The sequence below is a fragment of the Emydura macquarii genome, unplaced genomic scaffold (assembly GCF_026122565.2).
Source record: "Emydura macquarii macquarii isolate MOO-44397 ecotype Brisbane River unplaced genomic scaffold, CSIRO-AGI_Emac_v2 contig_1253, whole genome shotgun sequence".
In the NCBI taxonomy this organism is placed as follows: domain Eukaryota; kingdom Metazoa; phylum Chordata; order Testudines; family Chelidae; genus Emydura; species Emydura macquarii.
The window spans coordinates 41,978,634-42,266,991 of NW_027131390.1; the positions used below are offsets into that span (position 1 = coordinate 41,978,634).

General features: G+C 43.4%; 4 protein-coding genes across 10 annotated transcripts; 3 read left to right on the forward strand and 1 right to left on the reverse strand.

Annotated features, from left to right (window-relative positions):
* Positions 1 to 20,376: 20,376 nt before the first annotated feature.
* Positions 20,377 to 69,916, forward strand: USP40 (ubiquitin specific peptidase 40). Of its 6 annotated transcripts, none has more exons than XM_067548616.1 (31): positions 20,377 to 21,306; positions 22,259 to 22,326; positions 23,251 to 23,364; positions 24,037 to 24,201; positions 25,023 to 25,169; positions 27,923 to 28,066; positions 29,277 to 29,405; positions 32,416 to 32,520; positions 32,885 to 32,992; positions 35,494 to 35,818; positions 36,359 to 36,440; positions 38,755 to 38,926; positions 39,850 to 39,934; positions 41,583 to 41,653; positions 43,011 to 43,330; positions 46,055 to 46,181; positions 47,423 to 47,480; positions 48,246 to 48,299; positions 49,733 to 49,821; positions 50,415 to 50,501; positions 51,861 to 51,897; positions 53,614 to 53,678; positions 54,354 to 54,428; positions 55,849 to 55,975; positions 57,336 to 57,430; positions 58,642 to 58,760; positions 59,220 to 59,285; positions 59,553 to 59,763; positions 60,723 to 60,818; positions 61,269 to 61,363; positions 67,047 to 69,916. In XM_067548616.1, the coding sequence occupies exons 1-31, from the start codon at positions 21,108 to 21,110 to the stop codon at positions 67,153 to 67,155; spliced, it is 3,744 nt and encodes a 1,247-aa protein (XP_067404717.1). In that variant the 5' UTR covers positions 20,377 to 21,107; the 3' UTR covers positions 67,156 to 69,916. The 6 variants fall into 6 exon arrangements, with proteins under 6 accessions (XP_067404717.1, XP_067404718.1, XP_067404719.1 ...); XM_067548617.1 differs by having other exon boundaries at positions 22,259 to 22,320; XM_067548618.1 differs by lacking the exon at positions 60,723 to 60,818.
* Positions 69,917 to 74,558: 4,642 nt separating this feature from the next.
* Positions 74,559 to 84,580, reverse strand: LOC137154053 (anterior gradient protein 3-like). Its single transcript, XM_067549794.1, has 8 exons — positions 84,515 to 84,580; positions 83,523 to 83,681; positions 80,345 to 80,408; positions 79,465 to 79,517; positions 77,787 to 77,863; positions 77,127 to 77,190; positions 76,167 to 76,250; positions 74,559 to 75,014 (listed from the first exon to the last, which is right to left on the reverse strand). The coding sequence occupies exons 2-8, from the start codon at positions 83,674 to 83,676 to the stop codon at positions 74,965 to 74,967; spliced, it is 546 nt and encodes a 181-aa protein (XP_067405895.1). The 5' UTR covers positions 83,677 to 83,681; positions 84,515 to 84,580; the 3' UTR covers positions 74,559 to 74,964.
* Positions 84,581 to 93,496: 8,916 nt separating this feature from the next.
* Positions 93,497 to 189,754, forward strand: TRAF3IP1 (TRAF3 interacting protein 1). 2 transcript variants are annotated; one of them, XM_067548622.1, is made up of 16 exons: positions 93,498 to 93,643; positions 95,281 to 95,349; positions 102,819 to 102,980; positions 106,336 to 106,479; positions 106,604 to 107,086; positions 111,291 to 111,368; positions 123,999 to 124,074; positions 130,833 to 130,934; positions 139,666 to 139,686; positions 143,591 to 143,681; positions 150,152 to 150,235; positions 156,871 to 156,991; positions 157,190 to 157,226; positions 158,386 to 158,462; positions 181,688 to 181,911; positions 187,282 to 189,754. In XM_067548622.1, exons 1-16 carry the CDS (start codon positions 93,521 to 93,523, stop codon positions 187,445 to 187,447), a joined length of 2,058 nt encoding a protein of 685 aa, XP_067404723.1. In that variant the 5' UTR covers positions 93,498 to 93,520; the 3' UTR covers positions 187,448 to 189,754. The 2 variants fall into 2 exon arrangements, with proteins under 2 accessions (XP_067404725.1, XP_067404723.1); XM_067548624.1 differs by lacking the exon at positions 139,666 to 139,686 and having other exon boundaries at positions 93,497 to 93,643.
* Positions 189,755 to 245,292: 55,538 nt separating this feature from the next.
* ASB1 (ankyrin repeat and SOCS box containing 1) lies at positions 245,293 to 265,034 on the forward strand. The gene is made up of 5 exons (XM_067548625.1): positions 245,293 to 245,500; positions 248,410 to 248,551; positions 253,046 to 253,348; positions 260,965 to 261,350; positions 262,897 to 265,034. The coding sequence occupies exons 1-5, from the start codon at positions 245,386 to 245,388 to the stop codon at positions 263,028 to 263,030; spliced, it is 1,080 nt and encodes a 359-aa protein (XP_067404726.1). The 5' UTR covers positions 245,293 to 245,385; the 3' UTR covers positions 263,031 to 265,034.
* The last annotated feature ends 23,324 nt before the right edge of the window (positions 265,035 to 288,358 follow it).

A 288,358-nucleotide genomic window follows, 5' to 3' on the forward strand; every position in this document is an offset into this window, starting at 1 on the left:
CTCTTCCAGCTCCTCTAGAATCACCTCCTCCAGTTCTGGGTCACTTTTTCCAGGTTTACTGATTTACGCACACCCCATCGGTGACCCCACAAAGACCCAAAAACCTCCTGGTCAACCTCCTCCAGGCATTGGTCAAGGTGGCCATCCACCATACCAGGAGGAGGAAGCTGGATGGGGAGGTGCTCTGCAACTGTGGGGCCTACTTCTAATCCTCCCTCAAGTCATGTCTTCAGGCAGAGTTCCTCTGGGCTGCGTTCACTGGCTCCCTGGACGCCTTTGAGGAGCAGTGGACACTGTCCGGGGTTCTCTGCTCAGTGTCTCCCTCTGGATCCCTGATTTTAAACCTGTGACCTTCACTCCGGTCCCTGATTTTTATTTGTTGTCTTCCGTAATCATTTGATACTTGGGTCCTGTGGCTCTTCCCCTTAGGCTGAGGGAAGGGGCCTTTAGATGTGGACGGGCTTCTGCCCACCCAGCCCTGGTGCTTCCAGAGGTACACCTCATAGCAGGGCGGTGAGCAGTCAAGCAGGGAGAGGCACTTCCCAAACCAGTGTGACAGGGCCAGACCTGATGGCTACAGGAGAGTAGTAGAGGGGGTCTATATTAGCCCCAGAATGAACAAATCCCTGTTCCCTGGGTGATCCAGCTGGGGCTACTCCGGGGCAATTAGGCCAATTAGGCCAGCTGAGGCCAATCAAGGAGCTTGCCCCAGCAGTTAAAAGCATCCCTGTCAGGCAGACGGGGGCAGCTGGAAGGGAGTTAGGAGAAGGAGCAGAATGGAGCTGCTACAGGACTTGGAGCAACCACTGCCACATACTACAACCCCAAAGGTACCAGAGACAAGAGGGGGGGGTATCTGTTTGGCTATGGCCAGGGACCCAAGGCACAGGCCTGAGGGAGAACCCCTCCCCACCCAGTTCCAGGAAGCAGACTGTGAGCAGTGGGGCCAAAGACAGGCGACCCAGGGAAGGGAGTAAGTCACGGACTGGGCAGTTTGAAGACTACTCCACACAGAGTCCCTGGGTCAGGGCCTGGGGCAGAGGGCGGGACCGGGCTCCCCATCCAGGCATGCCATAGTCGTAGCTGAATAAGGCACAGTACCCATGAGAGGGCTAAACTAGCCACCCGCGCCACACCAGGTATTTACCTGAAAACAGCTTCTTCAAGTAACTACCCATTGTCCAGTCCGGGAAAACATAGTGATGTTTCCGTTATTGCTAATGGTCTATACTGAGGCAACTTAAAATTGAAAAGAACATCCGAACACGCAAGTCAAGAGGGAATTTCCTCACGCTGAATAACCATCAGTAAGCGTGGACTTGAGAGGAAAAATCCTTCTAAAAGCACGTTTGGAACTGAGGTTTTTTTATCCGGAGTTTGGGGGATAGTCTTGTGAGGGGGAGGTTGTCTGTGAATGCTGGATCCCCCACTAGAGCTAGGGGGTATGCTGGAAAACTGTTTGAAATAACTATTATTAGAAAAGGGATTTTTATCCAATATGAAAGTGGGCAAACTGTGTCTGCCAAAGCAAGCTGATATATCTGGGGGGTTGGTTTCATGCCTTCAGGGGTGAGGAACTAGTGTTTGGTAACTAAGAACTTGTTCAGAATGGATTTGGGGAGACTCGGGATTGGGAGGGTTGTTGGTGTCACCCTGCAAAGAGTAACTGGGCTGGTGAGAGGCAGGGCAAGATCTTATGCAATACTGATGTCCCATTTGTTTGAACCTGCGCCTACAGTCAGACCAAGAAGTAGTAGCTTTATCATGAGCTTGAATTCACAGTATCAAGTTGCTTCATAGAATCATAGAAGATTAGAGTTGGAAGGGACCTCAGAAGTTCATCTAGTCCAATCCCCTGCTCAAAGCATGTCCAACCCCAATTAAATAATCCCTGCCAGGGCTTTGTCATCACCTGGGTTAATAGCACATTAACATCCTATGACACAAGGGCAATTTAATGGGGGTTTCAAACAGATAATGTTCCTCATTCATGTGGTAAGAAGAACTGGCCTAAGAAATGCTGGAACAGTTGCCAAATGAATTATAAAGGAAGATGTCTTAAATAGCACTCATTTAAACAAACAAATTGTGACCTTTAATAATTAAAAAGTAGTACAGCAGTTGGTTCCTTTTTAGAAAAAAATACAGGTCAAATCACACAGATGGCCAAAAATATTACTTATTTTTTTCATGTCACAAAGTGCATCAATTCAATACAAAATTTCCTGCTCTGTGAAGTAAGAAAAAGGATCATTTTGCTAAGATGTGTTAAGGGTTAGTTTAATGGTGTATTTGAAACACTTTTGTACACAAAATATCCATTAAATAGAAAAGCCCCCATCCAGAGTCTTTTACGATAACTGTTGGAGATGGAAGCAAAAGCCTTATGGAGTGGTGAGTCTGTTATCAACCACATTGCAGGTAATGTGAAGGTGGCAAGGAAAGCAGCAGACATTTCCCTTACATTCTTATTTGCTTTTAAGGTTTTGGGTGGGGTGTGTCCCGAATGCAGCCTCCACAGTCACTGACTGAAGTTTTTGTTTGTGTTAATTTATCCCTATGGTAAGTCAATTGAGGTCAATGGAATTGCACCAGGGATAAATTTGACTCCTTAGGTTTTGAGTATGAAAATAATTTGAGCTGTGATAGTGAATGGGAGAAGAAAATGGGTATACAGGTTCGGGGCAGAGAAGACACTGATCATTCTGTTTCTCTGGGAGCTGGATGCAAAATGTCTGAATTCCTTAGGAAAGCTTTCCTATTGACTTCTTTTCCCTACCTATTAAATATCTAAATATATTACGTGGATATAGGCAGAAAAGAAGATTATCCTATTTGTTATACAGGGGAGAGATGAAACTCACTGCAGAACTCCATGTTTATAATATTCTCCATCCTATTGTTAGTGAAGGATATTGAGACTGAAACTGAATTCCTCTCTATCTATTCCAAGATAGAAATAAAGATATCAGGAGCTTCTGATATGTATCTGTTACTTAGCTCTTATCATTTAACCAGACAAAAATAGCTGTGCACTTTGCTGGCCTAGTTAATGCATGCTCTTATTGCTGGGTCTCTCCACCCTCTCTCACCACATTCCTTCCTACAGTTTAGTATTGTGTCTTCTCTTATTATTTAACAGTTCAATTGCAATAGGACCTAAAGGCCCAGGTAAGGTTCAGCCCTATTGTGCTAGAAACTGGACAAACATCATAGATTCCCAGATAAAAACTATATTAAGCTGAAGTTAAAGTTGAATATATGTAAGTAACTCAAGAGTAAAATACAAGCACTGCAAACTTCCTTCCACTAAAGGCAGGTTGATTTCATGCTAGGTAGAAAGAATGGGAGGTGGTTACCATTTTGAAAGAGGCCGGTTCTTCAATTCTTTGTATTAGAACATTATTCTTCAGCCTTTCTTGAAGGGGAAACTGGCTTGGGACCATCCTGCTGTTTTGCGTTTGTAGAGCTCTTAAAACAGTGGGCCTCGATCATGATTGCAGCCTCTTACGTGATATCGTAATACAAATAAATAAAAATACTGTAGAAAACCTCCCTAAGAGCCTGATCCAAAGCCTGTTGAAGTACTTATATGGTAAGCAAAATTAAAGCCAAAACAGAAACCTTGTGAATGAAGCAAACCAAGAAAGAGGGCCCACATGAGCATGCAGAAGCTTCCACTGTGTACGTTGGCTTTGATCCTGCTCCCATTAGAATCAGTGGCAAAACTCATTAGTGATCAGGATCATGCCCTGAAGGGCTTGCGGAGTTGGGTCCTGATTCTGCATACCCCCTGGCTGCCCAATGCTTTGCAGGAACAGGTTTGAGAGTGGCAGCAGTGCCCCTAATGTAACGGAGCGGGAAGACACATGGCCCAATTCTGCAAGGAGCTAAGGACTTCTGAAGAAGTGCTGAGCACCCTCCCTCCGCTCCAGTTACTTTATCTGATTCTGTGAGGCTAGTCTGAGTATCTGAGATAGTACGAGTGGATCCATTCAAACATGAGTATCATTTAATGAGGCTCTCTCAGAGATAAAATCAACATCTCTTAGTTTGGAGAGGCAGAGACGTCACAGAAAGCCTAAAGACAAGGCCCATGGAGGCTGTGCAGATTCTAGTGAAATGCCTGGGACTTTGAGATAAGGAGTAAATTATGAGAGCAGTGACCGGAATTGACAAAATCCATTTGATCGTCCTACTCTGATGTATTTTTCCTGCTGTTCATTATGATTTTCAGTAGATAAAGCTGGCATTTGTACCATTGAAAGACGGCTACAGAGAGCAAATATAAAGTTTACAATCTGATTCCTTGCGGTCTTCTGCCAGAAAGAGGTACATTTATTTATAGAGTTGGTGGAGATGGGGAGCTATCTATACCCGAAGAAAGGAGCAAAAGTGCTGAACTATGGAAAAATGTGAGCGGTGATAGAAAGAACATGATGAAAAATTGAGATTAGCATTCCACAGTCTTTTAATGGGACTGTGTATCATGCATTGTTTTACAAATATGGAAAAATAGCTCATTAAATAACATTTATTTTCAAATAATGTGTATGTGACCCCAAATCTCAGCTTCAGGTCAATAGACCCTGCCCCAAGCAGTGGCAGGGGTAGAAGTTGGAGCTGCACAAAAGATGGCGGGTGAGTGATGAAGCATGTTTGGAGAGGAGGTAGATGCTGCAAAGGGGATGGGGCAGCTGGGTTTATGGAGGTCTGAGTGGAAGATGGAAGACTATGGGGGGGTGAATCTGAATTTGTGGCTGTGTCTTTAGGAGAAAGCTGGAGGAAAGAAATCTAGGGGAGAAGCTGGGGACAGCTCAGTTTGTGGAGGTGTTCCAGCACATAAGAACAGCCATACTGCCTCAGACCAATGGTTCATCTAGCCCAATATCCTGTCTTTGGACCGTGGCCAATGCCGGGTGCTTCAGAGGGAATGAACAGAACAGGTAAACATCAAGTGATCCATCCCATCACCCATTCCCAGCTTTTGGCAAACAGCAATCCCTGCCCATCTGGCTGATAGCTATTTATGGACATATCCTCCATGAACTTATTTAGTTCTGTTTTGAACCCCATTATACTCTTGGCCTTCACAACATCCTCTGACAAGGAGTTCCACAGGTTGACAGTGCATTGTGTGAAGAAATACTTCTTTTTGTTCATTTTAAAACTAATGCCTATTAATTTCATTGGGTTGACCCCTAGTTCTTGTGTTATGAGAAGGAGTAAATAACACTTCCTTATTTATTTTCTCCACACCAGTCAAGATTTTATAGACCTCTATCATATCTCCCCTTAGTCATCTCTTTTCCAAGCTGAAAAGTCCCAGTCTTATTAATTTCTCCTCATATGGAAGCTTTTCCACACCCCTAACCATTTTTGTTGCCCTTTTCTGTGCCTTTTCCAATTCAAATATATTTTTTTTGCGATGGGGCGACCAGACCTGCATGCAGTATTCAAGATGTGGGCATACCATGGGTATATAAAGAGGCATTATGATATTTTCTGTCTTACTATCTATCCCTTTCCTGACATCCTGTTATCTGTTAGCACAGGAAGATGGCAGCTGAGGGTGTGGTTAAGTGCTGGGTGAGGAAGCACAGAGCAAGTATGGGTACCCCTTCACCTTCTGTCCCCATTGCCTCCATTTGCTGCTACTGCTTTCCTGCTTCTTCCCCGCTTGGGTTCAGCAAGGGGAGCGGTGAGACAGAGGCTACTTGACGGCCAGCTTAACCGCCACCATTATGATGTCACAGGTCATGAACTGAGGCGTGGGAGTCCCCAGAGAGCTGCCACGTCCCAGCCTCCACCCCATGTTTGCTGAAACCGGATGGGCTGAGAAGCAACTAGGGCAGTAACCCCAGCCACAGGGCCCACCCACGGGAGCTCTAATTGGAAAGATCACCAGGCTCCACCAATTGGTCCCGCTACGCAATTTGAGCCAGGAGGAGGAAGAGCAGGACATTTGTCAGAGCAACAAGGTATTTCCTGTTGTGGCTGCATTAGAGCCTGCTTGTGCCCGTCTCCCACACCCAGCCCTGTTCTAGGCTCCTGCTCAGCTCCTGCCTCCACTCCTGTTCCCACCATGCTCCTGCTCTGTACTTGATCCTGGCCTCTCCTCCTGCACATAGGCCTCACCTCCAATCCTCAGGGACCCGTCCTGGCTCCGACCCCAACTTCTGACCCTGACTCCTGTGTGACCCTTGGCTCTGGAATTTGGTATCTGGCCTCGACTCTGACCCTCCGCTTCGATTCCTGGTTCTCCCTCTGGCTTAACTTGCAGCTGACTCTGATGCTGACCCTTGGCTTCATTCCTGAGCCAGGACGCCTGCTTTGCCCACAAGACCTGACTCCTGCTTTGACTACTAGGCCAGACCGCCTACATCCTGGTTCATAACAGCCATGATGGCATCTGATGACCATGACTTATAATTGCAGACCATCCCTATAGCCCAGCTGAGTGTGCGATGCTCATCCTAGGCTGAGAGAATGGTGGCGGTAACACAATACATGACACTTGGTGAATCTGCAAGAGATATGATATTTGGCCCTGATCCAGCAAAACACATGTGAGTTTGTCCATTTCAGTCAACGGGACTATCTGAGGGCTTAAAGTTAAGCACGTGCATTCATGCTTTGCCATATTGGAGCATTAGTGGGTGGGCACACAACTGGTTTTGAAGGAGGAGGAGTCTGTTCTGGAGCTAACCATATCTGAAGATAAAACCAGAATCAGCAGAACAAGTACTGTGAAGTGAAGATAAAAAGGCTCAGCTTGGAAGAATTTAAGGGCTTGGCTATACTTACAGCGCTGCACTTGCACAGCTGCACCAATGCAGTGCTTCAGTGAAGATGCTGCCTCTGCCGACAAGAGAGCTTCTCCCATTGGTGCAGTTAATCCACCGCCCCGCGAGGCTATGGTTATGTCAATGGGAGGAGCCCTTCCATTGACATAGCACTGTCTATGCTGGGAGTTAGGTTGGCATAACTGCACCGCTTAGCGGGGTGGGTTTTCCACACCCCAGAGTGACACAGTTATATCGACATTAGTTGCTACTGTAGATCAAGCTGAAGGAAAAAATAGAACTTACCACAGTTACCCCTCTCACTTCAATAGAGTTACTCCTCATTCACCTTGGTGGGAGATCAGAATCAGACCTGAGGGGCCTTTCGATTATAAACTGCCAGGAATTGTCATTTCTTGTTTGACACTAACTGCATATGATGTGTGTGATAGCTTTGTAAAAAACAAGCCTACTGAATTGCTGCTGTTTGCACTTCTTATTAAAAGACAACACTGCTAGGCATTTTATAGACCAGTAATAAGACCTGGCCACTGCTCTGACTTCACAATCTATAAATCCTGCTGTGACAATGCCCCTGGGACTGTTCTTGGGGAGCCCAAGGCTGTGAGTCCCCATGTTACTATCCCCCCCCCCCCCCCCCGTTACCTCAGCAAGAGAGAGACTTGCTGGTGCTGAAGTAGATGTCAGCTCCCTTACACCACCAGCCCATTAACCACCCCAAGAATCCACTCAGGGCCATGCCAACCATCACTTTGCTTTGCAGGTTAAGGCAATAAAGGGTTCCGTCTCCCCAATCCACCCCCCGGACAACCTGTTTGATTATTTCTAACAATATACTTCACATATTTGCACTGTTTTGTACTGCTCTTTCAACATGGCCTTGATTGCCAAGGATTTTTTAAAAAGCTAAGACCTGTGTGTAATGGCAAAACTCAAGGTTAGCTGTTAGATATTCACAGCATATCATGGATGGTGCATTGTTGTTAGTAAGCCTAGAGTTGTCCCCAGTAGAAGGCCATAAAAGTGCTAACAGATAATGAGAGATGACAATATGCTGATATAATTAAAATTGGGAGGGCCAACTTTTCATGTGTGACACATGGCACCAAGAAGTTATAAATGCATGCCTACAAATAGACGTGCTCAGGGTTTTCTTGTTTAAAAAAAAAAATTTTTTTTCAAACAAATTTTCATATGAAATTTTTTTTTTTTTTTTTTCTGGAAAATTTCAAAAATTAAATGACATTTTTATTTTGAATTGGAATTTTCATTTTGATTCAGTTTTCAAAAACTTTAGACATTTTTTCCTTCCCCCTGTCTTTTCCCAAAGAATGCAATAGAATGACTGATGTCTAGTTTTGTTTTGCTTTTTGGGGGATTGGAGATGGGAGTTTACTTTTTTCCACACTAAACTCTTTAAAATATTTCCAGCTTTGGAAAAGTTACCGAACAACAAAGTTTCATTTTTCTCAATAACTTTTCCTAAGTTGAGCAAGTGTTAAAATGTTAGTGGAAAAAGGAAACAAAGTAAGAGGGGAAAAAAGTGAAACAGAGGGGGAGGGGAAATCCTGGACATCATTTAATTTATTGAACTTTGAGGGGAAGAGGGGAAACAAAAATTTCAGGTATTTTTTTGCTTTTCCAAAATCAGAAAAAAAATTTCAATTAAAAAATTCCCATTGAAAAATTGAATAGTTTAATCAAATTACATTTTCCTGTGGGGGAAAAAATTGGGTTTGATGAAACCCCATTTTTGAGTGAGGGAAAAAAAACCTGACCAGCTTTGCCTACAAGTAAAGACACTATGCAAAGGTGAAGGTAGTGCTCTCTTTTCAGTAGTGGAGTTTTAGGGGCCAAATTGGGCCAAATTTTGCCATATTTGGATGAATCTGTTTCATAGCTTGCATAACTCCACGCTGAGTGAGGTTCATCTGTTTCTGAACTTTTAGTAGTTCATGAACTTCCACCAGAGTTCACCTTAACTCACCCGGTTAGTTAATGAGTGTGAGATGACCTCTACAAAGTTAATGTAGATGCAGAATATTGGACACCTATCTCCTAAACTAAAATGTCCTAGACATTGCTGTTTGAACTTTGAACTAAGGTAAACTAGCTGAAAGCAGAACCTGTGAAACCTTTTGTTTGGGTTTTATAATATTACTTTTGGAAACCAGGCAAGAAAGAAAGTTAACGAATAATGGGACAAATCCTTAGCTGGTAAATGAGTAAATTCCATTAAAGTCAATGGAGTTACCCTTTTGTATCCCAGGTGAGGATCTGGCCCCATATTTCGAAAATAGAGCAAGCACTGATGTAGTATTACTAACAGTGAACTGGATGTGCCATATCCAGAAAACAATGGAAGAGCTGAGAAATACTAGGACGGTCAATTCGTGGAGCTGCTATGAGATCGCCTTACTTGGACCCAGCAGATCTGACAGAGTCATGGCCCTGCAGATTCAGACACATTCAGAGATCCACATGATTTCTGTGTGTATTTTGCTTGGAGCCCCAGTTTCTACATACAGTTTCCCAGGCCAGCCTTCAACCTGGTTGCTACAAAAGGCCCTCAAGGAGGGGGTATCCTAGCTACACAGGCCATTTGTCCAGTTTTAAGCTGGACAGTCCTGCTTTTCTAAGATGTGTCCCCTGGCCAGTACTGAGACTAAACTAGACATGGTTTTGTCCTGTGTCATGGACTTGGGATGCCATTTTGAAGAGTGCGTCATTCTCCCTTCACTGGCCTGACTTTGCATGCACAGTGGGGTCGGGATCACATGGGAAGGCAGGCCTATGCCATTCCTTGAAGAACCAGAATGGCCAGTGTTCTGGGAGCGCAGCATAGCCACCCTATTCATAGCTGCCCATGTCCAGGCTCGCAGCTGGGAGCCGGGCAGCAGCTGCCTGTGACTTGCTGGATCCCAGCTCCCAACTGTGAGCAACAGCCGGGGCTTCTCCCCACACTCCCAGACATGAGTGGGAACCAGCTGTCTGGGCTTTCTTGTCAATTTCACCGCTCCAGCAGAGCAATGAAATTGACAAGAGTGGCAGCCCCTCCACTGCTGCAAGGGGACGTAGTGTCTACACAGATACTGCCTCACACTAGTTCTGCTGACAAAAGCCCTACACATTTTTTCGAGGCGGTTTTATTTTGTTGAAAAAACAGGGCAGGTTTGTCGGGTGGAGGTGGGAGGGAGGAGTGATTGCGGTGTGTACACCAGCACTGTTTTGTCGACCAAAGCTGACTTTTGTTGACAAAACTCTCTAGTGTAGACCAGGCCTGACTTTTTTTGCCAAGAACTATGCTATCTGATCATTTCTGAAGTCTAAAATACACCTTGTGCTTTAAGATTTGTCTGATGCATACTTCATGTATGACCCAGATTCTTAGCTGGTGTAAATCTGCATTGCTCAGTTGAAGTCAGTAAAGCTAAGTTGATTTATACCAGCTGAGGATTTGGCCCTTGGCTTTTTTTTTTTTTTTTAAACTTCTTGACATCGGTATGTGATGAATAGCACAGAGATGTTACTACACCTAGTCAGACTTTGATTTTACATAAACATAGGCCTTGATGCAGGAATTGGACCAGTGTGGACCTGTTATTAATTTGTCAGGTTCCGCCAAGAGATCATTAATTGCATTTTGAGTTTCTTCCTTGACTCAAGTTGCCAAAACAGGAACTTTCCTGTTTTATTATCTATTCCTATGTTCTTGCTGTAAGACATTTTAAAGGTTTTTTTCTGCCTTTTCAAGCATAATTGACTATATTTGTGTCTACTCTTCTCTCAAGCACCTATATATATATATATATATATTTAAATTGATGAACAGAATACATTAAACTGATGAAGGTTACAATGTTTCTCTCCCTTTCTGTATTTGATTTCTATGTGATTATCTTACACTGTGACCCTTTACGATTGATTTAAGTGGCTCCCAATAAATTTGTAGTGACTCTGCCACCTTAGTTTTTGTCTTATAGAGTTTAATTTTCCCTGTTATTATATGTGTAGTTTGACTGTATTAATCTCTGTGGCTCTTATTCATAAATATAAATCAATTAAAAAATAAGCAAATTAAAATAAAATGTTGGAAGGCATTTAAAAAAAAAGCTGAAGGCTATCTAAGGTCAGGATTGGGATCATTCAATAAAAAAAGAATTCTATCCATTCTAAGTCTGCAAACCCTAAGTTCCAAAAGCCCCACACTCTGCCCTAAGAAAGTGAAATGCCAGAATTCCAGGAAGATGCATCTCCTATTAGCCTGGATCCACAGCCCATTGAAGTCAATGGAAAAAGTCTCAGTGACATCAGTGGGATTTTGCATCAAGTCCTAAATGACTATACATTGTGTGTGAAACAAGAAAAAGGTTGGAAAAGTTTAGAGAAACATATTGGCACCAAAGAGATTGTAATGCAAAGTAACACATCAGATCATTATTAGAAAATATTTCATGTATGCAGTGTTGTAACTGTTTTGGTCCCAGAATATTAGAGTGGGTGAAATAATATATTTTATGGGTCCATCTGTTGGTGAAAAAGTCAAGCTTCCAAGAGCTCTTCTTCAGGTCTAGGGAAGTTACTTATGCTAAACAATCTGTTCTACTTTGTATTTAGATGTGACACTCTGAATACATTTCCCAGACCTCAAGAAGAGCTCTATATATGCTCGAAAGCTGGTCTCACTCTCAACAGAAGTTGAGCCAATAAAAGATATTATCTCCCCCATATGGTCTTTATAGAATACTCTATAAAGTGTTTCAGTAACTTCACCAGACAATAAAGGGCATCTGGCAATGCAATACATTTGCTGTTGCTTTGAGTTAGAGAACAGATGCCCAATTCGGCCACTGTTCTACAAGTCACATAGTAGCAAGCAACAATTATTCAAGGTTTTAAAAAATACTGCAGAACAAACAAACATTAGAAAAATAGTCTGGTAAAGGAAAAAAGGATAAAGAATAAAAATGTGATCTTAACTGAACTTCGCTCATCTGTGTCTCTCTAAAAATCCAATATTTTAGGCTAATTATCTTCCAACTTATATTGAAATTTGTCTTTCATAGTGATCTACAAAGTAACAGTGCTTTGCATGAATAGTCTATGATGGGAAACATATGATGAATGTGACCAAAACCATGTTCTGGTGTTGAGAACAGAATAAAAATCAGAAGAGTCTCTAAGAATTTTAAAAAATCTTTTGTTAAAGGGAAGAAGTTTAAGCCTGAAACGATATAAATGAAACCAGAACTATATTTCAGGAGTGTAGCGAGGACTATAATTCAGTTTTAGAGCTGGTAGGAAGACAGACTCCTCTTTCTCCTGGATCTGCTTGAAGAAATCTTATTGATTTAGATGGAAGTTGTGTGCCCATACCAAGAGAAGTATGAATTCCATATCAGTCTGTAGAAAGTTACTGCCAAAGAATAGTTAAATTAAATCATTCTCAAAAAACAGCCACAGCCACGAAAGGTTCGTTTACTATTTACTCACATTTTATTCAGGTCACTTAAAAGCACTGCATTTGTCAATGTTTGATGTGGAGAGAAAAAAAGAACACCATACCTTAGACAGAGTTTTTCTCTCACCGCAGTTTATGCCTCCAATGAAGACCATATTGGGCATCACGGGTCTGGGATACTCAAACACAAAGTCGTATCTCATCAGCCAAATGGATGAAGAATTCAGAAGATCCAACATTGTCACATCTCTTTGCAGAACCTTGGAGGCGAAGCTTAGACCTTGAGCATAGAAACCATTGCAATAAAAGAATTCCACAGAGTCAACTAACACATTCTTCAATCGTTGAGAAAACGTCATGTAGTCTGAGTTCACTGTAAAAATTCTTGGGGCATAAGAGAGAGGATCTGGACATTGATTTGCCTTGTAATGTAAATTGCATGGTAATCCTCGCATGAAGAACACAGATGAGAGTGAAAAATAATTAGCAACTAGCGCTCCACAAAGAGAAACGGGATCTGTGAGGAGAGCATCAAAGTCACTTTGTTTCAGATATTCCATCAGTTCCCTGTGGCTAAACAAACTCTTACAGTGACTGAATAACTGAGTGAAAACTGATACAGCAGCGTTATAAATTGATAGAACATTAAATGGAAATGGTTGTCCCTCTAGGTGAGAATCAACGTATGTCTGTAAGCTTTGATCTAGATCTTCCTTTGTATAAGATACTGGATATGTTTTCACTGTATATTTCTTTGATATTCCCAACTGCCAACTTACTTGTGGTACAACCACCACCACTTCATGTCCTCTCTGACTGAGCTTTTCCACTACTTGACGCATGCTGAGCCAGTGGCTTCCATCCATGGGCACAACCACCAATTTCCCACCTTCTGAAAAGCCAGATATCATTAGGAGAAGCATCCATGCAGCAAGCCGACAGCAAAGCAGATGGGCAGGCACCATCTTCCTGCTGGAACTCAAAACCTGAATAAACCTTATATTTTGAAGCAAAAACAAATGTCAGGCTCAAACACACTGATATATAACTGTTGGCTTCTGCAGCACTCGCCGTGTCATCTAGTAAATGATTTATACATCTAGTTTGTTCCAGATAATGATGACCACAAGAGTTTTTAAAGCTGTTAGAGGGAGTGCCAAATTGATTTTATGATAACAGAAGTTTGCTCATGAAAGCCTTTCTGGTGTTTGAAACAAAGTGCCCAGGGTGGTGTTTACAGGACCCACCGTCAAGTGTGCTAAAGACACTATTCATATATGTCCAGTACTAATGAAATACTAAAGTATATATAATTATAATAGCTTTTGCCTTGAACCATTTCAAGAGATGAAATAACATGTTGCTAGTTTATGCAGTTCTGGAAAGACTGACCCAAACTGAAACTAGCGTGACCTAAGAATCACCCCGTAGGACCGGAGTTGCTCCGTCCCTAGCGGCGGAGGGGAATTCGGCGGCGGCGCGGTTTCGCGGCGGCGTTCCTTGGGGGGTTGGGAATGCCCGCCGCCGAAACCATGCCGCCGTTTGACGCTTTTCGGCGGCGGGGTGAAAAAAGGTAGGAGAACAGACTCTCGTGTAGGCATTTCAAGATCAAGGACAGGGGCTCCCACTGAAGATCCCAGCCTGTTCCCCTTGTAACCACACCTCCTTAGCCTGTCCCCCTCCCATCCACTCTGTACAAGCAAAGCCCTGAGAACAGCCAGTAGCTTCTGCCTCCTCCTCCTTCTTCTAAGCAGCTTTCTGCTGGGCTGGGCACCACCAATGAGATGGAAGCAAAGAAGGATTGCCCTCAGTCCTGACAGCACCATTGCAACCCGCTGGATCTCGTGAGGAATCACTGTAATCATGATGGATGCATGAGGAGATTGATATTGTAGCTGCAGCAAACTGACAGAAAAGGTGAATGCAGAAGTAGTTGAAAAAAACATATTCAAAAAGTAATTACCAACGGTTTGCTGTCAAACGTGGATAGGGTATCTAGTAGTGTCCTGTAGGGGTCTGTTCTGGGTTTGGTATTATTCAATATTTGCTCTAATGACTTGAATAATGGAGTGGAGAATATGCCTCTATAATATGCAGGTGACACCAAGATGGGAGGGGTTGCAATCACTTTGGGGAACAGGATTAGAATTCAGAAGACCTTGACAAATTGGAGAATTGGCCTGAAATCAACAAAATGAAATTCAGTAAAGTACTGCACTTAGGAAGGATAGATCAAATGCACAAATACAAAATGGGGAATAACTGGTTAGACAGTAGTACTGCTGAAAAGGATCTGGGGGTTATAGTGGATCTCAAATGTAATATGAATCACCAATATAATACAGGGGTAAAAAAGGTTAATATCCTTCTAGAACATTTGTTCTCAAGCTTCTTGTATTGGTGACCCCTTTCATGCAGCAAGCCCCTGAGTGAGCCGCCTCCCCCCCCCCCGAAATTAAAAACACATTTTTTTATATTTAACACTATGTTAAATGCTAAATTTAAACCCTATTGCTTAAATTTGCCTTTGGCCTTCATGGGTTCCCCATTCCCCCTTTGCCCTTGGCCCCTGTGGCCTCTTTGCCATTTGCGCTTAATCCCTGCACCTCTCTCCTGTGCCCCTAACCCCTGCACTGTGCCCCCTTCAGCTCTAACCCCTGCACCCCCATCCTGCACCCACGTGGGGAATCTGACCTACATGCCTGGAGCAGCTGGTATTGCTGGTTGCTCTCACCTTAAACTCTCCTCCATGCACACCTAGGGGTGTGAAGGGGGAAAGCAAGGACCAATGTTAGGCCTCCCTGCATCCAGGTCACTTTCCCCACCAGGGCTGTGCTGTGAGGCAAGTGTACTGCTGTTTTTATAGTCTACAGAGCAGCCTCTAAGCTGTTGCTGCTTTCCAGAGAGGGTGGGACAAACCAGGGCTGTAGCCCATAGAACTAGCCTGCTTGCTTGCATATAAATATTTTCTTATGAAGCTATTGTTTCCTGTGAACTTAATCGCCTAAGTTGGGAATGGCCAATTTTGCATGGTAACTAATCAAAAGAGATACCAATATGGTCCCTTGAAGTGTCAGATCACAGATTCAAATTTTTGTTTTATTCCAAAACAAACTACTTTAATTGGAAACCAAGCAATTTTCCCTGTTCCCACTTTTGAAAACATCACTGTGATCCTATCTGACCCAACCTATCAGGACTTAACCACCCAAAGTACACCAACATTCCTTGTCTACATTCCCCCACTAGGGTTGCAATTGGAAGTGTTATTGTCTCATAAAGAGACCCATCTCATACAAACTACTAATGACATGGACAAGGCCAAACAAGTTATTACTCAATTAATGGATGAAAGTGATGCGTCTTCAGCAACCCCCGGGTAGAAGTTGGGTTACCGGGATGACTAGTTGTCCAAGGGCTTGCAATAAGGATTATTTTCATGATGTTAGGATGCATGCAGTGTAAAATCAATAAGTATAAGCAGAGACCCATACAGGTACCAAATAACGTTAAATATGAATCTATGGTGCCCATGACTGAAAGGTACCAGGACTCGGAGAATCATCATTACTATACTCTTCCTCCACCCCAACTGGTGGAAGATGGTGTTGTAATCGGTGTGTTGGTCACCGATGTTTATCAGTGTAGGCTGCGTGTGTGTCCCCCCGTGGAGATGCTGTCCCAGCTCTGCGCAGGTAACTGAGACAGCTCTCACAATCGAATGAATCGACACGACCATTGATTAGCTGAGCAACGAAGGCATCCAGGTCAGGTTTATCGCGTGCGGCACAATAAGAAGTGACCTACGGAGTATCTCTGGGTCAGTTTCATATAGGCGACATTACAATGGCCACGGCCCAACGGCGGGACTTTCCGTTATCCCCTAGACCGGACGCCGGTATTCTCTCTGACACCCTCTTTTATACATTGTTACATACACTTTCGTTCTGCCCCCTTTGACGTAGGTAGTTGCCACCCTCCTGACATAGTCTAATACCACCTTTTTCCGTTGATTGACTGATTCGGGCAAAACAACTCCATGTATCACATTTTGTCATTTCTATCCATAAAAGTGTCATTTTAAAGAGTTAGTATCTTGGTACCTCCTATACCTGCTACATATTTTAGTAATATTTTGGCAATCTTGCAGTATCAGCACTTTCCTGTGCCAATTTCAGATAACTTGAGTGACCCCTTATACTTCTGTTCACTCGGCTTTTTCCATTTAGGCCTTAGCCTGTTTTACAGGCCTTAAGCTGTCACTTCTTACTACAGATGGCGGTAAAACTATCCCCACAGATGACTAACCATCAACATCTATAGCTATGTGATGAGGTTCATTTGCAATCACCTCATCAAAGGGGCTGGGAGTATGTCCTGGCTGCCTGTGACAGGGGGCAGCTCCTTCGAAGGCCTAGCCAGTGCACCCCTAGGCTGGTGCCCAGGGACATGCCTCCTCCTCCCTCCGGTGGCATGCCACTGCCTGATTCTGGGACAAGAACCTAATTATCTTCTGATCAGATCAATTGGCAAGTCTATAACCTGATTCTATAAACATCATTATTAAAAATTATTAAGAACCTAAAATCAGGCAACAGGGCCATGGGGCAGGAGGCGGAGAGCTGGGAGGCCACGGGTCCCCTGTGCTAACAGGAGAGGGACAAACAGGTAGGGGCAGCATGGTTGTTGGAAAGCATAAAAAACATGGTTTGGGGGGAAGGGGAATTATTTTGCACTGCAGTATTGTTTAAGGAGATGGGGGTCTAATAATGGGAGCAGCATTGTTTGGGGGGAGGTGTTTTGATTTTGGGATGAGAGTTATCCTGGACTGGGCAGCAGGCCTTTTTTTTTTGCCACAATTGATCACACAAATGGATAACACCGGCTCACCAAACTGCCTGTCTCGCTATAGGCTAGCACTCATTGAAATCTCATGTAGTGACCTCAGCTGAAGATTTTTTTTCAAAAGGTTAGTAGTCATTTTTCCTGTTATCCTTCATAACGAACATTTGTCCTTCAGTTGATGTTTTTCTGCAGAGACTTCCATATGGCTGTCTTGTCCTATTGTTCCCAATCAAATGAGGCTAAAAGTGTCCTTAACTAAACCCTCTTTCAGAGTGGCCACTACCTCCCATTGTTTCTAAAAGGAGTGAAGCCCAAGCTCCTGTCAGGAAAGATGGTGGCTCCTGACAGCAGAAGGTGACACGTTCTACAGGCTTGCTTTTTTAAATCATCTGCCATTAAGTGGTGCAATGCTCAGTTAATGAACTCCACTTGACTTCACTCCCTCAGTAGGAATTAAGGCTATGTCTATACTAGCACTTTTGTCAATATAACTTAAGTTGCTCAGGAGTGTGAAAAAATGCCCCCGAGTGACAGACATTACACCAACAGCAGCGCCGATGTAGACAGCGCTATGTCACTGCTACCTCTGCTCGTTGGGAGTGGTTTAATTATGTTGATGGAAGAGCTCCCTCCTATCAGCACAGAGCAGCTACACGGGAGATCTTACAGTGGCACAGCTGCATTAGTAAGCTCTCTAGGCCTTGTCTCTAGCCTTAGGCCTTGTCTACACTAGAAAGTTTTGTCGACATAAGTTTTGCCAGCATACAGCCACTGCTGTAATTAAGCCGCTGTTTTATGTCTTCACTGTCTCCTTGTGTCAGTGGAGTGCATTCAGATGATCAACTCTTTTGTGATGCAGGAAGCAGTGCACTGGGGGTAGCTATCCCACTGTGCAACTGCATGCAGCAAGGTGTTTTGGGAAGGGTTTGCAATGCCTCATGGGGCATGCACAGCATCACATGATGAAGAGAGAGACAGTGGGTGTGGGGGGACAATGAGTGTGTCCTCATGCTGTCTCTTTAAATTCAGACAGCAGCAGCTGGAAGTAACCAATTCTGAGGCAAAAGCCTGTCTCTTCCCCATGGTGAATTACCTGAAAACTTACTGGGCCTTTGAAAAGGGAGGGGTTGATGGCTGCAGGGCAGCAGAGTTCAAACTGCTTATCAGAGAGATCACAATGGGCACTGTAGGAGTCCATTTACGGCAAGATAACCAAGGGCGGCAGCTACACTGATGATTTGTCGCTTAAACTTTGCTGAAAAAAATTCTATGCCTCTTGTTGAGGTGGGTTTTATTTTTTCAAAAACAAAAAAACAGGGCAGTTTTGTTGGTGGGGTGTGTGGGTGGGTGATTGCAATGTCCACACCTGCACTGTTTTGTCAGAAAAAAACTGACTTTTTTTGAAAAAACTGTCTAGTGTAGACCAGCCCTCAGTGTCTGGGAAGGCTGAGATAATTTTAGATAGGTTTTCCCTAATCCTTTTAGCAATGAGAGTGTCTTGGACATCACAGGCCTCTTCTGCTGAGTCAGTTACAGTGAGCCTGGGTAAGGGAGACTGACCTAATGCAGTATAGTTTGAAAGAAGCCACTAGGCCATTTTCAAGGGGCAGGCCCAGAGTTTCTGCCACACACATGCTTGAAGTCTTGCAGGAATAACATCCCAATCCACCCTTGTAAAGGTATGAAAGTGACAAAGAGAGAGAGCCCCATTTTGGTTCAACAGAAGGATTTTCTATGCACTATGGATTGTTTCGGAACCATTGCTAGTAAATTGTAGATTCTACACCTCAAGTTCCTTCAACATTATAAACTCTTTGGAGCAGGCACCATCTTTATTCCTGCATTTTGTAGAACACCTTGACAGTAATTGATTATTGCCAACCCTAAGCACTGAAAAAGTACAAGTCAGGTGCCCCAAAAGCATGAGATTGGGCTAAAAAACATGATTTAAGAATAAATAAATAAATAAACAAACATTGGGTCTTTTAATTTGCCTTGGGTATATTTACTTCTCACTTTCAACCGACCTGCAACCAGGAGAGTGAGAAAACCCTCCCACTGTGTTTTTGAAAGATGAGATTCTGCTGCACCCACTTGACTCCAGGAACTGAGGCTCTAAGAAAGAAGTGAAATTTGTTAGTCTTTAAAGTGCTACAGGACTCTCATTGTTTTTGCTGTATACAGACTAACAGGGCTACCCCTCTGGAACTTTTCACTAAATATCACAAGATTCAGGACAGAATTGCAAGACTTAGCCACACTTGTGGTTGATATCCACTATTTTAAACATTGGAGGGGAGGGCGAGGCAGGCTGCAGACTCGGAGCTCCAGGGAATTAGTTCAGGGAATGTTTATAAGGGCCCGGAGGGGACAGCGTGTGCCTGCCTTTACTGGTGCTGAGAAGTCCTGGGTGGCATTTTATAATTCTTTGTTCCACATTTTCGGAAAATTTTCCCCATAAAACTAATTCTGACCACAAGCCACCTGCCTCTGGAGAGACTACATCTCCCAGGAGGCATTGCGGCAACCACGCCCCATCAACGTAAATTCCCAGGGGACATTGCGGCAGCCACTGCCCACCAACTACTCCTCCCAGCGAGCCTTACGCCCGCCGCTTCCGGTGATAGGTGCTCCCCTCCCCGGCCGGTTTCCTTAGCTAGCGGCTAGTGATCACTGGCTCCGGCGGACATGTGGCCTGGTGCCTTGTGGGAGTTGTAGTCCAGGCTGTTGGAGGCGGCGGTGCGGGCGCTCCGGGGAAGACTCCACTTCCCATCGCGCCCCGCGGCGGGATGCGCCGGCTCCAGCGGAGCCAGCAATAGAACCATGGCGGCGAGCCGCTGTCGGCGGCGAAAAGGTGGCTCCGCGCCCCGGCTGTGAGCGGTGAGCGGGCGGGGCCGGCCCCCCACGGAGGGGAAACGGCAGCTCGCGGGGCTGGCGCTCGCGCTCATCGTCTCCCTTACGTCGCGGCGGGGGCCCGTGGCGCTCAGAGGCCCCGGGGGACTCACCCCGCCGGAGTCCCGCTCTCATCGGGCGGGTCCTGGGCCGCGCTGGCCCCTCAGGGGCGATAGCTGGGCTGGGCTGGGCTGGGGACGTGGAGGGTGGCGTTTCCCGCCGGGAGCACGGGAACGTGACCACGTGCGTCCGCCCGCTGTCAAGGGTCGACTGCTTGAGTGGCCAGGCCCAAGCCTCCCTCCCCGTCCCCCCCGCGCCTGCTCCTCTCCCTCCCCCCCCCCCCCGCGGCAGCTGCTAAAAGCCGCGGGAGCATAGAAATAGATGAAAATTGGGGGGAAGCTTTAAAATAAACAGGGATGAAATTGTAACAAAAATAAAAATCAAGCTGCGCCCAGCCTGGTGATAGGGCGCTGGGGCTGTCTGCACCCTCGCTTTGCAGCGCTGCGCGCACCCTGGTCTCCGCAAGACCTGGCTTTGGTTTTTACCTTTTGTTACTTATGCCGGTATCAGTTGGTTTGGGGTTTTGCCTTGTGTTGTTTGGCGACAAGGGCTTGCCCATGTGATTCTCTTGTTTTGCAAGGAGCATCCTAGTTTTAACCAAATCGAAACGAGGTGCTTTTGTTGCAAAAGAAGTGCCTGTGTATAGACTGGTGACTAAATCTATACATTAAAACGGAATGTTTGCTGCACGTTTGTGTCTAGACGAGGCTTTGGTTGCTTAGATTGGAATAAAATGACAAAAGGTCCCGGCACCTAAATCTGTGGACATTGACAAGTAGAAAAACAATGAAATCATTCTTACAGTCTTTAAAAGGATCTTGATTTATAGCTGGGAGTTGATATCTTTGTGACTTTTATAATGGATTGGCTGCATCTCTGACTTCAGCGGTGGCAGAGTTAGGCCGAGGCTGAGTACTTTTGACAATACGACTCTCAAGGTTTAATGGGTTTGCAGTGCATAACCAAATAAGATCGCAGGTTTTGTGGTAAATCGTGATTTTTGTTTTAATTGGATCTCTGAAGGACTATAGTGTGGCTTCACAATGTTTGGGGACTTATTTGAAGAGGATTTTTCCTTTGTGTCAAATAATCAATGTGGAAAAGGGAAGAAATCAAAGTCCAAAGATACAGACCCTCCAGCTCCGAGGGAGTTCACCAACTTAAGTGGTATCAAAAATCAGGGTGGGACCTGCTACCTCAATTCCCTTCTCCAGACTCTGCATTTCACTCCAGAATTTAGAGGTACTGTATCTTAAAATATAAATTTTTAAAGTAACTTTTTAAAATTAACCGTGTTTATTATGGCAGTGCCTGAGGGCTAATCAAGAGTGGGGCCCATTGTGTCAGCCACTGTACACAAACAAAGTAGAAAACAGCCCCTGCCCCTAAAGAGCTGTCAATCTCAGTAGACCGACCGACCCAGTGTGGAGGGAGGGGTACAACACACCAGCAGAGTGAAAGATGGGATGGCAGCAAACACCGTGTTCCATGTTTTTCCCCCTTTGGGGGATGGTGGTGGGTTTATTTAAGAAATGATAAGCTGAATAAAGGACAAGGAAAGTACAATAAAGAAGATAGGTAGGTATAGAGTAAAGCTGAGGTGAAGAGACTATGGAGGGCGTGGAGGATTGAAGTAAATAATCCATCAGAGCAGAGAAAGGCTAGTCAAAACTGTAAAAAGTTCTCTGAATGTCCAAAAGTTCCTGCTTTTGCTGCCTTTACCAGCAACATTTCATATTAAGACTATAAAGATAAAGAACCGGTGGTCCGTAAAGTTAATCTTTTCTACAAAAAATGTATATATCAGGTCTAGATATTCCATGTATAATTCCCATCATGTAGTCACAAATGTGTCTATTCCTTCTTATTTAGAGTAGGATACAGTTTCACTTTGTCCATTGCCTCTCATTCACTTTTCACTTAACCACTAACTTATGAAGTAGCAGCACTTCAAGACATCTCTAACCATTTGTTTGTTTCTTAATATTGGTGTTTAGTTTGGATGGGGTGAAAATCAATTGGTACAAAATGGTGTAATTCAGGAGTAAACTTTAATGTGTTTAAGGACTTCCTGGGATTTTTTTGATTGCCTGACAGGACAGCATGTTAACTTTTCATACAAATAAACTAAAATAAGATGCATATGAATGTAAAGCTTCTTTATTTTAAAGTCATGTTTCCTTTTCCATTACAGAAGCACTGTTTTCCCTAGGCCCTGAAGAACTTGGTTCTCTGGAAGATATCAATAAACCAGATGTAAAGGTGTTAAAATTCACTCTTATTATTCTCTGCTATAGGTTGATTCAGAAAAATGCGGGGTTGAGTGAAGGGGGAATACAATTTCTGTCCATACTGGGAAATATAATAACTTTTATGTGAAGCCAAGAATTTGGCTTGTCAATATTTTCAAAAGACAGTGTGCCAATTATTTTGCAGTAATATGTAGGTCTTGATCTTACTCCCATTAAATCCAATGGCAAAAATCCTTCTGACTTGTCAGAGCAAAAACAGGCCCAACATTTGTACAGTACTGTTTCAGATATCCTTTACTACTAATTAAAGCTCCAATGCTGTGACTAGTTGCTGATGGGACAGCTGCATCCTTGTGGAGCCTCACAGGTGTAGTTGTCTACCTATGCACAAGACATTGCAGGATGGAGCCTAATTTTTATTTTAAAAATGCTTACTAGCATTGGAACACAGATTTTGTTTCTGTAGTTTTCTGTTTAAAGTGATAGAAGCAGGTTGCTTGTGAACTGAGTTTTCTTTGTAAATCAAAGCTACAATAAGTAGCTGTCCTAGCTATGATTTAATTAAATCTCTTAAGTCCAAGTTTTTTTGAGGTATTAAAATGTACAAAATACAAAAGAAAGTTACTGTTTATATTATGGTTGATTTAAATTTAGGTTAATGATTTTTCTTTCTGTATGTTAGTTTACAACCATTAAAATAATGAATTTGAATTTATTAGAGATACTTAATTGAGAAGGAAGAACAATTATATAGATTTTTGGAAAGAAAGACGAATCCATGTTAATAGAATTGTGACTTAATTACTTAAGTAATTAGAAAATAAGTGCTGCTGGCGTGATAGCGGCTTATTCTCACTTCTGTGCTACATCGTAATTCATTTTATTTAAAGTACTGTTTATGAAGTTGCTTCCTGAAACTTTTTTTTTCATTTAGGTTCGAATAATTCCATTACAATTACAACGATTATTTGCTCAGCTTTTGCTCTTAGATCAGCAGGCTGCATCTACAACAGACCTCACTGACAGCTTTGGTTGGAACAGCAATGAGGTGCAGTACAGTATCAGTAATGCCACAGTTTGTAAGACTCTCTTCCAAAAAAGAGGGAGAGGCTGACTCTTGGAGACGTGAAATATTTTGAATGTGGGAAAGTTTCTTAGAATTTTTCAAACTGGGGGAAATATAATTTTAATTTGGCAAATATTATTCTTTTTTGTCTGCACCCCCACTGAAAGCACATATTGACAATTTCTTATGGAGAACAAGAAAATGGGTCTCTGCAGATACAAAATATATTTTAAAAATATATCTGTATTTGTTCATTTTTTTGCAGCAATACTGTTTGCCTGATGACTTAAGGCTCCTTCAAATAATTAGGCACACACTTAACTTTATGAATGTAAATAGTCCCACTAAGTTCAATGGGAGTAGAATGACTTAGATTATATTATGCATGCTTGTAGCAGAAATCATGGAAGTAAATTAAGGCTGGAAAGCGGTTGTGGAAAAAAACCCAACTTTTAAGACAGCACAGTATTCCGCTCTTGGTAGCAGGCAACTCTCACATTGTATCCTCTTGCTTCCTTTTAAGGTCTTTGTTATGTGTCTCATGCAATAATCAAAACAGTTACTTTTAGAAAATGCTTAGTCATCATAATATGAAATGCAGCAGACTGCACTAATAAATGCCTTTTTCCAAACATGTCCTGTGTTGTCTTGCAGGAGATGAGACAGCATGATGTGCAGGAGTTAAATCGGATTCTATTCAGTGCTTTGGAAACTTCCCTTGTGGGGACTTCTGGCCATGACCTTATTAATCGGTTGTATCACGGGACTGTTGTTAACCAGATTGTTTGTAAGGAGTGCAAGAATGTCAGTGAGAGACAGGTAAATTCATAGGCATGTTCCAGGATAGCTTTGTGTGTGTTTCATAGCGTAGTTTCCTGGCAACTTGTTAAGCAGATTTTAGTTTATTGAAGATGTTACTTTTTCTATATGTGTAATGCTTGCTTAACCCCACAGAATATTCCAAGCTAATTAAATCTTTTGATATTCCAGCAATCAATTTATTGGAACTATGCAGCTTCTATGTGTTAGGACTCTGCAGACTTTTAAACCCACAGAAAATATTCATGGCTTATTTGTTCATAGTGAGTCTTGGCTGGTATTTTCTGAGCTATGCCTGCTGTGAGGGCATGAGTCATCAGGAGAAAACAGTAGCACTATGGCAGTTTCTATCTGAGGCCTTGTCTATACTAGAAAGTGTTTTGGACGCAAGTTACAGCGATGATCAAAAAGAGCTATAATTATAACACTTAGTTACTGTGTATTGCCTATCGTAGATATGGTTAGAGATCTGAGTAATGATGTTACTACAGTAAAACTCCATTTGTTTCACTCACATTTTATGAATATTTTTACTTCTAATCTGTCTGATATGTTTTGTCCAACCAGGATTTCTTAAAAAGTGAACTTATGAAAGAGGAATTAAATAGTTTTTAAAATGCTATTACTAGTGTCACTGAAACAAAGTGATGAGAGAGAGAGATTTCCTTAATTCAGATGCATGACTTAGATTAGTGTTTCTTTACGTTGGACAAATCTGCTATTATGCCTGCATGTAAATGTGCTGCAATATGCCAAATATAAAAATCTGGCCTTGTTTACCCAATGTATTTGCTTTGGTTCTCTACTGTACTATTGTATAGGAGGATTTTTTAGATCTAACTGTGGCAGTCAAGGATGTATCTGGCTTGGAGGAGGCCCTGTGGAACATGTATGTAGAAGAGGAATATTTTGAAAAGGATAACTTGTACCGATGTGGAGCGTGCAACAAACTGGTTGAAGCAGCAAAGGTAATGGGTTACCTGGTCCATAGCATCCAGTTTGATAGTAGTTCAGGAATTTGGATAAGATTGGCATTGGTACTTTATAGTAGAGAGGCCTTTGGCATTCTCTGCAAAATTGAATTGTATATAAACTCTAGCAGTCACCTTAAGCAGAGAACATGTGATGAGACCTTACTTTTTTCCTCTTGTATGAGAATAGTTAAAGAAATTTTAAAAATATTTTATGTCTTGTGTTAACATGTACATTGTTGCAGTTTCTTACTAGGTGGATGGGGTAAGATGGATGGGGTAAGGTTTGGGCAGTATGAAATATCAATTCAGCATCAGTAATAATCTTCCAATGATTTACAGCACCACTTCAACACGTAATAGTTTAGCCTTAGTTGTTATCCAGGTATTCAGTCAGTCTTAGCAAATTATCAGATTTTCTGAACGAGTCTGTCAGGATTGAAGAGCAGATCTGTTCACTCACCTCAAAATAATCCTCATTGTGGTTGGAGGCAAGAATAGACAAGATATGGCTAAACAACTTGGGGTGATAAGAAGGCCCCAATTGGCTGGTGCACACAATTTGGTTAAAAGTAGATTGTGAAGGAATTTTATTTTCTAGTTGAGACTGATGGCTCTGGGCAGGGTTTGACAAATCCACACATCAAAGGCTATTAAAATTCCCCTGGCAAATGGGAACATTTCCTAGCACTTTTTACAGAATAAGGTAAACCAGTTATTAAATGCCTGTGCCTAATTTACATTAGCACTTCCACTGCTGCAGTAGCTGGTGAGTCTGCACCAATGCAGAAATACACTTCCAAATTTTCCCAGTGTAGACATATTCTCTGAAAAGTGAAGTTGTTTTGTGCCACCACTCTGACCTTGGAGCTAGAATAGCTCTTTTCATTCTTCTTCTGGTCCTGATTCTGTGATGGGGGCTGTCTGCTCCTCCATGTGGGTAAAACAGATGTAAATGAATTGGTTAACCTCTTTGGCCTCCAACATTTTTATCTTTTGATACAGCCTGGAGTGTAGCTGGGTCAGCGTTATGATAATTGAAGGGGTAGCAGGCCACACTCTAACCCTTCCCTGATCTGTCCTGCTGTGCTTTGCAGAGGCTGAGGAGTCTAAAATCTGGTTGCCATTTCCACAATGCTAGGGAAATGCACTGATGGGAAAACAAAGCAAAGCAAAAGGGAAAACAATCTCAAGTTTCCCTATGTTTAGCAGGCAGGTTAACTAATACAAAAGCTGACCTGTTACCCTTATGGGAGAGAACATACATATTTAATGCATCTTGTATACTATATGAAAGCTTCTTTTCAACATTTTAAAATATAGAACATATGAAATGGGTTAATTTTGTATTTGAAATGTATGTAATATATGCCAATAGGTGTATTTTGCAAAATACATCAACTTATAAGTTAAGTATTAGTTGAATTGGTTAACAGATATAGTGTTTAAGTATTACAGATATAAAATGTGTGTTGCATCTGGTTTATATGTAAAATAGTAAATATATATAAAATAGATTGACTTAGGATTCATATCTGCATGAATATATTTAGGAATAGTTTCAAATATTTTCTATATAGGAAAGCCTCTTTTTTTTAAAATTTTATTTTATTTTATTTTTTGCAATGGATATACATTGTTTTCACAGAAAGTTAGAGGTGTCTGAGGGCTGCTCTGTAAGCAGCAAGTTGAAACCAGCAATCTTGTCTAAACATAGATGTCAAAAATCAGGGTCTCTTTATTTTTGTCAGGTATGCTTAGTTTGTAAAGGAGTGTAACTCCAATTGTGCAAGAGCTAGACAAGTGGAGAATCACCTCACTGTTGTATCTTGGATTCAGATCATAGTGGCGTTTTACACCAACATTATCTGGCTGTAAATGTCTGCACAGGGCACAAGATGGGAAATGACCAGTGGATCAATCACCCATTACTCTGAATCCCCACAGCCCAGCATACTGCGCAGGGGAGCCCCTAAAGGACTCTTCTGTGGTGTCCAAGAGGGGTGCTTCCCCAGCCTAGACTCCTTAAATCCTTCCTCACACCCTGTGCGGTAATTGTACCCCCAACTTCTGCATTGCACTTCTTCCTCTCTGTGGAAGAGGACAGGATTATTCACCTCTAAAAGACTGTAAACTGTTTTCATTCATCTCAGAGGGTTGTAAATTCCTTAAGCGGTCTGTGTGCTTTGTCCCTCAAAACTGGTGTGTCTGGAATTTCCTGAAGGAGTCAACGATCCTCCTCTGATGCACCTCAGAACCTGCCAGAGGGAAGGATAAACATTTGGACTAGAGCAGTACTGGATGAGTTGTCAAGGAGTGAGCCTGAATAAAAGGTGGTATAGCATCTACTACATATTACTCTGGTCTCCCTTGGAAATGTCAAAGAATTGACTGATGATTATGTTGGCACTTACTAGAAGTAGATCAGTAACTGTTCATTTGTCCTATGGCACTTAACCATTCCACATAATATGTAATGTGGTGAAGTATAATCTTTCAATGTCCTATCCAGACTTTTCTCTCTTACATAGTTTGCTTTAATTTTTACTTTCCACTGTCATTACCTTTGGGATCTTCTTCTTTCTCATGAATGATATCCTCTTACGAAATCCATAATGGCTAATTGCTTTCTATTGAAACCTTCTGGGGAAATTTTCTCCTGACAGTGTGAGAAAGTTGTGTTTAGAATGGAGGACATGCTTCTTTCCTGTAATAAACTCATACTTTCAACTTTTTTGTTCATTTTACAGTCTGCTAAACTACGTAAGTTGCCTCCCTTTCTTACTGTATCGCTCCTGAGGTTTAACTTTGACTTTGAGAAGTGTGAACGATACAAGGAAACAAGCTGCTATACGTTCCCTATCCGGATAAACCTCAGGCCTTTTTGTGAGCAGGTTTGAACAATTTTGTCTTAATTTGTTCTCTGGCTGAATATGTGGGACATTTATCTTCAGGATGAGCCGTATTTCATTTTACTTTTTTGATCAGGTCACAGGCTATTTACAGGAGAAACTCTATGGCTTTTCCTGTCTTCCTCTGTCGTCTTAGTATCAGAAATTCTAACATTTGTTGTTCAAGTGCAAACAAAACTTTTATGTGTAGTACTGACAAATGGAAAAATCAATAATAGCATAAAACTTAATTTAACATTACCAGGCAAAAACCTCTTTACCTGAAAGTTAGTTGTTGCATTACACAATAGCATTATATAGAAACTCAGTTGTATATTGCCACAACCTTATAGTTCATGCATTCTCTTAGAAATCTATATAGATGAATAGTCATGTTAGACATTCATATAACCAAAACATAGTTATTAACAGAACAAAGCCTTTACATAATATCTCTGGTAATTAAATTTAGTCCTTAAACTATGTAAATGATATACTTACTGCAGGCATACTTTTTTAAAAGTCTGCTTTCCTAAAATCTTAATTACTACAGTTTTGGTCTTTAAATTTCTGCTAATTAACAATTGAGGAAGAAGCTTTCTACATTAGCTTTGGTGGAGGAGATGATTTTGCTTTTATTTGATTTTTGTAAAAGTTATGTGAGGATTTTTTGTTAAGCTCTGCAAAATTTCAAGAATTAGCAAAGCCTTTTAGAGGGGTCAGTGAAATTAGACTTTTCCTCTCTTCCACTCCCGCCCCAAACATTTCTCAAGAAGTCACTTTTAACCTAAATTATTTACTTGTAACTTTCCAGAAAATTGCAATTATGCCTAGGAGTAAGTGGTGTAAACTTATTTATGATAAACATTTTTGTTTTGAAACAAAAGGATTTCAACAGCATTTCAACTGAAATATTCAACACAATATTAACTAATGGAGCTGCTAACTATTCTTCAGTAAGAATGAATAGTTATTTAAGGGACAGCTGAGTTGACATGTTTCAATATTTGAATAAAACATACTTCTATGTTGACTACCGTTAATAAAAATATTTTACTTCAGAAGTACATCCTTGGCTTGATTCAAATGTATCTCTAACACTGGAATAATGGTGAATAATGGAGAACTGCATTGATTGATCTTTTTCCACACTAAAACACCATGTCGTTCTGTAAAATACTTACAGGGTTTATTAATTTTCCCCTTGTTTTAGACTCAGTTGGATGATTCGGAGTACATATATGAGCTCTTCTCTGTTATTATACACAAAGGTGGCTGCTATGGAGGACACTACCATGTTTATATCAAAGATGTTGATGCATTAGGAAATTGGCAATTGCAAGTAAGTCTAGAAGACTCATTTTGTATGGCTTTTCTCCTGCTTGGACTTCAGAAAAGCAGATTTTGACTCCCTGAGGGAACTGATGGGCAGGATCCCCTGGGAGGCTAATATGAGCAGGAGAGGAGTCTAGGACAGCTGGCTGTGTTTTAAAGAAACCTTATTGAAGGCACAGGATATGCAAAAAGAATAGCAAATATGGCAGGCACCCAGCTTGGCTTAACATAGAAATTTTTGGTGAGCTTAAACACAAAAAGGAAGTTTACAAGAAGTTTGTAAGCACAATTGGAGTTGCAGCTAGCAAGGGACATAAAGGGTAACAAGAGAGGTTTCTACAGGTATGTTAGCAACAAGAAGGAGGTCAGGGAAAGTGTGGGCACCGTACTGAATGGGGGAGGCAAAAGTGACAGATGATGTGAAAAAAGCTGAAGTACTCAATGCTTTTTTGCCTCTGTCTTCATAGACAAGGTCAGCTCCCAGACTACTGCAATAGGCAGCACAGAATGGGGAGGAGGTGAGCATCCTCAATGCAGAAAGTACAGGTTCAGGACTATTTAGAAAGGCTGGACACACACAAGTCCATGGGGCCAGACGCAATGCATCCGAGGGTGCTGAGGGAGTTGACTGATGTGATTGCAGAGCCACTGACCATTATCTTTGAAAATTTGTGGCGACTGGGGGAGGTCCTGGATTGGAAAAAGGCAAATATAGTGCCCATCTTTTAAAAAGGGAAGGAGGAGGATCCGGGGAACTACAGACCAGTCAGCCTCACCTCAGCCCCCGGAAAAATCATGGAGCAAGTCCTCAAGGAATCCATTTTGAAGCACTTGGAGGAGAGGAAGGTAATCAAGAACAGTCAGCATGGATTCACTAAGGGCAAGTCGTGCCTGACCAACCGGATTGCCTTCTATGATGAGATGACTGGCTCTGTGGATGTGGGGAAAGTAGTGGATGTGATATACTTTTGACTTTAGCAAAGCTTTTGATACAGTCCCACAGTATTCTTGTCAGCAAGTTAAAAAAGTATGGATTGGATGAATGCACTATAAGATGGATAAAAAGCTGGCTAAATCATCGGTCTCAAGGAGTAGTAATCAGTGGCTCGATGTCTAATTGGCAACTGGTATCGAGTGGGGCACCCTAGCAGTCAGTCCTAGGGCTAGTTTTGTTCAACATCTTCATTAATGATCTGGATGATGGGGAGGATTGCACCCTCAGCAAGTTTGCAGATGATACTAAGCTGGGGGGAGTGGTAGATATGCTGGAGGGTAGGGATAGGATACAGAGTGACCTAGACAAATTGGAGGGTTGGACCAAAAGAAATCTGGTGTGGTTTAACAAGGACAAGTGCAGAGTCCTGCACTTCGGATGAAAGAATCCCATGCACTGCTATAGATTGGGGACCGACTGGCTAAGCTGCTGTTCTGCAGAAAAGGACCTGGGGGTTACAGTGGACAAGAAGCTGAGTCAACAATGTGCCCTAGTTGCCAAGAAGGCTAATGGCATGTTGGGCTGCATTAGTAGGAGCATTGCCAGCAGATCCAGGGAAGTGATTATTCCCCTCTATTCGGCACTGGAGGCCTCGTTTGGAGTATTGTGTCCAGTTTTGAGACCCCCCTCCCTCTAGAAAGAATGTGGACAAATTGGAGAGAGTCCAGCAGAGGGCAATGAAAATGATTAGGGGACTGGAGCATATGATTTATGAGTAGAGGCTGAGGGAGCTGGGTTTATTTAGTCTGCAGAAGAGAAGAGTGAGGGGGGATTTGATAGCAGTCTTCAACTACCAGAAGGGGGTGGTTTCAAAGAAGATGGAGCTAGGCTGTTCTCAGTAGTCGTCTAGGTTGTATATTAGGAAAAACTTTTTCACTAGGCGGGTGGTGAAGCACTGGAATGGGTTACCTAAGAATCTTCATCCTTAGAGGTTTTCAAGGCCTGGCTTGATAAAGCCGTGGCTGGGATGATTTAGGGGTTGGTCCTGCTTTGAGCAAGGGGTTGGACTAAATGATCTCCTGAGATCCCTTCCAATCTAATCTTCTATGATGGCAAGTTTCAATTCTTTGAGATGTATTAATGTCAACTGTACTAAAGGATTAAGTACACTCTGTATCAACGAAAATAGTCGAGTGAGGCATTCACTCAAGCTTTCCTTCATGGGCTTGGTCATGCACTCATCTGATGTGAAAAGACCCTTCATTGCAGAGTTTAGGAATGATTTCTTGTGATCAGAGCCTGGAAACTGTACCGAACCTTGTGATTAGATTTGGTTGTCTATTTGCTGTCCTGCTGAGTTAGGTCACAGTATATTATTTAGCGAGGCAAAATGACTTCAAGGGGCCTACCAAGTTTAGAAAGCTAAACTTTCAGCTTTGTCTGTGAGGCTGGCCAGCCCATATAAAAAATTACCAATGACTTTTGCATCTATAGAAAGCCCATGTCCTATACAGTGTGAGGTTTGATAGTCCTCTTCAAAAATTATTTTATGACACTGTAAAAGCTGAATTTCTGTTCACTGAGCCTTGTCTGCATTGGCAATCTTTGAATCTAAGAGTTCTCATCTCATCTGACAGGCTGCATCATGAGGGTGGAAGAAGGGTGGAAATTAGGAGGGGCTGTAACTGAATGATCAAGTGCCTTTTATAAACAACAGTAATAGGGCCCGCCTTGCATAGCAAAGTGTTTTGCCATCCAGGGTGGAAATTGTATTTGGCACCTCTGAGCATCCAAGTTAATTTTAAGAAAAGGGTATGGGGAGTGGAGCAGCCAAGCAATGTGGTACCTGCCCTTATGGTCGACCCTGTTGATGAGTAAGTGTGTGTGGTCTGATATAATCTCTTCAATGACATTTTCTCCATGTTTAACTGCCACAGTTAGGCATGGATACCCATAATTCTGTAAGAAAAAAAATCTGTGCTAGAAATCTAAAGGAAAAATATGTCTCTGTTGAAATAATAGTATTTACCAAATAGCATTTCCATAGCCTTGTAGTAAGGACCCCACCAATGATCTTTTCCAGGAGGAGGAAAGCAAACTGATGACTGATGAGAAGTTTCAGAAAGATACTGAAAATATCAAAGAAATAGAGAATCCACTGACAATCCTGAAAGGGATCTTATCAGAGGTATGGTATGTAAACAGATCTTTACTGCTCCTTATTAATATTACTGATCTGAAAGAGGGGTGGGAAATACACAGGGTTGATATGTGAAAAGAATCTAAACTTGTCCTAGTAATTCAGCACGGGGCATGAGACTGAAAGTGTAAAGTTTTAATATAAAAGTAGTCATCTACTGGATCTCTCTGAATACTTGTTTGGCCACTTCATTAATACTTTTAAGTAGTTTACCCACACTGTAGCAAAGGTTAGTAAAACCCTTTAGCTTATTACCATTCCTGTTTATTGCATACTTCTGGGTTGTTGTGTTTTGAGTGGTGTGTTGCCCACTACTTCATCATCTTAAAGTCTGTTAACTGTGTTCCTTTAGGAAGAATCGAAACAAATTCCTGTGGATCAGTTAGGGCAGAAACTATTGGAGAAAATAGGAATGTCCTGGAACAAAAAATACCGGAAACAATATGGACCAATACGAAAGGTAACTGAAATAGTAAAACTCTACATGATGTTACTTAATTTTAGCTAAGCCTATTACTAACAAATCCCTTCACGTTTTTCAGTTAACACAAGTTTAAAAAATGATCTTATAAAATTTCAAATATTAAGAACAATAGTAGAATCAGTGGTTCTCCTTTCCCAGCAGGTCATCCATAATGAAAGTCTAATTTATGAATGAAAATGCATATAGCAATGTATTTAGAAATGCCAGTGCACATAGAAATACTAGGGACGACTAAAAAATACGGTACACTTGAATTAGCAACTCGATAGTCATGATTGTAATGAAACTCTTATTCTGAATCTTAGGCTATGTCTATACTGCAGCACTAATTCGAATTAGCTTACATCAAATTACAGAAAGCGATTTATAGAAAGCGCTGCAGACTGTCCACACTACAGTGTTTGTGCTGGTTTCTTGCATCCACACTGGCCAGCCTTAATTCGAATTAGAAAGCAGTGCAATGTGGGAAGCTATCCCAAACAAACAGGAAAAGGATTTTCATGCTGTTTTTTTTACTCCCCCAATCGCCATTGCTGCAGGCACATGGAGCCAGCTGAACTATGCTCTCATTTTGACTGTGACAAATACATCCCAGCTTATCCTGGATTACTTTAGAACTGTATGCTGTTTGCCTTTTATACTCCCTCCACCACCTCCTGTATATTGCTTGCCTTTGATTTTGATTCTACAGGTGTCTGTAGAATGTAAGATAAATAACAACTGAGTCAGTTATTATATTAATACAGTGATACAAATGTTTCCATTTCACTGATGGAAAGCATGATATAATGTATCCACATGTAGCACTGTGAATAAACTCTTAAGAAAGTATCAATTTCCATGAGTGGCCACTGAAACAATGTAGCAAAGAATTTCCTCTCACTGCTGGCATTTAAAAGGCATTCACCACACGGGGAATGGGGTTGGTAGTGAAATCTTTCAAAGAGACAAACTTTAAAGGGCTAAACTTTCAAAGGAACAAACTGCAAAGGGCTTGCTGGGCAGTTAAAATGCATTCATCACACGGGGAGAGGGGGAGTGAAATTTTCAAACCCTTAAAGAGACAAACTGCAAAGGGCTTGTTGTGTGTGTGTGTGTGTGGGGGGGTGATCGCAGCTTGGATATTAAACCCATTCACCACAGGGAATGAAGATTTAAATTTTCCTGGGGCTGCTTTGGGGGAGGGTACTGAAATGGGGCATCATGGGATACAGTCTGGAGGCCAATTCATTCGAATTAAGTCCCATTGCATCCACACTCACACTAATGCAAATTAACTGATGCGCTTCAGGCGCTAATCCACTTGCGGAGGTGGTTTTATTAATTCGATTTTAAAGGCTCCTTAATTCGAATTAACAATGCACAAGTGTAGATGCAGGAGTAATTAATTCAGATTAAGGGACTTTAATTCAAATTAAGCCACCAGTGTAGACCAGGCCTTACTCACTGGTAGTTTAGAACATATCCAAAAAATTACCATTTAGGATACAATCTCAGGTTTGCAAGCTCAAGAATGTCATGGTTTTCAATAGTTAAGGAAACTGCTGCATTTGAATTATGTTTGAACTCATTTTTAACATTATGAATGATTCTTCTTAACAGTTGTGACACACAGGCCTATTGGTGGGTCATTACTCTCTGTAAGTCTTTTCAGGCCAGACAAATTCAGTACACCTATCACATGGCTCTCATAGTATTTATCTCAGGGTGTCCAGTGACAGGAGCTGGATGCTATAGGAGAATGCTCTTCAAGGGGGTTCAGTGATTGTTAACCTTGAAGGCAAAGTAAAGGCTGGCAGAGTTTCTGAATAGATTGTTTTGGTGACTAATAGACTGGAGTGACAGGGAACTGACACCCAGTTTAGCGTCAGCAAGTTTCTCTGTCTTGCTGAGGAAGGCGGTAACAAGGTGACTGTCAGTCCTGAGTGATCCAAGAAAGCGTTACCGAACTGCAAAACAATTTTCACATTTTGAATAATTAAAAATAGTTTAAATTGTGAAATTCAAACAGAGCTCTCCAAGAGGAATAGCTGCTTTGCTAAGATTGAAAGTAAACTGAGAAATAACCTCTGAGTTAGGATACAATTCTGTCACAGAGGTTACGGATTTTGTGACTTTCCGGGACCTGCATGACTTCTGGGGCAGGGCTGGAGCAGCTGTCAGCCCTGGGGCCGTCGAAGCAGCAGCCCTAGGGCTGAAGCAATGGTTGGGGTTGGGTCAATGGATAGACACATGAGGGAGAGGAGACCAACAAAAGGGGTTTTCTATACAAATCAAGATGGATACTGTAGGAAGCATGACAAAAGCAGGTTTTTCAGAGATACTTAAAAGTGGAGTAGGTAGGGCCCTTGCATATTACTTCAGGGAGGTCAGGCCATGCAAAGAGGGCTTGGAGGTGGTTAATGCAGCTTTGCACATTTAATAGATGTTTCCTTCATTATAATAGTACTGTTTTCTTTTTTTGTTTTTCTTTTCAGTACTTGCAGAGTCATTCTCAGATATTTCTGCTCAGTCCTGATGAAAATAAGGTTAGTCTAAAGGAGATGTACCATAAGCTCCAATTTGGGTCAGATTCCCAAGGACGAGGTCTGCAAAGCCCTTCTCTGAACAATGATGTCCAGTGGACTTCAGAAAATCCATGTACAGTGTTAAAGAACAACCCCTCTGGTTCCCATTGGTTTGACTTGAATGATTCCAAAGTCCAGCCCATTAAGGAGAAGGATATTGAGAAACAATTTCAGGGTAAAGAGAGTGCCTACATGCTGTTTTACCGAAAATCCCAATTAAAAAGACCATCTGAAGGTATGCAAAATATTGACTGTGACAGATTCGTCTTTGTTCCACAAAATTACTTTTATTTTAAAAAAAAAAAAAAAAAAAAACACACCTCCAGCAGTGTGGTTCTTATATGTATTTTCTGTTCAGAAAGAATAGAAAAATCCTCCCACTGTTTAAAGGAGGAAAAGGTTAGCAGGAGATTTAATCGGGTGGTGTGAATGGTGGTGATAAAGTAGGCAGCTAATGGTCTCCAATTTCCAAAATTTTCCAGCATCTTCCAGCAACACTGACCAATTAACTCACTATTGTAATGAAAATGTTGCATGTAACAGTTATGCCTCAGTATTTCATTAAGTAAAACTTAATAGGAACATGAACAGAAATAAAATTTGCATGTTGTATCTACGTGTACTTTAACGCTGTATTACAAGAGAACCCACCTTCTTCATTAAAGACTTGAGAAGATTGCCATACTGGGAAGCCTGGCCTCAAGCACCTTCTCCTAGCCCTCTCAGTACAACTGATACAACTAAAACTAAACTAACCAGCTTGTTTTGGTCATAGCTCAAGCAAATCCAAGATATCGGGTTCCTGACCATCTCTTCAATGAAATGGATGCTGCCAACACTGAACTTCAGAAAAGAAGGTGGGTATAATATAATCATCGTAATACTTTGTCACTTGTAGATCTCAAGTGCCTTACAAAGGAGGGAAAATATCATTATCCTAATTTTGCAGATGAGAAAAATGGAGTCACATAGATGAAATGAACAGCCCAAAGTCACATAGCAGGTCATTGATGAATCCAGGAATTAGAATGTAGGATTCCTGACTCTAGTCCACTACCTTCTCCACAACCTCCCTGTTACGTTCCTTTACTGGCTTACTTTCTCAGGCAAACTAATATAATTTTAAAATTAAATTATAAATAAAATTAAATTAAAATATAATTTTAAACATTTTAATTTAAAAAAAATTGTGCTAGGTTTAAGTAAATCAATGTAGCTTTTGGGGTAGAATAGAAGGAATTATCTTAGAGCTGTCTTTATAGAGATATTGTGTGGGGAGGGAGGAGGAAAGGAACCACCTTGAAATAAAATGGCAGCTGTGTAGCACTCTTTGCCAGAAACTTTTTAACTTAAGCTGTGCTATTGGAATTGACTCTCTGCAGAGTCTTTAAACCTACCTAAGCTCTCCAAATGGGGCCTTAAATGATGTGTGGCCTCTGTGCAGCCCCTCTGCATAGGGTGGATTTTACTTTTTGTAAAAACCTGGTTTTTATTGCCTTTTTTGGTATCTTGCAGATTAAAACTAGATGCAAGAACCAGAAATGAGGGCGGATAGGCCTTTTTTGTCTTAGCTGTAGATCTTGGATATCTGAGCAGCTTCTGCATATTTGTTTCCATTGAGCAGTTATGTTAGAGTATTGATTTGCAAGTTGGGTACAAAAACTAAGATTAGGGTTATCCTCCTTAAAACAAGTTAATTACATTACAAATGGATCTTTGAAGGGTCTTGAAGAAACCAGCACTATTTAACAAATATTTTAGCATGTTTTTGGAGGGTTTATTTACTCTGTACTGTATTATGCATAGATTGTTTGCTTCTTTGAGGGCCTGTGGCACTTTGACGTTCAACCCAGATCAATAAGGCGTTTTGTCACCATCTGCCCTGCAACTTTGGGTGTCCTAAAAACTCTGCTGCTGTGACTCAGTCCTGCTACTAATAGCCAGCAGACAAGCTGATCATAGCCTAGCTTCTATCGACCTTTTAATTTAGCAGAGTGACCCCAACGTTCCTCCATCTTGAATTTCCCCGAAGCCATCTGCCTTGTAGTGTCAAGCCCTTTCGCTGTATGCTTACAGAAGTTAAATTTGCTGCTTGTACCCAGCAACTTATTACCTTAACTGGGGTTAACAAGCACTCAGTTTTAACCAAAATACTGAATTGGTTTATAGTAAAAAATCAAAGAAATTTATTAAACAAAGTCATAGGTTTAAGTGATACCAAGTATAAGGAATAAAGGTAGAAGGGTAACAAGCAAACAAAAGTAAAAATATGCCTATTAAGACTAAAACTAAATTTCAGCAAGTTAGTCTTTGCCTAAGCAGATTTCTCACCTATATTCAGTTCCCAGAGACTTCAGCTCTCTTGGCTTAAGAATCCATCGTTTTGTGATTTCAAGAGCTCTTGGTCCCATTAGGCCCGGAAGTGATAGATAACTATGGAGTTGTCTTCCTTTTCTTTCCATAGACCAGTAAATCACTGAAATGTATTCTTCAAAGAGTAAGCCCAGACAAAGCTTTTGTCTGTTGCTGGAGTGTAGACACATGCTGTATTCAGAAAGGTCATTCACCCTGCCTCAGAAAGTGGGAGGAGACTTCCTGAGGGTGTACTCTCTCTCTCTCCCTTGGAAATTAAGTGCTCATCTTTCCTCACTTTCTCTCCTGAGGGCTTTGCTTATCTTGCATGTAAATGTGCTTTTCTTTGTCTTTGGGTGTTGCCTTACTTAATCTACATCAAAGACACCTTCAAGCAGGCAGAACCTTATTCCTTTTTTCTAGAAGAGGCCTGGCTTAGGCCCTGCTTGCCCAATACATTTTAAGAACGTATTTTGAGCACATATCTATGAAGTCCTTTGTGGATTTAGTGTACATACATCATGTAAAAATATTAAAGATCAATAAGTTTTTAGTTTTTCAATATATGTTACATTTTGGGTATATATCATGACGACAATATGATAATGGACATTGGGGTGATCTTAGGGTCACAGGGCCTCTGCATTCTCACCTGTAGCTCTGTGCTGGTATGAAGGTAATCTGAGTTCAGCACCATAGTGTGCCAACTCCATAAGTGTGATTGCACAGAAGCAAGTCTAGAAGAACGGTCAACAGTAAGTCACCTTTTGTTTTAGCCTATTGGTATTGATATGTATTTATTATGTGCTTTTTTTAAAGGGTGGACTGTGATTCTGCAGACAGTAATATTGATTTGCATCTCCATTTGGGCTCTCACTATAAACTTTACAATGGGGCCCTACACCCATCACTTTCTCGGAAGGAAAGTGTTCTGGATCTCACTATTGATAAAAGAAAAACACTAGGAGATCTCCAACAATCGATATTTCAGGTATTTACTCTTTTTAAAGAAAGTCAACCCAAACATTTTATCTTTACCTGAGTTACCAAGACCATTTAAAATTGTGGACGTGACTGTGCTGTGTATACCAAGGAGAAATTTTCTGCAGTATTTGACATCATTTATGAAGGATGAAAACTACATCTAAGGAAATTTTGCTTTCTGAAAAACCATTTACATTATGTTGCAGAAGCCATGGAAATGATGAAACAAGCTCTCCACAGTCACAATAAAAATAAACCTTAAAGTTGACTTACAGCTTGGACACTGTGGGTGGGGATTGAAGTCTTGTAAAGCGCCTGACTAATTCTTGACACCTTATGTCTGCAATCTGGGTATTGCTGATCTAGACAGGAAAAAGACAGGAAAAAGATTGAAGAAAATATTCTGCAATTAGAGTTGGCACATACTGAAAATAAGTCCTGGAATATTTTTGAAATTATCGAATGGGAAAAATCTAAATACTTTGCCCCACAGTAAACAAAAGAAACACAATTCCCAGAGAGTGGTTGGGTTAAGTCTGACAAATAACAAGAGTTAGAAATGGCTTTGTTTTAGAACTCAGGTTACTTTTTATTGCTCCTTGTAGAGTGCAGAAAAAAGACAAAATATTTTCGAATTTTGGCAAATGCTAGATTTAGACTTAATTGGCTAAGTAACCATTTATGACAGTTGGCTGAAAATTGCTGAGTGCAAGAGTAAAAAATGCTCTAGTATACTGCTTATGTGCTTTAGAGAGAGAATGTAAATATAGTGCATGAAACCCTGTCCTCCTTGAAGTCATTAGCAAAACTCTGTTCAGCTTCATTTTGGGGGCCAGGATTTCACCTTTTATAATCAGTTTGAAACTTTGCTGAAGAGTTGCAACTTTTGCTTTTTTTCCCACAACCACTTGTTTTGTTTTTACCCATTAGCTGTTGGAATTTTGGGAGGGAGACATGATTCTCAGTATTGCAAAGCCTCTACCAGCAGGACTTCATCTTTACCAAACACTGAATGGTAAGCCCTGCATAAAAGAAGGCTTCATTGTTTGTTTGCATGTTGTGTAGGTTGTTTAGAGCATTTTGAAGATGTTCCATTTATTAACTTGTTGGAGAACTATATTACTGAATTTTATTAACTTCAATCTTCAGTTTGACTTATTTGCAAATCCACTGCATCTTGAATTTATTTATAGTAAACTTAGCTTAGATTGTAAACTGTTGGGGATAGAGGCTGGTTTTTTTTTGTTTTGTTTTTTTAAATCTGTGTTCAGTACCTAGGACAGTGGGGACCTGGTCCATGACTCGGACTCCTAGGTGCTACATTGATACAAATAATAAATAACATAATATTAAAACATCATAATATTTTATGATCCTTACAATGGCTCTTCTATGAAACCTTTACTAGGAAGCAGGATGAAAGCGCAGGTCTCTTTATGAGAGTTAATCAGATTTGCAGATGTGTGAGATTTTTACTATATCTGTTTGATGTACATTATATCTTATTGGTATTTATCTAATAGTTAAAGTAGAGGATCTGAGAGGCAGAATAGTAGCAAACAAATGGACTGGATGTTTTAAATTGAGTGTCTTAGTGGAATTGAAAACTTGAACAGGAAAGTTTTATATAAATAGCATAATGCATAGCCCAATTAAAATATAATCAATTTGGCTTTCATTAGTCTTAACATTTACAACGTTTTTATGGCTTTGTCATTCTAGATATTAAGACAGACTTTTAAAAAATCTGACTTCTTGTTGAGTGAAATACAGTATAAACTGCTTCAGTTTTTAATTGGATAGGCCCTGCTCTATCTGCCTCAGAAAACTAGGTTTTTGCCCAAAAACACTTAATTTTTTTATAGCACGTCAGAAAACAGAAGCTAAACATATAACTGTTGTAAATGTTCTTGCAGATTTTAATGTAATCCTTTTAGATGTAAAATAATTGCCATTTAATCTGTATTATGGTAAGAAGATGGAAATAGTTGAATGCAAAAAATAAAGCACGTAGATTTCAAATATTGGCTCTAAAGATACAGTACTTGACTACTTCAGCATTTAGCATTATTAATTAACTATAACAATGTAATTGTAATCTCATGTGGGAAGTTATTGATCATACAGATTTGTCACATAGAGTTTAAGGCCACAATCCTGCAAAAGGATTTTGCATAGGTGAGCCATTATGTCCAACAACAGTCCTGTTAACTTAGTGCAGAGATCCCCAAATTGTGGGGCGCGCCCCCCTAAAGGGGTGCAGAGGAACATTCGGGGACTGCAACCTGGCCTGGGCCAGCCCTCATGGGAGGGCAGTGAGGGAGCGCCACCCAGCCCGCTCTGATCTGGGCCCACTGCAGCTCTGCTCTCAGCCCCAGTTGGGGAGCGCAGGCATGGATGGGGTAAGGGGAGTCGTGTGGTAAAAAATTTTGGGTTCACTGACTTAATGGGACTCCTCAGAGGCATATGGGCCTGTCTGTGGGCTCCCTTTACAGGACTGGGCCCTGAATTCAACCTTATGCATCTATTCTTCACAGCAACTTTTACATCTAGATAGAACATCCAAGTATTAGTGAATAGAATTAATATTCTATTCTGTGTACAGTTTGCCACCTGACATTGATTCTCTATTGGGGATAAACTTAATGATTTGATCTTTTCAGGAGATGAGATGACATTGGGTGGCATTGGACTTTGCGACGGGGCAGATGTCTTTGTGTGGAATGGCAAGGAGGTAAGATAACAGGAAAATAAATCATATTGAATAAATCCTGAGGATCTAATTTTTAATCTTCAAAAAAGTTTCTGGTCATTTTAAATCACATGTAATACTTTTTTGAGAAGTGCTGATGACGTTGGCATCCGTGGTGCTGCTCCAGCCAACTTCACAGATGGATCTCTGTGCTGCTTGTGATTATACTCTTCATGTTCCTCAAGGTACTTTGTTTTCCTGGTAGGATATGGTTGTGTACACAGACAGTACCATAGAGAGTCTGTGATAGTGAGATTCCCAGATGATTACTGTATAGATTTTTTTAAAAAAAAAATTCCATATCAATTAAGCAATAGCAGATTCTTAAATTTGCTGTCTGTCAAGTCACTTGATGCAATAAGAAAAGTTTACTCAGCTGCAAAACGTGCAGCAAACACAGCTAAATTTGCATCAGTGATTGACACAATATATACGCGAATAATTAATTGAAACTCAGCACTCTCTCCTTGGATTGTTCTTTTCTTTTGAACATCCAGGCCTCGATTTTGTCTCAGTATGAAGCATTTAAAATACAAGTTATATAATAGTGGGAGATAGCTTGCCTATAAAAGTATTAATTACTTTATTTTTCTATAGTAGAGTATTTAGAAATTATAGAAAGATACTAGGAAATCTTTTAAACCTTGTTGCAAAATATGTCTCCAATTCCAATTAAAATGTGGGGGGGGGGGGGTTTGTTTTTTTTTAAATTTATAATAAGGATTTATCCAGTAACTGGTTAAAACAAATTTAATGTTAAAATGTGCACATTTATTTTCATTCCTTTGCTCAACTTCAGAGTGGGCCAACTTTACTTTCAAATTATTTTAATTTTTTGGATTGTCTTGATCTTATTCTTATGTAATTTTGCATTGAATAAGATTGTGTAGTTCATAAATACCGTCCAGGGGTAAATTAATGAGGATTGGCAATGATTATTAATCTGATTGTATCTTAGATGTTATATATGTTAATGTTCAGATCTAGGTAATATTGCTACAGGTGTGCTTTGGATTTTGTGCAAAAAGATGAAATGGCTCCATTATCTTCCCAATTTTTTTCCTTTAACACCAGTATTTTCAGGATGGATGCAGAGTTAGAGCAATACTTGGCCTCCCAGCATTATATCCCCTTCTTAACACTTCTGATATTCTTTAGCAAGCTGTGCAGGTGGAATTCAATCAGTGGAAACTTAATTCTAATGAAGGGGGAAAAAAGCAAGACTTCCTTGTCTTGAATGATTGAGCAGCTAGAACCATCAATATTTTGTAGGCCTCTTGCTATATAACTTGCTATTGCTGATTACCCTTCATCTACAAATCTTGCACACTTCCTACAGGTTGGTGGTACGGAGGTGTTACCAGGTCTTGACCATGAACCCGTGCTCCTAAATGTTCTTCGTTTAGTGGGCTATAATGAAGGAGGAAAAGGTCAGCATTTCATAGAATCCCAGCATGTCTTTCCCTGCAGTGCAGAACTGAGCACCCTGTGGAAAGTCTTAGCATCGCCAGGAGGGATCATATTAAAGAACAGTTCAGGATCTGATAAAGAGTTTGAGAATTGGAAAGTCATTCCTGAAGAGGATATGAAGAAGACAGTCAGAAGTGTTGGCCTGACGGATGGAAGCTCAGTATTAGTCTTAGACAGCCATGATCAAAGGTAGCTATCATAATTGTTTCTTTCCTATTAAGCACTTGTTTCAAAGCTCGGAGGCAATTAACAAAGCAAAATTCCTTTGGTTAGAATTACATTGTTATATATTCTTGTTGCTGTTCTTGTTAGTCTTTTTGCCACTATCATTATTGTGATATCCAGGTTGTGAAATGGAGCACTTAAAAGTTGGAGAAATTCTAAAAAGTTAGATTGCTACAGCAACACTAGCTTTTTCATGCTTTACATCCTTTGTGCATTTATGGTGTACATAAAGAACAAAGGTTTACACTTTAGCAAGGGAAAGAGCAATAGAAATCAGTTTATATATGCAGCATGGCTGAGTTAACACTTCTGGAATTTTTTGGGTATTTTAATTACTTAATGCAACATCAGGAATGGGAGATTAATTTGTATTTAACTTCATAGGATATCTTTAAGGGGCTTGTATGTGGTGTTGGGAAAGGAGAATTGTAATACAGTTGTCATGGGCAGCATACACCTGTGTTGGATTTATCAGTAGAGTTTTTCAGTTCTTTGAAACAGCCATATGTACACTTAAATTAAAGGCTCTGTGCATGAAAGTGCAATTAGTTAAGTGCACCCCTGCAGACATAAGGGAATTTTCTACCACATGTGGTCATGATTTAAATTTTGACTTATCGGTTACAGTAAAGTTTTAAAAAATTTAAAATACAAAAAGTGAAGCAACAGGTTCGCCATTGAGGACTATATGCATACCAAGACTCAAGTTTCAAACGATTTGTGCTACTCAGTATGAGTATTTTTACAATGCAGAAAAGCAATTTTTACAATGCAGAAAAGCATATTTCCCCACAAAACATATCACTTTAAACACTAAAGGAGTGTGACCAAAATGTGAAATTTAACAAAAGACCAAGTTTAGAAAACATCAGCCAAACAAGTGTTGGTTATGGAGATGAGGGCAAGGTTGTAATGGAAACTGCTTTGCACCCATAACTAGTACAGTTATAGCTGGTGATTTGCCATAAACCACTACTACTTAACTAGCACCTATTAAAAGGCAAAAAGTAAAAAATTCAGTTGTAAGCACAAAATGGTTTTCCTCTTCAGAGGGAAGTGCAAAATAATTAATCCTAATGCATGTGTCCAAACTTACATTTAGTATATACATAGTAATATACCCCTCAATTTCAAATATTTATTGGGCTAATTACAGTGACTTTTTTTGTAATACTGGCTGTATTTTACTCATGGTTTTGATGGTAGTGCCCTTTTGTGCTGGACACTATATGTGGATAGAGTAAGATCTAGTCCTTGCCTTGAGAATTTAAATCTTAATAGACAAGACTGGCAAAGGGTTGGAAAAAGAAATAATATTCTCCTTCTCATACAGACAGGGAACTGAAGCCAAGAATGATTTTGCCCATGGTCATACAGGAGGTCTTTGGAGAGACCCAGGAATTGAATCCAGATATCCTCAGTTTTGTGCCAGTGCCTTAAATCACTAGGACAAAACAAATGGCAAGATCTAAACAAAAGCTCTTTCATAAGCTGAGTAAATTTTCACCGGCTGATCAGCTCATTAATCATTCCTCTTAGAAGGAATGCTGCTGATATTCCAGCATTTGCCATTTTGCTGAGGAAGAAGTTGTGATTGTGGAAAAATCATATGGTTGCTATCTAGTAAGATCATGCTGGCTTAAGCCCACCAAACTAATTTCCTTTGTGTATAAAAACAAATACAAACCTGCGCCTCTGAACATCATTGTAGGGGCTATGGGTAAAATTTTTCAGAATGACTGACTTAGGGTATGTCTACATTAGAAGCGCTATAGCTGCAGTACTGCAGCTGTGCCACTGTAGTGTAAACATGTACTACAGCACTGGAAAGACTTCTTCCTACTGTCTACACTGAAGCTATCTAAACTGGAGCTTATATTGTCTTAACTACATCTCTCAGGCACATGAATTTTTCACCCCCCTGAGCAACATAGTTAAGTTGACTTAGCTTTCTAGTGTAGGCCCATTTTTAAAAACGATTTAAAGTCTAAGTGCCATTGGCTTTTGATGAGACTTAGCTCTGGTCTGCATTACAGAGTTAGGTCGATGTAAGGCAACTTACATCGACCTAGCCCTGGAAGTGACTACACTAAAATATTGCTCCCACCAATTTAACTCACCCATTACACTGACTTAACTCCACCTCTATGCAAGGTGTAGAGTCAATGTTAATTTAGTTAGGTCGACGCAGTGTCAGTGTAGACATTGCATTGCTTTACATTGACAGTTGCTGCTTTTCAAAAGCCATCCCACAATGCCCCATGCTGACAGTTAAATCGGTACAAGCACTTCTGGTTGGGAGGCACTCTGCTGACAGAAGGAGTGTAATGTGTACATGCAAAAGCTATTTAATTACTGCAGTGGCTGTACATTGATATAACTTAGGTCAACATCATTTTGTAGTGTAGACATACCCTTTTAAAAATTGAAATTGGGCTCCTTAAGTCTGGAAGGCATTTTTGAAAATGTTATCCTATAACTATTTTTGTTTGTACAATACCTACCACGGAAGGACTCTGATATTGACTGGGGCTTTTGGGTTTTACCACGTTATAAGTAATAGGATCTAGTTCATATATAAATAGTAAATCACTGTGGCAGTTAGCAGTTTTCCTCCCATAAGTAATGTACATTTCCCTTTATTCTTTGCTTACATAAATCTGCAGTTTATGTATATCTTGTTTGCAGCTTGATGAATGTGGCAAGTGGCAATTTGACTGCTTTTATGCAAGATATCAGCTGGCTACAAGTTAAAAATTTCTGCGGGTTGGAAGCTGAAGAGAAACAAGTTAAAATTACTGCAACTGTTGAAACAGTGAGTAAAGGAGTTACAGTTGTTCAGGGATATAATAGAATTCTTCCCGTAATCTGCACAGCTTCTTCAGTTCAGTTGTGCTAATCATAGGGGATAAAATCCTGGCCCTAACGAAGTCAATAGCAAAATTTCCCTCGACTTCCATGAGGTCAGGATTTTATCTTGGGAATTTTCAGTTAAGTACACGAGCTTATGTCAGAAAACTGCATGGATGTCCTTGGAGTTGCCAACTGCAAGAGCTGGAATAAGTTACATTGTTTGTGTAGTTGAGACAGGTACATGTATGTCTACTTTTGAAGAAACTTTGAATTCCTTAATGCAGCACAGCCTAAAGAAGACTAAAATTCACTGAGGTAGAATCTGGTGAACTTCTATAACAGCTTTCCGCTGGGGCCATCATGAAAACAATATGTTGCATGAAACTGTCCTGGACAACAAAACTTTAATATCTTTTTTTATGAAGAAAATAATTTTTATTGTCACAAGAGTATGGTGGAAAAAACTGCTGGGCTGTCTTTTAGTGCGTTTTTGCAAGATCTTAACAGTAAAAGAACAGAAGGAATCTGTGAAGTTCATCTAAAGCTATCTTAATTATTTCATTTTGGTTTCTATATAAGTCTTCTCTTTATTTAACATATTCACATCCACATCCTTTATTGCTTCTTTTATTAGTATTTTACATAATTACTTTTTGTAGAAAATCTCAAACTCCCCTATCTCCTGAACCTTATTCCCCCATCTCTAACCTTTTTATCTGATTTTATCACCCATGTTATTTATACACCTGAATTGTCATCTTTATCCCTTTCTGCATTAAATACAACTTCACTTTCCTAAACTTGTCATAAGAGACATCCTTTGAGACTTTTCTTGCTCTTTCTCCCATTGTTATTTAATGCTACAAAAAGAATATTGAACATTATGTGTAGTGTAGTGAGTCCGTTTCTAGTTACTTGTTTGGTGCCTTTTCTTTTGATCTGTAGTCTGATGATATTCTATTTGCTTTTCTTTGGGCTGATGGTTTTAAAAATCCCAAAATGTTACTATGTAAATTAGTAATATATTAAAGAGAGACTTCCTCAGATTTGCAAAACGCTACAGCAAAATAAAAGAGAAATTAATACACTTTAAATGAAGAGTAATAGTCTTCCCGAGTGCTTGAATGCCACCCCCCTACTAAGCTTGTATTCTATTTTTGCATAGTCTATTATACTACATAGTCACTAATATTTCTCTCTTAGGTGATGTCAGATATCAAAATTAAAGCAATACAGGAGCTGCAATTAGGGGAGGAGCTAGGTAAATGTCTGTTCAATAATTATTTTATTGGTGATATGGTTATTTCAAAGTTTGCTGGATGGTTTTTATAGTTTACAAAAGGGAGATTACCTGAGATATGGGAGTTAGTCTTTACTATTGGGAGTTTTTAATAATTTTGCTCTGCTGCAGGACGTAAGGGATTTGAGACTCTTCTAGTGATGAATAAAATGACAAATCTTCCTGACTAAAAATACTACGATGTACCAAACTGATTGCTGTTGAAAAAATATGTATTCTAGGAGTACTTATTTGTATCCACCCACTACTTTTCCTAGAAGCCATTTTTTGCAGGAGGAATAACGAGGTCATCTTGTTAAAAAAATATTGTGAATGAAAGCAATTCTGAGACCAGTGCATTGCCTTCCTGCAAGACTTATAATTTCTATCCCTTCCTATAAGATTTACTTCAAGGCATTTCTAAAAATGTGTATCCAAAATTGTAGACTTTGGCCAATCACCATATTCAAGTCATTATTGCTAAGGCAGCTGACTTTATAAAGGAAAAGTAATGTCCAGACAAGAAGGCAAGGCTAGCTGTGTTTTTTTGACCTCTGGGAAATGCTACCAAGTTGTGATGTAGGTCCTGCACCTTAGGGACAACAATTTTTCCTCTGAGACACCGGTAATTAGCTAAACCTGTTTATTTGTTAATATTGAGTCCTCTACCACTCCAAATAGCTGAGCCAAATTTTATTTGACTTTAATCTATTTAGTCCATCTTGTTCTTCTTTTTCCTCCATGTAGTGGATGATAGCTGTCTCAGACCTATTAACAGTAATGGGAAGCTTCTCTCTCCAGGTAAGCTTCTTCAAATAAAGTTAAAGAGAAGATGTGTAGCTGCTATCATTCTCATTTAATAGAACATACAGATATAGCTGGATGAATAATGGTTTCCCTGTCATTTAAGGTCTTTAAGGTACAGCTTGACAAAGCCCTGGCTGGGATGATTTAGTTGGGATTGGTCCTGCTTTGAGCAGGGGGGTTGGACTAGATGACCTCCTGAGGTCCCTTCCAACCCTATCTTTTGTGATCCTTGGTGGCACTTCATAGTCATTCATAATTACAATGACTAATGATTGGGCCGGGGAGAGAGTGAGAGTTGTGCTGTAGCCTGGTGGCTATGTATGGCACTCTGAGACATAGGAGACCCAAGTTCCAGTTTCTGCTCTAATGACTAATTATTGATGCAAAGTGAAGCAACTTCAAGAGAGGAGATGGAGGGAGACCCACCCCGAATATCCCATAGGCCAGTGACTAGGACATGTGCCTGCAGTGTGGCAGACCAATGTTCAAATCACTTCTCCCTGTGAGCAAGAGAGGGAATTGGTCCCTTGCCACTGGCCTAAAAGTTAAAAGGAAGGCAGTTGTGCTGTCACTGCTGCCTCTGGCCGTTTTGTGACTCCAGCCCAAAAACTCGAAATGTTTTGGTAACGTTGAAACGAAGCTGTTTTGATCTTGTATTAATGAAATATTTCACATTTTCAGTAATGTTGAATCTATTCATTAATTCTTATTGTGTTCGCCAAAAAGTTTCAGGTTGACCAAATACTATTTATTGTAACAATTTCTCCCTCCTCCCCCACTTACAAGGCTGATATCGCATACGTTAAAGTGATGCATCAGTATTTCATGGTGTTTCCATAATTAACCAAAACAGTAGATTTTTTCCAATAGTAATGCTTGTCTGCTAGCATTTCCACTCTCAAATAAACCATTTAATTAGCTGCTTTATTACTTACATCTAAATTCACTAATATTAAATCCTCTACTGCCAATCATTTATTAACTAGGAACTGGGTGCTGGATCACTGCAGAAATGCACAAAAGGCGAACAGCTCCCCAATATAATATACTATATATAGATGAAGAGAACTATTAGTATTCAGTAAGTAAGCCATGTAAATAAATTAATAAAGTAAATAGAGCAATTTGAATCTCGCTAAAAATATGGAGTCCATAGCTCCTTTTATTTTTAATGGTGCTTGCTAACTACTTCAGGAAAAGTAGAGTCCCTCTCTGTGGATTTACCACTACAGACTAAATGTTAATTGTTAAATAATTAAGGTTGATACTACAGTAGCAGGATTTTAGAATGGATTGGATAACTAGGCATGAATAATATATTAACAGCTCAGTGTTTGCATCATCACTTTAATGACCATATTGGCAGCACTAATATTTTTTGGAAACAAATTTTTATTGTGTTTTCCATATTTTTCTCCTTTCTAAAGTGCCTGAGGATTATACTGTTAAAGAAGCAGAGCTAAAGATGGGAAGCCTGTTGGGACTGTGTCATGGAAAAGCTCCAACTTCCACTCAGGTAAAAAAAAGAGTAGGGGGTACACAAAAAGAGGACTTGGCACAAAAGAGCTTTGATCATGTTTACATTTCCCACTATTCCTTATTGGTATTTTCTTGTCATAACACTTTGTAGGGTTAATAGCAGTATAGAAGAAATTCTCATTCTTTTTATGAAATATGCCAATTGGCTTACTCCCTTTGGAAACTTATGGGTTGCAGGAACATTGTCATTTACTAGGCTCAGCATCTTCCCTGCCTTATTTCATTTTTAACTGTAAAGATGTATCTGGACTGCCTATTGTGTGCTTTGTCACAAGAGGATTTCAGTGCTGTTTGTTTTGTTAGAGAGACAACCCTGCCATAACTAACCAACATGCACATGCAGTGGATATGAAGAAAATATAACCCTGTTTTCATTCTTAACTGTATGTTCTGATAATTTAGATAAGTGGTTATAGTGGACTCCCCATATTTGTACTGCATCTGAAAGTAGTCTGTCTTAGTCTTACTCTGGAATTAAACATAATGTAAATCTATTCCATGTATATGTATATATAAAATCATGCTGCATGACCTCTGAGATTTAACTTGACATTCTATCCTTTTTCTTAGCTCTTCTTGTATTTTGTTGTTGGGAGTGATCTGCAGGGAGGCACAGAGATGGAGATAGTCATGGAAGAGACAGCATCTGTGAGAGAGGTAAGTACAGGAGCTCTACAGAAATCTTTCATTTTGCATGGACACTTTAGCTCTCCAATGCCAGCACCTGGATACTCCTTGCCTGCTACTATGTATTGCTTCAAAATAGCATCTCTGTTACAGCAGGTGCCCAAGGGAAATATCTCAACCCTCAAATTTCAGACATGTGATTTATTGGGGAGAACTTCAAAGGTAGGCAAGGGGAGAGAAATATCTTGAGTTCCTTAAAGATGATGGGGAGAGGAGCCTGCCCTTGGACTGATCAGAAATCATCTAGCTTAGACATGGTCATTTGATCATCTTTGCAAGTACTTAATCACATGGGACCATATCATACTATGACAAGGTTGATCATGATTAAGTTTGGTGATGTGGGGTGTAAGCTGCTGGATTTACAATTTTTAGAATTAGTCTTTTTAATAACTGAAACGGTCTGTGAGCAGAGCCTGCTGTGGAAGAGGAAGAAGGCAGCTTTTGGCAGTGGCTGACTCTTTTTGCTAGAGTTGGCTTCAGAGCAGCAGCTTGCTCCAAACAAGGAAGTGGACACAGATCTTGATATCAAACAGTGCTTTAAAATATTTTTTTAAATTGTGGTTATGAAGATCTAATGTTTAATATCTTTAACTTTGTGTTTTGGAGTCATCCAGTCATAGTGTCTTTAAAACACACACTCACTGGTCCTGTGGACTTTTAAGGCAAAGCTTTGGTGCTAAACATAAGGACACGTTATGTGGATTCAAAAGCTTTTGGGTGACACTTTAAAATCTAGTTTTTAACCTCTATCCCATGGGTGAATAAAAATCAAGAAGTTTTCTCCCACAAAATAATGCAAATAAATGAAATATCTGCCTGCCTTCATGGCAGATGCCCTGCTGCTGCCACAGCAGTTCTCATTGCGACTAGCATAAATTCTTAGTATCTAACTAGCGCACACATAGTTAGACTAAAAGCAATCAGAGGGAGTTGGTTTTTTTTAAGATTCTGGCTTTATTTTTAATGAAGGAAATCCTATGGGAGGAAGTTGTCGTGTTAAACTCCTACACAACAGAAGTCATCTCATAGAAGTGATAAATTGATAGCACAAGTCTATTTTCTGACAGGCTGTGAAAGCTGCTTCTTACAGAATATATTAAATGAAACAACTTTATATTCTAAGTGCTCAGATGTGGTTTTCTGACAAGTGCCAAGTAAGGATTTGTGTGCCATTGTTCTGTTTATTAAGATAGGAGCAGACCAGGAACGAGACTATGATTTGGTTACACATTGGAAAATCTAGTGTCGTAAAATAAATTATTTTTCAAATTATGTACTGGGGTTAAATATCACCATTTCTTTTTTTTTCTTTTTTTTTTTTTCCAGTGTCTAAACTTAATGCTGGAGAAATCTGAGTTACCAGGTTAGTTGTACCAGGTAGTTTCTCTAATGTGTTTAGTGTTTTCCAGATTCCTTTTGCACACTCCACAAGCTTAAAAATAATTGTTTAAATTAAACTGATTTGCCTCAATGTGATCTAAAGAGAGAGATGGTTTATTGAGGATGGAGAAAATGAATGAAGCTCTGCAAGCTTATCCTGATAAGGTTCAGTCCCTGCAATAAGGCTTGAGAAGCAACTGTTTGCTTTGTACTTTCTCAGTGTAAATTGGGCAAAAATTCACCCTTGACTTCAATAATCACAATAAATAAAAAGAGATCTTTAAATCACCTTGCCAAAGCAGAGCTGTTAAAATGAGATTAATGGTAAAATTGCATTTGTGAGCATGTGCTTTGGACCCATCCCATTATTAAAGTTGCTAAATGAAATGAGCATGCAGAAGCTATTTAGTGATTGAGTGTCTGTATTGGTGGTTTTGTCAGCATGGCATTTCTCATTACTGCTGGTTGAAAAATGGAAATGGCTTGAAAAAAAGGAAAAGAGCAGGAGCATGCCATCACTTCCTCTATCTTGAGCACTGAAATTAATATGTATTAAATGCCAAATTCTGTATTAGTGTAAAGTGAAGATTGCAAATTTAAACACAAGACAGATAATAGAAAAGTTCACTTTCAAAAAACATTTTTATCTGCATTCATGTATTTGTATTAGGATACATGTTAAGCAGCCAAACTAAAGCTTCTCTGTATGTGAGCAAGTCACTCAGTAGGTAAATTCATGTTTGAAAAACATTAGCCTAGTTAATTTCTGCAAGTATAGATTTCACTGCCATGAAAGCAATTGTACCGTGCTCCTTATGTGTTCTTATTTTATATAATCAACTCTGAAAAGCTGAATTTGGCCTTACATTGAACTTCATATAGAACTAGCTGCTCTCTTTCTAATAAACTTCATGTTTCAAATCATTTGGATTATTTTTCCCCAGTTAAAAAAACCATTGGACATGCTTTTTCACTGTAATTTATTAAAATAATTGTCTCAATTCAGGTAGTTTAGGTTTAGGAAGGTAAAATTTCAGAATTTAAAATGCATACATAGATAAATATTTTTATAATATTTTCCTCTGTCAGGAAAAATTAAAGAACAAACACAACTGCTCTTCCATAATGCTTTGTACTCATTCTGCTCTTTCTATGACAGTAATTAATGTATTATAATCCCAGGAATAGTGCAAATCAGCCCTGAAATTTTGGAGGCATTAAAATACACTTTTCTTACGGCAACAGTTGTGTTGAATTTTGAGGCCGTCATCAACTTAAATCCTACATCTATTTGAAAATTTACCTACAAGTAACACTTAAAACATTTATAACTGAAAACTAATTTTTCTCAATTTTTTTTCATTTTGTTTTCTTTGTATTTGACAGCATTTTGTGAAGCTTCACTTCCCTTCTACATCTAATTAGTTTTCTCCGCTTAAGGGAAGCGCACGCGAGAGAGAAACATTTACAAAATAGAAAAATGTGGTTGCAAAACAACAATTGTTTTAGGGACTAGGGTATGTGTAGTATCTATAACTAGTTCTAATTTTTCTCTTAAATTTGGCATCCGTTTCATTTCTAACGTTTTGTCAAAGTTGAGAAATGTATGAATTACTTAACCTTAGGAAGATCGTGTTTATGTATTCTTTTTGTAATAGTGATACTTTGCTGGATGTTTTCAGTGTTCTGCTTTTTGCAGGTGACAACTGGCATTTGAGAAGAATCGATTGGTGCTATGAAGCTGGAGAGACATTAAGTGAAGAAGTAAGAGAACCCTGTTTTACTTTTCCTACCAAAACTATTAGTTGTTCCTTTTTCATTTTCATGTTTTACATGAAAAGCTAATATGTTAGGGACTCCTAGGTCTGTGATATATTGCAGGCCACAGCCTATTTTATGTTGGTAGTGATTTGACAAGAGTACACACAATATGTAATGCACACATATTTGCCTTGTAATGATTTGCTGTGGCTGTTAAAATTTTTCAATAAAATGGTTTCTTGAAGTCCAGGATTTTGTATGTAGGAGCTTTGAAATCTACTGGTCAGTGCTAGGTGGTATTATTTATTAACATATTTATTATTTATTATTTATTAACATAGGGAGATTCAGAGGAAATGGGAACCAGAAAGCAATAGGACACCTATTATCCACACAAAACAGACTCCTATAAAGGAAAGACTTGTAGATTTGTGTCTGTGTTTGGTCTGGTGGTGGCACAACACAGTACTCCAAATTCCTACTCCCTCTAGTGCATCTAAAGAGTTGTTGAATCTCCATCAAGTAATCTGCACCCAGATGAAATTTTAAACACCCTTGTAAGCTCTTGTCTGGAAAAACAAGGTCCTGTGGCTTTAAGGCCTGAACACCCAAAAGGCTTTTTACAAGTGAAAAAACTCACTAACTTAACAAAATACAATATGCTTTCTGATCCCTCAGGGTGCCACACTGAAAGAGCTTAATGTCTGCAATGGAGATACTTTGGTCATAACTGAAGGGAAACTTCCACCAAAGGTAAAATTCTCACTTTGTATCATGCTACAGTTGGCAGATCCTAAGCCATTTAGAGCTTTATAAGTCAAAAACAAAGGCTTAATCTCCACCTGGTAGCCAACAGGCAGTCAGTACAGATCTCTGCCCTGTAAAGGGCTCATAGTCAGAGACACTACTTAACAGGCTACCACGTTTTGTATCAGGTTGTTCACAAATGGTTTTAAAATGTGTGGAGCACATTGCAAGTGTTTGAAGTGACAAAGAAGTGGGTGATATGGATCTGCCTCAGAAATTAATGATTGCAACTTCCTAGTCAGATGTGGACAGAGATGGTTCTGGACGTTTCCATTTCTTGATCATCTAAGAGCCATTGGAAATCTAATCAGAGCCCCAAAATGCAAAGCAGTGTCACCAAAGGTGAAACAAATGCCCCCATCAGATGGGCAGATGTAATCTTTGTCATACAGCCTGATGGTTTCCCCAAACTAGCAATGTTGCTTAGGTCTTAGTTAAATAAGCCTCAGTCAGCTAGTTCTTAATATATCTCAGGCCTAGTCTACACTCGTGGCAAAATTTGGCAGTAGTCAACGGGAAATGACCTACTGTCGACACAACATTAATCTTTTTGCGGGGATAGATTTATTGAGTCGACTCCAGATCGACTGAGTGGGTCTCCACTGCCCCTCAATTGATCCTGAAGAATTGATCCAGCGGTGCCAACAGTGAAGACATATCCTCAGTCTCTAGAATGATGGCTCTCAACCTTTCCAGACTGTTGTATCCCTTTCAGGAGTCTGATTTGTCCTGCGTATCCCCAAGTTTCACCACACTAAAAGTCAGACATAAAAATACAAAAGTGTCAAAGCACACTATTACTGAAAAATTGCTTCCTTTCTCATTTTTACCATAAAATAAATCAATTGGAATTATAAATATTATACTTACATTTCGGTGTATAGTATATAGAGCAGTATAAACAAGTCGTTTGTATGACATTTTAGTTTGTACTGACTTTGCTAGTGCTTTTTATTTAGCTTGTTGTAAAAGTAGGCAAATATCTAGATGGGTTGATGTCTCCACATACTTTCAGGGGTACATGCACCCCTGGTTGAGACCCACTACAAGACTGAGTTAGGGGTTCATTGTACTTATTGGGCCTGATGCAATTGAGACAAAACTGGGTGACATCATTATGCTGTAACCAGTTTTTTCACTAACCCTCTGACTGGGCCCATAGATAGGTAGAACATCAGAGGTGACAAGGTACAATCCCAGGTCAATCCAGGAGTCTTTTACACAAGACAAGATTAGAAAAATATTAAGATGGAAAGTTAACATTGCAGATTAATACTCTTCCTATTTGTTGATGCAAAAATCAAACTTAACCTACTTGTAATAGTACAGAAAGTGAGTGATCAAGTATTTTTCATTCACATTGTAGGGGTTCTTGAAAGTGCCCATCTGGTGGTACAGGCCTTTGACGCACTCTGGACACCAAGAGAGCATGGTGGACCAAGTGAGCTGCGTGACCTGCATGATGGGCACATTGCGAGTCTCTCCAGCAGGAGGTGAGTTTTCTAGAGGTTCAGAAATAAAGGTTTCCAAGTACTTCTTGAGTAGAGAGGGTTGCCTTTTGCAGATCCAAATGGCCATCCCATATGTTACCAAGTAGGCAACAATATTTGTAGAATATCTTCTTGACAGGCCTGATGTTTTATGGTTTATACAATCTTCTTCTGATCGTTAGGCTGTGTACACTGCCCCACTGTTCGAATTACAGGGAAGTGAACAGCAGCGTGCCCCAAAGTGCTGCACTTTGACTCCCCTGCGTGAATGCTACATTACATCAATGTAGTCCTGTTTGAAGAGGATTGCATTAATGCGAACTAGGAACCTTTTAGTTTGCACCCTTAGCATCCACACGGGAGAGTTACAGCGCAGCACTTCGGTGCACACAGCTATTCACACCCCTGTAATCTGAGCTGTGGGATAGTGAAGATTAGCCCTCAGTATTCCTAAAGTATGTAACTTCTCATAAGCTGTAAAATGATGGGTGAGTAAATAAGGCATAGTTGTTAAGGGTGATGCATACGTTGTTTTCTTCATAGAAATGTTTGTTCTTTGATAAAATCAAATAAAACCAGTGGGGAAGGAGTGAAATAAGGTGGAGAAATAATGAAAACCGGGGGAAAAACCAGCTACTTTTCACCTTCTGCTGCAGCCAAACGAAGGGGGGGGGGGGGGACTTCTCTTCAGAGCTCTGTTGCATTACAAAAGAACATGGCAGAATATCTAATTTTTCTTGTTACTCTCCTCCCTGCTTCCAAATTAGCATAACTAGTCACTAATTAGTTACTAATCTTGCTTTGTAATACATGGAGCTGTACCAAACTTCCTGGAATTCTTTTCAGTTAACGGCTGTCATTGGGGGCTGCCTTATGAAATTACTGGCACCTGTATTGTTACCAGGAATTTTAACATCTAACAGCACCATCAACCACCATTTTAACTTCAATCAGCAGAGAGGAAAGTCATGTTATTTTACACTATGCCTTGGTTTCTGATCTATTTAGTAGGCACATACTTTCTTTTCTAATTAAGAAGTTATTAGGACGCAAATCTTACACACCCTCATTTTGAGGTAATTGGTTTAATATTGCCTTTGGGGTTTTAAGAAGAATTTTTTCATTTGTGGTTGACAGTAATCAGTCATAAGCTGAAATTTGCAGTATAAAGACAGGCTGAATTCTTTCCAGTTTTGCATCCAGTATTAGAGGCTTTCTCAAACTATATAATGTTAGAGAGAGGATGGTTAATTAAACAAATGAAAGTGAAATCTCTCATTTATTGAACACGGAATTGACTGTTCACTAACTGTGGCTGTATAATGTCAGTTTTCTTTAACTGTATCTATTGATCTCTTTAAAGATTCCCCAACATATGTCCAGTCAGACATCGGGCTTTGTTATGGAGGCGATGTAGAAATCTCAGGAGAAGCTTTTCTGGAGGATCTGAAAATTCAGGTTAGATATTATCCTTTGTATATCACCGTGCTACTGTGCTTCTGTAAGTGAGCTATATTAATATATATTTATTTCCTTTTCCCCTCATCTCCAGTATGTTCTGATATGGCATTTGCTTATATGCCATGTTCAATGGTAAGTACCAACAGGCAATATGAGCATGTAGCTCAGACATTTTCCTAGTATCTGTTTCCTGCAATTGCCATTCTATCTTTCACATATTCCCAGCTGCTAAAGTCATGCTGCACTTCATCTGAAACTACACCTTCTATGGCTCGCAGGCCTACTTTTCTCTTGTTATTGTAAAAGTGAGAAATAAGAGAAACACACACCTCTACAAACACTATCAAAAGAACCACTTTCCATTTCCACATTGTTCCGGTATTAATTTTTTTGTTTTTCATGTGTTGAATTTAACGATTCAATAAATGCTTTTGGTGCTAAGGAGGCTTTGTTATGTCATTTTGGAAAATGTGGATTTGGCCCTGTTGGGTGGAATCGAAGGTGCATTTTAGTAATTATTCCCGATGCCTTAGCAATTATAGCAAGATTGGACAAGAAAACATCATTAATTGGATAGATTTTTTATAAATTCCACTGCAAAGGGCACATTATTCACCCAGTTGGTTGTTCCATTTTCACTGCATGCAGACGGGTGATTATCTTCTTACTGTGCTCCATATTACATGTCACTTTTAGGTTAGACTGGAACAGCTTTTCAGACAAACACTTTATATGACCTACTAATATGAAAGGCCATGTTGAACATTTACATCCTTTATGAACATAAAAGAAATCAGCTCAGAATGGGAACAGCAGTGTGTATTTGATAATACCTTTTGCAAAAGGGTAGGGAAAGTTTACTCAGCGCCTGGCTGGAGTGATCATGTCTCATCTCATTCAGGTTTAAAACCAAAATATAAACGAGTTTGTAAGAGTTTTCAAAGAATCTCAGAAACTGTATGTTAAAGTGAGGACTGTTGGAGAGGGAGTTCACTCGATTTGTTTTGGGACTGAAAAGAAAAGCAGCCTCTTCTAGTCCTCACCAGACAGTAATTGATGGACATTAGTGTAGAAGTAGATATGTAAAAATTCATTTTCTGTATTTCTAGTTGCACAGAGAATCAGTTAAATTGGTTTTGTGTGGCATTACTACATCTTTGCAATGAGAGTGGCAACTAAAATTACTGAAGAGATGTTTGGTTTTTCAGGCCATGACCTTGCCATCCTTCCAGGAGCTCAGTGTCCCATCACCCGAGTTTCTCAGAGCCTGGACATTGGAAAGTAAGCGACCAGGCAAGCTTTTACGAAACAACCAGCAGCCACTCAAGTAGGTTTCTAATTGAACACTCAACCTTCAGTCTGTTGCAACGCTACATAACTGGATTGTGAGATGGATTGGTGGAGAAATAAATCAGTTCAGTCAAATGTTAACAGAAAACCCATTCCTGGTAATTTCAATTTTGTGAGTTGAGTAACTATTTATAAATTAGATGTTTTTCATCTGGAATATCATAAGATTTTTTTTTTTTTTTAAATAAGGCTAAGTTTATTGGTTATGCTAACTTTTTTTTTTTAGAATTTTTCAAATGCAGTATGCACCGTATTGGATTTTTTTTTTTCATGTTGCTTTCAAAAAGGCGTGGCTTTAGTTTTCCAGCTCAACATAAGATAGTTTTGCCAGCACTTTAAACTGTACCTTGTCCAATTATAACACATGATTTTTAAATATTAAAAAAACAAAACCAGGGTGCGATTTTAAATTAGTTTTATTATCTTTCATTATTAGTGAATATAAACTGGGAGGCAGAACAGAACTCTGTATAGAACCTTTACAGAAGGAAGAGAATTTGGGGTAAGTACTACAAATACTTATAAGTATTTCATTGATGTACATTTCTGAGATTTAATCTAGCAGTTCTTAATTTAAAACTTTCTGTCAAGATTCCAGTCAGTGCTTTGTTCTAGAATACTTTATTTCACATTCAGATTATTTAACTTTTTTATTTCCCAGTAGAACTGTTCCTTCAAAGGAGAAGAATTGATCAGGAATATGCATGGCTCTTGGAATTTTGATTCACAAGAGCTTTGTTACTCCTTATTTTATTTTTTCTGATCACAGCCCCAGTGACTTGCTGCTTCGGGTGCAGATGGGCATACCCAGGGAGAGGGATTACTACTGCTCTGTGGATTTGGTGTGGGATATCGCCAAAGGATGCACAGCCTGGGCACTGAGGCAGAGAGTTGCGGCTCACTATTCTCTCCCAGTTGAGAAAATTGAAATTGCAAAATACTTTCCTGAAAAGTTTGAGTGGATGACAATCTCCAGCTGGGTAAGATCTGACATGACAGAGGCACTAGTTTGGGACTGCAGTGGCAGAGGCCAGTAATTTCACTTTGTGCAGAGACTGTTGATAAAAAAAAAAAAAAAAGTAAAGAAGTAAAGTTTAAATATATTTGAGCACATATTTCATTCAGTATTACCAATCAGGTGGATTTGGAAGTGAACTGGGCTGGTTATTCCTTAAGGGCCTGATTCAACTCTTATAGAAGTCAGTATAAGGACAATGACTGCTCATTTGCATCTAAGCCCGTAGAACTTGCAAGTTCTACAGTGTTAATGAGGTAAAAGTCCTTTGGGTGGATAGAAGTGGCATTAATCACATGATGAAACACTCCACTCAGCCTCTTGTACTATAGAAATCACTTACATACATTGAAAGGATTGCTAGGGTGGCAGGCCAGAGATTAAGTATAAAATCAGAAATCATCTTAGTATATGATTATGTATGGTAAATGCAAGGGTTTTTTTTTTTGGGGGGGCGGGGTTGTTTTTGTTTTTGTTTTTGTTTTTTGTCTTTTGCTTTTTGGGGTTTTTCCAAGTCCATAGCTACTGGAATGAGATTATGGAAATAACTCAGAGTTCTGCTGAAGTAAACAGATCCTCTGATTAAGGACCACAGTTAACTGGTTACAAATGCAGTATAATTCAGACCTCCTTAGTCAAATGGATGTGGGACAGTTAAAGTATGTGTATGAAGAAGAGGAAGGATACAGAAGTGGGAAACCTCATGGTGAATGGGGGTACAGTGTCATCTGGGAGGAAAACTTGCTGACAAAGGTGCATATGCAATTCTAAGACTAAATAAAAAACTCTTCAGTTGCTAAAGAGCAGCTGACCACAGGAGTTCTATACCTTAGAAGGTGAAACAAACAAAAATTAGTTTAAGAATCTCTGAAATCTACTATAGACTTAGCACACGTGAAGACTTTGATACTTGGCTTTATTCAGACCCAACAAATTTCAAAGAGGAAACGGAAGAAAAAACAGGAGAGTTTGCAGTCAGCACCCTACCACCTGAAAGATGGAGACATTATCGGTGTGAAGGTAAACCTCAGAACAGACACATAAGAATGAAAATAAATGGGATTAAACAGCCAGGGTTATTGGTGAACAAGCATGTAGTCTCAGCAGTAATAACATCCGCAGTATCCTGATTTCTCCATCATTCTTCTGTATCCCTTTTCATGTGTATTACAGTGACTACATATGAAAATGTCAGCACTGTGTGAGAGAATGGGCATAGGGCACCGCTCCTGTTGCTGCTGCTTCTGATGCTCTTTACCAGCCTAATGGAAGAGTGGGACGGGGACTATGCGCTTCCCACCACCCTGTATTATTTCAGATTCACTAACCCCAAGTGGTTTGGTGCAAAGATTGTAAATAAAAAAAAATGTTCAGTCAAATGAATTGTATTAAACTGCTGAATAGCAGATGTAATATATTATGAAAACTAAAAACAACAAACTTAATGCACTCAATACTTTCTGGTAACAGAATCTCCTACTTGAGGATGGTAAGGACTTCAGTACTGTGAGAGATGATATTGGAAAGAAGACCCAGAGGCAGCTTGCAATAGAAAAAAAGAAAAGGTATTTATTACAGTATTTATATTTCTTTGTGTTCTCAGAAATGCAAAGGGATTTACCAGCTTTCACAGACTTTTAGTACCGTGATACTTTGTCCAAGACAAACGATGCAACTAAGCATAGTCAATGTCCAGTAACAGTCTATGGTCCTGACAGTGCCAAAGGAGGCATAGTGAATAAAAGTAATTAAAAAACTTCTCCTTGTTTTTAATACTATATTTGCACTGTCAACCCATTCAACATTCTTCTTTGAGTAATGGTCCCTGTTGTATTCCACTGAGAGTTATGTGCATGCGTCCAGAGCTGGAGCTTTTCAAAGTAGTAGTGTCTATTGGTCTGCAAATGTGTCCCTTCATTGCCATGTGGTTTCATCTGAGGCAATAAAGGGTAGGGGCATCTTTAGTTCCTTCTCACTGCCTCATGGTACAAGTTGGAACTTTAGCTGTCCTCTCATTTTTGGTGATGCATTTTCTAAACTTTTCTCAAAACAAACAAAAACAAAACAAAAAAGCTACCAAGTTTTATTTAGTCAGGTTTTTGTTTAGTCTGGTAGTAGTTTCCATGTTTCTGCAAGTTTTGTAGGATTAAGGACTGGGGATGTCACTCCATTAGTTTCTACCAGACATAGGATTTCCATGGTTTTCTGTGGTAATTTTCTTGTTCCTGAATGTCCTGCAAGCCTCAGGATGCCACCTTGGCACTTCCCCACTGAACAATACCCCCCACCCCCTTCCAACAACCCATGTCTGGGAATTGGAGTATGACAAAGAGGCTGGGATTCAAAATCTGCTCTTCCTGACGTCGTTTGTTATCCCTCATTGGCTAACACCAGTGCTGCCCATACTGTGTCCAGGTGCAGCATCTGTCTCCTTCCCTACCTCTACATAGGATGGCAGAACCCTCTGCCCTAAGAAGCACCTCATGGAGGTTGCCATGGGGCCGCAGTCGGACCCTGGCCAGGGAACCCCCGTACACCGGCCTGAGCAGTGGAAGAGTGCACCTCCTATCATGGAACCTCAGCCTGAAACTTACACACCTGCGCCCAAGTCTCGCCATGAATCATGGAAGCATGCACATAGACATGGCAGTATGTCTTCCTCCAGGTCTAAAAAATATACTGTGCTATCCATTAGTTCTGGCCAAGCAGGAGCACTTCACTCTAAGACCCACAAGAGTGACAAAAGGACACATTGCTTGCCAGATCCTCTGGTCCCAGTTACGGACCCACACATCCCAGCACTGAGTCCATTGGCATTCAGTGAATCGCTGGTCCTGGGACAGGTAATCTTACAAGCCCTGGTTCCTTCCATTGATCGGGTGCCATTGACTCCAGGGAGACTTGCAACTACTCCTGGGCCTCATGAACTGTTTGCACTGGGAGAGATGCAGCATCTGCATGCACTGGTATTCTCATCTCCAAAGAAGCGCCCATCCCCTGTACTAGATCTGTCACCTTCTGGCCATGTTCATACGACACTCCCCACTCTGTCAGGTCCATCAGCACTGTTATTGATGCAGGACTTTGGTTCCTCCTCTGAGTCTGCGGTCCAAAACATGACATATGGCCCACCACTTCCATTCCGAGAACATGACTATCAAATAGTCCTGATGGCACTGTGGCAATACCATCCCTTACCTCAACCTGGCTCTCTGGGCTTCACAGCTGCAACAGCAGGATCAACCAGGATGGCTGTACTGAAGTTTGTGGTCCCAACATTTACCTTTGGAACCATCCCGTTCAACACTGGAGGACTTTCCTGTATCACCAACCCGTCCTTCACTGAGTAGACACTTGGAACCTGGATTAGATAATCAGCTTGGCTCCAATGGTACTGGTGGATCCAGAGGAATGTCCCTCATCATCCCTTGCAGAGACTGTCGTCAAAACTCTCCTCTTCACCAGACAGCTACTGTCAATTTGAAGAGCTGCTATGTAGGATAGCTAATGCCCTCGAAATACTGTCGGAAGAGGGGCAGGAAAAGCGGCGACACCTACCAGACATTTTACATGCTTCAGTACTGGCCAGAGTGGCCCTACTGATCGAGGGCATTCTGCGATCTGAATGTGCTGTGTGGCATACCCTGGCCATGTGCACCCCCACCCCAAAAGGGGCAGACAAAAGGTACAAGAGATCCAAGTTCCTGTTCTCGCATCCTCTGCCCAACTCCCTGGTGATTCAAACCATTACGGAGAGAGTGAAACACCCACACTCCACCTCAATTGATAAAGAGAGTAGACATTATGGGCCGAAAGGCCTTCTCCTTGGCCAGCCTCCAGTTCTGGATCTCGAATTACCTGGTGCTAATGCCAAATACTACTACTTACACTATAGACAGATGATGAAATTTGCAGATAAGTTACCTCAACAGGATCATTATGAATTCCAGGCTAGTCTAGAGGAAGGCAAGTTGGTCACCATGTCCATATTTCAGGCTGTGGTTGATTCAGCAGACACATCTTCACACATTTTGGCAACTGGAATAATCATGAGGAAGGAAACCTAGTTACATTCCTCAGATTTTCCTAGGGAAGTACAGAACACAACTGAAGATCTCCCTTTGACGAATCACATCTCTTCAATCAAGACGAATGACTCCTTGCACACATTAAAAGATTCTAGAGTCTCCTTACAATGCATAGGCACATATACATCAGCACCAAAGTGAAAATTTTATCACTCACTGCCTACACGTTACAGAACTCCCCAGTTCTACCACCAGCAGGCCTATGAACCTCCCCAGAAAAGCCCTAAGGTACACAGAGCACATCCATCTGTTCCAACAGTTCAGTTCTCCACACAACACTCAGTCTGTGCAACTAGAGTGCTGTCAACCTTTTTGCACTCCAACGCTCTGACCAACAAATTATTTCTTGGGCTGTCTCAAACTCTTTATGCCAGCATGGAGCACGATTACAATGGACAAGTGGATCCTGGATACCATTTGATGCGGCTATACAATCGAGTTTATGGCACTACCTCTCCCACATCCCTCACCCTAATCCCATTCCAAGGATCACTCTGATGACAGTTTTCTGACCCTGGAGGTGGACTCCCTCCCGGAAAGAGAAACAGTGGAACAAATCCCTGCAGCCCTTCAAGGAATGGGATTCTACTCCACCTACTTCCTGGTATCCAAGAAGTATCTCAGGCGCCTCAACCTTTACATTTGCAGACTAAAGTTCCACGTGGTCATTGTTGTGGCAATCATCCCTTCACTAGAAAAAGGTATGTGATTTATGGCTCTCGATATGCAGGATGCCTACTTTTGTATCGGCATATACGCAACTCAGACTGTTCCTGACGTTCACAGTGGGTCCTCAATACTTCCAATATATGGTCCTTCTGTTCAGACTTACCACTGCCCCACGAGTCTTCACAAAGATTTTCTCTGTGGTAGTGGCTCACAAAAAGTTCCTGTCTTCCCATACTTATATGGCTGGCAGCACAGTCCAGAAAAGAAGCTCAGGAATTGATGTCCCAATTTATTTTACTCTTCTCCCTAGGAGTGAGCATCAATATCGAAAAATCGACTTTTGCACCCTACACAATCCATAGAATTTATAAGAGCAGGCATCAACACTGCCTCTGCACATGCTTATCTGCTAAAAGAGAGGTTCCAAAGCTTAATGGACCTTGGTGACTTCCAGTCTCTTGGTCTCAGCCAGAACTTGCCTTTCCCTGCTTGATCACCTGACGGTGCACGTACATCATGCCCTTTGTTTGCCTACACCTGTGCTGTCTACAACTCTGGCTACAGTCTGCTCCCCCATGTACCAGTCCATGGACACCATTCCACCAGAAGTCATCTCTTCCCTTCAGTGGTGGACAAACCCGCTCCAGATTTGCTCTGGGATGCCCTTCCTCCCATCTTCACTGACCGTTACAATTATAATGGATGCATCGCTCGAAGGCTGGGGTGCCCACATGGAGATCTCGTGACACAAGGCATTTGTACTGCCTGAGAAGCCAGGATGCACATCAACATCCTCGAAATACAAGCGGTATGCAAGGCATGTCGTGCATTCTTAACAGCTGTCTGTTCTCATCATGTCCTCACCATTTTGGACAACACCACTGCAATTTACTATGTAAACAAGCAAGGTGGCATGCCATCCCAGCACTGTGTGCAGAAGTGGTATGTCTCTGGAAATGATGCATGTCACATCATATCCTTCTGTCTGCAGCCTACCTTCCGGGAACCCAGAATGCAGTTGCTGATGCTCTCAGCCGAAACTTTGCAACTGACCGCAAATGGGAGTTGCATGATGCAGTAATCATGGACATTTTCGGCTACTGGGGAACTCTGACCAGGGACCTCTTTGCATCTCATACCAACACCAAGTGCCTCCAGTACTGCTCCAGGGGAGGACTCAATGTCAGCTCGCAGGAGGACGCCCTGATCGTCGACTGGTTGGACTGGAACAACTATGTCTTCCCTCCACTGCCACTCCTACCACTCCTTTTTCACAAACTCAGATGGGACAGGGCGACAGTCATCCTGATTTCTCCCACATTGGCCTTGCCAGTTCTGGGTCCCTCTTCTTCACATATGGAAGCATCCCCCATTCCCACTACCAACATTCCTGAAGCTACTCATGCAACACAATGGCAAACTCAGACACCCCAATGAGGACGCTCCATCTGACAGCTTGGATTTTAGATGGATGCCTCTGCTAGCGCAGGGATGCTCGCTGGCGGTCCACGATATCCTCTTCAATAGCAGAAAGGACTCCACAAGGCAATCCTACCTCTTTCTCTTCTCTAAGAAAGTAGCTTTCCTGGTCACTATTACCTCTGTAGGGAGGGTTAGTGGACTGGGAGCTATGATGGCAGGTTCCTCCTTTACCACGTTCCATAAGGACACTGTCTCACTGCACCTGCATCCCCTTTCGGACATATGTAAGGTAGCCACCTGGAGTTTGGTACGCATCTTTTCTTCTCATTATGCTCTAGTCTAGGGTTCTGCGACGGACGCCTCATTCAGTACAGCTGTTCTCCACTCCATGGTTCCATCCTCCTCCTTGTATGCTATGCCTATCTAGGCACAGCTTGTTAATCACCTCCAGTGGAATACAATAGGAACCATCACTTGAAGAAGAGGAGGTGGTTACTTACCTGTAAGTGGAGGTTCTTCGAGATGTGCACTCCCTGTCTGTATTCCAAACCCACCCTCCTTCCCCTTTGCTGCAGATCTGTAGGTCTGCAGAGGAGAAGGAACTAAAGATGTGGTCGGTCCATCCCACCCTTTATCACCTCGGGCAAAATCATGAGGCAATGCAAGGGCACATGCACAGACTGACAGACACTACTACTTTGAAAAGTTCCAGCTCTGGGCACATAGCACATGCGCATCACCCTCAGTGGAATAAAGCTAGGGACCACACATCTTGAAGAACCTCCACGTACAGATAAGTGGCCTCTCCTCTGCTGCTTGCGTTTTGTGTGACCATTCTGATTTTGTAGCATGTTACACTTATTCTGCACAGGTTGACTACCCAAGATACTGAGCAGTGGAAAATCAGCCCTTTTGTCACCTGGGGCACACTTAAATATCCAGTTAATAGGTGTGGGGGTGTCATCTTTGCTAAAGTAACAGATTCCAATCAAAGTGATTTACAGCTTCCTTGAAGTACACTATTAGCATTATAGCTTAACGTTAATATCACCATCTGATTTTCTTATAGCCGAGAAGCTGAGCGTTTACAGAGCGATGTTCTCTCTGAGGGAAAGGTGGCTACTAAGCATCGTAAACCAGAAGTGGCTCTTTCCATCAATGTGGGAATCTTCAGATAGCATTGGACAGGTGACTTGATGAGTGACCCTTCCATTGATATACTGAATTAGAATGGAGTACCTCAACTGGACCAGCAGAGAGATGATCTTCTGAGAAGTGTCCTCATGAATCTCTGAATGAGACAACTAGCTATAGGATTCAGGACAACTCTGGATTTCCTGTAATCTGTATTGAAGTGCTTTCATGTCCCTTTATCAATGTGGAACTTACTCTCAGGCTGGGTAAATGCACTTTATCAATGAGAAAATTGATTACTATATTATCTTATCTTTCAGTGACTTTTGTAATAATCATATGTATTTTTATCTGACATGATTATCCTGTACCATCACTACAAAGCTATTTTTTCATTCAGGCATGTAACTTCTAAAAGGAATTGTCTGACACTCTTGATTTCTGAAACCATTATATCGTTGGTTTTGTTCACATGCCTGGTTGATGAATCTGAGCTTTATAATAGTTTAAATCAAAATTAGATTCATGCTCCCTTCTCTCTCTTTGCAGCCATTTTGTTGTTATATTTTTTCTGCAGTGCTAGTAGTTCTAGCAGCAGCCAAACAGCAAACCGCAAACAGCAAAAAAGTTTTCCATCTGAGTCTGCAGAGGTGACTGATTTAAACAGCGTGTGTGACATTTCAGTACTTGCCTCCTCTGTTATGCTACAATATTTCCATTGTGCAGCAAATCAAAACTCTACTCCTTGCCATATAATAAAGCACTCTTTAACATGAGCAGAAACTGATTTAAGCATTTCCTTAATCTCTGGAACACTAAATGTGTTCAGAACCTATACAGCTCTGGAGAGCTGTGTCTGTAAAATAGAAATATATTGTCACTGTGCTGTTGTTCTTCTCTAGATTCCTCATCCTTTTTCATTATCCACTAAGCTATTAAAAAGTTTAGAAGAGGAGGAGAACATTGTAATTATTTTTACTCAGGAAAAGGTTGTTTTTATTTTAAGGTAGTCAAATGAAATGGACTTTTCCAGTCTTTGTAATTGTGCTTGACTGACTTGATATCCCTCCACAGGTTTAAAAAAAAAGGGGGGGGGGAAAAAAACGTTTCTCCTCTGATGGTGTGCAACCAGCTGTACATCCCTGATAATAAAAGGGGTATGTGTAACTGAAACCGAATACATGGTTGCGTCTAATACCAGTTAAATACTGTGCTGTCCAAGGCTGTTATGGGTTATAGTGAATAAAACGTTTACTGTATTACTGTAAGACTAGTTCATGCTTAATGGTGAGACTACACTTTCCTACCACTGAGTCTGGTAAGAGGGCTTATTGCAAATTAATATCTTTATCTAACACATTTTTCAGTGCTTACAATTACTCTTTTGTATGTTCCCTGGTAGTACACGTATCACAATTTCATTTGCAGTCAGGTTCAGTGTTTCCTTCAGAAAGGATATTGATGTCGATACATTGAATTAACCAAACACTGGAGTGTATATTGTTTGTAATAAACTGTACTTTTTAAACACATTTTAGGTGATAGGACGACAATGGGATATATAAGTGAAAGATAATCACATATCATTAACTGAGCTACAATGAAATGTTCATCACATGCTACAAGTTTACCTTTCTCTGTTAGAAGGCTGAGCACCTTATAAGATGTACTACAAAATCTTGCACTCATGTTTGGAAAACCTATAGTAAATTATTAAGAGGAAGCATTCAAACACAGTTTCTGAAAAAGAAAGTGATATGTTTTCATTATAATTTAACTACTACTGTTGAAGTGACTGGCTCTGGTACCTGTACTGGTTTAGAGTATGCTAATAAATCTTGTATAGTTGATTTTGTAAGTATAGCAGTCTTAGTAGTAGAAGACCTTATTATGGTGACTATTAAAACTGGGTGAGAAGTGGGAAGATGCTGCTATTGAGGTGAGCAAGATTACTATTTTGGACAAAGCTTCAGAGTAACTGACTCCCTGCCTGCAGGCTCTGATTCAGCAAAACACTTCAGCATGTGAATAGTGCTGATTTCACTGTGACTGCATAAGTGCTTAAAATTAAGTAGGTGCTTAAGTTCTTTCTTGAATTGGGGCTTTAGTTGGGAGGGGGATATTTAAATGTCTAATTATTTGGTCCTACTCTTTAGTTGAGCCAAGTACAGATGAATTATGTAATTCTAGATTTATGCAAAGATTCGCTAGTAAGACTTAATTGAAGCCAGCAAACTTCTCTCTCTCTCAAACAGACCTGTTTTGCACAGTCTTTTTCTATTTTACATTTGTTTTGTTAAGTCACGCATTTTTCAGAAGTCACTTCACATAATGAGTACCAAAATTAAAATTTGGTAAATAAGGAAAGAATTTGTGTGCTTGCAAGCTATTACATTATATTATGTTTAATTTGCTTACATTTTATACTGGACAGTTCTACTATTCATTCTCTTTCCACCTTCCTTCAAAAGCTTATACTTTTGAGAAGACATGAAGCTCAGAGAAATTTAAATATAGTTCACAATTACTTAACTGAGTATTTTAGTATGTGCCTTTATTGAAGTGTAATGTAGCAATGACTGCACTGAACCAATATTGAGTTATTGTTTTTAATTTTGGCTTGAAAGACTTTAAAAAAAGTCTGTGTGGATCATTCCACAATGAGGAATTTTGTTAAAGGGGAAGATATCTTTTTAAAACTGAGTCTTCATAATTCCACAATTTGTCACGGTTATGTTCCAATGTGAGGAGAAGCTTTGCTCTTTATTTTTCAAGTATACTTCAGAAACTGAATAAAGAATTGTTTATATATGTATTATAACAAATGTTTCACTCGTGCTTTCCTTGTATACATACATTTTAGATGGGTTACTAAACAAACTGAATAATACTAACTAATGCATATTGTGATATGGTGAAGGCAGAAGGCAGTTGAAGAGTGCTGGATGGGAGATATGTGAGCCCCAGAATGCTCCGGGCTTTGTTCCCTGCTGACTCACTCAGAGCCACTGGGGGCAATTAGGAGCAGCTGAGGCTGATTAGTGATCAGCCAGGTGCTCCATAAAAGGGCTCCGCCCCCAAACACACAGTGCACGAGCTGGAGGAAGTAGGAGTGCTGTGCTGCGGTGAGGTGATAGGAGTGCTGAGCGGTGGTGATAGGAGTACGGAGCTGTGCAGAGGAACGAGCTGGAGAGCAGAGCGCTGTGGTGGAGCAGTGAGGAGGAAGGTACCAGCTCCAGAAGCCAGAAGGACTGAAGGAGGGGGAAAATTAGCCCAGGGGAAGAGTGTGCCGTCTGGAAAGCAGTACCAGCAGCACATAGCTGCTTCTTATAGGGCCCCTGGGCTGGGACCCGGAGGAGCGGGTGGGCCCGGGTCCCTACCCCCTCCCTGTGGGAAGACGGGGTGACGGGCAACTTCCTGGCCCACTACAAGCAGGAAGGTGCGAGACCCACTGAGGGAAGCCGGCCATCAGCCACAATATGGAGAAGGAATAAATGAATGAGCATCCAAAATGTCTGAAACACTGATCTCCTATTGTAAAGTTTATTTTCAACAAGTAAAATAAATAGTTTGGATGATTAGGAGGTGAGAGACCCTGTGAAAAGAGCTACTGAGGTTAAGTGCATGCTTTGCTGTTTTTCTTAATGCTCTAAGGTGCATAGTATCTAAGCCTGGTTATTTCATATTCATCCCAGTTTTCAAACTACCTTACTTCTCAGTACAGCTTTCTGATCCACACCAGCAGATCCAGATGGAGCTCCATTGACTCTTCCTAGGCAGATTCCATTACATGATTGAGGCTTTAAGTGTGTACTAATAACTGATACTGTATTAGGTTTTCCCCATATTTAAAAGTGTGATCTGCCAATGTATTGCCTCATAACTCTAACTTCCCTAGTATATTTATTAATCCGTTCCTAATCTTTTTTAAAAGAAATACCACAAACCTTCTGGAGGCCAGTGAACCCATGAACAATAAAGAAAAAGCTTTTTAAAGAATCAGTTTTAATATTTTATCTGTCTGACCTCAGACTGACGAGAGTGCTCCAGAGTATTGTATTCAACTCTGGGCACTTCATTATGGGGGAAAAAGTTGGTGTTTCTTGTAACTTCCTCCAGTTTGCCTAAGTAATTAGGGAGCTGGTGGAACTTACTTGTTCAGAAAGCTATTTGACTCTTTTAATTTTTCCTAAGTGACCACCCAAAGCGACTTTGCATTCTACACATATTTGATGGAGGTAAACTTCAGGGTGAAGAATTAGGATAGCAGAGGGGGATATAACTGGGCCAAATGTGTGGTAACACTGAGAGAATAAATTCAGGCTAGATTCAGAGGAAACTTCTTGACACTATAGACAACGTGGTAGTGAAGCCCTGAATACGAGGTGAATGCATTTTAGAGCAAGGGCTGTGAATGGGTCTTCCAGTGGCTTGGTGAACCAGTGATTTTTGGAGGCTGCCGTCCTGCTCCCCTCTTGTGCACCCACCCAAACCTCTAAACTTTCAGTTTAAAGAAAATTTATTCCAGCCTTTGTGGTAGCAAAAAACCTTCCGATTGTGAACTGTGTATTTAATGTAGTGATGTCTGCCTGAGTCTGCAGACCGCCATAAAGAAGCTCAGAGGTGTGAACTGCTCCCATTTACCTCTAGTGGAGAGTTGATGCTGATGCAGAACACTAACGGGATAACATTCACTTTCCCTCCTGATCAAAGCAGGCAAAAAAGAAGGATGACAATCAGCCAGCGTCTTGGTGCACGCAGAATACACAGGATGGAAAAGGAACAATTATAATGGTTCATTTGGAGATTTGCACAACACAAAGTGATGTTTTGTTCTGGTATCTCTTGGGTGAAGCTTGTGTATACCACCACTTCTTTTGCATTTGTCCCATGGATTAGATAACTTTATCTCATGTTATCTAATCCATAGATCCTGAGTACCGCTACTTTTTTCTACACTGAGGTTCCGCCCACAAACAAAGCTCCACTCAAGAGCGTTCTGTCTTTTTCTGTTTCTTTTTTAAGGAGTTCTTACCATCTCAGAAATGAAGAGTTGCTGGAATGCTGAGTCTGTTGTTATGGAAGACAACCTCAGCCTCTCATCCGTAGTAAATCTATAAACTTTTACACCATAAAGCTTTTGTTGTAAGTTGCAACTGACCCCCTCAAAAAAAAACAAAAAAAAAACATCCTGACTTTGGTGATCAGTAGGGGTTAAATATCTGTTTTTGCGAAAATTCCCTTTCTGGTTGTCTAAGAGAATTTATATCGAGCAAGTGTGAAAATTGGCCTCAAGTCATCATGTTTGCTTCATCACACACACAAAAAGATTGTTTGAAATAAATGAACATTGCATCCGACGAAGGGGCTTTCTGCCCATGAAAGCTTATGCCCAAATAAATGTGTTAGTCTTTAAGGTGCCACAGGACTCTCACTGTTTTGCTAAAAACAGACTTAATATGGCTACCCCTCTGGAACTCAAATGAACATTGGTTATTCCAATGATTAACCATTTCTAATTTTCTGTCTGCCTTTATTCTGCTACAGTATCCAAATCTTGGCTATTCTTCCAGCTACTGTGAAGTTCCAACCCCCACAACCCTCCCTGCAGCTAGATGTGACCTCCATGCCTTGATCATCTCCTGTCTTTTTTCCAGCTGAAATCATCTTCCTTTTTACCCATCGATCTGTCATGCACCTCTTTGAATCCTCCACTGCATCGAGGTAACATCTTGTCCCTTCTCTCTCTAACTCCACCTCCACCTTTGTATTCAAACTAAAATCTTAGTGTTGCTGTCAACTCTCTCTTCTCCTGCAGTTGTGTCAGCTTTGATGTCCTCTTCTGCATCTGTCTCCATGGGGTCCCCCCGCCCCTTGGCTGCCATGCATGGCCCAGCCAGTATCTACCCTTTTCTCTTTCAAAACCCTCAATTAACTTTGTGATGACCACAGGAAGTGTCCGTGGTGACTGGGAGTAACCAAGTGTGTGTTAAATGCATTTTTAAAAAAAACTGAACATGGCTATTCTAAGCCAGCAAGCTACCATATGATTACACTGCTGAATTTTGTCCTTCCTTACAGTTGATTATGCTCCCTCATCACATCACATCTAGATGTTGATTGTAAGCTCTCCAGTGCGGGGACACCACATCTGCTTGTGTGTATTGCTATAAAAAATACTTCAATAAACCTAGACCTTTATTCTCATCACACAACTCCCTAGAAACGTTAATGCAATTCAGGGAAGGCACTTAATGCCAAAAAAAGAAACAGGTTTAATTTTTAAAGAAATTTAGTAGACCTTGTTTTTTCCTCTCAGATGCTTAGCACAGGGTCAGGTTCTGCTTTTCTCATTGAGCATCAGTCTGAAACGTGATCATGTAAAAATGACTGTGACGGTTTGGGACATTTGGAGTCTGTTCTGCATCTGGGATGGTGAATTAAAGATTCAGCAGTCAGACCATGGTCATATGTGACCCAAAAATAATCGCTGATTTTCAGATCTTTAACTGCAGAACGGGCAGTTACATTTCAATGATCGTGAGTGGAGTAATTTTGAGGGGAATCAGAAGCACGGAACGCCATACGATTATTCCCAGTCACTCTTCTGATTGTAGCCATGCTTATTTCAAACAAACAATCATGTAAAAGATTTAAAAAAAAAAAAAAAAAGATGGACTGGAAAGCAAATAAATTGAAGATGCTTTCGTGGTGGTCTTTGAATTATAGTAAAGACTTTCACGTTTCTAAAAACAGGTAAAGTTTCTGAGACCTACATTAGTCATAGTGGTAATTCACAATGTAATGTGACACCTAGCACTTTTCATCAGTAGATCTTGAAGCACTTTATAGAGGAGGTCAGCATCATTATCCCCATTTAATGGAGGAAGAAACTGAGGTGATTTGCCCAATGTCACCCAGTAGGCAAGGGGTAAGTACAAAACTTGGAAAATGTACACAATTTGCCCTTGTGTGCATTTTAATCTGTTTAGATTTACATGTCTTAATTTTTTGCTACACAATTGTAAGAGAATATATTTAAACAATGGCTGCCTTCTGTGTCTAGGACATAAGCTAGATGACATGAAGAAGGTAATGCAGACTTATAGCTTACAAAAACTCATATGGTGGATGTGTCCAATCAGAGTACTGGGATGTGCTTCAAATGTTAGTCTGTTGGACGTTTACCAAAGGAAGCATGGGTTAAAACTCTTGGGGCTTGCTAGCAGAAATGGTCATGTGCAAAGAAGTGGAGAATTACTCATTTGTAAAATGTGTTAGTTGCTTCTCATGGGAAGAAAAAAAATAACCCCGAATTAGAGAAATGGTTAAAATATAGGTTTATGTTTTGGAAAAATTAATGGAAGTGTATCCACTGCAAAATACAGAGCAGAACAGATAGATAGTTGGTTACTATTTATTCAATACTTAAAGTAAACAGGCCCACAAAAACCATTGCTTTTGACACTTTTAAAAACATTTTGATAAACATTGGTTTGTAAACATGCATAAAAACAGAATCCTGACGCTTGGATAGTGGTGATTTGTAAACCTGCCAACTTCCTACATAAACAGCTACTTACAAGAGAGAAGTGTACTGTTCAGATGTTCTCCATACAGCATGCAGGGTTATTTCAGAGAAGGCTGAATGTAGTCTAGTCTAATCCCTTAGTACCACCACTTCCTCTATATTAATCTTTATTGAAAAAGGCACTATGTACAAAATGCACTAATGCCAATAAACTTCCGGACTTGTATTTTCATGTTTTGTGCACTAGCAGGGTTGTCCAGTCCTGACTTTTGCTGTACAATCAGCCCAGTTCCTTGGCATGTGTAGATCTGCTCAGGTCTGTTCACAGCTCTGTGTGGAGAAGTATCTTTGCTCGCCTCATGTTTTCAATCACTGTAGAAAAGACTTCAATTTACTGAAAGCACTGATGCGGTGTTGCTGTGTGCAGTTGTTAATGTACAGTACTAGATCATACACTAGGTGGGAGTGAGAAATAAATCTATACTATACTTTGACTCTCCTGACTTTTAACTGGTTTGTTTTTCAAATAATTACATCTTTTCAGAAATTTTTAAATGTATAACTATTCACAAACTTAACTGTGTCTTAGCAAAGTTTTTTTGAATGGGGATTTTTCAGTAGAAAACGTTTTAAAACACTGATTTGTAAACTTGTAGTTTTTACACTTTTTCCGGTGGGGACTATCTATTAACTCTGAATTTTGTATAAACACATTTAATGTAACACACACAATTCTGTTTTAATCAGTATTTCAGTAGCAGAGTTTGTCACCTTGGGACAGAATGGTTCAGTTAACAGAGTTTATGTATTACTGATCCACACAAGTCTGCAGTGTTGCCAATGCTTGTGATTTTTTTATTACAGGTTTTACAGTATTTGGTGGTTTTTTTCCTGTAGAGTCCCAGCTCCTCGAGTCATGTGACTGTGAGAATTCCAGCTTTCATTTTTATAAAATAAGATGCTAGCCCTCAGAGTTTCATAGAAAAGCTTGAAAAATGACCTACAGGTACCGTAAAGGTTCTAGCACCAGGAGAACTCAAAATACAGTTTTAAAGATCTCATGGTTTTTTAAGGGCCAGTTTCATTATTTTAACACACAGGATGGGCAATATTGCTGGAAATCTTTATCCACTTTAGTGACTCAGCTGATGGAGATTTCAAACTGAGTCAGCTGTGGCAGAAGTTTGTAAACACCTTGAACACAGTCAGGTCAGCTGACTTGGCCCATACACTCTACAACCAGCCCCTTGAGGAAGTTTTCAGAGATTCAGATGTTGTCAGGGGAGTTGTCAGAAATGAACAGCTCAGCTTTCCCATAATACTCAAAGGCGCTAGTTCCCATTGAGTGCTAATGAACAAAACAAAGTTAACATTTCTAAAACAAGCTGTGTGAGAGGATATTACACTAAACTGGATCACTTTTCAAAAATTAAACCCTCAAATTCTTATTTCTTTATAAACACCATGTCTTGTTATATATTAAATGAACACTGTTTAGTATAAAATGTTGCTTATTTCACTCACAGTTTGAAATGTCTTCTGGTTCATATGCATACATTCTGTTCTTATATTTTCCTGCCAGATCAGCTCGAACTGTCATAGAGGGATCTTTAGGGGGGAAAAGGTTCAAAGTGTTAGCAATGGAGGCCGTTAGGAAGGAGCAGTGCTGGTTAATGTGTTTGGGTGGATGGGGGTATTTGGGGAGAGACTGAAGCCTTTAAAAACTGTTCATTAGCACAGCACTCTGATAAACTGTAGTTAGGCTAATAGCCCCATGGATCTCAGTACTGGAGCTTAGTCTCTGCCCTAGACTGGTTCTTGGACAATAATGCTGGTTAGATGCATCTGAACTGGCATTCTGAAATTGGTAATGACACCAGTCCAACAGTCAGCTAGGTGTGGTCACTAAAAAGTGTCGGGCTTTATCCTGTTCATGTCCAACAATCCTACACTGCAAGCTCTTGCCGATAAGGCTAGACCCTGTCCCTGGGAAGCCCAATGAATCCTTAATAAGTATTCAGCTATAGCCAGGGAATCTAATTCTTATCTATTTTCACATACTTTAGCATGGCATCATGTTGGGTGTGTATTGTTTATATACAGAACCAGCTCCTTAACTGGTATAAGTTGGTATGTTACTGTCAGTGGTGCTACACTGATTTATACAGTTGAGGATTTGGCCCATGATGGCCAAGATTTAAATAAGATGACCACTGATTTTTGGATGCCCAACTTTACACCTTAAAGGAGCCCTGTTTTCAAATAGTGCTAAGCAGCCAGCCTCTGAAAAGCAAATCTCTTTAAACTGTCTGAAATTAAGCAACCACAATCACTAGCCACTTTTGCAAGTCTTGGTCATTAGGTCCTATTTAACTATAACTTGGAGAAATCTGGGTTTCCTGGTGACTATGCAGGGAATCTGTGCTACAAGTGACACAAGGCAATTGTTCACTTTTGATTATTGCAAAGAATAGGGAAACTCACCGACAAAGAGGATCCTAGGGACATAGTGGCCATCGGGTGCCATGTTGTCATCCGTGCTAGAATGCTGAAAGAAAGTTCAATAACTTTTTTGTGATGGGTCATTATCCGAACAGCTGCCGCATCAGTCAAAGCACTAGAAATGGAACAAACTAATCAATATTCTTTATTTTGCTAGAAGTACATTATGTGGTGTGGTGCAGTGCTATGGAGTTTTCCTTCTCCCTGGCATATAACACAGCACTGATAGTCACAAAGGGATTGCTATATTGAATCAGAACAAGATTCCATTCAATTCAGTATCCTGTCACTGACCGTGGCCAGTATAAAATGGTTCAAAGAAAGGCAATGGAAACCCCATAATGGACAAATATACAAGCCTGCCAATATCGGTCACTTTTTTCATAACCTAAGAAAACTATCTGAGACTGGATTACACAGATATATCTGGATTTGAGATTACGAATGTCTCCCTTTCTGAAAAAGGGATTTTTAGCAAATCCTGCTGTGGGTTTCCAGGAACTTGGAAACCAGATATTTGAATGAAAATAAATTAAGTAACAAAAAACCCAAAGAAATAAATTTCTGACTTGATGTTAAGACTTTTTATTCTGCTTCCAGTTATATATTTTGATAATAATGACTTTTAAATTATGATCTTACCACCAAATTAAGCATAATAAAATCCTCTTGAGCCATCTTTTGGATCTCTGGGCTAGAAATAAAAGCTTTCCTTAAAGCTAAAAAAAACAAACAAACAAAAAAAGTAATTTAAGTGGGATATTTGATCAGCAGCTCACTGTTTTCCACTCCTGGTGTATGTTTTATATCAGTTTACAATGTCCCTAAAACCATGAGTTTATGGATAACTTTTTCAGACTATTGCATGCACATGTTAGATGAAGCTTGGATAACTCAGCAGATTTTTTTCTGATGCTTAGTTTATTAGAACTGTTTGCCTGTGGAGCCAGTTGCTGTTTGATGTAATGTAGAAAAGGTCATTCCCTTTGTGGGACTCGGTCATAAATCTAACGTCCTCCAATAGTCATTGGCATTATACGTAAGAATAGGAATCATGCATGTTTTATGCTGCATAGAACTAAAACAACTATAGTAACAAGTACTTAAAATGTTGCAGGAAATACTGGGGTCAGAATTTACATGCAATCCTCAATTTTAACGACCTACACTGGGATAAAAACCTAATAGAGCAGTGCTTCATCTCAGCTCTTCTTTGTCAAAAAAGGTACCAATATTCCCTCTTGGAGTGACTGGCTGGTTTATAAATATAGATGGTGGCAGATGCTCTTGAAAGCTCAAAAGTCATGACTTAAAAGTGCCACACCAACCTTTGAGGTCTCAGACCTCATGGTGGTGTTACAATGCAATAAGAAGTCACTGAGATGTTACACTCGGAGAGAAGTCCCATGTCAAGTTATTTCAGATGTTTTAGACCATATTGATCAGAGAATGCTGCTCCATTTCATTGGCAAGTCATTTCTTTACCAATATCTAACGCATCCTTTTCAGAATACCACAAGCGTGAAGTTTGCTGTATAAATGATAAAATTAATTGATTATAAGTGGCGCAGCTAGCGATGCCTATAATTAAGGTTGCATGACACTTCCTATTCTGACCCTGCTTTTACTTGCTCATTACTTTGCCAAACATCAGCTGCTTGGACTGAAATTTCTGCTAGTTGTGGACTGGGGTGGAGATGAGGAGCCAGAAGTCTGCTGGATCACTTATCTACCCAGAGCTGGGAAAGTGCTTGGAAAGAACATGCAAACCAACTAGCAACTTTAAGGTTGCAAATTCAAGCACTCAAAAGTTAGGAAATGCCTGAATTAATGTTTTTGCTCTCTTGTCCCATATGCATTATGATACAGTCTTTAATGACATGATCACATACTGTTTGTTATTTTGTATATACTACATTAACTATAAAACAAATATCAGAATATCTGAGCCCTCCTTCTGATCAAATTATAATCCATAATTAATATTAGTTGAGCTTTACCGTGGCTGGGTCTGGGTGAAAGAAGATGCAATGACTCCATGGCCATTGTCAATCTCCTCAGAGGAAATCCTGATGCCAAAGATATTTGGGACCCAAAATGCTGATCCAAAAAGCTAACAGGTTTTACCCTCCATAGACAGTGTCTCTGCCAATGAAGTTTTGACCTAAAGCAGGTTGCTAGGCAAAAGGGTGTTATGGACCTCTTATTCCATACTCTCATCTATAACCCAAGCAGGCTTCATCGCTCCTGCTTTCAGTGGATGTTTCAGGAGGTTATATAAGAGTTTTAGTTTGATGTGGAGGCGTTTCCTTTTTCTCACCTTGGCTGTAAGGGCATTCTTCTAAGTGGTGAATGACCATCAGAGGTTTCTTGCTAAAACGACACGAAAAAGGTGGTATATCAGACCATTTATAGAAAACAAGTATGTTGTTACAGAGCTATACTTTCAGTGAGTGGGCTTCTGATGCTGCTCTAAACCACATCCTGGAACTATGAGAAGAGAGTTTGATTTGTCAGTGGCTCTTCCACCTAGACTTACCTTATTATGGTCTTGTGCATTGCTTAGCTGTTATAAGATTAGAATATTTCTAATTGGAATGTCCATTCATATTCCAAGTCACAACAATATGACAATATATTTACTATTATGATAATATATAATATAAACAATATATTCGATCATATGGATACAGTGATATACAAAGAAAGGATCATGTACAAGGATTCTAGGATTTATGTACAAGGCGTCTGACCCAGAAGGTCAACTCCCACCGAAGTCCTGTTCATCTCCTCTTTAAATCAACAGGATTGAAGGGCTCTCAGCATCTTGGAGAAATAGACTCATCCAAGGAAAACAAAGATGAGTTTCTGTCAGGGTGTCAAATGACATAATTGGAACTGTAGTTCCTAGAACGTTCATGAGCATTAGTTTTTCCAAAGACCTTGGGAGCAGGGATTGCCTCTTACAATATGTTGGTATAGTGCCTTGCTTCAAAGGAATATCTGTTCTTAAAAGGGCCTCAGTCACTGCTGGAATACAAATAAATCATAACAGTTTTTAAACACAATCCTAGTCCATGGTTTTAGCACCATATTAGCACATTTTGCCTATTTAAACAATAGCTTCTTGGGGAATTACAACCAGTGTGCTTATGTAAATCTTTTTATGATGCTGCAAAATAAGAATAACTAAAGATTACCTGTTTCTTGATTGAGCTAAAGCTTCTTCATATGTCTGAACCCATTCAATTTCATCACCCCATCCTATAGAGAAGAAGATTGATTGATTGATTAATTTCTTTTGTGTATAAATGGTGCCATTGATCGTCAGAGCTGGTGGATGTCCATACTTTGCTGACCAATGTCGCCAAAGGCTAAATGTGGAATCTCTCTGAGGAATGAAACTTGGAAACAAATTTGGAACCACATCAAATTGGTTTCATTCAGCTCTGCCCAATCCGTATCTGATTTGCAACGTACTGAACAATTTCTCCTAGATACCCAGTAGACTCCAAGATATGAATGTGACATTATTGCACCCTACTGCAGATGCAGCCACTCCCATGCCTCGCTATCACACATCCTTTTGTTCTACTAGCCCCCACCTCCGGTGGACAGCCATCTGTACCCCCATTGCACAAGCACTAACCTACCCCATTATCCCTTCATTTAAAATGCCTTCTCCTTTCATGGAGAATGACCCCTTCCATTCATCTCTTTCTTCTATGGTCTAACTTTATCCATGCTAAAATAATTAACCCATTTACTTAGCATCCAAAAGGTATAGGAACAAGAGTTGCCATAATTCATAAAGACCTTCCATCCTAATCCTTGTCTCCCTTTTTGTAATAATCCTTTTTTTCCCCTCTGAGTATGTCTATGTGGTCTTATTAGATTTACTCATTTTCTTGATAAGGAACAGTCTGGTATATTCCTTTGATCAATTAGGAATATGACAATTACACAGATATGCCATAATTTAAATACTTCCAAACATCTACATTTTACAGGACAATTGTGCTTTAGTGATTAGATACATACCCAACTTTGAAGAAATCTAACGAGAGGCAAGTTATCCAAAATTTACACAATACTTTTAAAAACTTGGGATTCTCCACATTATATACGTAGGACCAGTCCCACAGCTAGTGCAAAACAAATTAGCCTAACTGAAATCAATGGAGCTGCATTAGTTTAGGATAGCTGAGGGTCAGAGTTGAGGGCTGGATACTAAAACGCCTCATGATTTGCACTCTACAAACATTGCTGTCCACTCCTTGTCCCACTGCCTTGAGCCTGGCCCCCAGGAAGGGAAGATGCTGCCCTGACTCTCCACAGAGTGGGAGCTCAGGAAAGGAAGGAGTTTAGCTGGGGATGGCACAGCAGAACCTACTGCCTACTTTGTCCTGACCCACAACTACTTCAGATTTGGAGCCAGTCTATACTTCCAAGTCAGTGGCACAGCTATGGGCACCTGCATGGCCCCACAGTATGCCAACATTTTTATGGCTGACCTTGAACAACGCTTCCTCAAAACTCGTCCCCTAACACCTCTTCTTTACCTACGCTACAGATGATATTTTCATCATCTGAACGCACGGGAAAGAGTCCCTCAAAGATTTTCACCAGGATTTTAATAATTTCCATCCCACTATCAATCTCAGCCTGGACCAGTCCACACAAGAAATACACTTCCTGGACACTACAATAAAAATAAAGGATGGTCACATTAATACCACCCTATACCGAAAACCAACTGACCACAATATGTATCTTCCTGCCTCCAGCTTTCACCCTGGACACATTACACGATCCATTGTCTACAGCCAAGCCTTAAGATACAACTAGATTTGCTCCGATCCCTCAGACAGAGACAAACACCTACAGGATCTCTATAAAACATTCCTAAAACTACAATACCCGCCTGGAGAAGTGAAGAAACAAATTGACAGAGCCAGATGGGTACCCAGAAGTCACCTACTACAAGACAGACCCAACAAAGAAAACAACAGAACACCACTGGTCATCACCTACAGTCCCCAGCTAAAATCTCTCCAACACATCATTAAAGATCTACAACCTGTCCTACCAGATGATCCGTCTCTCGCTCAGGCAGTGGGCGGCAGACCCATCCTGGCTTACAGACAGCCCCCCAACATTAAGCAAATACTCACCAGCAACCATGCACCCTACAAAAAGTCCAACCCAGGCACCTATCCCTGCAACAAACCCCGTTGCCAGGTCTTCCCACACATCGACTCTAGTGACAGCATCACTGGTCCTAACCACATCAATCACACCATAAGGGGCTCATTCACCTGCACATCCACTAATGTTATAAATGCCATCATGTGCCAGCAATGCCCCTTTGCCATGTACATTGGCCAAACTGGACTATCATTACGCAAAAGGATAAATGGACACAAATCAGACATAAAAAATAATAACATCCATAAACCAGTCGAACACTTCAATCTCCCAAGACATTCTGTCGCTGACCTGAAGGTTGCTGTACTTCTCCAAAAAAAACTCCAAAAACAGATTTCAAAGAGAAACTGCTGAGTTAGAAATTATCTGCAAACTTGACATGTTTAAACTGGGTTTAAACAGAGATTTGGAATGGCTCTCTCATTACTAGAGGTAAATTGCTTTGATCACCCATTCTCACCTCCTACTCAATGGTTGTCATTAGACCTCAAGTACCTGGCTTTTATCCACCTACCCCATTGTTCTCTATGTGCTTGTATATGTATATGATGCCTCCTATATGTTACCCATTTGCTGTATCATTTCTACCTACTGCATCTGAGGAAATGAGCTGAGACTCACGAAAGCTTATGCCTGCTGAAATTAAATTTGTTAGTCTTTAAAGTGCCACAGAACTCTCGTCGTTTTTACTGCCAGAAAGCTGCCTTTTCTGCTTCCGGCCCATTGAGCTTAACCTCTAAGTAGCTGGTTGGCAGTCAGCAGGATGGGACGGGGTGAAGAACTTCAGACTCCACTCCCTCCCCATCACAGCCCATTGACATTTAGGACAGGCAGCATTGTAGTCCCCTATGAGCTGAATGCTGGGGAAAATGTTCCAACTGCCCCATAGGCCAGAAGCAGGATTTACTGGCCTTCAGGGACCAACTAAAGTGCATCTCCTTCAGTTAGGGTTTGGGCCTATGTTTCTGAATGGCAGTGAGGGAAGGTCTCAGTGTCTGACAGTAACTATTGGGAAGCAACAGTAGTCATTTGACTACCTGGGTACTTGGATGGTATTCCTGTTTATACATTCTTTTTGCTAAGGTGAGATGCCCAGAAGTTCTGTGGATGGGCATCACATGAAAATGCTAATACAGATAAATGCTTTGCTCACCGGCTTCACCCACTCACCTCGGGAGAGAGTTTGAGGCGTCCTTATCCGCGTGAAGTTCATTTCCTCCTCCTCTTCCTCCTCCTCCTCAGGGATCTTCTGCAGCTTTCTCTGGGCAGCTACCACTAGGCCATTGCAGATGAGGAGGGAACACAGTAACTGAAAGGTGTGCATGTTTTCTGGAAGGTAATTCAGACATGTCTAATGTTAATAGAGAAAAATCTTTAGAAAGCGTCAGTTTAATATGATACAACTTTGAAATGCCTACAAGCCATGTCTCATGGAACCTCACTTCAGCAGAAGAAAAGTTACTCAGGAATCACTGTTTCTGGCCAAAGCACCCTGTTTCCTTATTGTTGGAGCAAAGAATTATGAAGAATCCAACAGAATCTTGGGTCTCCAACTATAATGAGCTACTTAATCTTGGACTTTAGCAATGCACTCCTCAAGAAAACTAGAGGAGCTTTCCTGCATCGACGAACATTTCTGTCTACATATCTCATTACAACTGAACCACTGCATTTTTTCCTTTAACTCAGAGGCCAAACGTTTCCAACCTCATTGCCTAAAAAGAGGCTTCCAACTCCACTTTAATCCAAGGGGCCTGATTTTCAAAGGTGTGCTAGCCATGTGCAGCTCCAACTGACATCAATGGGAGTTGGGGTTCCGTGGCAGCTGAAAATGAGACTGTTTCAATTTAGGCACCTAAATATGCTTGGAGCCAAAAATTAGTCAGCTACGTTTGACAACGCTGGTCTGACATTGCTTCATAGATCAGTGTGATGTCAAATATGCCAGCAACAACTCTTTACATCTCTTGACATCATTTTTTTTTAAACAGATTTTTACCTATTTTAATTTCTTTGTTGCAGTTTTTAAACTACAGAATAGCAGGGACAGCTGTAGGGACTGAAGCCAGTAGCAAACGTACACCTTAGAAAGGAAATGCACGTCCTTTTTGGGACCAAAACAATCCAATAAAAATGCATTTTCTTAGAATGATTTTTCTCACCTGGAACCTTAGGCTGAGGTGTCCCAGCAGAGAGTGAAAAATGCACCTCTTCCAGTTACTCCTCTGTGGTACGAATAAGTAAGTTTAACAGCTATTTATATCCCTGTATTTGCTCAGTGAGTGAAGATGAACGTCAACTAAAATTCCAGGATATCCTGCTCCTGGCAAGTACAGAACAATCTTTCTACAAAAGCTTGCTTTGAATCGACATGGCAGAGTGCTTGGTTTTAATCATGGGATATTGATTAATGAAAGTATTCATTCAAGTGTTTATGCTAGACACACTTTTTTTTTTTTTTTTAAACCATATTTGCTTCCCTAGGCAGTGGCTATGTATCTGTCAGCCACTAGTTAGTCTAAGATTTTCGTCTAAATGCATATGAAAAGTTTATTAGAGGAAATCACATGTAATTTTTTTTAGTTTCTTAAGTTCTTCAACAGGGTTAGTGTAATTTCTGTTCAAAACTACTTGAAGAACTTTTTCAGTGGATATTGTTAGAATTCTGCAATGTCTCAAAGATGTCTTATAATGTAATCAATTCTTTTTTCATTTTTCTGTATTAATATAGCTTCAGCCATGCAGGACCGAATTATGGTAGAATGGCTAGCTCCCTGCGTTGGTCTGGTTGGTTGTGTCAGTAAACTCTCTCAGCTACTGTAGATTGTAAGGCTAGTGTGTGGAAAGTGTCTGGCTTCGTTTTTGAAATTTAGTGTACCCCTTTAGACCAGCTCTCCATGCACAAAATGTAGCTGCATTTACAAAAGGCTTTAGTTTAAGGTTCTTTAGAAGAGATTAGTTATTAAGAAAAATAAGCATCCACAATGTAAAGGGCAAAGTCCTGTTGTGAACTGAACCATGTTGATGCAATTGGAAAGAAGGTAGAATAAAAGAGCTGATTGAGGCGAAGAGCAGTAAATGAATGTGATAATCTATGTGATCGTACGAAGATTACAGTGACAATATAAACAGGGGGTCCTGTAATATCCTCAGCCATGGCTGATGGAGTCAACAAACCCTCCCAAAGGGATTATAGCCCTCTTCTTTAAAACAATGTTTTTTTTAATATAGTTCAGCCAAAATACTACATTAAAAGAACATGATTACGGCTGCAAAGTCAAGCACTTAAAAGTTAGAAAATGCCAGATTTACACTTGCCTGTGTAACTGTGATTTGACACCCTTGTACAGGCAGGGGCACAGTGGGGAAAAAAGCATGTGATCCTGTAATTGAAGACAGTTTCCTAATGCATACGCACGAAGGGCTTAATTAAGATTGCACAAACAACTGTATCTCCGGCATTGCTTGACTCTGCAGCTGAAATAATGTTCTTTTAACAGGTTTTTGTGTGTGTGTAGTTTCCTAAGTGTGAGTGTGTTTTCAGAAAAGCACTCTACTATATGCTACTGTGGCACCGCCCTGTTTCTCAAAAAAACTTCAGCAGAGTTTGAACCCTTCAGAGCCTTCAGCACTGCTTGCAGGCACCCAAGCTACAGGACTGACTGCAGTAGTAGCAGGAGGAGGAGGAGGCTGTTTTTCCAGATGGGGTGGTGGGGGCAAGAGTCCTGCCCATCTCTCTCTATCTCTGCCTGAGAATTGGGAGAGCTCCTGCCTAAGTGGTGCCACTGGGGGCAGTATCAACGGTCATTGGGGTCAAGCGGTGGGTCTGCAGGTATAAGGGGGAGTCTGGCTATGCTCTCCTCCTCCCCTCTCCCAGCTATAGCTGCTCCCTGGTGTCCCCAGTCCAGTGTGTGATGCTGCTTCTTGGCATGAGCCTGGCTCTCCAGGATGTTTAGCTGAGGTTAGTCCTGCTTTGAGCAGGGGGTTGGACTAGATGACCTCCTGAAGTCCCTTCGAACTCTATGATTCTATGTTGTTCAGTGATTCTGCCATGCTGCCAACCTTTCCCTGAGGAAAGTGAGAGAAGAGAAGGGAAAAGGTGATTACCAGTTTATATCTCAGCAAAAACTTCATGGGACAACAACAGGACATGCCTGTATCAAAGGCCTGCTGCAAACAAGGAAGATGGGAGAGCTTCTCAACAGAAAAGTCATGAATATCCTTTATAACTGAAATTGTTAGACAGGCCAAATACAAGGGTCACTGCCCATATTCCCCTCCCATAAGGACAATCAAAGTCCTGCATCCATGATCTTCACAGGTGACCTCTCTCGTTTCTGACCCTACTCTCCATTTCCCTCTGCTGCTGTCTTCTTTTTCAGTGGTATCACCAATCTCCTCCGACTCTTTACCTTGCTGGAGTAATTGATTAGGTAAAAGGTAGTAATTTACAGATGTAGTCTCCTATGAACTAAAATGGTTTTGCAGTTATTTAATCTTACATTTCACTCCCTCCAATGATTTTAAATCTATTAATGACTTGGGGTGAAGTTTAAGATGGATAGCGAGTAGCTGAAGTGTGCAGATATGCTCTGGTTAGGAAAAATGAAGGTGAAATTCCAGATAGACTTTTTAAACATCTTGGAGGAGCTGAGCCATAGGATGAATTGTAAAATGGAATAAATAAGTCAAAGAATTAAACTACACTAGAACAAGAACCCACTCTTAGGTGGACTACTGTGTCCAATTTCAGCCACCTTCCCTAAACAGAGAGAGTTTGCAGTGGTGTAGTAACCATGTTGGTCCCAGGATATTAGAGGACAAGGCGGGAGAGGCAGTATCTTTTATTGGACCAGTTTCTGTTGGTGAAAGAGACAAGCTTGTGAGTTACACAGAGCTCTGCTGCAGGTCTAGGGATGGTATTCAGAGTATCACAGCTAAATACAAGGTGGAATAGATTGTAAAGCATAAGGAGTTAACAAATGTGACAAGGGACCATTCAAGATCACCAAAGGCATGTGGAGTACTTCATCCAATGCACTAAATGCCCCAATAACAACTATGTGGGTGACATGAGACAATCACAGTGCTCTCAAATGAACTCACACAGAAAATTGATGAAAGACAAAACCACCATATCACCTGTGGGCGAACGCTTTTCCCAAAGCAATCACTCCACGTCTGACTTCTTAGGCTTCCTCCTCAAATGAAAACTGCACAACACCTTCAGAAGAGGAGCCTGGGAGCTTAAATTTATAACTTGGCTGAACACTAAAAATAATCAACTCAGTAAAGACACCAGATTTATGGCTCATTACAACAATCTGTAACCCACTAACCCTCCTTTGTCCTATGACTGCAGAAGCCTTCACTGTCCACTTCACCTTGAATGTTCTCTTGCACCGTGTGTTAACTCCTTATGCTTAACAATCTGTTGCACCTTGTATTTAGCTGTGACACTCTGAGTATCTTTCCCAGAACTGATGAAAAGCTCTGGGTAAGCGTCTGTCTTTTCCACCAATGGAAGTTGGTCCAGTAAAAGATATTACCTCACCCACCTTATCTCTCAAAGGAGAGAGAACAGATTCAGAGACTAACAATAGCTGGAGGCTTGTTGTAACATGTTCCTTCACTAGAGATAATGGGAATGGCTTCTCCTGATTGTGCAAGCAGATTTGTTTAATCTATACCCATTAGTTACAAAATCCATTTTATTTGATTCAACAGAATAAAACAAACAAGATTTTCTATTAACATGCAATGGTGTATACGTGTTACAACACAAAGGCTGGTTATCATGGTTTGGGTCTTATCCAAAGCAACCGAGCACAGATAAGCCAGCAAGATTAGTACTAGGTGTCAGACCGGTCCCTTTAATCAATGGGCAGATAAAGGTAAGAGTGAAATAAAATGCTTTTAAATGTTTGGTACAGAAATTGAATTTAAGTGCTCAAAAGGAACAGGAAGTATCTATCCTGGAAACCAAAAAGCCCTACACTTCTAAGCATTATCTTTGAACGCAGCATATTTGCTGCTGTAGTATTTTCAGGTGTTTGCAGGTGACTAATTAGGTGCTTTCATAACTGAAAAACAACCCATACAGACAACTCAACATCTTTCTTGGTTTCCACCTAGAGCAAAACCGAGACAATAGCTTGTTACCACGCTTGAGGGAGGGGAAAAGTCAGCTTTGCCTGAAAGTGGAACAAGCCAAACAAGCACCTGTGGCAGTGGAACACGTTTCACTAGCCAGATCATTGCTGCGTGCAGCAGCTAAGAAATGGAGTCATTGTGGAGCTGTAATCCTACAGGAACTGCCAACAGCCAAAAAAAAAAAAAAAAAGAAACAAAATAGCATCAAAGCAGCATGGTTAAGGCTCCAAGTTGTCCCATATAGGTCTCCAGATAGATACGGGAGGTCACTTCTGATTATGTTAGTTAAGTATTGGGGGCCAGGTCCTCAGCTGTTGTATGTAACCCCTTCAAATCTGGCACCTTCTTTAAAGCTTAAAGCTGGTTTTAAACTGTACTTAGAGCCGCTTGGTGCAGCCATTCACAACCAGCTGTCTTGCTGCCCTGTGTTTTACCCTAAGCCATATGGTTCGGATTTTCAAATGTGCTCGGCCTGCAACAGCTTGTTGTTTTCATACGGACTGCTGAGCATGTTTGAAAAGCTGGTCACTTCATCTGAGGTGCCCAAATTGGAGCAGAGCAGCTGCTAGTATCTATGGCTACTTCTACATTGCATCTGGGAACAAGTCTTCAAAGCCAGGTAGATAGATTCAAGCTAGTGGGGCTCGCGCTAACAATAGCAGTGTGGACATTGCGGCTCAGGCTGGAGCTTGGGCTGCTATCAGAGAAAGATGCAGCCTTAATTAACTGGTAGAGAAGACTGGAAATATATGTAATGAATGTGTTTTTAGTGGAAACCTTAAACTGTATTTGAAATTAAAACCTTAAGTGTCTGGCCTCTCAACATCTGAAAACTTGATAAAACAAAGCATCTGCAGGATCTGCTAAACAAATACATTGTGTGCACTGAACCACAATAGATGTTGTTTAAAATAACTGACTAAAGTCCAAGTTCCACACTGAGTAGCAGGTGTGTGCATCCATGTTCTGTGGGCAGATTTTGGCCTGTAAGGAAGAATCATTATTTTAAAATCATTGAATATAGAGTGTGGGAAGTTTAAAAGAATGTTTCAAGGAAGTCTGTTCCCTAGCATGTCAATTCTCTCCTAGTTCTCAGTTTTCTTGGAGGACTTGGCTTGGTTGCTTTTCTTGATTTTGACTTGCAAGGCATTTTGTGGGTGTTTCAGGCAAATGATTTCTAGTGTAAGCTTTTTAAAAATTCCACACTGTAGGTTTTTATTGAAAACCCACAATGTGTTGTACACAGCTATAAACTGCTTGTTTTCTGGTTTTCAACATACACTGCAAACCAGTGGTTCTCAAACTTATTTGATTGCACCCTCCTTCTTTGTGTCTGCAGTAGTTTATTCCCTTCCTTCCTATTACACAAGTACATATACCTGTATATGCAGTAGCGGTGCTTCACTTGAATCAGTTTCAGCCGCTTTTTTCACTCAAGGTTTTTTTTTTTTTTTTCTGTTGCACGAATGAGCCAATGATCCATTGTAAAAGCAAAACTGTGACTGTGGTCCCTGCTTACAATTACATGTGCACACTGCGTCATAGCAAACGGATTAATGTACAAATGGCAACGACTTCGTATCATGCTATGCAAGCTTAACAGAAATCTGACAAAATGCATAGCGCCATCTAGAGTCAAATGCACAGTGCCATCTGAGGACCTGATAGGTCTGGAGAAATCAGCTTTGCTAGTTATTCATTGCTGTGGGTAAAATGTGCACAGTAAGTTTTTTATATTTTCTGTAAAGCTTCTAACGCTCTCCCAGTTGGAAACCTCTGCTGTAAACAGAATGATCCACTGTTAATGTCTGGGCAACAGTGTTGCACTGGGAGCTCATGTTCAGCTGATTATCCTCTCAAATGTTTTTCAGATTCACTGCTTCCCAAGATAGAGTCCCTCTTCTTTATGGCCTATATTCTTTATTCCTAGACATACACATTTAGACATATTAAAATACATATGTGTCTGCTTGTGCCCAGTTTAGCAAATAATCCAGATTGGTCTGTATCAGTGACCTGTCCTCTTAATTATTTACCACTTCCCCAATTTGTCTATTCTCTTTCCACATTTTCTCCCTCCAGAAAATGTCTCCTCTCATCTGGAGTGCTCATAGAAGCTGAACGAAAACTCTCTACCCACTGATGAGAGCTACAGGAATTGTTCTAAGATACCCAAGTCCACATGTACTAGTGACCAGCAACTCAGCACTGATGATGTAACTGTCCTGAGGTTGTGCCCTTACCAGAATGATCTCTGATCAAAGCTGCCAGGAGTGAGCTTTCATTGTCAGGCCCAGTTTATGCATTACAGCAGCCTTCAGTGCAGAGTAGGAGTGAGTGCCCTCCTGAGTAAGTGCCTGGTAGGCAGTCCGGGCCTTCCTGATGAAAGAGGGGCCATATACGTGGCCCAGGTTTTTTCATTCCACCTGGCCACAGTAGTAATGTGCTTCAAGGTACCAGGGAAGGTTTCCAGGTCATCCTTTAGACTCTCTTTTCTTGTTCTCCCAGCTGTGTTGCCTGTTGCTGCTAGGTGGCCAGCTGCACTTCCTGCTGCCATTGCTGGCAGGTCTCTCTGGGTTTCCTTGGTGGCTTCTCATGGATAAGCAATTATTGTCACTGCTCACAGAGTCCAGGCCTGGACAAACTCACTGCTTCTGTGCCAGAAGGCCCACTATAGTTTTCATATTTCTCCCCTTTTCACAGATCCCATTACTAACACCATGTCACAAGTTCCCACCTTAATATGGTGGGATTGAACTTGAGCTCCCAACCAGCCATGGGCCCCCAAAAGGAAATACAGACCTTCTCTGTGTCATTGCTCCAGGACACTTCCTTTTATTCCAAGTGCTTCTCTCTGGGCACAGAGGGATTTACAGTCTTCATTGCTTGTTAGCATCTGACTCTCCAGCTAACCAAACCACCCTTTCTCAGGTGTAAAGCAAGAAGTATTCTTAAAGAAATTAAAATCACTAAGAGGACATCTGGCTGCCTGGGTCATCGGATGTTTGCATGAGCCACTGTCCTTGATTATTAGCCATTTACACGAGTTTCGATGTACAACTTGTTAGCTGAAAACAATCTCAAGCCTTACACAGGGTACCACCTTGTCATCCAAATAAACACCAAAGTTCACATTTAACAAAATCCTAAGGCTTCTTCCTCCCAGTCCTTCTCAGGCATTGCAGACACTCCATGGAGAGCCAGGGGCAGAAGCCCAAATAAACCACATAGTTCCAAAACTAACACACTTCTCCTCCCCGGTTTCTTCTTCCCAGTCTTCTGGATTCCTATGAGACTCCTTCCAAAGCTCTTGGATGTAGGAAGCTGTCAGCGCCTCCACTCTTCCCAGGCTCCTCAGGTCCCCTAAGGCAGAGTTCGTTTGAGAATCTCATCAGTTTAAGACTGTTTCAAACAGAGAAAAGAGACACAATACTTTGCTCCAAGCTTTTTTGTGAAGTACTGCTCTCACAACCTCAGAGGCAAACTCTCTTTCTGCTTGGTGCCCTCCCTTGCCTGAACTAACATGAGATATGTCCCGTCCTCCACACTGCACTCCTATTTTTGCTCCTGGAGCAGATTTTGAGTGTTCTGTTCAGTCACATTCTCACTTGGCCTCTCCACTACCCTGCAGCAGCTGAACTTGAGTTTGTTTGAGGGAACGTTATAGTTCAGGGAAGGAAGGGTGGGGAGTACCAATGAACTGTCACCTGTAAAAATTCCTACTTCATTGCTGATCAAAGGTGCTCTTTAGTAGAGCAGCTGAGTTGGAAGGCTGGGCTGATAAAGTTGTAGGCAGTCATAATGCACAAGGAACCTGATTTTTCTTAGGCATATCAAAATTTAAATTCCAAACATAGGGGCAGTGTGAATAAAACGGGGCCAGCATCTTCCTTTAGGATGCAAATGTGACAGCTGCAATGGAAAATCACAGAGTTCTTGGCTGTTGGTAGGGCTGTGATGAGGGTAGCAACTGGGCAGCATTACCTCTGCAGTCAGAAGGAATGGCATGGTGCCTGGTGGGATGTCCACACCTGAGTTCATGACAGTGCTGGGGGTCTGGTACCTCTTTTCTTTCCCCTTAGGGCTTTGTTCTGGCTCCTATGGGGAGAATGCAAATGGCTTTAGGGATAGCGCCAAAGACTTTTGAAGAGTCTAGATCTTCCTTCAGTGGAAGGAGCTGGGCTTTGTGTCTCCTTTCCATCTCTGTGAGTCTGAGAAGTGAGTCAGGGGTTGGGATCAGTCTTTGTGAAACCATATGTGTTGGGACCAGACTTGCCCAGAATGTGCTGGGACAGACTTGCCCAGTCTGTGTGGCTGCAAGGCTCCCAGCTTCCCGTCAAGGTACCAGCCTAATGAGAACTGCAGAGAACCCCTCAGAGACCTGCTGGAATGGGAGGCAGATCAGGGGGAGAAGGGTTGAGGGAGTCCCTTGTATGCGGGTGGCACAGCAGGGAGGGGCTGGGCCCGCAAGCACCTTAGGTACATTCAGGTCATGTTTATGCCACTATGGGGAGATCAAGGTGGGAAGGGGCTGGTCCTAGGGGCGAGGAAAACTCCACTGTGGTTTCACATATCCCCATTTGTGTCCCCCCACCCTTACTGGCACCAGCTGTTCCCCTTGCCCCTATTTCCCTGTAGGTGCCCCTCTGCCCCATTAGTGCCTCTCCGCCGTTTCCCTATTGGTGCCCCCCTGCTCCATCACCCCATTGGTACCCCTCTGAGCCACTCGTTGCCCCCATTGGGGCCCGAATCGTGCCCTCCCCGACTGCGGCCGGGCTCTTGGCACGGAGGGGCGGGGCGTCTCTAAGGGCGGGGGGGGGGGGGAGTCGGTGGGGGCGGGGCCCAAAGACGGCTGTTCCGGCCCGTTGCTAGGGCCGCGAGGTGGGTAGCAACAGCGGCCTCGGCAGCGAGCTGCGCCTGCGCGGTGGGGGACGGCGCGGTGCACGTCGGGACTGGGGTCTGTCTCTCGATCGCAGCCGGCCCGGCGGCAGCCAGCCTCGCGGAGAGGGGCCGCCATGAACGGGGCCGTGGTGCGGCGCACGCAGGAGTCGCTGGGGCGGGTGATCCGCAAACCGCCCCTCACCGACCGGCTGCTCAGCAAGCCGCCCTTCCGCTACCTGCACGACGTCATCGGCGAGGTGAGGCGGGCGGTGCCGGGCTCGGGGGAGGCGGCGGGGCAGCCCCCGAGGCGCGGTGCCGGGCTCGGCCCCCGGAAGGCAGCGGGGGCGGAGGCCGGGTTCCGCGTCTCCCCGTTGCTAGGCGCGGCGGGGCGGCGGGGCGGAGACCTCTCTGAGCCCGGCTGAGGGCAGCGCCCGAGGGAGGCTCTGCCCGGCTCCCCGACCTGCCCTCGCGCGGGGCCGGGGGAGCCCCCACGCCCTGGTGCCTCGCAATGTGTGTGTGGCGGGGGGCCGGGCTCGGGACCCCAGCACCTGCCCCGGTACCCCAGCACCTGCCCGGCCTGCCTGCTCTCAGCGCTGGGCTCAGTTGGGCTGTAGCATCCCCTGGGCATGAGGGGACGGGAGGAGGGGAGGCTGAGGCTCGTCTCTCCCAGTCTCTGGAAATAGGGGCAGGTAGGAGCCAGCCCTCTCCCCCACAGCACAGTTCTCCTAGCTGCTGTAGTGAGAGTTTGGCTCCAGGTGGCGCTGCCCGAGGAAGGGGGTGGGGCGGTATAATTAGTACAGGGCTTCCTGGGCGGGAGCATCAGCCTGGGCAGAGATGGGGATCCCTGCAATGATCATCCAACCTCCCCGGCCAGGGGAGGTGCATTTATCTGGCTGTTAGGCCTCCTACCTAGCGTCCCCTCCTTGCTCTAAGTTTAGTTACTTCCAGTGGTCTGCAGCATGGCTGTAGGCAAGTCACATAGGCCTGGTCTATTACTCCTAAAACTTGGGTCAACCTAGCTCCATCGCTCAGGGCTGTGAAAAATGTCATCCCTGTGTGGTGTGGTTAGGGCGACCTAACTCCCACTGTGGAAGCAGGGAGGGCAACACATGAATTCTAACTATGGCCTCTAGAGGGGGTGGATTTGTTACAGTCACGAAAAACTCTTTCCATCACTGCAGTATTTGTGCTACACTTTTGTCTCCATTTTCCAATCTGTTAAATGGGGGCAGTAATTTTTTTCCTGTCTTAATAAAATGTATTAATAGCTGTAGATGAATGATAATCCCAAAGTAGAAAGTATTTTTGGTCTTCAGAATTTGAGTAGACCTCTAGTACTATTTTCGTATGATGGGTTTAATAAAAGAAGGTAAGCATCACTACAATCTGGAAGATGTTCACAGATCTTACGCTTTTTACTTTCTTTGAAAGAAAAAGAGATTACTCACTAGAGAATTTTAAATTCTCTGAACTCTTAGTCTGTGCATGTCTATAAAGAAATCAACCACCAACATCTTAGACAGTAACAGAATAAGTCAAGACTGTTGTATAAGCATATAGCCTTGTGTGTGAATTAACCTTAATTTCCTATTTTTTTTAAAAAAAGTGGGTGCATGAATCTTACATTCTTCCAAGATGTAATAATTGACAGGAGGGAGACTTAAAAACTAGTGAGCAAGATTTTAAACGGCTTATTGAAACACATTATAGAAGTGATCATTGCAATTGGGGAGAACTTTAAAACTGCCCCTAAAATAATTCAACATGAACTAGCATCTCTCCAAGTGAGAGTGAGATCGAGATCAATGCTTGCTATTGCTGGAAGCTCATAAAAGGTTTGTTTAGAAGCTTTCTAGTGCTTTTACTAATTTACCAAGTTTTCTTTGCTTTGAAGGTAATTAGAGTGACTGGTTTTATGAAAGGGCTCTACACAGATTTTGAGATGAAATCTGATAATGTTAAGGTAGGTATGAAATTTCCATATTTCATTGGTGTTAATGTTGGAATTCTTTATAACTTGCTACCAGGTGCTGTCACTTATTCATGTATCCCTGAATTCTATTTCCTATAACAAACCTACACTCTTCTAAAGTTAATGTTGTGAAGGAATAGTCTCAAATGCTGCCTTTTTTTTTTTTCTTCAAGTGTTGTGGTGGTGTTTGTATTGTGGTAGTGCATGGGCAGCCCAGCTGCTGACCAAAACTCCACTATGCCAGGCACTGTACAGACACAAAACAAAGAGACTTTTTTTCTGGGGTTTTATCATGGACATTTGAAATCCACAGGTAACTTTCTGAAGACCTGGGATGAGCAGCCATTGCTGCATAACTTCAGAATAAGGAAGGAGAATTTTCCGTACCCCCTTGGGCATATAGTCCTGATCTTGCAGAGCCAGATCCCTGGGATGAGAGTCTCTACTCATTGTGGAGGGGGAGAAAGTGTCCGTTGCTCTGTGGAAACTGGCTATCCCGTATAATTAAATAGGTTGGGAACTCCTTTGGGCTTATGAAAGCCCTTAATAGTTGCTGTAGTTGTGGAGGCATACATAATATGTTTGCTAGTGTGTGGGGAAAAAGGTGACCAGTGTGCCAGAGATCCTTGAGGGATTTAAGCTACTGGAATTCTTGAACTGTGCAGGACCTCTTTATAAAACCCATGTGTCCATATTGTGCCCACTTCTGCTAACAGACACAGGAAAGCATCATCACAAAGGTCTTGTATTAAAGTTGGTCAAAAGTCAACTGGACAAAACACTCAAAAATACTGTGGAAAACACTATTGCCTTGGAGGAGGGTGGACTGGATGTTAGACTAGGTCTTCTCCATCTTTTATTTCTGTTTTATTTTAAAAAAAACATACTTTGCCCAAGTGGAAAGAAGAGGGAGACGTTTTGGCTTGTAGAAGTAAGAGCATGTACTTGATGATTTCAAGTTTTCGGTAATGTTTCAGACTTCCATTTCTGCATCTGTTGTAACTTGTCTTGCTCACAGATTTGCATGTGTGTTTTCCTGTACTTGTCTCAGGAGTTTATTTGTGGAGAAACCCTTGACAGTGTAACTGTGTTGAAAAATGAAAAGAATATAAAAACAAACTTTTGGATAACATCTTGTCAATGTAATTTGATACTGTGTCTATTCCTTCTCAGATACTGTGCACCAATTTATGGTCATGATTAAGGAACAGGCAGATGTTTTAAGAGAATGAGGCTAAAATATTGCCTTCAGAAATTTGACTTTTCATGTAATCATAGAAGGTACCTCAGCAGGTCATCTAGTCCAGTTCCCTGCACTCAAAGCAGGACTAAGTAATAACTAGTTCAGGGGTGTCAAACTCGCTGATGATGGTGGGCCACATTTTAATAAATTGTATCTGAGCTGGGCCGTACCTAGGAGGAATGCCCTCCACCGAATATTTAGGGGCATCTTCACTTTTTTGGCGGCGCTATCCTCGCCGCCGAAAAAACTTCCCGCCTCCGCCCATTTTCGGCGGCAGGTTGCGGGATCAAAGCTGCCCCCGTCAAAACTCGCTGCGTACTCCCCTCTTCAGCGGTGGCTCCAGGGGCTGCGGGCCGCACAAAACCAGTTCGTGGGCCACATCCGGCCCGCGGGCCGTATGTTTGACACCCCTGAACTAATTGATTCCTGACACGTGTTTGTCTAACCTATTCTTAAAAACCTTCAATGATGGAGATTCTGCAACCTCTCCAGGCAATTTGTTCCAGTGCTTAACCACCCTGACAGGAAGTTTTTCCTAATGTCCAACCTAAACCTACCTTGCTGCAATTTAAACCCACTGCTTCTTGTCCTGTCTTCAGATGTTAAGGAGAACAATTTTTTATCCTCCTCCTTGTAAACCTTTTATGTACTTGAAAACTATTATCACGTCTCCCCTTAGTCTTCTCTTTTCTAGACTGTGAGAGAGGCAATAATGATAGCAGCATGCTCCTGCTATTAAAAGAAATAATATTTATAGTTTTGTAGGCTAATTATCTCAAGTGCCTATACACAAATGCAAGAAGCCTGGAAAACAAGCAGGAGGAATTGGAAGTCCTGGCACAGTCAAGAAACTATGACATGATTGGAATAACTGAGACTTGGTGGAGTAACTCACACAACTGGAGCACTGTCATGGATGGGTATAAACTGTTCAGGAAGGACAGGCAGTGGCGAAAGGGTGGAGGAGTTGCACTGTATGTAAGAGAGCACTATGATTGCTCTGAGCTCCAGTATGAAACTGGAGATAAGCCAGTTGAGAGTCTCTGAGTTAAGCTTAGAAGCAAGAACAATAAGGGTGATATCGTGGTGGGTGTCTGTTACAGACCACCAGACCAGGAGGACGAGCTAGATGAGGCTTTCTTCAGTCAACTAGGAAAAGTTTCCAGTTCACAGGACCTGATTCTCATGGGGGACTTCAATCATCCTGACATCTGCTGGAAGAGCAATACAGCAGAGCACAAACAATCCAGGAAGTTTTTGGGGAGTGTTGCAGGCAACTTCCTGGTGCAAGTGCTGGAGCAACCAACTAGGGGCTGTGCTTCTCTTGACCTGCTGCTCACAAATAGGGAAGATTTGGTAGGGGAAGTAGAAGTGGGTGGCAACCTAGGCAGCAGTGACCATGAGATGATCAAGTTCAGGATCCTGACAAAAGAAAGAAAGGAGAGCAGCAGGATACGGACCATGGACTTCAGAAAAGCAGACTTTGACTCCCTCAGGGACCTGATGGCAGGATCCCCTGGGAAGCTACTATGAGGGGGAAAGGAATCCAAGAGAGCTGGCTGTATTTTAAAGAAACCTTATTGCGGGCACAGGAACAAACCATCACGATGTGCAGAAAGAATAGCAAATATGGTAGGCATCCAGCTTGGCTTAACAAAGAAGTCTTTGGAAAACTTAAACACAAAAAAGAAGCTTACAAGAAGTGGAAGCTTGGTCAGATGACTAGGGAGGAGTATAAAAATGCTGCTCAAACATGTAGGAATGAAATCAGGAAGGCCAAAGCACAATTGGAGTTGCAGTTAGCAAGGGATGTGAAGGGGAACAAAAAGGGTTTCTACAGGTATGTTACCAACAAGAGGAAGTTTAGGGAAAGTGTGGGCCCCTTACAGAATGGGGGAGGCAACCTAGTGACAGAGGATGTAGAGAAAGCTGAGGTACTCAATGCCTTTTTTGCCTCTGTCTTCACAGACAAGGTCAGCTCCCAGACTACTGCACTGGGCGGCACAGAATGGGAAGGAGATGAACATCCCACAGTGCTGAAGGAACAGGTCCAAGACTATTTAGAAAGATTGGACATACACAAGTCCATGGGGCTGGATGCAGTGCACCCGAGGGTGCTGAGGAAGTTGGCTGATGTGATTTCAGAGCCATTGGCTATTATCTTTGAAAGCTCGTAGCAATTGGGGGAGGTCCCTGAGGACTGGAAAAAAGCAAATATAGTGCCCATCTTCAAGAAAGGGAGGAAAGAGGATCCAGAGAACTACAGACCGGTCAGCCTCACCTCAATCTCTGGAAAAATCATGGAGCAGGTCCTCAAGGAATCCATTTTAAGGCACTTGGAAGAGAGAAAGGTGATCAGGAACAGTCAACATGGATTCACCAAGGGAAAGTCATGCCTGACCAACCTGATTGCTATTCTATGATTGCTATGATTCTGTTCAATGATGGCTATTCTATGATTCTAGTTTGACTGTCTGATGTTTTAACAGATGCAGAAAAGTCAGAGACAGGAGGTGTCCTAACTCTGGGGATATAGTCTTCCCATTCATTTAATTATCACTGATGTCTTCTAGTGTGCTAGATAGCCCAGTTTTTGTTTTGTGAACTGGCATTTGGGACTTGAGACATCATCACATGGATGGTTTTGCTAAGTTCCACTGGTACAGTGCTACCAAGTGGGCTTTAAGGAGTATTGACCTCACTCAAACAGAGGAAGTATTTGCTCCTTTGGCTTCGCTTTATATTGGTATGGCTGTCAGTTGAAGGAGATCACCAACCCATAAGCCTGGATGGATGTGTGATGCAGAATCAACACTTAACAGTCAAAATTCAGGTGCTTTTCTTGAATGAAATTGATTGGTTCATAGAATCATAGAGTTGGAAGGGACCTCAGGAGGTCATCTAGTCCAACCCCCTGGTCAAAGCAGGACTAACCTCAGCTAAATAATCCCAGTGAAGGTTTTGTCAAGCCACAGCTTAAAAACTTCTAAAGATGGAGATTCCACCACCTCCCTAGGTAACCCATTCCAGTGCTTCACCAGCCTTCTAGTGAAAAACCTTTTCCTAATGTCCAACCTAGATCTCCCCCACTGCAATTTGAGACGGTTGCTCCTTATTCTGTCATCTGCCTCCACTGAGAACAGCCTAGCTCCATCCTCCCTGGAACCTCCTTTGAGGTAGTTAAAGGCTGCTATCAAATCTCCCCATATTCTTCTCTTCTGTAGACTACACAAGCCTAGTTCCCTCAGCCTCTCCTCATAAGTCTTGTGCTCCAGCTTCCTAATCATTTTTGTTGCCCTCCGCTGGACTCTCTCCAACTTCTCCACATCCTTTTTGTAGTGGAGGGCCCTAAACTGGACACAGTACTCCAAATGCAGCTTCACCAATTCCGAATAGAGAGGAATAATCACTTCCCGCGATCTGCTGGCAATGCTCCTACTAATGCAGCCCAATATGTTATTAGCCTTCTTGGCAACCAGGGCACACTGCTGACTCATATCCAGCTTCTAATCCACTGTAACCCCCAGGTCCTTTTCTGCAGAACTGCTGCCTAGCTTGTCGGTCCCCAGTCTGTATCTGTGTATGGGATTCTTCCTTCCTAAGTGCAGGACTCTGCACTTGTCCTTGTTGAACCTCATCAGATTTCTTTTGGCCTAATCCTCCAGTTTGTTTAGATCCTTCTGTATCCTATCCCTACCTTCCAGGGTATCTACCACTCCCCCTTTCTTAGTGTAATTGAATTTTTTAACATTGTAAACTTTTAATGAATATACTTCTATTAAAACAACATATAAAATTCTTCTCACCAGGGATTTTAAAAAAACCCAGTCATCATGGGAATGGGTGTATGAATAAGGTTTTTGTGCCTGGGCTGGGAAGGTTTCATGATGATTTTGCAAGGATGTATTAATAGACTGTTTTATTTTTTAAAACATTTCTGAGGAATTCCACAGGTGTAAAGATTATAGGCAATAATTTAACCCTGTGTATTGGGAATCCTTCCCCCCTGCCCCCCCTCCCCCCCCCCCCCAAATCTCTTTGGGTTTTTACTTATTCTGCATAAAGACCAAAAGAAATCAACTTGCTGGTGGGGTAGATGGAAAAGTTGTTCATTATTTATGTAATTACAAAAGAAAAATATGTGTACCTAGTATTTGTGTATTAAAATGTATTGTTTCCCTTTCCTCCACCCTTCATATGTTGCTTTTCTTTGGAGTCCTGTGGAGGCTTATGTTTTACTCATTGTTAATTCCATGGGACTACTCGCAGCATGCAAAATTAAGTATTTGTGTGTGTCTTTGTGGAGTCCTGGGACCTTTAAAGTCTTTGGGGCAGGGACCATGTCAATCTTTGCTTTTTGAATGGTGCCTAGCGGTGTTATGGTAACATGAAAAATAGTTATCTATAGGTCTACAGTGTAGTTTTATTTTTATTCCTGTAACCAATATATTTAACCATAAACCTATCAGATTAGTTTCATGAGGGTCAAAGCTTTATTGGCAATTGTTTAAAAAAATCAAAATTTGTTTAGTATGTAGTTCAAAAAAACAGAGCTCTGAGTGCACATATAGGCCCCAGCAGGCCCCAGCGATGTGATACTGTAATATAGGCCTGAACTGTGGATGCTATGTGAAGCTTAAGGATTAATCCTTACACTGAGAAAGAGAACGAAACCAGGCATTATAGATAAGGATGTTTGGGACACATTGATTGTTTGTTCATGCCACCCCAAACTCCACTATGATAATGAACTAAAGTAAGAATATCCTGCCTAAACATTCTGTAATTTAACATTTATGACACATTGAGGCCCCTGCTGTTTGTTACGTCCCTGGTTGAATGTTTGGGAACATCCTGAAATCTGATTGTAATAATTTACAAATGTAGTGAAATACCCAATGCGTATCAGGAATGTGGTTGATGTGTAAATCAGGGGGCAATGAGGGGACAAATAAGATTTAAGATTTCCGCATATGTATTTCTTTTTAGTAAAATGGTGTTAGTAAAATTGGTATAGGTATAAGAATTTCTATTAAGTTAGTAAATAAGGTAAAGACAAAAATGTTATTAATGAAATGAAATAGGAATGTAATGATTTTTAGTAAGTATAAATGAGGAATGAATGCAAGTTGAATGTTAAAATAAGATGGCAAGGAAATAATTGCTGCTTCAAGGACAGGAGAGAGAAAAGAAGCTTTTGTTTAAAGAACTTTTATAACCCAAATGGCCGAAGATCAAGATAACCCGGAAAACAGAGGAGTTAACACCCCAAGACAAGAACAAAATAAAGTATGAAACAGGAATAAAAGAATGATGGGAAAGTTGTCACACTTGCAGCATCAAACAAGGGAACTATCTCACATGACAAAATCTATAGACCCGAATGGGGAAGGATAAGTATAAAAGAGGGGAGAAGAAACTTGGACTTTGGGCTCATTCTGCATACCCCAAGGAGTGTCGTGTGTGTGTGTGTGTGTGTGTGTGTGTGTTTTAGGCAATTGCTTTTTAAATGTTTTTCTTTTCTGTATTCATAATAAACGCGGCATACTGCCTTATCCCCTGAATAAGATCCTGCTGTTCATTTTATAAGTATAACACACACGTCTAATAATGTATGTGAGATGAACAGTGATTTGCAGTATTATTGTAGCCATGTTGGTCCCAGGGTATTAGAGAGACAAGGTGAGTGGGATAATATCTTTTATTGGGCCAACTTCTGTTGGTGGAAGGCATAAGCTTTCTAGCCTCTTCAGGTCATGAGAAGGAAACCATTTTAAGACTGCTATTTTAAGCAGTCTTCTACAATATGTGTGAATCTCTTATGCTTAACAATCTGTCCCACATTGTATTTAGCTATGACGCTCTGGTTATCTTCTCCAGACCTGAGGAAGAGCTCTGTGAAGCTAAAAGCTTGTCACTTCTACCAAGTGAAGTTGGTCCAATTACATTTATTACTTCACCTACCTTGTCTCTCTCATGAAGTGATTGTAATTAAAAAAAAAATTGGAACTTCCTATTATAATGCAGTAATTTGGACACACAGACTGTCCATTATGAAAATGCTTATTTCTACATCTGAAATGCTTTGTAATAATAATGGATAATTTCATATAGGACATTTTCTGTAAATATGCTACAAATCAGAGGTTAAATAGACTTTTATTAATGTATAAAATTGTTTAAAATATCAAAATTTGTAATACATTTTTTTTGACAGGATAAAGATGCCAAAATCGCCTTTCTCCAGAAAGCTATTGATGTTGTCATAATGGTAACAGGAGAGCCATTATCAGTGAAGCCAGCACGTATTGTCGCTGGACACGAACCTGAAAGAACCAATGAGTTTCTCCAAGCAATTGGAAAATGCTGTCTCAATAAGGTATGATCTCACTGTCAGTGGTTTACATGAATGGTTCCCAACCTTTTCAGTCCTGTGGCTGTCTCTTTTTAAATATAACCAGTACATGACTCTCAGACTTCAAGACCAGAAAGGACCATCATGATCATCTAGTCTGATCTCCTGCATATCACAAGCCACAGAACCTCAACCACCCGCTGCTGTAAAAGATCCATAACTTCTGCTGGAGTTATTGACATCTTCAAATCATGGTTTAAAGACTTAAAGATACAGAGAATCCACCATTTACTCTAGTTCAAATCAGCCAATCACCCGTGCCTCATGCTGCAGACGAAGGCAAAAAAAATTCCAGGGTCTCTGCCAATCTGCCCTGGAAGAAAATTCATTCCCAACCCCAAATATGGCGATCAGATAAACTGAGCATGTTGGCGAGATCCACCAACCAAACACCTGGAAAGAGTTCTCTATAGTAACTCAGAGCCCTCCCCATCTAGTTTCCCATCTTTGGCTATAGGAGATATGTGCTAATAACAGTCGTGGATGAGCCACATACCATTGTAGGCAATCTCATCATACCATCCTTGCCATAAACCTTGCACAGACCTTGCAAGGTTTATGACATTGAAGTCAATTGCGTATGACCTTGCATACAATTGAAGTGAGACTAATGGTCTGGAGACCTTGCATACAATTGAGGTCAAACTAATGGTCTGTAGTTTCCCAGATCACTTTTTTCTCTTTCTTAAATATAAGTACTATATAAGCAATTCTTCAATCATAGGGTACGACCGCTGAGTTACAGATTCATTAAAAATCCTTGTTATTGAGCTTGAAATTTTAAGTGTCTGTTCCTTTAATAGTCTTGGATAGAGACTTTTTATTTATATGGCTAAAGAACCTTTTACTATTGGTTTTAATTTCCTATGCAAGTTCTGATTCTGCTTGGCTTTTGGCAATTCTTACTTTTTCCCTACACTTTCTGACCTCCATGAGGTAGCTTTCCTTGCTGATCCATCCTTTCTTCTCTTCCTCATAAGCTTTCTGCTAATCACCTATTTGAGATGCTTGTCCATCCAGTTTGGTCTGCTACCATTCCCTATGAATTTTTGCCCCTTGCTCAGGAAGCAGGCTTCAGATTGTTCCTGCAGTTTTCAATTAAAGTAATTCCAAGCCTCCTGTACATTCAGATCATTGAGTTCTTCAGTCTAGTCCTCTTCCGTAATTAATTCTCTTAATTTTTTTTAAAGTTTGCCCCTTTGAAATCAAGGACCCTAGTTGTTTAGCCTTCCATTTAGTTTAAACTGACCCATGGATATGACAAACTATATGGGAACTCATCCAGTATTTGTATTTACAGTACTCAATATATGAATTATATTGTCGTGTTAACTGCAGTATAATGTAACTAAAAGTATATAGTAACTGATCCCTAACTGTTGTAAGGCAGTGTAGCTCCATTGAAATCAGTGGAGCTGTTTACATAAGCTGAGGATTTGTCCCATAAACTTTGGATATATTATCGCCATATCGGGTGGACATGGAATATGCTTCTGTTTAATTATACCAGGATCCACAAGCATTTTCTCAGTAGAAATTTCCAGATTTTCAGTATGCTTGGATGTTGGGCTGTTTATGCACCTAAATGAGTTGATGAGCATATCTTTGGGCACCTGTTTTTCAAAATCTTGATCACAAATGGAGGTTCTTACTGTAAAGAAGCCACTCTTTCCTCCAAGTATACAAAAAATCCGCAATGGAGAAATAAGATCCCTTGTGTTAATAACCTTGGAAACTTGTGTTTTAAAACAGCCGTCGCTTTTAATATATCTTGTTGCATTCCTGTTTTGTGCATATAGTAATTATAGAGCTTTTGAAATAAAAGCCTAATCCTCTTGAGCTCTTTATCCACTGATGCCCTCCTTGATCATAACCTTTGTCTGATCAGTGATCTGAACAAGAACAGATGGACAAGCTCTTTTTTCTTGCTGAGGCTTTCCCTTTCATTAAAGAAAATACTATTTTAATGGTCCAAAACACTTGGGTTAATGATAGTGAAGTATTTAAAAATATTACCATAAAATACTGTACCGTTTAAGGGTTGTACATGAGGATCATTCAAACTGATGTTTTGGTAATCCAGTAGTTTTTGAAGTTCATATTGCATGTGAGCCCTCCCTGTAGCTTTTCAATAAATTGAGTATGTTAGCTTCTTTCTTGTTTGAAATTAGGGAGGGAGAATCTAGGAAACAGGTGAGAGCAGGTTTTGGATGGGTTAGATAATGTTCTTGACCTTGAGTTTCCTTGGGAATTTTTGACAAGCTCAATATCCTAAAAGTAGACTCAGTCGACTGGATATGGAGTTGAGATAATTGTCCTATTGATTTTTATGATTGTGAAAATATCAGATTTGGTCTATTGTGTGAAAAATATCCTCTGGTCTCAGGGCTGTTTAAATTAAGACTTTTTGTGCTAATTGCATGCTGTTTACTCTTTATGTAAATGAGGCAAATGTCACTAATGTTGTTCAGATACTAATGACTGAATGTGGAAACCCACAATTCATCTTTCTCCACTTGTATGTCAAGAGAGAATCATAGTAACCCTGACTCCCCTGTAGTGAGTTATTATGAGGGGCAAAATCAGCTCCAGTGATCTTAAAAATCCAGTTCTCCTTCAAAAAGATCAAGGTTGAGTAGAAAAATTCCTAAGGATGTTGTAACCACTGGATACTCAGATCTTGGTATAATAGAACTCCTGGGTCACCATTGTGAAGATACTGAAACCTGACTTTAGCTGCCATGTAAATGGACTGGTAAAAATTATTTGCTGAGTAGTTTTGCAAAGCTGAATCAAATTGAACTGGACACTTGAGGGCTTCTTTTAACATGGCCACTAAATTCGGTTGGAAGTGATCCTCAGTGTAGATTTCCTAGCATTTTTTAAAAAAAAATATATCTTTAAAATGAAACAATCTGTTAGTTAAAATGGAGCTGCATCAGAGTATATCTGAATGCATCATTCTAGGGTTAGGAATGTTTAACCAGTGTAGCAGTCATAATATGATAGATACTTTCAAAATAATTCACATTACCATTACAGATAAAAGGTAAAAGACATAGTAATGAGAATCGTTAGCTTTGGAAACATCTAATATTAAGAGAAAAGATCACAACATAGCTTTGGTGGATACGGTCAAATTATTAAAAAAGAGGCACAAGAAAGCATTTGAATTAAATCGGTGTATTGTCTTTGAAAAGAGTAGCATAAAACCTATATGATTTCATAAAAACCATCATGTAGACTGCAGAATTAGAAATTCAGATTGCATTTAATAAAGTAACAGACTAATTTTCATTGGATTTAATCTTCTCTTCAGCTATCCAGTGATGATGCTGTGAAGAGGGTCCTTGCAGGGGAAAAAGCTGATATCAAAGGAAAACCTCCATCCACTTCTAAATCTCCAGATAAAGAAAATAGAGAATACAGGGAAGAAGAACAAAAAAGCCATAAGGATAAGGAGGTGGGCTTTGCTGCATTTCTGGGGGGAAAATGGACTACAACTAGAAATATTTTGGGGTGAAAAATACTGTGTAATGTAACTGGCTTGTGCTGTAGTTTAATATTACTTTCTACTTTATTTTTAGGGTAGAGGAGACAATGAAATAAAAGACAGAAGTACAAGCCTTGACAGAAAACCTAGAGAAGAGTTGAAAGAAGAAGAGAAGAAGCAAAGAGAAAAGGAAAGTGATAAGCATAAAGATAATGAGAACAGGCACAAAGACCTTGAAAGGGACAGTTTTAGAGAGGGTGAAAAACATGAAAGAGAGAAAAGCAAGAACAGAACATCCAAACAAGGGAGAGAAACGGAAAAAAACAGAGACAAAGAAAAAGGAGATATGGAACGAGAGAAAGATCTGGAACATTATAAAGCACGGGAGAAGGAAAGAAAAGATGAAGGAGGAAAAGAAAAGGAAAAATTGAAAGAAAGGGACAAAGAAAAGGGCAGAGACAAAGACCGTGAGAAAGACAGAGAGAGGGGAAAAGACAGAGAGAGAGACAGACGAAGGGAACGAGGCAAAGATAGGGAACGCTCAAAAGAACAAGGAGCAGATAAAGCCGAAAAAAAGGTAAACACTTTTGGAAAAAAGGTCCCTTACTAAGTTGTGCTCTCAGCATTGTGGTATTGATGTTGAGTTTGTCTCTATATCACATTTGCAAGTCTTCATCGGTCATTCTTGTGTTGTCTGTGGTTAATTTAACAATTCTTAAGTGCCTCTTTTTTCACTAAGCAAAAGCCTGCTTGTGCTATTAAATAAGAGTAACGGAGACTCTTTCCTTTCTTCAAAATCTCCTCCCCCTCTCCCTTCTTTTTTTGTAGTGGTTAATATAGACTGCGATTGCATGCGTACATATACACTCTTTGCATACCTCCAGTTGCATGCTGCTTTGCAGAGGCAAGGACTCTAGTGTGCTCTAGGATCCTCTAGCCATTCGGCTCTGTATTGTACTTCCTGATCATCAATCTGGTATTGCTTTTCTAAACGGCAGTAGGGCAGTTAGTGTAGGCCCATCTGACCTTTCTTTCTTGTGGCTGGCTGTCTTTAGACTTGACCATTTGATTCCAGCTTTGTTCTTGCTGGGAGGACTGAAGGGAAATATGCCAGCATGAAGCCGTATTTCTCCTGCAGAGGTATTATGTCCAGAAGGACGAAAGGAACCAAAGGACGTGGAGAGAATAAATTCTTCAATTGCCTATATACCAATGAATATAAATACAGGAAAATTGATATGGGAAGAAAAGGGACATATCTTCTGATATGGTCAGCAAAATTAAGGACAATAAGAAGTTTTAAAAAGTATACTAGGAACAAAAGAATCCAAACAATAGTATTGGTCTACTAGTAGATGTCAGTCAACATGGGTTTATGGAAACAGATTCTGTAAAGCTAACTTGTAATCTGACCAAAAAAGATATATCAAGTTTGGTTGATGAAAGTAATAGTGTTGATGTAATAGACTTCTGTAAGTCATTTGACTTGGTACCTTATATCATTCTTATTTTTAAATCAAAATGTCATAAAGTTAACATGGTACACATTAAATGACTTGAAAGCTGGCTGATTTCAAGAGCAATGGAAAGAGCTGATTTCAGAGCCATTGGCTATTATCTTTGAAAGCTCGTGGCAATTGGGGGAGGTCCCTGATGACTGGAAAAAAAGCAAATATAGTGCCTATCTTCAAGAAAGGGAGGAAAGAGGATCCAGAGAACTACAGACCGGTCAGCCTCACCTCAATCCCTGGAAAAATCATGGAGCAGGTCCTCAAGGAATCCATTTTAAGGCACTTGGAAGAGAGGAAGCTGATCAGGAACAGTCAACACGGATTCACCAAGGGAAAGTCATGCCTGACCAACCTGATTGCTTTCTATGAAGAGGTGACTGGCTCTGTGGATGTGGGGAAAGCGATGGATGTGATATACCTTGACTTTAGCAAAGCTTTTGATACGGTCTCTCACAGTATTCTTATAAGCAAGTTAAAGAAGTATGGGTTGGATGAATGGACTATAAAATGGATAGAGAACTGGCTAGAGCATAGGGCTCAATGAGTAGTGATCAAGGGCTCCATGTCTATCTGGCAGCTGGTCAAAAGCGAAGTGCCCCAGGGGTCGGTCCTGGGGCCGGTTTTGTTCAACATCTTCATTAATGATCTGGAGGATGGGGTAGATTGCACCCTCAGCAAGTTTGCAGATGACAGTAAGCTGGGGGGAGTGGTAGATATCCTGGAAGTTAGGGATAGGATACAGAAGGACCTAAACAAACTGGAGGATTGGGCCAAAAGAAATCTGATGAGGTTCAACAAGGACAAGTGCAGAGTCCTGCACTTAGGAAGGAAGAATCCCATGCACAGCTACAGACTGGGGACCGACAAGCTAGGCAGCAGTTCTGCAGAAAAGGACCTGGGGGTTACAGTAGATAAGAAGCTGAATGAGAGTCAGCAGTGTGCCCTGGTTGCCAAGAAGGCTAATAGCATATTGGGCTGCATTAGTAGGAGCATTGCCAGCAGATCGAGGGAAGTGATTATTCCTCTCTATTCGGAATTGGTGAAGCTGCATTTGGAGTATTGTGTCCAGTTTAGGGCCCCCCACTACAAAAAGGATGTGGAGAAGTTGGAGAGAGTCCAGCGGAGGGCAACAAAAATGATTAGGGAGCTGGAGCACAAGACTTATGAGGAGAGGCTGAGGGAACTAGGCTTGTGTAGTCTACAGAAGAGAAGAATATGGGGAGATTTGATAGCAGCCTTTAACTACCTCAAAGGAGGTTCCAGGGAGGATGGAGCTAGGCTGTTCTCAGTGGTGGCAGATGACAGAACAAGGAGCAACCGTCTCAAGTTGCAGTGGGTGAGTTCTAGGTTGGACATTAGGAAAAGGTTTTTACTAGGAGGGTGATGAAGCACTGGAATGGGTTACCTAGAGAGGTAGTGGAATCTCAATCTTTAGAGGTTTTTAAGCTGTGGCTTGACAAAACCCTCGCTAGGATTATTTAGCCGAGATTAGTCCTGCTTTGAGCAGGGGTTTGGACTAGATGACCTCCTGAGGTCCCTTCCAACTGTGTGATTCTATGATAGGTCTCAAAATGGGGAATCATCATCCAATACTTGTGTTCTAGTGGGGTTCCGGAAGAATTGGTTCTTGGCCCTATGCTATTTAACATCTTTATTAATGAGCTGGAAGAAAACACAAAATCATCACTGATAGAGTTTGTAGATGGTGCAAAAATTGGGGCAGTGGTAAATGATGAGGCTGGGTCACTGATACAGAGTGATCCGGATTGCTTGGTCACCTGGGTGCAAACAAACAATATGGCATTTCAATATAGCTAAATGTAAATGTGTACATCTAATAACAAAGAATGTAGGCCATGCTTACAGGATGGGGACTCTATCCTGGGAAGCAGTGACTCTGAAGACAATATGGGGGTTGTGATGGATAATCAATTGAACATGAGCTCCCAGTGCTATGCTGTGGCCAAAAGGGCTAGTGCAATTCTGGGATGCATAAATGGAATCTTGATTCGGGGTAGAGAGGTTATTTTACCTCTGTATTTACCACCGCTGCTGGAATACTGGGTGCAGTTCTGAGGTCCACAATTCAAGAAAGATGTTGATAAATGGGAGAAGGTTCATTGAAGGGCCATAAGAATGATTAAAAGATTAGAAAGCATGTCTTATAATAGAATTCCAGGAGCTCAATCTGTTTAGCACTTAACAAAGAGAAGGTTAAGGGGTTACTTGATTACAGTCTATAAGTACCTACATGGGAACAAATATTTAATAATGGGCTCTTCAATCTAGCAGAGAAAGGTATAATATGATCCAGTGACTGGAAGTTGAAGCTAAACAAATTCAAACTGGAAATAAGGTGTGCATATTTAATAGTGAGGGTAACAAACCATTGGAACAATTTACCAAGAGTCGTGGTAGATACTCTTTCACTGGCAACTTTTAAACCAATATTAGTTGTTTTTTCTAAAGGAGCTGCTCTAAGAATTAATTTGGGGAAGTCCTATGGCCTCTCTTATATAAGAGATCAGGTGATCACAGTAGTACTGTTTTGGTCTTGGAATCTATGAATATGTAATGAACTGCACAGTCTTTGTTAGTTCTCTCAGACAAGGGGCATATTCCTAGTCATTGCTCCCGGTGTTTGGTCTTCTCTTGTCTAGAACCTGCAACTGCCTTAAAATCCATCTCCTCATTGTCTTTCACTTCATCACTCAAGCTGTGGTTGTTTCTGGATGCTGGGTCCTGCTAACCTTCTCTAAATCTTTCTTAGCTTCCGTTTCTCTTCTGATGCTTGCCATTTGTCAATAGTGACCCCAGATTAGGGGACATCTGAAGTGTGAGAACAGATTAATTTTTTTATGTGTGAGAAGATAATTTACAAATACATGTCCCCCACATCTGGAGGATTCTTTTCCCTCTGGGATGGCTCAAAAAAGGTGTCATGTTAAAAGTTAGTTTTTCTTGTTTATCAGTGGAAGCATACTAGAGTGTGTGGTGCTATCTGTGCTTTTATACAGGCACTGCACTCCAGCAAAACCTCCATCAGAGAACACCCTTGTTCCTAAGGGTGACCCTTACATCAGGAAGTGCTAAGTGGTATCAGTTAAAATAAGACAGCTAAGAAGAAACTTGTCCTATTATTACACCTAGAATTATTATATTATTATTGATGTTATCATTGATGTTTTTCCTTTAGGTGGCTTTAATGTAGGTCAGTCATTGATATTAAGTATTTCAGTGATTGGCTATAAAGCAACTGTCTCTCTTCAGTCCACAGGACCTGAGGAAATTTTAGCTAAGAAAACAGAGAGATCTGCTAAAGACACCAAGACTGAGCCAGATAAAGAGGTAAGTACCACAAAAGCGATTCAAAAGCTCTATCTAGCTAGTTATTTAAAGTGTCACATTTTAGAATATATTAACTCACACTGGGCTCTGGGAGTCTGTCCCCTAAGGATTGCTGTGATCTTTTTTTTTTAAATTGGTTTAGATTACTATCAAGTTGTGGGATTCTAAAGCAGGCATATTAAAGTGATGCTGTCAACTTAAATCATATATTACTGTAAACAAATTTCTTATGTTATCAGTAATACTCATCCAGTTTTATTAATCACTCTGCTATTTGTGTACTTTTTTTGAGTTTCTCTTAGCTTGCACAGTAAAAATCAGTGAGTTCAGTTACAATTAGGTTTTTAGTCCTGCAGCATTTGTGTTTCAAATATTGCTAGGGAAGGTCTTTGATTAAAAACTTTTTTTTATCTGAAACTTTTCTGTTGGCTTTAGTTTTCATAAAATCTTATTTTACTAAAATTTAAGTTGTGTCCTCCTAAAATGGACACTCTCAATTTCTTCTAGATCCAGAATTCTGCAGTAATACGACTAGATGTGTAAATGTTCCTTCTCTAAATATTAGAAAGGTTTCAAATTGCAGAGTAGTGCAATTTCTATTGAAGTGTTGGTGTAATTCCAGTTTCCTAAATTGAGAGAACAGTGCATTTATCTAGTATTGTGAAGTATGGTACTTAAAAGCTTGGACTGTGTTCTCTAATACCAAAATCTTGACATTAGTTTATTTAACACATAACAGGATCTCTGCACTGTCTCTGTTTGTCAGGTCTGTTGCTTGAAAGGTTAACTGATGAATACTTTAGTTTATATCCCAAACCACTGCTTCAGCTTTTTGCAAATTTTTTTAAAAGGCTTACAGCCTGAGGCCCAAAATTTAAATTGGGCTTTAAAAAAATGACGTTCACAAACTAGTAATTTCTTAATTTTTTCAGTTTAACTATTTTTTGTTTGGACTTAAATATCCTTCTGCAACATTTGTGTGATAGTGGAGGATAGGTCCATCAATGGCTATTAGCCAGATGGGCAGGGATTGCTGTTTGCCAGAAGGTGGGCATGGGTGATAGGATGGGTCGCTTGATGATTTACCTGTTCTGTTAATTCTCTCTGAGGCACCTGGCATTGGCCACTGTCAGAAGACAGGGTACTGGGATAGATGGACCAGGGGTCTGACCTAGTATGGCCATTCTTATGTTCTTAATGCCTGAGCATTTGAAAGTGAAAATGACAGCCTGTTTTCATTTGCAAGGGCTAGTAAAGTGCAACACATGAATAACATAAATGGTGAAAACTAATCAGATTGTAAAATTTTATTTGTAGTGATTTAAAGCCGCAGGTCTCAATCTTTAAGACCCACAGAACTGCATGTGAATCTCAAATACTCAGCATGCTATCTTTATAATTTAAATCTTATTTTGACTTATTCAAGACTGTTATCTTCTCCATATTTGCCTGTTTAGTTATTTCATCATGAATTTAGTGATTCAATTTCTTATGATAAATGGATGGCTTTTATATATTAAAAATATAAATTCATGTGTTCTCAGATTTTCAATTCCTTAAGCAGTGGCCAGAAGAATCAGCTTATTTTCCTAACAGTTGTTTCTAAAGTTAATTTAGTGCTTTAAGTCGTGCAGAATAAAGATTCTGGAATCTTTATAAAATTCATTGTTGCAAATTATGTTTATTCCTATCTTCCTGCCTGTGTTTTTCAGGTTTAGGGTAGTACAGCATACACATACAAAACTATGAGTTCCAGAGGGATAGCCATGTTAGTCTGTTATTAGCAAAACAGCGAGAGTCCTGTGGCACCTTAAAGACTAACACATTTATTTGGGTGTAAGCTTTCGTGGGCAGAAACACACTTCATCGGATGCATGAATGAAGTGGGTTTCTGCCCTCGAAAACTTATGCCCAAATAAATTTGTTAGTCTTTAAGGTGCCCCAGGACTCTTGCTGTTATACAAAACTATGGGACTTCCTTTTTCTCCTCTCTGTAGCCAATAAGTAGATCTTGTATTATAGTTTTCTCCATTCTGCTTGATAACACACTCTTCTTCATGGATGGTGACCCTAAAAACCAGATCCTCGTATTTGTCACCTGGACAAGGCCCCATTTCCAGACAGAGGCCTTCACTAGCTTCAGTTGTCAGGGAGACAACTTTGGCAAAGCCAATGGTGACATGGCTACCATCTTTATATATGTCTCCAAGATCACTCTGGACCCAGTTTCCAGCATCCAGGAAGCTGGCTTTTTTATGAGAGTCTGTCACTATTGGGGTGTCCTTGGTGCAGAAGACTCAGATGCCTTCTCGCAGGCAACAGATTCCTCTATGACATCGTGACAATGGGTACACCTTCAACTAAGCAGACTGTTTGGTGTTGAACCTGCTTCAAATTCAGTGTTTTAGTTGACATTCACTCTTCAGTTTTTCTTGAAAGGGCCAAAGTGCAATTACTTCTCTTTTCATTGCCACCTTCAGTGGCACCTGTCCTCCTTGTACAGTTTATCCAGCATCCATGATGATGTGCTAGAATTGGATGGAAAGGAAATAGGGTGTGATATCAACCAAGTGGTTACAACTGAACAGAAGCTGCAGGGCCTCTGTTGCTTCTAGTGATATCACCATGTCTGTATCTGTTGCCTCCTGATGACTACTGACAATTTGAGAGTTACTGGTCCAGGTGGCTAAGTCTTTTGAGATGAGACTTTAAAGCAGTGTTGTAAAGCCAGAGGGAGTAGTTAAAAATTAAAATGGTAGTAGGTAGGATGCCAAATCTAGCAGAAATCTCTGTAGGGCGTCTGTAAACTACTGATATCATGTCTTTTATTTCTCCATTAGATGACAAATTTTTATAGTCATTCTTTGACTAAAATCCAACCGACCCTTTTAAAATATTGGCACTTTGGCTGAGAGCTTATGAACTGGTTTTAAGCTGGAAGCAAATTGTTATGACCAAGTTAAACTTCCTGCAAATGGGGTTTCACCTGGAAATTCTGAGCCTGATCCCAAACTAGAGCAGTGCTTTTGGCCACCACAACAGTGTACTAGTGCAATAAAATTCCACTTCCTGTCCTAAGTCCTTTCTAGAATTATTCCAGGTCATTTTGGTTTATTACCTTCACTTTAGAAGACATGCTTTTCCTTCAGTCACTTGCATAATAAAAGACATGTCTTTGTCTATAGTTGATCAAAATATGTGTGAGAAATGGTCACTTAACTGGATTGTGGAGAAAGGGAGCAGAATTAAAATGTGTCCTAATGAATTCCTAGAATCAAAGAATTAAGATAGTCACACAAAGTAGTTTGGATAAAATTCCAAAAATGAAATAAATGAGAAAAGCATCTTACTGGACTGGAGCTGATCCGGCTTGTATCATCACACTAGCTGTATGCTAATGTAGCTCCAGTCACTACTATGGAGTAGCTTCTGTTTACATTGCTGTAACTCTGTTGAAGCCTCACAGCTGTAAAACAGGTGAAGTAAGAATGAAAATCAGGCCACGTGTGTGTATGCATATGGGGTTTTTTACAGCAATATTTAATTCATTTTACTGCCTTGTTTCTTCTTTTGAATTTTCAACATTCAACACTAGATCTTTAAAATTGAACTCCCTGGTGTCGTGCATTTTGAAACAACCTTTTAAAAAATGTAATACTTACCTAAATAGGGTGGTAAGTGATTAGTTTTATTCACTGCAGTCTTCACTTGTCAAGACACTTGTGGCTATGCTGCTTATACTTTGTACATATTTATTTTTGATATAGAATGATATAGGACATAATATGATAAAACATACTTTTATTTGACATGTACAATAAGTTACATTGCTGCCAGTTTTAAACCCCCCATTATGGCAATGGGAAACATAATGTCTGCATGAATTACTGCTGTCAACTTATCTGTGTAGAAGAAAATGTATCATCATGACTGTTTCCAGGCCTTCTACTTGTGTATCTTTTTATATCTCTATTGCACATGCACAGCTGTGTTAAAAGAACTTTAAAGTTGCAAAGTCAAGCAGTCAAAAGTTAGGAAACACCAGAATTAAGGCTGCCAGTGCTCTCTCCTACATGTGCATTATTATAGTCTTTAATTACATGATCACCTACTAATTTTTCTACATGACCCCTGCCTCATTCCGTGCACATGATGGACCACTCCAGATTATGCAGTGAAGGAGGTTGCTGTCTTTAGGACTTCTACCTCATTTGTTGCAGAAGTTGGAAGGTGTATAGTGAATGAGGTAGGGGATGGCAAGAAGAGAGAGAACCATCTCATAGTAAAGGTGATTGAATGCTGCCCTGGAGAATTGGATTCTATCCCTGTCTCTGCCACAGAGTTCCTATGTGATGCCGTGCAAGTCACTTAAACCAAAATGTTCAGAGGTGGTTACTAACTTTGTGTTTCATATTTTCTGGATATCTGCAGGGCACTCTCAGATGCAATTGAGGTCAGTGGGAACTGTGCCTGAATACATAAATTGCTACATAATGTACATAAATAGTTATACTCTGAAATGTTAGGTCTTAGTAGCCTCAGATTGGGCACCCCAAAATTTGGATATTTTTGACCTTAGTGTCTCTGTAGCTCAGCTACTCATCTGTAAAATGGGGAGCCATCACCCCACAAGGGTAATGTGAAGATAAATGGACATTTGTGAAGCACTCAGATACTATAGTGATGGGTGCCATAGAAAAGCCCATGAAGAAGATAAGAATTCTGTATTGCAGCAGTGTATGAATAATGTGAAGTAAGGTCTGGGGCCACACTTGGAACAATGAGGGGGAACCAAAATATTGAATAGCTGCTCATTAATTAAGCCCCATCCATCTGTGCACCGAAAGAGGCAGTAGCTCTGTGGAAAAACAGTGCATAAAAACTATTTATCATAATGCACATGCACAAGGGGGGTCAGATTAAGGTTGCATGGGCAGCCTTGGCACTTCTTAACTTTTGAGGTTTTGACTTTGAAACCTTAATAATGTTCCTTTAATGTAGTGTGTGGTGATTTTTTAGACACCTGGAAAATTACACACAAAAAGCAAATGGGAAAAAAAGTTCCATTGTGGCATCATATTCACACCCATCACATGATTTATCAGCGTGGTTGGAACATTAAGGTCCTCAACACGGACCTCTGCACAGACTTGAACTAAGGGAGTCTTCTGCATCCTCCTCTATGTGGTCCAGCCACTGCAGGGGGTTGCAACGCGCACTCTGCCCGTGAGTTTCACATATGTTTGCTGATCATGAAGTAATGGTGAGTGTCAGTAATCTTGGATACCATTCTAGGCTCTGGAGGGCAGTGCACTCTTGTGGTCACAGACCTATTGCTTGCTCTTCTTCTCCCTTGCAACTTGTTTCTGTTCCAGGTCTGTCTTTTTTTCTCCATCCCTAGCTCTTCACCTCAGTCCATTTCTCCTTGACTATCTTATCCAAGTTTCCACTCCTTGTCTTAATCTCAGGTTTGCTCTACATTGCCTCTGGCAGTCGACGGGATGCTTGTGTAAAGTAGCTTGCGTATCTCCTGTCAAATTATTTACGTTACCGTATCATGGTGTTTCCACTGCGCTGCGTCGACGTGAGGCGCCCTCCCATCTTTAGTCCCAGTCTCACCAGGCTTCTTATCCCAATCTACTCCTTTCCTGCTCCCTGGTCTGGCTCCTGTCCCGTCTGTATTCAAGTTAGGCACCTTCCTTTTCCACTCTGCCTCGTAACCAGCAGATAGAATATTGAAAGTGCAGGAGAGAGGCTCCCTGCTTTCAGTTCTGGTGCCTGCAATGTTTCAAGCCGAATGGTTTGAGTACTACATTTAAGAAAGCTTTGTTCATTAAGAAGTCTGTCCTAGCACTTTTAATGTATAATAAAGCTGTCACTTAGGCCTCAATTTGCTAACTATGCTTGTTTGAGATCAGAGCTCTAGACTAGATTCTGTGTGCACTTTTGTCTTCTCAGAATTTGAATTATTCCTCTTGATGTTTATCCTCCAAAGTCTGAGCATTGGGCAAATGCCTTCAAATTCTGACAGGTTGAGACATTAATTTACATATTCTGCACTAGAGAAACCTTGTTCTGGCATCCAGCAAGTGGTGATGCTCTAGTATCCATAATACATTTTCTAAAATGAAAGTAAAGCTAGTCTGAGCAGAAACCAAAAGGAAGCATTTGGATAATATATGGCAGCCAGTCTTCAACATGTGTTAGAAGATGGATGCCTGCTGAATCAGGAGCAAGTTGGAGGAACTTATCACCTCACTTGTGGTCAGAGGAAGTAAAATTGTATTTTGTCTGCTCTTGTTCCAGCTTAAGTGAGTTGCTTTGTTCTAAAGTGCACAGTTCCATAGCATGATTGACTTTTAGAGGATAAAGATAACTTGAAGACTTTTGACAATAGGCAGAACTCAGGCCTTAGGTGGACCTTCTGAAGCATATGGTGCTGTTTATGGGGAAATCGACTACAGAAGATGGATAGGTATGTCAGTTACCCCTAAGGCAAAACACATTGGAAAGGTCTGTCCTGTTTTACAGATGACTGTTAAAACTTTTGGCTGTAGCTTTTTCTAATATCCTGTCACTTTTGGCCACATCTATAGTGTCTGTTTATTGCTACACAAGCTATGCTGCTCTGGAACAGGTCATTTGGATCATCCTTTAAGTCACATCTAATGATGTTCGTTTAGGGAAGAATTTCTACTTGGAAATAATCTGGAATATATATTAAAACAATTTTACTGAATCAAAGAAAGCATAAGTACCCAGAGAGAGACAAAAGCAGTAATTGCATAGAGCTTTTTTGGGAATTTTTCATAAATGTTAAAGTTCCAAATGACTGTCTGTTGATAGTGTCACTTATTCACATCTGATTCATATAATGGAAGTCATACATTCAAGCATATATTCTCATCCTGGAATATTCCTTTGTGGCTGAAGAGGTTAATTAGTATTAACCAAAGTTGGTGGGACATCTGTTTATAGCCTCAGGTTATCAGGAAGAAATAAGAGATTAATAGTTCCAAAAAAATCATACCATCAAAATCAGAGTTGTAAGGACCTTGACAAATATAGGTCTTTCTCTGTTGCCATCATGCATCTTAAATGCTCAGTAAATGGTGGCTGTTATTGAATAAAACTTTCAGAATTGTGGCAGCTGTTTTAGAAACAAATAATGGGAATATAACAGGCTGGAGAGCGATTCAGGGAACTCTCCAAGGAAGATATGTAGCTCTCAATGCACTGGAAAGTAGCTGTCCTTCAGGTGTTTACTGTTCAATTTACACAGAAGTACATTTAATTCAGAAAATATGCTAAATGGTTTCTTTTGGTATGTAGACATGAACAAAGCCTGGATATATTTAAAACAAAATCATAGCACTGTTCTAATTAGGGTAGCAGTACCCCTCGAAGGATTCTGGAGTAATGGATGAATTAGAATTCATCCTGAGAATAGGAATGCTGATGGGTTATTTTTAAATGTAGTACTCAATCTGTCGGACCTGATGATTTATAGAGGTGGGAGGGAAATAACAAACTGCTAATATCTTACAATACATGTATGAGCTGTATGCCCTTTCTGTTGAGTGGAGATGCATTTTTTCACAGTGTCCAGTGATTCATAGAGTAATGTGAAAAGTCCAGTAAGTAGACATTGCTCCAATTTATATCCCCTGAGAGACTCTGAATGCTGAGGTTACCAGCTACTTTAGTAATGACTAGCGTGTGCGTGTGCGCGCGCGCGCGCATGCAGAATTAAAAAAAAATGAGGAAGCATACTGCCATGGGATCCACTCATACAGTCAAGTGTGGAAAGATTATGCCTTTATAACTTAGGAGAAAAAGAAGGTATTTTCAGTATATTACTCTTGTCCTTGAATTCACAGTTAACCTCTTATCCTTCAGACAACCAAGGAGTATAAAAATCACTGAGCCACTGATTGGATCCTGAACATATCTTGTGCCCAGGGATGTTCTAACCTCCTCCAATACCATTGCTTTTGGCATGAGTCTTCTGTGTATCATGGTGACTTGTGAGGGCAGTGGAGCTGAGAAGAAGGGCAGTTTATAAGTGGTCATTAACAAAGATATTTATAATGTCCCTTGCATTAACCTCCTTGTTAATGCAGTAGTTGAACAGCATTGCCCATTTGGCTCAGAAGAGGGATTTAAAAACAAAACATGCCAGAGTACCTCCCTGGGGCATATTTTCCTCTTGATCTACTAAATCTCCAGTAATCAGCATTACTTTCATGCCTCTTACCACATAAACACAACTATTGAAGGGGTTTAGCTGCTGATTCTGGAGGCCTAAGTAGCAGATTTAGATGTAGCCCAGACTCTTATAACCTCTCCAAACAAATTACAAGTAAGGCCTCACAAAATTTGCAAGTATTTGTCCTTACTTCTTGGGCTAAGTTTTAAATTCATTTTTCCAGACTAGTGTGAAATTGTTGTTGTGTAGTCCATCGCTAATGATGAGGACAATATTATCGCAATTCTCATCTATGACTATGCATATGCCATTGAAGTCCGAACCCTGATGCACAACAGAGTCAGCTGCACTGAAGGCATAAGAAATCCGTATCTATGATGTTTGATGATGCAGCTCTGTGACACCTTTCACATGCAGCCTGGAGACAATTTTGTCGATCCCATTCAAACCTGTTACATGCTGATCTTGTCAGAGACCACCAGTGAGTCCTGTTCTGAGCTACTTGCTCCAGTTCTTTGAAATTGATGCCAACCCACTGAAGACTACTCTTCCAGTTATCTTTGAAGCGCTTATATGAACGACTCCTTTTTCTTTTGCCCTGCCTCAGCTTCCCATACAAGATCTGTTTTGGGGGATGGTGGTCTTCCATTCTGATGACATATCCAGTCCACCTAAGTTGTGCTCTCAGTAGCATTTCCTCAATGTTGGTTGTGTTTACTCTGTCAGGGACCTTGATATTGGTCACTCTGTCCTGCCAGAGAATGCTCATTATTGAGCAGAGGAAGCACATGTGAAATTGCTCAAGCTGTTTAATGTGCCGTCTATAAAGAGTCCATGTCTCAGATCCATACAAGAGAGATGTTAAAACCACTGCGCTGTAGATTTTCAATTTGGTGGAATAACGAATGTTGTGTTGGTTAAGGACTTTTGTTTGAACTCGGCCAAGTGCTTGGCTAGCTTTACTGATTCTGGAGGCAATTTCCTTATTCAGGGGATCGTCACTCGAGATGGTGCTGCCCAAATACTTGAACTGATCCACATTTTTCAGCTGTACGCCTTGGATGAAGATGATTGGTGTTTGGTCATTGGAATGAGGTGCTGGTTGGAACAAGATCTTTGTCTTACCAAGACTGATGGTGAGGCCAAAGAGCTGGGATGCTTCAGAAAACCTGTCAACGAGGACCTGAAGGTCGTCATGTCTATGGGCCATCAAAGCGCAGTCATCTGCAAAAAGTGTCTCAACGAGAAGTCTCTCCAGCATTGCAGTCTTAGCAGTGAGTCTTCAAAGATCAAAGAGGGAGCCATCGAGTCAGTAACGTACGTATATCCCCTGATCCAAGTCCATTGGGGTATGGCTGAGGACACAGGCAAAGAACAAATTGAACAGCACTGGAGCAAGTATGCAGCCTTGCGTCATTCCATTCGAGTTTTCAAATGTATCACCATTGGGGAGCACTTGCACTGTCATGTGGTCATGGAACAAATGGATGATTTGTATGAACCTTCTTGGGCAGCTCAATTTATTTAGAATAGTCCATAGACTCTCTTTGTTTACTGTATCAAAAGTTTTGGTCAAGTCGATGAGGACTGTATACAGGTCCATGTTCTTCTCTAAACATTTTTTCTGGACCTGCCTTATGACAAAAATCATGTCCATAGTACTATGACCTGGCCTGAAACCTGGATGTGAAATTGACTGTAAAGTAAAAACTGTTGTAATGACTCCATTACTGGCTGCTCTTTAAAATCTGAGCCTCTGAATTTGTAAGAGAACAGAATTAACTTATTTTTATCTCCCTTTGGGAAAAAATCAGATTGTGAATATGTAGTTTTTCTGTTTTTGTACATTACCATAGCAATGAAAATTAGCTGTTACTTTGCACTTGTTGCCATGGTGCATGTGTTGTACAAAAATGTACCATGCTTTCACTCACTACCTGACATAAATAAATCACTAAACCAGCTCTGCTAGAAGCCTCCCCACCTGTGCTAATAATTGCATCACCAAAAGTCATGAGAATGCTTGACCAAACCAGATGTGCCCAGAAGGCGTTCAACCCAGATTTTGCTGGAATGCTAGGTTTTCTTTTGCTTCTTGCATAATATTGAGTGTAAAAAGATGGTAATAATTAAAATAAACCACTTCCGTATTACCTTCATTTCTGTTTGTTGTAGTTTTATTTTTCAGCAAATCTCAATACTTCCTAAAGAGAGTGAAAACAAAACATTGCTTACTTTGCCTCAGACCAAATAACTGTAAAAGTGCTTGTAATGACTAACAATCACATAATTGCAACCTGCTGCAAATAGTTGAAACAATCACATAATTGCAACCACCATTTAAAAATAATTATTTTTCAATTTTGTGTTAGGACAAAATCAATACATTCTTTCTACTGTCTTCAGATATAACTCCCATTGTGCTCATGAGGATTACTAGCAAATAATGGGGAAAATATGCCCTCTAAAGACAGATTTACAGTGTTCTCCACTGGCATGTAATGTACACCTTCTTCATATTAACAGTGTCTCAAATTATTATTGACGGGGAGCACTGTCTCCATGCTTTCTTAGAAATCAATTCTAGCGTTGTTGTGAATCGGAATACACAGTAGGTTGGTAAGCTGTTCTTTGTCCTATATTTCATTTTACCTTGTAAACATCTTTTGTGGCAGGTGTTTTCCTCAAGGCATGGATAGGAGCACCAATATCTATGTATTTCAGATATCACAGATGTAGGAAATATTGAGGGTTGCTTAGCATGGAGTAATGTTCAGATTTGAGGGGGTAGTGAAGAATTTTTAATAACCATCTAGAAATGGAACAAAATACAAGTCTCATTCACATCCTGAGAATATGCTTTATCAGTAGGGTTGGCAGTTATTCTTGGATGCAGAACACATGGGCTGTTAATTCGTAGAAGCATTCAAAAGGCAAATGGGAGGAAAATCCTGAGAGGTGCTAAACGTATTTCAGGATTTGGACCAAGATGCTGAGATATATTAAAGGGATAAAGAATATGAGAAAAATAAAATATCATTTTGTAAATCACTGGTATGCTCTCACTTCATACTGTTCAGTTTTGGTCACTATATTTTAAAAATGATGTAGACAAAACAAGAACGTTCTGTAAAAGGGCAGTGAAACTGATTGGAGCAGTTGTTCCCAACCTTTTTGGCTTGAGGGCCAAAAATATACATTTTACAACCTTGAAGGGCCACCAGTCTCCACCAGCAGCCTCCCTTCCCTACCACTGCAGCCAGAGGGAAGGAGTTCAGTGAGGAGGATCTCTCGTCTCCCTGGCTGCAGCAGGGAAACAGTGTGCTCCACCTGGGTCCCTAGGTAGTGGCTCCCTTCTGCAGTCCCCCTGGCTGCAGATCAGTGCTCTCCTCCCTCTGCCTCCAGCAGGGATGCCAGAGCCTAGGGACCCATGTGGAGCGCTTTGCCATGTTCCCTGCTACATGCTACAGCCAACAGAAAGGGGAGGGGAGCAGTGATCTCCCGTTCCATTGGCTGCAGCAAGGATATTGGGTACCGCCTGGATACTTAGGCAGAGGCTCCCTTCTGCAGCCAGCAGGAGGGGAGCTGTGGGCGCCTCTGAAAGATTCCATGGGCTGGGAGCCATTGGATTAGAGGCATGGTGGATGACGGTAATAAGAATGGTTTAGTGAAAGCTACTGGGTGTTCTGTCCCCTCTGTAACATGCTAAAAGAATAAGGGATCCATGGTTAAATGATGAGCTAATCTCCATCATTGAGCTCATCATTCAAATCTGCAAGTGAGCAGAAGTCTTCCTAGCAAATTCAAAGACCACTTTTTTGGGTTTAGAGGGAAATGGAAATGACAAAACAGTACTTGTCTGCAGACCTGTCTTTTCCATTCTACTCCACATTTGGCTTTGGAGTAAAGATTTGTATGGCACAGTCTCCAGCCCCAAATCTTCTGCTAGAACGGAAAGAGGTTATCTCACACCCCATGCACAAAGACCTCCATTGGGGCAGCTGAGCTTCATTTAGTGTGTCTGCTGCAGCAGTGGGATTGACAGGCCCCTAGGGCACCTACTCCTAACAGTGATTGACTTCCCCGGGGTTGCCTTAACAGCAGTGACAACCAGCACCAGTTCCACTCCAAAACCAGCAGTGGCACTGGAACAGTCTTTCTGCAGATTGGTTACGCATCTCTGCATTGGTTACGCTTAGTTCACCTTTGTGACGTTATCTTTGCAACTGTGAAGGCTAAAAACTTAAATTGCATTAAAACAAAAAAGGTAAGAAACGGCAAGTTTCTCGCTTGTCCTTGTCAATTAGATTTTGCAAGCCCTGATTTTATTTGTGAGTGAGTGGGTGGGTGGGGGAGATCTGTCTATATAAACAAAATCTAACTTATATTAATGTGTGGGGTTTTTTTTTCTTTTTTTCTAGAGTGAAAGTCCTGCAAGAATACCAAGACAGTCTTCAACAAAGGGACCAAGGCAACGAGTCAAACCTGGAGGAGAAGGTAACTGGAAAGTATTTTTCTTTCTTTATTAAATATGCTTGAGAAATTAATAGGAATAACATAAATATATACAGTATCTTTGTTTACTATTGCCTGTGCATATTATATGCACAAGACATGTATTTATGAATACAAATGGCAATTTTTTGCACAGATTGGGTGAGTAGATAAATCTACCCAATTTAGCATGCAAAAACAGAAAAGCTGTTTGCAAGCACAAATTTAGAGGCTGAGGTCGAAAATTTGGTACCGTGTATTAAATTTGACCTACAATCCCTAGAAACTCTGGAAACTTATTTTTTCATTTACAAAGGGTATTTCTTTGATGCTTCATAAGTTATCAGACTAGACAAATATTTCCTTTAAAACGCTGTATAACTAAGGCCATGTCTATATTAGAGAGCTTACAGTGGCACAGCTGTACCGATGCAGATGTGCCGCTGTAAGCTCTTTCATGTAGCTGCTCTATACCACCGGGAGAGAGCTCTCCTGTAGACATAATTAAACTTACCCCAATGAGCGGCGGTAGCTATGTCCTGCATAGTGCTGTCCACACCGGCGCTTCTGTTGGTGAAACTTACGTCGCTTGGGGAGGGGTGTGAAAAAAGCACACCCCTGAGCCACATAAGTTATACTGATATAAATGGTAATGTAAACAGCCTGTGTGTGTGTGCGCTTCGTGTGCTTCATTGCTGAAGAATGGACAGCCTATATGTATAGCTAAATATCTAGAATTTCCCTTTCATAATGAAATCCTTGAGAACCAAAACTTTTTGAAAGACTTAAACTTGAAATACTTACCACGGTGAAGGGCACCCTATAGTATCTGGATGTCTTTGCAAAGATCTCAATAATCAGACAAAAGGATGCTACCCTGCAAATTTTAAACTGGTCACTTGACTAGGAAATCAAACATGGTCATGGTCATACTTACATTTATTTTGTGGGAGAGCAAATTGCAGAAGTGTGGGCCTGCAGTTAAAAATGTCCTTTCTCCAGTACCTCCAGTCTTTGCCTCCGGTACATGGAGTTACAGATTTGTGGATGAGTCAGTTATGTGCTGTCTTGGCCAATGACAAGGTGGTTCATAAAATGAATTGAGCATAATCTACCATAACCAATAAGTTAATTTCACCTTGCAGCAATTTGATGGACAGCCCAGAAAACAGAGTACAAGTGTGATGTGCTTTTATGCGTTTGCCACATTCATAAGATGCTCGGATGAATTTTGGACTAGACAAGATTTTTGGGATGGCTTTTGCATACAGTTTCAGTCCTTTGCAATAATCCTGTTGAGAGGTGCAGAAGCATGGGTGACTATAACACAGCCCATATCTGACAGGATGGGACACAGTCTCTTCCTTGGTCACAAGTGATCAGTGTAACCTGAAAGTCTAACAATGAGGAGTCAAGTAGGATCCCTAGTCTGCAGACCATCTTAATGACTAGGGAAGATGTCCCCAATTATTGGAGCAGATAAATTTTGGTAGGTTCTCTAAGTGCTTTCTTCAAATTTTCGGCATCAGTGCTGGCTTGTCTGGATTGAGCTTCAGCCAGCTTTTTTCATCCTGGGTCTGTTTCTGCCACAGGGTTTGTCTACGGTGGTCTGAGTTAGAGAAGGATATGAAGCTAGGTGTTGTCAGCACACTGGTGACTTTGTAGCCCATATAGTTTCCCACACTGGCTTCATCTCGATGTTGAGGAATAAAAGGGGTGATGGTGCTGAGCCCTGTGGGATCCCATTTCTGAGAGCCTTTGGGTAAAAGGAGCCAGTTGCTGATTTGCTCTCTGGAAACAATCAGAAAGGAACGAGCAGGGCCACCCTATGACCATTCTGTTCATGCCTGTCATGGGTTGCAGTGTCCAGCAACAACTTGCAATCACAGCAGAAAAATTAGGTACATCAGCATGTGCCTGGCTGCTGTCCATTTCCCTCAGAAGATGGGGAGAAGTGAATGGAGTGCGGCAGCAGTGGGATGTGGTTTGGGATTGTGGTGGGGTTATGGGAGGATTCTGTTGCACCATTGACTGCACCCTGGGCTTTCCTTGGTTTTAATATCTCTGCGTACAGTGTGCTCAGAAGCAAGATGCACTCTGGAGATTCCCAGTTTCAGTGGAATTGAAGGAGCTACAGTGGATATGATCATATTTTTGACATTTGTGTATTATTTTGTTATTTGATTAAATACAAATACAAGCAAATGGCCAGTATTCAGACACAAATCTAATCTAAATCGAAAGAGTTTTCACATTACTAGCATGGATAGGGTGTGCTGTTGTGGCATATGCAGGAAGAAGCTAGATCTGTGTGCCACAGATGCTGTGGCCTATACTAAACCAGTTTAAAGCAAAGTTTAAAAAGTCATGTGTTTCTTGTTTCCGTTCCTTTTCTCACTTTGCCTGGTGCTCCTACCTAGGTGGCTGTTGTCATGGATGTCAAATGTCTTCTCTGTTGGAACTGTTGTGCTCAAAAACCATGGTATTCAGTGATTAGTTTAATTCTGATCTTAGCAAAACCTAAGAATTAGTCTTACATTGCATGTAAATCCCATAGTTTAAGGCATTTCCCTTACTGCAAAAGAGAGCACCAGCTGCTAGGAAGGCAGATTCTTAACATACATGCTTGAATGGTTTCATTCACATTGTCATCTTCTGGGTGTTACATGGAAAGTCACAGTGCTGTGAAGGAAAAGAAGCTGTAGCAAACAGCTGTACGCTTATTGAGACACTTGAAATGAAAGAGAAGTGAAATATCAAACATGATTTTTAAGTGAAATGCAATACCATAATGAATGAAAATTAATTATTTATACCAAGGTGAATCGTATGGAAAAAAGAAAACTACGTTCCCATTTGTATTAGAAAATTACTTTTGTGTCACCTTCAAAAACTAAAAATGCTGCATAGATAAATCAAGAAGAAAATTTGTCCAGGAGTCTCTCCTGGGTTTCCTGCTTTAGTGTAGTGTTGGGATAAAGAGTAGCTAATCAAACTTTGCTATGCTTTGGATTCATACCAAATCGTTGTTAACAAGAAAAAAAATAAGTACATGTGAAAAGTGCCTAATTTGACAACATGCAGACTGAAGTCATCTGTAGGACTGATATAGATGGGGCAAGCAGCACTGTAAGTTTTTTCTCATGCAGCCCTGCCAGCATACCACGGCTGTTTTTGAAAAGACCGCTGAGTAAAGATGTAGTTGTCTCCAAGTCCTTGGCCCCTGTGCTGCTGCGCCTGTCCAAGTTGTCAGTTTTGGCATTGGTTCTGTGATGTCCACACTTGCCCATTAGGAAGTGGACTGGGACCACCAATCCATTCATATGAATAGGTAATTTAACAGTTATTGGAGGGGGATCTCTTTGCCTCTGACCATAGCAGACTTGAGCCTGTTACCAAGTCTCAGTCTCTGCTGCCACATTCTGTTTCTAAGAATTTCTCTTTATCTTCTTAGACTATGTTTAAGCAAAGATTTTAGTCTTTTTAGGTAATTCTAGCTAATCCTACGAATAGGTCTTCCTGTACTTTGCAAAAATGTAATCTGTCTTGTTTATCTTTTAAGGTGCTTCATTACAGCTGATTAGGTCACCACCTGCAGTTAGTAAGTGTATTAGGTATGGTATTTGTACACCAATTGAGTCTATACGATTTATTTTAAAAATCCTAAATATATATCTCATAACTTTCATGTCAGGAAGAAAGGAATCTAAAAACAGTGCAGCTAGTGTCTCAGCTGAAAAAAAACTTAGCCCTTCATATATGAAAGCCAGGAAGGACACTATAGTGAAACAGCTAGGTAAGAAGCAAACTTGTCCATTAACTATAGTTCATGTTTTGATAGTGTAGTTGGAATTTCCATAGTCTAAGGTCTTTTTCCCCTTATTTTGTTCATTTTGACTGTTTAATATGGATCGAGCTTTGCTTGCCATTTTTTAACACTTTAAAGATTTAACACTATTCACATTGGTCATAATTCTGATTTTACATGAATTAAGACACTTGCATTGATTTAAAAGGTGAATTTTCACTTTTTTTCTCTACCTGCTTTGAAAAAAAGGTAAGAAATACTGCTGAGAGACTCTCACAGTTTAGGCAAATGAGATGTTTGGTTCTCCACATCCCTTACTCGTGGCCTGTACCATTCCTACTATTCCAGCTTTTGTGCAGATTGCTAATTATGATGTATCATTCCAAATCACTTTGTTTGCATGTTTGATTCAAATCCCCTATGTTCAGAAAATGATTCCAAGTTAGTTTGGTTCCTAGGTGTCTGAGGTGAAAAGTTAACATGATGTCAGGCCACGGGTAAAATATCGAAAAGAGCATACGGCCCATTTTTCAAAAGGGGTCTAGATCCAGATTTTTAAAGGTACTTAAGCACCTGATAGGATTTCCAAAAGTGTCCATGTGCCTTAGATCTATTCATTTTCTGTGTTAGTGCCTGTTGCAAACTATTTTGTGGTGTTGGAAGTTTAATTATTGTCAGAGAGCTCAGAGCTTTGAGTGTTCTTTTTCATATTAAATCTAAATAAAAGAAAAAATGCCAGGAAAAAAGGAGGTTTGCATTACAATTAGACATGCAAATGCAGTCGTATTAATAAAACTGAAATGGAAACTACAGGAATCTTTATCACCTTAATGAATACCAGTTATACCATATTTTGCCCACCCTTTTTATTAAGAACAATTTTGCAATATTTTTGCAATTTAAAACATTTTTAATTATTCTGTATATGTCTTGTAGTAAAACTATTTGCATAGCAATGCAAATATTAAGTGAATTAAGTTAATGTATAAATTATATGTTGCAGTTGTCAGTGGTTTTTATAAGAGAAAAATAAGTTACTCCTTCCATTAAATCAGTTGAGATTTTTGGTATAAAGTTGCCCTTAACAGAGCATGTGAACAGCCTTCCCTTTAAAAGAATGAATATTTTTGTATCATAATATTGTTTCGTTAAAGCATTTAGTCCTTCCATAAAGGAAATATTAGATTGTGTATGTAGTAAGAGTAGATCACGTACAAGATTTAAAGCCTCTTTGCCTGTGTACCCATCAAAAATAGATTTTTATAAAGTAACATAGAAATGCATGCTTCATATTGGGGGAGCTTGGAAAAAAGAAAGCTTGTGAATTTTATATTAAAATAAATTCTTGAAATATCAGTGGCCCCACAGCCATATCTGCATGATTGTCTAAGGTGTCCAACTTGCCTATCTAGAAGGCAGCAAAAGTACTCCGTACCTTTGTGGTTTAAAAAACTGAAGAATGAATGTGTGGTAGAAGAATGAATATGTGCTCTTCAGAATTAAGATGCACACTAGGTAGCTTGTGAACACATTACATAATCCAGCAATTGATTCTGAAAAGTTTTGGAGTATGTCCCTGATGTGTATGGTACGTATCTCATTGTAAACTATTTTATGTCAGGAAGAAAGGAAGCTAGTAAAACTGCCGCTAGTGTCTTGGTTGAGAAAGCAGCTAGTATATTAAAAGAGAAAGCTGAGTCAGTCACTACAATGGAAGTGCCAGGTAAGAGGAAACAATGCTTGGTATGTCGTAGCTGAATAGGGTTTAATAAAACATTATTAAACCCTATTCAAAAACTCTTGCAGTAGCAGTATCTTTATTATTTACCTTTTTAGTTAGTTGGTGTAATATAGGAATTACTATACCAGATCAGCTCAGTGGTCCATACAGTCCAGTATTCTGTCTTTGAAAGTTGTTTCTAGCATGTGCTAGAAATCCTCTAGTGGACAATTATGAAATAACCGATGAACAAGATACACTTATTCCTAAAACCATTACTGGTTGGCTAATACCCACTAGTGCAGCGAGGACATGCCAGTGATTTATATAATGGTGGTATAATACTTCTAGTATTTTCTGTTCTGTTCTTTATAGGTCCTAATTGATTGTTTGCTTTTTTGAGCATGGATGCTCAGTGAGCAGAGGTTTTCATTGAACTGGCCACAGTGATGCCCTAGGCTGTTTTTCAGAGTGGTTGCAGTTAATTTAGAATCCAGCAATGTGCATGAGTAGTTCATATTATTCTTTCCAATATGCATTACCTTGCATTTGTTAAGTATCCTTTCATTATACATACACCTGGGAAATTAGTTTAAGGTAGTGGGCATATGAAATTCACTTTTATAATTTTAGTATGGACTGTAGCAAAAATAATTGTACTTGTATGTAGCATTAAAAAGTTGGACAATAACCGTGGATTAGGCATTTTGTTATGTAATTATTTTCAAGTTGTACAGTTTACATATTACATATTTTGGAAGTAGTCACTTGATAATACTTGATGATTTTATTACTGAATGCCATGTAATGGCAAGTTATTGGAACTGAATCAGTCAGTTATTTGCCATATAATCCAGAAAGCATATTTTAGTAGCTGATTAGGTTTGACTAGGTATATATAGTATTATTTAACTAATTGCCCTGTTAGTAAATAATACTATATATTTGTAAACTGCTCCTGAATGGAATAAGCTTTTCTGTGTTTGTAACTTATATAACTCAGTCTTTTGCTTTTTGGGATGAAAAGCTTGCTGTGATGATTTTGTTTGTTTGTTTGTACTTCACTGTCTATGTAAAAAGCCATTCTAAATGTATAGCTTTCCTTATTGGCATTCAAGATACATCATTAAACCGTATACAGGTAGTAAATGGAATAAATATTTAGTACAACAATTTATTCCAAGCTTTTATTATATCATTAATTTCTTCCTCGTGTAAATTCTTTTATGCTAGGAATAGTGGAAACAAATAGTCCTGCCAATAATGCTTCAGATGAAAAAGCAGCTAGCACATTGCAAGCAAAAGCTGAACTTGGACCTGCAATAAAACACCAAGGTAAGAAGAATAAAATCTTGTTTAGTACCTCAGAATTCCTAATTTGGGTCCATGCTCCTAAATATATTTAGGAAGTTAAGATGTGTTCTTTTCTGCCTAATTCAGCTACTCCTCTGTAACTTAATATCACCCTGTAACTATTAGTGAACTTCATAGTTCAGAAATCACCCCTTTCCTAATAAGGTCTTTACTCCCTACTGAAGCACAATGCCTTTCAAGTAACAACTTGAAGATGGGTGGTACTCTAATATATGCTAATGAATAGTAGAGATGAGTCACTCCACATCTGCTATCTAGCTGTATTCATGAATAATGCAAAAATAGATTTGAGACCATTGTTAGTCATCATAAAGTGTCTCTTAAACTTTATTTTCTGGTCTGTTTTTATTATATATGTCCTTCCTTCAATGATTAACCAACTATTGTTTTTCTTCCCACAAACGATGCTTTGTTGCTGGCGTGCTGTGAAGAGGATATAAACAATGCAGCATGTAGGCAGAGAAGGGAGAGAAACACACTACATTGTTGTCGCACTTGTATTCTAATTCAGGCAGAACTTTGAAAAGAGGCAATCCGCATTCTTCCTTACCTCAAGAGAGACACCAGCTGGCTGCACTACTTGTCTTGATGGCTCTTCCCATCCAAGAATAGGGTGATTGCAGGATGCCCCCATTTGTTCAAGTGGCTGGCTTTCCCCCGAGTATCACAGACTGATGTAGCCAGCTAACTCTTTACAAGATTTCAGAGCTAATTCCATCTCCTCATTCTTATTTCACTATTTTAAAATCCCACTTAAGGCATTCCCAAGAATAACAATATAAGAATATCTTAATTAAAATGGTAACTAGATACGGTAACCAAATTAAAATTTAGAAACAAATAAAAAATGCAAGCTAAAAGCTGGACCTGTATTTTCTCCAGATCCAGACACATGGGCTAGTGGGAAAGTTGATCTGCATATGCAGGGAATGAAAGTGTGGTCCCATAACACCTGTGGCCCTATTCCCCTCTATTTGGCATTGGAGAGGCCACATTTGGAGTATTGTGTCCAGTTTTGGGCCCCCCACTACAAAAAGGATGTGGAGAAGTTGGAGAGAGTGCAGCGGAGGGCAACCAAAATGATTAGGGGGCTGGAGCACAAGACTTATGAGGAGAGGCTGAGGGAACTAGGCTTGTTTAGCCTGCAGAAGAGAAGAATGAGGGGGGATTTGATAGCAGCCTTCAACTACCTCAAAGGAGGTTCCAGGGAGGATGGATCTAGGCTGTTCTCAGTGGTGGCAGACGACAGAACAAGGAGCAACAGTCTCAAGTTGCAGGGGGGAAGGTCTAGGTTGGACTTTAGGAAAAGGTTTTTACTAGGAGGGTGGTGAAGCACTGGAATAGGTTACCTAGGGAGGTGGTGGAATCTCCATCTTTAGAGGTTTTTAAGCTGTGGCTTGACAAAACCCTCGCTGGGATTATTTAGCTGAGGTTAGTCCTGCTTTGGGCAGGGGGTTGGACTAGATGACCTCCTGAGGTCCCTTCCAACTCTATGATTCTAAGTCGTAGTAGCTATCTCACTCTAATGAAATCCAGATGGCAGTTGACCATCTTTCACAACTGGGAGAATGCCCCAGGCCAATTTTCTAGCATCTTGTTGGGTGTAGGTAGCAGTATGTATTGGATTCCTGGAGAAATGAATTCCAATAATTTTATACTCCTCTAATTTGTATGTGCATAAGACCAATTCGCAGAGGTTTACTAGAGGTTTGGGTTCTGATCTCATACTGGTCTAAATGGAATAACACCACTGACTTCATAATGTTTCTTTTATGTTTAGTTCAGAATGGGTATGTCTACACTATGGAGACTATACTGGAATAGCTAGGTTGCTATAGCTATGCAGGCATAACTCCATAGCATGGACATAGTATATGCCAATGGAAGGGATTATTCCATTGGTGTAGGAACACCAACTCCCCAAGCAATGGTAGCTATGTTGAAGGAAGCATTCTTCTGGTGACATAACTGTGTCTACACTGGAGGTTAGATTGGCATAGCTACAGTGCTCAGGGGCATGTTTTTTTCATACCCTGACCAATGTAGCTATATTGATCTAACTTTTAAGTGTGGATCAGGCCTGAGTAATCATAGATCTGTGTATAAGATACAAACTGCCGTCCAGAGCTAAGATTTTTCACAACAGTTTGAATTCCAAATGAATTAAAATACAATTGATAATGACTAATAGTAAGTTTCTTGGTAAATCAGAGACTTATTTGGCAGTGATCAAGAAGCTCAATCGCATCTCAGTCTTCTTCCAGCTTTCTTGTTTGTAAGTGTAAGCAGCAGTGCCTAGTGAAAGAATCATTTAAAATACATTCTTGATTGGTTGAAATAATTCTTTTTGCAGGAAAAATGAAGCATAAAAATTATTGGCAACGAGTTTAAATTGTACATACCATTTTTCTTTCAGTTCCATGGCTATTGACATATTTCATTATGATATTTATCCATCTCTAAATGAGGCCTTTTACAAAATATACCACTTACTCTCTATTTTCCATGTGTTTGCATTTTACTTTCATGTGAGTCAGCCAGCTTTTTTCCTTTTAAGTGGTTAAATCTTAATTCTGACATCCACAAAACTTCTAACTGCCATTGCCCTAAGAAAAAAAAATGCTATTAATTATGTTATTTCAGGAGGTCATGGCACTTCTGACTCTCTGCCTTCTGTATTAGGAAGGCTCATTGTCAAACTCATTGTTCTTCTTCGAGAAGATATGGATGTGCATTCCATTTAGATGTGTGCATGCCCAGAGCAGTGGAGCCAGAGACATTTGCCTAGCAGTTCCTATAGGGGACAGCCCTCATGCCTCATGGCATTGGCCTTTCCCTGGCTATATGAGGCAGCGCCACCCCGACTCCCTTCAGATCCTTCTCACCGCAGCGGCAGGAGTCGGAGCTCTGTGTGTAGTTGTAGTCTTGAAACGTTGCATTTAGTCTTGGCCTCGTTCGTGTGTGTTAGTTAGTTAGTAGTGGATAGTTAGTGCTCTGAAGTGATGCCCCCACCGAGGTTCAAACGCAGTCCTTTGTGTGGCGGAGCAATCCCCAACAGTGATCCCCACACACGGTGCTTGCTTTGCTCAGTGAGACCCCCCTTAAGGAGTGCTGTTCAATTTGTAAATTGTTTAAAAAGCACACTCAGGTGGTGTGTGACCTTCCTCTCAAGCAACACCCATTTGAACAGGCCATGCAGCCTAAATTGGGTACTGAGGCCTTACTTGGGCCAAAGACCACCCTCTTGCTTGGAGAGCTCTGTTGCCTCTTGTTCTGAGGCAGGCACCTCACCAAAGAGATGATGTGTAGCTGTTCTCTGTCGTCAGCGCTGAGGAAGAATTCTCATAAGACCAATCAGATTAGTTTTGGACACAGAGCGACTCTTCTGCCTCCCCTGGGAAAAGCACGGACTGGCACGGGGCTGGTTCCGGTGCATGGGATGGCATAGCTACTTCTGACCCTTCCCCGGTACTAAGTGGAGAGTGCAGAAACGCCGTATCATTGATTCTGGTTCTGGCCTCTGGATGTCTATTTGAGGGAGTTGATAGAACCAACCATATCTGTGTCGTCAGCATACCAGGCAACCACAGAGCTCTGCTTTTCGGTCCCGACCTCATTGTTGCTCCAGGACTTTCCCAGAGCTACACCACCTATGCTCCTCCAATGGAACAAGCTGCTGAACCTTCATGTCTGTCAGCACCGCATCCAGACACTCCCCTTCCTGTGGTGGAGATGGAGCCAGTACCCGAATCGGTGTGGGGGACCTCAGCACTGGAGCCTTCTTTGGCCCTGCCCATTCAATGCCGCAGGTGCTCCCATGATAGCTCTCTCCTTTTTCAATGCCGGCGCATTTGGGAGCTCTGATACTAATATTTGCACAGCGACTGACGCTGCCTGTGGCACAGGCATGCTTGGTATTGATGGTACCACCTTCTTCAGGGACACGGATTCCTGCCATGTGCTGGGCAACGGATGAATCAGATCACCTATTGGCTCCTTCAGGCATCTCTCTGCCCATGTCACCAAGATCTCAGGGCTCTGATTCTGAGTTGGAGTTGTCATCCTACCACTCCAAATCAACCAATGAACTCTGGGTGCCACCAAGGGACCATCATGGCTCCCAGGGTTGGCATGTGCCCTGTGGCCAGGAAGGAGGCCCCTGGCTCAGCCTGTACTGGCCATTACAACACTACCTGTATCGGTGGCCTTGGAATCACTGGAATGTTCCTTGTTCATGGAGATCCTGCTCAAAGCCAAAGTCACCTGCCAGGTCAAATGGTCTGGATCAGCTGCAGTTCTAGGCATTGGTGGTCTTCCTCCCTGTGGAACCACCATAGTCCTCCCTCTCGGATAGGTCTTTTCACAAGCGAGAGCCGGTTTTGGCTCAGCCAAGACCTTCGTCCTTGTTGCCGGAGCCATCTTGTTGGGTTCATCCTCCCCTTCTATCCTGGAGGACTTAAAGGCACACCAGGACATTTTACGCATCCATGAGCATCCAGGCAGCGTTCCTCCAAGAGAACATGCATAAACTGGTGGACATTTTACAGCCTGCGATCCCTGGGAGAGTGTCCCTCCTGATCAGTGATGTTCTTCTTGAGCCGTCCAGAGCCCCGTGGAGTACATCAGCCTTGGTACTGCCAGTGGCAAAATGCGTGGAAAAGCACTACTTTGTTCCGATGCAGACTTTTGATGGGCTCAATTCCCATTTGGCCCTGAACTCCCTGGTCGTAACAGAGGTAATTAACAGAGCCTGGCAAGGTAGGTTCAAGTCTACCCCCAGGGATTGAGACTCCAAATGGTTGAATCTTCTGGGTTGCAAGAGGTATACCTCATCGTCTCTACAGATGAGGATCGTTAATCAACAAGCTTTACTGGCCATGTATGATTTTCTTAATTGGTCAGCCATGGCTAAATTCGAGGACCAATTGCCTGAGGCCTCATGTGAGGAGTTCCGAGCATTTGTTGCAGAGGGCTGCTTGGTAACCAAAACGTCCCTGCAGTCTGCCCTTGATGTTGTAGACACCGCAACCAGGGTCTGGCCTTGGCAGTACCCATGAGGAGGGTTCGTGGTAGCAAAACTCTGGGATTGTGCTAGACATCCATCAAGCAAAGGACTAGCCCTTTGACAGCCAAATCTTATTTTCCTTCAAGATGGATGACACTTTGCACTCCTTCAAGGATTTCAGGGCTACTTTGAGGTCCTTGGGAGTGTTCATGCCATCCTTATGAAGATGCCCTATGTGGTACAGCAGCAACATCAATATCGTTCACAGCATTCCTTTGTCCAACCTTTTCCACTGAAACAATGAAACTGCCTTAGATAGAGGGATAGATCTCACAACAGGACGTAGTCAGGCTTGGGCTTCTGACTGTCCTTATGCTTTCCCTTGGCGCAGGGTAAACACCCATTTTGACTCCTTTGTCTAGATCACTGATCCAGTCGTTCCTCTGTCCCTTTGGGGACAGGTTGGCCTGCTTTTCACAATGCTTGAGACTCTGTTACCTCCAACAGCTGTCAGATCAACTATGCACACCAGTTCCTCTCCAGGCCCCCTTCTTATCCTCCTTCCCTGTCCCTCTTTAGGGAGCCTTTTCACAAGACACTCCTCATCAAGCAGGTCAGGTCTCTGTTGAAGTTGGGAGTGGTAGAGGAGGTTCCACTGAAACACCGGGGAACTTCCTGACACTGAAATCGAAGGCTGGGATGAGACCTATTCTTGTCCTTCGCAGCCTCAACAGAGTAATCAAGTACATGAAATTCTGGTTGGTCATTCTATTGGCTATCCTCCCCACGCTGTCTCAGAAGGACTCATACTGCTCTGGACTTTCAGGATGTGCACTTTCATGTGGCCATTTTGCCAAGCCACAGGAAGTTTCTGTGTTTGTGATAGGCGAATGCCACTTTCAGTATACGGTTCTTCCTTTCACCTTTCTTCTGCCCCCCTGAGTCTTAACCAAATGCATGGCCGTGGTCGTTGCATATATCAGGAGGAAAGGAATCCACATCTTCCTGTACCTTGATCTCTGGATGTTCAAGGGTGGCTCCAGAGAGGAAGTTCCCGCCTGTGTCAACACGATGTTGCATGTGCTTTACCATCGGGACTCTTTTTAAACACCACAGTCAACCTTGGCTCCCACTCAAAAAGTGAGTTTATTGGGGCCCTGTTAGACTCCACGGGGCTGAGTGTGTTCCTGCTGACCGATTGCTTCCAGTCAATTCAACAACTCTGCCTCAGTCTGCAGTCCTAGCCATCCACAACAGTTTGCATGTGTCTGAGCCTGTTGAGCCCCATAACTGTGTGCATGCAGGTGGTCCAGTTCACTGCGTTGCACCTTCGCCCCCTTCAGATGTGGATTAGGGACAGTTTACTGCCCTTTCCTGCATCCTCTGGACAGGTTAGTTCATCTCTGTCCACCAGTCATAGATTCCCTACGCTGGTGGGAATCTCCTTCACTCAGCCCTTCAACCAAGTCAGTGGTTTCCGACGCTTCCCGTCTGGGTTGGGGAGGGCGCATCTGGACTCATTGAGGGTGCAGAGGTTGTGATCGGAACAGGAAGCCTCCCTCCATATCAATATGCTGGAACTTTGGGCCTTCCAGAATGCATGCTGTGCCTTCCAGCACCACATCAGACATTGAGTGGTTCACATGCTCACTGACAATATCATCACGATGTACTATGTGAACAAGTAAGGTAGGACGCATTCCAGGTTACTCAGTCTGGAGGCAATCAATCTGTGGCAGTTTTGCATTGAGGAAGACATCACTACAGTAGCAGTCCATTTGCCGGGGGTTCAAAATCGTCTTGCAGACCCTCTCAACATGGTTTTCTCCCTGAGTCACGAGCGGTCCCTGAAGGAGAGCATTCTCCAGGTCGTCTTTGCAACATGGGGCATTCCCATGATTGACCTGTTTGCTTTGAGGGAAAACAGAAAGTGTTGTCTATTCTGCTCCTGGGGTGGTCTCAGTCTGGGTTTCCTCTCCGACGCCTTCCACTGCAGCTGGCAGTTGGCTCTTCTTTGTTTTTCCCCCTATTCTGATCATCCCACAGGTCATCCTCAAGCTGAAGGCAAATCAGGCCAAGCTCCTCCTCATTGCTCCAGTGTGGTTGAGGCAATTCTGGTTCTCAGACCTCCTTGCTCTGTCCCGACCTGCTCACTCAGGTCCCATGGCAGCACTCTCCATCCTGTGATCAGCTCCCTGTACCTTATTACGTGGCTGCTACATGGCTGAATGAAGAGGAAGAGCAGTGCTCGACGGCTATCCAAGAAGTCCTACTTAACCGTAGAAAGTCCTCCACTGGAACTGTCTGCTTAGTGAATATCTAATAGCGGAGCTCAAGTAAGGTTTCCTGAGAGCAATTTCTGTTGTTCTAAAGGGAGTTTAGGTTAAATGATTTCCATCCTTTTGCTGGCAATGGTTAATTTCTTAAATTTTGCTAATTAATGATAGGTAGGCTTAGATGTATGGTCACATTGGTAAGGATACGATTCTGTCATTGAAGTCATGGATTCCTTGAATTTCTGGGACCTCCATGACTTTTTCTGGAGCAAGGCTGAAGAGCTGTCAGCCCCAGGGCTGCCAAAGCATCAGCTGCAGTCTGGGTTGCCGATCAGCTATTCGGCGGTGTCTGGGAGTGGGAGGGCTGGCCGCTGCTGATTAACTGTTTGGCAGTGCCTAGGAGTGGGGGGCTGGTCCCCCAGGAACAGCTGATTGGCAGCAGCCAGCTTTCCCTCCCCACCCACTCCCATGGAGCTCCAGCTGTCATTCCTCCCTCCTAACCCTTCCCCCTTTTATTTTTAGTAGTTACAGATAGGTCATGGGCTCTGTGAATTTTTGTTTACTGCCTGTGACCTGTCCGTGACTGTTACTAAAAATAACCGTGACAAAATCTTAACCTCACACATGGGATATTCACTACCTTTTCAGTTTACTTTAGGAATTCTTTAGGAGTTACCATTCAGCAAGTATTAATCGATTGCACCCAGGTAATCACAGTGGAATTCAGAGACAGTTGGCGGGCTGACTGCTTTGGATCCCCTTCAAATTCCCATCCAGTGTCTTCACAGGCTTTCGCTTTTGCAGCATCAGTTCATAAAAATGGAGTGTAGCTTTTCTTATTATATACCTAGTGATTTATATGGGCTATAGGGTGATTGTGATGACTGCTACTAAATATTTGACACCCTCTAATCTCTTGAGTTTTTCCTCTAGACCTTTCCTTTGTTAGAGTAATTGTGGATTATGCTTCATTTCCGTTGAAGTGAGACAGCTCCTTATGGTCAGGTCAGTTGAAGCAAGACTGGAATGGAAGCTTCAGGATTGGTCAGTCATGTGATTTGCTCACCTTGCATGCATCTCATTTTGCACTCTTCAGATGTTTTTGGTCAGGAAATCCATTTTAATCCAGTCTTCAGAGTTTCTTGTCTCTCATTAAACTTGTTTCAGCCCTTGATTAAGACGCTAGTCTTTGTTCTGCATAATGACTACAGCATCAGACAACAGGCTGTGATACTATTCCAGGAGTACTCCACTAAAATATTTGCTCTTCATGGTAATGACTCAGTCCCTTTGTGGTTTGTAGCTTTCTGTAGTTCTGTACCAGTGCTAGATGTCTAACTTGATCATTATTTTCTTTAGCAAGATATAAATTCTCTTATCTTAAAGTTGATTATGTGTTTTATTTTTTCAGGAGATTCTGCAAGTGATGCAGGTATAGTAAGGATTATATTGAAATATAAATAGCACTTATAAAATACCTGTCAGCAGTCAAAATAGATTTGTAGCAGTAGTATTAAATATATTTTTATAGTTTTAATAGTGAATTTTTCACACCACAGTATATATTAGAGTGTTTAATTTATAAACACAAATGAAATGTAAATTGCTTCCATTTTCATGCTTTTAAATACATTTTATTCAAGCAGTTCTAAGTCAAGAATAATAAAAAGCCACCTTGGGAGTTGGTCTATATTTAGCGTTAAGTGGTGTTTCTGTATGTGTTTTTTTTTTTTTTTTATTACAACTACTTTATATATTTTATTTTGAGAATACACAGACACTGCATGGAACTTTCCTTGCAAAATACCCCATAATAGTTATTTCACCATCTACTTCAGTGGCATTTTCATCTTCCACTTTCTTAATGTCAATACAAGTTTAGAAAGACATTGATTCCTCCACCCCCTAATTTTATGTGTTTATGGCTTCAATTTGTATTAAAGACGATCTGCAAAATTTACTTCCCCAAATAGCATGGGATGGATAATTCTGCGAGTAACTGACTGTAAATATGCCTTTTAGAAAAAAGAAATATACCAGTTCTCTAAAGTCATAGTTATTTTGCTGTGATGCTTCACAATTCGTTATGCTGTGATGTCGCAGCTACCTTTGCCCCCTGTTGCACTTGGGAGCCCAGAAGAGTTCAGTAAAGTGAAGTTTTATATGTAGTGTGATTTTAATCTCAAGGTTAAACAATATTTTGAAGACTCTGTAACTGCTTCATATAACAGCCATATCGTTTTCCTGTCTACTTTTTGGCCAGATCTTTACTCCAGCAGAGTTCATTGGTAGCTGTTATATCAAAGAGGGATACATTTTGAGATGTCATCTGGTTCGCCTCTGCTGCTAACTTGAGTACAGCTGATTTTGCTTTAAAAGCTAAATTCAGTTAGCAGCCTGCATGCCTCACTTAATTTTAAAGTTTTGCAGGGGATCTTTTAATGGGAGTTGTGTGTGCATCGAGGCCAGGAAAGACCATGCACACACTTCCCCCAAAGTTAGAAGAAAACCACAATGCCAAAAGATTAGTGATGGCTTTACAGTGTGAATAGTAAAACTGTGCCATGAATAAACCAAATAGAACATATTAAAAAGAAAAAGGCCTGACCTTCACACTAATCATAACAAAGCACTCTGAGTTAAGGCTGCCAATAGTCCTTAATTCAATCTCATTTAATCTCAAGCTTCATCACTGTAATATTTAAGTGATTTAGTATTGTGCATATGTGCAGTCTCTGTAAACCAGGGGTTCCCAAACTTTCCTTTGCCATGGCATACCTTGATACCTTTAATTATTTTGAGGCACACCATCATATAGCCTTCAAATGAAATCATGAATATTCATGAGACAATTCAGCTCTCTTGAAGTGTTTTTCAAAAAACTCCGTGGCACACCTGCTCAGGCCTGATGGCTACCAGTGTGCCACAACACACCATTTGAGAAATACTGCTCTAAACTGTGGGTCTTAATGCACACTGTCATGTATGCTTTACTAAGGAATTACTCCCTACTTTTATGAGCACTCTGTGGTGTTCTTCACCAAAGTATGAGTTGCTCACATCATTCATGTGGGATAGAGAAATATTATGCTTATTTTATATATGAGGAAACTGAGGAACAGGATGATTTAAATGATTTACAAGGGCCACACAAAGTCTATACTGCTCAAAAAGATCAAGGAATCCCAGTACAAATGATTGGATATCCTCCTAGTGGTAATACCAACCAGAGTGGCCCTTCCAATTAACAAGACTATCTTGGATTCTGCAAGGACTGTTTGGCAGACCCCAGCAACAGTTCCTACCAAAGACTCTGAATTTTTATTTTCCCAACTGTCTCCTAATTCCCTAGTAGTGGAGTCAGTAAATGAGTGAGGGAGAAGCATCATCATGACAAGGTGACCCTGTATGACAAAGACCAGAAGCATCTTATTCTTTTTGGATGGAATTCCTATTCATCGGCTATCCTACAACTTTGGATTGCTAATTGCCAGTCACTTATGTCTGAGTTCTATCACATGAACTATGCAAAGTTTAGTGCATTTATTAAGTAACTTCCTGTGGAACAGAGAGAGCAATTTCAAACCCTCATCGCAGAAGGACAGTTGTTAGCCTGGACGTCACTTCAAGCATCCTTGTATGCTGCAGACATGATGGCCTATTCCAGCTCTGTGGCAGTAGTCATTTGCAGGGCATTGTGGCTTCAGCTGTCCAGTTTCCAAAGGGAGGTCCAGAGCATGGTAGAAGACCTTCTCTTTGACAGGCTTCAGTTGTTTGCAGAGAACACAAACAAGTCCTTCCAGAGCCAGTCTGTGATCCCTGGGAATCATTACCCTGGCTTGAAGAGTTGGGGAAATTGGAGGGCCTTTATTGCAGATCCTCCTTTACAGTATTTTTCAAGGATAAATTTTCCCTATATCCACATCCCAGATTCGTTCCTAGACTATTGTCTGTTTCATCTGAACCAGACACCTCCCCCACTCTTTGGTTCAGGATGTTTCTTTCCATACCTTAGGGTATCAGCATTGGCTTTCTATATTGATAGGAGCAAATCATTTTGGAAGTCTCTGCATTGCAGACAAATTTACCTGTGTCACTATTTCTACCCAGAGGCTATCAGGGTAGATTTTGGGACGTATTATCATTTGCTATGAGATTGCCAATGCCCAACCACTTGCTAGGGTTCTGGCCCACTCTACTAGCTTGCAGTCAACATCTGTGGCCTTATTTAAGGACATTCCAGTACCTGAAATCTGCAGGGCCTCTACACGGTTTTCAGTACATCTCTTCTCCAAGTGCTATGCTTTGGTTCATGCCTCTAGATCTGATGCAGCACTAGGCAGTGCAGTTCTGTCTTCTGTACTAGACTCTGTTCTGAAATGCCCTCCTCCTGGGGATACTGCTCAGAAATCACCTGAAGTGGAGCACTTATAGGGATGCTACTCGAGGAGAGTGAAAGGTTACTCACTGTATGCAGTAACGGTAGTTCTCCGATATGTGTGTCTTTATGGGAGATCCACTGTTGACTCTCCTTTTCCTCTGCTTCGGAGTTTTCTTGGTGGGATTTTGCAGTAGAAAAGGAACTGAGGGTCGTTCACCTATGAAGCCCTATATAGCCTCAGCGCAAGGCATGGGGATGTGTAGGGCATGTGCACGAACCAAACAGACACTGCTAATGAAAATTCTGCTAAAAGACACAATTTGAAGAACTACAGTTACTACACAGGGTTAGTAACCTTTCCTTCTTTGAGATTTCCTCCATCCCCTCTGCATCGGAGTTTCCAGCCTCAGGTTTTAGTGCAAAGGAACTGTGCTGCCCTTATATAGCCATGGGAGGGGCTACAAGGGAAAGGGCACTAGCTCCACCCTTACTGCTAGGCAAAGTTTTCCAGCTTTGGTGCACTGGTCATGTGCACACCTGAGTGGAATACATGTCTGTACTCACATCTTAAAGAACAACCACTATGATACAGGTAAGTAACCCATCTTTTTTCAAATGGAAAAGGTCACAGTATTGTGAATTAATGCAGAGTTAAGAGTATAAAATTATTTCCCAATGTCCATTTGAACTGTAATTTCAGTATTTAAATAGTTTTAAATATTTCAGAAGAAAGCTCAATGTCTTTTTAAAGTTATTTTTATGAGTAGGCTTAAAGGGCTTTGGTTCCAAATAAATTAAAAAAAAACCCTCAATGTTTCTATTGTAGTGGATTGAGTTAACTGGCACACACTGAAGAGCTGTGCTGATAAAATGTAAAATACTGTAGTGCAAAAGCTTAGATTTACATTTCAAGCTTGTCATATGACTGAACTGTTGTGGTCTTTCCTTTTAATAGAAGGAGAAGCTGGAAACCATGCCTCTGAGAAGACAATGGTGGCTGAGAATGGCGAAGTATCTAATGATCTGCCACCTCATGTCACCCAAAGGTCTGTTCCTATCTCTCTGCTCCTTTCTAACCTAACTGTAACAGATCTGGAGAAAGGGTAATTAACTTGAGACTAGATAAGGACATTTTTAGCAATAAGTTGATGCTAATGATAATCTGCATTAAGAAGTTGTATCAGGTGATGCAGCTCAGTACTCCTAGTTATGACTGACTTAATTTTCTTAAAGAATAGTTATTTCCAGTTTGTAATTTTGTTGAGTTCAGTGTTATCATTTTAGTTCACAGCATGCTTTGATATAAATTGTGCTATTTTAAATTAGTGCTCAGGTTGAGAATGAAATAACACATTATATTAATGCATTTCACAAGTCCGATACTATTGAGGTGGAGCACTCTCCTTTTCAATTTCCTTATCTTTCAGTCTTTTCAAATCCAGATGTACATTTCCTTTGTATATCCAGGCAAGACAGCAAAGGTGCTGCTTTGAGTTATAGCACATGTGCGTTCCACCCTTGGTGGGTGGGCATCCTGAGTATAGCTGTTGGAAAGTTTTTCCTCAGAGCAGCTTGAGTACCCTCTGCTGCCGCATGCCACTGCATGCAGGTATAGCAGACCAAGCCTCCTTTGACACCTCCCTTTCCTCAGTTTCTTCTTACTGCCCATGTTGTTGGAATCTGTTGGTCCTGCAAGTGATCTCAGCACACTTTTGTTTTTCTTGTATATCTTTAGATATTTGTATAGTTATTAGGGGTGGTTGGTGTTTGTTGAGTTAGTTTAGTGTCTGTTAGTTCTTTCTTGATTTCCTCAAGTTTGGGGGTTGGTTATCAGTACTGAGGAATGCTTCAAGCCCATGACTGTGGGTGACTCTCACTCTAGTGGTTTGAAGTGTTTGAGTAAGTGTTATATTAGAGATTGGTGCCAGATTTGCAAGGACTTCAAATCTAGAATCAAGAAAGATCTAGAGGCCAGGCTGAAATTTCTTTTCATGGCGGTTGTTTGGAGACTACCTTTAGAGCCTTCTTGATTGGAGATGGTACTGAGCACTTCAGCATCTGCGAGAACTGCACCTCCAATGTTGACTGAGTCCTGGCACTGGTCTCCCTTGCCAGTGCCCACAAAGAAGCAGAAGGCTTCCAAGAACACTGCTGGGAGATGAGATCCCACCTCCTAAGTTTGCCAAGAAAGGGGACAGTGTAGAGTCAAATGCAGTCAAAACTGAAGCACTCCTTCACTCTTCATCAGCTAAATCAGCACCATTGACTCCGGTGCTGGGGCAAGCACTGTTGAGTCTGGGGCCCGAAGAAGCACCTTCATCAATTCCAACACTGGTTACGTCTCTTGCACATCCGTCAGAGACTATCCCATAACATCTACTCCAGAGGCATTTCAAGCTGCAAGGGACAGGCTGAGCTTATCAGTGCCTTTGTTCCCAGTGGTGCAGATTGCTCCTATGGGATTGGTTGACTGCTTGGTTCCAGCTCCTCAGTGCAGTTCCCAGCACCAAGTCAACCTTCTACATTCCAGAGCTCTTATCTTTTGATACTGTCAAGGGAGAAGCCAGTGATGATGCTCTCTCTTCACTATTCCCTGGACTCTTGGCACCAGCCCCCAGCAATGACCAGATTGGCCTCTCCGTGGTCAGGAGAAGGTAACTCCTCCTCTTCTGACTCAGATGTTCGTTCTTATGTTTCCTAAATGCAGAATGCATTTTGCCGCTCCCCCTCCTAGATCTTACCACCCAGGGTACTTGTGAAAACCTCTGACTGGTGCTGGCATGGACATGTGGCCTTCAAGACTTTGAGGTCCAGTGCCCTTTCAGTGGCCCTTCTGGAACCCATAAGGGTCCTGAAGTTCAATTTTCTTTGCTAAACACAGTGAGTTACCTCATCAAGCCCCTCCTGATCCTGAGCCCATTATTGGGTCCAACACCAAACAGGAAGGTGTTTGTCAACATTCATTGGGACAATGAACAGCTGAGGTACACAGCCTTAGCTTGTGCTGCCTTCATGTTCCCCCTCACCAGGTGAAGCAGTTTCCTTGGGGTGCCTTTGTCCCCTTCAGATAACTAGACGGTCCACCAGAAGATCTTAAAAAGGGTTGCATTGGCCTTGGACATTCAAATAGAGGTGGTCAGGGAATCTTCTCTCCACCTCATTAATATTCCTCTGCTGCTCAATCTTGGGTAGCACTGCCAATTTAATGAGGCAATTTTAGAACCTATCGAGGCTCTCTGGCAAACTCCCTCCTCGCTTCTTCCCACATGTAAATGAGTGGAGCATAAATATTATGAGTGTTCCCAGGGTTTTGAGCTATTTTATTCCCATCATAATAAAATTTAGCATCCCAGTGGGGGGGAAAACACCAAAGCAACCACCATTGTAGCATTTAATTTCAGAAAGGGGAACTACACAATAATGAGGACGTTAACTGAACAGAAATTAAAAGGTACAGTACCAAAAATGAAATCCCTGCAAGCTGCATGGAAACATTTTAAAGACACCATAGTATAGGTTTAATTTAAATGTATCCCCCAAATTAAAAAACATAGTAAGAGGACCAAAAAAGTGCCACTGTGGCTAAACAACAAAGTAAAAGAAGCAGATAGAGGCAAAAAGACATCCTTAAGAAGTGGAAGTTAAATCCTATTGAGGAAAATAGAAAGGAACATAAAGTCTGGCAAGTGAAGTGTAAAAATATAATTAGGAAGGCTAAAAAAGAATTTGAAGAACAACTAGCCAAAGACACACAAAATAACAGCAAAAAAAATTGTAAGTACATCAGAAGCAGGAAGCTGGCTAAACAACCAGTGGGGCCACTGGACAATTGAGAAGGAATGCTGAAGGAGCATTCAAGGAAGATCATGCCATTGTGGAGAAACTAAATGAGTTCTTTGCATCTGTCTTCCCGGCTGAGGATGTGAGGTAGATTCCCAAACCTGAGCCATTCTTTTTATATGACAAATCTGAGGAACTATCCCAGATTGAGGTGTCATTGGAGGAGGTTTTGGAACAAATTGATAAATTAAACAGTAATAAGTCACCAGAATCAGATGGCATTCACCCAAGAGTTGAAAAGGAACTCAAATGTGAAATTGCAGAACTACTAACCGTGGTATGTAACCTATCATTTAAATCAGCTTCTATACCAAATGAGCATAGCTAATGATCCCAATTTTTAAAAAAGGCACCAGAGGTGATCCTGGCAATTACAGGCCAGTAAACCTAAATTCAGTACCAGGCAGATTTATTGAAACTATGGTAAAGAACAGAATTATCAGACACATACATGAACATGATTTTTTGGGGAAGAATTAATATGATTTTTATAAAGGGAAATCATGCCTCACCAATCTACTAGAATTCTTTGAGGGGGTCAACAAGCATGTAGACAAGGGTGATCCAGTGGATATAGTGTATTTAGATTTTCAGAAAGCCTTTGCCAAGGTCCCTCACTAAAGGCTATTAAGCAAAGTAAGCTGTAAAGGGATCTCATAAAACTGTGTGACTACACATCAAAATGGCAGATGAAATTCAATGTTGATAAATGCATATGGGAAAATATAATCTCAATTATACATGTAAAATGATGGGGTCTAAATTAGCTGTTACCACTCAAGAAAGAGATCTTGAAGTCATTGTAGAAAGTTCTCTGAAATGATCCACTTAATGTGCAGGGGCAGTCAAAAAGGCTGTTGAGAATCATTAGTAAAGGATGTCAAACCAGTCTCCATGATTCCAGTCTCTCCTCCTCCTTCATTTGTAACCCATATATACCATTTCTATAGTGCTTGGTCCGAAAATACTTCATACCAAGGGCCTTATGCACTGTGGAAGTGGGATACACTCTTCAGTTTGTTTCTTCCTCTCCTTCTCACCCTCCCTCTGCTACGTCTTCAAGGACCACTCTCAGGAGGAGCTCCTCCTCCAGGGAGTTCACACTGTCATTCGAGGGGGAGTTATAGAAGAGGTTCCTCAATGTCACAGAGGAACAGTTCTATTTCTGCTATTTTCTAATACCAAAAGCAAAGGAAGGTTTCAGCTTAAGACCTACATCAACTCAACAGATGCCTAATAAAGATAGTTTTGCATGGTCATGCTGACTTCCATTCTACCCTCCCTGGATCTTGGAGACTGATATGCTGCCGTCAACTTAAAGGAAGCCTTATCAAAGCCGCAAGAAGTATCTCAGATTCATGGAAACCAGTCTTGTTACCAGTTAGCAGTGCTGCCCTTTGGCCTGTTGGCAGCTCTCTGGGTTTTTACAAAATGTGTGGCAGTGGTAGCTGCCTTCCTGAGATGTTTAGGAGTACAAGTCTATCCCTACCTTTATGACTGGCTTGTGAGAAGCAGTTCCAGGGTTCAGGTTCTGTCCAGTTTAACTCTCTTCCAGTCAGCTTTCAAGGCATTGTGTCTGTTGATCAACTCAGAAAAGTCTGTCTTCTCACCAGTTCATAGGATAGTGTTTATGGGGACGGTACTGAACTATATGCAATCTAGGGCTTTCCTTTCTGAGTCAAGGTTTCAGACAATTCAATTGGTAGGTGTAGATCTGAAGACATAACCAGTCACAACTGCACAGCATTGTCTGAGGCTTCTGGGACATATGGCCTCTTCACATATGTAGTCTGGTCTACTAGATTGTGTCTCAGGACTGTACAAGATTTGCTGGCCTTAAGCTTTTCACCGAGCCATCAACATCACCATCTGAACACAATGTTTGTAACTCCCGTCGACTGCCGCAGAATCGCTGGGTAAGTGTAGACCAGGGCTTAGTGTAAGCATGTCTGTATTTGGTCTCATCAGTTTGGAGTTTTGCAGATGTATTCTTCAATCCAGCATATTTTGGACTATTTTGTACCTGAAACAGTAAGGTTTGTTCTGTTAGCTGCTAGGTGGATCTTGATGGAACTATCTCACTCTTCCACCCTCAAGTGGATAACTGCTCTGTCTTTTCTAATAGAATGTCAATGAGATTTTTGAAAGGCTTGGAAAGATCTGTCCTCAGGTACAAGATCCTATTCCTCGATGGAATCTAAATTGGGCGTTGTCAAAGCTAATGAGTTCTCCTTTTAAGCCTTTAGCTACCTCTTTACTGCATCTTTCAATAAAGGTAGCATCTTTGGTGGCCATCACTTCTGCTAGGTAGGTGAGCTGCAGGCTCTGATGTCTGGCCCTCCTTATGCTGTTTTCTTTAAAGACAAAGTTTACCTGCATTCTCATGCAAAGTTTGTCTCAAAGGTGGTATCTAGCTTCCATATCAACCAAGCGATTTACCTACCTTAGTTCTTTCCCCAGACCACACTTGAATAAAGATGGGGAAAGTCTGCATGCTCTGGATGTCAGGAGCGCATTGGTATTATACCTCGACAGATCTAAGCAGTTCCGTTTATCTTCCCAGCTCTTTGTGTTGATTGCAGACAGGATGAAGGTGCTCCCAGTTTCTTCTTAGAGAATATCATCTTGGATAGCCTTGTATATTCTCTTGTGCTACAGTTTGGCTAATGATCTCCTTCCCCCCCTCCCCCAAGCAGTGTGACAACACATTGGACAAGACTGCAAGAGACTTCTGCAACTTTCCTGGCTCAAGTGCTTAGCCCAGACATTTGTAAGTCTGCATCATGATCTTCATTGCAAATGTGTATTTTTTCCATTCTGCCATCACTCAGCAATCAAGAGATAATGCTTGTCCTTCAGTTGTTCCAATAGGGTCTGATTTCACGATCTGTTTTCATGACATGTGAGCCACCAAGTCTGGAATGCACTTGTGCAGTCACTTGAAGAAAAAACAGCTCCTTGCCTGTTCCATAACTGTTATTCTTCAAAATGTGTTGCGTATGTCCATTCCATGACGCGTCTTCCTACCCCTCTGCATCGGAGTTTTTCTGGCAAGAATGAACTGAGCAGGATCAGGTTGGCTTCACCCTTTATATCTGCAGAGGGCCCTTGAGCTGCCCCGATGTATCATTGAGGGAAAAATTTCTGACAGCTGTGCTCTGGGCACACACACATCAAGAATAGAATGGACATGTGCAATACATCTTGGGGGAAAAAAACAATTGTGGAATAAGTTAGTAACTTTTTGCTTGTAGTTGGATCCAAAACCAAGTTTGCCCTTTTACATTGAGATGGGTATTGTTAATGCTGAACTTGATGCAGCTGTTGCAGTTCAAAGTCAAGGGTAAACATAGTGCACCAGATCATAGTTAGATTATTGACACACTGTGCCAGACTTTCAGCTGGTGCAAAAGATTTGGATTGCCTTTGAATGCAAAAGCATATTGTGCAAAAAATCATTTTGTATTGATTTATGGAATACATTCTCTACATGGCTTCATAGTCTGATTACATTACTTATTGTTAAGATATCTGGAAATAAGTTGTGTTATAGGCACAACACTTAAGATTTGTAAAATTGTTCAGTTTGTGTTTCCCTTTAAACTAGTAAGTTCCATAGACATGTATTAGGAGTTCATTTTGCAATTATAAATGAAAAATCTTTTGTTTATTGTAGAAGACCACCCCGTCCCAATAGTGCAAGGCCAGCTCCACCACGAATAAAACGACAAGAAAGTACAGAGGTTTTACTTCCAGAGAGGTAAGGGCTATGCGCGTGTGTATGTGTGATGCAGAAGAAACATTCCTAATTATCCCATCACATCATTAAGTAGTGTGCCATATGACACTCACCCATAACAATGATGCTAAAATATACACACTGCACATGTCCTCAGATTAGAAAATTTAAAGATTTGGTATGCTGGTCTTATCGTTTCTGCAGACCCAGTGTATTGTCAGAACAAAGTGAAACTAAACTGTAGTATCAGAAGCTTTGAAAAGCAGATAAAATGGTTAGCTGTTGTAAACTCTGCAATAATAAATCTTATATTGATAATCTAAGGTAGGCCTAGAAAAGACCTGTGAAGTATGCAGTGAATAGACTATGACCCCAAAATGCTGAAGCTGCTTTTTAAAACTCTTCCTATTTAATAAAATGATAAGCATATGAATTCTAACTTTCTGTAATCCAAAAAAGCAAATTCGTGGTTAAAAGAAAAAAAATGTATTTCTGTGGCCAAATAAAAGGCAGTTACTTACCTGTATCGTAACTGTTGTTCTTTGAGATGTGGGTGCAGACATGTATTCCACTTAGGGGTATGTGTGCCCAGCACATCCAAATTGGAGAATTTTGCCTAGTACTATCCATAGGGGTGGCGCTCATGCCCTGTCCTTTATAGCCTCTTCCATGCTATATAAGGCAGTGTTGTCCTGACCTCCCCACCCCCTCCTCAGTTTCTTCACACTGAAACCCCAGGCTGCAGACTTCAGTGCTGAGGGATTGGATGTTGAGTTGTGGAATACGTCTGCACCCACATCTTGAAGAACAACAGTTACGATACAGGTAAGTAACCATCTGATGTATTCCGTTCAGATGACTCACAAGCAGTTTGAGCAGGAGGTGGAGATCCGAGTCTATTTAAATAGTGACTGCAGAACTGTCTTCCCAAAGTTTTCATCTGATCTCAATGCCATAGTGATAGCATGATGTCTAGCAGAAGTATGCACGGAAGACCATGTTGCTGGTCTGCAAATATTCAGTATTGAGATATTGCTAAGAAATCCAATCAGTGTCACTTGATGTCTTGTTGAAAGAACCTATAATGGCTGACAGAACGTCATCTGAGCAACTTCATAAGCCTATGTAATACAAGCAGTTATCCACTTGGCAATAGTCTGAGTGGAGATCGGTTGTCCTTTCACCTGCTCAGCAGAGGGTATAAATAATTAAGGTGATATACAAAACTATTTAATCCTTTCTAAATAGAATATTAAGCACTGCCTGACATTTGATGTATGTAGATGTTGCTCATCCACATTTGAATGTGGTTTGGGAAAAAATGTGGGTATGTAAATAACCTGATTAAGGTGAAACGGAGATACCACTTTGGACAGAAGTTTTGGGTGTGGTCTTAAAGCCACCTTGTTATTGAAGAATTGAGTGTACAAGGATCTGCTGTTAAGGCTTGTATCTTACTCACTTGTCTTGCGGGTGTGAGAAGAGACCCAATAAGTGTATTGCTGTTGGCTTGAGCTGCAGACCTGTTAGCACCTCCAGCCCTCTATTAAGGTCCCACAATGGCACAATAACCTTAAAAAACCCTCACTATCATAGGGTTTGAGAATACCGACTTTCCTTGGATGGGAGGATGGAAAGCTGAGATCTTTGTCAAATGAGCCTTTGGGGAGCTAAAAGCTAGGCCCGAAGATGTCAAATGCAGCAAATAGTCCAAAAATCTCCTGAGTCCAAGCTGATGTGGGCTGAATTTGTTTGGATGTTGCCCAAATTGAAAATTGTTTCTGTTTAGACAAATAGGTGGACCTTGTAGCTGGTTTCCTACTACTAAGCAAAGTTTCCCTATCTGCTTCCAAGAATTGCCCCTTCTCCTCATCTAACCACGCATCATCCAGACAATGAGTTTAGACTGCTCAGTGCCAGATGAACAACCTGGCTGTGATGTTGAGTCAGCAGGTTGCGAAGAAAAGGGTAGAGGCTTATGAGGTTGAGCCAATAGTGTGGTCAGAAAACCAACATGGCTTTGGCCATGTTGGTGCAATCAGAATCAGTTTGACAAGTTCCAGTTTGAGCACAATGGTAACCTGAGGGATTAGAGGGATAGGAGAAAAGGCATATATTAGGTCTCTTCTACAATTCAGTTGTTAACAAGTTTTGGTAAGAGGCTGAGTCCTGCTTAGGAACAGAACTGACATTTCCTGTTATCCTTTGTCACAAATAGATTGATTGACTGGACCTCAGCACACTGGTCTTTAGGGACCATTTGTGATTGTCTAAGAAAGTCCTGTTGAGGTGCTTGGCCAGTTGGTTCTGAGAGCCTGGCAAGTAAGCTGCCATGGGTATAATATCTTCCTTGATGCAGAGATGCCAGAACTTTATTGCTCTTGGTAAAGATGGGTTGAGCTTGCCCCCTCCTACTCATTCATCCTTGCAGTAGTGTAGTCTGTAAGAAAATGAATCGCTGCCTCCTGGAAGTGATTCTGAAAAGCCCGACAGGTGTATATTGCTCGAATTTCCAGCATGTTGGTCTAACAGGAAGCTTCCTGTTCTGATCACAAACCCTGAAGTTGTAACATTCCCAGGTGTGCTTCCCAACTTATTGTGGAGGCATCAGCAGCTACAGGTTGGTGGAGGCTGGGCAGAGGAGACTTTCTGATACACATTGTGTTCTGTCTACAGTTGTAATGAATCATGTATCTTTGGGGGCAGTCAGACAGTAGTGGCTGGCCATGTGGGTGATAGTCCTCTTCATTGATGGCTAAAGTTAGTCTAAGGTGCAGTCTCGCCTCTTGCACCATGTACGTGTATGCGGCCATGTGGTCCACTAACTTCAGGCATACCAGGATCATATTAGAAGAATGGGATTGGTGATCCTAATGAAGATGCTGAATTGTCTGGAACCATTGGCATGGGAAAAATGTACTTGATGAATTCGTTGAGATCCTGGATATCAAAGATAGGTGTCATTCTTCCTTTGGACATGGGGGTCAAGAAGTATGGGGACTAACCTCCTTTTCTGCAAAGATGATGAGGAACCTGCTCTATAGCCCCCCCAGGGCACACAGCATTTGTACATGCCACAAAAGCAATGACTTGCAAGAGGGGTCCCTGAAAAAGGATAGGGTAGGGGGATAGGTGGGAGACATGGATAGGAACTGAATCACATGACCTAATCCCATAATGGTTAGGACCTATCTATCCATAGTTATTGCCTCCTGAACACTGTGGAACCTGTACCTGAGTAGATGGCACTGGGATATGATGATCACAAGTGGAGTCACGCTTTCAAAATGCAAGTCAAATAGATTGTCCACTCAAAGGTAGGCGAGGAAGGGCAGTTTAGCTAAAGTTAGACCCAGAAGCTGACTGTAAGGATGTCTTGGCCACTAAACGGGCTTCTGTAACGAAGGCTTTGAACTCCTCTCTGGAGGATTCTGGTAACTTATCCACAAATTTGGACATAGTGTCCCAGTTCACAAAATCATACCTTGACTACAGAGCTTGCTAGTTGGCAATATGCATTTACAAGGATGAAGTCCTACCTCCCCATCAAATCTAGCCTTTTCTATTGTCTTTCTTTAGGCATAAACTTATATCTCCTCTTTCTGTCTCACTCATTTGCTGCCATCACAACCAGGGAATTTGGAGCTGGATAAGAGAAAACATTCAAAACTCTGCATAGGCTCGTAGTATCTTTTGTCAGTGAGTTTTGTTGTGAGCATTAACAAAACCAGGGTATTCCCTGCAATTTAGGAGGCTGTAATATCACTTCATTTATAGGGAGTAATTCTCTCTTAGGAACCAGGGCTGGAGGATATCCACCAATTTAAGGGTGGGTTTTTTTTTCCCTGAACAAACTTGGCTTGAATACCTAAGGCTGATGCTGTGCTTCTGAGAAGATCCTGAAATCCTCCAGTACTGAAGATGAGGACTCTGGAACCATTATGTTGTCTGGTGACAAGGAGGAAGATGGAGGTGGGTCAAACAGAATCCCTTGTGGGATAGCTTCCGACAATCAGGTTTAGGACACTCCAGTGCTGATGGAACTGCCTCTGCCAGTGACTGCAGGACCGATGGTTCCTGGTGGGTTGCTACCAACGGTACAGGTGGTCATGCTGTAAAGTGAGCAGATGACTGGGACTTAGCTAACTGAGGAATTTCCCAGGGATTCCATGGAGGCCATTGCAGATAAGGATATGGCATTGGTGGCCAATAAGAACTAGGTCAGGAGCAGTTGTCTCTTTGATGGGAATGGTACCGATCCCAGTACTCACAATGATTCCCATCGACTTGATAACCTTCAAGATTGAAAGTGGGAGGGGAAAGAGAAGGGAGATGCCTCCAAGCTCCACTGTGAAATCCTCACCAGGTAGTCTGATGGCAGCAGGGGACCTGCTTCTGATGGGACCACCAAAAGCCCTGCATCATCTGTGTTACGACCTGATGTTGTCATTGGTGCCGAAGGAAGAGTCAATGGCTTCTGGAATGGTACCAACCTCACACTCATACTTGGCTCTGGAGCAGGCATCGGTACCAAAAACGAAGCTGGTCCCAGGCCTGCAGATACAGACTACATTATATAATCAATGTCTGTACCAAAGATTCTGTCCCCATTAGCGACACCCTTGGTGCCAAGGAGGAAGATGACTACACCTCTGCACCATAGGTAAACTGCGGTGTGGAAGACAGTGCTGGTAATAACAATAATTCTGCCCCCCAGTTCAGGGGGAACTGAGGACACCACAGATAACACTAATGTACTCAATTGTTCCTGAATAAGTAGTAAGTCAGGGACAGACAGGCACACCAAATTTGCTGTTGTCTGGTACGCATTCGGTGTGAAAACTGATGATGCTGCCATCTGTCTTCGATACTCGACTCCTCGGATGCCCCCAAGGCAGTACCAGAGTTGACAGTATGGCGTACTCCTGGTCATGCAATGGAACTGTTGACAGGGTTGACAGCCGAGCTCTATCCCACATATCTGCAGACTCACAGTGCTAGTTGATACTTTCCCTACAGAGAAAACAAATCTCCCTGAGCTCTGGAATGCCCCCAGTCCATTTTCTGGATTCTTTTTCTTGGTGGACCTGATGAAAAAGAGTGCATTCCCTCTTCTTTCCGGATGAGATATCTGAGCTCACACAAGAAGTCCCAATTCATTATCAGCTGAGGTGCTTTTTTTTAGGAGCCTGACACAACCTTGATGGTTCCAGTTACAGAGGCAAGCCTCCCGCCTGCTCAAGAAGCTGTTGCTTTAATCTTAAATCTTAATTCTTAAGGATTTAGAGATGAAGCAGTTTTCCTTAATGTGCCCTTCCCTGAGGCATATTAATGTGAGTGTAGCTGTTAGCAATAGCTACACCACACAAAGGACAATGTTTAAACTCCAGTGAGAACATCCCAGAGGGAAAAACTACCTATCTAATTACGACAAACTAAAGGGTACTATTACTAACTACAGTGAAACCTGCCAAGAACAAGCATTCATGATGGGACTTAGCAAAAGTGGTCACTTTTAAAAGGTGGTCTTTCTTCAAAGGTTTGCACACCATATAGCAACAGCTACTGGCCAGGCGTCCAGCTATGAAAGCAGCACCCCTGCCAGCAGCAGCAGGGAAGTAAGGAAGATCGGTTTCTTCTACAAGTTTATTTTTATGGATGAGAGTAAGAAAATGTGGTCGCTGGTCGCAGATGACAGGTCATCACTCTTCTGTTTCTTCATAGTTAAATTATAGGGGAAAAACATTCCAGGGCCTCTGCAAGTAGTCACTCAAGACAGTTAGTCACTCTGTAGAGGTGATCTTTAAGGCAGGTTTTACTGTATATACAGAAAACAGTGAAGGCAAGTGTGAGGTAAAGTCACACTAACCGCTAGCTGCTGGTAGGGGGAAGGAACTGAAGGGAATGCTGCAGTCCTTACATAGCAATTGGAGGGGCACTGACAAAAAGGGCATAAGTGCTGCCCCCATGGTTACTGCTAGGCAAATTCTCCAACTTGGGCGTGCTGGGCACGCACACACCTGAGAAGAATGTCTTTAACCACTTGAAGTAAAACCTGATTGCTTGGCCAGTACCTCTGATTTATGTATTCCCAATTCTGAGTAAATTTCCCAAACCTGAAGAAGAGCTCTGTGTAAGCTCGAAAGCTTCTCTCTCTCACCAACGGAAGTTGGTCCAGTAAAAGATATTATCTCACCCACCTTGTCTCTCTCAATATCCTGGCACCAACACAGCTACCACAGCGTTGCATAAAGCAGGCCATAGAATTTCCCAAAACAATTCTTCGGGCAGATCTTTTAGAAAAACATCCAGTCTTGATTGAAAAAATGTCGGTGTTGGTGAATCCACCACAACTCTTGGTTAATTACTCTCACCGTTAAGAATTTTCACCTTTCTTCCAGTCTATATTTATCTAGTTTCAGCTTCCAGCTATTGGCTGTTTCTCTGGTAGATTGAAGAGCCGGGTATTAAATATTTGTTCCCTATGGAGATACTTATAGACTGTAAATTAAAGTTGGGCTACAATTAAAATGGCATAAATTAGATTAGAAGGTGATTCTCCTATAGTAGAGCGAGAGAAGTATGTTCTCTTCAGTCATGGACAATATTTGGTCAAAATTTCTGTATAGTTTAAATTTCCATTGTCTTTCTTTCAGGAATGGCAGCGGTAAAGCAGTCTCAAACGTGATCATAGACAGACAGAATTCTGATGACGAGGATGATCAGTTTGTGGTGGAGGCAGCACCACAGCTACCTGAAATGCCAGAAATGGAAATGGTAAGTTGATATAACAAAAAAAACCCAAAAAACAAAAACAAAACCCAGCATTTTTGTTCAAATTTGTGTTCGGTGTTCCGTTAATGCTGTCCAATATTTGTTTATCTGAGTTGTTTCTTATTTGAGATGCATGCGTGCTTTAGATCACAGCAGTGTAAGCTTCCTTATAATCAAAAGCTCTTACTTTTTCTTATGAAGGAGCCAGTAGTGGAACTAGATGGTGATGAGAAGCATGGTAAGTGTCTCTGGCTTTTCTCTGTTCATCTGTGGTTCTTACTCTACACAGGATGTAAAAGAGTTTTAGATATAATAGGAATAACATTTCTTGATCGTGTTTTGATTTTGCATAAATGAGTCTGCAGGTATGTACTTCTAACTTATGCAACGACTTTAAAAAAACAAAACCACAGAAATAAGCTATTTAGCAAAAGCAACCTGGTCTTATTGTAACAGGGTAGCAGGATCTACAATCCAGGTAGAGATACAGATCTGTTAATGCATCCTGTTAGTAAGAGTTTAGAACCTTGCCTAAAGCTGCTGCGTAAATTCTGCTGACTTATTTTGAAGGTGCAGCTTGTAAACTCCAGTGAGGTATGAAACGAGTAATGACCTTCTAGTTAGAGAGAACTAGGGGCCCAAAGGGGAAGTCCCACAGAAATCCTAGGAACAGCTAGGCAGTGTGGTTAAAAACTGATTTATATATGTACTTTAAATACATGGAAATCCAGTTTTTTATTTAAATTAAGTACAGATTTATTTCTAAAAACAAACCTATATAAAATTTAATTTAACAGCTACAGCCTACTTTGGCTTGTTCAGGTTGCCTTTAGGTTAGCAGTTCAAAGGCTAGCATAGTAGTCTTTTGGATATACTGTTAATACATGAGGTAGTTTGTTTGACAAAAGTAATTGGTTTGAAGATGGTGTCCTTTTGGATGTTCCCATTTTATCCTTCTCCTGTCCATTACCCTCCAGCCAAGCACAGTTGGATGTGGCTCCTCTCATAAAACCTTTGTCCTTGCTTTGATCACCAAACGAATGGGTTCAACTTAGGAGTTTAGATGAGGAGCAAAAGTCTGACTGACCTTGGTACGTTCCTTAGGAAGATGAATAAAGCCCAGTAGGCCTTTATTATGATTTTATGACCTGACTTGATTTCTTTCCTTTCCCTGACCTCTTCTCTAGTTGTGCTGTGTAATATACTTGCCATTACACTGTCATGACATCATATAGAGATGGGATAGACTAATTTACTAGAATACAGTTAATGCTGGTCTAAGATCAGTTTTCATTGAACAGAATTAAGTGATCAGGCTTTAGATTAGTTTTCAGATTATTTACAACAGTGTTTTAGTGTCAGTAACCAACTCTAAGAGAAATATTGATCTTCAACAGGTGGTCTTGTAAAAAGAATCTTGGAAACAAAGAGAGATTATGAGACATCACAGCAGTCACCAAAGTCTACAGAGAAGGTAATGTGATAATGGGCTCCAAAGATTTGTGAATGACAAATGTTTCAGTAGTGACCTCTCTTTCATCCTTGCATTGTTTTTTCTTCCCATTATTACCCTTGCTTTCTTAAATTCATCTTTGTGCCTATCAAATTTTGTCAAGCTTTCCATATCAGTCTCAGCCTTCCTCCCTTTTTTCATTCTGTTTTTGTCTTTGTTTCCATTCTCCTTTTTATGTGCTATACTTTATTTTCATCATTTGCAGGAAAATGCAAAAAAGACAGGAGAGAGAAGGAGGAAAAGAAGCAAGTCTCAAAAAGATAGTGACATCTTTCCCTTTGCTACTTCTCAAATGTAACTGTCCAATTAGACTCTGGTCAGAGCCCTATAATTGAAGTAGGTTGAATTTATCGAGAGAGTCTTTGCAACAAGAGAAGCCAGATGAGTTTTATCAATTTCAAGCTTCTCTAGTTATAATACTACTTCAATTGGGAACTAAGGAAGCATGCACTGTATGTTGGCATAGCTGTAATGTTTTGATTTTAGTCTTAATGGTCCTTCGGGCATTTGTATAGCAGCATCCTGTTGCCCAGCAACAGTTTTTGTGGGCTGCTAAACAAAACAGGATTTTAGGATACTATTAATCTTATAAAGTATAGTCAGATATTGGTTCTCTGATGCTGCTTCATGTCTCCAAAGACTTTGCTGTGTCAAACGCCTCTTTATTCTACTTTAAAATACATTGCATTACAAATATAGATTCATATAAGTGTAGGCTTGGAAGGCATCTCAAGAGGTTATCTAGTCCATTCCCCTACACTCAAAGCAGGGCTAAGTATTATCTAGATAGGGGTAGTCAATAGGCGGACTAAAGGCAAAATCTAGACCACCGGATACTTTTGAACAGACTGTGACATCAATGTATTTACTTTTTGTTTGTTTGTTTGTTATTTTTACCTTCTCATTCTTAGTGTTATCTCCAGTCCATTGTACTGTGAAATAATGATTGACTGTTTTGCCTTAATTCCTTATTTGCTTGATTTGAGCTATCATCAGTTCCACCAATAAAAATTGTGTATGTTCCTCTTTAAAAAAATTACATTTTCTACTGTACACTCACAGGCTCATTTACACGGTTGAAAGCTGTAGTCCCACCTCTGATGCTTTTGACATATAACAGCACAGTGTTTAAACATGGCAGCAAAAAATAGGGAAGTTAGCACCGAAAACCGTTCATTTGAAGAAGAGTGGACCGGCTTACTGTTTTATTTTGACACAACATTCAAAGGTTTGACCAGTATGTTTAATTTATACGGTAGTTTGATTTTATTTTTCATTTAATGTACTAAAAATATATTACTAATACACAGCACTGTATGTGTTTGTTTGAACAGGGACATTTGCGGCGTGAAAAATATTTCTCTGAGGTCTTGACCTTAACTATACCTTGACTAAGAAATTTGGATCTGGTTAAAAAATAGACTACCCCAATCTAGACCAATACTGAGTATACAAAAATTCTAGCCACCTTTGGTTCTTACAGTAAAGTCTATTATTAACAGCCAGTTTTAGTGGAAGTTTTTATATATAAAGTATATAGTTCCTCTTAAACTAATAAGACTGTTAATTTAATATGCACTGGCAGGAATGAGCTCTATCTGTATACAAATGCTCAGAGAATGGAAGGGATGAGAGAGTGACATTCTGCTCTGCAGTTCTATGTAATTAGTTACCAGCAGTATGCATTGAACTTGTATTGGATTATTTTCTGTCCACATGTTACCATTCCTAGATCTGTAACTAGATGGTGCTGTTCAATCATAAAATCTGAGAAACTAGGTTTGGGGAAACTGCTATTAGGTCATTGAGTTCATTTCTCTGCCTGGGCAGGATTGTTCTGTATATTGTCCTGTCAAGGTAAGAAATGGGACTTTATCCATTTCATTTGGGAAGCTCTACAATACCTAATCGATTTCACTGTCAGAAGACTTTTTTTTGGTAATCACCCTAAATCTTTTTGAATCATTTTGTTCTATTTCTCCTAATTAAATTCCCTTAAACTATAATGACCAAATCTGCTCCCTTCTGGCCATTCACTCTTTTTCAAATGCACATGGTATTTGTATCCCTCTTCAGTCGTCATTTAGTCATGCTATATATCTTTAATCTTCATAAAACAATCCATTCATCCCTTGTTTATTTTTCTTGCTCTTTGTGGATTTCTCAACATTTAATCTACATTGGTATTCTGTTACGGGTGCTGTCTCACCTATGCAGTATAGCAAGAGATTGCAAATGTCCTCGTCCATAACACTCATGTACTTGTTGTATGTAGCCCAATACTACATTGACTCTCTTGCTGATGTATCACGTGACCTCTGAACAGCAGCCTGCTATTGTACTGGGTCTTTATCACTACTGATTTTCAAATTATATCAGAGACATCTTTAAGATCCAGAAAAGGAAGCCTTTATTTTCCCCACCATAGGGAAGAACTGATTGAGTGGGAGATTAAGGGTGCTTGATTAGCAGTGACAATTGCTTGAAGGATGGGGTTCACTAATATAGCAGTATGAGAGGGTATTGAATTTCAGGAAAGCATTTACCTTAATTTGAGGAATTAAGAAATCAAATGTGTGGTGCAAAATGTAGTATTAAAAATGTCTTCACGCAGGCACTGTCATTAGAGGAATTGCAGGGTCCATATGCTGAAGGTGATACGACTGTGTGTCTGACACACTGTGGAGACATTGGAGCTAATGGGGAATGTCTCATCTCTCTTAAGCTATAGCTACACTGCCTAGTTAACTTGGGTGGTTGACACCTGGGTCTAAGAACCCAGGCTGGCTAGCCCAGGTGCATGCATCCTCACTGTAAAGTCCTACCCACGTTACTGTGTCCTCACTGTTTGGTACTCGCCCGAGTGTGTCTTGTGACATATTCTCATGGTTCTTTGTGCTGAGATGCTTTTGGATTCTTTCACAGTCAGTTATGTTAATTGCAGGAGAACTTGTCTGTCCTTTAGGGGGGATTGTAGGAAGAGCACTGGAGGACTATCAGCCCTCAAGTCACATAGCCTACATCTTCATGGCAAATTGGACTGATTACAGTTCGAGGTTAGAGGAGTTTAGACACTAACCACACCACCAGCTGGGTAAACTCTCCAGGGTTTAATCCCAGATCAGAGGTTTTCTGTGTGGACAGTAGGGAGGTTTAGGCTAAGAGCCCAGGTTAATTCTACCATAGACATACCCTTAGTGACCTCACATAGATCTTGAATAAGAAAAGTGATAGGATTTATCCCTGTGAGACTGTGCAAACCAATTCTTCTTGGATAAGAAGAGTAGGTACTTATTTACTACTCTGTGGGATCTATTTGAAAAGCTGATTATACTTTCCATGTCCTGTAGGTAGGTGAGCAGCATCCTATGTGCCATAGGATCAAAGGCCACCACAATCAGGAGAACTTGCATAGATATTTGTGCTATGTCTAAATCTGAAATCTGCACGGAAGCTGCATCAGACTGAGTTTTGACCATTTTTCTCCAAATTGTCATTTCAGTTATTTAATTTGTCTTTCATCAAACTAAAAAATATCCAGAAGAAATACATATACAATGGTATGTGAAAGCATGCAAGAGTTCATAATACATCACAGTGTAAAATATAATTTTACATTGGCCATTTTACTCCAAAATACTAAAAAAGTCCAATGACACTCTGGAGTAGTCATCTGACTGCACAAACTTATTTATTCATTACATAGTTTCATGTGAAGTACTTTTCATGCCCACCCTCACAAACATACATATGCTTTCTTGAAATTAGTGTTAGAAAAATAAGGTTAAATCTACAAATGCAAAAGCTATGTGGTGAAAGCACTTAAAATAATATACAAATTTTTCAGGTCAAACAAAGAGGTCACCTGGGAAATACACACAGTTTTTGCTGTCTTGATTAGCTGCATTCAGCCTAACAAATTCCTAAAAAGACTTCCTAAATATATTTGGTTAGAACTTGACCCCTATGTTAAAGAGTCAGAGAAAGAAACAGATGTTATGTTTTGTATTCCACTTCATTTATTTGATGCATGGCAAAAGTGGACAGATTATTAAATAGAGTTTTTGCTAAGTGGGATCACTTACAAAAAACTCCCATCTTTGCGCTATCAAAAAAGTTCACTGGCTCTGAGAAAGAAGCAATTCTGCATGGTTTTTGCTAGAAACAAATTCTATTAAATAGTTCCATAACCTGAATAAAGTTACCTTTTATCATCACAAATGGTGTAAAAAAAATCTTATCATTTTAAGACCAAACCAATCATAATCATTGCTGATATTATTTCATTAAAGTTCCCCAGAAGAGCATAGACTCTGCATTAGTCTATCAGCCACATGACACAGTGGATCCCCCATAAATGCTGTTAGTAATTTATGTATGCAGTGGTTTTATAGGTCCCAGGATATTAGAGAGAGAAGGTGGGTGCAGTAATACCTTTATACCTGAAGAAGTTGGGCCAATAAAAGATATTACCTCATTAGTCATTTATGACAGTTAAATTAGCTGTGTTTAAATAAACCATCCCTCAGATCAAGTGTTGTGATGTAGTCTATTCTTTGGGAGCCCAAGCGTCTCTATATCCTACTAGCTTATGTGTCACAAGGGAATGCTTACAGTGGGATTTAACTATTAGAATGCAGCTACCCCAGGGCCATACTGAAGTCCCTTTGTATTAACCGTGCTTTGTCATGATGTAGTGATTATTTAAAGCTGCAATAAAATACAGTGAGAAGCTTTTGATATAAGTATAATGAATACATTCCTGCATGTAGGCAATATACTCTTTCAAGGCTCCTACAGTGCAGGCTGAGTAACCTCTCATTTAACATCACTGGGGGAAAAATATCAAGCTAATCTGTCTTCCCTGTTATCCTATTCCCAGGTTCAGGTCACTGTGAACACAACTCTCAGAAATACCCTGAGGTCAGCAAAATATGGTTGCTTGTAGTGAACATGTGGACAGGATTTTGTGAATATTATTTATTATTTGAGTTGCAGTAATGCCTGAAGACCCAGTTAGGAATCAGGGCCCTGTTGTGCAAGACAATGTATGTGTACCCCCCCATACCCCCCAAAAATGATCCCAGCTGTGAAGAACTTACAATGTAAATGTAAGATGAGACAGGTGAATACAGAAAACAGATGGGGAGGGTGTATGCACAAGATCACAGTGATACCATTATGATTAGTGTAATTAACGGGGGCACAGCACATCAGCTGCCTACTTAAGTGTTTTGTAGGTGTAATGGCAGAAGCAAGTCTCAAGGAGGGATTTGAAAGAGGACAATGAAATGTCTTTGTGGAATTACACGGGGAGCTCTTCCCATGCATAACCTGAAAGAAAGCATGAAGTTGTCTGAAGGAAAAATATCTACACTGAAATGTAAGCCCAGAGTTTGAACTCAGGCTAAAGCCTATCCCTGCCCTTCCATCTACACACATCATGCTAACCTAGGGCTCAGTTCCAGGACTCCACGGGGTGTAGGGTCCAAGCCTGAATCAAGCTGGGATACAGGGTTCAAGCCCTATTGCTCTGCAATGTGGACGCAGCCCCACTGGACTTGTGCTCTGGGAGTCCGCCACAAGTATCCCTCAGGCCAGCTTCTTCATCAAATGCTTGCTCATGTCAATTCCATGTTAGGTGTGTGCTCGCCCACGTGCATGGCTACCGGAGATTTTTGCCATGTTGAACTCGATGGCTAAATTCAGGGACTCTCTCCCACAAGAGACCGGGATGTACTTCCCGCAAGCCTCCCAGAAGCAATTCCATCCTCCGCTGCAACAGCCTAGAATCTCGGGCCTGCCACAGCGTGGTTTCTATAAGAGGGGAGGAAGAGAGAGAGGGGGCATTAAACATCGTCGCCCTGCCCCTGCCTCCTCCATGACGCAGCCCCCACATGCCACCCAAGTGGGCTGTGACAGTCATTTTAAGGGTGTGCCCGAGGATGGCATCCCAGATTCCCTTCAGGATCTATGTCCCCATTTATTTCTCAATCGCCTGTCTTTTCTTTCCTGGATGGGCACAAGTTACATTGGATCATTGGGTCCTCAACATCATATCAAATGGTTACAGCCTTCGGTTCTCTTCAGTTTCCCCCTTGCCCATCCTTCTTCAGGGACCCTTTTCATGAGCAACTTCTCGTCCAAGAGGTTGAAACCTTCCTTCAGGTGAGGGCCATGGAGGAAGTCCCTCAAGTCATGAGGGGAAAAATGTTTTATGCCCATTGCTTTCTTATCCTGAAGGCCAAGGGAGGCCTCAGACCTATCCTGGATCTGCGCGCCTCAGCAGACATTTCAAGAGGCTGAAGTTTCGTGTGGTCTCCCTAACCTCCATCATCCCTTCATTGGATCCAGGGGACCGCTATGCCACCCTCGACTTGCGATGCTTGTTTTCACATCCCAATCTTCCCCAGTCACAGAAGATTCCTCCGGTTCGTGATGGACCCGCCCCATTATCAATTCACAGTGCTATCTTTTGGCCATTCATCTACCCCTGGGGAATTCACAAAATGCATGGCAGTGATGGATGCTTACCTGAGATGTTGAGGGTGCAGATCTACCCCAACCTGGATGACTGGCTCATCAGAAGCAGGTTGCAAGCTCAGATTCAACGAAGCATCGATCTGGTACGGATCTGGCCATCTGCCAGTGTCTGGGCCTGCTCACGAATGAGCAGACGTCAACTCTGTCCCTGGTCCAGCAGATAGAATTTATAGGTGCAGTCCTCGACCCCCCCCCAGGCCAGGGCATGCCTCCCAGATCTCAGGTTCCGAGACATGTCAGACCTCATTTCACATGTTTGAACCCACCATCTCACAATTGCCAGGACACCCATCAAGCTGCTGGGCCACATGGCAGCCTGCACTTACGTTGTCCGGTATGCGCATCTGTGTCTCAGACCACTGCAGTCGTGGTTAGTGTCAGTCTGTGCCCCCAGCAGACACAGTTTGGACTGTTTGGTCACAATCCCACTGCTCATCCTATCATCCCTCACTTGGTGGACAGACCCTCAATTAGAACTTAAAGGAGTACTTTTAGAAGGACTATCCCCCTCAGAGATGCTGGTCTCTGATGCTTCAGATTTGGGGTGTTCCTTCCCTACCTGACAGACAGAACAGTCCAAGTCCTAATGGACAATACTGCCGCAATGTCTTATATCAACAAGCAAGGCAGAACCCGTTCATCAGCCTAGTGACAAGAAGCCCTTCACTTGTGGGATTTTTGTGTGCAGAACGACATTCATATCATGACCTCACGTCTTCCAGGGGCCAGGAATGCCTTAGCGGATCTCCTCAGCCCACCCTTTTCATCTCGTCACAAGTGGTCACTCCACCCAGAGGTTGCCAGCATGATTTTCCAAAGGTGAGGGACTCCTCAAGTGGACCTGTTCGTGTCCAGACAGAACAGGAAGTGCCACCAGTTCTGCTCCATCTGCGGGATTGTCAGAGGCTCTCTGTCAGACGCCTTCCTGCTCACATGGGCAAGGACATTGCTGTATGCCTTCCCACTAGTACCATTGGTTCACAGGGTCCAACTGAAGATCAAACGAGACAGGGCGAACATGATTTTGATAGCCCCGGTGTGGCCACGACAGCACTGGTTCAGCACCCTGCTGGAGCTTTCAACAGCAACCCTGCTGGAACTGCCACTTTGGCCAGACCTTCTGCTCCAGGACCACAGCTGTCTGCTGCATCCGTACCTAGCATCCATGCACCTGTCAGCGTGACTGCTGCATGGCTGAACACAGAGGGGCAGGCTTGCTCAGCACAAGTTCAGCAGGTTCTGATGGGGCAGCAGAAAGCCTTCTACCAGAACAAAATATAAGGCTAAATGGAAGAGGTTTTCCTGTTGGGCTTCAGATCGGAACCTTCTCCTCACTGAACCTCAATACAGTCTATATTGGACTACTTATAACATCTCAACCTTCAGGGCCTAGGCATCTCATCACTTTAAGCTTCACCTGGCGGCTATTTTAGCCTTCCATCCTCTGGTCCATGGTAGATCAGTTTTCTCCCATGGCATGATGATCAAGTTCTTTGTGTTCTTCACCCACAAATCAGAGATCCTATTCCTACCTGGTCCCTGAATCTAGTCCTTTCAAGGATCACAGCCTCCTCCTCCTCACCCTCCCCCCCCCCCCGCATGAGCCATTAGCTTCCTGCTGTCTGCTGCTGCTCTCCTGGAAGGTCTCCTTCCTGGTGATGATCACCTCAACATGAAGGGTTTCCGAGATCAGAGTACACACCTTGGAACCGCCTTACACAGTGTTTTATAAAGACAACGTCCAGCTGTGACCCGGTCCTTCCTTGTCACAGTTTCACAATAACTAGGACATATTCCTGCCTGTGTTCTTCCTGAAACCACACATCCAGTGAGGAACATAGGTTGCACACCCTAGTTGTTAGACAGGCTTTGGCCTTCTACATCAAAAGGACTAAACCCTTCCATAGATCAGTGCAGCTCTTCGTCACAGTGACAGAAAGGATGAAAAGTCTGCCGATCTCCTCCCAGAGGATCTTGTGGATAACCGCCTTCATCAAGTTCTGTTATGAACAAGCCAAGGTGCCTCCGTCAGTGATTGTAACAGCTCACTCTACCAGGGTGCAAGCCTCATCAGCATCCTTCCTAGGGCAGGTGCTGGTCCAAGACATCTGCAGAGCTGCTACCTGGTCTTCAGTTCACACTTTCACGTCCCATATCACAATCACCCAGTAGGCCCGGGATGATGCCAGCTTTGATAGAGCAGTATTGCAAGCAGCACATCCACGAACTCCAATCCCACCTCCAGGGAGCCTGCTTGTGAATCACCTAACACAGAATTGACATGAGCAAGCAATCGATGAAGAAAAAACATACTAACCTTTTGTAACTTGTTCATAGACTCATAGAAGTTTAGGGTTGGAAGGGACCTCAGGGAGGTCATCTAGTCCAACCCCCTGCTCAAAGCAGGACCAACCCCAACTAAATCATCCCATATTCTTCGAGATGTATTGCTAATGTCCATTCCATGACCCTGCCCTCCGTCCTCGGCATCGGAATTGACAGCAAGAAGGAAATGAGTGGGCACAGGACCGGTAGCACCTCATATACCAGTGCATGAGCGTGGGACTCCAGAGAGCGACAGAGCCAGCCCTCCGGATACCACTAAGGCAAAAATATCCAGTAGCCATGCACATTGGCGCACACACGCCTAATAGGGAATGGACATGAGCAGCACACCTTGAAAAACAACAGTTACAAAAGGTTAGTAACTATTGTTTTCTTTGTTCTATGGACAGTCTAGTTTTCCCACGCTGCACTGCATGAACAAAGGGCTAGAGTAGCCACGTTTTGGGAGGGCACTAGGAAATCTGGCATGTGCTTGTGGCCTGCATAATGCAGTGTAGACACTGGAGCCCCAGGTTGGGACTCCGTGTTCAACAATTCCTAATCTGGGGTTACAAATGAGTGTAGACTCTCAAGACCTAGGTTAACAATACCGGTCTGCTAACTCGAGATTTACTGACCCTGGGCTTACATTGCAGTGTAGACATATCGTAGACTATTGGCTGAAGAAGGCTGGTACCTCTGACAGAGAGAAAGGTTTCAATAGCTTGATAGTCTGAGATGATAGGTGGGAAGAGCTAAGCCATGAAGGACTTTAAATATGGAGACAAGTTCTTTGTGTTTGTTGCGGTGGAAGAGGAATGCATATTACCAGTGAAGGGTTGCAAAAGAGGGGTCACAAAGTAAATGACGAGCCAGGAAGATGATTTTTTCAGCATGGTTTTGAATGGATATAAGTGCAGCGAAGGAGGTGAAGCAAGAAGGCATTTGTGAAGGTGAAGAAAGAAGAGATTGTAGTAGGCAAGGCTGAAGACAATGAGGGCATAGACCAGAAGTTTTAGCAGAATGGACAGAAAGGAAATTCTGGATCTTAGAGATATCATTCAGAAAGAAGCAATGTATGTTTAGAGCTAGTGCCCCATCTACAAATCAGTGCTGATTTAATACTTTCCACTTAACTTCCTGTATATATAAAAATTAGTCATTAGATTTGTTTGTGAATGTGTTTTGGGTTTCAAAAACTCCTAGGATTTTGCTTAAACAAACCTGTGTGAAGTATTTAGGTTTGATGCTTCTCAAGAACATTCATGGATGTTATTAAGTGAGATGAGCACCAGACACTAAACTAGGCTGGGTGGCTCTTCATGTGTTTGTTTCAGCATTTCTATTCCTCTGTATAAATATGAACCTTAAATTAGAGTTATACAAATAGAAAGTAATATCCCTACTCTTTTTGAAAACGGAATTCTTTTTCTTTGTCAGTTCCAGTTCAGAAGCTGGGAACACTGACTTTTGTAATTTGCGTGGCAAAGAAAATTGTGTCCTTGTTTGTTGGCCTCCTATTGAACTTTATACCTGAAAGCAGAAAAAAATCTTGTTCATTGAGAAATGATTTAAGTTTTACAGTTTTCCTATGGTTACTGTGAAAAGGTTTCTCTTGGTGATCTCTAGAGGATAGTTAGTCTATTTAAAATGCAGTCACTATGCCATTTGTGATCACAAAATATTTTGTATAATAAAACCATACTATTGTTTTGGAGTCAAATAGATTTAAAAAAAAAAAAAAAAACTTGTCCAAAATGAGTTTTCTGCCCTTTCCTGTACTATAGAAAAGGAGGGGAAATGGTGTAGCTCAATAAAAGCGTGACTGTTTTGTTCTACTTTGATTGCAGGACATACTGCTTCAGTAAAAGGGCTTGTAGAAACAGTAAATCACTTATAATGTGTATGTTTTATAATTAAATCCATATTTCATTTCCGTTAATTTTAAAATAACAAGCACCATACATGGTTATAAACATAGAATGAAAAACTATATCAAAATAATTCATTCAAATATTGACTCTAGAAATAAACTTCCCAAATGGTGAAAAATTACATCACCACTGTCCTAATTTTTTTAGGATGTCGGGCATTTCAGATTTACTGAACAAAGTGAATATTAGAACTTGGTGTTCTGTGATAAACCATCTGTAGAGCTGTGCACACCATAACATTGTGCTAATTGCTTAAGAAAGTGGGAATGAAATGAAAGTAAATCCTGTGGGTTTGTGGTTTGTTTTGGGTTCGCATACCCCCCAGCATCAATGGTAGTTCTCTTTTTTTTAATCAGTAAAGGGAAAATGTTCCTACTTTTTAATTTGGCAAATCTCTGCATGTAGTTCCACATTGAAGTCTGTTCTGAATAAGGTAAGGGGAAAGGCAGACCTTTTCCGCAGGCATCCAAAATAAACATTTATCTTGGTGCCTCATAAACATGAAGAAAAGGAGGCACGCTAGGCCTATAGATGTGATATAGTCCTTTTATATGGGGACAGTTTATTGATTCTTGGATTTCAATGAAAATGGGTTGTTTGAGGTGTATGACCAAATTAAATGATTCTGGCATTTTTCTTAAAATTGAATATATCCTGTTATATATTTGTGCAAAATGAGCAAAGGTGACGTAGGATTTTACCACCCACACTGCTTATTGTAGGGCACTATCTTCCACAATTCTTAGTGATTTAAAGAAAAAAAATCCAAGCAAATTTTAATCCATAAATGTAGCTATGAGATCACGAACTCTTCATTTTTATTAACTGCCTTTCTCACTGGGCATTATTGCAAAGTTTTACTTATTCATTCTTTGTAGTAATAGTAATTCTTCTTGGAGTAGTGTCCTTATGGGTGCTCTGCTGTAGATATGTCTGCATCCCTGTGCCTCTGATTGGAGATTTTAGAGAATAGTGTCTGTTCGGACCAAACATGCATTCTCCACTCTCTCCCTCATTCTCTGCTTCAAAGCTAACTAGCCCTGCATGGGTGAACCAACCTCAGTTTCTTCTCAACTGCTCTTGGCCTGAGATGGAGCAAATAGCAGTCCACTTAACTCTTTGCCTCAGGAGCTAAGAAAGTTTCTGCTAGAACCCTATTAGAGTTTCCATTTGCTTTTTCTAGCTTTGTAGGGTTTTCATTAGTGTTTTTTTTTTTTTCCCCCATTTAAAAAAAATACCTTTCCCCTGTCTGGGGATCACCTCCAGTAAGGGGCATGCCTGGCTACTGTGGGTTTAAACTGTGCCTCTTCTGCATAGAGGTAATACCAGTTATGGACGGACACTCCCCCTGCATCCTGTGTCTCGGGGAGGCTCACATTCTGCAAAAGTGTACTTTCTGCCAACATTTAAAGGCTAGATCCTGAAAGAACCTGGAGTTAAAGTTGAAACTCCTTCTCATGGAGGGTGCTCTTAAACCATTGTCCAACCCTGGTCCTGAATTCCCTCTGCAGCGAAGGTTGTCCCCGGAGCCTTCAACTTCTAAGGAGGGAGAGCCGAGGAGGAAGTCTTCAGACTCTCCTCGCAGTCTCCAATCAGAGTGCTGCAAGCCCTCATACTGAGCTCCTGACCAGCCAGAGGAAATCCCCAGCATGATTAGTCACATCAGCTCCGAAACACAGTACCTGTAGGACACATGGATCTTCTGAAGCGGCAGCACCACCTGCCAAAGACAAGAGCAAAGACCATACTGTCTCTACAAAGGCAGTACTGACATGGAAACCCACAGTACTACTTTCAAGCAACCCTCATCAAACTGATCATCTTGCGCAAGATCTCTGCCGATTTCCTCAGTACTGATCACCACCATAATGCAGGAGTTTCATTTTACTAGAGACCCCCTGTTGACTGAGTCTCCAGAGTCCCCGCTATACATCTCAATCCCCAGAATCACCACTGGCATCAGGGTGTTCGCCTCCTCTCTCCTTGTCGGCTCCACCGCTATTCAGCAAGGATGATAACCTCTCACTACCCTCACACCAGGGCCTCTCTCTATATCAACCAGGGCCCTCCTAGTTACACCTTGATCTGAGCCTCAACCCTATTGATATGGCCACCCATCTGTATCACCACCCAGGCCCTTTCCTCCTCCCTAGTGGCCATACTGGAAGCCATGTGCAGCCTAAAGGCACCATACTTCTCAGGCATCTAGTATCTCCTACTGATAATCTGTAAAACAGTCTCCTTCAGCCTCTGAATCTAGAACCCCAGAACCTCAAGAGGAAGCTTTTGAGGAGCAGGAGACCAGACTAGAAGAGGAGGTTACACCACCAACGAATATTTCCTCTTTTCCAGACAAGGCAGTGGTGTCCCCTCCACCATCCATAGCAGATGATTTAAACTGTTTGAGTATCTCACAAAAAGCATGGTAGACACACTACAAATTCCCCCCAAGGAGGTGAAAGATATGCACTACAAGTTACTAGATATGCTGCACATCTACTCTCCTCGAGAATTGCCCTCCCAGTCAGTGAGATGCTTCTAGATCCTGCTAAGGACACTTGGCAAATGCTAGCCTCTCTCGCACCAACATGTAAAAGGGCTGACTAAAAAGTATTCTGTGTCCTCCAAGGGTGTGGAATTTCTTTTTTCACATCCTCCACCTAATTCCATTGTTGTGGAATTCCTGTGGCCGACAGCATCATACTAAATCCAGTCTTTATGACAGAGACCAGAAAAGACTTGATTTATTTGGTAGGAAAGCATAATCCTTGGCAATTTTGCAATTCAGGATTGCAAATTACCAAGCCTCGCTAGTGAAGGATGACCACATGAACTATGCTAAACTTAATGTATTTATTAACCACTTGCCAGAAGCACAATGAGAATAAGTTTCGAGCAGTCAGACACGAGGGTTAGGACTGATCTACACTACAGAGTTTTGTCAACAAAAGTTAGTGAGAATGGCACTCCACACCTCACTAGATGCTGCAGGTACAGCAGCCCACTTGGTATCGATGTCATTGGTGATGCGATGGACATCATGGTTACATCTCTCTGGACTGCCGAAGGAGGTACAGACGATGGTTGAGGACCTCCCTTTTGAGGGCTCTAAACTTTTTGCAGACAAGACCGATGCATCACTCCATACTCTAAAGGACTCCAGAGCCACACTATGCTTGCTAGGGATCTACACACTGGGACAGAAAAGGAAATTCAGTTTTCAGCCAACCCACAGGTCCTGACCACCCCAGTACCAGCCAACACAGTATTACTATGAGTCACAGCAAGAGAGACCTAGGATTCAAAGGTGTAAACGATCAGCCACTCAATCCTTAGCATTTCAGCCCTCGACCTGGAAACACTAGTTTTGACGCCTTGGTCGAGGCCCCGAAAGACCACTCCCCACAACATGAGCTGCAACCTACAGACCTTTCACATCCCTTTGGATGTCACCTCACTCTTTTCCTCTAAAATTGGGAAGACTTAACTTCCAATAGATGGGTCTTGGAGATCATTTCTGATGGGTACTCTATCCACATCACCTCCCTTCCTCCTCCCCACCCTTCATCAGGGACCATTCTCAAGAGACTGTTAAGATGGGAAATAGACCACCTGCTATGTCTAGGGGCCATAGAACCTTTTCCTGTGCATCATAGAAACAAAGGCTTTTCTTCCCAATATTTCCTGATTCTCAAGAAAAAAGGAGGTTGGAGAGCCATACTAGATCTAAGAGTACTAAACAAGTATGTGAAGGCACAAAAATTCAAGATAATCACACTAGCAACGATTATTCCACCTCTAGAGCAGGGAGATTGGTTCTCACCCCTCGATCTCCAGGACGCCTGCTTCCATATATCGATCCAGACATCCTACAGACAATTCCTCAGGTTTACCTTTCGTCAGGAACATTACCATTTGTGACACCTAAAGCAGCACCCTGTAAACCCCATATTCATAATTCTTGTATGGTTGCAATAGTTCATGCTAAGCATGCCATATAAAATGTCTAATGAAAGGTCATAATCTGTTAAAACCCACCATGCTGACAAGTGTGTATCATTAGTGTGTATCTAATTCTAAAGCTTTTACTGCATAGTTGTTAAAAGAAATATGCGTATAAATTTAAGATCTTTTACAAGGGCGGTGGCTCTACCCAGGAGGGTGTTAAAGGACTATTATCCTGCAAGAGAGTTGTAATTGTAATCAGAGGATCTACAGTTCAATGATTGTTGCACAAGCACCACACAGGGAATTGCCTAACTCAGGTAACTCAGCAAAGCCCATCAGCACATATCCAGACTAGTGTTTTCCAAGCACCTGTGGATGTAAAATAGGAGACAGTGGCTCCTTTCTTTGGCCTTTCTCCTCCCCTACCTATGCTGGAAGCAATGAGAGCACTGAGAGCCAAATACTTCAACAGGAGACTGATCACAAGTTTCAGAAGGAAACTTGTGCATTGAGAAATATAACATCTTGTGGGGTGCGAAAACTGTTTAATCTAGATACTGCCTAGTGTTAAAGGTTTAAGATTTAGATTATATGTTATTCTTTGTTTGGTTTGGACCTATCTCTGATATCTTCTGACTACCCCTCATACTCACATTAACTACAGAAAGATGGATTTTATCTGTTTCAGTGTTTTGACTATAACACAGTTTTGGCTGAAGTGTTTGGAAAATCTCAGCTCAGTTAACAAAAACTGGTGTATGGTCTCTCCACATCAAGGGGGTGGGGGCAGACTAGGTAATAAACTTGTACTGGTCAGGCTTCTGACCAGGGCAGGACAGGGCAACTTCGGGGTGCAAGGCAGGGAGCTGAGGTGAACTAACTGGTGCCTTTCTCTGTAAGATTCGTGAGTGTCACAGAGAGCATTCATACAATCTAGCTGGGTATGGGCTTCACATGTTGCTTGGCTGAGTGCTAACAGCACCTTGGGGGGTTTGCTGCTTGTCCCTAGCAGAGCACTGTAAGGGACAGCCCAGGCTGGAGAGTTAAGGGGGCACAGCAGTACCCCATTCGCAGGTTGTACCCTGGGGGAACCCGTCACACCAGTACGGAGTACTTCCCGTCAGCATCTCATCTGAATTCAGAGTATTCTCCAAGGTCCCCTCTGTAGTAACGGCTCATCTGTGCACCTTGGGGATCATGATTTATCCTTACTTGGATGCCTTTCTCCTCAGAGACCACTCCTTCGATACCCTATGGACCATGCAAAAGATTATGGACATGTGCACACATTGGGTTTGCAAATCAAAGCCCAAAAATCGACCTTGACTCCAGTACAGCGGTTGGCGTTTATAGGGACCAATCTTGAAGCAATACAAGTGAGAGCATTCCTCCCATGACACAGATGTCACACCCTGACCACTGTAATAGAGACAGTTCAAGCCAGCCCACAAACGCTAGCCAGACATTGCTGCCAGCTTTTTGAGCAGATGGTGGCATGCCCATTCATGATATCTCACACCAGGCTACACATGAGAAGCCTACATGCATGGCTGAGGTCTGTCTATACATCAAACAGAAACAGAGTAGAAAAATCACTGTTGATGCCCTCTGAAGACCTAATGAATATGTGTGCAGTGCTCCCATTCACACAACCCTCCCCCCCAACATTGCTTCTGACAACAGATGCATCCCTCATAGGAGGGGGAGCCCATCTGAACAAAGGACAAATGGTCCCCCACAGAATCGACTCTCCCTATTAACCTCTTAGCATTAAGAGCAGTCAGCAATGCTGGTGCACACTTTCTTCCACTAAGCAAGGACAGTCACATGAAAATCATGACAGATAACATAGCGTGCATGCTTTATATAAATTGACAAAGGGGGGCACCAGATCATCCTCCCTGTTCACAGAAGAACTAGTTATGGGATAGGTGCATTCACCAAAATGTTATCGTATCAGCCGCTTACCTGTCAGGAGCACAGAATGTAAAAGCAGGCAGTCTCTGCCACAAGTTCTAACATAACCAGGAACGTGAAATGAACCCAACAGGACTCCACTGCATATTTTAGCACTGGGGAACCCCAACAATATACTTGTTTGCCACCTACCTGAACAGGAAATGCCCACGCTATTGCTCCAGAACTGTCTCTGGAAACATTCATTAGGAGACTCTCTCCCATGGGACAGAGGTCTTCTCTATGCCTTTTCTCCCTTCCCTCTGTTGCTGAAGGCCTTGATAAAAATAAAGAAAAATCAAAAGTTATACTGATTGCTTCCACCTGTCGAGACAGACACAATACCCATACCTTGCACAGCTAGTGGCCGGGAACTGTGAGCCCTGGGAGGCTTGCTGATGTGTCCACCAATCCCTTTTCAGCCCATTCCTCATCTCCTCTCCCAGAACGACCAACAAACCCTCCATCCCAACCTCCGGGTCCTCTGGCTCAAGGCATGACTCCTTTAGGGTTCCAACATATAGAGACCTGCTGCTCCACAGAGGTGCAGGAAGTGCTATTACACAGTAGAAAATCAGCTACTCACCACACTTACTTACAAAAATGAAAGAGATTCCAGGTTTGGTGTAATTCCAAACAAATTGCCCTGGTATCTTCCTTCCTCCCTTCAAGGCCTCAAGAGAGGGGCCTATATCCCTTAGCTCCCTCTTGTGTCCACTACAGTCTTTCACCAACATAGATGGATACTTGATTTTTGCCCATCCAGAGACAGAGATATCTCAAGGGCATAGGAAAACTCTTCCCACAAACCAGGCATCCTACTCCAATGTGGGACCTAAATCTAGTTCTGAAAAGCCTAACTAGGCTGCCCTGTGAACCTATGGGCACTTGTTATCTTACACATCTATCAATGAAGACAGCATTCCTAGTAGCCATCACCTCAGAATGGTAAATAAGGGAAATAGCAGCATTAATTATTGTCCCCCTTTCACAATTTTCTTTAAAGACAGTCACTCTGAGGCAAACCCAAAGTTTTCCCCCAAGGTGACATCGTCTTTCCATATGAACCAGCTCATTCACCTTCCCACCCAAAGCCTCACTGTGACAACAGGGAGGCTATACTACATATGCTTGATGTTAGGAGAGCGGGATGAAAGTCTTCAGGAAATCTCAAACTCTTCCTCTTAGTTACGTTCAGGTCAAAAGGCGTCAGCTCGGAGATTTTCCAAAAGGGTCTCAAACTGTATTAACTGTTGCTATTATGCTCATAATTTGATACCTCCATCCACCTCTTTCACCTTCCTTAAGAGTGTTCCCATCCCAGAAATGTGCAGGGCAACAACTTGGGTGTCTGCTTATGCTTTTGCATAACACTATGCATTATTAGAGAGACAGCTTCTGACGCCATCTTTGGCTTCATTCTGTTGTCATCCATAATGGACTCAATTCCAAAGCCTCAACCCTCCATCAGCGAATACTGCTTGGGAGACACCTCCAGTGGAGCACCCTTAGAGACACTACTTGAATATGAAGAGGAAGTTACCTTATGCACTAATGATGGTTCTTCAAGTTGTGTCCCCTTAGGGGTGCTCCACAACCTGCCCTGCCCTCCTCCCTTCTACTTCAGAGTTCTCAATAGGAGCTCTACAGTAGAGCAAGAACTGAGGGTGGTTTGTCTGCGTAGTGCTACTTAGCCTTGAGAGAGAGCCTTGAGACAGAGAAGCAGAGAGCACACGTGAGGGCTGAATGGACGCTGCTATCTCCAATCAGAGATGCAGGGACACGTACACGCTTACAGTGGAGCACCCATAGGGATGCACAGCTCAAAGAACCATCATTGCTGCACAAGGTGAGTAACTTCCTGTTGTGCTGCTGGCAGACAGCAATCTATAGACTGATGGTCATGTGATGCAGTGGCATCTCAGAATGGTGTGCTTGGAGAACAAAAGGAAGCATGGGTTCTATTGTATTTTAAAAAAACCGCAGGGAAATTGGGGGCACTGTTGAAAGCCCTGAACCAGCCTCTAAGGTACTGAAGGAAATTTCCTTGGAGAGCTTGAAAGTAAAGTTTGTTTCATTACCAAAAATATTCCTCCTCATGTACTGCCACTGACTTGTTCATGACTGCAGAGATATTGGCCATTTTTTTGAAATGGAGCGCAACCCAACTCATAGAGCTATTTAAAAAAACACACAGGATTCCATGGACTTTGAGTTATCTTTTTTAAAGTATACATTTCAGCATCAAAGTGTTGTAGGCCAGGTTTTGGATCTACTAACCTTAAATGTCATATATATTTTAATGGCAGCTTTAAAGAATTGCAGGTGACAGACAACAGCATGCTGTAATTAAATGGAAACTAAAAAGACTATGTATTCTTATCTATACGTTTCTAACTTTTCTATTTAAAAAAAAAAACAACTTCCTGATGAACAGGAAATCTTTTTATTTCACCTTCTACGTTTCGATCAGCTATTTGTTAATGATATAAGATCTCAGCTCAGAAATGGTGTCTATGCAGATTTACCATATATTTTAAAATATTGATTTCTCCTTCTACTTGCCAAGCTGTGTTACTTACAGCAGCATTTCTCAATGACGGATCCCTGAGATCTCCCTGACACCGTATAGGAAGCTGGTCCCTGGTATCAAAAAGGTTGAGAAACACTGATTTAGGGTACTTATTTCCATACTGCAGTTGCTGACGTCAAGGAATGCAGTTTCTTGAACTGTTAGATGTAAAGGTTGGAATTTATTGTTACAGGAGACAAACAATCTAGAAAGTAAAAGAGACGGGTATTGGGGTGTTACTTAAATTGGGGCAGATTATGCAAAGGAATAAAAAAAATGTGGGAGAGCATAATGTGCTGAGATTCTGTGGTGAGGTTCGGTGCAAGACCCCAAAGTAGAATGGAAAAATTGAATAGAAAAATCTGAGTCTGTGTGTCCATGGAGTTTGTCATGATGTCCCCAATGGATATAATTTGGTGCATGGCCACAGGGAAGAGATTGTGGCCCTCCAGGCCAAAGGATGACTTGAGATCCATGAGGAAATTCAATGGATTTCAGGAGAGATGTGATGTGTAGAGGAAAATGTATTGACAGTGGTGTGGGTTGCAGAATAAATGGGAATTATTACTGAAATAATCCGCATTCATTTGGTTATCTGCCCAAGAGATTGCCAAGGAGGTGAAGCATCAGTGTAGTTCTCTGTGGAACACTCCCTGTAAAAATCTTGATGTTCTGGGAGTGGAAATGCTTACCAGATCACAAAGAACAAAACTGGTGAAGAAAGACATGTTTTCAAGTTTGTATTATAAAGGAGAGCAAACAAACTGGCAGTCGGAAAAAAATACCTAAGTAATGTCCTTTTTAAGCAATACAGTGGTGCAGTTTAATGAAACAGCTGCTTCAGAGAAAGAAGTAATGGCCAAGTACCAGAGGAATTAAAATGAGTGTTACTTTTAACTGTCTAACCATCAAGCCCATAACACTCAAGAATTGACTTTGGAAGCTAAGGTCACAAAGTTCAGCAGTGTTCATTGCCTCACCTGATTCCTAATTAAACACATTTGAAGTTATAAAATCTGTGAAAAGTCAGAAGTCCCATAGTTTCCGTACACAGTGTGTGTGGTAAAATACAAGCATCAGAAGTAAGTTAATCTGCCTTAAAATCTTAGAAGTATTTTTCTAAAATATATATCTGAGTTCATCAGTAAGCCAAAGGCTGCTGAAATGTGGTTGGCAGTAGTCCCTGCTGCCTGTAGATGCAGCTGAACAAACAATCCACAGCTTGCATAGGAAGAAAGGCCAGTCAGGTGGGGGGGGCAATAGGGGATTGTATGGTAGATTGTGTCCCAGTGAGGCACACCCAGGCTGCCACCCTTGGATTTATATAGCCTGTAAGAACTGCTTTTAGTAACTGATCAATCCCGGGGCTAGGATGTTTAAAAAAAAGATCTTTCTAGTTTTCCTGCATACATTAAATAGCTGAAATAAATTTACATAAACTTCGAAATGCACTAAAGGAAACCTCAGTTTTGGAACCCAAACTCTTTGGCTGCTGGCTTTTTTAAATAGAAAAATGAATCCCCAGAAAGAAAGGGTTTGGGGGTAGGGAGGATGGAAATTTCTGTTGCAGCAAATGGTGCGTTGCAGAAAAGCTCACTGGAATAGGTGTAATACAGAGTGTTAATGATGTGTCGGGTAAGGTCATATTGGTTTTTGTGATTTAGTCACTTTTGGCAAATATTAATCCATCACTCCAAGTTAAATGCTATGGGCTAGGAGTTTCAAATGCAGCTAATGGAGATAGGCACCCAGACCTAACATTCAATGGAAGTTGGTTGGCTAACTCCCTTGGGATGCTTTGAAAATCCCACCCATTGTCCTTTTAATTTTTTTTTAAATTTTGTTTTCCCCAGTTACTATAATTGGGTTCCCAGAGAGAGAGAGAGAGAGAGAGTGTGTTTGTAATTGAAAGACACAAACAGCAGTGAGTTGCCCAACTCATATCAAAAGTAAGCGTTAGTTGGACACCTAAACTGCCATCTGTGTCTGTTCAAATCTTATCCAAAAATCATCATCTTCAATTACTGACATATTGGGCACACTGACTTGCCAATGCCAATCCAGCTGAACCACACCGACGAACCATGTTGTCATTTGTGACCAGTCTCATGATGGTATTCAGTAGACGTGACACTTAGCAGTCATTCTTCCTACCAACACATTTAATCATGAGATCTCATTTCTAGAGATCTACCTGATGCATTATATCCTCTTTTATATCTTCTTTTGTAATATTAAAATGGTTTCACATAGTGAATGTGCAGCCTTCTCCTGCTGTGGTTTTATAGTTCGCGTCTTTGATAGTTTTTCTTAACGCTTAAAAAAGTGTCATCTCCAATTTTTTTTGGCTTGCAACTATCAGTATTTTTAAGAGTTAAAAATTAATTATCATAAGATGAGCTAGAACTAGTGGTAGGAAAGTAGGCAGGTGCTGTTCCAATTTCCTCACATACTCTGTACCTCAGACTTACTACAGCCTATCGGTTATTCCAGTCCTGTGTCTGTCTTGAGCAGGTTGTTAACACACTCTGTAATGATTTGGAGTTACCCTTTTCAGAAGGGCTGTCTCCACTTTGGAAGAATAAGTTGCACTTGCATTCTTGGAATTAAGGTATAATTGAGCTGCTGTAGTGAGGACAGAGTGAGCGATCAGGTGGAGGAGGGCTGTTAGTTGGACCAGGATGAGATGAAGAACTCTTCGGATGTCACATACTTTTCCACCAGAACATTCATTTAGTGATTTCATGGGTAGGAACCTACCTTTCCTCAGTTCTTGCAGAACCTGTCTGAGTCAGCTGATTTTGTGTTGAAGCTAGTCCAGGAACCTACAAAGAGCACAGTTGATAAGTTCCTAAGCCAACAGCCATGCACCCTATTTTGAACCTACTGGTTAAGAAGGCATGGCAGACTCCTCACACAGCTTCCTTGTCTTAATGGAGTCAAGTATATCCTTGCCAAGGACACCACTTAACCTGTCTACCACCTCCCCCAGGAGAGGCTGGTAGTGAGAGGGTCATAGCTATAGGATGTATGTCTACACCCCAGGATCCTGAGTTGCTTCTGCTTCTCTGAAGATACCATCTTGAAGGAATCTCACTCCACTCACCTCGTGTCAGAATTTGACACTAACCTTTTTATAGATTGTCTCTTGCACATTTTTGCTGTTCCACTGATCCTTTTGAATCAGCTTTTCTTTCCGGGAGAATTGCCACCCATGCAGTTGAAGGAACAGATTGGAATGTTTGGGCAACAATTGTACTACAGTGTAGTATCTGGTTTGTACTCTGCCTGTTATCACTGCCTTCAAGAGTCACAAAAAAAATCTTTACAAATTAGGGGATCTCTGCCAGGAGTGAGTATCCTGCCGAGATAGTATCTTCAGAAAAACAGGGTTACAAGGAAAGTTGTTTTTCCTTTCTGGCACTGGTCCAATCAGCATATATGCTATGGTAGTTCAGTTTAGGCAGTAGAGATGTTGCTTCTTGCTTTACAGATATATTCAGATAGCTAGGATTAAATGAGGCCTTCTTTTTTCCTTCCATTCATCTTCATCCTTGTATGATGTCCTGTAAGCGATGCATGGCAAAAATTAATTTTTACTTGTCAAATTTTTACTTGTACTTTTCTGCCTGGCATGATTTAGAAATCACTCTCTTTTAATGTGGCTACTACTGTTACTACATGGTTCTATGACAAGTACTTTTCAATAAAGTGGTGATACAGCTGACTTCTTTAGAATACCACTTTGGCTTTATAGCTTCATTGTAGTCTCTCTTAAACATCCCTTTTACAACGCCCAATTTTCTGTTTTAAAACCATCTTTTCAGTTCACCTCATAAAAATGTTCCAGGTCTTCCTTGTCTTTCCCCGTTTTTTATTGTGTGTTTGTTTTTAATCATTTAAATTAGGAGAAGCCACTTTTGTCAGAAGCGGCCAGGAGAAAGGAGAAAGACCTTGTATCAAAAGAAATAGAGAAGTTTCGTGCATCTATACAAACACTGTGTCGGAGTGCACTTCCTCTTGGGAAAATTATGGACTACATTCAGGAGGACATGGATTCCATGAAGAACGAACTGCAAGTGTGGCAGCATGAGAACAAAGAGCATGCAGAAGCTCTCCAGAAGGAGCAGAGGTAAGGATAGCTAAAGAAAAGTGTGTCCTCAGGATAAAGTTGGTTTGCCACCTGGGACAGGCTGAATTTTAAATTGATGTGTCTACAACTCTGTAGGCAGAGTTGAATTACATTTACAAAAAAAAGTGTATGCATTCTATCAAGGTTCTGGTTTAACACAGGTTTTAAAGTCTTTTCAGCTCTTGTATTACATGAATAAATTATGTTAAATGAGTTTCATGGCAGATACTAAAGTTCCTGTGAAATGCTGAAGATTTTCCAAAGCCTTTCTAAGAGCCTACATTGCAAAGTGTGTGTGTGTGTGTGTGTGTGTGTGTGTGTGTGGTGTAAACAAATGTTATGTGGTGTAAATTGGATGTTCCTTTGGGTTAAAAAGTCTATAAAGCACTTATTTTGATGAGTACTTGGTGATAGTGTCCATGATAGTTAAGACTGCAGAGCAGTTTCAACTATAAATCTGAACACACTAATCCTCGCTTGTCTGCTTGAACTTGAAACCTCAACACTTCATTAAAACTGGATATTTTTTGCACTTTATTATTATTTAGAGTGGGGAATGGGTTTAAATGTAGTGAAACTTTTAAATACATAGAATAAGTTAATAGAAAAAATAACCTTAACAGTATAGTTAAAAAAATGTTGGAAAGGCAGGAAAGTTAAATTATGCTTATAATTAACAAAAGCAAATTACGGAAATGCAAGATCAAGGAAGCTGAAATGATTTGCCTTCAGAAACCCTCCATTAAGTGTATTCCTGTGTTAGAATCATAGAAATGTAGGGCTGGAAGGAACCTCTGGAGGTCAGCTAGTCCAGCCCCCTGAACTGTGGCGGCACCAAGTAAACCTAGACTATCCTTAACAGGTGTTTGTCCAACCTGTTCTTAAAAATCTTCAGTGATTGGGATTCCACAACCTCCTTTGGAAGTCCACTCCAGAGTTTACCTACCTTGTAGTTAGAAAGTTTTTCCCTAATATCTAATCTAAATCTTTCTTGCATCAGATTAATCCCATTACTACTTGTTTTTTAAATGGTTTAGGTCAATTAACAGGTATGTATCTTCCAGATATTACCATAAACCTGGATAGCTGGCGACATTTTAAACTCTTGTGCTTTCACCGTTTCAGCTGCTGCCTTCAGGAGATGCATGGTAGTTTACATGGCAGTATATATATAGCCTAAGTGGAAGGCTTGACTTTAGGAAAGTGCAAGAAGCCTTTAGGAAAGTGCAAGAAGCCTAAGTGGAAGGCTTGACTTTAGGAAAGTGCAAGAAGCCCAATCACAATAGGTAGTAGAGTCTTAAAACTGTAAATTTCTAACATGTGGCCTAGGAGTTGAGTGGTTGGACTGGAGTAAGTTAGGATTTGGTTTGTATGTGAAGTATAATGAGGTTAGTATCTTGCATTTACATAGTACCTTCTATCCAAGAATCTCAACACATCTTTCAATATCACACAATGCTCCCATGAAGAGTAGGGAGATGGTGTTAACTATATTTTAAGGAGCGAGAAACTGAGGCCTGGTCTACATTGCCGGCGAAATTTGGTGGCAGTCGATGGGAGTTAAGCTACCCAGAGTAGCTTGCGTAACTCCGTCGACTTTGTAACGTCCGTTTAGCGTGCCATCTCCACTGCACTGACAGGAAATGCGTTCCCATCGACGCAGCACTACGCTTTTTGGGGAGGTGGTTTTATTAAATCGATTTCCAAATCGATTGAGCGTGTCTTCATTGCCACTCACTCGAACCGGATAAATTGATCTAACGGCAGCAAATTTGCTGCCATCAGTGTAGACATAGCCTGAGTTACAGAGGTTAAGTGACTCACCCAAACTTACCTAGAGCGCTAGACAGAACTAGCAATGGGACTCAGCTCCCAGGAATCCCCAGCTCTGAGCTTAGTTAGTGGAAGAACGTTGCTCATGCCACACAACTCATCTACCGTCATTCTGGTCTCACAGGACAACAGTGCATGCCTAGCTGGCCTCTGATATGCCTCTCAACTTTCCAGGCAAATTCAACTCTGGACAAGGCTATGCTTTTTACATTTTGGGTGGACTGATTTGGTTTTGGAAGATCTGTATTCAAACTGGGCATGATTTAATTGGGGTTGGCCCTGCTTTGAGCAGGGGGTTGGACTAGATGACCTCCTGAGGTCCCTTCCAACCCTAATATTCTATGATTACGATGGAAAGCTGGTTTTAGAATTGATAAAAATCAATAATTTTAAAAAATGATATTTTAAATTTAGATTAAATACAGGTTTATACTCTTAAAACATAAACCTATTTAAAATTTAAATTTGAAAATGTCTACCTATGTTAAGGCCTAAATGATTATCGTCTACCAAAATAATTTAAATTAAATTAAAAAAAATACTAAACAGTGCATGTTTGCAGCCAAGTTTTAAAAAAAGTTCCACCAGTTTAGTGATTTGAGTTACTGGCTAAGCATCTGGAACCAGAGTTTAAGTGCTAAGCCAGCTTTTGACAGCGGTAGCCTCTTCTGAAGGTGAAGAGAATATTTTCTTCATTTCAGTTTATTCAGCTAGCTCAGTTCAATGACTGGTTCTTTCAAAGTTAAGAAACCAGTTGGGCATTGAAAAAGCAAGAAAACTTGTTTTCCTCTCCAAATCTATGAATAAAGATTAGGTAAGAGAGGATGAAATCTGTTAGTTCTAAAATCCTGAAGGACATGGTGACTAGAAACAATCAGTTCACTTCACTAATGACAGATAATACTGTCTTTGTTTAATAAACCCATTAGTTTTAAATGCAAAACATGATATGAAACTTTTTGATAAACTTTTTTCTTATGTATCTAGCATATTTAAAGTAACGAATGCTGTTTTCATACATTTTAATTGAATTTGAATTTCCATCCTAATACAGCTTGACACAAATCACAAGTAAAACATTAATCATCTAGTAAATAAGAAATGCATCGTTACCCATTTTCTAACATAAATATGTAAAAATTAGGAATTTGAATAAATGTAAGTTAAGCTATGTAATTGCTTAAATATAATAGAGCATATCCTCCTGGTTAACAAAGAGAAGTGCCAAATTTAGTGTAAAGATTATATTTAGTTGTAAATCAACATGTTTTAATGGCTATCAGCTAATGGGAATCAACTCTCTTCTTTAGGAAAACAAGTAAAAAGCACCAATGCAAAACACATTTAGAATTGAAGATTTAAACCAAGGTTTTCTGCTTGCTGATTTAAATCATGATTAAAATTAGTGGCTTAAATTGTTGTGTTTAAGTCATTCCACATTGCTGACTTCAACCTTAACAATGGCAAGACTAACATCTCTTCCTAATAGTCATTCAGTTCTCAATTAAAAAAAAAATGTAAAACTCTGCCACAGTATATTCTCTGACAGGTTGATTGTGGCATCCTAATAAATTCATCATAACTTTATGGCGGTTCACATCTTTCAGGAAGAATGTACTCAGTATCAGACAAGAAGAAGACAAAATGTTTCCCATATGTAGTATAACTTGGATGCACAGTGTTGTTTTATTTACTTCTGTCGAAGACAATTAATGGGGCCCATTGGGGAAATCCAAGTGTAATTTTCATTGATAATTTTTTGTGATTTGTGGAAGGGAAGAAGAATTGAAAGGTTATAAAATATAGATGTCTAAATGACGACTCCAGGGAGTGTGTGTGTAATTCTGAACTTCTACAGGGTATTTCAGTCCAGCACTTCCTTAGCTGTAGGACCTGACAGTTAAGCATTTAGGAAGGGTGCATATTTTAAAGGAAACATTCAAATTCATGTTTAAAAAAAGTAAAAAAACCCACCCTTATTCACAAGTTAGTTTATTAACATAGGAATCCCTTTTCAGTGTGTGATCCCTGCCCTGGTTTGCAGCTAATGGGTTAAAATCCTTTGAGACTTATGGCAGTATATTCCCAGTTATGGTATATGTGATCTGGTGCCACTGAACTTCAGGAGCCTTCCAAGAGATGGGTCTGGAGCTATGCAAGTGACCCCCTTGCAGTACTGAACATTCAGGGCCAAGGTTATAAAGGGGCCATGCGGTCCCCAACTGCCTGAGTTCTTTCCTTTCCAAGATCAGCTGCAGGTGGAAGGATAGTCAGTCCTTGCCAGGAGAGCTTTCCTTTTCTGTAGTTGTGCAGTTTCTTGTCCGTCTCTGCCATTGTGCATTAGGTATAGTTGGAGTCATGAGGAGGGCCGTGGCTGGTTTAGCACTGCCAGGTAGATGCCTGGTGTATCAGAACCTATATATCTCAGGCCCACATCAGTAGGCACAGATAGCTGCAGCCTTTTCATCCAGGACTACTACTCTATCTTTAGGGGGCCCTACCAGTGTCTTCAGTTCCAAAGAGGCTCAAGCTGGGGAGCTGGCACTGGCAATTTCAAGAAAGCAGGTACCAGCCCTTTGGCACAGGAAGTTTGTCAGAGGGGAGGAACTGCTTAGTTTAGTTACAGTTCTGCTTGTCATTTAGCTATGTCTGAAAGTCTCCTCCTCTCCTATCTGAGCCTCTGGTATAGCTCCAACCTCCCCATCTCCTTGTCTGCGCAAACCTGCCCCCCCGAGAAGTTCATTGTGTGGGGTGTGATCATTATTTATTCTTTGTATTGTGGTAATGCCTAGGAACCCCAGTCAAGGATCAGAGCCCCATTGTGCTAGACACCAAGCAGACAAACGACACACAATCCCTACTCCAAAGAGTTCACAGTCTACATGTCTGACGGGGTGCAAGAGGTGGATGAAATAGACAAACAGGGTAGGGTGGGCTGGGAGGACAAAATAACCATAAAGTAAACAAAGTTTAGCAGGAGAGCTGTTGTAGCAATGAGATCACCATTTGCTAGTTAATTGTGTGGTAAAACATTAGAGTAGCTCTTCGACAATGTACTTCTCTGTCCATGTTCATTTCCCCTTCGAATGTCTTACTAAGTCTGGCTGTTTCAGGAAGAGTGGGTACGATTTAAAAATCTTTGGCAAATTCCAAGTATTTCATGTACTGTCTCATAGGCATAAGTAATGCAAGGTATGTAACGTTTCCCAGCGTATGTCTATACTGATGGCGGCAAAGTCGCTGCCGTCAGATTGATTTTTCTGGATTGATTGAGCGGTCAGTGTAGACCTGCTCAATTGATCAGGAAGTCGACACAGTAAATCCACTCTATCAAGTGGCATAGCGCTGCGTCAATGGGAACGGGGTTCCTGTCGGCACAGTGCAGTGAAGACGGTGTGCAGAAGGGAAGCACAGCAGTTGACGGGAGTTACGCAAACTACTCTGCGTAGCTTGTGTAACTCCTATCGACTGCCACCGAATTTCCAGGTAAATGTAGACTAGGGCCCAGACACTTAACGTGCTGCTTGTCTCTTTCAGCATCACAGACAGTGCAGTGGAACCCTTGAAAGCAGAACTGGCTGAGTTGGAACAGCTGATTAAAGACCAACAAGACAAGATTTGTGCTGTAAAGGCTAACATTTTAAAGAAGGAAGAAAAAATCCAGAAGATGGCTCTTAGCATTAATTTATCTACGAGAAGGTGAAAAGAAGAATGAAGTGTGTGGGCCAACTTACATTCCTACCAAATAAAAACAGAAAAGGAAAAAGAATAAAGATAAACTTTGTACAAATAAAGCTCCTAAGAAAAATGGCCTCTAAAATTTCCTATTAGTTTATACACATTACATTCAATTTACTTGTGAGGTTGGTATTATCAACGTAAAATCACATTAATTCAGATATCTTCTAGAGCTTTTAAAGTGTCTCTTTTAAGTGTTTTTAGACTTAGGCTGCTCTGATACAGTTATTTCCTTTTTATAATCCATTTGCCCTTTCTGATCCATTTTTATAACTAACTGCTGCTCAAGTTCGCCCTTTTTTTCCTACTGTGTACCCATTTTGGGCAAAAATGGGCTATCCTAACGTCCTGAAAAATGATATTAAGTATATTTTTTGCAAAAAGTTCTGAAATCCCTATAGATCAGAACAGCCTGAAATACCTTCCATGATTTCCAAGTCCTGAAAAGAAATCTGTAAACACAAACTTTTACTGGTCCAGAAATAAAGCCTTGTTTATCATACAATTCCTTATATCGTCACTAGGGTGATATCATATTTTCATAGCAGTCAAGGAATTTTATTAGGAGGCCTATAAAATTTAGTACAAGCATCACTATAAAAGGGATCTAAAGTATTTTATCTGCACAGGTGTTAATTCCATTTTTATTGCATACATTCATTTGGGAAGGATTTGTTGAAGTACGCCTTCCCTCCCAATGCACGTTCATATTAGTTTTTGTACATGAATAATTCCAATGATTTTAGTTAACCACTGATGTGTTTTCCTACTGACCTCTCCAGCGTACTGTGTGTAAGAGTCCAACCTTACATGTTCAGGAATTTGAAAAGCATATTCAAATGTGGCACAAATTAGAGTCCTGCAGCCTGTCCGGGATCCAACTACAAGTCTCAGGGCCAGGTCAGGTGGGAAAACAACGACTGTCCTCTGCCTCTCCTGCCCGTGGGGTTGGTGCCATGTTGGCTGCATCCACTCTTGCCAGCCGCCACCACCTTGCTGTGCTGGGTGTGCTGCAGTCCTGGGTATGTGTGCTTGCCGAGAAGTGGCAGGCCCTCTTGCTCCAGTGCGTGTACACACGCAGCAGCCAGGTCAGCAGATGGCAGAGCAGGGCATACTGCCAGTGTTGCACTGACCCTGCGCCAGAGGCAGCAGTGGCAACTCAGGTTCAGGGGGAAGGGGTGGAATGGGGTCAGGTAGGAAAACAAATCAACCCTTGTGGGCTTGGGTTCTGCTTCAGGCCTAAAACTTAAGCCTGAGCAGACCTCTATTACAAATGCATTGAGCTAAACTTAATGTGAAACACAGAATTCTAGCTTCCTACAAAGTCTAGGCCATTCTTTCTAGGTTTTATAATGTACAAGTACCTCTTCTGTTCTATTTTTTATTGCATGTAAACTAGAAAATACTGGTTTGTTTGTTAGCAAATCTGCATTGTATGGCGTCTTGACCATCTTTTCATACATGTTTTTTAAGAGCCACAAAATGTGATATTTTAGATGCTCTGCATAGGAGAGAGATGAATGGGTGACTCTCCATTTGCAAACTTCGTCTATCACTGTTGATAGGAATTTTAAAGCATTGGAGACTTAAAAATGGTTCAGTGCAGCATTTCAGTTAGCTCTGGGCTAGACTGTAGCTGAATTCATCAATCTAAATTATCTGTAGAACAATGTTTATACCGTATGAGTGTGCACTTGCTGGCTTTAAGTTATTGATTCTTTACTCATTTTTCCTAGATAGGTTCCTCACTAAAGAGAGTTTTGGGTGAAGTCTTAACACAGTTCAGTTTTCTGAACAGAATATTCTCTCTTTAAGAAGGATTACAAATATCACTTTAAATTTGTTTCTTCTGTATAAGCAAAATAATCTCTTTGAGTAAAGTGCCATGTTGCTTTCCCTGAAAAAGCTCTATGAAAAAACTACCAAGACCTCAGAGACATTGGAGTTAAGGCCTTTCTTTGTAATGGGTCAAAAATGTTAAGCTAAAAAATTAAGTACAAGTCTTTGTTATGCTAGAACTAAGCCACCTGTGTTGATTGGCACTTGGAAGGGAATGTCTTAATTATACACTTGCAACATGATACACCGTCAGAAGTTCTGTTGATCTTCAGGATCATATGTAAGCCTTGCATAAATCTGTAAATATAACTAGGACTGTTTGTGTAGAAAAACATAACAAATATACTGTGTGTGAATTAAAATTTGTACAAACTAGGATATCAAATTGTATCATAAAATTATTTTTCTTTTATATAAAAATCATTAAAAATGATCACCTATTTTTTTTTATGAAGTGGAGTGTTTGGATTATGACGGTCCCATTTGAAATAGTAATTGAATTGCCTTTTTGGAAATGTAAGTGTCTGGAGATTTTTCAATCCACTTGTTTGGAAAAAGCAGTGTTGTAAATTCTTATTAGTGTGATAACACAGCCTCCTGAGTTACCGACAAGTCCTCTTGCAGTATGTCTACACAGCAGAGGTGCGACTGCAGCACATATAAACATACTCAAACTAGCTTTGATCTATGCAACCTGAAAAACTGCAGTGAAACTGCAGCAGCTGGGCTGTACTGCTCTGCACAGGACTCCACATGTACTGGAGCTGCTAGTCCATATTGTCCCCCGTGCTGCTGCGACTTCATTACTGCTGATTTAGAGCATTTCATGTGAGAAATAGGAAAAATTTAATTATAATTATATTTTTAAGTAGCTGGTGGGTCTGGTGGTCTAGTGACAGTTGTGCCGTATAGGCATATGAGTTTGGGATTGAAGCTTCTGGAGTTGGACTGGTTCTTGCTTAGCTCTAGGGGAAATGGGATGACTCATGCCAGAGTCCAGATAGAACAACAATTTACTGTCTCTCGCCTCCATCCAAGCCTCCATCACCCTAATGGCAAGAGGAAGTGCTTTTGTGGGAGTAATGGAGAGGAAATGGGTGAATTCTGGAGCTATAGAAGAGAATTAGACTCTATATTCTTTACAACACATGACCTAATGCTCTCTGCTTTTGAATTATTGCCAACACACAAGTTCATGCAATAAAGCCCGATTCACCATTTGGATAAAGTCCAGAAAGGAAAGAATACTACTGAGTGTAAAACTGTAGTTCCATGTGACTAATCACACTCGTATTCTCCTGTGTGTTAATATTTACACAAGGGAAGACAGGCTACACTTTGTTTTGTCTCGGGTGTAAGAGTTCTGTAATGACATGCGGTCAGAGTGCCTGGAAAGAACTCCCCAAGCTCCAAGCTGGTGGCCCTACCTGAGGACATTGTGCCACCCTTGCTGAGGTGCCTAGCAAGTTTACATCACCCTGTCAGTAGTAGGTTCTTTTCAGACCATTGTGGAGCAACTCCATACATTTTATTAGCCTCCCACTCGATCTGTTCTCTACCTTAGAGCAGTTAAAATTTTGGGGAGTCTCTACACTGAGTCGCAGGTTCACGGTGGAGCTGTGCATTTGCTGCACTCAGGAGCCAGTTCTGCCTTCAAGTGTGAAATCCATGGCTCTGGAATACAGGGGGCCTGCACAGAGCTAGTCCCATTAGCAATGTCTCTGTCATGTGTTACGTGAGGAGACATGACCCCGCCTCTGATGGAGACTGCCATGGCAACTTCAACCCTTCTGCTCTCAGTATTGATACAGCACTGTGCAATGCCTGCTGGGAGAGAGGAGAGACCAGGAATTGGATGGTTTCTCTAAGGCCAATCATATAGCCCTCAGGAAGACAATGAAGACATTAGCTCCATACAGGAGGATCTGGTCCATGTCCAAATCACGGAGCATCTGAACTTCCTCCGATGCCTGGACAGGAAAACCCACAAGGGGTGTAGTTCATTGTACCTGGAACTGGCTCTTCCTACAGACCGTGCCTGTTCCCCTACGTTCGCTTGTTGGCTGTGTGCGAGCGCCATCCTACAATGCTGGGTGCTTCAAGCAGGGTTGACAAAATACTTTACCAGGCCCACAGGAGTTTGGAAGTGGACGCTATGATTAGTTAAGCTGAAATAGCAGAATCACAGGCTGGGGGCTGCCATACCATGGATTCAATCTATAGGTGTTTATATGGCTCTCATCACGGAGTCTAATTCCTCGTGCTACAGTGCCCATGAAAGAAAGGACTGTCGGGCTTGTAGCAGTTGGTCCTGTTGTCAACTCTGCCATTAAGTATCAATGTGAGCTTTGTTTAAATGGTGCAGAGGAGAATCCTATGTTCTAAGCTAGGACCTGGAAAGGGTGTGGACTTGTCCAGATGTGTTTATAGGGCATCATCTGATGTCCACTAGGTAAGCAGGCCAACCTTCCACTGGTGTAAACAGGTATTGCTCCATTGGAGTAATGCCAGTTTACACCAATGGAGACTCTGTCACTGATTCAGTACTTGAATGGTTTCCAAGGGAACCATGGGTGAATGGAGAGTGCATCTTCTGTTGCAACAGGCTTGGGGCTTGCAGGTCATGCCCGTAGCACTGAGTTTCAAGTGATTTTTCACAACCATATTTACTGCAAATATTTATTTTCCTGTTAGCTCAGCTTTTAAATTCAGTCCTTTAAACCAGCCCACTTGTGTTGCAGGGCGATGGTTCTGTCAATAGAAGATATCGGTGTACGTGAAGGGGAATAAAACACTTCCATGATGGAACTTTTACTGTTCCTAAACTATTCTACTTCATGATAATGCCTCTGCAGATCCTCCACTACTACACACCACTTGCTTTGCCTTAACAGGACCCATTTCAAAGCAGTCAGTCATTCAAATAGGAAGGATGGTCCAGTGGTTGAAGTATTAGCCTTGAATTTGGGAGTCCCAGATTGAATTCCTGGCTTTGCCACTGACTTCCTAGGTGACTTAGGGTCTATCCACACTGCAATAAAAAACCCACATCTCAGAGCCTGGGTCAGCTGACTTGGGTTGATAGGGCTCAGGCTGCAGGGCTAAAAATAACAGCCTAGATGTTCAGGTTGAGGCACCTCGTTGGTGGGGTCTCAGAGCTTAGTTTCTAGCCTGAATGTCAACACTGCAATGTTGACAAGCCACCACCCAAGCACGAGTCATCTGACCCAGGCCAGACCCAGCAGGTCTTTTATTGCAGTGTAGACATACCCAGTCTCTCTGTAATGGGGTTCTATGGGAGACACCTAACCGTCCCGCCAACAATTAAAAAGGTAAGTGTCTAGGTCCCCCTTCCGCATCTATCGTCGGAGTAGTTAGGTGGATAAATACCAAAACTCAAAATAAAGTAAAACAAGTGTGGCAGGGTGCGCCTGTTCTGCCCTGTGGATCCTGCGCTTCACCGGCTATGCCAGAGGTGCGGCTGGGAGGGGAGTGAAGGGGGGGGGGGACCCGGTCCCGCCCTCTGCCCCAGGCCCCCAACCCAGGGACCCTGTGAGGAGTGGTCTCACCCTGCTTAGTCCCTGAGACAGACTACCTTCCCTGGGTCACCTGTCCGTGGCCCCCCCAGCTTGTAGCCTGCTCCCTGGTACCAGCGTGAAGGGTTATTCGGCCTTCCCCGGCTGGAGCCTCTCCGTCACGGTGTGGTAGCAGCAGCAGATGATAGTCCCAAGCCCTGCAGCTGCAGCTAGGGCAGGGCAGGGCAGGGCTGGGCTGGGCTGGGCCGCTCCGGGCTTGGGCTTTGGCTCAGCTCTGGCTGTTAACTCCCTTTCAGCCTTCTTAGCCTGCCTGAAATGGAGGCTTTTAACTGCTGGGGCAGCTTCTTTGATAGGCTCCAGGTGGCCTAATTGGCCCAATTGTCTTGAATTAGCCCCAGCTGGGTTACCCAGGGAAGAGGGCTTTCTGGAGCCTGGGGGGAATATCCATGTCCTCCAGCACTCTTTCATAGTGGCTGGAGGAGCCTGCTGCCCTGAGGAGCCCCTGCTGCTACTGCCCCTTCTTGGGGGTGCTGCCTGCTCACCCCCCAGCTGGCTGTGGGGGCCTGCTGCTTCCCCTGCTGCTACTGCTGCCATGAGCACCCTTCCGCTGCTGCTACTGTTGTCCCCCCTGGCCCCGGCCTCTGGGGCACTCCTGCCCCTTCCCTTCTCCCTCCCCCCTTCCCTGTTCCTGCCCCCTGCTTTTTTTGTGGCTCTCCCCACTCCGTAGCCTCCTCCCTGTTTGTCTGCCCCGCCCCCGCCCCTGGTTTGTTTGTCTGCCCCGCCCCGCCCCGCCCCTGGTTTGTTTGTCTGCCCCGCCCCGCCCCGCCTCTGGTTTGTTTGTCTGCCCCGCCCCGCCCCGCCCCTGGTTTGTTTGTCTGCCCCGCCCCGCCCCGCCCCTGGTTTGTTTGTCTGCCCCGCCCCGCCCCGCCCCTGGTTTGTTTGTCTGCCCCGCCCCGCCCCTGGTTTGTTTGTCTGCCCCGCCCCGCCCCTGGTTTGTTTGTCTGCCCCGCCCCGCCCCTGGTTTGTTTGTCTGCCCCGCCCCGCCCCTGGTTTGTTCGTTTGTCTGCCCTGCCCCTGGTCTGTTTGTTTGTCCGCCCTGCCCCTGCCCCTGGTTTGCTCCTTGCCACGCCCAGGCTTAGTGGGCTTGCGACAGGGCCTTTTCAGCCCTGTTTTGGAAAACCCTGCCCCCCTTTCCCTTCCGCTGCAGCTTACCTCTCTGCCCTGGCCCAGTATTCCTGCCCTGTGGTGCTCATGGCCCCCTTTACCTGACCCTCCCCCCCCCCCGGTTTTTTTTGTTGCCCCCCCACACTGCACCCCCTCCCCTAAGCTGAACTAGCCCCTGCTCCCAGTGCAGCCGGAGGAGCCGGTGCTTCCACCTGGGCTGGTGAGTGTGTTCTTTGCATCCCTGCCTGGATCGTCCCCCCCCCCTCTCCTTTACCCTGGTGCCCTCCTCCCCTGCTTTCAGCCTAGCGGGGAGGAGCGGTTCACCTTTCCCCTCCCCCACCCCCTCCTCTCCCCTCTCCACTCCCCTACCCCGTCTCCCTTACCCCCCGCCCCTCCGACCTCGCTCCCACGCCCTTCCCCCTCTAATTCCCCTCCCTCTCACCTCCTCTGCTGCCCCCCCTTGACTCCCACCCTTCCCGCTGCGCTCCTACCTTTCCCCAGGATGGCGTGCGTGTCTGGGGCCGGGACCCTCTCCCTGGACGCTCCTGCCCATTACCCCGAGCCCCCCTCCCGCCCAAGGCGTCTACCCCCACCACCTCCACCAGGCCACCGGCCGTCGGGCCCGGGGCCCCGGCGGTGGACGCCCCAGGAGGGGACTCTAGGGACTCTGCCGCTGCTCCAGCTCCCGCCCCCCCTGCAGCTCAGGGGGGTGCGCCCTCGGCCGGGAAGAAGGGCCAGGGGAAGAAAAAGGGCAAAGGCCCTGCCTGAGCGGCGCCCCCACCCGTGGTGGGGCCTGCTCCCCCGTCCCCCGCTGTCCCTTCCCCCGCTGTTCCCTCCACCAGCTCTGGGGGCGGCGCAGCACCCAAAGCGTACGCCCAGGTCGCCGCGGGTCCTCCACCCGCCGCCGCCGTGTCATCTGGCCCACCCGCCGCTTCCGGCACCATCCCTGGAGGCCGGGGCCCTTTCCCCACCCTTACCAGGAGGCATGGGGTCCGCTGCCTCCTGGTGCCTGCCTCGCCCCACGTAGAAACCTACCTGCGGGCGTTGGCGCGGGTGGTGGGGCCCGCGGCCGTGGTGGTGGCCTCCAAGATGTACGGGAAGGTGGTCTTCTTCCTGGCATCGGAGGCCGCCGCCCAGGAGGCGGTGGTGACGGGCCTGGCGGTAGGGGGCGTCCACGTCCCGGTGGAGCCCCCGAAAGACCTGGGTGTATGGGTGGTTTTTACCTCTGTCCCTCCCTTCCTCCCCAATGCCGCCCTTCTGCCTTTCCTCTCAGCCCTGGGGAGGCCCATCTCCACCATCAGCCCGCTTCCCCTCGGCTGTAGGGACACCGCCCTCCGTCACGTCCTCTCCTTCTGCCGGCAGGTGCAAATCCAACTGCCGCCGGCGGCGGCACGTGGCAGGGAGGCGCTAGAGGGGTTGTTTCTGGTGCCCCATCAAGGGGCCCAGTACAGGGTCCATTACAGCACGGGCGAGGCCCGGTGCTTCCTCTGCCGGGCGACGGGGCACGTCCGGAGGGACTGCCCCCTGGCCCGGCAAAGCGGGGAGCCCGGGCCCCCGGGCCCCAGGGGGTGCCAGCCAGACCAGCGGCGGCGCCCCCCTCAGCCGAGCGGTCCCTGTGGCTGCCCCTCCCCCGTCGACGGCCACCTCCGCTCGGGCCCCGGGGGTGCCTCCCCCGGTGTGCCCAGACGAGCGGGCGGGCCCCGCTGACGCCCAGAGCAGTCTGGCGGGGCCTGCGGGGGAGAGGGAGCCAGGGCCGCCTGTGGCGGGCGCTGGGGTGGGATGGCCCCAGGGCGGGGTTTTTCCTTCCCCTGCTGCCCCACCTCCGCCTTCCCTCGTCCCATCCCCTGCGCTCTTGCCCCCTGGCCCTGCCCCTACCGCCCAGCCCTCCACCTCGGAGGGCTGGGTGCTCGTGCAGGGTAAGCGCGGCAAGCGCAAGGCTGGGACCCAGCACCCCCTCCCCCTCGTCACCGAGGGGGGTGAACATCCCTACAAGTCCCGCAAGGGGGCTGCTGGATCCGGGCCTTCCGCCCCCCCCCTGTACCGGCTGAGGAGACTGCAGCGGCAGCTGAGGGCGGTACCATCTCCCTCCTAGAGTCCCTTCTAGAGGAGTCCCCGGCCGGAGGCCCCTCTGCCCCCACGCCCCTCGCACCCCCTGCCGGTGTTGAGGCTGCTCCCTCCTCGGTCCCTGCCGAGGAGGACCTTGTGGTGGCGGGGGGAGACTTCTCCTCCTTGATGGAGGAAATAGACGCCTTGGGCCTAACACCGGCGTTTCCGGGGGTGGCCGAACCCTCCCGTCCAGAGGGTTCGACCGAGGACGGCCCCCAGACGCCCTCCCCTTTCCCCTCCCTCCCTTCTCTAGCCGATGGCCTTGCTCCTGTCCCCGAGACCCTTCCGGACCCTTCCCCCTCCCCGGTCAACGGCGCCATCTCCGCTGCGACCCTTGGGGCGACGGCCGAGGCCGTACACCCGGGCCCTGGGCAGCTGGACTTTCCACTCTCCAGCGCGGGATGGCCCCCCCCCCCCCCCCCCGTCGACCCAGTCACCCCTCCCCAGGAGTGTGGAGCCACCCACGCTGCGGCTCCCGAGTCTGGCACCGAGGCCGTCCCCCGCATCTCGCCTGACCCTCCGGCTCCCGGCCCCGATCTGGAGGCACCACGCCCCGCTGACCCGGCCGCCGCGGAACCCGCACCCACTCCTGACCCTGTTCCCCCCCCTGTTCCCTGCAACGACCCTGCCCCTGTCTTGATCCCTCCCCTTCTCCTTGGTCCCGCCCCTCCTCCTACTCCCGCCCCGAACCCACCCTCCCCCCCCCGCTACCTGTGTCCCCGCCGCCCCTGGAGTTGTCTCCTTCCCTATGGAGAGCTCCCAGGAGGCGGCCTTTGTTTTCACCACTCCCGGCCCTTTAGGGGCTGCTGTCTTCCCTCCGCCGCTGCCCCCGCCATCTGTTCCATCCGGCAGCGGGGCCGCTGCAGGGGCCAGGCCGGCGGACGAACCCCCCGAGGCGCTGCGTGAGGAGCTGCGCACCTTCCTCCGGGACTCTCGCGGTGCCCGGAATCGGGTGCAGCTCGCACTGCAGCGCTGGGGGGACTACCACCGCGTCCTCCAGGCCGTGAGGGCCATGCTGAAGGAGGGGAAAGGAACCGGGCGGCAGGACACCGTGGCCTATCAGCGGGCCCGCAGCTTCCGTGACGCCCTGCTGGTCTTCGGGACTGGTCACGGGCTGCTGCGGAGCCCGGCGAGGCCCGCTGGCGTTCCTGGCCGCGAGGATCCCCCCCAGCCCTCCTCATAATGCTAGTCACTTTTGCCACCTTGAATACCAGGGGCTGCAAGATGGGTCTCCGCAGGACGCAAGTGCTCTCCTTCCTTCGAGAGGGGGGGTACTCCGTGGCGTTCCTGCAGGAGACCCACACGGACCCAGCCGCCGAGGCCAGCTGGCAGCTGGAGTGGGGAGACGGGGTGCACTTGAGTCATCTCTCCGCCCGTCAGGGCGGAGTAGCCACCCTGTTCTCCCCCAGCCTGCAGCCCGAGGTGCTGGGGATCACCGAGGTTGTGCCGGGCCGCCTGCTGCACCTCCGGGTCCGCATGGAGGGGCTGGCGTTGCATCTCGTCAACGTCTACGCCCCGACTGCGGGCTCGGAGCGGGTGCGGTTCTTCTGGTGAGTTGCCGCCTTCCTCGGTGCTCTGGATCCTCGCGAGTGCCTGGTCCTGGGCGGGGACTTTAACACCACCCTCGAGGAGCGGGACTGCACGGGGACCGAGCAGTGCCCGGCCGCCGCCGCCGTCCTCCGGGAGATTATAGACCATCACTCCCTGGTGGACGTCTGGCGCGACCACCACCCGGACGATGTTGTCACCTTCACTTTTGTCCGGGTGGGGGAAGACCGGTCGCGCCACTCCCGGTTGGACCGCATCTATATTTCTCGTCACCATCTTTCACGGGCCCACTCCTCCAGCGTACGGCCGGCCCCGTTCTCGGATCACCACTTGGTGACCGTGACGGCCTCTCTGACGGCAGAGAGGCCGGGGCCGGCCGACTGGCATTTCAACAACAGCCTGCTGGAGGACGTGAGCTTCGTGGCGTCCTTCCGGGAGTTCTGGCTGGCCTGGCGGGGGCAGAGGCGCGCCTTTCCCTCGGCGTGGCGCTGGTGGGACGTGGGGAAGGTGCGCGCCTGACTCTTCTGCCGCGACTACACTCGGGGGGCCAGCCGGCGGAGGGATGCGGGGATAGGGCAGCTGGAGCGGGAGGTTTTGGAGCTCGAGAGGCGTCTGGCCACCAGCCCCTGTGATCCGTCCCTCTGCGGAGCGTGCCGGGAGAAGCGGGAGGAGCTCCGTGCCCTCGAAGACCTTCGGGCTCGGGGTGCCTTCGTTCGATCCCGCATCTGTCTCCTTCGGGAGATGGATCGCGGCTCCCGCTTCTTCTACGCCCTGGAGAAACGACAGGGGGCCCGGAAGCACGTCACCTGCCTTCTGGCAGGGGACGGCGCCCCCCTGACGGATCCGGTGGAGATGCGTGGCAGGGCCCGGGCCTTCTACGCCGACCTCTTCTCCCCGGATCCGACCGAAGCCGCCGCCCGCAGGATGCTCTGGAACGAACTTCCCACGGTCGGCACGGGCGACCGGGACCGGCTGGAGCTCCCTCTCACTCTGGCCGAGTTCTCGGAAGCCCTCCGCCTCATGCCCACCAACAAATCCCCGGGCGTGGACGGGCTGACCGTGGAGTTCTACCGCGTGTTTTGTGATGTCCTCGGCCCGGACCTCTCCATCGTCTGGGCCGAGTCCGAGGCCAGCGGAGAGCTCCCCCTGTCGTGCAGGCTGGCCGTGCTCGCCCTGCTGCCAAAGAAGGGGGACCTCCGCGACCTCCGGAATTGGCGTCCCATCTCGCTCCTCTGCACGGACTATAAAATCGTGGCCAAGGCCGTCTCCCTGAGGCTGGGGTCCGTGCTACAGGACGTGGTCCATCCTGACCAGACCTACACCGTCCCGGGCTGTACCATCTTTGACAATCTGTATTTGGTCCGGGATCTCTTAGAGCTTGGGTGTAGGGATGGTCTGTCGTTCGCCCTCCTATCTCTGGATCAGGAGAAGGCGTTCGACAGGATGGACCACGGGTATCTCCTGGGCACCCTGCGGGCGTTCGGCTTCGGGCCCCGCTTTGTGGGTTTTCTCCGGGTGTTGTACGCCTCCGCGGAGTGCTTGGTCAAGCTCAACTGGACCCTGACCAAGCCCGAAGCTGACCGGTTCGGAGTGCGCCAAGGCTGTCCACTGACGGGCCAGCTGTATGCCCTGGCCATTGAGCCCTTCCTCTGTCTCCTCCGTCGGAGGATGACAGGTTTGGTGCTCCGTGAGCCGGCGCTGAGGCTGGTCTTGTCAGCGTACGCTGACGACGTGCTCCTCGTGGTCCAGGACCCGGGCGACCTGGTGCGGTTGGAGGCCTGCCTGGCCGTCTACTCGGCAGCCTCCTCCGCCCGGGTCAACTGGGCCAAGAGCTCTGCCCTGGCGGTAGGGGCCGGGTGGCGGACGAGCTCCCTCCCACCCGCGCTTCAAGCCATCCGGTGGAGCGCGGGTCCGCTGCTCTATCTGGGCGTTTACCTTTCTGCCACCCATCCCTCCCCGGCAGAGAACTGGCAAGATTTGACGGACAGGGTGGTGCGGCGGCTCCGGAGCTGGACGGGACTGCTCCGGTGCCTCTCCCTTCGAGGGAGGGCGCTGGTCCTTAACCAGCTGGTCCTGTCCATGCTCTGGTACCGCCTCAACACCCTGGTCCCGACCCCGAGTTTCCTGGCCTACCTCCAGAAGCTAGTTCTGGAGTTCTTTTGGCCAGGACTGCACTGGGTCTCTGCAGGGATTCTGAGTCTCCCCCTGGAGGACGGGGGGCAGGGCCTGTGCTGCATCCGCAGCCAGGTCCACACCTTCCGCCTCCAGGCCCTGCAGAGACTCCTTTATGGTGCAGGTAGTCCGGCGTGGAGCCACTTGGCGCACGCCTTCCTCCGCCGCCTCCGAGGGCTCCGATACGACCGGCAGCTCTTTTTCTCCACCCGAGGGGTCTTCCGCGAGACCTCTCCGAGCTGCCGGTCTTCTACCAGGACCTCCTCCGGACCTGGAGGCTGGTCTCTGCCTCCAGGCCCCCTTTGGTCCCTGAGGGGAGGATCTCCTCGCGGAGCCCCTGCTACACAACCCACAACTCGGTGTGCAGGTGGCGGAGACCCCCTCGGTGCGACGGAGGCTGGTCCTGGCAGGAGTCACCAAGATCGGAGACCTCCTGGACTACGCCCGGGGGGACTGGGTGGATCCCCACACGCTGGCTCGGCGCATGGGGCTCTCCACCCTTCGTACCCCCCGGCGCATACTCGAGGAGGTGAGGGCAGCCTTGCCCCCCGCTGCTCACACCTACCTCGTGCGGGTCCTGGGAGAGGGTACTCCCTGCCCGCCCCTCAGCCCTGGCCCTCCGGCACTCTCCATCGGGCCCCGGCCCCACGAGCCCGCTCGGCCCCCCCTACCCTATGCACCGAGCCGGCTGCACGATTTGCAGCCGGTCCCTTTCTGAACCGCGCCGAGAGACCACCTTTACACGCTCGTACTCCATACCCTTCACTTCCCCGCCCTCGCGTCCCGCCCCGACACCAAATGGCGGGACCTTCTACCACCTCTGGAGGGCGGGGACCCCCGGTGGGCCAGCCTGTATTCCACCTTGACCCCACGGCCCACCGGGGACATCAGTTGGCGGCTCCTTCATGGAGCCGTGAGCACGGGCATGTACTTGGCACGGTTCACCCCCCGCCCCGACACCTGCCCCTTTTGCGGCACGAGGGAGACCCTGGCGCATGCGTACCTGGAGTGCGCCAGGCTGCAGCCCCTCTTCCGGGTCCTCCAGAACCTCCTACTGAGGTTCTGGCTGCACTTTTCCCCACACTTGTTTATCTATGCGCACCCCGTCCGAGGCCCCACGAAGTCGCGGGACCTCCTCGTCAACCTCCTCCTGGCCCTGGCCAAAGTTACCATCTACAATACCAGGGAGGGGAGGTTGGCTGGGGAGGCGTCCTGCGACTGTGGGGCCTATTTCCGTTCCCTTCTCCGTTCACGTCTCCGGGCAGAGTTCTCCTGGGCGGCATCCGCCGGCTCCATGGATACCTTCCGGGAGCGGTGGGTGCTGTCCGGGGTTCTCTGCTCGGTGTCCCCTTCCGGTTCCCTTCTTTTATACCTTTGACCCTCACGCCCTTTTCCTGTTTTTACATTTGTTGCCCCAAGTCATTAGTTGTATTCTAGGTCCGGTGGCTCCTCCCCTTAGGCTGGGGGAGGGGCCTTGAGCGGTGGGCGGGCTCACGCCCGCCCACCTTTCCTAGTTTACAAATAGGAGTACCCTTTCATAGCCATGCGGTCTGGCCCTGTCACACAAGGTACAATTTATTCAGGGGGCAAATAACAAATGAGGGGGCATTCAGGGATTTAACAAGGTGGAGCTTAACTCCAGATTCTTTCCCAACTTAAACCTAAACTGCCCAGGCCCAAAGTTAATATGAATGACTCAAGATCTTTCTTCACCCTCCTGGGTGCTGTTCATGACTTCCAGGATGATGAACCAGGAACTCAGGATCTGATGATGGACTCAGAAACCACTGCAGGTAGGTATGCTGATCTTCTTGTGTGGGGGCTATCCGTGATGTTCGGCCTAGAGGCTCCTCTTCTCTCGGCAGCTCCTGCACGTGATGACACCTTGCTGCCTCTAGGATGGACAGCCCCGAGCTGTCTGGCCCGCTACAATTTATAGAGTCCTGTTGCCAGGCAGATCACACTCTTTCCCGCCTTTTTCCCAGAAAGGTCAGAAACCACTGGGGAAGAAGCCCTCCAAGATGGACTCCTAGTTGTTCTTTCGCCATTTCAAAATGGCAATCAGCTTAAACATTTTACTTAATTAACCTAATAATTCCCACACAGGGGATTTTACCGGTAAGGAATAGGAAACATAACACGAGGGTATTCTGAACCCAACATCTGTGCCTTAGTTCCCCACCTGTAGAATGGGGATACTAACTCTTCCTTCCCTCTCAGGGTGTTGTGAGCCATAAATATATAAAAAAAAGATGACGTGCTCAGACACGATGTAATGGGGGCCATATCAGTATCTAAGATAGATGGAAATGTGGCTGTGTCCATTTGTTCCACCAGTCTAGACTCAAGTGTGTAAATTACCTTGCCCTCCCTCCTTTCCTCTACTGAGCTGAACAGCCTTGGAAGCCAATCATCTCCCGCACCTCGGGGTTTGTGCTAGGATATCTTATGGCTCCAGAATTTTGTGACCTGATGAACAGGTAAGTCACTGAAGCTGGGTCAGTCTTTGGGGGTCAATAAGGCGACTGCTGTTTATACACCAAATTCTCCCATGCTTTGACAGGTTTACAGTTCAGATCTTTTCTTTGCCAGTGTTGTTTTTTGTTTGTTTGTTTGTTTGTTTTCCTCAGACTACGTGAACCTCCACATTAGCCTTTTAACATCCTAGATTATTCAAGTGAGCTTATCTGGACAGCAGGAGGAAGGCAGTCTCTCTTGTTTTGTGCTTGTACAACGGGGTCCTGGTCCTTAGCTGGGACCCCTACGTGCTACCGCAATACAAATTAGTAACAATAATGTAGTTTCCTGATATATCAGTTGCTTTGTCATTGCACCAAATGTACTCCCCCCCCCCCCCCCAAAAAAAAGATCAGATTTAGACATTAAGCATATTAAATCCTAGCACTAGTCTTTTCATTTGCTTCCTTTCCAAGGAGGGAACAAACATACTGGTTAGGAGCCAAGGTTGTATGAATTTAAAAGCATAGTCAGAACCCTGCCCTTCAAGCAAACAAAGCTGCAAAGCATGAAAGGGAAAGAGTGCCCCTGTGCAAATGGAGGAGTATATTTTTTATATGTTACACCGTGCTTTGTACACGCAGTGAGCAGCTTGGATTTTAACAGTTGGATGGTTCTTTAACCAGAGAAATTCACCAACTTGGTGGTTTGGGGCTTCACCAGCTTGGTGTTGGCAGGTCCCTTTGGAGCTACCGGAGCCCGACGGTTCTGGGAAGCGTTTTGTTTTCATAAAGTGCATCAAAATCTTGTAACTTGTGTTCCCCGGCAGCCTGTGCTGCCAAATTGGCCTTTAGGAGTGCTGAATATTTCTAGAGCTCAAGTGTACAGTTGTTAAAAGGGCAGCGGCCCAGCACCCATTAGAATAATACTTAGAAATTGGCTCGCGCCTTCCAGTTGGGGATCTCAATATGCGTGTCAAACGTTTCGGCCATACCCTGCCCAGTCTGTGAAGTATGCTGAGTAGTAGTCCCTGTTTGCTAAAGGAGTGAAACTGAGATGTGAAGATCAAGGGACTTGCTCAGTGTCCTACAGGAAATCGGGAGTAACAGCCCACATTAAGGAACCCAAATCCCATTGAAAATACCAGTTGCTGACTCCTCTCTTGTGGTTTAACCACAGGGTCATACTACTTTCTTCCATCCAGAGGAGACAACGTGACAGTGGGTTTCTTGCTGGGCTAAACACTGAAAATCAATGACACCACAGCTTTGGGTGACCACCTTCTTTAAAACCCACTCCCAGAACTTTTGGCCTTCAGCTTACTTAGCGGCAGAGTTGACTTGAATTTGGCCCTAACCTGGCATTCATGTAGAACGAAGGGTTTGGAAGCAATTGGAGTGATTGAATTAGCACTTTAGCTCCTGCTAAAACGAGCCGCTATGAAATAGTTGCCAATGGTGACCTTTAGAGTGTCCTCTTTATGCCTTGGAGATGAATGGTGGAGTTCCTATCTCTGAGCCATCATCTCAGGAAATCAACACTGCATCTATCCTATATGGGGTTACCCTTATTTATTTTAAATTCAAGCTTAGATTCTGGAGCACAACAGTGAGCAATCAGTGTCAAATTGCCTACTGCAAAACTGGGAGTTACATGGGGCTCTGCATGTGGTATATCTTTTGTATATACTATGCCTTTACTTTCAGGTGCTGGACTTTGCAACAGTCATCGATGCCTTTGAGTCAGTGATATTGGCTGCGAGATCTGAAGACCATGTGGAAACTTCAGCTTGTGCAGACCGCAGCTCCTGCTTACTGAGTAAGGAGGACATAGCGGAAGGGAGAATGTTACACCTACTCTTCATGCTCTGCTCTGGCTTTTAGGTGCAGTTTGGGGACCTTGAGACAGCTTTTCTTTTTGGGAGCTACCTCCTTACAGCAAATCTCCTTGTAATGCAGAGCTTTGAATGGTGGTAGATGCCAGAAATTACTGTAAAAAGCAGTATAATTGCAGAACTGGAGTGGTATTTTACCTGTTGTAGTCAGAAGATGTCAAAAATATGAAGGTTGTGATTGTTAAAAGGGGCCTGTGGGAGCTAGGTGACCAAACCCCAATTGGTGAAATTATCAAAAGTGCCTACATGATTTAAGACCCTAAATCAAAAACCAATGGGATTTTGGCTCCTAAAGCCAATTGCAAGTCAATGGGATTTAGGCTCCTAAAGCACTTAGGCACCTAACATTTTACCTGATTACTTTCAAGAGGAGTTAGGCACCTTACTGGTATTATCTCCCCCTAAATCCCTTAGGTACTGTTGATAATCTCAGCCTACTTCAAACCCTATGAAAGACTGATTCACTGAGCACTTGAAGTCAGTGGGTGTCTTTCTATGAATGTCTATGGTCTTTGGATCAGGCCCTTCGTGACTCCTACTTAATTAAAGAAGGGAGATATAGCAGGGTTGGAAAGTTCTTCCCTATTTTCTCTGTCTGCCAGCGAGCAACCAAACGTGCATCGATCAAAGTTAATTTGCTATGACGCGGCCACGTGCCAATTTCAGAAATGCCTTCTGCCATATTGTGCCAAAAAATATTAAGGAACTATGCTTCCTTCTCCGGTGCAAAAGGTAATTAAAAAGGGTTAAAATGATAGTTTAATTTAAAGTGATGAAAAAACCCACGATGGCAGCCCCGTCTGGAATTGACTTTGACATCCATGGGGCAAAAATGCTTTAAAAAGCCCCAAACAAACCAGATTTATGACTTGCATAGTAAAGACTGTATGGGTTAGATTCTTTTAGGCCGGGCTGTGGTCCGCAGACTTGATGTTTTGTGTGGCTGAGTCTGGGTTTAACATTGATTTTGTTGGCTCCTCCAGCAGCTCATATGTATGCTCAGGTGCATGCTTTTATAGTTCAGTTATCCACTCGTTTATGAAGAAATATTAAATGTATAGAAAATGGTGTGTGTGGAAATACAGGCAGTGTACCCCAAGGTGGGGGGGGGTGCCCTGACACTTTCCCATTCTGTTTGTTTGTTTGGATTGCAGTTGTTCATAGGGGCACTTATCAAGGATTGGTGTTAAGCGCATGGGCACCCAGAAAAAAGAACTCTTCCTACCCCAGCCTGCTTATGGTCCAGCTTGTGACCATAGATGGATGAAGCAATTATTGGGGAATGTAGGGCAATGTGCTAGGGGAGCAAGCAAGTTATCCCACCTGCAAGGCATATCTGCTGCAGTCACCCCAAAATGTTAGACGACTCTGCCACTGAAATTGGCACAAAGTCCTTGCCGAATTCATAGCTTCCAAGGGACCGTTGCAATCGTCTAGTCTGATCCGCTGTACAAAGCAGGACCTAGAACTCCCCCCAAATAATTCCTAGAGCAGATCTTTTAGAAAAACACCCCATGTTGTTTTAAAACAAGTGTCAGTGCTGGAGAATCCACCATGACACTTGGTAAATTGTTCCTGTGGCTAGCTACCCTCGCTGTTACAAAACTGACACCTCAATGGCCATCTGGATTTGTCTAGCTTTAACTTCAAGCCATTGAATCATGTTAGACCTTTCTCTGCTAGACTGAAAATGCCATTATAAAATATTGGTTCCCTATGTAAATACTTATAGACTGGCATCAAGTCACCCCTTAAGCTAATTAAGATGGAGCTCTTTGAGTCTATCACTAGAAGGCATGTCTAGTCCTATAACCATCCTTGTGGGTCTTCCCTGAACTCTCTTCAATTCATCAAAGTCATTCCTGAATTGTGGACACCAGAACTGGACCCAGGATTCCAGCAGCAGTTGCACCACTGCCAAATACAGAGAGGTAAAATAACCTCTCTCTTATCCCACTCAAGATTCCCCTGTTTATGCAGCCCAGGTTTTCATTAGCCCTTTGACTGCAGCATCATACCTGCCAGAGGCCTTGCTTTTACCATGATGAAGCTGTTCACTTGGGCCCAGTTCCTCAAAGACAGTGAAGTGCCTAACTCCCATTGAAATCACTGGCCGCTAGGAGTGTAAATACCTTTCAGGCTGTGGCCTCTGTGCCTGACCCATCGCCCACTGACTTCAAGGGAGCTAGATCAGGCCCTAATTCGCCTGGTCCAAAATCTTCTGAAAAAGGCTTCTAAATGCCTCTTTGGGCACTGAAATAAGAGGCCAAGTTTTCAAAATGGCAGAGGGCTGAGCAGCTCCCACTTCAGTGGGAACCCAAGATATGGCATTTTCCCCATGGGGCTGGAAGAGTAATCACCACATTATAAGCTCTTGGGAGCAGTGTGTGTAATTTATTATGTTTGTGCAGCAGCACCTGGCGCATGGGGGACCCAATATGGCTTGTAGGTGTTGCTGCGAATATAAATGTTAAATAATAACCATTATCTTACTGGTCAAAGAATGGCAGCTACACAGTATCTCTGTGCCCACATAGGAGTGGGGCTCATCCTCCAAGCTATGCTGTGAGCAGGCTACTCTACCAGACAGGCATAGGCAGCCCATGCCTCTTGAATTTGGGGAGGCTAGCTCCACCCTGAGGCCCCACCCCCTCCCATGAGGCCCCTCTGCCTGCGCTGCTCACTCCTATCGGGTCCCCCCTTCCCCATTCTTGCTCCACTTCTTCCCGCCCCTCCCCCCCCCCCGCTCTGCCTTCTCCCCTGAGCAACCCCCACCACTGCTTGCTCCTCTGGGGAGGTGGAGCCAGGGCGGGGCCTCAGGGGCAGAGGCCAAGCAGGAGCTTTCGGCAGTGGCATCTGTTTGAGGGAGGCTTAGCCTCCCTAGCCATCTTATACTCACCTCCCAGGCATACAGGGCAACTGTTGATCAGAAGACTCGTAAGCCATGCATTGTAAATGGTTGCAGTGTAACGGACACTAACAGAATGCTAGGAACCATTAGGAAAGGCACAGAAAACAGAAAATAGCGCAATGCCTCTATATAAATTCATGGTACGCCTACCTCTTCAATACTGCGTGCAGTTCTGGTCACCCCATCTCCAATACGATCTATGGGAACTGGAAAAGATATGGAGAAGGGCAAAAAAAACAATTAGGGGTATGGAGCAGCTTCAGTACGAGGAGAGATGAAAAAGACTGGGACTGTTCAGCTTAGAAAAGACATGACTGGAGGGGATTTGATATAGAGATTTATAAAATCATGACTGGCATAGAGAAAGTGAATAGGAAAGTGTTATTTCTTGTTTGAGTGATGGTCCCTATTGTGGCTTACACACGCGCACCCTGTGCCCGGAGTCAGAGAATTTGAAAGTACTGACTGTTGGTCCACGTGTGCGCTGCTGGAAAAAGATTCCAAGTGTGGTTCGTTACCCTGCACCGATAAGAGACCAAAGGATAGAAGACCAGCTTCCCTGCAACCTCTGCAACAGCCTCTGCATCTCAGTCTCAGCCCATGGCTAGATGTTATTTTTGACTGAAGCTTGAGAACCATTAACCACTAACCCTCACACTTCACAACACCCACACACCAGTTGGGGGTCCTCTAGCACTCTTTTTCAACACCTGGAGTATAACAACAGACAAATGGGTGCTGAACATCATCCACTCTGGTTATATGATAGATTTTGTGTCCCTACTTCCTCCAAAACCCCCCTCCCCACCCACCTTCTGGGCCCTCTCTCACATGAGTATTTTCAAACAAGGGGTATACTCCCTATTGGAGCAAGGAGAGACAGAACACATCCTTCTTCAATACCTAGGGAATGGGTTTTACTCAACTTATTTCCTGGTACCCAAAAAGAAGGGTGGTTGGAAACCAGTTCTTGACCTCCACTTTCTCAACTGCTTCATTTGCAAACTCAGGTTTCACATGGTCACTTGGCATCTATAATCCCATCTTTAGAAAAGGACATGTAGTTTATGGATCTTGACATGAAAGACACTTACTTCCACGTAGACATTTGTCCTACTTACAGAAGCTTCCTCAGATTAATTGTGGGCTCCGACCATTTCCAGTACAGAGTGTTACCTTTCGGCATAGCGACCGCCCGCAGTCATTACCAAAGTATTCTCAGCAGTAGCAGCTCATGTCAGAAGTCTCGGTCTCATTGTCTTTCCCTACCTTAATGACTGGTTCCTCATTACCAAGCTGTGCTAGGAGGCCTATGCATTGACTTCAATGATGCTTCCACTCCTTTTCTCACTGAGGGTGAGTGTAAATGCCACAGAATCTGTTCTCTCCTCCACCCAGTCTCTGGACTTCATTGGAGCCACCTTGACTTCTTATTTCATTGCTTGATGCTGCATGTAGATTGCCCAATATCTCATTGGCCTTTTTGGCTACTGTACTGAAATACAGATTCATGTCTAACTCATTGTCCTCTCAGTTCCAAAGCCTTTTGGGGGAATTGTTCCTTCCACTGAATATTTGCATGATGTAAATAACTTTTCCCCTCATATTTTTCCAAGCTGAACCTGTGTTGTCCTTCTTTATAGACTCATAGAAGATTAGGGTTGTAAGGGACCTCAGGAGGTCATCTAGTCCAACCCCCTGCTCAAAGCAGGACTAACCCCAACTAAACCATCCCAGCCAGGGCTTTGTTCAGCCACACTTTAAAAACCTCTAAGGATGTAGATTCCACCACCTCTCTAGGTAACCCATTCCAGTGCTTCACCACCCTCCTAATTTTCTTAATATCCAACCTAGACCTTCACCACTGCAACTTGAGACCATTGCTCCTTGTTCTGTCATCTGCCACCACTGAGAACAGCCTAGCTCCATCCTCCCTGGAACCCCCTTTCAGGAAGTTAAAGTCTGCTATCAAATCCCCCCCGCATTCTTCTCTTCTGCAGACTAAACAAGCCTAGTCCCCTCAACCTCTCATGTACTCCAGACCCCTAATATTTTTTGTTGCCCTTTGCTGGATTTTTTTCAGTTTGTCCACATCCTTTCTGTAGTGGGGGGCCCAAAACTGGACACAATACTCCAAATGTGACCTCACTAGTGCTGAATAGAGGGGAATAATCACTTCCCTCAATCTGCTGGTAATGCTTCCTAATGCAGCCCTATATGCTGTTAGCCTTCTTGGCAACCAGGGTACACTACTGACTCATATCCAGCTTCTTGTCTACTGTCATCCCCAGGTTCTTTTCTACAGAGCTGCTGCCTAGCCAGTCAGTCCCCAGTCTGTAGCAGTGCATGGGATTCTTCCATCTTAAGTGCAGGACTCTGTACTTGTCCTTGTTGTTCCCACAATAGTAGCTTGCTTTGGTTTTCTGTATAGTCTTTCTCAGTCATTATTGGTGTTTTCCAGGACCTCTGTGTTTAAGATCATCTGCACACTTCATTGACATGCTGCTCATTCTCTTTGCCCAGCTCCTTACTAATGACTTCACATCTTGTGGGGAAGAGGAGAGGACACAAGGCGGGAGAGGAATTTTTTAGTGTGGCCAAGGAGGTGTAACAAGAAGTAATAGAATGAAATGAACTGGGGGTAAATTACTGAGGCTAAATGTTGGGGGGAAAAGGTTCCTGACAGTGTCACTATTGGGTTGTAGAATAGTTACTCTGTGGAAGTGGTGGTGGTCACATCACTTGGGCCATGTGAAACTAGAGGCCAGACCTCCAACTGGTGTAAATCAGTGTAACTCCATTGGAGTCAAAGGACCAGATCCTCCGCTGGTGTAAATCACCGTAATTCCTTTGACACCCATGTAGCAGATCTCCCATGGATGTAATCGGAGGTAGCTCCAGTGATTTATTCTCTCTGAGGATCTGGCTGAAGGTATGCTGGTTAGGCTTACTCTTTATGCCATGCCTCCTCACTGTTAGTCATTCAGCACAAAGGATGACTCTCTCCATGTGGTGATGTTATTTCATGCACAGAGCTACGCAAGAGTTTTGTCGGATGCTTTGTGCACGGTACCCTAGGGAACGCCCATTACCCTTGTGACTGGCTTTCGTTCAGGTTTTGTGGTTACTGAATTTCAGCTTTTCATTGCTGTCCCACAAAAGTGTCAACCAAGGGCTGTTTTTCTGTTGTAATTTTGGGTGGAGGGCTGTCAACTCAGACGGTGTTAATGGGATATTGCCTTTAAGAGCCAGACTAGGTGGGAAAGGCCCCATTGACCTCTGTAGCTACATACTGTTCTATTGTACTGAATTTTATATCCGCTGTTCTGAGTGATCAGAAGCTGTGCCGGAATGTGTTAAGGTACAATGTCACTTTCTCAGGTATCATGTGCTTTATTTGGACGGGGCTTACGGGCTCTCAATATGTTCCTTTGGAGAGCGACTTAAGTGTTAGACCACCCTAAAACATCCAGCTGGTTCCAATGCGTAGCGTCTAGGTGAGATAGTACAGGCAACAAAGGAGCACAATAAAAAGTACAAGCACGCTTCCACTCTTGGCTAGGCCTTTCTGCCTACTGCTTTGCTGTTGCCTGGATTGGCTTTGTTGACTGTCGAGCTTCTTCTGATATGGGAGAGGCAATTTCTCCCTGTTGGAAGGGGAGCAGGAGTTGTGCTCCTGTGCGCAGGAGAGGAAAAGACTTAGTTTGGGGAGGTGTGGGGGGTTATGCACGGCCCCAGTTCATGCAGACTATATTGTTTTCTGGCCATGCAAGCCACGTTCCAATTACCGGTTCTTGCGTCTCTCTGGAAAAGGGTGGAGGGAGAGGAAAGCTTATCCACACAGCTAAAATGCACTGTCCTCTCTGAAAGGCAGTCAGTCCCATTAGCTGCAGGCTTTAGTGTGAAGGGCAGACGCTATGTTAAGGTGGAGATTTTTGCTGCGCCTAAGGGAGTTAGGTGCCTATGGAATTTCAGTGGGAGTGGGGCACCAAACACCTGTAAACTGCTTTGAAAATCCCAGTCTCAATTATTTCAGGCAGGCTCAGCAGGCCCTATCTTACCCCCCATCCTGCCAGGGGGTATTTAGACCCCATAGTGTGATGGGCAGGAAAGAGGTAATAGACCAATTATCCCTCGACTAAAGGTCCAGGTAGCAACAGCTGGGATAAAAGGCTGCCGCTTAGCCAGAGATGGGTGGCTGCCAGAGAAGCTGGGAGTGGCCTTGAGGAAGCGCCTCAGTAGCTGGCTGGGAAGAAGCTGCATGCAGAGACAGTCCTCCAGAGCAGGTAGTGGCTCCTCGTCTGTGGCCCTGCAAGACACACAGAGAAACGGGGGAAAGGGAGGAGCAGCCCAGGCAAGCAGTGAGGGATTGGAAGAAGCAGCGCTTAGCCACCTCACCCAGGGTACCTGGGCTGGAACCCAGAGGACAGGGTAGGCCTGGGTTCCCCTCCCGTTTCCCCAGCATGAGGGGAAGGCCAAGCCTCCGGACTAAGAGGCAGAGATTGATAGGGTCAGAAGGTCTGGCATAAAAGCTATGAAACAGAAGGGGACTGAACTGGAAGGAGACCTGGCCAAGAGTCAGGCCATGGGAGCTGCAGACCTTTACAGCACCAGGTGATGGATGCTAGCGCAGAAGAGAATCATTGCGAGGCGGTGTCCTGTCCTGTGGGGACGCTCTGGCCATGGCTTCATGCAATCCCAGGGCCCTGTCCTTCTCCCTCCCCACTTACAGCCTTGGTTCTGCACCTCCAGGTACCCACAGGGCTTGTCCTGACCATCTCCTGCTGCATTCTTCCAGCTCTCAGCTCGCTCTCTGCACACACATGTATGTTTGCCAGGCTCCGCAAACTGTCCTGAACCCATCTAAAGGGGGGCGGGGGGAGAGATGAAAAGCAGCTTTCCAAATGCAAAGTGGGTGGTGGCAGTCAAAAGGCTACTTATTGCCAATATGTCTTACAACAGAGAAAGCTTCTGGTTTGGAGACTGGCTGGTAGGTGCCCATAAGGCCTCAAAAGCAGCTGAAACTCTCATTATTTTGGCACCGACATGGCTTCGCCTCTATAAACTCTGGAATGGCACCACAGCCTCAGTCAAAGATCTGAGCCCCAGGAGATGATAACCATCTACAATCTATGCACTAGGGCAGGAGGAAAGCTCAGATGGTCAATTTGCAGACTGAAAAGGCATCCTCCGGATGGGAAATAGCAGGCAGTCCATCCAGAAACAGGCATGTGTGTGTTTATGTGGGAGGAAGAGGTGGAGAATGAAATGAAGAGAAAGATCAAGGAGAAGCATTAGATCGAAAAACCTGGTGCCCAAAGGCAGTGGTGGGTGAAGATGCTGCATCTGCATTACCTTTAATGCAAAGAAACAAGTTTGAGTTCCCAGGGCTGCTAGCTGCTAACCATATATACTTCAACTCTATTAAAAATTCACCTTCCAACCCAGACCACAATGGGAGAAAAACCAGCTTGAAAGGGGGGATGTATCAGACAGGTAGATTGCAAAGGATGGTAATGGAATCTGTTTAGCAACCTTACCTATAGCAGTTTGCAAATGGTATCATATGAGTCTCAAGGCAGGGATCTAGATTTTAGGTTCCTTTGGACTGAAGAACTTTGAGACCCGTATGATACCAATATTTATGCATTGTAAAGCTTCTGAGATCAAGTATTCAAAGGGCTGGCTGCTCTGGTAAATTTCGCTGTGCCACGTTGCGTGTCAGATATGCCCTTTTAGAGGAAAGATATTTTTGCAGCTAAGGCAACAGACTGAAATTCAGGAGGATTGAGTTCTGTTTTCTAGTCTGCCACAGATTTTGTGTGCGATGTTGGGAAAATCTCTCTTTGCCTGTCATTTCCCCATCTGTAAAATGGGAATAATAAGTTGTCCTTTGTCTGTCTTGGCTACTTTTAGCTCTTTGGGAGCAGGGACTCTTTATTACGCTGTGTTTTGTAAAGCATCCAGTAACAATAGGTCTGTGTTTGGTGCTTCTAAGTTAGACCATATAGCAAGTGTAAAAAATCAAAACGGGGGGTGGGGTAATAGGTGCCTATATAAGAAAAAGTGGGACTAAATATCAGGACTGTCCCTATAAAATTGGGACATCTGGTCACCCTATTCTAAGTGCAGCTGTGATACAACTAATACTAATGTAGAGAACAGGTTAAGAGCAAAGCGTAGCGCGTTACCTTTTACATTAACGCAGGGAAAAACTGAAAATGGTTCAATGACGCTGAGATAATATCGCCAGAGAAGTCTTAACGTTTACAATTTCCTGATCATTTACAATGCTTGATCTTGCAGCCTGACTGTTGCCCTACTGTTATTTCTTTGCATTTCATTTCCTAAGGCGTCCGATAGAACAGGGAGAGAAAATCTGGAGGTAATTCACTCATGCATTTTACAAGCTGTGCTGGCTTCTCTGACAGATCTTGTCAGGCCTTTGAACCAGCAGCTGTGCTCAGAGAGCCTGACCCAATGCTCCCCAAAGTCAGCGGAATGGCTCCTACTGACTTCAGTGGGCCTTGGATCAGACCCATAGAGCTCAGCTGCGTCTCATGCAAGGCAGTGATGGGGCATATGGAGCAGGCTTCAGTATGGCAAACCCCAAGAGTTAAAAAAATCATGAGTCAGTCCCCCCAGTAGTCATGAGATTGGCCCCCAAAATGATGAGATTCACCCCTCTGCTGGGGTAGGTCCAGGGTCTCTTCAACTCCCACCCCCTATTTGCCTTCCTGGGCTGGAGTGGGGAGCAGGGAGCCGATTGGCCCATGGCTTACAGGGAGTGATGGGGGAGAAGGAAGCAGGGGGTAGGCTCACCCACTCCTCTCAGGGGAGGGGGGAAGTGGGGCTGAGCTACCCCAAATTGTTGGGATCTCTCTGCTCCCTCCTTCCCCTCTCTAAGGTCCTGCATGCTCCATATACCGTGAAAGGGAGGAGGGTAGAACTCTATCTGCCTGCTGCAGCAGCTCTGATTGGCTGCTGTGGCCCGGAGGCAGAGAAGCTGCCAATCAGTGGGGTGTTCTTGAGGAAGGCTAAAATTATGTGGGTGGGCGGCCCCAGGCCGGGGCTAGCACTGCGTGAGTGAGGCTTGCAGCTGAGCGACAGCCGCACTGCCCTGTGGCTGCAGGCCACCATGGCGGCGCTTTGACTTCATCCGCGAAAGCCAGGCCTGTGCCAAGGTTCAACCTCCAGGAGTCAGCCTTTCCTCCCTCCGTAGCTCTATTCTTAAAAACAAAAAGTGTGCTGAGAATTTTTTTTGAATGGGAAAAGTTTCTTGCCCTTGCCTAGCTCGGAAGTAGTGGAACGGATTTGGCTCAAACTTTTGTAAGTACCAAAAAAAAAAAAAAAAAAAAGTCCTTCTTCAGGCAAGATAGACCAAGCATGGAAAATGATGTTATCCCCGAAGGCAAATGCCTCGCAAAGTGATGAGCGTGCGGAAACAGGTGGTTACAGCTGAAATGATTTTACAGACTTAAATTCAGTGGGTGCTACCAAGAACCTGTTATAAATCCTGGCGTGCACTCCACTGACAAGGCTGGGCTACAAGCAAATGCCATTAGCCAGAAATCTGAACCCGTACCAAACCCACAGGCCATTCCAGAGTTGAAAATAAGCCAAACAAAGTGAGAGGAGGATTTTCCAAAAGGTCAGCCAGGGAGCCAGATATGGACCCAGACGGCAGTATTTAAAGCAAGTTTTAAAAACGACACCCCAGTGACTGGGGCAAATCCCACATCTAAGTCCTGATCCAACACTTGCTCCAGTCAATGGCTTTTGTTCCACTGACTTCAGTGGGCTGTGGATAATGTCATTAATGTGAAGCCAGAGAAAAAGAAATGACCCTTTGCTACGGAAAGGGAGAGGAAGAGTCAGTACTACACGAGAGCAAGGATCACGCAGGCCAATTGCCTTTTGAAGGCAAAAATATTATACTGGAGAAAGCAAAGTTGTGCACAGCTGGACGTGCGCAACTCTGAAAATGATGGGGAGTAGTTAAGAATGATGAATTCACACACTGATAGATTCATAGATTCCAAAACCAGAAGAGACCAATAAGGCATAAACAGAACTGGACACAGCGTTCCAGCCGTGGGTCACACCCGTGCCAAACGCAGAGTTAAAATAAAGTGCTCCTACTCAAGATTCTCCTGTTTACGCATCCCAGGATTGCACTACCCCTTTTGGCCACAGCATCACATAGAGAGCTCATGTTCAGCTGATCATGACCCCCAAATCTTTTTCAGAGTCACTGCTTCCCAGGACAGTCTCCCATCCTGTAAGTATGGCCTATATTCTTTGTTCCTTCAGTGTATTAAAATGCATCTTGTTTGCTCAAGCCCATTTTACAAAGCAAATCAGATCATTCTAATTACTGACCTGTCCTCTTAATTATTTACCCACTCCCCCAGTGTTTGTGTTACCTGTAAACTTTGTCAGTGATTTTATGTTTTCTTCCACATCATTAATAAAAATGTTAAATAGTATCTGGCCAAGAACCAGTCCCAGCAGGACCCCATTAGAAACACACCCATTCAGTGATGATTCCCCATTTACATTTACACCAGTTAATATGTGCCATTTACATTTACACCGTTTATATTTATATTTACATTTTGAGACATATCAGTTAGCCAGCTTTTAATCCAGTTAATATGTGTCATGTTAATTTTATACCTTTCCAGTTTTTTAACCAAAATGTCATGCAGTACCACGGACGTATACTACATCAGCACAAGTACCTTTATCAACCAAACTTGTAATCTCATCAAAATATATATCAATTAGTTTGAGATCTATTTTCCATAAACCCATGTTGATTGGCATTACTTATATTACCCTCCTTTAATTCTTTGTTAATAGAGTCCAGTATCAGCTGCTTCATTATCTTTCTGAGGATCAATTTCAGACTGACAGGCCTATAATTAACCAAGTCATCCCATTTTCCCTTCTTAAATTTTGGCACAACATTGACAATCAGCATTAGCGATACAGTGAGCTTCTCTGCCAGCTCTTTTAAAACTCTTGGCTGCAGGTTATCGGGCCTGCTGATTTAAACATGTCTAACTTTAGTATCTGCTGTTTAACATCCTCGTGAGATACTAGTGGAATGGAAAGAGTCTTTTCATGTGATATGACTACATCCTCTGGTTTTTCCCACATACAGAACAGAAATATGTATTGATCACATTTGGGGTTTTTTTACATTGTCATTGATAAGTCTGCCATTTCCCTCTAGTAATGGACCAATACCATTCTTAGGATTCTTTTTGTTCCTAATATACTTTTAAAAGTACACCTTATTGTCCTTAACCATGCTGGCCATAGAATTCTTCTTGTGTTGCTTTGCTTACATTATCAGTTTTCTACAATGCCTATTTATATTCATTATTACAGCCTGCCCCTTTCTGTGTTGCTACTATTCTAATTGCAGTAGTACCTGGTAACCCCAGCTGAAGTTCAGGCTGCACTGTGCAGGCACTGTACACACACCTCATAAGAGAGAGTCTCTGTTCCAAACAGCTTACAGTCTACAAGGACCAGACAGATAATAAGTGGTAGGGTTGTCTTGTCAACTGGCTGTGTTATGTGTGGGATTGGCCTTTGTCTTGTTGTTTCATTGTTATCAGTTGTGTCCTTGAGTGATCCCAGGACATCTGAGGTTGGGACATGCTTCTTTTATTGAGGATTAAATGAAACGAATGAAAATAAATAAGAAATATATTAGCCCACTTATTTAACCTGGGTAGTAAAATGAGTTCTAAGCTAAACACCCTCTTCTCTGGCCTCTCCTCTTATTATTTTAAAGGGGAGAGTATGGAATAATTTAAGATCTTTTAACCTACACAACACTTATACGCTCAAGTCAGGGATGCAGGTAAAGAGCCTGGATCTAAGAGCAATCAGGTGTAACTGATCCCAATTCTTACTCTGAGAAAGCATCACTGATGGGGTTTTCTGTATGCGTAATAGACATGGAAATGCACAAATATACAGTACCATTATACACCTATTCAAATCCACCCTCAAAAGACAAGTCCTCCAGGAAACCTACCAACACTAATCCACCAGCAAAATTAACAACAACAAAAAATCTGCACTCCATAGAGATTGGCTATTCCCTTCCATAACTCATTTGTCAGGCCACTTCTGACTAGAAGTCCTTGGAGATTTGCACCCTGACTACTTCTGATGAATTCTAACGAGGTGCTTGGAGCTGTACACTGCACAAATAATAAATAATGTTCATAAACATGAAAAATACATGTAAGAGCAAAAGTGGCACCCTAAGGCAATGTGCTCTGAGCCAATAAGAGGCTTTGTTTGAAATCAACATCTGTCTATCACTACCTCTTGTCTATCATTTATACAGAGGATCTGGATAACATGGACTAACAGGCCATATGGTATGTGTTCTTTTTACTGTACTGTGCTACTGATAGAATATATGTATTATTTTTACACAGCTGTAGCCAGATGGTGTGAGGAAGGTTCTACAAAGAGCTCTGCAGTGAAAGAGGCAGGGTAACTTCAGGGTTAGTAGCGGGTGCCTTATTCTAATAATATTCCTTGTTCAGTGTTGGAGGAAAGCAACTCTTTCTAGTTCCTTATTTTTTTTTAAACACCTTTCTCTCTTGCTAACTACCACAGGTTATGTTAAAATATCTTAAACTAGTAAGAAGGAAATGGATTTCTCAAGGGAATCTCATTTTTCTAATGAAATGTAGGGAACCATTCTCATCGTACCCCTGAGATCTGCAGTAACTCCCTCCTTATTCTCTGCCATTCAGAATGCGCTTCTGAAATTGCTCAAGAATTGTCTCAAATCAGGGCCTGGTTCGGTGTCCTGCTTTTGGTTCAGAGATGTCTCTCTCATTCTAAGCCTATTCAGAGGTAGCGTCACTTCTTTCCCAGGTTGGCAAGTAACCACTCGTCAGTTGTCATTTCCACTTGTGGCTTTAAGCCCTACAAAATGTTCCCAGAGAACTATAAAACCTACAGTATCCCTCTGAGCTTAGTGAGAGAGCCATTCAGGGAAGGATGGAACTTGTTTGTTCAGATCCAAGAGAATGAAGCTTAGCTTCCATTTCCATTTCAGCACTACACTTTGCATCTCTCTAAGTCCCGAGTTCCAGCCCGTTTATTCATGCCTTGGCCTCGTGCTCAGATTTTCCTTCTAACAAGTCCAATTGGAAAGTTTTAAAGAACCGATTGCCTTTCTGTTCTTCATTCCCTTTGTTCAGTGTGGGTCTTTCCATCCTCTCTTTCTCCGGGGAGCTCCTGGGGTAAATTGATACTCTTTGGTCTCGGCAATAACCTCAGTGCTCACCAGTCTGGTAAGGGAGCATGTAGTCTTAGGAGGTGACTTTGAGTTTACAGCCCTGTTTTTCTTGGGACTGACTAGAACTGGAGGAGACCTTTTTATGCTGGGCTGCTCAGTTGGGCAGCTGATTTACCCAGTGCTGTCTAGGTCAGTCCAAAATTCAGCTACATTGTTTGGTCAGGCCTCAAATCCTGCCAAGCCCTACAGATCAAAGCAACATAACTATTGGCTTGAGGGGGCAGTCATTCAGAGACTGTATGGTGCAATAGATAGGGCCCTGGACTGGGATTCATAAGAACTGAGTTCTGTTCCTGCTTCTCCCACTAACATACTATATCATTTTGACCAGTGGTTCTCAACCTATTTACCATTGTGGCCACATATGCAGCTCTCTGTGTATAGGGACCACATCCACACAAGATATATATTACCTCTGTCACATGAGCTGCAGCTGTGTGCTGAGTGGGCTGCAAGCAGCTTGCAGGTCGTGGGTTGGGAACCACTGATCTATCTCTAGAAGCATTGTGTCCCAGTGGCTGTTTGTCCTCTCACTCTTTGCCTTCTCTTTTTAGAGTTCAAGTACTTCGGGGTAGGGGCTGTCTCTCATTGCAGATGTAAGCAGAGTTTGAATGCACTCTCTCCTGATAAGCTGTTACACCCACCCTGCTTCAGTGCGCAGCATGATGGGACTGCTTTACCCAAATAATCCCTTTGGCTGCTGTTGGGTTACTAATCACTTTAGTGTTAAATGCAGGGGTAGCAAAATGTTGTTCCCCTTATTGTATGGACAAAAGGCAGCAGAACTGTTCTGATTGAAGGATCACTATCATCTGAACCAGGCTGGCTAAGTCAAGGCCTCGGATGCAAGAGTCCGGTGAAGGTTGATAGGGGGTGGGGACAGATGCCTGGAAGGCTGCCGGGGAGGTGTTCAAAGACAGAGCCAATTGAGATTCCATTAGGAGTCTTTTGTTTTGTTAAGTGCTCACTGGAGCTGAACGGATCTACAGTGGGACTGCACTCCTGCCCTGTTTCAGCATGGAAGTTCACCTACTGAGAGCTGACAATCGCTGAGAGCTGAAATCACGGAGAGTCAGAGGACTGGGTGGAACCTCAAGAGACCCCCCCCCCAGAGGTCATAGTGGAGCAATAAGTAGTAGCAGAAGGTGATGGGGTGCAGCAGAGCTGCTGGTGGAACAGCTGGAAGAGCAGCCTGTGGAGCAAGGAGCAGCCAGCAGGGTGGCTGGCAGAGGGGCTGACAGCATGGCCAGACAGTGGAGCAAGCAAGGTACCTTCTTTCCTTCTCCCCACAACCAGGGTGGGAGGTGAACTCTGCAGCTGCACCTCTGGTCTCTGGGTCAGCCCTGACTAAGGACAACACCTCTGAGTGGGGTGCTGTGAAGGGAGGGGCACGGTACCTGAAGCAAAAGGAAACTGCCCCACGTGCTCTGGGGTGGGTGTTTTGTTCATGGTTTTATATGTGTGAATCCTGCTTGCGGTGTTTGCCCAAGTTAATGCCAGGTTACTTTTCCTCTTTTTATTAAAAGTCTCTTTTCTACACCCAGTCTCTGTGCTTGCAAGAGGGGAAGTGTTGCCTTTAGGGGTGTCCAAGGGGTGGTGTGTAATTGTTCCAGGTTACTGGGAGGGGACTCGTGCCAGTTTTGTATTGTATTGTTGAAAGAACCCTCGAGATGTTGAACCTGGCCATTGTTGCTGCTGACTCCAAGTGGCAGAAGGTTTACATGTGTGTTTACAGCTCCTGGCGCAATGGGGCTCCAATCTCAGTTGAGTCCTCTAGGTGCTACTGCAATTCAAAGAAACAAAAATACTAACCTTCCCATTCACACCACGAAGCAAAAACTTGCTTCCTCCTATGGGAAAGGACTTCGCAGATCAGTTTCCCCCTGCATATTCTCTATCAGCTTTCAGTAAAGGTGACACATGGGGGGAGGGGCATGCAGCATCACGTGCCCCCCTCAGATTTGCAGCTTGGCTTGTACTGAGCATGATCAAATGGACTAAGCACGCTCAGTAACATTGCTGAAGCTGGTTGCCCTCCCTCTGCTCCCAACTATTAGCAGACCCGGGTGGTCAATGGCTTCCAGAACCTTCCAAAGATTTTGTAACTGTTTCATAACAACCTGCAGTGCTTACAGTGAAATGCCACTCAGCGTCTTAAGACATTGCTGACTCACTCTGTTGGAAGGAGTAGTAAATGCAGGATAATTTGTGGTGACACCAGTGCGTTATCTAATGCGAATGCTGTAAATAACTTGTCACCACAGATGGGCTTGCCTAGTGAAGAACTGTGTGTCACTGCCTTTTATGCCTGATAAAGCTTCCCCCGACAGCATGGGGAAAGCATCCAAAAATCTGGGAGCAAAGAATCGCCTCCTCCATGGTGTCCTTTATAGAATATGCTATAGATTGAAAACCCTATAGTTAGCGCTTATTGTCATTTGCATTAGTGGCTCTAGTTGATATCAGGCGGAGCTGATCGTGCTAGGTGCTATACACACACCTATGAGAGACAGCCTCTGCCCCGAAGAGTTGTCTGTCTAATCAGACAAGTGAATTGTTGTTATCCCCATTTTACAGATTTGGAATAGAATGCTGGTGTCCTGACTCTCATTGGAGTGCTCCTTGGATCACATGGCCTCTCTATAGAGCCATTGGTGAGGGGTGCTCTGGTGCACCATCCGAATGATTTGTGGACAGTCAGGAGAGAATTCAAACTTTAGACTGGAACTTCTGGCTCTGTGTGTTGCTCCTAAACTAAACCAAACATCTCTCAAGAAGAATATGTTTCCTGGGAGCTCTCTCATGCTGATAGCTCTGAAACCCATAAAGTTTTACTCATTGTAGCAGGGCAAGCTGGGCAAAGCACCCAGGGGGGCTTCCTTGGTTAAATAAACCAAATTAAATATAACTTGCAGATGAAGCTCTAAACGTAGAGGTCAATCTACTCCTGGAGTGTCCCCATGCAGGGAGTGGAAGGTCATAGAACATTAGAGTTGGAAGGGACTTCAGGAGGTCATCTAGTCCCAACCCCCTGCTCAAAGCAGGACTAACCTCAGTTAAATCATCCCAGCCAGGGCTTTGTCAAGCCGCAGCTTAAAAAAGATGGCTTGAGTTTTTCTGTCATGCAAAGGAGAAGGAAGCTTTCCAAGCAAAAGAAAGGAAGTGAGGTCCCACCTAGATCTGTCTCACAAATCCATCAACGATTTCATTTCAGAAGAGATACTGGGACTTTATACAGCTGTCAGCCGCATTCTTCAGGTTACATTGCTGCATAAAAGGGAGTGTTAGAACCTGGGACTTAAACTAAACAGATTTCCTATAGGAAACACACACAAAATTACATTGCTTCTAAAGTTACTTTTATAGACATTTTCCCTGAGAAATATTTCTCCCTGGAAAAATAAATTCACAGGATGCAATTAAAACAGCTATATGTGTACGTTGGAATGGCCCCCTCTTAAGTGCTTCACCAAATGCACCACTAAATAAAAGAATGAAAGCCAGCTTTGTTTAAATCTGTTAATAACAATATTTATTAATTATAAAATGGGGCATTGTTCTGTTAGTTTATGGTTATGAAAATAGCCTTTAATAAGACTCAGGCTGGAGGTATTCAGCACTGCAGTTGTCTGCTCTACTAAATGACTTTGAAAGTCCAGAAGCAAAAGCAGTAGGTAGTGATAGGACCATGACTTGATAAGTGTAGTGTATATTAAATTCCATACACCATGGATTCTATTAATGACTAGGTGTTTAGCTCTGCCTTTCTTTGCCTTTCTTGCCCTTTTCCTTGGTTTTTATTTTTTTGGGTAATTCGAATAGTATTCATTTTTGAGTTTACACTTCAAGAAGAAAAGCATGGTTGGTTTTAAAAGTTAGTCCCTGCACAGTGTAGAGCACATTCTGGTTCGCCAATTATGCTTTAACACGATGTGAAGGGGAAAAAAAGGCACACCAAAAATCAGCATACATTCAAACTCTACTGACCATTTTCACTAGCGTTTGGCAAACTGGTTGGGATAAAATAAGAACTTTGTGCCCATAAAACTCTTACGTGAGGTTTGGAAAAACTTGGTTAAATCCATGATTTTCGGGTTTTGGACACACCCTGTATGAGAAGCAGTGAAATAGCAAAAGAGAAAGCTCTGTATTTATAGCCCTGGCAAAATATCCCTAAGAGGCTATTCTGTTTTCCGTCCCACTTCTCACCCTATAAGAATATGCAATATGATGCTTCTGACCAATCGAAGGGATGTCATTGATATTAAACACTGGGTCAAAGATTTCGCCATTTGTCAAGATGCTTTTTGCATCACTGGGCATTGTGATGTTTCATGTCGGGGCCTGGAATTCATGCATTTTTGGCATAGCTTAACCGAAGAAAAATCCTCTGTCATCCCTGCAGCAATCTATACTAAACTGAGCTGGAGAGCCTAAGAAAAGTGTATGATAGTCTCAATTTTACAGAGAATGACAGTATCAACTGTAAAGCATAAAGCCAAACTATAACTTGTCCCTGTCTGCTACCCCACAGCCCCGCCATTCTCTGTCTATGCATACACCAAAGTCTAAATAACTCTAACCTGAGTCACCCATGTTCTCTTTATCTGAGTGCAGAATGTGGCCTGCGTGATGATACTAGGTGGAATTTTCAAAAGTGCTTTAAAGTTGGGAGCACAACACTGACTTTTGATGGAATTCGTGTGCCTAACTCACTTAGGGCCTTCTGGAAATCCCATGCAGTGGATGTCTTTTGTGTAGTCCTAGGAAAGGACCCAGTTACTTCCACTGCATTTGAGCACTCTGTAACGTGACACTCCATTGCTTTGCTTGGGAGCCCTGGCACTTGCCTGGATTTGCATTCTGCCTGTTTTCATCTAAACTGACCCCCCCTTGGGTGTGAAAACCGAAGAGCTTGATCTGTAAAATACCATGGAACATTTATTATGACTTGGATCACAGGGCCCCAGAAAAGAGCTCTCTTACCCCTGGCTTATAACAGCAGCAATTCAAAACAAAGGTCTGTCTGATCAAGTAGGGAAAAACTGTACAGGACATTGATGGAGAAAAGAGGAGCACAATTGGTGCACAGAGTAGGATATAGTCAGGAGCTCTTGTTTCTCTGCTCATGACAATGACTAGTTCCCGCCCAGTGGAGTTAAAAAGTAGCCCATTTTAAACTGATAGCACAAGATACTTGTTTTATGCAACCCTTCGTGTATGAGGTTCATACCGAAGGCAAGATCCTCAGCTGGCATGAATCAGCATAGCGGCACTGGGGCTCGTGCCCTAAATTTGAAGATGAACTAGCAGCTTGGATTCTTGTCTGCTAGAGGATCTTTCTGACCCTTTGGATTTGTGTAGCGTGGAGGAACCACTTGTTTGAAAACCAACTAAACAAAACCCCCAAACCTGCATGTGAGTGATGGCTTGAGTTCATTTCCAACTATGTTTCTTTAATGTCGTTCTGTCCAGGTTGCGCTGTTCGTTTTCATATTGAGCTCAACGTCACTGACCGTTGATGTCATTGATATCATAGCACAGCCATTTCTTTAACATGCCACCATTCCACGTGTGAGTAATCAAGCACGTGCCATGACACAAGAAGCCCAGCACCACTGGTGCTTGCGTATTCCAAAAGCTTTCTGTCCTTGGCTTTTTGGGCCAAGAGACTCCATTACGATCATCTGGTCTGACCTGTGTAAGTCAGGCAAGAGAATTCCACCCAGGAATTTCTGCTCTGAGCCCAACAGGCTGTGATTCTACCATATGTTACCTCTTAGAAACCCCTGAGTACTCTAGGCACTGCAGTATTTCGCCTATCTAATGCACCGATTATTTGATAAAATAAAATGTCATGTCAAAGATCAAATGCCAGGATTAAAAATCATCTGAGGTGGTTGAGGGGGGTGGGTGGATGAGTGGGTAGTCCAGTGAAAAATATTACATCACCCGCCTTCTCTCTTACAGCAAATAACAAATGATAGAAGGCTTTGTCTACCAGTACACATATACCAGTATATCTCCCTGCGTGGAAACTTTTATTCTGGTATGAGAATGCATCCTTCAATTTAAGTTATATCCCTTTCCAAGCAACACAAGCTAAACTCAGAACAGATCCTTTGATACCAGGATAAGAGCATCCTCACAGAGTGGGGGGGTTATTCTGTGTTGGTTTAAAATCATATCTTGGTTTATACAAGTATGACTTTCCCATGTAGACATCACCAGAATCTTCTTACGACTGTAAAGTATAATATATGCCCCTGCTGCTTTATTTAGATATGATAAATATTTTTCCATTTGTTACCAAACCAATCAAATAGATGTGGTGGGGCCAGGGAATACAACAGGATATTTGATATCGATTAAGAAGCAAATTTGAATTTAGGGCCATCCCAGACGGCTGCTAGATGCAGAGAATAGGAAAAGGATGTAGCACTGTTTTAGGGAGGTAGGATGGTCTAATGGTTAAGGCATTGTGCTGGAACTCTGAAGATGTGGGTTGAATCCCTGGCTGTGCCCCCGCTTTCCTGTCTAAGACTGGACCAAGCATGTGATCTCACTGTGCCTCAATTTGCCCTGTGTAAAACGGAGATAGTGCTCCCTGAATCTCACAGGGTGTTGTGATGATAAATGTATTAGCATATGTGAGGCCCACTGGTACTATGGTGACGGAACCATAGAAGAATCTGGCAAGGTTTATTGCTTTGCATGAAAAACCAAGTGAAATTTACTGCTTTGAAATTAAACCAGACAAAACATGATGTTTTGTTGTGAGATTTTTTTTTTTTTTTTTGGATTAATTTAAAACCTGAAACGCAGCAACATTCAAGGGTACAAAGAAATCCATGTGACTGAAACTGAAGCGAATGTCCTCACACTCTCCTTTTAACCCTCCTATTGTACTGCTCTGATCAGGACGCTTTACAATCAAGAAGTCTGTCTGTTCTTTTAGGTCTCTTTCCTAAGTCCACTGACATCAATGGAAAGATTCCCATTGGTTTTAGTGGACTTTGCATCGGTTGGTGAAAGAGACATACTTTCAAACCAGACAGAGCCTTTAGGTATTCCAACTAAGGCTGGTTGAAATGTTTTTAATGAAAAGGGTTTTTTTGGGGGTCAGAAATGAGCTTTTTTTAAAGCAAAATTATTTTGCAAGAAATTGTCCAAACTTTCCACTTTCATGAAAAATGTTATGTCACTTTTAACAGGTAACATACATTGTTTTTACTGGAAACATTATCAAAGTGGTAACTGGTTTTTAAAATTTTTTTTAACTGAAAGCTAGGTTTTGGTAAATATAAAATTTTGAATATCTGTTTATATAAAGGATTTGATTTTAAAAAAATGAAAAACTAAGAAAAAAGAGAAATGGCTCACTTTCAAACAGAAATGAAAGCCACTTCACAGGTTAGATGATTTTTAACCCACCATCACCCAGCCACTGGGAGTAAAAGCTGAATTTGGGAGGGCTCAAACATGGACATTCTTCAGCACCTCTGTATCTGCACTCACAAAACAACAGAGCAAGTTATTAATGCTAACACTTGTAGGATATAAAGAAAAGAATTAGCTTAAGTTTGGTTAAGGAAATATATATGTGTTGTAGAGAGAGGCTCTGACTAGCAGGTAGAAGAAAGGTCTTGATAGTAATGAGCTGAGGCCTGAAGAAATGAAATAGACAGGACGTCTGGTTTAAAGATAAGAGGAAACTTCTAAAAAGAAGGCTTCTGACCGCTAGGGGCGATTGCAAGACGGTTTTAAACAAGACAGAAGAAATCTGTCTTAGAATGAGCCAGGGTGGCTCTTCCAAACCACACACCAGTGTTATCTCAAAATTTAGAGCCTATGTGAATCCAGGTGCAAAAACTGTTGTTCGGGAAGAAGGCAGGGGCAGGGGGAGAGGCCTTGGGAAGAAGGAAGAGGCCTGACAGTAAGGGTGAACTGTCTCACACTGGTTTTAGCTTGAGTCAGTAATTGGCAATGACAGCACTCGTTTGTTAAAGGGTATAAAGAGTTATGAATCTGAAGACCCTACCTGATCACCCTACCGGGCCTGTTTCTAAGTATATTTATCACATACATGCTTATGAGTACTTTGTTACTATAGCGACTGCTTATTTTTATGCTGTTAGACATGTTCAGAGCAACTGCAGCAAGTACCATTTGGCCTTTGGATTTACTAAAGGAATTTATGGTTAAATTGGTGTTTGGTGATTTCCATATTAATATTAATAACTTCATTATATTATTAATAATTCCAACAATACCCCCACCTCAGTTGTGATTTAGTGTAATGTGAAACACGTAGGGACATGTGTGGGTTAAAAACTAAGTCTTACGCGTTACTCCCAAACTTTGTCTCTTCAAGTAATTGTGGGTTTGTTTGGTTTTTTTAGCTGCAGCACATTGATTTTTATACTGGATGTCTACACCAGGATAACAAATGACTCTAGTTTTTATTTTCCTGGGCTTTTTTTTATGCCTATCACCATAACAAATATAAACTTATTTTCCTCCTTTATTCTTTTAGGGCTCAATTCAATAAATATACATCCTACTTCTCTGCAGCCATAGTCTACCTTAAGGAAGTAGTGTTGGGCAATTCTGAGAAATTAATGTTTATTTTTCTCTACTAACTTCATTAAGCTCACTCTCAGTTTGCATGACCAGAGAATCTTTTAAAGCAACTCTTATGATTACAAATTCAGTTATAAGTGCCTGTACCACTTCATCTTTGGGTACTTTTCCCAAGGCGATGCTATATATCTGAGAGTATCTCTCTGACTGTCTTCTCTCTATATATTTCAGAGGCAAAAAACTGTTAAAAGCACATTGAGGTTACAAAGGCAAGCACTCAAAAGTTAGGAAATGCCAGTTAAGCTTGCCTGTGTAACCTTAATTCAACCCCCTTCATTATGAAACAGCCTGTAACTATATGATCACATGCTGTTTTTCCCACAGGACCCCTGTCTCATTCCGAGCACAGGATGGACAGGACTCAGCACATGGGTAAGCTATTCAATATTTTTTATCCTTGTTGTTCAACATGTGGCCCCAGGCCTGCTCTGAGGTGCAGCATCCAAACCCTGCACTGAATACAGAATTATTAATTTCCTCCTGGGCTTTAAGGTGCTCTCATTGTAGTATCTTACTTCTTTACAAATATTAATGAATTTATCTTCCCAGCCCTCCTGTGAGGTCCTCATTTTACAGATGGGAGAATTGCAGCGCAGAGATAAAAGCCAAAAATGTCAACTAATTTTGGGTGCCCAGTTTGAGAAGCCCAGGTCCTGATCTTCCAAGGCATTTAGCATTTTGTAGCTCTTTATACATTCAGATCACAGTTTCCATTGACTTTAGCTGTAGTTGTAAGCACCCAGCACATCTACAAATCAGGAACATACAATTAGTGACACCTGTGAAAAGTTTGGTTTAAGGGACTTAGGCCTGATCTGCACAAGGAATTGACATTGGTGTTGCTACATCTCTCGGGGTGTGAAGAATCCACCCCCCCCCCGAGAGACGTAGCTATAGCGACCTAACCCCTGGTGTGGACAGGACTAGGTTGATGGAAGCATTCTTCTGTTGATCTAGGTACTGCTTCGCGGGGAGGTGGATTACCGACTGCCTGGAGAACCCCTCCCATTGGCATAGAAAGTGCCTACAGTGAAGTGCTACAGCAGTGCAGCTACGCCGCTGTAGCAATGTAAGTGTAGATGCACCATTAATTAGCATTACAGAGGAGCTCCGTGGCTGAAGCAGAGATGGAATCCAATTCTCCAGGGCTCAATCAACTGCCTTTATCATGAGACCATCCTGTCTCTTTCTGCAGTCCCCCACCTCATTCACTACACACCTTCCAACTTCTGCAGCAAATGAAACCGATGCCAGCCTCCTTCACCCCATAGCCCTGATTCATCTGCAGAGCACAGAAATGCACTGTGCACTGAGTGAGGTAGGGATCCAGGGAGCCAATTTAAGGTTGCTCGGTGTTGTGTGTTTTGTGTTTTGCCTTATTGCCTAGGTTGCCATAGCAACAGAGCTTAGCTTGTTGCCATAGCAATAGAGTTAGACTATTAGGGGATAGCTCAGCCAGTCCTGGCTGGTTTTAGTGTAGGTCAATAAAGACTTTTCATGGGTTTGCATCTCTCCGTGTTTCATGCTGATTTCTCTCTGAATACAAGTACTTTCCAAGATTTAACATAACACTCAGGCACATTAATTCTGGTGTTTCCTAATTTTCGAGTGCTTGGCTTTACAACCTGAATAATAACATGATTTTGGGGGATGTGATTTAAACACTTAAAATTTGAAAAGGTTCCATCATCTGGATCCCTATTGCCATCCACTTGCACCATCATCAGGGTTAGACTTTTAGATCCACAGCGCAGCCCTCTGCCACTTGAACTACCCAAGTAACTGCCAGCTGTAGAAGACTGCAGAGGGAGCCCTGAGAGACATTTAATTGAAGAGGAAAGGTCAAGCCCTGGGACAGTGGAATTGGGCTTTTGTTTATACTTTTAGACTGGGATTTTGTTAGGAGATTCCTGGAGAGGGCCCTGAGAGTCCTGGCCCTGAAATGAGGGTGAATCTAGAGAGGTCGTGGGGGAGAAGGCCTGTGAAGATTGGGTAGGAAGAAGCTCAGGAAAGCAGTAGCAAGGACTGGGACCAAGCAGACCTTGGCAGGGTCCCTGGGCTGGAACCTGGTGTAGAAGGAAGGCCCAAGTTCCCTTATGGCTGCTCGGGAAGATGATTGAAGCCCGTGAGAAGTGACTAAGGGCCAGAGGAGTGCTCTGAGAGAAAGCTGTGATGGCCTGGAGTTGGAGCTGAAGACCTTTTGGTCAGGACATTTGGATTGTTTATTTATTGGACTCTATTACCCCAGAAGGGGTGGACTAAATTGTGACTTGGCTGGAAGGCTGAGTTCCAGGACTGGAGTTCACCACAGTGCTGAAGCAACTGCTGGCAGGCAGCGCCAGATGGGGGGAAAGCTGCTATGCCAGACATGACCAGAAGGAGGTGCTGTAGTGGTGCGGGAACTTCTTCACAACATCATAAAGCCAGGCCCTGCCCCAAAGAGCTTTGGTCAAAACAGGCAAGACTGAGAAGGGCAGTATTATTACAGTATTTCAACCCCAAACATTCAAAACTGATGAGCCAACCTCCCCCACCCCAGATCATAAGCTTGGCTTAAAAATAACCAGAGAATGGGGGGGAAAAGACAATATATGTTGAGTTCTTTTTATTGGTTTTTATTTCTTGGGGGCTCTCTGTGACCATCTCCAGCAGCGGGTATCCTGCAGCTCTCCAGCTGATTGGAGCCATGTTATTCTCCTCAACGTGTTCATCCTGCCCCAGGGGCTGGCTCCATAAGGACTCCGGCCTGACCTCTTCAGGTTTGCCAGCTCTGAGAATGGCTTGTTCGTTGCCTGTGGGGTGAGAAAGGCTGGGTCTCAGGAAGATCTTACTGGAGCAGGGAGCCTGATGGTGTCTCTTGACCTGCAGCTTCCAGAGTCAGATGCCACAGGAAGGTCTGGAGGAAACCTGGGCAGGTAAGCCTGTCCCCTTAGAAGCTGGTGAGGTGGAGCTGGTCGTGGGCACCCAGGGATATTTTCCCTTCCCTGCATGAATGGGGATGGGGCAGTAACAGTCCTGAAGGGGTTCTCCTCTGCTCCCCACCCGGGCGTTCCCTTGGACTTAGCGCTCTTTCTATCCTCGCATCCAGGCCGCATCCAGCTCCTGTCACTTCTTCCTGCCTGCCATCGCTAAATCCGGCCTTCATTCCCCGTCAGCCAAGCAAGAGTGCTTGTCTGGGCCCTTGTTGCCTCACGTCTCTGCGCTGCCTGTTTGCCCCCTCGGTGCCATTCATAGGACTGCCGCAAAGGGCATCTCCCCAACTCAATGCTTTGACTGCGCACCTCCCTCCCCTGGTTCTCCCTTCGCCGCAGACACAGCCCCTCACAGACATTATAAAATCAAGCTGGGATGTTTTTCTAAAAGACATACTTTAGCTCCTACAGGAATTCATTCAGCGACATTCTCTGATCTGGGCTATACAGATTATCACGATGGTCCCATCTGGCCTTGGAGTCTATGAACCCTTGTCTTCACAACCCGCCCCATCCCATCTTGCGTCACCTCTAGGATGCTGGAGGTAATGATGCCTGGTCTGTGCTGCGACCACTTTCCATCGCCTCTTTGTGGTGTGTATTTGTACCGTGCCCACCACAGTGGGACCCAGGTCCAGGACTGGGGTGCCTAGGCTCTACTGCAATATCAACAGTAATAATAGTTGAATTCTGGGGTTGGTGCTACTATTGTGGGCCCATGGGGGGGCGTCCAAGGTGCTGAGCTCTCAGGGAGAAAGAAGAGGCAGAGATAGTGGGGTATCTTGGGCATGGGGTGCTGGAGATGTGACTGGATGTGGTGGGGAGGTAGAAGGTCCCACACGTCTTTGGCAGATGTAGGTGGGGGACAGCGGGGGTAAATATTTCAGTGTATTGATAGGACCTGCTGTAATGTGCTCTCTTGTCTGTGGCCTATCCCACTTCTCTGTGTCCAGGTCCTAGGTCCAGGCCTATCAACGTTTCCATCTGAGGGATACGAAGGCCTGGAGAGGCAGACGATTGCCTCACCCCTGCATGACCAAAGGAGGCCTCAGACAACCAGCACCTGAGGCAGCTGGGTGGCACCACTGCTGGCTCTGTAGGAGAGAACCCGGCAGCAGTTGGGGGAAGTTGCCCAGCACTGAGGGCCCTGGCTCCTCAAGGCCTCTTGACTGGGACTTGGAAAGACTCTTCTCCATCCCTTGCTTCCTCCCTTAGGCTGTTTTCTGCTGAGAACTGGAGACACAATATATCCCCCTCGCACCCCTCACTCCACAACGGCTTCCTGTGGCGCTTACATGAGTAAATCCCAGTGGTCTCCTTTGGAAGGGACAGAGGATGCTAGAGACCAGGACCAGGCTTTATGGCCCAGTAAAGCCTGGCCTCCACAAATGGAAGAAGGGATATAGAGGCACCAGGTGGCCCATGAAGGTCCTGCTTTCCCAGGCACTGAGTATTCAGGGTGTCCAGGCCCTGCCCTTGATCTGCACGGGAGAGGATTAAAAATTTGCCCATTGTTTCCCGGCTCTGCTAATTGTGGAGTGGACTCCCCTTGCTGTACAGATTCACTGGGGAGGCATCAGAGCGATCCACACCCCTGCCTGGCAATGCTCAGTGATGACCCTAAATTGGCACCCTCAAGGCTTGCTTGCCATCCCCACGTACTGCTCTTGGTACGTGGCTGGTCAGAGTTTCCTTCTCTCCTAGCCTGTCCTGTGGATATGGAAGGAGAGGTGTGAAGGACCGAAGTGGCTGACTGACTTTCATTTGTGACCTGTTCTTGGACAGATATTTACTGGTTCTCCTCTGCTCCCCACCCGGGCGTTCCCTTGGACTTAGCGCTCTTTCTATCCTCGCATCCTCGCAAGAAGGCGGTTGGCTGGGTGACTGAGGGGTGGGGGGAAAGCACCCACTTCTGTTGTGATGGTTCCAGGGGTGCCAGAGGGGAAATAGTGCAGATGATGATCTCGGCTGGAGGGTGGCAGTAAAAGCCCTCGGAGCATTTGCTTTCAGCTGTCTCCAATTGTCAGGGATGTCCCTTGTGGCGCCTATGGCTGTTGCTGATCAGAGAAGATTAACGGCCCATACGTCCTAGGCAGTCAGGACCCGTCCGTGCACTCACCGTGTTGGCTGAGGCAGTTCTCATGGAAGCATGAGGTCAACATACAGACTGCAACCTCTCTCCAACACCTGAGCCATATTCAGCGGGTGTGCACTGGTTAGATCCCGCCTGTTCTGTGACAGTGGGTCTGGTTAGCATCTGACGAGGTGGAAGGCAGGCCCTGTAATGTGCCGGTGAACACAAAAGAGACAGAGCAGGCCGGCTGCGGCACCTCCGCAGCATCTGCTTCTTGTCGATAGCTCACTTCTTTGAAAATGTGAAGTGAGAGTGGTTCCCTCTGGCGAGTGCAGCCTTTGTTATCATCCGCTCCTCCACGGTGGGAGGTGCTGTGGTGCAAACAGCAGTCATGGCCCGAGGGAAGATGATTGAATCCTGCCAGTCATATTCTGCTTCACTTCCGTAACATGTAAACAGGCCCAAGCAATTACGGAATCAGAGAAGATTACGGTTGGAAGGTACCTCTGGAAGTCATCTAGTCCAACCCCCTGCTCAAAGCAGGATTCCTCTGAATGCTGTGCATGGGGCAGACCTGCATAGTCGGCTTAGGCGTCCCTTCCTATTGCCCCTTTCCTTCCTCCTTTGAATTAAGACTCCCCTGGCTGGACCCTTGCAGCACCTCATTCTGATGGCCAGGAGATGACTTCCAAAGCTGAAATGTCATGGCAGCACATCTGCAAACTCAATGGTATCTAGGACACTTTGACGGCTCCACAGGGAGGGTCTGCCCAGTACTGTGCGTAATATCCGTTCTGAGAAATAAAACTGTTAGGTAAGGAGAGTAGATTTTTCCCTTCATACATGGGCACCCACTAGGGTGACCAGATGGCAAATGTGAAAAATCGGGACGGGGTTGGGGAGTAATAGGCTCCTATATAAGACATAACCTTGAATATTGGGATTGTCCCTATAAAATCGGGACATCTGGTCACCTTAGCACCCACTAGTCTGGACATTTGTCCCTGTCTGCCCACCATTCAGGACAGTTGTGCCAGTTGGAAGATTTTGTGGCAGGGGAATATGATCACTTTTGTCACCATCTTGTATTAATGTTACTGATTTATCAGGCAAAATTCTGGCCCTGTTGAAGTCAGTGGTTAAGCTCCCATTTACATCAATTGGGCTAAGAGTTCATCCTTGGATTTCAAGCCCAGAAGTGGCCATTATGATCATCTAGTGCATAACACTGGCCGGAGAATTCTACCCAATGGTTCTTGCACTGAGATCTCTAATTTGTCCATGTTGATCTTTTTGGTTCTTTATTTATGTTTCCCCCTCTGTTTCTTCACTGGCAGCATCTAGGACTGGATGTGTGAGTCTAACTGTATCGTGTTCATTTCATTGGATGGCTCATTTTGCGTTGCAGTTCAGATGAGAGAAGGTTGTGACTTCCTTATCTGGTGCAAGGCTCTATCTTGTACGTATGGCATAATCACCCATTGATCTTTTGCTGCTTTTTGGGTGCTTGTTGAATGCAATGTTCAAGAACTGCTGGAAAGACAGCATCACAGACTTTAATTATCATCCCAGATCCATTTCAGTGAAGACAATGGCAGTGAAATGCATTGCAGAACCGTCAGTGTTCTGCTCTTCCATTCTGTGAGCTTGTTGGAACTGAAGAAACATATTTCTGCCTTCTTTGAGATGAGCACAAATCCTGATAATGAGCCACTATGTCAATTCAGCATTCCTCACATCTCCGCTTCTTCCCGTTTCTCAATACATTTGTTCCCGGGCATGTTCTGTAGTTTCCACTCTGAGGTGGGCATAGTCTCCCAACGGCCAATCAGTGTACAAAATGGATCATCCGCCCTAACATGGTAGGGGCTCCATCCCCACAACCTTCCCATGGATGAATTAATCACCACAGCAACTTGAATTTTTAGTGAACTCTAAAGTTAAGTCTTTGGCCTGTAGCCAGGAAGAAAAAAGTTTTATAGACTGAGCTAAGTGTGAATTACAGTTATGGCTACAAGCATGGTTTTTCCCCCCTTTTTTTAAAGAGCAGTTTGACTGTGATTCTAGTGCCGAAGCAGATACAATTGCTAAGTACTTCATAATACAGCTTTCTTGTGCTACTTGGCAGGTCTGGCTGGAATCTTTGGGGAGTTGGAGGGTGAATGCTTCAGGAAAGGCTGTTAAAGATGGCGTTAACCTTTATTTTAGCGCCGTTATGAGTCATGGAACAGAGTGGCCAATCCGAGTGTGTGAGACGTAGTCATGCAGGGCTCACGTTAACCCAGAAATGAGAGAGAGGGACATTTTCACCCTCTTTCTTCTATTGCACACTCCAGCACTAAATGCAAATACTGGCAGACTTCCAGGAAGTAAAAGCAATGGGAGACACTTATGACCCTTTTCCTTCACTTCAGCACTGGAGTTCGCTGATATAGAGTAAAATGTTAGCCTTTTGGATCCATTTAGCATGTGTATTGTGGCACCTTTCCACTGATTTAAGCTGAAAATCTCCAATTTGCTGCCACTCTGGCTGGCAACAGTGTGAGAAATCATTGGCCTTGCATGCAGGGTCTCTCAACCCATGGGTCAGGACCCAAAACTGGGTCGCCAGAATGTTTCAAAGGGTAGCCTGGCAACTCCTGTGGATCCTGTTCCCTGGGGCTGGCTGGGCTCACCTCCCCACTCCAGTCATGGCCACCTCTGGGGTCCCGGAACTGCTCAGGTTTGGCCTGGCTGTCATAGCGATGGGAGCTGGCGAGGCCAAATGTGAGTGAGTGGCACCGCCACCCCGGGAGCTGGGTCAAAATTCCACTCCCACAAATTCGATCCAGTCAGGGGTCGGGGCCAAACCTGAGCGGCACTGGGACCCCGGAGGTGGCACTGCCTGGAGCTGAGCCCAGCCAGCCCCATAGCACAGGAGCTGTCGCAGCCGCCACAACTATGGGGTGAGTGATGAGCAGGGCCCAACCCTGGCCCTGGGGGGCAGGATCTGACTGAAACCACCCCGTGGCCTCCACCCCCAGGCTATTTGCTGGGTTGTGACAGGCCATAAACATTTACAAAATGGATCCTGAGCCCAAAAGGTTGGGGACCGTCGCTTGTACGCCAGGCCCATCGACCCGACAGCAAGGCCGGATCCCAAGGCAGAACAGTCCCATCCCACCAATTCCGCTCATGGCCCCACCCATAGTCCACGCCTGCTCCACCTCAGGCCCCACCCACTCCCCCACTCAGCCCACTTGCTGCCATGTCCCTCCCCCTCCCCCCTGCTTGGTTCTCCCCCCTCCTTCCACACTCCCCCTTTCCCCGGATGATGAGCGACAGCTGAGGGGGGCCTGAGTGGGGGAAGGGATTAGTGGTGGGAGGCGAGTAGTGGAAGAGAGGAGGGATGCACGAGATGAGTGACAGCAGGAGGGCTGAGTGGGGGAGAGGGACGCACGGGGTGAACAGCAAACAATGAGGCCATGCGGGGCCTGGGATGGAGTGTGGGTGGGACCATGGGCAGAAGAGGCCCCTGAGCAATTGCCCTCTTTTGGGCCCCCTCCCGTCAGTGGGTCTGTTGTACGCACACACCATAGGTGGCTGCTATCCACACTACAGGTGCATGCCATCCATACAGGTGTGCATCATCCAGATGGCTCTACAGAGGCACATCATCTGGCCTGAGAGCCAGACATTTTGCACATCTGCTGAAATAAATGAAATTTGCCTTTGGATGCAGCGATCACACACACCAGCAACCTTTGGCTCAGCTGTGTTCCAGAAGTTGGGCCAGATCTGCACATTACTGCAGCGCCATTGAAATCACTATTAATTCTCGGGGCTGAGATTTAAAACCAAGGTCCTTTCCCAAGGTGAGATGGACAATGCTAAACTCTGGGGTAGCCCTTAAGGAAATAACCTCTGTGTGACTTATTCAAAGGTAGATTTGGGCAACATTCTAGGGCCACGTGCCAAGGGAAACAACCGTGGCCTGGGGGAAAGTTGGGTGTGATGGCCAACAGGAAAAGCCTGTCTCTGACAGCTGTTCCTGTTATTTATATTGGAGTTGGTTGAAATTCAAATTTTTAGAAAAAAGTGCACTGAGCTTTTCACATAACTCTCCGTTGAAGGTATGGAGAGGGCCATCTCCCATTGCCACAACATCTGAGCACCTTGCAATCTTCAATGTATTTATCCTCAGAGGACATCCCCATTTTACACAAGGAGAACTGAGAAAATAGGTGACTTATCCAAGGTCACATGGGAAGTCTGTAGCAAAATAGCTCTCCTATCAGCCTAGCACCCTGATCACTCAGCCACTCTCCTGTGGCCTTCAGTGGTGCATCACGTGGGTCTGTCGGTTGCAGGACCAAGGACTAATATTGGCAAATGCTAGACTGAGCTCAACACGTCAGGAGCATGCTAGGAAGCTAAAAGCGGGGCACTGAGAGGGGGAAACTGGAGAAAGAACCTGTGGTAATAGGAGGCTTTGGGGAACATTAGCAGATGTAGTGGGTTGGCTGCGTTAGACATTCCCGTCTGAGCTTCCCCCAGCTGAGGGATTATGCAAAGAATTAGATGGATTTTCTTGGCAAGCGAGATGTTCTAAAAAGGGAGAAAGGTGGGTGCAATTTTATTTGGGGGGAAAAAACACCAGAATTTTAAATGTTTTTTTTTTAATGTTTTTCTTCTTGGTTTCTTTTGGGGATTTTTTTTTTTAACCTTGTAGGAAGCCAGTTTCTTTGCCTGGCTTTTCATTGTCTCACGGTCGGGAGAGGGAGGAAAAAGCACATTATAAAAAGCAAGTCACCGTGCCTGGCTCATGTTAGATTAGTGGGAGTATATTTTTAGAGCTTGGACGTTCCAGTGGAGAAAGCCCACCTCTTCATTCCTCAGGAGATCAGTTTACATCCCTGCTTTCAGCTGCACTGGAAATCAGCCCAGCAATGAAAGGCCAGCCCTGCGACACGCAGCCCATGCGGGAATGAGAGCGTAAGGCCCATGTGGATGATGGAGCTTCCTCATCCTGCCTGTGTGTGGATTCCACTTGCTTGCAGTCTCAGGCTGTGATTCTTGGCGTTAGCCAGAGCAGATCTTTAAAAAACAACAAAAAACAACAACAACACAGGCCAGATTCCCAGCTAAGGCAAAGTGTTGTAGCTCCACTGATGTCACTAGGACCTATGCCTGTTGGACTGGGGATCTGTCCTGTTGTTTTCTTTTTACTATGGGGAACTGCCACCCTGCAACTCTCCACTAGCAGCTAACCCTACGTTTCCCTGCATAAGGAGTGTGTCTTATTGAGAAAACACCCTGATTTCTCCACCAAGGCAGGGACAAGATATTGGAGCAGTCTGTAAGTTTCATCAGCTGCTCTAGCTTCTAGCTCATTTCCCCTCCTCTTTCCCCCCTCCCCCAGCTCTCATCCATTGTATCGCCCCATCTTCCCTCCCACTTTCCTGGCTGCATTTGCACCCCTGCATACAGCTGACTCCCTCCTGCTAACGTGAGGTCAATGAGGCTCCCCACAGGCAGAGGAATCCCCCCGCTCTCCCATGGCAATCCCTGCAGGATGATGACCTTGGTGATCCTTGAAGGCCCGCGTCCCTAGCTGCATTGTTACCTTGGGCTGCTAGAGGGTGCATTGATGGACACTGAGCCGAGTCCGCATAATTATTGCAAAGAGTGATCGAAGCGTGCCCAGCATTGCCCCACAGCAGAGAAAGGTCATTGGGCCCTGCCCCAGACAGTCGCCAGTCTAGTTCCAGGGAGAACTCTACAAAGCGAGGTATCAGGAGGCAGAAATGGGGGAATGGAAATAGGGTGAGAGCTAATCTCTGTTTCCATCCCTGCACCTCATTTGAAGTGAGTTGTTTGGGGGCATGTGTGGGGAACTGATGTCCCCTGCAAACTGCACGCACAGCTGCACCGCCATCTCCCACTACGGGGCACATCAGCAACTGGTGTAAATCAATCCAAACCCATTGAAGTCATTGGGATTATGCTGATTTACACCAGCAGAGATCCGGTCTGTCAATTTCCCCCTGGGGATCTATCCTAGGTATCTATAAGATTCTCACCAGTGTCCTGTTGGAGCAGCTCCCCAACAGAAATAATTATAACTATCTCTCTTGCCTGTAAGAGAACTAGCTTGATTTACATTTTGGTTGGGTTTGTTTTTGTAGGTGTGAAGCCCTTAGTGAAGGAAAGCCAATCCAAAGAGATAAAGACATGCTGGTCTCTGGTCTCGGACTAGGTATGTCCTTTTCCTGATAACACAGCTGCTTTGAAAAGGGGCCCTTTGCACCGCCTGTGTTCTCCTCTCTGGTTTTAGGCATGTACTTTCCAAAGCCTGGAGAACAGGGTCAGAGAGTGCCGTCATCGCCTCGATCATTATACATGGAACCACAGTATGTTTTAAGAAGGAGCCATTTATTAAAGCAAACTGCCATGACCACAAACGATCAGGTATCCACTCATCTTGAGTTCTGGCTTTGTCTGCCTTCTTTACCAGGGACCTCAGCCTGTCTCCAACTATACACAGCACGCAGAGACAACTAGTGGCTGACTAACAGACTGCAAGCAAACCTTACACCCACAGTGCTGCCCTCTCTTTCTCAAGCTGCCAGCGGGGAGACGCACAAAGCACCAGTTCAGACTAAAAGGAAACAAATACACTTCTTTTAAGCAGGTGTCTGGATGAGAGGGAGCATCCATGCTGCTTGCTGAGGGCGCCACCTCTGCTGGGAACTGGAAAGCTGAGCCCCTGAAGCTGGCTACAAGCTCCCCAATTCGCTTGGCGGGGAAGAAGACAATGAAACAGGCTTCCTGGCGAATATGGTGGGAGTCAAAGCTGAGCCCCATGACAACACAGCAGAAACATTCATCAACACATTTGACATCCTTGTGTATTTTTCACTGTGGCCCATAGTGGTTCTAGGTAGGTATGTGCATTGGCACAGGGTGTTTTGCTGTGTTTTCCAGATGGCCCAGCTCACTGGGCCGCTGCAGTTGTCTTGTTCTTCTTAAAACCTGGAGAATGTATATTTTGTTAACACCCAATACAGCACAGCTGCAAGAGCCTGCCATAGGTGGGTTGGATCTGCCCCCTGCAGCCATGCCCCAGATCCTCAATTACAGAGGCTGGGGTGCTCTCCCAGAAGACTGGCACAGATCCTATTACCCTGTTCCCCATTTTCCCAGGTTCATCCCTTTTTTTGAGGTAGTTGGCCTGAGAAATCTGCAAGTGTGGGTGTCCTGGGGCCATTGCCCCTTCAGAGAATTCCTTGGCCCATGATGACCCTCTGGGTTACCCTTGGGAGCCATTTGGTGCTGCAGGTGGCATACAGACAGAAGCAGGTGAATTACGACGCAGTTGCTAGGATACTCTAAAGATGGAGTTGCCCTTGGGAAAGAGATTCTGAGTCAGGCTACTTGGAGGCTGACCCAGCAGCTGCAATTGTGGGGTACGGCTGCAGAGGGCAAAGGTCGTCAACAGGAGGAGAAAGGCCTCTGTGGGGGGCACAAGCCCTGAAGGAGGGGCAGGCTAGCCAGTAAGAGCACCCGAGAGCTGTCAGAGTCTCTGGGGCCTCCTGTCACTGCACCCTGAAAAGGGGGCTGGGGTCCGATGGTCTCAGCTTGGTCCTGGGGAAGGTTATGCTGCCTGGAGAAAGAAACCCCCTGGGGTGGGGGCACAAGAACCTGAGGAGTTAGCTTTTCAGTGAGGAGTAGCTGAATCGGAGCCTGAACCGCAGCATGGGTGGGAACCAGCGCAGCCCAGTTTGAGAGGCAAAGAGCAGATGCTGGTAATTGATGGGTAAAAAGAGGCAGGAAACTCTGGGCAGGAAGAAACAGGAGTTTGGGCCTCTTTCTTTATGTTGTTTAGGTGCTGGTGGCAAAGAAAGTCTCCCCTGAATAAGGGCTTGATGGAGGCAAAGGCTGAATCAAGACACATTTAGATGACAAACAGGGGAAACTGAGGCATGGCCTGACGTCCGGCTCAGTGACAGTGGGGCATACGCTGGCAGTTGACACTGCCCGCTGGTCAGTTTTATGGGTCAGTATCATCCCAGATGTCCTGTGTTTTTTTGTGCCTCAGAGGTGGCAACCCTAATTATCCCATGTATGCTAGGAAGAGCTTGTGATGGGCTTCAGGGGAACCTCATCTCCTTGGCCCCCTGGGCCTCAGCTCCCACGATGCTCGGCAGGCACCCTACAGCTCCAGCTCCGCCCTTCATGGGCTATTTATACTAATGTAAACCCCGGAGCAAGGGGCTCGTGTGTGTGGTGGGTATGGCAATTAGGAGAGCTTCCTGGTGGCTGAAGAAGTGGTGACCATTGCAGCAGCCTTTAGGAGGTTTGAGTGTGGATTTGATGCCCATGTGCCCCAGAGCCCAGGGTGTCCTTATAAATCATTCCCTTTCCCAAGTGACAACCAAGTTCCCATCCAGCACAGAGCACAAGTGCTGCTGTCGTGTTCTCCATGGGTCCCCTGTGCCATAGTCTCTAGAATTGGTCAGATGGGTGCCGACTGGCCGGGGTCCAGCGAAAGGATCAACCAAGGCCTAAGGCAGAGTCTTTGAGGGTCCTGAGACCCATTCTGCATTAGTGAAATTCCAGGGAGCGCAGGGCCTGGGCATGAAGTGGGCCCGTGAGCTCAGCAAAATGGGGAAAAAAACAGCGGTAATAAGTTGTCTGGGCCAGAGGTGTCCTCAAACAGCTGAGTGGGGCTAAAGGGTGCATGAATCTGTATTGACTGTATTAGAGTCTGCTGCAGACAGAGGAAAGAACGATAAGTAAAAAGGGACATAAACTAAAGCACTGTTGTCTCATTTCCACAGCTTGTCCTTTTAAAACATCCAAGCATCAAATCAGATTCTGAAACGGGCAAACGGTTTTTGGCCTCATGGAGCTGCAGTCGAGCTGAGGGATGGATGGGGTAAGGATTATGCTGGAAGAAAAGGACCTGGAGGTTACAGTGAACAAGAAGCTGGATATGAATCAGCAGTGTGCCCTTGTTGCCAAGAAGGCTAACAGCATATTGGGCTGCATTAGGAGGGGCATTGCCAGCAAATCGAGTGAAGTGATTATTCCTCCCTATTCAGCACTGATGAGGCCACATCTGGAGTATTGTGTCCAGTTTTGGGCCCCCCCGCTACCAAAAGGATGTGGACGAATTGCAGAGAGTCCAGCGGAGGGCAATGAAAATGATTACAGGGCTGCAGCATGTTTTGGCCCCCTCCCTCAGTTCTTGGTTCGCTGACAGAAGCAGAAGTCCAGAGTCTAGCAGTAGGCAATACAGTGGGTTTACTGGGGTAATCAAGCAAGAATCCCAATTCTGCACACCAGTGATTTTTCTTCTTCCCACCTTACTTCCTGTTTGACCTCAGTTTTTAAAGTGTATCTTAACCAATCATTTTCTTAAAAATATTACAAGATAATTCTTTAACCAATCCTAACATATTGTAACATAATTTTCTAACCAATCATCCCCATCCCCCACCTTAACTGATTATAATTAGTTATTGGACTGACAGAAACAATCAAAGAATCAGACAGAAATTATCAGACAAGTGGGTCCCATAATGATGAAACAATATGAAGTGTAGATTGTACAACCCCAAACCTCAATAAGTGTTTAAAAACCAGACAGAATGCTATCCAACCAAGTTCTCTTTATCTGGAGGCGTTAGATTGGATCTCCTTCTTAACAACCTGGTATTGCCTTATTTTAATGTAATTTGTTTGGAATGTGTGGATGTGACCCCACGCTTCCCAGTCCACGGTGGCCTCTGCTGCTTGTTTTTGCTTAGCCAAAGTACAAAGCCAAAGCCCCCAGACTGTCACAGTGAGAGAAGGCCCATAGACAATCAGCCTGTGATTTTGATTTTTTGTTTCTATACCTCTATAACTTGCTAAGTGATAAGAATATATTTAAAAGCCATAGGCCTTTACAGGCAGGCCTAAATATCTATATTCTAGCAGAGCACATGACTTACTTATGAGTTGAGGCTGAGGGAATTTGGGCTTGTTTAGTCTGCAGAAGAGAAGAATGGGGGGGATTTGATAGCAGCCTTTAACTATCTGAAAGGGGGTTCCAGGGAGGATGGAGCTAGGCTACTATCAGTGGTGTCAGATGACAGAACTAGGAGCAATGGTCTCAAGTTGCAGTGGGGGGAGGTCTAGGTTGGATATTAGGAAAAGCATTTTCCCTAGGAGGGTGGTGAAGCACTGGAATAGGTTACTTAGGGAGGTGGTGGAATCTCCATCCTTAGAGGTTTTTCAAGTGCGGCTGAACAAAGCCCTGGATGGGATGATTTAGTTGGGGTTGGTCCTGTTTTGAGTGGAGGGTGGGACTAGATGATCTCCTGGGGTCCCTGTCAACCCTAATCTGCTATGATTCTATAAGAAAGGGACAGTAGACAAGATGGTATGAACCAAATCTGGAAATCCCATTGTGTCTTCTCCTGTTTGACCCTTACCAGGCAGGACCCAAAGGTTTGGTTTTCAAACTGCATCTCTCTCCCATGGATCATTTGATCTAAAACCATCAGTTATAGGAAACCACATCTGCAGCCCAAGTCTGGAGTCTGTTGCGCTGATTGCATGCCACAGAGCAGCAGGAGTGAAGCTGCAGGAAAGCTGCGTGGCTCACAACCATTCCTTTCCATCTGGCTGTAGGTACCCAGATTTGCACAAATGAGACAGGGTGCGAGTAAAATACTGAGAAAACTGCGATGTTCCAGCCCGCCAACAAAGTGAGCTGTTGGGACCCTGTACAAATATACTATGGGATGTATTCGAAATCAGCCATGCCACGTATGCCTGCTGAAGTTGGTGCATCTTTTTTTACACACAGTCCCGTCACTTGCACACACAACATGCTTTGCATGTGCAGGGGTGTGCGCGGGGATGGGGGGAGCGAGCAGGACCATGTCCCCCGCTAAATCGGCAGGGGCACAGAACTCTGCAGAGGCTGGGAGAGCAAGCTACTCCAACCCCAGACCAGGCCGCGAGATGACAGCTCCCCTCGTCCTGGGGCTGTGGGGGGAGAGCCAGGTCCTCTGGCTGCCAGGAGAGAGTGATCTCTACTGGCTGAGGGGCCAGGGAGAGGGGAACCAGCTTCATCTGCCACAGGGGGAAGGAGAAAGTCAGCTCCTCCAGCCACCAGGGATACAGAAAGTGCCCCTCCAAATGTGGCCACATTTTTATTCCTGTGCATGCTCCTGTGCATATGGAATTCTCTCTTTTGTGTAGGTTTTTGCATTTGCAAATGGAGGCCGCTGGAAATTTTGTGGGTATAGTCGGAAAGTCCATATGAAACTGTGCTCTATGGATCAAATGTAGTCAATGATCTCCACCCAGGCCACAAAACCAGTTTTGCATGCTTCAATTTCTTCTTACTCACTTTTTCATGGTCCTGTTTTTGTTTGAGCAGAACAGTTAGAAAGCTACTTACCCTATTTTAGCAATGATTCAAAATGGGTCTGATTCTTTCCTCTACTTTGCACTAATTTTTACACTGGTGCAACCCACCATAAACTTTAATACCAATATAGGTGAAAGGAACATTGGCACTCATGCACACAATATGGTGCATTTGTCCAAGTAAAAGCCTAGATGTGAAAAGCTGCACCCACAAAAAAATGTGAGTGCACACACCAGTGTACCCACAATTTTTGCATCCTCTGTGGAGAAAAATTTGTATATCCCATTTCATAAAAAATTAAAGGAATCTGTGCTAAGAGGGGAAAGACAATGCAAACTTCACTGGAGCTGATAATGACACATCTATAGTGTACAGTATGTATATCAAAAATACCACTCTATCCAAAATCTTCACGCTTGTATAGCTACTTCACCAGTTATAAGCTACCAGCTTTCAAATTTGGAGCATTTCTCTTTCTAGCCCTGTGTATCCTGAAAAAGTGCAGATGAAGCCGCTAGGCTGTTTTCTACAGCAAGGGTGGGACTGCAAATTTCAGCGTTCGTGGCAACCCTGCACCTCTTTTTCTACCACCTGCTGGAAAAAGAGCGCAGTGGGTATAGATCTGTTCTTAGCTTTTACATTTGCTGCTCTAGTACTAATTAGCATCGCCAGGGCTTGAATTGACAGTTTAACGGTGAATGAACCCAGAGCACTTTGGACTCTGCTGTTGATTGCATTTCCATGAGCTCCTGGAAACCAAACCTTCCCTTCTCCTTGCACTATGAAGGTGGACTCTCCTTAGCCAGCAGCTTCCTCTTTCAGAACTCCAGGCTGCCCACGTGCACGGGATTCCCCTGGATCCTGACGCTTCTTCATGCATTAGGCCTTCTGCTCTCTGTCCTGGAGCACCTGGGACAGAATGCAGGGTTCTGCTTGGCAAGTTGACCCATTCGGCAGGCCTCCCGCCGTTTTGGGATGGGCTTCTGGCCTACAGAGCCGATCAGGCCTGGGTCAGGATATCCTCATGCAGCGTGACGGGATGTCCCAGCTGGCTGCTGCTGGCATTCGTGAAGTTCAGCTTTGGTTCAATCTGGCTTGAATTTCCAGCCACACTACATGGTGCTCCTTCCGCCAGAGGCCTGCACAGGATCTCGATGGACCCAGCCGAAGCTCTTTGAATGCTGGCTGCCTCACTCCCACATGGACGGGAGTGAGAGGTGGTTAGTCGGAAACCAGGGGCGGTAGAAAAAAGAACCAACAAGCCACTAAGCCTGGGGCTAACTGTGGTCCGATTGAATGACTTCGGAGCCCACTTGTCTCCCTGTGCTGCTGTGATCATTTGGACCCTTATATAGACTTTGGAGTATTCTCATGACCCTGCCCTTTCACTCCTCCTCCTCCTCCACGCCTCTCTGCAGACTCCTCTGTGTAGGATGAGGACAGGTGCCTGTGAGAATGACAGGCTATTTCAGCTTGGGGAAATCTGCCCTCAAAGAGAGAGAAGCCAGCCCGTTTACCCCCCAAGCAATAAGCCGTGGGGGGGAGGAAGGGATTGCTTTACTGCTCAGGTTCAGTGTCGACAGCCCGAACCACCTTAACTAGAAACAGGAAGCTGAGAGCCACCAATGGGATCCATGGAGGGGTGGGACCGGCTCAGCTGTGCAGCCCACAGTGTTCCCAGGCCAGGGAAGGGAGATGACATGCCAGCTGCAGCTGGTGTGTGTGTAGTTGCTGTGCCAGGGGCAGCTCGGTGTAGGGAGTGCCCTGGGGAGGGAGTCCCAGGAGTGTGCAAGGGAGCGGCTGGGGGGCCTGCTGTGGAGAAGAGTGGGCCAGATGGCTGAAGCGAGCTACCCCAGCCATCAGGCGGCCAGTCCTGGTTCCCTGCAAAGAGAAGTGCAGAGCGGTGCCAGTCACGGTGCCAACCTCAGTGCCACAGATGGAAATGCAGGTACCGTAAGGAAAGCCAGGCCAGAGTCAGGAGCAGAGGGATTGTGAGAACCATCAAAGCAGCCTCGAGCTGCAGCCTCCCTCCCTCCCTTCATTGCTGCCTGGGGGGGCTGGTCTTTGCAAGGACCTGCTTCCCTGGCAATGAACTGAGGGGGGAAGGGGGAGGGGGACAAAACGCTCTAGAGTCACCCCAGTCTTTTTCTGGGGGCAGGGGTTGTGCTGTGGGAGGCCCAGGGGTGGAAAGCTGCATTGTCTCTTCTGTAAGCGAGGGGATGTTCGGGAAAGCCAGCCATTCAGGTGGCTGTAGGATTTGTACAGGGATTTCCAGATGCCTGTGTGAGCAGCACCACAAAAGGAACTTTGTCAGCCCGGGTTTTGTTCCTCTGCTCTGCTCCCAGTCATCTGTCAGTCTCTTAAGGAAGTACAAGTCCAGGCAGCTTGTGTCTACGTGATCTCTCTCTGTATCTGGGCCTGCATATTCAACGCGGCTTAATTTGTATGAAAGAGGTGCTGAAGCAATTTCTTTACTTTCCTAACTGGCACGGCAAGCCCAGAGGTGCCAGGACTATGAACTGTCATGCCTGAGAGGTGCCCTGGCACAAATTTAAGCTCTGATATTAAGTCACTTTGTTGTTTTCCTTTCTCGAGCTGCCATTTTAAGCCCACCAGTTGCCTCCCAAATTAAATGTGAAAATTCGCGTTGGCAGCTTTCTCCCCAAGGGCCGGTTGGCCACATGAATAAAGGTACCTTGTGTGACACAGTCGTGCTTTTCTAACATGGAGAGGCTCTAAACCTGGGCTATCCTCAGAGCCCTAATAGATTGTCCATACCCCCTGGCTCACATGTTTATTGTATGCTTGCTACAAAGGGCATCACATGTATTTGAAAAATACAGGATCATAGAAGATGAGGGTCGGAAGGGACCTCAGTAGGTCATCTAGTCCCACCCCCTGCTCAAAGCAGGGCCAACCTGGATGAGCCACTTCAGGTCAGATTTTCAAGTACTCAGTGCCCACAACTAGGACCAGGCTATCAAAACAATGGAGCAGCTTCCATTTACCCACCAGATTTTCCAAAGTGCTCTGCACCCAGCAGCTGCGTTGTGACACTCCTGATCACATTTTCAGGAGACCTCTGCACCCAACAGGCATCCGATGTGCTGAGGTCATGGTAAAACCTGACCGTGTATATTGCTGCCTAAATAGGAGCCATGCTCTTGAAAATTCTGGTGTATGAAAATTCTGGCACAGCACAGAAAATCTATGGATTGAAAGTAATTGTGAGATGAGCTAGCTGTGTTATTGCTCCATCCTTAAGGCTGCAACTAGATGTTTCTCTTTCAGTTTTTCTGGAGGTGATCTTGAGTGACAAGTGAGCCACAAAGGTTTCAGAGAAATCCCCAGTTCTTTGGCTGCTTCAGTTAAACCACTTCAAATGAGCCCAACCAGTATGCTAAACTGGTCTACAAATCTTGGGAGAACAGCATCTTGCAACATAGTTTGATAATTGATACATGCAGTCCTGGAAGGGCAGAGTGTGTGAGGACAAAACAACAACCCTTCGTGTGAATATTTTTGGCTTGTACAAAGGCTTATTTTAATTGTGGGTGCAGGATTAGGTCAATTCTTGTTTATTCCAAACCCATTCACCAGGATCAGGAATTGACAGCATGGCTGGTTGTGTCATGGGTTGTCACTGATTGTTGCTCTCCACATCTGCCAACTTTGTGCCTTGTTCAGGAGGGTTTCATGGAACAGCTGCCCAAGCAGCTGCAGGCTTGTTTCTGGAGCAGGGGAGTGGGACTGGGCGCTTGGCACAAGCGTGCTGTGAAAAGGGAGGATCTCTGCGGGAGGGGGAGCTGAGAGACTTTGGTGGCCGGATGAGAAGTCAAGGGGATGTCAGGAGGGTGTGATGGTGGGGAGGGAGAAGGGGCCTGGTTTGACATCTGAGGTAGGGTGACCAGAGGCCCAGGAAAAGCAAGAATCTCTTGTTTTTTCAGGGCTTGATTTGAGCTCCCATTTGGCTTTCCAAAGCAAGGGGACTTTCCCAGGATGCTCAGTTCTCCTAGTGCTGTAACATACCGACGGTCTCTGCCTTGGCTCGCCCTGCTGCCCATGGCACGACCTCTCTGCTCGCTTCTTTGAGCAGGGATGTAGCCTCCCTAAATTCAGGTGGCTCCTCTTCCGGCCGTTGGCCTCCTTGCAGCAGGGAATGGGAGTGAGGCAGGGGAAGAGAAACGGGTGTGGGGCGAGGGTGAAGGAAAAAGGAGAGGCCAGGTGACACAACCAGGGAAACGGGAAGGGGAAAACAATATGCGGAGAGCAAATCCCAGAGCATGGGGCCCCTGCAGAGAGATGCTTGTTCAGAGCATGGCGGCACCTGAAGGTCCCAGCCGCTGGCATGCCCCACTGTGCTGGGCACCGGATGTGCCCAAAATAGGAGATAGTCCCGGCCCAACACACTGGTCCCCTCCCTCACGCCTCCTGTGCCAGCATTCCAGTCAACATGCTGTGACTCTGTGAGGATGAGGTGCCCACCCTGCCTTCCCCCTGTGTGCTGCCCTCTTGTGTTGTCTCTCCCCTGAAGACGCCCCTAGAGCATGGCTCTGAAGCCTCTGTCTGCCATGTGCGTAGGCAACTGGTGCGTGGCACCTTAGAGCTTCAAACTGCCAGTGTAACCCCTTGGGGAGAAAATAACACATTCCCCTGGATGCCACACCACAGAAGAGAGGAGATTTCATAGCTCCAAGTTAGCGCCCTGTCTCCCGGTAGCACAAGCTGTAGCAGGTTCTGCTGTGAACTCCCCGGTTGGATCCCCAGTGCATTGGCCGAGGTGGCAACCGTGACGTTAAATCCACAGGGGAGACTTTTAATCCAGGATTAACGCAGAGGGCCCTTCCTCCAGCGCAGGTCGCAATCTGAAGGAGTGGCTGAGGGAGCAGTTCTGCGACCACCCGCTCGAGCACTGCGAAGACACGCGGCTGCACGACGCAGCCTACGTCGGGGACCTGCAGACTCTGCGGAGCTTGCTGCAGGACGAGAGTTTCCAAAGGTCAGCCTCGCGTCCCTCGCCATTCTCCAGGCACATGCCCTCGTGTTTGGGGTATCAGAAGCACCCACTGCTCGGTGATGGTCAGATGGGGAGCCTGACACAAGCTTCCTTTTGGCAGGGTCCGGGAGATAGAGAAACGGGGCCGGATCCCTGGTGGGTAAATCAGCACAGACAAAGTCCATTCCCTCCCACCTGCATTGACAAGAGAGCAGCTCTTGTCTTCTCAGAGGAGGCTGCTGTCCCATTTGCCACCTGCAGGGGTGTTTGCCCTGGCGGGGATGCTGCGGAGAACTCATTGGCCTGTTTCATGTACAGCAGGTCACAAGATGGCCAGGGTGATAACTTCAGAAGGGGATAGGCTGGGGCGAACAGGCTTAGAAAAATCTAAAATCACCATCAACCGCCCCCGACGTTCTCCATCCTTAGCATGCTGGTTCTGAAAGGGTGAAGGCATCCTGGATCCGGAATGGGCCCTCTGCCACCCCCCGCAGAGTGACAGATCATCTTGTGTAGCAAGTGGGGGAGTGAAGTCTAGTATTGTATCTCCCCCTCCAGTGTCAGGTCTTCTCCTAAGGGGTGGCTGAGAAGTCTGCCCCCCAATGCTAGAAGGCCTGGAGTGTGTAGGGACAGGGGTCTGGCCCATTTCCTACCCCCTGCAGTTCACAGATCAGTCAGCTGACCGGCTCCGCATCCCTGGTTCAGCTGATACCCTGATCCATGCGCTAGGTACCACTGAGCCCCTCATTCCTTTAACACGTGAAGGGTATCCTTGAATTTACAGCCCCGGAGTCTACCATCAGAATCTCCGGGGAATGCAGGGAGGGAAGGGGAGATGACTAGAGGAAAGGCCTACAAGGATACAAAAATTTGGATCTGCATTTGATCCTTATCTGCCAGGATCACTTGCCATCTGACCCACCATCTGCAGTCTCTGTCTTCTAGGTCACCCACACCCGCACGCACCAGCAGCTCTGTGCCCCCCCAATCAGCTGTTTGGAGGCCAGCCCCTCTGTAGCCTCCACCGCTGATCAGCTGTTTGGGGGCCAGCCCCTTCAGGCAGCTGGAAAACAGCTGATCGGCAGCCAGCAGGGGAAGTCCCCACCCCCGGATCTCGAAGGTAGGGAAGCCGGGTCCAAGGCTATGAGCTGCAGACAGCTGCCTCCCCACCTTTGAGATCCTCATCCGATCCACCATCCATCAAAAATGGTCTGCGGCTATCTGTGGATTTGCAGGGCTCTAGAGATGACTGCCTCTCCCCGTGTTTCCAAGTAATCAGCAGTTCCCATGGTGAGCTGAGCACTCTCTCAGCTTTAAATGGGCTGCCTGGCAGGACCCAATGGGCGCTTTGCCCTGGCAGAAATGCCTTCCTTCATTTAAAGTGGCTTCATCTCTGGTCAAAGGCTGCTCCGATAACACCTGAATTTACCCAGACTAATCCCAGGTCAAGCAAATCTCAAGTGAATAATATGTGGTTATAAATATCCAGCCTCTACTTGTGAATACTCTATGGCTCAGCATGGAAATAAACTAACTGAGAAATACAAGTCTACATGTAATGGCAAAACCATGCAAAGGGAATTACAATCAAATATAAAACTGAAACGCCCTATGTTAAAAATTTGGCCAAGTCTCAGTCTGTGGCCATTGGGATATTTAATTAATTTTCCTGCATGGCTGTGTAAACAGCAGAATGACAACTGTAGCCTAAAATTGCCCTTTCAGCAAGAGTCAGAATGAGCCAGCCCTTCTAAGAATGATCTGCTTTTCTCCCTACCAAATTTCCAGGGCATTCCTGTTGTCATTTGGCCCACCAAGTTTTATAAAGTTTCCACCTGTCACCTATTTGTGTCCATCAGCCTCATTTGATTATTATTTATATTACAGCAGAGGTGGAACAGGGGGTGGGGCCCTGGGGGATGAGAAGGGGCAAGGGGCGGGGCCTCAGGGGAAGAGGAGGAGCAGGGGCGGGCCACCGAGGGAGGTGGGGCTCTTGCACATGTCCCGCTTTTGCCTTTTGAAAAGGTGGTCACCCTACTTAGAGGCTCTGTTGTGCCATACAAACCCACATCGAGAGAGACACCCTGCCCCAAAGAATTTACAATATAAGTAGATAAAATGGATTAAGGATGGGAAATAACAAATGGAGTGGGGGGGGGGGGGGAATGAAGTACCATTATTCCCAATTTACAGATGCAAGAACTGAGGCCTGGAGCAGTGAAGTGACTTGAGCAGCAGATAAGAGGCAGAGTTGAGAACACCTGGGTTGCCTAACATCCAAGCGAATGGCCTAGCCACAGAGCTATACTGCCTGACCATTGACACACTGCTGTGTCAGTGCCCACTTGTTCTCTGAGGCCTAGCCTATGTTAGAAAAGTTTTGCTGGCATAGTTATACAGTTCATACAGCATGCTTTTTCTGGGATAGCTTATACCACTTCACTGAGTGAAATAAGCACTTTTATGCCAGTATAGCTGTGTCTACTCTAGGGCTTTTGCCTGCATAAAACTATTGCCAAAAAACCCAGCCCTTTAACTGACATGGGGATTAAAGGATTGGAAAACATGCTTTACAGAGAGAGGCTCAAGGAGCTCAATCTATTTAGCTTCACAAAGCGCAAGCTAAGGGGTGACTTCATTACATTCTAGTCTAAGGATCCATGAGGGGAACAAATTTGATCATGGGATCTTCAGTTTTGCAGGCAAAAGTATAATATGGCCCAACAAATGGAAGTTGAAGCTAAGACAAATTCAGACTAGAAATAAGGTGCATAGTTTTAACAGGGAAGGTAATAATTAGCCATTGGAACAACTTACCAAGGGTTGGGGTTAATTCTCCGTCACTGGCAATTTTTAAACCAGGACGGGTGTTGTTTTAAAAGATCTGTTCGGTTCACTCAAGGAAGTCCTGTGGCCTGTGTTATGCAGGAGGTCAGACTAGATCAGTGGTTCTCAATCTATTGTGGGCCGCATATGCAGCTCTCTGTGACATGTGGGCTGCAGCCACACGATATATATACTGTCTGTATGACCCTGAGGATGTCACATGGGTCGCAGCTGTGCACCGATTGGGCCGCAAGCAAGCAAGGTGGGTTGAGAGCCACTGGACTAAATCATAGCAGATTAGGGTTTGAAGGGGCCTCAGAAGTCATCTAGTCCAACCAAAGCAGGACCAACCCCAATTAAATCATCCCCGCCAGGGCTTTGTCAAGCCAAGCCTTAAAAACCTCTAAGGATGGAGATTCTACCACTTCACTTGGTAACCCATTCCAGTGCTTCACCACATTCCTAGTCAAAAAGTTTTTCCTAATATCCAACCTAGACCTCCCCCCACTGCAACTTGAGACCCTTGCTCCTAGTTCTGTCATCTACTACCACTGAGAACAGCCTAGCTCCATCCTCCCTGGAACCTCCTTTCAGGTAGTTAAAGGCTGCTATCAAATCCCCCCTCATTCTTCTCTTCTGCAGACTAAACAAGCCTAGTTCCCTCAGCCTCTCCTTATAAGTCTTGTGCTCCAGTCCCCTAATCATTTTTGTTGCCCTCCTCTGGACTCTTTCCAATTTGTCCACATCCTTCCTGTAGTGGGGGTCCCAAAACTGGACACAGTACTCCAAATGGCCCTCACCAATGCCGATTAGATGGGGAATAATCACTTCTCTTGATCTGCTGGCAATGCTCCTACTAATGCAGCCCAATATGCCGCTAGCCTTCTTGGCAATAAAGAAGGCTAAGATGATAAAAAGATCATAGAGATCCCTTCTGGCCTTGGAATCTTTGCATCCATGACACTGCTATACTAGCAAACGTGTCTCGGGTAGACCTGACCTTAGTTACTAACCCTTCCCTGCCTTCCTCCTCTCCCCTTCTCCTTCTCTTGCACTTCTGGCACAATCATACTGTCCCCATCTTAGCTAATCCCTCCAGGTGCAGCCCGGTGTGTGCTCGGCTGCTTCTTGCCTTTACAATGCCTAGCAGTTGGGGGGAAAAAAACCTATTTAGGATGTGTTGGTGCTCGTAAAGCTGGTTGGTGAATGACACCTTTGCTAGTGGAATTGCATTTCGTTTTCACTCTTGAAAATATAATATCGCACAGGAAGCAGAAGTGCAAAATCCTCTTTGCAGAGACAGATCTTTGCTCCTTCTTTGAGTGGGGAGGGTGCTCTTGTGCGTAAATCACTAAGCTGGAACCCAGATGATCTGTCTTCAGCTCCCAATTCATTGCTCTGTGCCTCACTTCCCCATCAGTACAATGGGGCTAATAATCCTTCCTTTGCCTATTTAGGTTGTAAGTTTGTTGGAGCAGGTGCTCTCCCGTCTAGGTCCTACCATAATAAAAGTAATAGATGGGAATCCAAGAGACAAGGGACCTACACCATCCCTCTGACTGACTCACTGTGTTCCTTTCTGGATCTGGGGGGGCGGGGAGGCAGGGTGGTATCCCAGCAGAAGCCGTGTGCGTTCACTGATAATGCTGATCTGTTGCCTCACTTGCTCAGCCGAATCAACGAGAAGTCCGTGTGGTGCTGCGGCTGGCTGCCCTGCACCCCGCTGCGCATCGCTGCCACCGCAGGCCATGGCAACTGCGTGGATTTCCTCCTCCAGAAAGGGGCGGAGATCGACCTGGTGGACGTGAAGGGGCAGACAGCCCTCTACGTGGCCGTGGTGAATGGGCACCTGGAGTGCGCCCAAATCCTACTGGAGGCTGGCGCAGACCCCAACGGGAGCCGTCACCACCGCAGCACCCCTGTGTACCACACCTCCCGCGTAGGTAGGGCAGACATCCTGCGAGAGCTGATCAGGTAAGTACAGTCTGTCACCTTAACCTTCCTGATCAGGGTCTGCCTGTGTGGTGCCATGGATTTGATGCAGCACTCATAGCCAGCGAGAAAGGGAGAGTGGCCTGCATGTCTCCTAACCTTCCTTGGCCTCCTTCTCGACCCCTCATTTTCCCCCGGCTCCTTCCCCTCACAGTGGAAATGTATCCTGCTCTCCTCTAGCCTCCCAAACTCTCCCTTAGTCCTGCCTTCCCTGTCTCCCCCTGTTTATCTTCAAACTCATTGAATGCACCGTCTACAACAGTGCAATCTCCATGGTGGGGCCTGGCGATCCAGCTTCCAACCGCTCCCCTCCAGTGCTGCTGCTTTCACTAGGTCAGTCCCCTCTTTGGATCCCTCCGCCACCTTCCCATCTGCCATCATGTTAGTTTTAAGCCACACGCCACCACCTTCGAAGCACTGCACCTGACTCATATATAAATCATCTATTGTCATTCTGCTTTACCAACCTTTTTCTGTCCTGTCAAACCTGAGCTCTTTAAACAGGGACTGTCCTTTCTTGGGAGTTTGGAAGGTTATACAAACACATTGTATAAGTAAATACCATAATATTACACTTAACATTGCCCCAAAATAAATAGCACTAATATTAGCATAGGGTTGTGAGTGTGTTAGTCTCCCAGGGCCAGAGAATTGAAGCATAGCAAGTGGGAAGGTGGTGCTGGAAGGGGCATGCCATATAGCTGGTATGACTCACTGAAGAGTAGAGCTGATCGAAACTGACAATTTCTGTTCCCCAGGATAGTTGATGTTTCCGAATTTGGTTGTGCGCCAAACAGGAATGAAGGCAAATCTTCCAGACATTTCCCAGGGGGCGAAAAGTAAAAATAAAATGTTGGGAAAATGTTGTTTGTGAACAATTTCAAAGTTTCCTTTTTATTTTTTATTTTTTGTTTTTTGTTTTTGATGGCTTATGAAATTTCACAACATGTCAGTCGCAGGGCCTGATACGACATGTCACACACGTGGCTCCTAATGTCCTGGTATGGCCCAACCCGTGAGATGATGAACTACTACTGCCATGATATTACCTAGTTCGATACGCTAGGATAGCCAAAATATTTTATTTGATTTTTAAAAACAGGCAGGGCAGCCACTGCTTTGTGCTGCCTGAAACATCTTACCCTCTTATCTGGATCAGAGTGTCCCTTACTTGTAAGGGAACAGTTTGACTCCTTGAATAAGAAAAAATAAATTACGATAAACATTCAGGGCTAGACTCAAAAAGGATGTCAGTGCCTAAGTGCTACGTTAGGTGCCTAAATCTCAGAATCAGGCCCTGCAGGGCGTCACAAACTCTGCTCAGTTGCTGCCAAACTCTGTAAGTGTCTAACGGGGGAAGAAAAGGCTTCCTGAGCCTAACTCGCCTGTGGGGCCTGATCTGACATGCATGCTCAGAGCTTGCCTTCTGTACCAGGCCTCCACAGACGGGATTACACACAACTGCTGTGGCTGGGGAGGCCCTCCCTGTCATTTTTAGTTCAGAGGTTAGGGCACACACCTGGGATGCAGGAGACCCCCTAGTTCAAGTACTAGCTTTGCCTGAGGGGGAGAAGGGATTTGAACAGGGCTTTGGCATGTCTCAGGTGAACCTTCAAACAACTGGGCCAAGGAATAATCTGATGTGGGGCTCCCTGGTTCTCTCCTGTTGAAACTGCTCCACTGTGAATCAATAATGAAAGAATTGTTAGGCGAGAGAGCAAGAGCATGTTTGAGAATGACTCCAGAGCTTGGTGGTTGGGGCCCTCACCCGGGAAATCTGGATTCACTACCCAATATCCAATACCTGCTCCAGAACCTATTAAAAATAACAGTACTCCCCCCTCCCTGCCTATATCCAAAATAGCATAGGCACCGACTGCTAAGAAAGGGTTTGTAGCTGAGAATCCAAAGCATTGTCCAACAGAAAGCTGTTTTGACTTCTAGTTTCTGACCAGTTCTAATGAAAAGTGTTGGTACAGAAAATTACAAACCAGCCTATCAGCTGAGAAATTAGGTGCCAACATCTGTTTTTGGGGGAGCTTGAAGTTTCTTTTGTAAGGCCAATAAAACCAAAATAAATCCGGGGCAAAGACTTCTGGTCCATGTGCAAAGCATGTCAATAAAATAGGACATTTAATCATAATAACGATAGATGAAGATCTTTGATTTCTCTGTACAATGCCTTTTTATGTTCCTAGAAATTGTGTCCAATGCACCAGGTCCAAACTTTCTACACACAGGTGCCTATGTTTAGGCTCCTAAACCTGTATTTAGACACCTGGATAAGTGGTCTGATTGTCAAAGGACCACCCTGTAGCTCCCATTGATTTTACTGGGATCGAAGGTGCACAGCACGTTTGAAAATCAGGATGTTTATTTAAATGACTTGGGATCTGTCTTTATGGCAGAGTTAAGTGGAATGATCAGCACCTGAACTGGCCCCTCCTGGATGTGAGCCGCCACACCCGATCTACCGTGTCTTAACTGGCACTGCTCTCCCTATGAGAGCAGCTGAGATTTCTGGGACAGGGCCCAGGGTTCTTTGTGCTGCCATCAGCTGAGCCACTCTGATTCTTTCCCAGTGAATCATGGGAGAACTTTTCTATTCTTCTGGGTATACAAGGGGAATTGTAGGAAGGCATTGGAGGACTATCAGCACTGAAGAGACTTAGCCTGTGTCCTTACTGCAAAGTGGGCGGGATACAAACCCAAGAGAAGGCCTCAGTTAGGCTGCCTTTGGCCTAGACAAGACCGCTAATCTGTGCTGAAAGCACCACAAATGTTAGCTGGGAGGGCTTGTATGTGTCAGGAAAAGGGGACTAGGGGCAACACCAGAGTAAAAGCCCACTCAGCTCTTCGGCTCTGCAGTGAAGTGGATTTGGGAGCCCAGCTTTTCGAAAATCATGGTCCTAGCTCATTATAGGCCCATTGAAGTCACAGGGGCATAGGATCAGATCTATGGACTACCTTGTCCAGTATCCTGTCTCCAGCAGTGGCCCATCCCAGCTGCTTCCAGTGCAAGAAGCCCTAGAGTAGGCTGCCCACCCCTGTGAAGTTTCCTTCTAACCCCCAGCACTTTGAGGTTGGCTTAAACCCTCAAGCAGGAGGATTGATTGCCTCTGACTGCATTTTGCACTGGGCCCTCGAAACTTGAATTTTCTCATCTGTTGCATGTGTACGTCAGTATAAACCCACTAGCTACATTCCAGAGAAGCTCTCTCAGTATATTTGCTAACACAGTACAAAATAAATGATATTTCAGCACATGGAGTTGATGTATTGATTTATAGGTCTATGTCTAATGACACCTTGCCAGCAATATTAAAAGCAAGATTTTGGAAAATTTTCAGGATTAAAAATTAACTGGAGTTTGTCCAATATCTTTTTATTAGGCAATGTTTCTCCCAAGGCCTCTAAGTTAATACCAAATTGTCATCTTGCCCAAGATTTCATAGATCTATTCAGAATTGCTTACTTTAAAACACAGTCCTCTTTTACAGAGCTCAGTAGATCGTTAAAAAATATTGATCTAAATTACTCCTTTCCTTGACAGAGTAAATGTAATAAAATGAACATTTTTTTTACCAAGATGTGATTACACTTTTCAAAATATTCCTGTTAAAATACCCACGATATTCTTCAAAAAAATTTCCGAGTTAATTATCAGTTAATGAGAGTGTTCCTGTTAACATTATACACACTTGCCATTGATTCTACTGGATTTGGTTTTTTAAATCATATGATTTACACAATTACAGTTCCTGAAGTCCTGTGACCTGCTACAATTGCTGAATCAGAATACCAAGCAAAAAGCAGGAGCTTCTAGGACATTATATGTAAATTTTATCCATTAATAGTAAATACACACGTAGCTATGCAATGGCAATCCATTTTATAGTAAGACTTTGGTGGAAATTACATGGCTGTCAAATAGATAACTTTCCTAACAGCCTGCTACATAATCATCCTGTGATAGGATATTGCAGCATCTTTCTAGCCTAACTGAGGGCAGAGCCAGGAGATAAGGACATATATATTCTGCTTATGCCATTAAGAGCTGGATAAAACTGACAAAGTCATGGGGAATTGTATCTATACTTACAAAATTTTAACAAATTTGACTAATTTTGTTTTATAAAGCATAAGTTAGCAGAGTGGTCAGAAAATAGCTTTTTTCACAGAAAAATTTTGCCCTCCTCAATGGGTGGTGCATTATGAGAGATGTAGTCTGGCCTATGGAAGAAAACGGGGCATGAGGAAACCGAACTACAGCTGCCATGAGGCATTGTGGCAGCAAATCCAAATAAAAATATTTGCATTTTTGACCAGAAGATTTTGGTTTTCAGCCAATTGGGTTTTTGACAAAAAAATCAAACACTTCAGTGGAATGCAGAGATTTTTTGCCAAAAATTTCATTTAATTGAAAAGCCAATTTTCCATTGCAAAGCAATTTCAAGAGAGAAATTTTGACCAGCCCTACTAACTAGCAAAAGAAACCAATCCTGCAGGCCTTAGTCATGGGAGGAGTCCCATGGCTTGGGCTCTGAACCTTTCCCACTTATGGCCCCAATTCAGCAAAGAGCATTGAAAACCTCTTTGAGAGGGGACAATCTCTGTAGAGAGCTGCTGTTCTGTGGCTTCTTTCTCCTTTCTCTTAGCTTAAGCCTTGGCTCAGGGAAGCTGAGCAGATGCGTTATGACTATGGAGGAGTCACAGACCACTTTGCAGTGTGGGGGATGTTACCACATAGGGTCCTGTCCTTTCCATGCATGCCCACAGCCACCTCTCGGTCATCCTCTGAGGTCTTGGTCTCTGTGCCGTGGAGGAGCACGGATAAATATGCATAAAGTGCCAAATTCAGTGCTTGGGTGTGCTTGAATGGACCCTGATCTCAAATAATTCTGCACATGCTTGTCTTCAATGGGACCATTCGTCTCTTTAAAGTTAAAGCACACGGATAAGCATTTGCAGCAGCCAGGCCAGAAGTGCTATTGACTTCAGTCAGAGCTTCGTAAAGAGTTAGACAGAATTTGGCCCAAAATGTTTTCCCTATTTGTTTTATTAACTGGAAAGTGGAATCCTACAATATCCAGAAAAGCAGAAAAGCCTCATTCTCTGAATGCTTGGATTACAAATCCAAGAGAGTTATTGCTCATTGGAAGAGCACTTTATTACTCTAAAGGGAAAGCATGACACTTCTACTCCATCCAGAATCCATCCTTGGATGTTGCAAAAGAGCAATTAAAAATGGCTAAAATAGGCTGGATCCTTCTTCCCCACATCCTGATGTTTTTAACATTTACGGTATGTAAAACAGGTGCAGTTGCAGCATTTCAGAAGCAATGTGCTGCCTGTACTGGATGGATATGTACAATACTATATATAGCATACATTGCTATTCTTATTTTTCAGTCACATATGATATTAGTTTTTAAAGTTAAATATTTTTAAAGGGAGCAAATATTCTGCGATGCAGTTTCTTCTAAAAGGAAAAAGTCCTCTTGTATTTTCTGTTCATTCCACTCAGTTACACATGCAAAATGTACAGTTCCGTGCCTCATACAATCAAATTAGCATAACAACATAGGTTCTAAACACTTAGGGTGAGATTTTCAAAAGCACTCAGTATGGGATTATTTGCTATTTTTGAAATCTATTGAGTTAAGAATGCTTTTGAGAATCAGAGCCTTAAATTGTATTGTTCCATTGTATCTAGAGTTGGGTGAAAGGTTTAGATAAAACCTTTTGCTGAAAAATGCAGATTTGAGACATTTTCTGAATTTGTGTCAAATTCACCAAATTGTTTTGGTCAAAAACAAACAGGAAAAAAAAATCAACAAAAATCAAAATGTTTTGCCATTTCTAAACAAATCATTTTGCTTCAACTTCTTGTTTTGAATTTTACTTCTATTTTATTTAAAAAAAGGTTTAATAAAACCTTAAACTAAACAAAACTTTAGTTAGCAGGGTTGGTCAAAACATTTAGTTTAGCTTTGAGTCTTTTGATCTCCAAATTACTTTTTATATTATTATTTTTTCGTTTGCGGAAAAATTTAAACCATTTCATCAAAAGGATCTTTAAGAAAAATTTTTTTGGGTGTAGCTGGTAAACTGGAAAATCAGTTATTTACATAGCTCTGATTATAACCTCTGGGTGAATGGGTGAGGCAGTTCCTACTCTGTTCCTGATCCACAGTATGTGAGTCTGTTACAGCCCTCCTGAAAAAAAATGTTGGTAGTTTAGTGCATGCAATAGCAACTTGTGCCTTCAACTCTGAAGATTCATGGTTCATCTCTGGTGCGTTGGCCAAGATGCCAGCTGCCAAACCATAATAAACCCCCTGCAGCTAATTGAATATATGTTAAATGTAATCTATAATACAGTATCTCATAATATTTAATTCTAGGGTAATACAATACAGATGGCTGTCAGGGAATGGCTGACTAACTGACATAATTATTTTATATGTTCCCAATTTGCTGCAAGCTTGGAATTTGGTACATCTATTTAGCATAAGCTGCTGAGTACAGGGGAAAAGTCCTGGATTTGACATTAACTTTGGATTTCCACTGTTCAAGCTCCCACTGAAGTGAGAATCTTGAAATTTGTTACACTCCTCCGTTTAACGCAGGTTTGTGTTTCAGCTCCCTTCGTTCTTTGCAAAAGTTGGATCGATTGCTCTAATGCATTAACTGCTCATCTTCTCCCAGGTGGGGAAGTTGTTTTAATGCCTATTCAACATCCAGTCATTGAGGAGCTGAGTTATTTGGACACCCCCAGCCAAACCATTGGCGGTGGATTTTACACACAGGTCATTCAGGGCGGAGTATTCCGTTACTCCGAGATGATGCTCAGTGTGGCTGTTATGACGTTATGAAAACGTCTCTAAGTCACATCTCCACCTTCCTGATCCTGGGGACTAAAACCCACCGGAGTGGCCATAGCAACCACTGGGCTAGTTGAGGAGTGGCCGGCGCACCATACACTGTGGTCATCTCCCCAACACAGCCAGTCCCTGTCTCTGTATGTAGGGGAGGGAAGGGGCAGTGTGTTGGCAGTCAGTCCAGAGTGCCCCGACTTTCAGGAGCCTAAATTTACCCCTGTAATTTAAGTCCACGTTTAACTCAAGCCACCTGGTTTGTCCCTGCAACTCATTAATCCTTCACAGGGTTGTTTAGGGCCACATTACAGCCTCTACTGCCACTGTTCTGCTTTGGTGTCAAGGAAACCCTTGTTCCTGGGAAGGGGTTAAAGCTGGCAAAGCTGTCTCTAGTCCTCCTACTCCTGCAAGCGGTTGCCTTGCACCTTCCTCAGGGCCAACTTTGGCTCAAAAAAGTGTGGCCTGGTTTGTTTAGAAAGTGCGGTGTGCCACCATACTTACATGGCCAGGTAGTAACTCTGAGGAGAGGAAGGCCGGCTCCGTGGTTAGCTTCAATTTCCCACTCCACCACAGACTTTGTGTGCACCTGCATCCAGGTAATTTGAGTCTCTCAGGTCCCACCTATGTGACTGGGATAATCTCACTGCCCTCCCCCATGCGGGGCGAGTGAGGATAAAATGCCTTTGTGTCAAGCTGGCTTTTGTTTTTCACGCTCAGGTATGGAGCTGATGTGGACGTCAACCATCACTTGCCCTCACAGCTCCCCAGCCCTTCCTCTCGCCCGCTCACTTCCTTGGTGGTCTGCCCTCTGTACATCAGCGCGGCCTATCACAACCTCCAGTGCTTCAAGCTGCTGCTCCAGGCCGGCGCCAACCCTGATTTTAACTGCTGCGGCCCCGTCAACATCCAGGGCTTCTCCAGGGGCTCCCCCATCTGTGTGATGGACGCTGTCTTGAGACATGGCTGTGAGCCGGCCTTCGTCACCCTCTTGATTGACTTTGGAGCCAACTTGAACCTAGTGAAGTCAGAGGCCCTGGGTGTGGAAGCGACTGGAAGGGTCAAAGTCAACCCAGAAGCCTTGCAGGTGTTCAAAGAAGCCAGGAGTAAGTGGAAGGCACATCCCTGGCATTGACTTGCTAGTGCTGCAAAGAGAGAAGCACAGCAAACGGTCTTCCTTGAGCAGTAGGGCTTGTAGCTAGAGCTGACTAAAAGCCATCCAGAGCCTTGGGCACCCCCCATGGGTCCCTCATTGCCCCATCCCCATGTCGTGGCCCTGCCCTGGAGTGTGGCTCTGCAGAGGTAAGATCTATAGGGCAGGCCGCATCTCTTGGGGCTGCTGTTTCACGCTGTCTGCAAACTCAGGGAGGCCTCAGTTACACTTGAGTGATGTTTCCAGCTTTATGAGTCCACCAGGGCTAGAAACATAACTTTGAAAACATAGGAGCTGAAATTCTGATTTCATCGTCAAGGCCTGAACCTCTAGTGCCTATCTGGCCGTGGCTATAGCTCACCTGACTGTAGGGGCCAGCTGGCATAGTGTCACCAATTGCAAAATAGCAGAGGAGCAGTGGTGGCAGGAAGCAGGAGCAGGGGTGGGAGGAGCAAACGAGTGGTCCCAGAGGAAGAGCTGAAGACATGGCCCTCTTGAAAAGTAGCAACTAAAGGGTTAAGGAAGAAGCAAATGGAACTAAAACCCCCACTCTGAACCTTGTTGGAGTTTGGATTTTTAACACAACGCGAAAGCCGTTGCACATCGGGAGTCCCCCAGGACAAAGAGGCCTTTCTCGCTGGACTCTTGGCCCGGCCGAAAGCAGGCATTTTTGTGGGATGACCTGGTTTGAAGTGAGTTTTCCATCCTGAATTTGAGACCAAAGAGGTCTGAATGGGATTCAGTCTGTGGGAAAGCTTTTCAGGTCTGAACATTTCTCCCATAAACCGCAACTGAAGGTGAGAGGCCCACTAGGATAACAGCTCCCTGTCCTGTGTGATGTCCATTAAACCCCTGCTTAGCAGGCGGAGAGGTCAGGGTGCCCTGCTCACTTCATGGGAAGGTGGAGAGGCCAGGGAAGGGGCAGCTGGTTTGCAGGGCATCACTGCGGAAAGATCGTAAGTAGAGTTCCGAGCCGTACACAGTGTTAATTGTTTTTATTTGCTGGGGGATGCACAATTCAAAAAGAAAATGTGTGTAACTTTAAAGCAAAATGACTCGACTGGTGCGAAACATTTAGGGGAACTGGAAATTTCCCCTTATAAATAAAGAGCCAGGCGTAAATTGGCGTAGCGCCATCGACTTCATTAGCATCATGCTACTTTATTGCAGCTGAGGATCTGATCCAGAGTCCTTAGTGTCAAACATGGTCCTGCTTGCTCTGCCTTCTCCACAGCACAGGCTGCAAAGTAGTGATAAGCAATTGGTACTGAGCTTTTGCAAAGTGTGCCTGATCATTGCAAGAATTAGCATTGAATTTCTATTATGGTCTAGGACAAGGGGTTGGGGGAGGGAGTCGATCCCTGGGGGTGTAAATCAGCGTAGTGCCACTGAAGTTGTTAGTGCTATGGCAATTTACACCAAATGGAGATCTGGCCCAGTGCAATTTACATCTGCTCTTTTATTCCATTCTCTCTTCCCCTTTGTTATTTTGATTGCAGGCTGCCCCCAGAGCTTGTTGTCTTTGTGCCGTGTGGCCGTGCGGAGAATACTTGGCAAATACCGTCTGCATCTGATGAGTGCTCTTCCAGTCCCAGACCCTATCAAACAATTTTTACTTCATGAACAGAGTTAGAATGCAACCAGCAGTTTTGGGGACAGTTTGCCGTAAGAAATGAGTGATCTGATGAAAACAGGTGCCAATCCCCCCCCGGTCCTGTTCTGAAATATATCCTATGGTTATTTGCATTAGGCTATTTGTTTTGACACTACCTCCGTTACCGCTACATGTAACTTGCAGCTTGGCTTTTAGCAACACTACTGTATGCTGAACACTTGTCTATACTCAAGCAGTGGGCTTTTATCTGTCTGTAACATGCAAAATATAGTCCCTGACCTCATAAATAATGGGTGTGTTACAACAGTACCATTCCCTTATCCTCTCATGCTTCAGATGTCCTTACTTGGACCTCGCTTCCTTAAGGAGCTGACAATTGCTACTGTGCACATGGCAAGTTGATGTGTTTTGATCTGCTGTATGTCTCATTCTGGTTTGAATGCATTGAGTTTCTTGCCTGGTGCCATGTGTTCCTTGGAGAACATGAAGTTGCATATGTGTGCCTAGCTGTTCCAAGGTAGCAGCAGAGTCCCAGGCCACATCACTTGGCTTTCATTGTCTAGAAAATTGTGGTTTAGAAATTAGGGTTGGTTCTGCTTTGAGCAGGGGGTTGGACTAGATGACCTCCTGAGGCCCCTTCCAACCCTAATCATCTCTGATTCTATGAAATTCCAAGATGGACTACTAAAAGGCTATGAAATAGCTGGCCTGCCTGAGCAATTTCAGGTGTCCTCAAAACACTCTCAGGTATGATATGGTGTCCTGACCTACCTGCTACCAAAAACGTATAGGTTGGGGTGGGCTACCAGAAAAACAGGTCTCCAAATATATAGCTGCCTGGGACTGGACCAACTATAGCAATCACTGCCATGGCATGAAGGAGCAAATCCATAAGAGAGAAGGAAAGCACGTGGTTTCTTCATGGGACGGTGGAGAAAGCACATAGCGGTGTGATGTGTGGTCACGACGTCAGTGTGACTCTGCAGGTGGCACGCTCGTCTGTGAGCTGTGAAGGGGCCAGGCTAAGGTTGTACTCAGATGCTATAGTCCAATCCTTTGTGAATGTGGTACCTCTCAGTCTTCTAATGAGGCATTCAACTAAAGTTTCCAATGTCCATGGTCCACCTAAAAAGTCCCATCAGACTTCTCAAAAAGACCATGTTCTGCCAAATAGCTCTATTCACCATATCGCTGGCTCAGATATCTGAGGATGAATGGGAGTGATCGTTCAATAAATAACATGCCAAATGTACTTGTGATGTCACTATGCTACTGGTAATTAACTCCATGCGTGTAAATTGCCATGGGGCTAAGAAAGAAACTCCACCAAACCAAATACTAGCCTGCCCTCATTGCTTAGAGACATGCTGACCACCCGAAAATCTTACCGCTGTTCCAACAATCATGTAGACAGTTATTGATGGAGAGGCTTCAGCAGTTGGTGAAGCGTGGCACATAGGCACGTTACTACCACCCTTCGCCACGCATCCTGTGTCAGCATCATGATCTAATAAAATGGTCCAGAATCTTTGTTATGTTTCCTGCTTCTGCTGCTGAGGGGACCATTTCTTGGGGTGTCGGGGTGACCGAGCTGTTTGGTTTCATCTTGAATAAAGAGTTAGTAACGCTGCACTCAATAGAAGCATGCTGGGAAGTTCTGCCAAGACTCCCTTTGTTTCTCTTGTCTCTGTTAATTATTATTGTTTGTGGCAGTAATGCCTAGAGGGCTCCAATCATAGACCACGGCCCCACTGTGTTCGGCCCAGTACAACCAGTGAACTGATAGTTCTTGCCTTTCCTATGCTCTGCAGGGTGATGTTTTGAAAACAGATAGGACAGCCCTGTCCCACTGAGCCCTGCAGTCTGTGCTAAGCAGCAAAGTGGCAAGGTTTGCAGTCCCTTCTCACTTTTACTCATTCAGTTAGATGTTGATTTCTATATAATTTATTTCTGTATGTGCTTTGGGCGAGCTGCTGTGCAGCATCTCTCAGACCGCAGCACCAAAGCTGCAGCCAAAAGGAAGGGGTAGCTTTTAAACCACCTTTGTGCCCTCCCAACCCTGGGCATTGCAGGGGCTGGAGAGGCCCCCTGTGTAATGTGGACAGTCCCAGGGCCTAAATTGCAGTGGTCTCTTGGGGTCCAGCACCATACAGGGAATTGCCTGGAACCTGTGGCATGCACCATCCCCCGCAACACAGCTCCCCAGTCCTCTGCACACCCCCTTCCCCAGGTGTTGTGAAGGGTCCTTGAAATGCAGCCTTACAGTTGTCATCTGCAGTGCCTGTGCCAGAGAAATCCTCCCTTGGATGGCTACAGTGCTTTTACTCTGATCCAGCCCTTTTATCCAGGGTAAAGGGGCCGAGGAGATCATTCTTTTGCTTGAGTGCCTGCTGTTAAATATTTTTAGAGTTGGCTGAGGAGTGTGAAAGACAGAGAGCGAGAAAGATGCATAGGTCTTGGTGCTAATTTAAATAATGTTCTTTCTCCATAGCTAGTCCAGTGATTGATGCAGAACAGTTGCTCAACTCCTACTCCCTGCCACTTCTCATCAACCAGGATCTAGGACTGAAAGGGACCTCGAGAGATTTTCAGTCCAGTCCCCTGCACTGAGACAGGACTAAGTATTATCTAAACCATCCCTGACAGGTGTTTGTCTAACTTGCTCTTAAAAACCTCTAATGATGGAGATTCCACAACCTCCCGAGGCAATTTATTCTAATGGTTAACTACCTTGACAGGAATTTTTTCCTAATATCCAATCTGAACAACCCTTGCTGCAATTTAAACCCATTGGTTCTTGTCCTCTCCTCAGGGGTTAAAGAGAACAATTTTCCTCCCTCCTCCTTGTAACAACCTTTTATGTACTAGAAAACTGTCCTCATGTCCCCCCTCAGTCTTCTCTTCTCCAGACTAAACCAACCCAATTTTTTCAATCTTCCCTCATAGGTCATGTTTTCTAAACCTTGAATCATTTTTGTTGCTCTTCTCTGCACTTTCTTCCAATTTGTCCACATCTTTCCTGAAATGTGGCACCCAGAACTGGGCACAATACTCCAGCTGAGGCCTGATCTGCGCAGAGTAGAGCGGAAGAATTACTTCTAGTGTCTTGCTTACAACGCTCCTGCAAATTACATCCCAGAATGAGGGTTGCTTTTTTTGCAACCATGTTATTCCCATACCATTCATATTTAGCTTGTGATCCACTATGACCCCCAGATCCCTTTCCGCAGTACTCCTTCCTAGGCAGTCATTTCCCATTGTGTATGTGTGCAACTCATTGTTCCTTCCTAAGTGCAGTACTTTGCATTTGTCCTTATCATTTTAATCCTATGAATGTTTGTGTTCAAAATTGGTAATCAATGCTGGATATTCTTACTTTGTATTAACTGCACAGCAGCCCTTGCCCAGTAACAGTTCATTCTGGCAAGGAGGTAGATTAGAAGAAAGGGAAACAATAGACAGAAAATCCTTGGTGTTCCTTATCACTGGCTTTTTGATTTTAGATTAGCTGCCATGCAGACCGGCCCAAGGCGGCAGTAGATGGCAGTAGATGGCACCTATATAAACATGGCTTTCTGCACTTTCTACTCACTGTTTCATTGCAAACAAACCTCTGGGTATGTGAAAAGAAAAGGAAAAAGAAATTTCTGTTGATGAATTTTGAGTGGTTTCAGTGATGAGTAGGTTTTCAGACACCAGAGCGATGGGTGTTTTAAAAACCATAGATAGATTAGCTGTGTATGGGGAAGGAAAGATATATGCATGCTTTTGGAATGTTAGCGAAGTGACATCATATATTGTAGATTCTTTACATTTTTAAGAACAGGCTAAACAAACACCTGTCAGGGATAGTCTAAGTATACTTGGTCTTGCCTTAACATGGGCATTGGGGCTGCATTAGATGACCTCTTATGGTTCCTTTCAGCCCTATATTTCTAGGATTTGCCCTTTATTTTGCTTTTTGGCTTTGCCATCTGTTTTAAGTGCCACCCCTTGGAGGCCTCTTCAGCAGATTGGCAGATCCCACTTGGAGCCTATTTCCATCTTAAGGCACCTAAATATCTTGAAAAACCTGACCCCTGACTCCTAGAAGATGATGTTCTGGGTTGGAACATCATTATGATATGGGAAGAACAAACTTTAGTTGGGGTTGGTCCTGCTTTGAGCAGGGGGTTGGACAACATAATCTCCCAAAGTTCTTCCAACCCTAATCTTCTGTGATTCTATGATCTACCTGCTGACCATTTTTTTTCAACTAACGGAACAATAGTTTTCCACTGTGAAATCTGTGTAATAACAGGTATATTCCCATTTACTCAAAACCCTATTATCCAAACCTCTCCATTATCTAAATCCTTTTCTTTCCCCCTGCATGAGATACATGCTGCCAAGGACATGTGTCTTATGCTGTGGAACAAAAAAGGAGTTCGGATAATAGAACAGAAACCTATGGTCAGGACTACGAGGAGGTGGAGTTCTTGCTCACGGAGAAGGTCACCACCTTGTTGAATGGTTCCTGCCCCTTTGATTATCCGAGCATTCAATTACCTGAGAAAAATCTGTCTCCCCTGTGCTATTCGGATTGTATTGGGAGTGTACTATCTATATACAAAAAACAAAAAAACCCAACGAGAGTTCTGTAGCACTTTAAAGACTAACAAATTTAATTTCAGCAGGCATAAGCTTTCGTGGGCTTCAGCCCACTTCCTCAGATGCAGTTGATAGAAATAATACAGCAAATATTGGCAACATATATAGGAGGCAACATATACATATCCAAAGGCATAGACAACAATGGGGTAGGTGGATGAAAGCCGGGTACTTGAGGCCTAATGACACCAATTGATATATCTTTATATAACTACATATATAGAGAGAGGTTTTTGTCTTAACTCATATTTCACTATTTTCTCATAAGTAGAAAAATACCTCTCTTTTGCAAAGGCATTTGTTCCACGGTGTCCTACAGTAATGACCGAATGGATGGATAACTCATAAACATGGATAACTCATAAACAGCGCAAACATATATCTTCCGTCACACCCAGAAATCATTCTAGATGGGAAATCCAACAGTCCTACAGTATATATTACATATATGGGCGAATGCATACTGTGTACTGCTTAGTGTGTGTCATGTGGCCTCTCTATAAATGCAGCTTGTGATATGTTTGTGGGATTGGAAAATCAGCTAATGAGCCTAGACAAGTTTTGAACAATCAGAGCAATTAAAAAAAGAAAATGATTTCACATTTGCTTTCTTCTTTACTTCGCTGCCTTGCCTGGATTTTGCAGTCGATAAAATGCTGTCTGTGATGTTGGCCCCAAGTGTACCTCCTCACCACTCCCAAAGACAACATCAAGGTTGGGTTCAAGTAATTTCACCGTGGTCAAAGTTGGGTCAGCTCTTCCCAATTTCATTTTAAAACCCCCTTGTTCAGGCAGGGATATTTTGGAATGGAAAGATTTGCTTCCAGCTGAAAGTGGCTGGACACACAGTCCAGCTCAAAAGGGAATGTCACAGGAATCTTTAAAAGGGGTTGCAGAGCCTTCTTTAACCCCTTCTTTTCTGAGACTGCACCAGGAAGGACACACAGATGTTCTATGAGATGCCTTCAGGTGCTGCTCCGTGTTTTGCTGCTTTTTCCAAGGGCGAACTACTGATTGTAAAAAGTGTCGGGTTAGAACTGGGAGCTGGCAGGAGATGTCTGTGGTGAAACTGGGGATGTTGCAGCAAAATAAAGATGTTTAAAAGAAAAAGGCTGGCTCTCAGTGTGCTTATTTGTGAAGCAAATTGTGACACCGCACCATCAGAGAAGTTGTTGGTACTGGATGTTGACCCTTGGCCTCTGGTTCTAAAAAGCACAACTCTCTACTGCCTGAGCTAAAGAGCAGAGCACTGTTGAGCTGCCTCACTAACTAACCACGAGAGGGAGAAAGAGAGCTGTGGTATTTAAGCATGGGCTGTAGATGCTTATAGAGAGAAAGCTCACCCCTTCACTAGGTCACCCAACATGCTGGGTCGTTTCACTTTGAGGGCTCAAGCCAGACTAAACTGTGTGGGCGATGGAAGCTTATGTCAGACAAGTGCAGAGGGTTCAATAAGCCTACAACCTTCAGCTCTTCACTAAAGTCGTTTTCGAGTTTTTGTCTTCCTTTCTTTTCTGGAACCACATGTTTTGTCTCCCCCTGCTGGCTAGAACACAGAGAGAGCTTTATGAGTCTGCTAAAGTCTTTGTGCTACAGATCCAGAAGTCCCAGGGTTACAGCTGAGTCTCCTCCTTCCGCCTCTGAAATAACTGCAGTAGATCCATCCCTATCTTCTGACCCTAGTTCTATCTCCTAATCCCCAGCACAGACTCCTAGTACCCATCTCATTCTCTTTGAACCCCTACCACCACCCTGCTCCTCTCCCCAACAAGACTGATGTTAGGTCAATTTGGTGGGGTCTTCACAGTTCTGCCTGCAGGTAGTTGCCTGACCTGTAGCTTGCATGTGGGCCTTCCTCAGTTCAAAGGTGCTTCCTGCTACAGTGGATAGCTCTTAATGTCAGAAGCAGCAGGCCAAGTCTGCTGAGGCCTCTCTGCATCTATGGATTGTATGGGATTTCAGGACTGATAGGGGACATGGGGCAGGTCTGGGAGAGGGATGTTATCTCTGAACTGAGTTTGTTTACGACAGGGATGAGTTAAGGTTGCAACCATCTTCCATTGGTAACACAGCATTGCTCTTTATCCCCACCTAGTGGCTAGCCATGAGTCTGCCGCAGCCTTTGAGCACTGAAAGTTTAGGTTCTCTAGCTCAGGCAATAGCTACATCTGCAGTTAGCTCCTTGGATTCCGGCCCAGCAGACAACCCCAGCCAGGGGTTTTAAAACCCTGTTGTAGCTCCCTAAACATTAGCTTAGAAAATTGATTTGGCTTGGCATTTGCCAGAATTGATTGTGAAGGTAAAGGCGCGTGTTTCTATTACATTTGAAGAAAATATATCAAACCGATTTTGAGTTCGATGATTTTAAAAAATCGCCATTTCAAATTTTCTTATGTCTAACATTTGTTTGTCTCCCTTCCACTCAGACATGGCCTGTTACTTCCCCTTCAGACTTTCCAGATAGTAAAGTCTCTGGAAAAACCTTGTGCATTGGATGCATCTGAAGAAAAGAGATTATAATTAAACAAAATTATTAACCATTTTTGTTGTATTAACCATTTTGTTGGTGGGCTCAATCCCATTCCCACCAATGCCGGTGAAAATCTTGTGCACTTGATCTTAGTGCGGGTAGGATTAGTCGCAGGATGGCTATATTGCCGGTTAGAAAGAACATGCGATCATTTGGCAATGGCTGTGTGGGTGGGGGCAATTCATTATGAAGAGCAGACAGAGTCTACCTACTTACGACTGATTTTGAACCCCACTGTTGGAAAATAAGAATTGCAATACTTGATCAGCCCAGCAACGAGTTCATCTAGTCCGGTATCCATAGCCACATGGAATTGGCAGCCTTTCAGTTTCACTGACTGTCCCCTTGCTCTGGTATCATGAGAAAGGTCAAATAGAAATTACCGATCTACTACCTCTTTTCCATTCGTAATTCTGTACACCTTTCTCATGCCCCCTCTTATTCATTTCTTCTCAAAATTAAACTGTCCAAACCTTTTGTGTCTCTCTTCACAGGAAAATTTTTCTATACCCCTGTCATCTGTCACTAAACTCCGCCTATCTCTGTTACACCCTTTTGAGATAGAGTGTCAAGAACACTGTTTTAGGTAAGGGTGTGCCAGGGGTTTATACAATGACATTATAACATCTTCTGTATTGCCCTCAATCCCATTCCTTATGCACCCTAATATGCTTTTTTTTCTTTTTTGACCAGTGATCTCACTGAGCAGACATCGTCGTTGTGCTGTCCATAGTTATACTTAGGTCTTGTTCCTGAGTTGTTACACCTCACTTCAAACCCAGTAAGTTGTATGAGTAGTTTAAATTATTTCTTCCAATGGGCATTGTTTTCCATTTGTCATCCTTGTGTCATTGCATTTCACCTGCCTATTCACTTAACCTTAGCAGGCCCCTTTGAACTTCTTCACAGTCTCAAGTAAGCTCAATAATTTTACTTCACCTGCAAAGTATAATGAAAAGAAAAGAGAAAAATCCTCAAGATTTTTAGGGTTAGGTCTCAGTGACAAGGGAACAGGTTAGAATAAGTCTGTACTTTTTTAGATTAAAAAAACTTAGTGGTGGTTTACGCTTAAAAATTAGATCAATCTAGCCACATCACTCCTGGCTGTGCAAAATGTAGTGCCCTGTGCAATGTGGCTACGTCAACCTAACCCCCATGGTGGATGCAGCTCTTGGAGAGATGAATTAACTACATCAATGGAAGAAGCCTTCCATCGCTGTAGGAAGCTACAGTGATATAGCTGCAGCACTGGAGCTATGCTGCTGGAGAGTAGACATGAGCTTCGCAATGGCTCCTTGTTGAAATTTTTGCAAACTCTCTAAGGGGTCTTTGTGTCCCTCTCCAAAATTGTGTTGTCTTCCAAAACTTGAAGCCTAGATCCATTTTGACACTGTGGCTTTGACAATTTTCCAAGGCAAGAACAGGAAAATGGTCAAGAAATCATCATTGTTAGAACTCTAGCTGTGATTCTGTCACTGGTACTCAAGAAGAAAATAAGAACTGGATGGATCACGTAGCCCATGACAGGCTTTGTCACTGATGAATTGTTTCAACAGCCAAGACAAAGGTACAGGGATGATGTATTACTTATTCACAATGTGCTCTCCCAGTGCTCTACAAACATACCAGGGTGAGGTAATGTGGACAGGCAGTGCATTTTCTCCAAAAGATTCTTTCCACAATAGTTTGAAAGCTTCTCGGGGAATATGGCCATTGATTTCCAGCCATGATTTGCTTGGCCAGTGCTACATTTTCCTTCAATCTTAATAAGCTAGTGAGCCCTACATCCATTTTATAAAGCAGCACCAGCAATTGGCCAGAGAAACTACAAGAGGAAAGCCATTTAAAAAGATTTGATGAAAGGGAAATTAAAGTTAAATAAAAATTGTTTAAATGAATAGGGTTAGGTGACAGTGACATACGTACCTATCACATCATAAATCGAGGACCAGATCTGATGTACATCTGACGTACATGCCCAAGGGAGTATAGAGCCTGCTTCTTCCCCTTCAGAGAGCAGCTACTCCCCATTCTGCACAGGTGGGCAGGGAGTTGACAGAGCTTGGTTCTATCCTTCAATGCCCCAAGCAGTGCAGCTGTGCCAGGGTAGCAAGGGACAGACGCACCATGTGTAGAGCTGGGGTAGGCACATCCCCTTACTCCATTGCTGCTTACACAGGGCTGCTGGCAAAGCCATGACTGAGCATCTAATAATAAAGAGATTTAATTCAGGTTTATTAGGGGCTAGGGTTGCATGAGTCTTATGTTTCTCAAAACTCACCTCACCTCTACAAACAAGTGCTTATAATAGGCCAACATGGAGATAACCGAGTCAACCAGTCAGCTGGGAATAAGATTGTTCCAGAGGCTTTCCCCAGTTTTCATAGCCACCTTCAGACCGGTTCTTCTGCACTGAAACATCTGCTGCCAGGGCAGATTCATTCTCAATAACAATCATTCGGAGTACATAAAGTGAACAAACAGCCAACAGACCTATGGCTACTATATCCACAGCAAACTTTATTTTATAATATTTTATCTTTTTTCAGTTCTCGACAAGGCCAGTGAAGTCAGTGGGAAAAAAACACCCAAGCTTTGGATTATGGCCATACGGAGCACCAATGTTGTATTGATGTAAGATTGCTTTGTCTTTTTTCTTACTCTCATTCAAAGAGCTCCAGTTTTAGAGATAAAGGGCATGATGATGCAGACTGATCCCTCAGCATAGAGTCAAGGCTTCTGTTTATGGAGCTGCCAGTGATTTTTATTGGGAGCCCCTGGGTCAAAAATGCAAAAGTTATAACTAAATATAATTTTAGCAAAATTTTTATTTAAATTTCTAAAAAATTGTCAAAATTTGAAATGTTTACAGTGTTTTCTGAAAACTTTTGCAACTTAAAAATGTTGATCAGTTCTTATAGCTGGTTAAAAAACACACACTAATTCCTCAAAAATGCATATTTCGTTCTTTCTTGTCAAAAATTGAAATTTCACCTTAAAAATTTGGAAAATGTTGACCATCTCTGGTCTAAATTAACAGCTCTGTAGGACTGGATCTTAAATGTTTTGGAAGTGGGTAGAAAAAAAGGAATTGTAAAAAGAACCAAGATAGTTACTAGTGGTGTGTCTTCACCAACTGCGGCAAATTTGACACCGTCGGATCGATTCTTTGGGATCGATTGAGCGGAGGTGGAGACTCACTCAATCGATCCAGAAGCCAACTAAATAAACCCACCCCTGGAAAAAGAGTAACGCTGTGTCAATGGGAGGGCATTTCCCGTCGGTGCAGCATAGTGGGGATGCTGTGCTCATTAGAATTTAGGAAGGCAACAGGCGATACCCAAGCTACTCTGCGTATCTCCCGTCGAATGCCGCTCAATTTCATGGCAAGTGTAGACCAGACCTAGGTTAAAGGACTTTGAAGTGACTACTTTTCATGAGATGTTCCCCTTCAGTATGTAAAAGAATGGGCGTTCAGTGCCTAAACATAGTTAAAATCTGGCCTGTAGGCACTGTTTTATTGACTTTTAATGAGATGCAGACTCCTCAGTGCCTAACTCACTTTTGACAATTGGACTTCAATGGCTCAGTCTTTTAGACTTTGCATCACTGAGCAGACCAACTCCTGAATACCTGTAAAAATCTGGCTCTTAGGTTATCTCCTGAGCTTGTGATATCCCTGGAGCTACATGGGTATTTTCTAACAGAGGATTTCCCCCCTTGTATTTAAATATTTTTCTAATCCTTATTTTAAAAGGACAAACATTTCACTAGCAATCAGTGGTTAACCCCCCATAGGACTGTTTCATCTTGCACACTTGTAAAAGAATTTTGCTTCATAATAAAAATGTGTTGCATGCATTTCTGTAGTTTAAAAAATGTTAAAGTCACTGCATTCATCAAAGAGGCCAAATAGAGCATGTTATAAATACCAAGCAAAGCAGAAGTTTTCAATTACCCTAACTCCATTCCTAATATCCATCCCTATAGTTACCAACTTCCATTAGCGCAACTTTCTTAAAGCCAAAAGATCAAAGCAGAAGTTCTCCTTTGCAGGCATGCTGGTAGCCAGCTAAGGTAAATTTAACCCATCTGCTTGTGTGGCTCTGTTAGGCTACATCTACTCTAAAAATTTAAGTCGACCTATACTAGGCCGACTTACAGCCACCGCGGTAATGACTACAGTAGCAGATGTCAGTTCTACCCTCCTTGGGTCAGTGGTGTGTGTCCTTACCAGGAGCACTTCCACTGATCTAAGAGGGGCAGCGTGGGGAGCTGGGAGCCTGGTCTCTCAGCTCTGCTGGCAGCTCCCTGCCGGGAGCCCGGCTGCCCCACTGACTCCCGGGCTGCCCCCACCCCTCAGCTCCCTGTTCTCTGCAGCAAGCGAGGGAAGTCACCCAGGGCTTCTCGCCTCTCGGTTTCCCACCAGGACCGGAGTCCAGCCACCCGGGCTTCTTGCTACAGCTCCCAGCCGGGTTGCGGGTTCCTGTCACCCTGCTCCCCAAGGGCACAGGGGGCAGCTGAGCTCTAGCAGCCAAGCTTTCTTGTCAATTTCACAGCTCCTGGAGCCACAGAATTGACAAGAGAGCTAACAGCCGATGTAAGTAAAGTAAGTGAGTGTCTACACCCACACCGTGTTGCCCTAACTACGCTGATAAAGCCCTATGCCCCTTGTGAAGATGAAGTTCTTATGTCAATGTAGTAAGGCACTTACATCAGCGGGAGGAAAGCTGTAGTGTAGATACTGACGTAATTAGGGTGACATAAACTGCCTTACGTTGACCTAACTATGTAGTGTAGACCAGGCCCTAATCTCACTGTCCCTGTTTTAAATTCCCGTGTTGCCCCCAGGCTACCACTGCTCTGATATTCCAACACTGCGATGTGCTATTGTGATCAAGGATGATACAACACTGTATTCCAACTCACAAAGAACTAACTGTGTCACCCAAGCATTGAATATTGTGTTCTTGTTAGACTCTACCAGACACAGACAGCCACTCCCCAGTGAAGATGACAGAGCATCTTCCCACTGAGTTCAATGGACTTCTGATCCATAATCTTTGTCTTTGAAGGTCCCTAAATGTTCAGTGCATCACAGACGAAGAACAGCTCAGTAGTTGTGCCAACTCATATGGGTCTAGGAATGGTTAGTGTTCTTATTTCTGGTTCACGAAGTCCAGGCACATTGGCTGTGACTGTGTGTGGTGGAAGGAGTATGCAGGAAATTAGTTATAAAAGGTATTTAAATACTGTAACGTTTGGGGGACACACCCGCGAGAGAGAAAAGTGGGTTATTTAAAATGTATTCACGTATTTAGGCTGTTGAGTAATTTTAAGCTGACGTCTGTTGCAGACACACGAAAGCTGCCTTCTCCACTGCCATTTAGGATTCTCAGGTTTGTTCATTAGCATCTGGACTTGGTCTCTGACCGGGACTCAAAGTGCTCTGGCGATACCACACTTAACTTCCATCTCGCCAATTTTGAAGGAAGGGTCAATGTATCCATCTGCTTATAAAGAGGGTGACATGGGGCTTTGGAGGAGTGGGAGGTAAACATGCACCCCCGCACTCCCAGGCCTCCAGCAGGTGCTGAGAGGACCCTGCCCTGGCCTGTCCTTAGGAGAAGAGAGTTAATTGGGGTTATTTTCATTGCCACGACCATATGGCTATAAAATGTAAATTAGTTTACAAAGGGAACCTAATGGGGTATGCGCTATGAGTTGGCTCTTCTGCTGTTACTCACTTTCATGTGGTATGAGGGGTGAGTCACGTGGCTTTGAAGTACCAAGGCTCATTAGCGTGGGTCAGATGTTTGAACGCAAATGGGCTAATTAAAGCAAGGCATCTGGCGTGCATGTCATGCTAGATTTTAATGGGAACGAGTGTATCTGCGCTGCATGTCATTCAAGGGTTAGCTTATAAATCAAATGGCTCTCGTGCTGTGCTGGAGACTGTCTTTCTCTCGCTGTAAAGTGATTTTTTGGCTAGTGAATGGAACCAATTCAACAGTCCTGGCTAGTGATGTGCTCGGTTTATCCACAGAACGGTTAAAGCCTCAGTGTAAAGCAGCCCCCTAGCCATTTGCTACAAACCTGACCTGAGTATGACAGCGTATAAGGTATTTTGTTGCCTGTGTTTATGGACTGATGCCCCCTGGCTGAGTCAGTTGTGGGTTTGAACCAGGGACATCTAGATTGAAAAGTCTCAATTGCTTGAATGAAAGAACTAGGACCCAGCTCCTCCAAGGGGGTTGGGTTCCTACCATCCATTGACTTCAGTGGGCAAGTCGCTTCACATGTCTGTGCCCACATTTCCCCACGTGCAGAACTGATGGGAGGAGACGGTGGCACATGTGTTGTTTGTGATTCATTGCTAACATGGGTGGGATGGGGAGGGGGAGGTGGAAGCTATGATGCAGACATCCGTCGATGATGTGGTGAAGCCCGCCAACCCATTTCACATCCACCATCCAACAGTGCCAGCCTGTTCCTGCTGGCTAGCAATGGATGGACCCCAGTGGCCAAGCGATAGAAAGCGCTGGGTGCAATTAATGAAGTGTGACAGTGCCAGGCATATGTCAGCCGTGCTGCTCGCTCTGAAAATGGAGACACCAAAGCTAGCCACTGAAAAAATGTAGGTCAGTTCTCAGTTGGAGGAAATTGGCCGAGCTCTCTTAGTGGAACACGCCAGCTGAGGAGCTGGGGATTTTAATGACGATGGAAAAGAAAAATCCCTATCGGCTGAGGAAAACTGCATCTCAGCTGAGTCTCAAATGCAGGGCCATCTCCCTTGCAGGTGCCCTCTGCAATGGCAGCCATCATGCAGGTATTCCCAGCAACCACTACCTAGCCCTTTTCAGCAGCAGCTCAGAATCATTATTCCCATTCTACTAATGGGGAAACTGAGGCAGAGAGGAGCACAGTGATTTGTACAAAGTCACCCAGTGGTAGAGGTGGGACTAGAACCCAGGTCTCCTGTATGCCACTGCAATGTGCTACCCACTAGAGGACACAGCCTCCCTGGTGATTAAAAAGGTTTAGGTTCCCTCCCCCCTTTGGTTTCTGTGCCTTTGGGAGGGGAAGGGGGTGTTCCATTTTCAAACTTTTCTCTGCAACCAGTTGGAATAGAAACTTTTTTTTTTTTTTTTTTTTAATGAAGCTGAAACTCTCATCTAATCACAGGACTCCAGGAGCCCGAGCTCCACTGATTTCAATGCAGCTCGGACAAGGTACAGCACCTGAGCAGCTAGGGCTTTAAGAAAAAGGCCAGAGATCTCAGCCCGCCCAATAAAATGGTGAGAATTGGCAGCACACATCTGTGAAGGACACAAAGGTTAGCTTATGCGCGCGTGCACAGACACACACACAATTCAGTTAATCAGATACAAACTCTTGTGCAGGCTGCCATTTCAGTTTGAGTGTGACTTTTTGTGGTTTTAGCTCACGTCAACTGGGACTGGGTTTAAACTGAAATAAGAGTGGCCACACATGGGTTTGCATATATTTAATGGGTTTTAAAACAAATTTCAGGGCAACTTCCCCATATAACTGAGGCCTAGTTGTGAGGGCTGGGTGGAAATGCTTGTGGAGGGCAATTTGAACTTTAGATGTGTTTTGAGAAGCAGTTGGCTATTTTGCTCCCTAGACTGCAGATGCTTTTTAAAAAATCGTCTATTAAAAGTGAAATGCAGCTTGTTTCCCTTTTGGCCTGCCTTAGGACACAGCAGTATTCCACAGGTGTCCTTCTGGGCTAGTATCCTCAGAGCCTGGCTCAACATCAAATACTGCAAGGGTCCAACTGCAGGAAAGTTACACCCTATGGTTTTCAAATTACAAATGGGAAATCCACACTGTTTTGGAACACACGGTGCTGGCCAGGCAAAGGTCTTATTTGGTTACTCTTTGGTGATAGCAGCTCTAGTGGAAAAAAAAATGTAGCCGAAACAGAGAGTCCATTGTTGCTTGTTTCAGCCGGGCAAGCTAGTGTTTTTATAGGATATAAACCACAAATTCGAATTCCAGGTGACTTAATGTGGACCCGCTGGTGATAACTGCACGGAGAGAGTCACCAGAATCCCTCATCAGAGACTATTGCAGTGATGGAAGCATTCCAGGTACCCCACTGTAGCACGCACATGCATGCTCACTCACACACACACACACACACACAGCAGTGACCACATTAGCACAACAGCCCCTGGGTCACACGTGTGCAGAGCTGTAGGTTGTCAGGTGCTCAAATCAGTGAGTGTGGGACAATGGCCCGTAAACTGTGGGACGCTCCCTTCCCAGCCCATTTCATGCTTCTTTTAAGCATGGGGAAAGCAAGGCCAGCAACTGAGAACACACCTACCAGTGCAAAAGAAGCCCTTGAACTGTCACTGTGAATACTATTTGTTAATTATCATGCTGTACTTAAAATAAGTATACAATCACACACCCCAGTATGGTTTTTGCCAGATATCTCTCCTCTTGCATTTGCCTACCTCTTCTTCCACATCGGCTTTTCTTTGCTAACATGCTCCTTTTCTCTTTCCCCTGTCTATCCCCGCTCATGGTGCCTGTCCACTTCACCCTTATATTTCCTGCACTGTGTAGATGAACTGTCTTGTGATTCGGGTCCATTTCGCTGCCTATGACCTGAGGTCTGCTCTGCCAACACATGCAGAAAATTATTAATTATTATTTCTTATTCCTGGAAGCCACAGCTGATATCAGGGCCCCATAGTGCATGGCGCTTTACATACACAGACAGTCCCTGCCCTGAACAGCTTACAATCTAAGCAGATAAGACAAAGGAGGGGGAAACGGAAGTTTTATCTTTTACTACTTCTAGAGTGGCGTGGCGAGTAGAATTGAGGATCCTCTCATTTGTGAAAATTTGCAGAAAAAACATCCCCCCACCCCTTTGCATTTACCTTCAAAGCTTTACTTTATCAGCACATTGCTAGTTACATCACATATTGGCTTTTGTATAAAGGCTTCCTCCTTCGCAAGGCATGCTTCTGTGTGCAGCACTGAACTGCTAAAATCCCACGTGCACATTGTGACATTACAGTCTGTTGAAATGCAAGTCATGACCAGAATCCAAATGGGCCAAATTCTTCCCAGTGAAACCCATGCAGTTGCCCAAGGGTGTGAGCTGACAAAATTTAGCATTAGGGCTTCATTATAAAATGTAAGCAGGTAGGAAAAGATTGATTTGTTGCTTCAAAAGTTTCTTGCTTGAATGTTGCAAGGGGATTGATGCTACTCAAGTAAAATGAGCTAACACACTCCACTGCTTGATGCTGTGTCCTAGTACCTGTGTAACCTGCTGCTTTTCAGTAAATAGGTGCGCCGGCCAAGATTTTTGAAAGTGACAATTGATTTTGGTGCCTTGCTCTTTGGGTAACCAACCTGAAATGCCTTAAAGAGACCTGATTTTCAAAGTGTTGAGCCCAGCCCTTTAGAAAAGCAGGTCCCTTTGAGATGTTGTAAGTTGGCCAAATGTTGGGGCTTTCAGAATCACTCTCACTTTTAAAAATCAGGCCACAGTCCTTGCAATCATGTTTGGATTTCGTTACAGTAAAGTTAATCATGCTAGGTTGTTGCTATAATCATGAAGCTATACTGTATGGTTGCAATTCAACATGCTTTTTACTGCATCAGCGCATAAATTAATGTCTGTTGGTTATCAATTGTCTTATACAAAACTGGCCAGTGATTTGGAGTACTCAGTTTTTGGGTGGCCAGCTTAAGGCACGTTAATAGGCCTTCATTTTCAGAGGTTGGAAACTCAGCACTTTTTATCAGATGGCGCAGGTTAGGGACCGAAAAACTGTGGTATCTGAAAGCAGGAGTGATTTTTGAAATCCTGATCCCCTGCATGTGGGTAAAATTTTCAAAAGTCCTAAGGCCCAGATCCTTAATTTAATGGGAGCCTCAAACACAGAGAGGTTAAGTACTGAAATATTGTTGGGAGGGAGGGTCTTGCCCTACGTGATTTAGGAGCCTGAGTCTCAAGTCACAGAAAACCTTTTGAAAATATAACCCCGTAGCTTGTATACAATGCTTGCATTGCTTTCAAAGAACTGGAATCAGGTTCCGTTTCCATCTTGAGCAAAAACCCTGAGAGGTTTCTGTTCTCCCAGTTCTTTCAGAGAAACAGATGGCAACAGGGAAACCAGTTTCAGTGGGAGCCAAACACTTACAAGGCCCTCACTGAACTCCCTAAACTCCCTCCACATCTGGGAAATGCCTGCAGTGAAGGTTTTCAGATGTGCCTGGAAGGCCCCAATTCAGAGACAGCTACAGCAGTGTGTGTTAAGTTTAGTCCATAGGTTTTCCATTACAACTTCTTTTTACTGAAGGTGGGATTTTCAAAAACCCCTAAGTGAGTCAATGGGACCTGTACTCTTACGTCGAGCTGAGCAAATGGTTGATGGTTGAAACGGGAAAAAAAAAATTCATTTGGAATTGAATGAAATATTTAATTTTCAGGTGGGTATTTTTTAACCTTAAAAAATTAAATCTAGCTCAATTTCAAAAGAAAACACTGGTTTGAAATGAAAAATGGAACCCTTTTGTTTTGAAAACGTCAAAACAAAAAGTTTTGACTTTTTTGCTTCACCTTTTTTTCCAGCCAAAATTATCCACCCAATTCGACCTGCATCTGCATTTTTCGGTGAATAAAATATTTGTCCAAAAAATAGAAACAATTTGCCTATATCTCCTATATCTCTGAAAATCTGACCCTCAGTAAAGAACATTATTGTTTTACTAAACCTAATTTAAACTCTCTTTCACTGCAGAAAGGATGTTTAATTACACAGTGTACACAAGTGGTACCAAACAGGTAAATTCTGTCTGCTTCACTCTTTCATAAAACCAGAAAACTCAAAATCTGGTTGGCCTAAGGAACCAGCTGGATTTATTCTTGCTAATAATGAAGAGCTCTTTATCTGTCAGCTGCATTTGTTTTTATGCCCAAATTGATTTTTACATCTCATTGTTCTTGGGAGGAACCAGGCATTTAATTAAAGGCAACACAACAACCTAACAATCACTGTGGGGAGTAGGGCTAAATAAATTCACACATTACAAACAAGGAAATGGGGAGCTAGGACTTCCCTAGAGGAAACCAGGGTTCTTTCCTTCCAACCTGGAGGACTGACAAAGCCTGTGTGAATCCATATATCCGTAGTTTACATACACACTTAGTAGGAGCAGCTGCCTCTATAACTCCCAAAGCATTCTTGATATTAACAGAAGGTCTTTGAATGTGATCTGGGCTCTTTTCAAATCCCCCCAGCACCTCTTCTTTAAATGCATATTTAAAAGATGAGGAAAAAGTGTATTTTTCTCTCTCTCCCTACATGCCAACAACTGAGACAGAATATGACAAAGTACACGGAAATATATTTCAGAATCGTGGAGGGTAAAAAAAAATTGAAGGTATGTCTGGCATATTTCCAGGATTTGAAAGATCTCTTTGGAGGCAAAATCCACATGAGGTGCATAGTGATAAGAAAATGGATTTTCGTCAGTTATAGTTTTTTTACATTAGCCGTTGTCATTAGTGATTGCACTGGAACAAAACAGAAAAAAATCTTCAAATACTAGAGTTGTTCCTGGCTCTTAACCCACAGATAATCACAGGATAATCACCGATGTCTGGTTTCACTCTGAAAACAGTTTCAGGGTTTGTTTTTTTTTAAAAATACTTTTGTGTCTCTTTTCCCCCCCGTTTTCTTAGAATGAATTTCAGTTCTCATGAAAGCTGACAGCTCTGCCTAGCGCCTGACAGAGTGGGATCAGAAATGGTCCAAGCACTCTTCAGCATAGTCCATCCTTGCAATGCACCATAGCTATAGCTCATTTTTTGTGACTCTTCTGAACTGAATTATGCTTCTTCGACACTTCAACTATAACTGAGTCACCACCACAAAAGTTGGGAATTTTGGTTACAGCCAGTTTTCCCCTGATCTGACATGATTAAAATTTGTAGTGTAGACGAGACCCTAATCAAAAACCTCATAACTGATTTAAGCCTTGGAAAGTCATGTTTAATGGAACATACTAAGCCACAGCTGTACTACTAGTTTTAACAATGCCGTAACTTGGTTCCTGACTTGATTGTATTTATGCACAAAAGCCTAGCATAGACGTAGACTTGTGTGAAGATCAGTGGTTTTGGTTCATATGAGTTCAAAGAAACACATTTTAGGTTCAGTTTACAAGGGTTTCATACACCCCAAGTTTGGCTTTATGTTCCAGGGGCACACAAACCCCCAATTCAAAGTGAACCTCAGCCAAGGTGTGCTGGATTTCACACCCCTTGCCTTAAATCAGCACTATCAGCTTCTACATAAAGCTCAGGTCCAAGGAAAGTCTTGAGAACTATTTGGTGGGCCCGGCCCAAATTCCAAGATCACAATGCAACCATCAACAACCTGATTTCACTCCAACTGAGCCGGGGCCTTGACTTTATGGACATTTGTTTCACTTACAGCCTAAACCTCGTTCGAAGCCAGGTTTCCAAATGCTAAAGGCTTCCTCGTTCTGATGTTGACTACTGAGATACTCGTTGGCTCTTTAAAATATCGTCATCTGGCTTGACACAGGTTCCAAAGCTGGGCTGTATTATTTCACCGCTGACATTTTTATTGCACTGCTTTTTCAAAAGCTGTGGGAAAAGCCACTCAGGCTGCTTCCTTAGGAAGAGTTTAAAGGGATCCATGTCATCTACCTTTTTTAATAGCATCCTTTTTTTTTTTTTTCCTTTAAATACCCTTGTCTGGCTGTAATAGCCTCTACAGCATCACATTACTCTCCTGGCTGGTTTGGTTCTTTTCCCATTGGCAGGCATTTTGTTTTCCAGTCTTTCCTTTTTAAAAACCTGTTTATTAATGTTTTATACGAATATTTGTAGATCAGAGCAAAGGTGGATGTATACATGATAGGATATGCATGGATCCAGCCAGCCGGAGGGGTGAAGTAACAAATTGAAATGACTAAATAAAATAATTGTGGTATGTTCAGGAATGCAAGTTGTATGTGTAGTGATGTCTTTAGCACACGGGGGCTTAGCATAGGCACTAAGGTTAGCTTTGCAGTTAAAAGACAAGACTTGGGAAAGCGGGGGTAATGTCCAACTCTGCCCACAGTTTTCTTGGCAGAGTAGGGACATGCACAAAGGCAAACACCAAATTCTTACTATACCAGAATTCTCATTACAGCTCAAATGTTGGGGTTTTTTTTGTTTTTGTTTAGTCTGCAGAAGGGACCTGCCAATGGTCCATCTCCCTCTTTCTGTTGTTCTCACAAAACGTTTCAAAAGGTCTTGGTTTCATTCTGCACTGGAACGGAAATGAATGTAAACCCCTCCAAGCTTTTTGTGAAACAGCCTTCTGGTTCTCCGGCCAGCATCCGTGTGAACAATCCTTCTTTTATCTCTTTCGGTTGTAAGATCTTTGGAGCAGGGATAACATCTTACCCACTTTTGAAGGTGCTACTGTTATTTAAGTGGGGCTTGCTCCCAATTATCTATATAGCAGGGGCGGGAGAGAAAGGATTTTATTCGGCTAATCGGTGTTCGGATAATAGAGATGGCAGGAGCCATTCAGGAGCAGGTTGGCAACCCCGTTGGCTGGAGGGGTTCATGCTCTCCTTGTCTTCACCCCCCAGGCCAAGGGTCTCCGCAGAGAGCATGTTTCTCATGTTGCAGGGCAAGGCAAGGATGTGGCAATTCAGCTAACAGGGTTTTGGCTAAACGGGAATATATGGTGATGCGAATTGTTCCATGTAATTATGGGCATAGGTGTGCAATATGGTTAGACTCTGGTAGGACCACAAAAGAGCCAGTATAGGGTCTTTGTATAGTTAGCTACATACGCATTCAGTGCACCATCGTGCTTGTGTGGTTGTACACCTTTTCAATACGGGCGTCAGTGTGGGTACAGCCTGAGTGGAGACGAAGAAAGGACTGGAGGTTTTAACCCAGTACAACTCAGCTAAATAGGACAGTGCAGTTTTTAGCTCCGTGTGACTGTTTGCAGGACACAACTGGCTGCTTGTGAATGGCTAGTCCAAGCTTGTAAATTGCTCATCTTTTGTTTGGTCCCATTGTAAGCGCACACTTTTCCCTTGTTAGCCACAGAGTGGCATTTCATTGCCTCGCTGCTGTGGTTAATATTCTGACTGAATATCTAGCCTGGTGGTTTGCACTCTTTGTTAATGGACCAGCATCCATGATGCCGGATGCACAGTGCTGGAAATACGGTTTGCTCGCTACTATTGTTTGGAATACAGTGGTGCTCTGAGACACTTAGTGTGCTAGATATTGTAAATACATACAGCAAGAGAGAGTCCCTGCCCCGAAAGAACTTGCAAATTAAGCAGACAAAAAAAACATAATCCTCATTTTATTGCTCAGACATTGAGGCACAGAGAGACTTGACTCAGGTTGTAGAGGAAGCGTGGCAGAAACAGGAATCAATTCCAGGTCTCCTGATTCCAATTGCACTGCCTGAACCACAATATTTTTTCCCCTCTGGTGGCTGTAGTATCAGCCACAGGGTGTGGTAGGCAAGTCACACAAATACAGTTGCTATTTGTGTGTGTTCATTTTGTCACATTGTTTTGGGAATCTTGATAGGAAAAAAAAAAGATTTGGAATCTGGAAGCCATTCCCTTTTTTGACCATAGCAATTTCAAGTTGGATGAAAAAATGCTGGATATAAACTGCTTGATATCAAAGGCTAGATATGAAATACCCTTTAATTTCAATCCATTTGTATCCAATTTTGCTGAAAGCTGGATTTTAGATATCAGCATGTGTACAATTTGCCGTTTCCATTACCATCACCAGTTGTAGATTTCCACAGTGAGGTCACTGGCGGTAGATCCCAGTCACAGATTTTTTTAAAGTCTCTTTGAGATTAACTGACTACTCTGTTTGAATCAGGAATTTTCTGTTTTCTTTTTGCCTGTCCTTGCTGTCTCGAGATCAGTTTTCTGGCCAGCTGCAATAAGATGTTTACTCAGCTGTGACGTGCGGCTTTCCTTTTGGGCCTTGTGCTGTAGTGTATATTGTCAATACACATGCTGATAGAACAGTCTTTTCCTGTTTCATTTGTATCAGATTCTGGGTTATATTATCTGTTGATGGAACTCCATCGACACCAATGGGTTTATGCCAGCAGAGACTTTGGCCCTCTGTGTGACCATTTTCTCATGCAACAAAGAAATGAAGATAATATCTTCCAGAGGACAGGTGCTTCTGAGAGTATACCGCTTCCTGTACTTTGCTTTGAGAACATGCTCTTCAGGAATGTGAGCACCTGATTTCTTTACATGGAGTGGAAGGCAGGGGGCCCTCATTTTCTGTCACAATAGTTGACTGGACAAATGTGGACAAATTGGAAAGAGTCCAGCAAAGGGCAACAAAAATTATTAGGGGGCTGGAGCACGAGACTTATGAGGAGAGGCTGAGGGAACTAGGCTCTGAGGGGGGATTTGATATTAGCCTTTAACTACCTGAAAGGGGGTTCCAGGGAGGATGGAGCTAGGCTGTTCTCAGTGGTGGCAGATGACAGAACAAGGAGCTATGGTCTCAAGTTGCAGTGGAAGAGGTCTAGATTGGATATTAGGAGAAACTTTTTCCCTAGGAGGGTGGTGAAGCACTGGAATGGGTTACCTAGGGAGGTGGTGGAATCTCCATTCTAAGAGGTTTTTAAGGCCCAGCTTGACAAAGACCTGGCAGGGATGGCTTAATTGGGGTTGGTCTAGATGACCTTCTGAGGCTCCTTCCAACCTCATCTTCTATGATTCTATGGACATTGATTATTACAGAAAGTGGAGCCTCTAGAGAGTTCTATGTAGGATGAGTAATACGATGGGAACTCCACTTTTCGGCTTTAAAATGTGGGCTCTCTCAGGCCCCGCCTGACTCAAAGGATTCCAGAAAAGAGAATGGTTCTAGGGCCCAACACTCAGTTAATGTAAATCAGTGTAGCTTCCTGTGTTCCTTTGCAGAAGTGGTATGGTCCTGAGGTAATAGACTTAAAAGTCCTGAGCTTTTGGTGTAGGAAAGCTATTTGGGGCATCTGAGGTTTTGTGGCTCCTTCTTAGTCCTGTCCTGGTGGCAAAGGTCCTTAGCTTTCCAGGAAGAAGGATGCAAAAAATAATCCCAATCCTTGTTTTTTAAAACTCGCTGGAGTATTTCTGGAATCGTTTCTTAGTCCATAGGTAGCATATGCAGAATCTTTTAGGAAGAGCTACATAATAAACTTGTGGACAATGAGTCTGTGCTCATTGTATGTCAGTGAAACCTCTCTGCCACACTCTCACATCTCCCATATATGTATAAAATAATTAGTGAAATCCTGGCCCCATGAGAGTCAATCGGAGTTTTGCCATTGACTTTACTAGGGCCAGGGTTTCACCCAATAGACTTTGTCTAAACAAAGATTTTTGTTAGGGAATGATGTGTAAATTACTGGAGGGAAAGGCCATAGTTGCTCATCAGGGTCTGAAATTGCCCTTCCTTGGCATGCCCTGAAGCCTTCTGCGTGATAGCATATTCTGTTTCATAGCTAAGAGTCAGAGTTTATGTTTCTTTTACGTTTGTTTTATGTAGCAGATGAACAAAGAATTCCCATCTGGCTGCAGAAGGTTCACTAGTGGTGATAACTAAGGCCTGGATTTTCAGAGGAGTCAGGTGCCCTTCAGCACCCGTGAAAACTCCTGCTGAAAAATGACATCCAGAATGTACTCAGGTACATTTGGATTAGCAGGGAAAGTCATGACGCTATTAGCCAAGCCTGCATCCCCCACTGCTCTTACCACTCTTCTGAATTTTCTGGGGAATGTCCCACCACATTTCAACCTGATAGGGACAGTCTTCCACAATGACCTTGCTTCAGAAATTCTCCATTAGACTTGATGCCACTGCCCCACTGATGACAAAGGCAATGCTTTGTTGATGGGCCGCAATGTAACAGGCTCTTCAACTCATTTGCATCCCACTCCTAATGCTGTGCATTGTGCCTTCTTTATGGCAGACTCGTGTAGAGCGTGTTTGCCAGGAGCATGTCTTTCACAAAGATCTTGTGTCATGGCCATGGCCGCAGTCTGGCATGTTGTCACCCACATACAACATACCTTTGTATGTACTTCTCCTGTAATTAGTGGTGGGTGAGTCATCAAAGATTTGGAACTGGGGTTTGGCTTCGATAAGCTCCCAAATCCATATGCTTTTCCTGGCCTCTTGAGGATGCAAAACAGAGTTAGAAATCTCACAGGAGAAGCCTGTCCTGCTGCATTTCAGCACTGGAGCTTCTAGTTGGGACCAGACACTCGGAGACAGCCAAATAAGAAAACAGAGAGTCACAGATGCATACATTGTAAAACACGGGGGACCACTACGATTATCTAGTCTGACCTCCTCCATCACACAGGCCAGTGCATTCCATCCCAAGATTGCTGCAGTGAAGGGAATTGTTCTTCCGTAGGAAAACGTAGGGATCAAATGTAAAAGAATTCCTCAGGCAGCTTGATTCAGGTTGAACTTAGGGAAAAGATAGGTCATTTTATTCAGATGTACTCACCCATGCCAGGGGGAATGCTTTACTCTCTGCCAGACCTAACCCAAGCCCCAAAGCAAGATTGGCTCAACACACAAAGAGACCTTGATCCTCTTTAAACACTTGACAACAATGTGGCCTGGAAACCCAGTAACACCATCCTTTAACTGGTCCCTAGAGCTCGCTATCAGCCTTTCATTTGTAAAGCATCACACACTGGGGAAATAATGAATAATACCTCTCATCCCTGCCCTTTAGGGGGGTGGAAGAGAGTAGGAGCTAAGGCTAGGATGCTGTTTTCCTCAGCATTTCCCATGTAGTATGTCAGACACCAATCTCTTCCAAGTTTTTATTGCCCATTGTTTTGCAGCAATGCTAGGCCGGTGTTATGAGAAGATGATCCCAGAAGATAGGGAAATGGAATTAAAGGATGACTGGAGTTAGGGACTATGCAGTTCAGCCAAAGCAGAAATGAGGCTGATGAGCTGAAGGATAAATAGTAATCACCATCAGATCCAAGGCTCTCCATAATCAAAGCCTGGCTTCAAGTACCTGCAAGCCTTAAGGAAAAAGTTATAAAAGTGGATGGATGCCAA

Excerpts from the sequence above, each read along its gene's own strand:
- ASB1 (XM_067548625.1), top strand. The coding sequence starts at position 245,386 with ATGGCTGAAGCGAGCTACCCCAGCCATCAGGCGGCCAGTCCTGGTTCC. Across the intron at positions 253,349-260,964 it reads ATCCTGCGAGAGCTGATCAG|GTATGGAGCTGATGTGGACG; the intron begins GTAAGTACAGTC and ends TTTCACGCTCAG. Across the intron at positions 261,351-262,896 it reads GGTGTTCAAAGAAGCCAGGA|GCTGCCCCCAGAGCTTGTTG; the intron begins GTAAGTGGAAGG and ends TTTTGATTGCAG.
- LOC137154053 (XM_067549794.1), bottom strand. The coding sequence starts at position 83,676 with ATGCACACCTTTCAGTTACTGTGTTCCCTCCTCATCTGCAATGGCCTA. Across the intron at positions 77,864-79,464 it reads AGAATGCCCTTACAGCCAAG|CTTTAAGGAAAGCTTTTATT; the intron begins GTGAGAAAAAGG and ends TGTTTTTTTTAG. Across the intron at positions 76,251-77,126 it reads CCCTAGGATCCTCTTTGTCG|ATCCCTCTATGACAGTTCGA; the intron begins GTGAGTTTCCCT and ends TCCCCCCTAAAG.
- USP40 (XM_067548616.1), top strand. The coding sequence starts at position 21,108 with ATGTTTGGGGACTTATTTGAAGAGGATTTTTCCTTTGTGTCAAATAAT. Across the intron at positions 28,067-29,276 it reads TCAGGCCTTTTTGTGAGCAG|ACTCAGTTGGATGATTCGGA; the intron begins GTTTGAACAATT and ends CCCTTGTTTTAG. Across the intron at positions 32,521-32,884 it reads TGAAAGGGATCTTATCAGAG|GAAGAATCGAAACAAATTCC; the intron begins GTATGGTATGTA and ends GTGTTCCTTTAG.
- TRAF3IP1 (XM_067548622.1), top strand. The coding sequence starts at position 93,521 with ATGAACGGGGCCGTGGTGCGGCGCACGCAGGAGTCGCTGGGGCGGGTG. Across the intron at positions 106,480-106,603 it reads AAAGCCATAAGGATAAGGAG|GGTAGAGGAGACAATGAAAT; the intron begins GTGGGCTTTGCT and ends CTTTATTTTTAG. Across the intron at positions 156,992-157,189 it reads AAATGCCAGAAATGGAAATG|GAGCCAGTAGTGGAACTAGA; the intron begins GTAAGTTGATAT and ends TTTCTTATGAAG.